Source organism: Mauremys reevesii, linkage group 3 (assembly GCF_016161935.1).
Source record: "Mauremys reevesii isolate NIE-2019 linkage group 3, ASM1616193v1, whole genome shotgun sequence".
Taxonomy (NCBI): domain Eukaryota; kingdom Metazoa; phylum Chordata; order Testudines; family Geoemydidae; genus Mauremys; species Mauremys reevesii.
The window spans coordinates 165,244,264-165,532,621 of record NC_052625.1 but is presented as its reverse complement, the minus strand read 5'-3'; the positions used below and the strand labels follow the sequence as shown (position 1 = coordinate 165,532,621).

The 288,358-nt window shown below is 40.9% G+C and overlaps 2 protein-coding genes across 22 annotated transcripts; one reads left to right on the top strand and one right to left on the bottom strand.

The window, feature by feature from the left end:
• Positions 1–58,815: 58,815 nt before the first annotated feature.
• MCPH1 (microcephalin 1) lies at positions 58,816–278,919 on the top strand. Of its 19 annotated transcripts, none has more exons than XM_039531752.1 (14): positions 58,816–58,950; positions 63,855–63,946; positions 75,771–75,889; positions 80,594–80,678; positions 81,559–81,673; positions 82,083–82,223; positions 86,400–86,495; positions 89,469–89,870; positions 98,607–98,719; positions 119,214–119,251; positions 122,817–122,979; positions 142,828–142,905; positions 269,494–269,731; positions 278,624–278,919. In XM_039531752.1, exons 1-14 carry the CDS (start codon positions 58,932–58,934, stop codon positions 278,677–278,679), a joined length of 1,755 nt encoding a protein of 584 aa, XP_039387686.1. In that variant the 5' UTR covers positions 58,816–58,931; the 3' UTR covers positions 278,680–278,919. The 19 variants fall into 19 exon arrangements, 15 of the variants coding, with proteins under 15 accessions (XP_039387686.1, XP_039387672.1, XP_039387680.1 ...); XM_039531738.1 differs by having other exon boundaries at positions 89,469–90,800; XR_005596592.1 differs by lacking the exons at positions 58,816–58,950; positions 122,817–122,979; positions 269,494–269,731; positions 278,624–278,919 and adding exons at positions 143,580–143,653; positions 250,286–250,341; positions 251,770–251,784 and having other exon boundaries at positions 63,827–63,946; positions 89,469–90,800.
• On the bottom strand, positions 147,039–228,097 carry ANGPT2 (angiopoietin 2). Of its 3 annotated transcripts, XM_039531756.1 has the most exons (10): positions 228,077–228,097; positions 219,345–219,586; positions 195,636–195,791; positions 187,612–187,733; positions 182,357–182,589; positions 179,337–179,467; positions 166,461–166,562; positions 165,730–165,896; positions 150,120–150,250; positions 147,039–148,307 (listed from the first exon to the last, which is right to left on the bottom strand). In XM_039531756.1, exons 2-10 carry the CDS (start codon positions 219,555–219,557, stop codon positions 148,147–148,149), a joined length of 1,416 nt encoding a protein of 471 aa, XP_039387690.1. In that variant the 5' UTR covers positions 219,558–219,586; positions 228,077–228,097; the 3' UTR covers positions 147,039–148,146. The 3 variants fall into 3 exon arrangements, with proteins under 3 accessions (XP_039387690.1, XP_039387688.1, XP_039387689.1); XM_039531754.1 differs by lacking the exon at positions 228,077–228,097 and having other exon boundaries at positions 219,345–220,013; XM_039531755.1 differs by lacking the exon at positions 228,077–228,097 and having other exon boundaries at positions 179,337–179,464; positions 219,345–220,013.
• Positions 278,920–288,358: the final 9,439 nt, after the last annotated feature.

The following is a 288,358-nucleotide window of genomic DNA, read 5'->3' as shown; positions in this document are numbered from 1 at the left end:
CTACTGGGCTACTGTAGAGTAGTCTGGGGTGGGTCTCACTCAATCTCTCCTGTTGAAGCTGTTTCACTTTTTATAAAATTCTTAAATAGTCATTGGGCTTCAGAGAGAGAGAGAGACTCCATAGCCTAATGGTTACTGCACTCTCCTGGAAGAGTCACTGCCCCCAATGACTATTTATGTATTTCATTCCATATGGAACATCTGCAACAAAAGAGATTGAGAGAGAGTCAAACCATATTCTCCATATATCTGATCCTTCGTGTTCCTCTCCTACCCCCCATTTCCCTCCTTCCCTGACTCCCCTATGTGCCTCTGCCCCCACCAATTCCCTGATTCCAACTCTCAGGCCCTGCCTCCCCCTCTGACCTTATCTTCTGGGGGGCGGGGTGGACTGTCCCCGTCTCTCTCCCAACCTATCTTTAAGCATTTGCTGGTTGTATCCCCTCATGTGTAGTCTTGGAAGAAAACCAAGGGCAAAAGCATTGTCCCTACCAATGACAAAGAACACTGGGATCTTCAGGGGAATGTACCCGGGCTCCTTGCACCTAGCAAAGTGCAGCCCTGTGGGAAGGCAGACTGAGAGCATGGGGAGAGCCTGTTACAAAAGGGTGAGGCAGAGCTCAGCCTGCTGCAGGCCCTGCCCTGCCGCATCTTGTGTCCCTTTCCCTTTAGATCCTGATGCTCCATGATGGGGGGCGGTGGCTCCTAAGTCTGGAGATGAGGGGTGCTACTAGCCAAACCTTGAAGAGTCAGGCTAGTCATAGGCACATGAGGGTTGGGGGCAAGGAGAGAGACGGGGGAGGAGGAGGAGGAGGAGGAGGCTCCTGGCAGCAGTAGTGTTGCCAACCCTCCAGGATTGTCCTGGAGTCCCCAGGAATTAAAGCTTAATCTTTAATTAAAGCTTATATTGTATGATGAAATCTCCAGGAATTCATCCAACCAAAGTTGCCAGCCCTAGGCAGCAGTCATCTGAGGGTTTGTGGTTGAAGACTCTGGAGGCCTCACCCCCTGACATGAGCCTAATTGTCAAAGTCTAGGGCAGTGGTGGTGTAGCAGGAAGCTGCTAAAAGTTGGCTAGAGATGGGCACGGGTATACATGTTGCAGATTTGGAATGAACCAAGCTGAGCTTACCTGTTGGTTGGCAGCATAGGGAAGAGCTGAAGGTTTGTGGGGCTTATTTTATGGCTGCAGAAAGGAGATTCAGGCATTAGAATTGGGAGACCAGGTATTAGGGAGAGCAAGTGACATTTGGATTAGGTTTGTGGCAGTTTCTTGCCCAGGGAAAGGGAGAGAGCGAGCGAGCTAGGAGTGGGGCATCATGGACCTGGATATTTACTAGAAGAGATGGAACTTCCCCTGAATAGATGGAGGCTGTATCCTTCCTCAAGGCTATGAATAGGTTTGGAAGGATTGGATTATTGATAAATGTCAGTAAATGTCAATTTCACCATCCACAAACAAGCCAATGAAAAATATTTCCATCGATAACAATTGAAATTTATAGACAGGCAAAGTGAGAAAAATGCTACTTGAGACTTTATTAGAGGTTGATTTAAGGATATTTACTTTATATATTTTGCATGTGATGTAGACATTTTGTGGTTTAACCATTATAAAGCTTTAACTTTTTGAATTTCAACATCTACTGTTATTAAATAATTATTGTCTGACCCCCCCGCATAATTTCCCACAAGTATGAAAATTTAAATAGATAAAAACTGAAAAAAATGTTGAAAATAAATATTGATATTGTCCATCTAAATTATATATATCTATATAATATATATATTTAAAGTGGCAATTAGGTTCCTAATTAGGTTCCCTTTGTGGCTCTCGCCTAATGTGATTTTATTGCTGAATACATAAACTTTCATAAACATCCTAGAGAATCAGTTCCTTGATGAGTAAATGTTTCTAATGGTCCATTATTTAAATTCTAAGCCCTTCATAGCAGGGACCATGCCTGTTTTCCTATCTGTAAAGCATGTGGAAAACTAATATATATATTGATACAATAGTCCTTAATAGATCTCTGGGAATTATGATATCTAGTCTCATTGGCCCAAGCAGTAACCTTTATAGATTCATTGAAGAATCACCTACAGTTGTAGCTGTAGGACAAAATCCTGACTTGTTTTATAGGAGTATGCTGGGGTGGTATGGGAGACAGTGCAAGGAACAGAATAAAGATTTAGCTTTCTTGAGCACGTAGAAGGGAGCTAATGTTCCTGACAGCACTTCACAGCCCCTAAGACTTGAGAGAGTAGTCAGACCCATGGCCCCATATGCTGGGGATACACATTGCTCTTTTTTGAACCAGCATTAAGAAGAAGATCAGGTGGCTAACAGGATGGCTAACACCCGCCCCTGCTAGCCATTCTCTCCTGTGCAAACAGGATATCCCAGGATAGAAACTCTCTGCTTGGCTGCTTCCCTTTACAGCATTTTGTACTATTCAGTGGCAAAATGTGCTCCATGCCCCATTCGTGTATTTCTATTTATAATGGCACTGTTATAGGTAGAGTGGCAGTGAAATATTTTTTTCTTTATAAAATAATTCTGTCAGTGGAAGAGCCAGTGATTTACTGTTATAGTAGCCAGTTCTGTGACTGCTTCTCAGCTCCATTTGAGGAAAATTAAATCCGTGTTTTATCTCCATTTTTAGGCTTACTATAATGGCAGTTATATCAAAAAATGAGTATAGCTGGGCCTTAGGGCTCTCACTTTATACTCTAGATAACTGAATCAAATCCCATAGAAATGTTTTCAAATAAATATTAATATTTATTTTTAAGCACTCATCCCAGGGACCCTACCTACATGGATTAGTTTTGCCATCTTAGGTACTAGAATTTGTTTTCAGAAAAGTTTGCAATTCCCATGTTTTAGTAATTCCCTCAATTTCTGGAGCTCTGTTGTAACAAATGCACATTACGATGGATCTCAAGATCCACATATAAGTTCCAATCCAGCAAAGTACTTGATCACATACTTAACTTTAAGCACATGAGTACGCTTATTGTTTTATTCACATTAAAACAGGGACTACTCACATGTTTAAACTAAAAGATGTTTTTAAGTGTTTTCCTGAACTAGGGTCATAGTTGGGCATATGGAAGAATCTGAACAGGTTAGGAGATGAAAATGCCAGTGATCCTGCACATGTATATAAACCTTTGCTACAGATGGTTGCCAGACCAGTTACAAACTGATTTACAAATACAGAAAAGAAAACTACTTCTGAGGTGCAACACTGCAAATACTAAACAAGGTAGCAACTTCATACACATACTTAATGTAAAAAGTGAAAAATACTGAATCCAGCTGAAATTACAGGGCAAATTTATAGTAAGCAGGCAAAATGTAATACACAAATTGGAATTTGTCCAGGAAACCAGGATACTACAATTAGTGTTACAAAGGACCAAATGGTCACAGTCTCAATTTTGTATCTCATCAAAAAGACAGGCCCCTTCAGAAGCATAGTGTCCTATCATCCCACATTGGGGAACCAGTTCAGTACTGATTTAGAAGGAACAGTGCCATCTACTAAACTATTAACACTACTGAATCATCAATATCACCATGTCTCCTTTCCATGTAATTATCTATCCCAACTGTGGTTAATATATGAAATCTGAGAAACTCAGCTCAAGGTAGTAGGTTGCAAGAAAAAAGTAAGGAGGTTACTTTTAAGTCTCCTTTGTTTAAGGAACATGAAAATTCAGAGATATGCCATATGGTATTGAATTATGCCAGAGTCATCATTAATTAATTCATATAGGATGACTTGGAACAAGGAGAGCTTGCTTAATGCAGACATCTTTCCTGTCCACAGTGTGAAATTTTTTTGGAATGAGATGGCAAAAATCCAATGGCTCAGTTTCTTGCTAAATATTCTTCTCTAAAAACACTATCCTACACCTGTGGATGTGAGAGTAATACATACGATGGGAAAAAAATAACTGAGCACAATTTTAAATCATGATATATAGAATAATGGCTAAACATTAATTTATGTCTAAAGCTGAATACAAGGAAATTTTGCAATTAAATAGCTGCATGGTATTTTTAAAGTACCAAATTAGGTAATGTTAAAACAATGGTGTACTACATCTGGAGCAGCATGGGCCAATTGTCTATTTCCCATAAGCCCTAATTTGCATATATATTTACACAGATTTTTAATCAGATATAATTGTATATATCTATTTTATGAATGGAGTGCTGTAAATGTAAACAATATTTATAAAAAAGACATTTTTGAGGGCTGCAAGAGAACAAAGGATCAATGAAGAGTGTGTTAATATTATTTATCACACATATTGCAATAGCACCTAGAGTCCCAGTAATAGACCAGGATCCCTTTGGCCAGGAATGGCGAACTGCGGCCACTGAGAGCTGACGATGGCCGTGCCTGAGGATGGTTGAGGTAAACAAACTGTCTCATGGCCCACCAGCGGATTACCCTAATGGGCCACAGGTTGGCGGCCACCACTGTGCTAGGGGCTTTACAAATACAGAACAAAAAATTAAAAATAATAATGCTTCTCTAACAATCATGAAGAATATGGTGATTTTATTTTTGATGTGTCAATGTGCATTATAGAATGAAAGGCTTAGACTGTTAGTCAGCTGCAGTGTTTTGTTTTATTCAGGCTATAATAGGAAAGGTCTATATTTACAAATATAAATAGTTCCAAAGAGGTTTACATAAATAGCATACTGCTTTGTTACCCACAGTACCTTTCACCCAGCAAGATGGAAATGTAGTAAGTTTCCTTCCTAAAACTGGAGCAGCACACCATCCTAAAGCAATCCAGTGGATTTGGTCTGCAAACAACCTGTACAATTTTTGTCTCTTGAAATCTCTGTAATGCTCAAGTAAATTTTGAAACTTCATGATCAACACAAGAACAACTTATTCTTTTTTATATACTCCAGGGGGAATATGTAACCCATTCTAACTCAGTGAAAAAGGTGATGTATAGCACCCACCCATGTGTATTGGTGATTAAAGTTAGTGACTACACTAGTACTTGTGATTAAAACTGTGAGATAGCAAGACAAGTCAAAGTAAATTAGAAGAGGTGTATAAACCCTGGAGACAGGTTAATCATTCTGTCAAGCTAAGAAAAATCCTTATGAAGCTGCACCAGAAATACGATTTGCTAAAACATCTGCTGAAGTGAGATGTTCCAGCTCATTGGAACTTCACTTACTCTATGCTTGAATGCCGCCCACAAGAACAAATTTCATCACTAGCTATGAACGTGGAAAATATGTAAGGCAGTTGTATTGACTTCCACTCACTAAAGTTTAATAGCCAATTTAGTTGGCCTTCTTCACATGCTGACAACATGTTTGTTGTTAATTCCCCCCCATTTTGTATATCAGTGAAGGAGAACTGTTACTGTAACTCCAGCATACAACTTACCACCAATAAGATGTAAATTCTCAACATTTTAGCACAATAGAATATTGTAACCATACATCTGGTTCCATCATCTAAACTAATCTGAATCAAACGAATTGCAATGTAAGCATTAAAAGTGCAATGCCAACTTTATGGCATGTTTATTTTATAAAAAGTAAAATCACACTGTCAAATATATATAGCAGTAAGTTTCCCTGTTTGACCATGAAAAAGTACACACTTGAAGTTTGTCATCTGTAAAATTTTGTGCAAGGTAAGAGAGCGAATAGAAAAACATGTATTTAAAATAATCTCACAAATTTCTGTGATTATACAACTCATCTTTCAATAATAATGGTAATGATGATTATAAATAAAAGTAGATGAAAGATTGTATATAAAGCATAGGAGTTACAATACCCAGATTTTGCTACTTCTGAGGTACCCTATTCCATAAGTAGTATTTGTTATGCATGACACTTCAGTAACATCTCCTTAAGGGTTAGAAGAACTGTAATTATTTCTCAGTCAATTCAACCAGTCAAGTCTGCAAACAGAAAATCTTTCTTTTGGTCTCCCTTGTCACCTTATCTTGGCACATTTCCCTTTTCTTTCCCAGCAGCTATTTGAATAGCATTCCAAATGTCAGTGACTGTTGTTTTAAACTTTTGCTAAGAAGTTTCTAGTTTTTTCTTCTACGGGTTAAGTACATTAATTTGTGAAATTGTAGTACAGATTTCCTAGGTTGGTTTTCATAATTATCAGGAGATGCAAAGCTTCCACAGTTAAACCTCAGGCAAAAGCCTATCTCAGACTGTGTTGCTGCAATGAATCATACATGTGTTTAACTTTACACACTTCAAAGAGTACTACAGAGTTCAAGAATGGGGGCAAACAACTAAGTAAGTTTGAGAAAGAGGATCAAATTTAGGAGTGGGATAGTATGATGGGGTTCCTTATGATGGGACAGGGCTTGAGAGCCCTGAGGGCATAGGTGCTGATTCTATGGGTGCTCTAAGTCTCAAGCACCCATGGGGAAAAAAAAGTTTGGTTGGGGTGTGCTGAGCATCCCCTAATAGTTCTAGCCCCAGACTGGTGACCAACCAGCTCTTTGGCTGGTGGGAGGTGCTTGGGAAAGGCAGAGAGGAGCAAGCAGCAGACACGTGGGAGGCAGAGTAGGGCAAGGAGAGATGGAGAAAGGGCAGGGCCTGGGGACACAGTGGAGTCTAAGAGCAGGGTCAGAGTGGGGGTGGGGCCTCAGGGCAGAGGAGGGGTGGAGCACCCACCAGGAAAAAAAAAATTCAGCACTTGTACCTGATGGTCTGTTGGCATCTAAATTTTAGATGCCAATTAGATTAGCCTAAAATAGCACTTCTAATTTAACAAAGGGGTAATAAGGTTGTGGCCTGCCCTAAAGGAATTGCTAGAGTGTTAAAAGGGGGCTGTCTCCAACCCACAGAGGGCTCGCCAGAGCAAGCTAGTGTTGCTAACCCCTGAAAGGACATGATACAGCCTTCTGCTCAATGATTGACCCACGCAAGCAGAAATTCTTCAAACACAAAATTTATTTAACAGAAATAAAAATTACAGTGAGTTTAATAAAGCAAGAAAAAATGCTTAGCATTTAATAGAATTACACTGAAGAACTATACAATAAAGCAGTACAGCAAAATAAGACACAGACAGCATAAAATATTTAATATACACAAAGAATATAGTAGTTTCAAAGTAACATGCATATAAAGATCCCACATACACAAAGGCTTTTTAGTCTTAGTGTTGTTACAATCTAACCCCATACTTAGTGCAATGTAGTATATGCAGCCTCTATATACACATATGAGAAATCATCATGATCTTCACAGATCAGAAAGAAAGCATTTTACTTTAACATTTAGCATCTAACACTTAACATTTAATATCTTGTGAGTGGTGATCAGCCAGTCGCAGGATGGGAAGGGGATCTCATTCAGAAGCAGGCATCCAACTTTATTAACAGTGCCTGGGTGTATCTGCTAAATAATAGGTAGAAAGAAGATCGGACTTACACTTGTACCAAAATCCCACTAACTCATCTAAAGATCCTGATGCTCTGTCTGAGGGATAGGCTGATACCAGAGATGGTGGTTGGTGGTGTCTTCTTGGGGCTGAGGTGGCCTCTCAATCTCAGGGAAGCTGCCGCTGCTGCAGTGGCGGATATTTACCTCAGGCTGTCTGCCTTGGAGGTTTAGAAAGCTGAGGCTTCTGGAAGCTTCTAGCTGTTTCTTCATGTAGTTGCTGTTAGTTGTTACTGCACACAAGTAGCTGTTCTGAAAGCCATTGTCAAGGCAACCTCAGAGTTTTTCTGGAATCGTCTTAAGAAGCTGCTTCTTGGGGCTTGTGATTCCCCCTGCGGCTGTTGGCCTTATATACTTGCTGCTCTCTCAAGGTCAGCTCCTCATAGCCAATCAGCTTCCAGTTTTCTAGCTCCTCCCTGACATCATCCCTAGTTTTAGGAGGCTGACTCCATCTTGGATTCTAGACCTTTCTAATCTTCTCCCCCTGACTCCATCTTGTTTGCTAGAACTTTCCACTACCTATCACTACTTTTCCACTATCATCCCTGTCTCTGCTATTTTAATCCACCATATTGGATTTTCTAAATTTAAACTATCATTAATCTCTACTCATTCAAAGCTGTAATCTTAAACTACTTGTTGTTTTATGCACATCAAAGTGTCCTGATACTGTTACCACCCTTGTTATGTCAATTGGGAAAGGTAAAGTTTGTACAATATATAAACCCCTTCCAAGGTTTTTCTGCGAGCCTCTATTAAGGTGCTGCAAGGCATCTCAAAATATTCAAAGTAAAGCCTCTCATTACAGGTCCTTCTGGTTTATGCCTGATGTTCCTAAAATCTCATGTCAGTCCACTTTCAAGGGTCAGAAAAGGGTCCCCCCAGCCCATATAATCTGGTGTGCTTTTTTCCCCTTCCTCTGCAGTTTCAGCAGTAGGTTAAGGCCATCTGCGAGAGACCCTCTGCCTCCACATTGGCTCTGTGTCTCTGATGAATGGAAGCTACACACACCCACACTCTTACCTAGTGGGCAATTCTATTGGAGCTGTGCCACCAGAGCTTTCTATGGAGGGGGAAGGGATAGCTCAGTGGTTTGAGCATTAGCCTGCTATACCCAGGGTTATGAGTTTAATCATTGAGGGGGCCATTTAGGGATCTCAGACAAAAATCTGTCTGGGGATGGGTCCTGCTTTAAGCATAGGGTTGGACTAGATGACCTCCTGAGGTCCCTTCCAACCCTGATATTCTGTGATACTGACTATATCTGGGACCTCCTCTAAGGGTGATCCCTATATTAGAAAAGTGTTAAAGTATGTTTCCACCCTGCATTCTGCACAGCCATTTGGGGATGATGCACTCCCTCTCTAGCCCCAACATGCACCAAGGGTCTAGTTGAAGAGGAGGGATGCTAGCATAGCAACAGCTCAATTCCTTTTCCACCAGAGTTCTGCATGTGGGGTATCCTGTCTGCATATGGATTTCAGGGGCATCACTGGATCTGGCCTTACTTGCAGCAGTATATTTGGGCCAAATTAATTAATAACACTGAAGTCCACTCTTTTAGGATTTACAATAGGAGATGATTTAGCCTCATAGAAAAATCAAAGGCATGTTTTCCCAATGACTAGGTTGCTCAGTGAATACATATTCTACTAAATGATATTTCAGTTTAAAGGAACACTACCTTCTTGAATGTATGTTCCTTAATTGAGCTTTCAAGATCAAAGAATTGGTGTTTAAAAATTGTAAAAATATTACTTCCATGTTTGTGGAAGCACTGATTTATACATATTGTAGATGTAAACAAAAAAATTCTGGATAGATTTTAATATTTCAAAGACATTTTTAATTCATAGCTACGAAATCACAGTTTTTCCTAGTACAGTTTGCTCTAAGACACTAATGGTATCATGTATCAAAAATCTACTCTGATAGCATACATAAAAACTGCATTAACTATCGCTCTCACATTCCGTCATTTCCCTGTACTTTATGGATTTAAAAAGAAAGATGCGTTATTGAGCAGAGAGGCATACATGTTTCTCTCTGGCTCATGTCAGGAGGGGAGAGCCAGGCATTCAGTGATAAGCATTAGACAGACTTTGGCTGAAAACAATATTTTTGAAAATAGGAAATTAAAAATCTGCTATTGAAGATATGAAGCCTTTGAGTGGATATAAGGAATCTGACCACACCACCCAACTAATACTTTATTTTGTCCTTCAGAAAACATGCTGTTCAGCCCATCCTTCTATGCACAATCACACAAAAAAATTAATCAAGCACAAGGACAGAGAAAATCCTGTGACTAAAAAATTCAGTGTGCAGCTGTGAGTAAATGATAAAACTACCTGTGGGCTCAGCCATAAAGACATACAGAGCTCAATAGTATGAGGGTTTTTTTTCTCCCTGTGGAATAAGGCGACTAAGGCTTTGGTTGTCATATTTGCAGTTTTGCCCTGTGGAGCCAAATAGTAGCATCAGGATGTGATATAACATCGGCATGTCATGGTGCTGCATCACATGACAATGATTCATCACCATGTAGTGACTCTGCTGTGTAGTGGGATGATGTTAAGAAATAAGAATAAGAAATAATAAGATGCCACTGTCTGTTTTCCCCTTCTGAATTGAGGGCTCAACTCTGCAAAAGCTCTGTATCAGGAATTGCCATTGACTTCAATAGGAGTTCCATGGATACGATGATTGTAGTATCAAGCTGTAAATTTGGAAATTTTTGCATCTCTCAGACTAATCTTGCAGGCATTCGACTGTCCTGCAATAATTGTGCAGGACTGGTCTTACCATGAGGTGAACTGAGGTGGCCACCTCAAGTGCCAGACGGGGGGGGGGGGGGCACTAGGACCCAGAGTGTTGAAAATTGTGTCGCCTGCTGGTGCATATGTATTCTCTCTGCCCTAGATGCACAGAGATGGTGGAGTGCTGTGCTGGAGGAAGGAGGGCACAAGAAACATAACAGGCAGGCAGGAGAAAAGGTGAGAGGGAATAACAGAAAGCAGCATGAGCTGCAGGGAGTGAGAGGAGGAGGAGCCTCTTATGTACCTCTCTAGCACCCCCAGAGCCTGGACTGATTAACACCAGCTTCTCAGGGAGCTTCCTGTTTTCTGCTACTTCCCCGAACCCAATTGAGGAGAACAGGCAGCCACTGAAGTAGTAGGAGCCAGTTAGACCCTTAAGACGCTGATATCTTCCATCACTCAGGCCCTGCTACCAGCCTGCTTGTTTGTCCCCTTCAACTGAGTGTTGAGAGCCACTATAGCTGGCACAGAACAGCAGTCATGAGTGAAAGAAGAAAATGTTCCTCTCTGGCAGCATTCAGAAAAAGAAAGAAAGGAAGGGAAGGAGCTCTCCTGAGATAATAGACACAAATGTTCACGGTGAGCCTTTCGGCACCAGTGAGGATGTGAGTGGTGAGGAGATGCCTGATCTTCCAGTTAGTCAGAGTGCAGGTGACCTGGCAGCTACCGCAGCATCCATATCTCCACCTGGCAGCTACTGCAGCATCCATATCTCCATCTCAAATGGATGTAACCATGCACATTCCTGAAGAAAAGTGTATATAAGAGAAGAGTGTGGTGGAGGCGCAAGAAACAGCTGCAGCTGAGTTTAGTTCCTTTAGCCTAGATGATCCAGGACTGTGGACCCACTTGAGCAGTAGCCTGAGGGACTTCCGTGTACTGCATGGGCCACAGCAAGTGAAAAATTTCATGTTCCCCAAAGACAATGAAAATAGAAGTTTCCATCCAACACATTACTGGCATGAAATCCCCAATGGTGACAAAGTGGAGAGGCCATGGCTTATGTACTCAAAAACCCAGAATGTTGCATACTGTTTTTGTTGCAAACTCTTTCAGTCTAATGTTCCAGGCACATTGGGTTCTACAGGAACAAAGGACTGGAAAAATCTGGCTAGAAATCTGGCATGCCATGAGAAGGCAGCAAATCACCAGAGAGCATTCCATAGGTGGAAAGAACTTGAGATGAGACTAAGGTTAAAGGCCACTATATATGATCAACATCAAGAGAAGATTGCATCAGAGTCTCTTTACTGGCAAAATGTTCTGAAAAGACTCATTGCCATTGTGAGAATGTTTGCTACCCAAAACCTAGCACTGGGTGGCACTTCAGATCAGCTGTATGTGCCAAACAATGGAAACATCCTTAAAATTGTGGAGCTGATGGCTGAGTTTGATGCTGTACACCAGGAGCATCTAAGAAGAGTCACCACCCTCAAGAAATGTACGCACACCACTACCTTGGAAAAACAATTCAAAATTAGATCAGTTACTGGCAACAAAAGTCAAACAGAAAATTGTGGCAGATCTGAAGTCAGCAAGATATTACTCTGTTATTCTGGACTGCATACCTGATATCAGCCATGTGGAACAAATTATTTTAATGGTGCGTTTTGTAACAACAACAGAACCTAGTGAAAATGTCCCTGCAGTGGTGACTGTCAGAGAGCATTTTCTAGAATTTATTGACATTGATGATACTACAGGAGCTGGTATAACAAATGTGCTTCTTAAAAAGCTGGAAGATACAGGAATTGCAATAGCTGACATGAGAGGTCAGGGCTACGATAATAGCGCCAACATGAGAGGAAAGAAAAGAGGAGTTCAGGCATGGATCTGAGAGTTAAACCCTTGAGCTTTTTTTGTCCCATGCAGTTCTCATTCATTGAACATGGTGGTCAGTGATGCAGCATCAGCTTCTAGTGAGGCTGCTGAATTTTTTAATGCAATTCAAAGCATCTATTTATTTTTCTCTGCATCAACTCATCAATAGCAAATTTTGAAGCAATATCTGGGAACATCCTCTCTGACACTGAAACCACTGAGTGCACATGATGGGAAAGTCAAGTGGAGGCGATAAAGCCTATCAAACACCAATTGGGAAGATAGATGATGCCATAGTTGCCATTATGGAGGATAATGCTATGACAGGAACTGTTCTTGGGAGAACAGTGGCAGAGGGAAATGGAATCACCAGAAACATACATAACTTCAAATTTCTGTGTGACTTAGTGTTGTGGCATGACATACTATTTGAAATAAATGTTGTAAGCAAGGTACTCCAAGGTGTTGACCTTGATATATCTGCAGCAATGGAACAACTGGACAAAGCAAAGTCATAACTACAGTCTTACCGGGCAGATGAGGGATTTCAAAATGTTCTGAAGAATGCACAGAAGTTGGCAGAGGAACTTCACACTGAAGCTATTTTCCCACCCATTCAAGAATACAAGAGTCACTGAAGAAGAAGACATTTTGATTACGAGGCATGGGTTAATCCCATAAGAGACCCCAAACAACAATTCAAAGTTGAATTCTTTAACCAGGTGCTAGATTGTGCAATACAGTCAGTTGAAGAATGTTTCATGCAGCTCAGGGAACACAACAGTATATTTGGGATGTTGTATGATATTCCAAAACTCCTCACTATACCTGAAGAAGACCTACACCAGCAATGCAGGGCACTAGAGATAGTGTTGACACATGATGACATGCACGTTATTGATGCGAGTGATTTAGGTGATGAACTCAAAGTCCTTTCAAGATACATTTCAGCAGGATCAACTCCAAAGGCTGTTCTGGAATATATGTGCACAAATAAGATGATCACCCTCTTTCCAAATGCTTTTGTTGCTCTGTGCATACTTCTAACACTTCCTGTAACAGTTGCCAGTGGAGAATGCACCTTCTCCAAGCTGAAGTTAATAAAAACACATCTATGCTCCACAATAACACAGGAGAGGCTGGTCGGCCTTGCAACCATCTCAATAGAGCATGAGCTGGCCCAGACTGTGGACCTTCAGGAAGTTCAAATCTTTGCAACCAAGAAGGCACGGAAAGCCCCACTTTGATTATTCAAACAGATAAAAATGCCAGTGTTTACTATGCAGACAAGAAAAGTTACATTTGCTGTTCAGGCGTTTGAAAGTAAAGTGTTACTTAACATTTTTGAACAGGGCATTTTAAATTGTTAATTCTCCTTTATTGGGGTAGGTAGCAGAGCAGTACCATGAGAGGAGTAGTACAGGAAGGCAGAACTGAGACCTTTCAAAGTTTTGGCCCAAAGTTTTGAGGGGGCAAGGGGGCATCATTTGAGCTCCCCACCTCAGGTGCCAAAATGTTGTGGGCCGGCCCTGTAATTGTGAACTCTTAGAGACCTTACATTTGGACCATCTATATAATAAGATTCCAGGGATCATAGAATCACAGAATCATAGAATATCAGGGTTGGAAGGGACCTCAGGAGGTCATCTAGTCCAACCCCCTGCTCAAAGCAGAACCAATCCCCAACTAAAGCATCCCAGCCAGGGCTTTGACATGCCTCACCTTAAAAACCTCTAAGGAAGGAGATTCCACCACCTCCCTAGGTAACCCATTCCAGTGCTTTACCATCCTCCTAGTGAAAAAGTTTTTCTTAATATCCAACCTAAACCTCCCCCACTGCAACTTGTGACCATTACTCCTTGTTCTGTCATCTGGAACCCTCTTTCAGGTAGTTGAAAGCAACTATGTCATTCTGTGTGTCACTCTGAAGCCTAAAATGACTGGTGAGTCAGTGTGATGTGATGGAAGCAACTACAGACATGGCTAAGGGCTCTTTTTCTTCAACATATCACCAGGATGAGTCATCGCTGGGGTTTGTCATCTTTACTATTCAATTTTTAAGTTTTCAGCTATTTTGACTTTACATATTATACCTATGTGATGTAAATGCTACAGTAAGGCATGTATTTATGCCATGCCAGGGATCCTAGACCATTGCGATATTAGAGGTAACTCAATCAGTCACCACCCTAACTCTACAGCTAATTTGCATGCAACAAATTCATTTGTTGTGTTAGGGAGTCTGCGTAGATAGTGGATTATTCAGCCCAACTGCCACACCCATGTGCTTCAAGTGCCACCCACACAAATGAACACAAATCTCCCAGTATAACTCACACACAACACAAACAGCACAGAAAATAATCCCAAGCATACATAGCCCCTCCCCATAGCACATGCCCCTCATTCACCATCTTCACAAATCAACGCAAATCTCCCAGCACAATGCACACATTCATCCACCCTCGCTCATATGTATCATAAACTTAAGTGCCAAAGCTGGGGGTCCATTGCTAGTATCAAAATACAGTGCCAAAGAAAATTAGTTGGTTTTGACTGGTTAACTTTACAGAATATATCAACTTTATACACAACCATTATTCTTATAAGACTTCTGAAGCCTCGTATTGTATAGAAGATTATAAATGGAAGTAATACTATGGACAAGATCCTGCAAACAGTTACTCTATGTATATGGCTACTCACTGATTTCAGTGGGACTCCATATAAGAGTAAACTAACTGGGATTTTCAACAGTGCTCAGCATTGGTCTAACTTTGCTTCTACTGAAGTGAATTGGAACTTTACCACTGACTTCAATGGGAGGAAATTTAGGTCAATTCTAAGCACTTTTGAAAATACCACTCTATCTGTGTGATTAACTATTAACCGGAGTCCGATATGAAAATAAAAGAGTCAATAGGTTGGGACCTGTATAAAGGTAAAGAATGTATAGAATTGAATGCTCTGTGGTAGCGCGCACAACATATAATGAAGCATGGAGGTCATGAATAGTGAAACCATACGTGATTTATGCAGACTATTTCTCACTGAACCGCATGAGGATGGATAAAGAATCCTTCATGCCTTGGAGAAACTCCCAATAAACATCTGCAGAACTAACTCTTTATCCACCTTAAAATTCCCCTTTGCCATGATGCCTACAAAAAAACTTGACAACAACTAGGCTACTGGTGTGCTAAGACTACAGCCTACCATGCTGACCAATACCATCTCATTGTTTCCTTGTACAGTCTGTCTCTATCCATCAATTGTCTCTTGTCTTATACTTGGATTGTAAACTCTTTGGGGAAGGGAGTGTCTTTTTTGTTCTGTGTTGTACTGCAGCTAGCACAATGGGATCATGGGTCATGAGTAGGGTTCCTTTGTGCTATGATAGTTCAAATCATCACCATCATCATCTACTACTCTATGTTTGTATAGTGCCCAGCATAATGGGATCCCATTCTTGGTTGGCCCTTAGGCACTACTATAATAAACATGATTATTAATAATAATTACTGAACTGGAAGTTGTTGCCTAGGGACCAATGATCATGTTCTGATTACATTCAATATGGGCAAACAGACAAGAATTCAAGTGTAACAGGGTAGTCGGCCCCTTTAAGGGCCTGGGACCAGCTCTGTCTGATTATCAGACCATGCTGAGGATGGGTGATGCCTCTAAGGGGCTGAGAGGGTTCAGTTGCAAGGAGAGTTGCAGGAGGGAGCTTGACTCCTATGACTGGCCCTGGAGCAGAGAGGGGAGGTGTCGAGTGAAAGGTCATTATATTATGCCAATATTCAAAAAAGTGAAGTGGGATGACATGGGAAACTATAAGCTGGATAGCCTGATATCATACCCAATAAAAATAATGGAGAAGCTGATACAGTATTTAATTGATAAAGAATTAAAAGATGGGGAAATAATTAATGCCAGTCAACATGGTTTTATGGAAAATAGGTCTTTTCTAATAAACCTAATTTAGTTCTTTGAGACTACACATTTGTTTGCTAAAATTAACTTCATTGCTGAAATAGACTTTTGTAAGGTGTTTGACTTAGTACTATATGACATTATGATTAACAAATTAACACTATGCAATAGAGCACACATTAAAAGGAATAAGGATTACCTAACTGACACATCTTAAAAAGTTGTTGTCAACAGGGAAACATCATTGAATGGGGGTGTTTTCAGTGAGGTTCTGCGAAATTCTGTAGTAGACCTGACACTATTCAACATTTATATCAGTGATCTGGAAGTAAATATAAAATCGCTGCTAATAAAATTTGTGGATGACACAAAGATAATGAGGACAGAGCAATGATACAGAGCAATCTGGATCACTTGGTAAACCGGATTAATTCACACAAAATGTGTTTTAACACAGCCAAATGCAAAGGTACGAACAAGGAATGCAGGCCATACCTACAAAATGGGGGACTGTATCCTGGTACCCAGTCTCTCTAAAAATATTTAGGGGTCATAGTGGATAAACAACTCAACATAAGCTCCCAGTGTAGTGCTGCAGCAAAAAAAGTCTAATGCAGTCCTTGGATGTTAACCAGGGGTGGAGTGAGTAGGAGCAGGGAGGTGATTTTACCTCAGTATATGGCACTGATGAGACCAGTACTGGAATACTGAGTTCAGTTCTGGTGTCCACATATTTAAAAGAATATTGAAAAATTGGAGAAGGTTCAGAAAAGAGTCATAAATGATTCAAGGGCTGGAGAAAATGTCTTACAGTGATTGACAAAGAGCCTAATCTGTTTAATTTATCAAAAAGATTGAGAGGTGACTCTATTACAGAGCCTAAGTACTTTCATGGGTACTAAAGGGTTCTTTAATATAGTGGAGAAAGGCAGCACAAGAATCAATGGCTGGAAGCTGAAGCCAGACAAATTCAAATTAAGAACAAGACAAAAAATTTTAACAGTGAAGGTAATTAATCATTGGAACAAACTACCAAATAAAGTGATGGTGATGTCTTCAGATCAAGACTGGATGTCTTTCTGGAAGATATGCTTTAGTGAATCACAAATTATGATTTAGTCAAAAACAAGTTATTGGGCTCACTGCAGGAGTAACTGGGTGACATTTGGTGGCCTAGGTCAGACTAGTTGATCTAATCGTTCCTTCTAGCCAGAAACTCTGTGAATACTGAATGAATGGCAATACAATCTCTTTAGTACCCCATCATGTATTCCGTGAAAAAAAATATTTTAGAAATACTGTTGTGAGTTTTAAGAAAAATTATCAGTGCTACTATTTTAATCATCTTCCACCTGTTAAGTAAACTTTGTGTCAATATGAGTATAACTGTATAGACCTATGAGAAATTATAACTAATACATTCTGAGATAAATTATAATTAATGTTTTTGGAAACTTTATGCTTCCATAGAATTGCCTTTTTTGCACATATCAATGATGTAAGGGCTGATATTTCAGGATCTACCATAGTAGATGACTAATAGTAAGCGCTGTACACATTCCATTGCTGTTCCAAGGCTATACACCTCCCATTTCTAGCCCTGATGAGTTGTAAAATATTTCCTGTCAGTGGGAAATACTAAATATTGCCCATCCTGGGCTTAAGAAAATTCTAAAGTGGGCTGGGGGTAGCCCAAGGGATAGCAGGTTGGGTTTATTTCCTTTTTTTTTTAGGGAAAAAGTGGCTGTCTGAAGCATGAGTTTATAACATTACAAATAATCCAGCAGAGGTTAGTAGGCAAAGTCCAGAGGAATCAATCAATGGTGCATGATAAATAAAATATGTATCACATGGCTTTCAATTTATCATACAGATATCATCACATCATATGTGCAGTATCTCAAAATATAATATAGCATATGTTTAGGTTTTGATATAAATCCAGTGCTAACATTCAAACTCTATTAGGATCATTTGTTATATGATTTTAAAAAATTCCATTGCTACTGTGGGAGGATTTATGCCACAATTTAATTTGAAAAAAGGCAGAACCTGACTATCCCATCTACTTCCAAAAAAAATCAGCATCTTTAATACAAATAATTCAGACAAAGTCTCTGTGTTAAGGCAAAACCAACTTGCAGTTTAGAACAAATATGGATTCATTTGTACAGAATCAACAAGTTTATTGAAGTACTCATTGTACTGGTCATTTAGCCAATAGGTGCTGACAGATCAGTTACACTATTATTATTTTATTTATTTTAATAAAACATCAGAAGCATTAATAATGTAAAGAGTAAGTTTTGTTCCCAATGCAAACAAAAACACTTCAAATGTATTTACTGTGTTTTAAAAAGATGGGCACAAATCAGCCAACAATGTCACTCCAAAGAGAGCTGAGAGAAGCATCTTCATATTCTGATGTCTTCATAGAATATCAGGTTTGGAAGGGACCTCAGGAGATTAGGTAGTCCAACCCCCTGCTCAAAGCAGGACCAATCCTCAACTAAATCCCCCAATGGCCCCCTCAAGAATTGAACTTACAACCCTATGTTTAGCAGGCCAATGCACAAACCACTGCAGCAGGAATGAAAGTCTTGCCCCTGCTTCAGCCCCTTTATGTCAGATAAAAGGGCCAAAGCAGTGTAAAGGGACCCTAAAAGCAGGCACTGTACTAAGTCTGCCTTCAAGGACTCCCTCATAAGCCTGGTGTACGAGATATGCCAGAGGCAAGGCTGGAAGTGGGAGAGGCATGTCAGGGCCAGAGGGCCCCAGGATTCTATCTAGATCAGGTCAGCAGTAATTAAAAATTATTGCAGTAGAGATGATGGTTTTTCAATGGCCTATGTGGAGTGAATCAGTGGCCTCATTCCATTTCTTACTGAGCAAATGTCCACAAAACCACCACTAACTTGGCAGTCTCAGCAGAAGCTGAGGACTGAATGGGCATGAAAATTACCTTCTTGTTCCTAAAGATGATCCTTTCTAAAGGCTCATTGGCAGGCAACGTGGAGGAGCCTGCATCACTGTCACGATGGTTATACTTGTACTGTGAATAAAAAGAGACCAGCTTCCAGTACTGTTATTCCAGCACCTTTCCTGGGCACCTAAATTCCATTTTAAACCCCCTTGCCGAGTTTCTTCCAATAAAGAAGAACCTGTCTTAGCATCCTGTGAAGAAACTTAAACCATGAGACCCCTGAATGGGGGGAACTACAAATGTAAAGAAGAACCTTAGATTTCTTTAAGTACGTTTCTAGATTTTTTTTCCTTGCAAAGGTAAGCTGATATAAAACAATCACCAAGGGTTCAATTCTTCCAGTCTTATGCTGAGTAGTCCCTTACTCTGTGAGCAGTCCCATTTATTTCAGTGGGACAGCATATGGTGTAAGGAACTACTCAACATGAAGAAAGGATAATGTGAAATGGGTCACATAAATATATGTGTATATCTCCAAGAATTATCTCACAAATCTTTCCCCAGAATCCTCCAGTGAACCCTCTGCAGAGTGTTTTGATCATGGGATTCTGGACTTGGTTATGTTGGAGAGCAAGGGATAACAAATTTTAGTTTGCAAGGTCACTCAAAACGTCTAAGGCCAGCCCTGGAAAATGAATTTCATCGGTGAGGATCTCTGGGACGCATGTTCAAAGGATTGACGCTGATAAAATATTAATATATTTGAAATGAACATATGTGCCTGGAATATATGCTGGAATTGAATAAAATACCGAGTTCCTACTATTTGACATTAGAGTTTTATGTTTCTCATGAAAATTTTCCTCTCATGAAATGCATTACAATGGGCAAACGAAGGGTTATTTGTCTCTTTTCTCAAATTAAAGTTTTGGCAGATACATGTCAACATAAATAGAGAAATTATCTCCATAATAGGCAGGAGCAACAAAGTTTGAACTCAGGAAAATTCTTGCTTTTATCAATTAATTCAGCAGCTCAGATCATTGGAAAAAATGTGTCTTTTCATTTGGCTTCTCAGGTGCTAATCAATTGTTAATTATCTTTAACTATATCGACCTGCTCCCACTGTTTGTGCCATATAGATTAATGAATGGCATTATAAGGAACACAGTATCACACTCAGAGGGGAATGGATTCATGAATTATTCACTCCACATAAACTCAACTTTTAGTGGGACTCCGAAAGGTCTCAGAAGGAACTGTTAGGGAGAGATCAGTCAATCATGCAGACAGTGGGGGTAAGAGGACAGAAAAACAGGAAAAATAACAAACACCTGCAGAAATAAGAGGGGAGAAAGACAGAGAAGTGCAGAGACAAAACAGACAGGAATTAATTTTTGCACTTACTCACACCTGTAAGCCTTCCATTCCCACACATAACTCAGGTTTGACCTTTTCCTCTCTAGTGCACAAACTCATGGCCATCTGCAATCTCACATATAAGTTTCTGGAAAATAGACTGTATCAGCTTATTATATTAGATTGCTTAACTTTGTCCGTAATGTTGAGGAAAAGGGCAAGGATAGATAGACGGAATTGTGGCCCTCCTAAACACCACAGGATCAATCTTCAGCTCTGTTGAGTTTACACTTTCTGCTTTCCTTTCTGCTCTCCTAAACCTGGGACAACCTAAATCATCCTGATCCAGGCTGTCACCCTGTCACATCAGGGCTGCTCTAAATTATTTCAGCTGCAGCCAAATGCTTTGCCAGCCAAGAATCTGTCCCACATCTCACTTCTTCATACGCTGCCACCCTGGTGCAGAAGCGGGGGACAAGGCAGGTGGCATAGAGGTGGTTTTGCTGGCTTTATGACACTCAAGGATTCCTCTATGTCAGGGGAAATCTTTGGTTACCCTTCTAGGCCAGTTCTCCAGTTGCTTTGCATTGCCTCAGCATCATAAAGCAGATAGAAGAGGGGCCAAGCTCAAATTCTCTCTATGGCTTCATTGGTCTTATACCAATGATGAATCTGCCTCCAACATTATGATGGATAAGTTGAGTATGTGGTGTATTGGTCTGGACAGGAGACTGTCTTTGACATTTTTGAGCTAATGTCTATGGAACTAGATATTAGGGGTCACTGCCTCTGCTGATATAAATTAGCCTCATTTAATTTACTTCAGTGGAACTAGGTCAATTACACAAGCTGAGGATCTTCTACCAGAAATGGGACTCAGGGTGAAATTAACCCCTGTACAGAGAGCCCCCACAAAGCCTATATATCACTGAATTCTCACTTGAGACCTTTCATGAGGGCTTAAGCAGGATTTGAAGGGCACTTAGACCTTATGCACACCCTCTGCATAGGGATGAGTTTTACTCTGAAAGTGCAGTTATGATACATCTTCCTTCCAAAATACAACCAGTAGATCTTGATTTTCAAAGAGTGTCAGTTTCAATCAGATGTGTCACAAAATGAACACTGGTGTCTTGAAAAGGTAATTTTAGTGACTTAGTATATCAGGTACATATTACTTTTTAAAGGCCTGATCTAGCGCTCCGTAAATTTTCAGAGCTTATTACTGTGAGCACTATAAACCCCACTTGTCGTCATCAGTCTTGACCTTCCTCAATATCCTGGATTTTTGAAAGTCCAGATACATATCAAAGTGTATGGTTGTCTGAACAGTATTAGGTTATTTTACACATCCCTCTGCTAGACAGAAATATTACCTACAGTATATTTTCTAGTACTTTATCCAGTGTAGTTTTGAATGTTCTAAGAAATGGGGTTGCTGCTTTTCCTGGGAGTCCAAAAGATTTCACTGTCAGGATATTCTTCCTATTTTTCTTTGTCCTTTGATATAGTTGTACTTCACTGGCCCAGTATGCACAGCAAATGTGCCAGCCATTTATACTGCAATGGCCAGAGTGAGGTCTTGATCCAGATAAGAGTTTAAGGACATGCTTATTTTTAAGTACAGAAGTAGTCCTTTTAAAGTCTTTGGAGCTATATATGGCCCTGATTCAGCAAGATACTTAAGCATGTGAGTAACTTTTGTGACTAATCCCATTGACAAATGGGACTGCTTGTGTGCTTAAAGTTACACATGTGCTTAAGTAAACCTTGCTCAATCAGGGCCCATATGCTTAAAGTTAAGCATATGATGACACACTTTGCTGGATGGGGGCCTGAGTGTGCTATTTGAGTTCCATCCTCACTGCTTCTATCTATCACACATGCAGAGAGAGACTATCACCTCCTTGTCCATGACTAGATGGCTCTGATTACGCAACTGAAGACTTTGATTGGCACTGCTGGCATCCTTGCATTGCATTGCAAGCACACAGAAAGTTTTCTGTCTATTATTACTGGTAGGTTGTTTTCGGCATTATTACTTTTCATGCATTTCTCTCTCAATGGATATGTGTTTTAGATTATTTTTCCCAAAAGTCTTAGCTTGCATCTTTCAAGGTTGGATCTTATATTATCTTCTATTCACATGTCTAATCTTCTACATCCATTTATATTATTTCTCTATGTGCTCTGGTGTTCACAAGTTAGTGTCATCTGTGAATTAATTCATGTGCCCTTTTACTGTTTCTTGCAGATCATTAGTAAAGATGTGAGATACAATCAAGCCTAACACTAATTCACATGGCACATCATTGGGCACCCCCACACAACTTAGTGCATTACCATGTTTCATTACACTTTGTTCTCTTTCTTTTGCCCCTTTTCATTCTTTGGGACACTGTTCATATCTAGTTGTACTGTCATTTGTCTAGTGACACAAGGGCTGACTAACCTCTCTTTCTGTTTCCACAGGGAGACCTAGGTGTCCTAGCAGGATCTCTGTATAATATTTTTTTAAATGTGATGGCTAGAATGTTGTGCTCAATAAAATTTAGAATACACAGAGTGATTAATATTTCATGTATCTCCAAATAATAAAGATCTATCCAAGCAGTGCTGCTTAGTGATCTCTGGAGTTGGTCTTGCCATGGGAGACAAAAAGCAATAGATGTCCCTGTCATTCAAGAAGCTCCAAACACATGAACCAGAGAAGCCCTGGTTAAAAAGAAACATTTCAGAACAGTTTTACTCAATGACTGATTCTGGGTGAGTTCTCGGTGACAAGCTAGTGGTGTGGGGAAAAAAACTGCACATTGCACTATATGAAATATTTTTCAGGGCTGCTCTAACCTTTGTCAGCAATAGCGGCCCAATTCTTCCAGTCCAGGATCACCAGAATATGAAGCTGTCTGAATTAGCTTGGGGTTCGTTCAAGCTTGGTATTGAGTGAGGAAAAGACAGGCAGGACCAGGGTAACACTGAAAAGCCAAGTGGCTGCGTTTATTTAGGGATTTCTTTACACCTTGGGCTGGGGGAAGAGGCAATTCCCAACTGGGACTCAGATAAACAATGCAAGCAAATTCAAACCAATAACAATGTACTGTATACTGCTCACCACACCACCAAATAGACAGGCACATCAATCTCTCAAGGTAGGAATCGGGTTCGTCAGGGCGATGCCCGGTGCACACAGAAAAGAGACCCACTGGCCACTGCCTCAGCCACCCTTGCGTTCACACAGAGGGTAAACCCAGAGTGTGGTGCGGCTGCAGCTGGGCAGATTCCACTCACTCAGACCGCGGGGACTGGACCCCCTTGGTCAGCTACTCTCTAAGTAGAGGCAGCTCCCAAGTTTAAATACACACTAGACAAAGACAGAGCAGTGATTCATTCACAAAAACAATTTTGCATTTAACAATTTAATAACAATTAGAACGATTAAACAAGCTAGCTAGGCAAATGTGCAAATGTACAAGTGTGCAAATGTGCAATTGTTTGGGGCTGGTACCAATTTGGGAAAGGGAAAATGAGAGGCTAACTAAACTAACTGCCAGAAATTAAAAGACAAATACCGCACTCCAGGAGCAGCTGACCAGCAGAACAGACACCCAGGAGCATGATGAGCCGACCGGGACCAAGTCCAAAGCGAAAAATCCAAAAATAGATTCAAAAGATAAATCCACAAGATGAAGTTAAACGACACGACACGAGAGCTCTATACCGGGAAGAGACCCTGGCTGAAAGGTTGATCAGACCCTCAGCTAACACGCGGATACTCCACCAAAAAAGACGATGGTCAAGACCAGATTTTCTGGGGGGAAACCTAGTTTTATCGAAAGGTCTCATTCCCTTGTGTCGGTCTCTGATTGGCTTCCTGGTTCCCCCTCCCTCCAGGTTACGAGCTGTTGCCACCCCACGCCAGCAGGATTTGCACACGGCACACTGGGGTAGTTGAGTAAACAAGTTTGACCCTTAGATGACTGGGTCCAAAAAGAGCGGGAAAGTGAGTCGCTGGGCAGAATTAACCTGACCTCCAGACGACCGACCCAAAAAAACAGGTTGCCGGGCAGAATCAGGCCTTCACACCCAGAACTAGCCTGACCTTTAGATGGCCCAGCAGGAGAGAGGAAAAAAACAAAACACAGGAGAGCATACACAGTTAGTGTTGCTGGGCAGGATTGAGTCTCTGCTCTTTAACAAGAACTTGGTCCAACATGGAGGCTGTCTTGTCCTTTGAACAGGTTCAAGATGGCCATGGACCGACAAGTGGCCATACATAGCCATAACTGTGCTACGGATTGCGACAGAAGCGTGTCTCAGCAATGCCCCTGACCAGTCCACAGAACCTACCTAATCTGGGGAAGAGGTGCAGGCTGGTTATGCAGACCTGGCCATGCTGAGTTTGTGGTACATGGAGATTCCCCAATGCAAGGGAACCCCATAATGACTATTTAACCCAGCATTCCATAGCCTTTCTTCTGCCACAGCATCGTAAAGGAGAAGGAATGAGGCCAATGGTCTAGCCCACTATTTCTCAAATACAGTATATTAAGTTAGCCTTGTAAGCCACACACGTTACAAGCTCAGCAATGCTTTTTAAAACATGTTGCAGATACTCAAAAGTGTGTTGTTTTTTTTTACAAATGCTCATACTTTGAAAATAAGCCAGAATCAGTTGGCATGCTTCCTCAGTGAGATTTATTTCCATACCAAATATTAACATTCTAGCCTAGTTGTTTTGACCCTAGAACTGTGAGAAAAAGTCACAGGATTATTATATTTTATTCTATATAATGGGGGAAGTTTATTTTTTCATTCTCCTTGGACTCAAACAAGTGGAACTATTTTGGTTCAAACTTGCACGTGCATGCACACACACACACACCAATCACCTTTGCACAGAGACTTGCACTGGAAAATTTCAGTCCAGAAGGTGTAAACTTTGGAAAGTTATGAACAAATGAAAGCAGGAGTTAAACTAGAAGGTTTTATACAACTTTAAATATAGTCATGGCTAACATTGCCAAGCTAATACATGTTAGGGATGGGACCATATTAATCAACCTACATCCAAACACTCTCATCATTTAAAAGTTGGAATGAGAACCCAAGCCAAGACCTAGGCCTGAATTTTGACTTCATCCCATCTCTAATATATAAAGACAACATTTTTATATCTGGGTGCCACAGATTTAGACTCCTAAATCTGTATTTAGGTATCTACATAAAAGTGCCCTGCTTTTCAGAAGTGCTGTTCATCTACAGATTCCATGGAAATCAAAGAAACTGCAGGTATTCAACACTTGAAAATCAAGCCATGTTTATTAGGTGCCTAAATATAGTTTTAGGAGCCTAACTTGAGGCACCCAGGCTGGAATATCTTGGACAGAATTCCTAGCTTTATATTGTTTCTTTAAAAGGAGATCAAACAATAGGGCTGGGACAAAATTATGGAAAATGTACAGATGCAGAAGGCTTCTTTGATGTAGATTTGAATTTTGAGATGTATTATGACATTAAACCAAATTGGAAGGAAGAATCTCTATGGTTGAAAAGAAGCAGAAGATAAAAAGAGGGCATGGTTTTATTCTACCTGTATTTGTCTCTGTTTGACCAATAGCTGAGCCATTTCCTAGTTTGATTCCTAGGCTGATTAATAAAAATAAATCTAATTTTAGCACTCAAATTGTGGTTTTCTTCCTTTAAAGAAACCTGGGGCTTTTATCTATCATATATCATATCCTATCGTATCATATCATTAGAGGTTTTTCAGGCCTGGCTTGACAAAGCCCTGGCTGGGATGATTTAGTTGGTGTTGGTCCTGCTTTGAGCAAGGGGTTGGACTAGATGACCTCCTGAGGTCTCTTCCAACCCTAATCTTCTATGATTCTATGTCATATAATCATTCTAATTCTGTTAGTCACATTTTAGATCCTGTTTCTAGGGTACTTATCCCAGGAAAAAGCACGCTGAAATTTCGCCTGGGAAAGAACTGTAAGATTTCATCCTCTATAAGGCAGAAACGCAAACAAAAAATATAATAATTTTATACTAAGCCGCAAGGCCATTTGAAAGATTAGCATAGATTTGAGGGCAGGTGTTTTCAGAAGTTGGACAACGGTTGTATAAAACTTGTTTGTACAGCAATATAATAAAAAGTATAGACATTATAAATCTACATCCAAAGTACATCACATCAGCCAGTCTGAATCATTTTATATAATTCTAAAAGTCTTTTAGACAATGGTTTAAAACTTTTTTTTTGCTTACTTAAGTCTTTTTTCTCTATTTACATGCCTTGAATATGTACCAGGTTAAATTTGAGACAGGGAATATATTCCCTTTATACTCTCTGTACGGGGAAAGTATTTTGGATATAGCCTTGTTTAAAAGGGATTTCACAGACACATTGTTTCACACTTCTCTTTGTGATCAAAAGAAAAAAAAAGCCTTGATAGTAATGATCAAAAGAAATTTAAAAAACCCACTAAAATAATTCACTTTAGCAAAACTAAATAAATAAATGTAAGTCAGATAAAACCAAACAGACAGATGGTAAACAAAAATCATGCATAAATTAAATAACAATAAACGTATGACTTTGCATAAGACCTTTTATTCAGTACACAGAATCTACAAAGACAAAATCAGTAACAAATAGCTTTTTTTTTAATCTTGCTCTGTAAAATATTTTTTTCTACTCAGAACAGAAAGTGAAGTTTACTTCACTATGTTTAGTGAAGATGGCTTTTTTCCTGTCTTTGACTCGACATTTTTGTCACATCACTGCTAGATATTTACAGTGATTCTCACATAATCCCTTGGGAATAACAATAATCTACATCAAAGGAATTTCCTGGGCTTCACAAAAGGAAGTCGAATATAAAGCTGTTAAAATGTCAATATACATGCTTCAAAATGTACAAGACACTGTTGAAATAAAAATATTAGTAATTTTTTAGCTTTATCATTTGACTCAATATTAAGTAGTAATGTTTGGGCTGGGTCTTTATGTTTGGAAAGTGCTTAGCACATTTTGGGCATTAGTACAGTGCAAGGCTCCTTACTGGAAAGATTTAGAGTTACTTTACTCATGAGAATAGTCCCATTAGTCTTGATAGTAAAGTTACTTGTGTACATAAACCTGTTGTGATAAACTCAGGACAGATCGCTATGGGGCGGAGTGGGTAGAAATCAGTCTGAGAGGGTTAAAAGGCCCTCCTCCCTGTCAACTGAGGGCGGGTAACTGCAGGTCAGTAAGATTCAGCTGAGAAGGGGTTACCAGAGTATCAATTAGAATCAGCTGAGAAGGAGCTACTGAGGTTAATTAGGATCAGTTGATTCCAATTAAGGGCTGCCTGAGACCTTTGTAAACCCTCCCCTGGGGGAAGAAGGGGGAAGAGGAGAGAGAGAAGGAGTTCTGTTGCCAGCAGGTTAGGAGCAGCAAGACAGTGAGCCTCACCAGGAGGGGAGGCTACATTCCCTCCCACAAGGGAGAAAAAACAAGCTAAAAAGACTGGTGGAGGGAAGGAGCAGACTTCCCATGTGCCACCAAGAGGGACTATTTTACCAAGCCTGTCTCGCCAGGGCTAAAAGCAGCAGAGGCTGAGGAGACCAAGAAGGTGCCTTGCCACACTGTGCTCTAAAAGAATAATGTAAATAATAACTGAGTGAATCATCATGATATGCCACTATATAATTCAATATTAACACAAGATGACTGAGTATCTATTTACTGTTTTTTAACCATCTTTGATGTCTTCTTGAGGTTATGCCATGAGAAGCCAGCCAAGACCAAGCAAGAATCAGACTGTGGCCATTGGCTGACAAATGGGTAGAGCAGCTTTGGGTAGAAAAATATTCAAGTACTGTAATGATAATTAGTGTTGAAAAGCAGCAACAAGAAAAAATATTATGCCCAAATTGATTTCAGTCGGAGCACTGAATAGACATGCACACTTCTGAGTGGTAATAAGCTGCAAGATAATGATCAGTTAAAGAATTTCATTGGATCTTCTGGACTAATTTTGCAATTGTACTATTCAATAATAATATTGCTTTGGCACCCAAAGGCCACAGTCAGGACTGAGGCCTCATTTTGCTAGACACTGTACAAATGCATATAAAAAAAAAGATATATTGGAATTGGAAAAGTTTCAGAAAAGCACAACAAATATGATAGGGGTATAGAATGGCTGCTGTATGAGGAGAGATTAATAAGACTGGAAAAGAGATGACTAAGGAGGGATATGATAGAGGTCTATAAAATCATGACCGGTGTGGAGAAAGTAAATAAGGAAGTGTTATTTACTCCTTCTCATAACACAAGAACTAGCTGTCACCAAATGAAATTAATAGGCAACAGGTTTAAAACAAACAAAAGGAAGTATTTTTTCACACAATGCACAGTCAACCTGTTGAACTCCTTGCCAGAGGATATTGTGAAGGCCAAGACTATAACAGTGTTCAAAAAAGAATTAGATAAGTTCATGGAGGATAGGTCCATCAATGGCTATTACCCAGGATGCACAGGGATGTTGTCCATAGCCTCTGTTTGCCAGAAGCTGGGAATGGGATGAATCACTTGATGATTATCTGTTCTGTTCATTCCCTCTGGAGCACCTGGTATTGGCCACTGTTGGAAGACAGGATAACGGCCTAGATGGACCTTTGGTCTGACCCAGTATGGCCATTCTTATGTTCTTATGAATACAGTCAAATGTGTAAATTTTTATAGACATATTTACAATTGGGTTTTTTTGAACTGGTAGCTCTGCCTATGATTAAGGTTGTCTAACATTTCCCATTGTAAGACCCTGTTTTCAGTTGCTTGTAACTTTGCCAAACTTCAGCCATTTGGGCTGAAATTTTCCATGCATGTCTCTGCCTTAGGTTGGATGTTTTGGAAAAATTCAGATAAAAATGGTTCAGACATCTTTGAGAATGAGTCTAGGGAAAATACATTGTTATGCCCAGGTAAAAAAAATTCTTGTGACTTGTTCTTTGAAAAACTCTAGCACCTGTCTTCTTTGGAGCAGGGATTTCACATTTGGTAGGGGAGTGACCTTTGTGCAAGGGACATGCCTTTTGCCATTCTCATGAAAATCTGCCCCAATTTGGCCAATTTGAAAAGACTTTGCAAAATTGCAGTTCACACATGCTCAATAAAGATGTATTTGATTTTAGCAGCTAAATTCCTGAAAGATTCCATCCGCACTGGGCATGTTCTAACCAGGGGCGGCTCCAGGCCCCAGCACGCCAAGTGCGTGCTTGGGGCAGCACGCTGCGGGGGGCGCTCTGCCAGTCGCCGGGAGGGCAGCAGGCGGCTCTGGTGGACCTCCCACAGGTGTGCCTGCGGAGAGTCCGCTGGTCCCGCGACTTCGGTGGAGCATCCGCAGGCATGCCTGTGGGAGGTCCACCGGAGCCGCGGGACCAGCGGACTCTCCGCACGCACATCTGCGGGAGGTCCACCAGAGCCGCGGGACCGGCAACCGGCAGAGCGCCCCCCGTGGCGTGCCGCCATGCTTGGGGTGGCGAAATGGCTAGAGCCGGCCCTGGTTCTAACCCAGGGCTGAACCAGACTTTCACTGCAATTGCAGCTCTGGGCTGCTGCAGGCCAGGTGAAATACAGGCACCTGAATTGAGAGCAGAGAGCCTGTCTCTCCTGTGCTCCCAATTACCTCCCTCCTGCCCCCCGCTGAGCCCACATAACATGAAGAGGAAGCTCCCTGATTTGAACGCAGAGGGGAAACAAGCTGGGACTGTGGGGAGTAGGCAGGGGAGTAGACTGGGACAAGGAGCCTGGTGGGGAGGGGGAATAGAAACTGGGACTGGAGGCTGGCAGGCAGATGGGGTGTGGGGGAGAGTGGGACAGGTTGTGCAGGGAGACTGGGACCTGGAATAGGAGCTGGGATTGACTGGGTCAAGAGACAGGAGCTGGGAGCCAAGTAGGAGGACTGCGACTGGCTGGGCAAGGAAACTGGGAGATGGACAGTGAGACAGGAAGGAGGGGACTGTTGTGCAGTTGCTGGGAGTGGGTGAAGAGACAGGGAAGACTGGGACTGGCAGGACAAGGATTCTAGGACTGAGAATCAGTGGGGTAGGGGAAGGAGGAGAGGACGGTAAGGAAGACAAATCTGATGAGGAGTTTGGTTTCTGGAGGAGAACTGAAACTAGCTGGGCAAAGAGAATGGGACGAGGAATTGATGGAAGGACACCGAGACTGAATGAGGAACCTGGGGAGGGAGACTGGGTCTGGGAGCCAGTAAGGAGAGGGAACATGGACAGAGGTAGCATGACTGGAGGTATGACAGGTCAGGTGAGAGACAGATTGTCTGAAGAGATGGGGGCAAGGATTGGGACTAGCTGTACAGGAGACTGTGGACAAGGACTGAGGGGCTGATGGGGACTGGGGATGGGGTGGGGATACTGGGAGTCTGGAGAAATGAAACAGACTTTCTGGGTAAAAAGACTGGGATGAAAAGCCTGAGGAGTGGATCTTAGGACTAGCTAGGTGAGGTGAATGGAAACTGGGCTAAGGAGCTACAGGTAGGGAAGTGACAGGACTGGGACAGAGACAGGCTGGAAGAGGTTATGCTTTGGAAGCTGAAGAGTCTGCTCCTACTAAAGCACACTCCCCTCCAGAGCCTGGAATGGAACCCCAGATTTCTGTGTCTGACCACTCCTCTGCTATCAGCAAATATCTGTGAAACCCACTGGCAAAGTGTGAGTCTCATTCCCCTCTAGTACAGGTCCACATATAGATTGGCAACATACTACTTCTATCTGTTACTCCATTAGCTCAAGTGACTAGGGTCTGAACAGTAGATTTCAAGGTGCCAAACCCGCTGATGACCCATGTAGGCGTCAGTATGATGCCATATGATGGAATATCTGGTTTTTCAATTTGTTTTTAAAAAAACAGTCTCCTGTACAGCTACATGCAAAAAAAACTACATGCAAAAAAAAATCTGTTAAAAGTACATTCTTAAAGTTGCAAAGTCAAGACCTCAAATGTTAGGAAATGTCAGAATAAAGATTTTCTTTTCTGTTTTGGGCTAAAATCTCACAGTTCAATCAATCCTAAACCCTACTCTAACCTAATTCAGATACAGATTAGAACATCTGCTCTTTGTTCCATCTTTAATAATACCTGACCCGAGCATTTTGAGACAGGTGTCTTGCTGATAACACAGTTGTCAGGACTTCTGCATGAAGGAGAACACACTGGATTTCTATACTTAGCACCCAAAAATAGCATAGTTCAATTAAAAATCATATTTAAAAAACTAGATTCCTGCCCAAAAAGAGCTTATGATCAAATTTTAGAGGTGACATACAAGAGGATAGCAGACAATAGGGGAAAAGTATAAAGAAGGACAAGGCTCCCAAGATTAACAATTATGTCAAAACTCAGTTTTCCCTACACAAAGTTTGATGGTTACATTGTTTTTCATTTTATTTATTTACATTTTTAAACTTTATTTGCCTCAGCTCCACACATAATCAAGACACACATAAAATCAAAAATATAATTGGTCATGAACATGTGCAAGAATCTTTTTTGCCTATGCATCATATAAAAAAGAAATGAACGTTTATGTGACTTGGGCAGATTCCCAAAGTAAGTGCACAGTTTATACTGTGAGCTTTATCGCATTCTCACTTTTCTAGTTGAGCATGCCTCCTATTATTATTTTCCATAAAGGCTTTGACTTTTTAAAAGTGCCTGTGGGCTAGTTTGCTGTTTAACTCTGTTTATGGATGGGCATACCTGGAGAAGTTTGGCCTTGTATTTTGGTTCACCTGAAACTCAAATAGCTCAGAAAATTATCAGCTTGCCAGACCCTAGTGAACTCTTCTGAAGATCCGCTACAAACAGATCTTCATATGGATTCTGTAGAAGTGGCATTATGGGTTCCATCTTTGTTGTTTACAAGTGTTAGTTATGAATCAACCATGCAAATTGAATTCTGAAATTCAAGAGCTCTGAAAAATCAAGCATTCTCATTCATTATCATCAATAATATGATTTGGTCCATGGTCCCAATTCTGCTTTAAATTACTGCACAGCCTTCTAATTATGCCCTGTAAATCCCATTGTTTTCAAGTTATGCCCTCAATTACACCTGTGCAACTAAGAGCAGAATTTGGCTCTTCATTTACAACATAGTTAATTATTCTGTTGATGAAGTGTGAAAAAGAACAGAATCCATCTTCTTCTCCCAGATCTGTGTGGGTTCTGTAAGACTTTTGTCCTTGAAATGGGCAGATACACCCAGGGATCAGATCTGTTGAGTAAGAAGATGCCATTTTTACACAGTCAGTCTTTATAGTGGAACCAGACTAAGTTCCGATCTGTTCAAACTAAGATATATCTCCATCAGTTCCTGTTTTGAGAGAATGCAACATCTCTCGATACAGCAAAATAGGCATAAACGGAGCTATCTTGCTGAGAAATTCAGAATCCCAAGGATGTCTGGAGGACACAGATGGTCAAGAGAAATCCTGGATACACCCAATTCCCAGTAAATTAAGAGGGTCAATATTTTTTAAATGTTTTATAGATGAGAAAGAAGCAGTGGAATTTGGGAATGGATGCTACTGTTGCACTCGAGAGTGGTAAAAATGACCAGATGAAATCCAGCAAGGGCTGAATAATATTCTTTTTGTGTACATTGTTTATGGTAACAATTGGGCTTAAGTTTGGAAGTAGAGCAGGACAATTCAGACTGGAAATTCAATGGAAAGGTATTTGATACATCCCCAATTCCTAGCTCACTATAGAGAGACTGAGTTGGTCAATCCCAATCTCTTAGCTAATATCAAGTCACATAACATTCCAGTTATTTAAATCTCTGATTGGCAAGCAGTCTGGAATTAGTTTTCTAACTGTTTATCCACCTTTACTGATTTCCCAGGTGTTATTAATGAATATCCCAACCATCCAGTATGACACAGCTTATCTTGCCAGCCATATGTGGCTCAAAAACTCTTTGCACCTCTTTCCTCCATTGCTCATTTCCCTTCTTGATTGCATGATTGTCAGGTCTGACGAAGTATAAAAAATCATTTGTCATTATTATACAAACCGATTTATTCTTTAGCAATAGTATTATCTGCATCATAGTCATGCTCAGAGGCCCAGTCACTGTCAATATTATTGTGCTAGTTGCTGTACTATGCATAGGAGAATATGGTCCCTACTCTTAAGAGACTGCAATCTAACTTAAGACAAGATGCAATGAGTAAATGTAGTAAACAGGAGGGAATGGAGGGTGAAGAAAGCATGAGCGCAACAGTAATATGAACATGATCTTCAACAGGCTTGATGGCTTTCTAAAGATAGGGTGACCAGAGGTCCTGATTTTATAGGGACAATCCCGATATTTGGGGCTTTTTTTTTTATATGGGCTCCTATTACCCCCCACCCCCTGTCCCGATTTTTCACACTTGCTATCTGGTCACACTATCTAAAGAAGAGATGGCATTGTCTGGAGAGTTACATACAGGTGTACACATGGGAGCCATGATTTACCTGTGGCAATTACAGTTACTATTGACCAGGAGTGCTTGGCAACGGGCAACCACCATAGCACCATAGAGATCAGAAGATACTTTGCGGCTGTCACTTTGATAGGATGACTTCTGAGTGCTGCAGTCATACCATTTCTGTGGTATCAGGCAGAACAACATGCATTGGCACTGCTGTTAGTGAGAAATTGCTTGGCTCGTAGACCTGCTTCACTGGAATCACACTCTCACATGTCCATCTGCTTTCTTCAAGGAAATACAAGTGTTGAATAGAGAAGTGGAGCCTGAGGTTGCAGAGAAATGCAGGAAAGCTCTTGTTAAAGTCACATGAGTGCAGGCTATAAGAATGGACCAACAGCATAAACAATAAAATAGCAAGATTGAAAAATGAGTGGTTTACTATCCAGAGTTCTGACATTCTGGTAGTCTGGCCCCATCTCAGCATGTAACAGAGCTTCATACAAAAAACTGTGAGGTAGGCATACCAGTCTAAGGTTCAGGTGAAACAAGGATCTGCCCTTCCTCCAACATCTGTCCTCCCTTCCAGCATCAGAAGCATGATGATGAACTGCTTCTACAACACATATTAGTGCTTTCTATATGTGGAGAGTATCATTTTTTGGACTATACCACCGTAGCTAGGGCATCAGTCCTGAGCACAAGCCATTCCTCCTGTCTTGCTCACCTGATAGCGTTGTCTACGGAAAACCACTCTTCAGTCAACCAGGACCATCAACATGGACTTGATCTAAAGACCCATGGTGACCTTACTGGGAGAGTGTTGTGATAGCAAAAACAGCAAAAATTCAGAGAATAAAAATACAATGACATAGGGCAGGAGTTTCCATACAAGGAGAAATCAAAAAGAATAACGGCACACACCTTTAGGAGGTGAAAAGTGTGCTGAAAAACATTCTGTGAGTTAGAACTGGTTAGCTTTCAATTCTACCCTCAGGAGTGCAGCCATGAGGAGAGTAAAACGCATGGCTTGCAAGCCATCCTCTGTATGATTCTTCTTGCCCGTTCTTCCCTGACTCCTCTGCCAGACTCCTTTAGTGCAGTTACACAAGGCAAAAATTATAGAGGCTATAAACAGTCCCCATGTTTGTGGGCATAAAATGGAAACCAGCAAACATCAGGAAAAATATCCTCTTTTGCAATAATGCTCCAGGGCATTATGGTCATTCTACACCTTCCTCTGAAGCAGGTGGCATTGACCTCTCCCCAGGACAGCCTTAAATGGCCACTAGCCTGTACTAGTATTTGATATGGCATCCTGTTTTTCCCTGCGGAAGGACTACACATTATTGCTGCAGAATAGAAACCTGGGCTAATTTGTACTTTATTACATTTGTACATTATTTAGAAACATTGAAGATAATAGCCAACAGATTAATTTCTGTTGTGTGTATTTCTCAAACACTGTCTGCTTTTTCATCTAAAAATTTAATTTCAATTCAACTAAAAAAAATCTGTATTTCATTATATTTTTTTCTTCTCCCCACCCTTTCTTTCCCATTTTCCCCTCTTTTCTAGGGGAAAATGGGTAGAGAAAGAGGAGAGGGGGAAGAAAGAACTAAAAATGAGTAACACAAATATTTTTTATTTCAATAAATTTGAATGAAATAAAAACTTTTATTTCAAATTAAATTATATTTTTCCTATCAAAACTAAGTATTTTTTTCCATTTGACAATTAACAATAATGGGACAGTCTCCAGATATTGTTTTTAAAACAATGGATTAGTCTTGGTGCAGAAACAACTACCAAAAACCCCTTAATTCTGCAAAATTTGAATGTTACTCATTGCTAAATGCATGTGGATTTAAGTAAAGAAGCAAATTTAACCATCAACTTGAAAGATCATATTTCCTTCTTAAAATTCAGAATCGGCAAGTAACTTCTAAGATTACTAGACCAATTGGAAGAACTGAGAGGAAAATTTGGACCTTCTCTCTCTCTCTTTTCTTTTCTCTGATTGATTACTATGTGTTGACAATCATTTGCATCACTGTCATACTGTCACTGCCAGACATTACTGCAGGGAAACTTGCATGCACATTCTTTTCTTGGTGGGGTACTTGGATGACTATCTAGCATACATGGGTGATGCACTGGGTGCATGCTGATTATACATTTATTTTTACAGACTACATTTCTCTTCTGTGATTCAGCTATCTTTCAGCCCTCACAAATTTCAAAGCAGAATAGCACCACCTAGTTGTTCACATACCAAAGCTAATGCCCTTTTTAGAAAAATGTGAGTCGGCTTTTGGCAACATCCTTGATGATCAAACAGTAGATCTGCAACCCAGTTACTGTTTCCCAGAAGACAATAAGATTTTCAGATCTCTATTACAGATATGAAATGCTAAACAATTATGATAACCCTGGGTATAATAACAAAGCATACTCTTTGCATTGTTTAAAGTTTGTTTCTGTATGACTGTAAAGGGGGGAACTGAACTGCTGAAGACCTTGAACACAATAGAACTGACATGGTTCCACTGTGTGTGTGTGTGGGGGGGGTGAGTGAGAGAGAGAGAGCAGGATTCAAAGAACTCATGTAGGGCATCTGTACTCCATGCATTTGCAGAGCTGCTCTCAATGAAAACTCTCTTTGTCTTCCTCCAGAGAGGTCTTCTGGGTGGAAGCTGAGTAGCCCCACAAAAGCCCTTCCCTATTCCCTTGTGAAGGGGAGAGCAGCAGATGTGGGGGCTACAGCTTGCTAATGTAGGATTCAATCCTTCACAGCCCTTGTGGCCTTTCCCGAAGCACAGTCCAGTTACTGAGGATTTATCCTTTGTTTCTTGAATGTATCTAAATTATTTGCAGAGTATTCTTGTCAACATATGCTTGCCATTTATTTTCTTACTTATGTTCCTCTCTGAACACCACTGTAGATACTTTATGTACACTGCAGATCAGTACTGTCCACAGTGAGGATCTTTGTTTTACTCAGTCAAATCCACTGACAGATCAGAAAGAAGAATTTTACACTTTGATTTGCTCTAAGTCTGTTGCGTCTTTTACCAGTGCTCTTCTGTGTCACTGTGGCAAATTAAAACTTTGCAAGAATGGAACAAATGAAGCCACCTGAAGGATATGGACTGTAAATGAATGTGGCAGAGAGCTGGCAAAGGAATTGCAGCACTTCCACATTTTCCTGGAAGAAAGTGGTAATGTGTGTGTATATAATATATCAGAAAGACTGAAATCCTCCATACAGCTTCATGTTCGGAGATCTAACATTACATTCCAGTGGAAGCATGAAGGAGACTACAAACCATTAAACATTCATTAAACAAAGTCAAGACTACTGTGATCCTTGCAAGAATGTCCTTTGGGATTGGCAAATTTTCTTTACAAGAAATTAGTTGCCAAGTGAGATTACTGTAAAGGAAAAACCTCTCAATGGAACAGAAACAAATGCCAGATCAGGCCAAAAGATTCTAGAAATGGGAGGATATTTTTATAGTTAATATCATTAAAATGTGCTGTAACTGGTTAATGTTTGTGGGATGAGGCTGCCATCCCTTCCTACACATTGTTTATCTGAGGGTCACTAGCAGAGAGGAGGAGAACACATGGATTGGAAGGAGTGAGCTTTACCATCATGGTTGCCACCTTCATTGTCTCTTGGGAACCTAGGATCTACCATGACACTGTTCGTTAGTCTGATCCTGAAAGGAATCTTGATCACATGGGGCCAGAGAGAGGGAGCCAATGACTTCACCGCCTCCACCTGACCTCTATCCTGACAAACATGTGGAATGTGAGACTTGGGTTTCTGCTGTTACCCTCCTTTGTATGTCATTTTCCTTCTCCACTTTATTTATTCTCTTTCCTATCTCTCTCATTTTGTATTGTCTTTTTAAAAAACAAAACAAAACAAAAAAACAAAGAAGTTTTGCTAGCCAAGTCAACTCAATCTTTTGCAACACATCTTTTGCAACCCTGTGACAGAGAGGCAGCTGAAAGCTGACGCTGACTGACACTGGTACAAGTTTGCCAGGTCTTGGAGGGCATGTCTACACTGCAACTGGAAGGTGTGATTGCCAGCGTTGGTAGACAGACTTGCACTAGCTAAGCTCGAGCAATGTAGAAACGCATTAGAAATAGAAATTTGGTCACCATGGGATGCCAAATGAGTACATGTCAGCAATTCTCTTTGATATTTCAGTTCAAACACACCATGTCAAAGTACTGACTTCTGCATAGTCAAGTGGGTTAGCAGAAAAGTCAGTAAAGTCAGTACAAGTAGCTATATATATAAAACCTCTGGTAAATTTCATACTTAGCATTGTTCAAATATTGCAACACACTTCACAATGCTTTATTAGGATCACTAACTCATGGGCAGGAGGACAGAAACCATCATGCTAACTTCTGTTAAGCTTCTTGAACCAAAAACCTTTAACCCTGAAATAGTTACAAAAGAGTGAGAAAAATAGAATAGAGGAAATACTTCAACAAAAATGCCAGACCCCCAATGGTAGTGGCAGAAGGGGTCAGATTTGAAACAAAGTGACTGGCAACTTTCAAGATAACAATATTACCTTACCCAGCAAGGTCATACATAAAAACAACCTCAGGGGGAACACAGGATACTAAATAAAACCAAAGAAGACATTGGCTCTCTACTTCTTCAGGATATCTGGTGTTATCAGGATATCTGCAGTCTCTCCACGAGACTGCATTTTGTAGTACAGTTGGCTTTGGATCCATTTTAGGCTCCCTGTTCTATCATACTGCCAGTGCTGGTAATATCCCGCAGATGGGAAGGCAGTTTTAAGGGGCCAGTCAGAAACAGCTGCTGAGTGGTGGGAACAGAAGGAGGAGTAGGCAATGCCTCTAAATGGCACACTGCCTGCATGTGCATGGTGGTGACATCATTACACACAGGGTGCAGGCAGTGCTGGATTAAGTCATAGAAACCATGTAGGTTGCCTAAGGATATCAGCCCATGCATAGGGCCCCACTTCCCACGTCATGTGATGAAGGCAGAATCTCAGCTTTCATTTAAATTGTCTTTTTCTCAAGTCCTTGTGGTTACAAAGAAAAGCTTAAAAGCACAAGTCACCTGAATCTGCAGACAGAATGGAACAGTACTAGCTCTGAGATGTGTGAAATGTCCCATGCGTCTCTGAGGGACGTTAACTCCAAGATTCACTATTCCTTGGGAGCTGATCTGCCAATACCCTAGCTGCAGAAGAAGGTGCACTAACCTATGTGTGAGAGGGAATTTGATTCCTCTGATGAGCAGAAAGTATCCAGGATGTTGTTGGTGTTATACAATGTTAAACTGTCTGATCTAGGTACTTTTACCGCTTCTCGGCTCTATGAGCTCAGATCAAGTGCAGTGTGCATGCATACAGTGTTTTTTACTTTTCATTTCTGGCATACAGATCTTGCTGGACCTCAGCCATGCTCCTTCCCTGCTACTCTCCCTTTCTTCTGTAACCATCTCCTTCTCCACTTCCTCTTCCCCTGACACAAATTGTGTTGATAAGAGAGCAAAGCTCTGCCCTCTTAAAAAATATGTACAACTCCATCCTGTTTACTCCAGTTAGAGTTGACCTCTCTGTCAAAACTACAGAGCTTCACCATTGCTTCACACTAAATTACAGTATTATGAAACAATGGAACTTCAATGTAAATGTTTCTCTGCCTGAAAGGACTTAAGGGCATCCTAGTAAAAGCAGTGTGCAAACATTAATTAATTAATGCTCACAACACTCCTGTGAGTTAGGGAAGTAAAAATTACTAAGGCAAACTGAGAAAAAGCAGCTGTATCACCTTACATTTTTTAAATGTCTCATTTTAGTTTAACTCAGTTTACAGTAACAAAGGTTAAGAAAATTGAAGTTTATGTCCCCTCATCCTTCTTTGTACCTGTTTATATTCAGAAATGAAAACCTTCAGTCATTATCTGTGGATCATTTTGGTTACCCCCGAGTTTACTAAACAAGATCTTTATCTCTGTTGGGCATAGCCTACTTTCAGAACCTGAAAGCAACAGCAATGTCCCTCGGTATAAAAGAAAACTATTGAAAAAATTGCTAGCTGTGTTTCCTTTTAAGTGTCTAGGTGACTTTCTAAACTCAATCTAGACCAAAAAGTTATGTAAGTATGGTGAAACAAATGAAGAAACTGCTTTCCCTGAAGCATTTTGTAGTTTATCTGACTCTGAGATTAATGACACTCCTCATTTTCTCCTTGTAACCAGAAGCATTGATCAGTTTTGATTTATGTAAAGATGAGCTTTTGGGGTTGTTTCTTTTTGTGATGTTGTGGCTTTAATTTAATATGCTAAAACTTAATTTATGGTTTTAAAGCTTACTAGGAGAGTGTGACATTTCTGGATGTTATCCAGACCACTGAGGGGCTGTGTCATTACATCCCCTGTAACCTGGGATGCCATGTAATATCTTGCTGCTGTAGCTCCCAACCTGGATTTCTCACAAACAGCCATCAGCATGCAGCATATTCCTTAGTGTCTGTGTATAACTCAGCCTGCCAGCCACATTCTGGTCACACTCTGGCTTTCACTAGCATTGGTTGTACTGTAGGGAGACCCCCAACACGCTCCCAGTCCCGGATTTCCCCCCAAAATGTATGTTCAATACTGTCCAGCCCCCTCCTGGACAGTCCAGAGATATTAGGTCCATTGTCCCTTTAAGGAAACAATACACAACAACTTACAACCTTAAAATGGATTTATCCAGACAATTTAACTTAAATACACTGGATTAGTTTCAATTAAAGAATAGAACAATCTTTTTAACTACGAAGAGATAGATTTTAAGTGAGTACAAGTAATGAGGCATAAAGGTCAGAATGGTATAAGACAAATAAAGATAAAGCACTTCCTAGTGCCTAACTTAACAAAATATATTTGATTCAAAGTAAAGTCCTTACCATATCCTTCTAACAACACTTCTGACCAAACATTTCAGGTCAGGACTCTTCCTTCAAAGTCCAGCAGCTGTTGCTTTGGTCTTTTTAGGTGGAAAAGAGAGAGGGATAGGGAGAGAGAGAGAATCTGGGGTGTTTTTGCCCCTTACTTTTATAGTTCAGTCACACTTTGAAATGTATCTTGCTGAGAGTGTCCCTTAAATAAAGTTCTTTCCAGCTGAAAGCACAGAGGCATGGAGTCTGGTTGAGGGGGGGAGGTTTGCTAAGTTGTTTGCTAGCATTGAGATCTATTTGTTCCTGCCCCCTTTCCTTGCCAAAGAATGGCCTATTGACACCCGATGGCCCATCAGCTTTGATGACACATGACTGGGCATCAGCTTGTCCTTTGTCTTTGAGAAACAGGTTTATCCACTCCATAGACCAGGGGTAGGCAACCTATGGCACGCGTGCCAAAGGCTGCACGCAAGCTGATTTTCAGTGGCACTCACACTGCCTGGGTCCTGGCCACCCGTCCAGGCGGCTCTGCATTTTAATTTAATTTTAGATGAAGCTTCTTAAACATTTTAAAAACCTTATTTACTTTACATACAACAATAGTTTAGTTATATATTATAGACTTATAGAAAGAGACCTTCTAAAAACGTTAAAATGTATCACTGGCATGTGAAACCTTAAATTAGAGTGAATAAATGAAGACTCGGCACACCACTTCTGAAAGATTGCCGACCCCTGCCATAGACCTATCATGACACACTTCAGTCATGATTTCAACTTATGTTCATAACTTCACATATAATGTTGTTGCATATATTTTACCACGATATTATTGATCAGTGACCATTTGTTTTCAAATAATACCTTAAAAGGCATATTATGTACAAAGATTATTACAATAGTATGTTGCATGTGAATACAAGAGTGCATTCGATCACAGAGAGTCATTCTGATTATTTCATTTTTAATATTGCTTCTTTTTGTTTCCTGTCTTTGCTAATCAGATAAAATCTTTTGCACCAATGTGCAGAATATTCTCTATATTTTGGGTTCGCAATCTGGGAGTTGTTATTCCTGCGGGTGGATCACAAACAGGTCGGGAGATGGAGGTTGCCATGATTCTCCTCCCTTTCTTTGTGGCTAGAAGAGAGGGAAGTCCTGAAACTTTTTTGTATTGTAACACAGGTTCACAATATAGAAAAGGCTGAGAATCATCATAATGTGATGAAATGACTAGGATGTTTATGTATAGGGCTCTACCAAATTCACGGTCCATTTTGGTCAATTTCATGGTAAAATTGTAAATTTCATTATTTCAGCTATTTAAATCTGAAATTTCACGATGTTGTAATTTTACAGGTCCAGACCCATAAAAGAGTCGGGGGGGGGGGGTCACCAGGTTATTGTAGGGAGGGTTGCGGTACTGCTACCCTTATTTCTGTGCTGCTGGCGGCGGTACTGCCTTCAGAGCCAGACAGCTAGAGAGCGGTGGCTGCTGACCAGGAGCTCAGCTCTGAAGGCAGAGACACTGCCAGGAGCAGCGCAGAAGTAAGGATGGTATGGTACGGTGCTGTGACCCTTACTTCTGCACTGCTCCCTTCAGAGCTGGGCCTTCAGTCAGCAGATATCATTCTCTGGCTGCCCAGCTCTGAAGGCAGCAGTGCAGAAGTAAGAATGGCACGGTATGGTATTGCACCCTTACTTCTGCACTGCTGCTATTGGCACTGCCTTCAGAGTAGGATACCCAGCTAACAACCGTTGCTCTCCAGCCACCCAGATCTGAAGGCAGCGCAGAAGCAAGAGTGACAATACTGCAACCCCCCTAAAATAACTTTGCGTGAATTTGGTAGGGCCCTATTTATGTACCACTCCTATCTACTGAACAGAATGAGAATTCTGTGTCATATGTCCTATGCTGCTAACAGCTAGTTGAGGTTGTTCTTTAACCCAAATAATAGAGGGCTGTGATTTTTGAAGCAGAAGAATGTAAGTTCTACCTCATACGTTGCAGGAAATATCAAGTGATTATCGGGTTCATCATACTGAGAATTATAATGATCCTACTTGGCAATGGATTTGTTAAAATATTGGACAGTTTATATCATCCCTGTAAGCTGGCAATTCTTTCACCCTGCTCTTAATGCAGCACATACAATGCAGGAGCAGATCCAAATGTCCATCTTTATTAAAGTTTGCTTTATTGCAAACTTCAACAACAAAACATAAACCTCACCCTAAGCTCTCTTCTGAGCTTTGCTGTTTCTGGTTGGGGTTTTTTTGTTTTTATGTTTGTTTGTTTGTTTTTGTTTCTTGGGGGTTTTTTTGCCCTTGAAGGATCTCTCTGCCTCAAATCCTTTTATGCCTCTATGTTAGAGCCACTAGGAAACCTTCCCACAGCCCTATTCCAGTGCCATCTCGATATCTCTGTGCAAGTACAAGAATCTTCTTACAATTCTTTTTTTGCCAAGGAACTTTTATAATATTGTTGTTCTACCAAACAGAGCAATGCAGCATTTTCATAGTAATTTATTCATTTGCTTGTTGTTTGATACAATTTTGTTGCTGCCTGCATGTCCTATATAGAAGTTTAAAAGACTTTGTCCGTCCTTCCAATGCAATTACAATTACTTCATTTAGGCCCAGTTTTTCAAAATGGCTACTCATTTCAGGTGCCCATTTGGAGACATATCAAAAGCACCTGCTTTTCAGAGGGAAAGTGCTCAACACTCTGACACAAAATCATTAGTCACTTTTGAAAAATTCAAAGGCCTGTGTTTAACATACAAAAGTAGGTGAACACTTCAATCTCCCTGGACATTCTATAACAGATTTAAAAGGCGCTATTCTTGAACAAAAAACTTCAGAAACGGACTTCAAAGAGAAACAGCAGAACTAAAATTCATTTGCAAATTTAACACCATTAAATTGGGCTTGAACTGGGAGTGGCTGGCTCATTACAGAAGCAGCTTTGCCTCTCCTGAAATTGACACCTCCTCATCTATTATTGGGAGTGGACTACATCCACCCTGATTGAATTGGCCCTGTCAACACTGGTTCTCCACTTGTGAAGTAACTCCCTTCTCTTCATGTGTCATTATATAACGCCTGCATCTGTAACTTTCACTCCATGCATCTGAAGAAGTGAGGTTTTTTACCCACGAGAGCTTATGCCCAAATAAATCCGAGTAACGTTACTCTTTAAGGTGCCACTGGACTCCTTGTTTTTTTTGTGTTTAACTTTATGCACTGTAATTCCATTGAAGTCAATGGAGCTACTCATAGTGCACAGAATTAAGCACATGTGTAAGTCTTCATAGCTGTGGCTATGTCTATTCTGCAGGGACTATGGTGCCATAGCTATGCCGGCATAACCACATAGTGTAGATGCAGCCTACAGCAATGGAAGGGGCTTTTCTGTCGCAGTAGGAACACTATCTCCAAGCAACAGTAGCTAGATCGATAGACGCATTCTTCTGTCGACCTAGTTACACATCCACTGGGGTTAGGCTGCCATAGCTATGGCACTCAGGGGTGTGGATTTTTCATATTCCTGAGTATCATAGCTATACAGTAAGTCAAGTATCAGAGGGGTAGCCGTGTTAGTCTGGATCTGTAAGAGCAACAAAGAATCCTGTGGCACCTTATAGACTAACAGACGTTCTGCAGCATGAGCTTTCGTGGGTGAATACCCACTTCTTCAGATGCAAGTGGTGGAAATTTCCAGGGGCAGGTTTATATACGCAAGCAAGAAGCAAGCTAGAGATAACGAGGTTAGTTCAATCAGGGAGGATGAGGCCCTGTTCTAGCAGTTGAGGTGTGAAAACCAAGGGAGGAGAAACTGGTTCTGTAATTGGCAAGCCATTCACAGTCTTTGTTTAATCCTGAGCTGATGGTGTCAAATTTGCATATGAACTGGAGCTCAGCAGTTTCTCTTTGAAGTCTGGTCCTGAGGTTTTTTTGCTGCAGGATGGCCACCTTAAGATCTGCTATTGTGTGGCCAGGGAGGTTGAAGTGTTCTCCTACAGGTTTTTGTATATTGCCATTCCTAATATCTGATTTGTGTCCATTTATCCTCTTCCTTAGAGACTGTCCAGTTTGGCCGATGTACATAGCAGAGGGGCATTGCTGGCATATGATGGCATATATTACATTGGTGGACGTGCAGGTGAATGAACCGGTGATGGTGTGGCTGATCTGGTTAGGTCCTGTGATGGTGTTACTGGTGTAGATATGTGGGCAGAGTTGGCATCGAGGTTTGTTGCATGGGTTGGTTCCTGAGCTAGAGTTACTATGGTGCGGTGTGCAGTTACTGGTGAGAATATGCTTCAGGTTGGCAGGTTGTCTGTGGGCGAGGACTGGCCTGCCACCCAAGGCCTGTGAAAGTGTGGGATCATTCTCCAGGATGGGTTGTAGATCCCTGATGATGCGCTGGAGGGGTTTTAGCTGGGGACTGTATGTGATGGCCAGTGGAGTCCTGTTGGTTTCTTTCTTGGGTTTGTCTTGCAGTAGGAGGCTTCTGGGTACACGTCTGGCTCTGTTGATCTGTCTCCTTATTTCCTCGTGCGGGTACTGTAGTTTTGAGAATGCTTGGTGGAGATTTTGTAGGTGTTGGTCTCTGTCTGTGGGGTTAGAGCAGATGCGGTTGTACCTCAGTGCTTGGCTGTAGACAATGGATCTTGTGGTGTGCCCGGGATGGAAGCTGGAGGCATGAAGGTAGGCATAGCGGTCGGTAGGTTTTCGGTATAGGGTGGTGTTAATGTGTCCATCAATTATTTGCACCGTAGTGTCTAGGAAGTGGACCTCCCCTGTAGATTGGTCCAGGCTGAGGTTGATGGTGGGGTGGAAGCTGTTGAAATCGTGGTGGAATTTTTCCAGAGTCTCTTTCCCATGGGTCCAGATGATGAAGATGTCATCAATGTAGCGTAGGTAGAGAAGGGACGTGAGTGGACGGGAGCTGAGGAAGCGTTGTTCCAGGTCAGCCATAAAAATGTTGGCATATTGTGGGGCCATGCGGGTGCCCATAGCGGTGCCACTGATCTGGAGATATATATTGTCATCAAATTTGAAATAGTTGTGTCTGAGGATAAAGGCACAGAGCTCAGCAACCAGTTGTGCTGTGGCATCATCAGGGATACTGTTCCTGACAGCTTGTATTCCATCAGCGTGTGGGATGTTGGTGTAGAGAGCCTCTACATCCATGGTGGCCAGGATGGTGTTTTCTGGAAGGTCACCAATGCATTGTAGTTTCCTCAGGAAATCAGTGGTGTCACGGAGATAGCTGGGAGTGCTGGTGGCATAGGGTCTCAGTAGAAAGTCCACATATCCAGACAGTCCTTCAGTGAGAGTTCCAATGCCCGAGATGATGGGGCGTCCAGGATTTCCAGGTTTGTGGATTTTGGGCAGTAGATAGAATAGCCCTGGTCGGGGCTCTAAGGGTATGTTGATTTGTTCCGGTGTTAGTGTAGGGAGTATCCTGAGTAGATGGTTCAGTTCCTTAGTGTAACCAGAGTAGATGGTTCAGTTCCTTAGTGTAACCAGATCAGCCACACCATCACCGGTTCATTCACCTGCACGTCCACCAATGTAATATATGCCAGCAATGCCCCTCTGCTATGTACATCGGCCAAACTGGACAGTCTCTAAGGAAAAGGATAAATGGACACAAATCAGATATTAGGAATGGCAATATACAAAAACCTGTAGGAGAACACTTCAACCTCCCTGGCCACACAATAGCAGATCTTAAGGTGGCCATCCTGCAGCAAAAAAACTTCAGGACCAGACTTCAAAGAGAAACTGCTGAGCTCCAGTTCATCTGCAAATTTGACACCATCAGCTCAGGATTAAACAAAGACTGTGAATGGCTTGCCAATTACAGAACCAGTTTCTCCTCCCTTGGTTTTCACACCTCAACTGCTAGAACAGGGCCTCATTCTCCCTGATTGAACTAACCTCGTTATCTCTAGCTTGCTTCTTGCTTGCATATATAAACCTGCCCCTGGAAATTTCCACCACTTGCATCTGAAGAAGTGGGTATTCACCCACGAAACCTCATGCTGCAGAACGTCTGTTAGTCTATAAGGTGCCACAGGATTCTTTGTTGCTTATACAGTAAGTCTTCACTTAACATTGTAGTTATGGTCCTGAAAAATGCTATTTTAAGCGAAATGTTAAGTGAATCCAGTTTTCCCATAAGAATTAATGTAAATGGCAGGGGGGGAGGTTTAAATTCCAGGGAAATTTGTTTCACCAGACAAAAGACATTATATATATCTCTACACGGTATATGTCTTAAACAAACAATTTAATACTGTACACTGCAATGATGATTGTGAAGCTTGGTTGAGGTGGTGGAGTCAGAGGGTGGAAGAGGGTGGGTTATTTCCCAGGGAATGCCTTGCTGCTAAATGATGAACTAGCACTCGGCTGAGCCCTCAAGGGTTAACACATTCTATGTTGTTAATCATAGATGTAGCCTTGTACTCTACAAGGCAGCACAAATGGAGGGAGGAGACACAATAGACACATGGCAGTGGCTGTAAATATTCCCTGCAGAAACTGAACGTGATGATGAACCCACGCTATCACAGTGGCGCGCACCACTCCCTCCACTTTCCAAAGTGCTGGGGAGTGCATGTGTATGTGACACAAAGACACACACTGTGTGAGTATGGGTGTGGGTGTGTGAGAGACACACACCATTTGTATGTGTGTGTGTGTGAGAGAGAGAGACAGACAGACAGAGACACTCACTGTGTATGTGTATGTGTGTTTGTGAGAGAGAGACAGAGACACACACTCTGTGTGTGTGTCTGTGTGTGTGTGTGAGAGAGAGAGAGAGACAGAGAGACAGAGACACACACTCTGTGTGTGTGTGTGAGAGAGAGAGAGAGAGAGAGACCGTGTGTGTGTGTGAGAGAGAGAAAGAGAGACAGAGACACACACCGTGTGTGTGTGTGTGAGAGAGAGTCAGACAGACACCATGTGTGTGTGTGTGTGTGAGAGAGAGAGATGCATTGCCCCTTTAAGTACACTGACCCTACTCTAAGTACATTGCCTTTTTAAGTAGATCAGCAAGTCGAGACCGTAGCTGCTACCAGGAAACTCTCTCTGTCCTGAGCCCTGTCTCGTGTTTCCCGCCCAGCTCTGTGGAGATGGGGGGCAGGAGCGGGGGGAGAGGGACACCCTGACATCAGCACCTCTCTCCCCTCCCGCCCGCTGCACAGCAAGCAGGACGCTCTCGGGAGCACCTCCAAGGCAGAGGGCAGGAGTAGCACAGGGTACTGAGGGGAGGGACACCTGAACTGCCAGCAATTGATAGCCTGCTGGGCAGCTGCCGCACAGGGAACTTAGGGGAGCTGATAGGGGCTGCTGGCCCACCCTGGTTCCAAGCTCCTACCAGCTAGCTCCAACAGGCTGCTCTTCCTTCAACAGTGGACAAAGCAGGTGGCTGCAAAACAACGTTTTAAGGGAGAACTGTGCAACTTTAAATGAGCATGTTCTCTAATTGATCAGCAACCTAACCACGAAACAACATTAATCGGGATGACTTTAACTGAGGAGTTACTGTATGGACCTAAATTTTAAGTGTAGACCAGGCCTTTTTAGGATCAGAGTCTTAGGCCTTAGATTTTCATCAAGGCAAACAATTTGAAAATTTCAGCTATAGTAATTAGCAGTCAGGCTCTGAAATGTGTTGATGCTCAATTACTTATGGTGAGGCAACCAAAGAAAGATAATCTAGCCTTGTGAGTTTCCACTAAGAAATAGTCTAATTCAGGGAGAATAGTTCTTTCATTTGTCTGATAGAGATCTCTTTAGTGAAAGTGAGGTGGCATGTGTGTGGTAGATTCAAATGAAATAGCAAAAACAAGTTAGCTTTTTTGCTTGCATTGTATCTGGCTTTGTGCTATACAGTATTATACTCTTTGAAAGAATGCAACAGTGGGTGACATCTACATTTCTACCTCAAATAATTTTTTATTTTTATCTTAGTTTTTCCATTTTTTGTGGGACATTTTAGTACTTATAAAGGAGTGGGGATGATAGAAAGTTTTTCCTAATATCTAACCTAAATCTCCATTGCTGCAGATTAAGCCTATTACTACTTGCCCTACCTTCAGTGGACATGGAGAACAATTGATCCCCGTCCTCTACAGCCTTTAACAGATCCTTTTCTGCAGTACTACTGCCTAGCCAGTTATTCCCCATTTTGTACTTGTGCATTTGATTTTTCCTTCCTAAGCATAGGAAATGGACATTCAAGTGGACCAAATTTATTTCAGTTGTGACCTACTGACAGACAAATTTGAGTCCAAGTCTCAAAAGGTGCAAAGGAAATGGGTTAATGTTTCGGATCACCAAATCTCACAGCTGCCATCTATATTCCTTCTTTATAATCCAGTTCTGCTCATCCTTTCGCATATTATCTGATACTAGATGGACCAAATTCAATATTGACTTCAAAGAATTCACACCAAGGGTAAATTTGGCCCCTGACAACTAAGAGTATATTATAAACCACTTTAAAACGAACAAAATGTGTTTGTTCTTGCTGACAGTAAATACATGTTTACCTAACATTTGTCATTTCTACGGGAGGAATAATGTTTGCTGCTAGTCTATAATCTGCTTGCACATGTTACAGCACTGAGAGCTATACTTAGTTCTGTCACATCTGTTCTATCCACTTACCTTGATAACGGATGTAACTAACTAAACAGGAGCTAAGGAAATGCAAAAACATTTTGCAGCCATATTATGCTGTATGCTGTTTAGATGTATTCATGGAGGAGGGGGAGAAATGGATAAGGCTGATGAAAGAGGAAGTAATATTGTGTTCATTTCATAGGCTATTCACTTCCAAAATGTACAGCATAAAGAAGATATTCCCTAAAGTACTAGAACACCTAATCCAATCTATTATATGAATTTACAGAAAGTCTGTTGCTGTGGCGTATGAGTGCCACACAAGGCTTCAAAAGGCAGTGGTCCCAGTTTGGAGCTGTGCCTCTCAGAAGGTTCTGCTTGCGGGGGGGGGGGCAGGGAAAGGTGTATTTTAAACCATCTTTTTGCAACCCATGAATTGGGGGCCTGGTCCCCCATGTAAGTTAGTGCACCTCAGGGATTGCTCTAAGTTATAATGGCTTTAAATTGCCTCTTGGAGCCTGCTCTGCCAGCCAAGACTAGCTGGAGCATGAAGCACTGACCACACGCCTCCCTCTCTTGATACTCTGCTTCTTGCCTTGAGCTTGCCTCTAGCATGTCCCTCCACAAAAGACTGAACAGGGAGTGGGATAAAGCCACTATTTCAGCTCTATACTGCTGGGGGAACCGCACACACACTCACACCAGGGGTATTGCACAGAGGTCAGTTAAACTGGCTTTACAGTCTCTTTACAGCTGCTGTCCAAACTTGCAGCCAGCCTGAGCTGTCTGGAGGGCAGTTAGTTAAGTTCACTGCGCCACACTACACCGCTCCATGGGCAATTTGGTCTCCTTTTTATTAGCAAGGTGTTGAGTCCTGTTCTCAGTTCTATGATGGGCTGTTATTTTTAAGCATGGCCCTATGTTTTCCTCTATTCTGGCTCTTTGGGGGAATGTTATGCCAAAGAGATGTGTTTTAACAGTATGACTAAAAAATCCACAGGGTAGGACTCTCTCCCATTACCAGCATTGTAAAAGTGCTGTGTCAGCAGATTAAATGCCGGTCCAAAAGGGGTCATTTTTTAAATTATAGGATAGAAAGAGAAAATGAAATTGGAGTCCCTGCATCAGCTGAAGAACAAATATTTTTGCATTGATTTTTCTTTTTCCACAGCCTGAAGAAAGTTTTATACTTAGTACATATCACTTCCTTGACTGTGATCATCTGCACTAGAAAATTGGAAAACAAAGCTCTCACCTTGCTGAAAACATTTAAAAATTCTGCAAGACTCCAAGATATTATATTTTCTTTAATGATACAATCAAATGATACTTCCATTACCTTGCTATCACTAACTTCCCACAGAATGAGATTTTATTACATTATCCTCCCAGACTGTAAACAGAAATAAAGAGTGAGGCTATCAGTAAAGGTTTCTGAGAATAATATATACACATCCATTTGACAGGTTTATATAACACTCTCCTTTTGACGCTTGCTAAAATACTTGGATTATCTTAAAAACAACTCTAAGTTTCTTTGTTTTAACATCTTACAAAATAGAAGAGAGGGGAAGAGCTAATAGGTAAGAAATGCCCTGTCTATTTAGGTTTTATTGCTTTGTAAAAGTGAGATTTTTACTCTTTTGCAAAATAGAAGTGCGGAGCTATATTGTGGAGTTTTAACCAACAGTCACGTAAGGACAGATGCAGGGGAAGGGGATCAACATACTATTGGCACTCCAGGGAGGGATTTTGTCTGTGGAGAAACAAGGCACGCAGAATGCCTGAGGGGGGACTCCTACATCTTCTTTTTAGAGGTGCAGTGTACTGTAAATTACTGATAGTGCTGGTGTCAGACTGCTATTTGGTTTGGAAGGTGGCAGGCTAATGACATCCTCTCACATTACATTTGGGTTTAATAGAACTAAGGTTAGGACAATGAGCTGGGTTCTCTGGTCTGCTAAAGCCACTGTGCACTGTGTAATGTTGCCTCAAAGCAGCTGGTACGGCCAGCAGAGAATAACCCCTGGTGTGCCAACTACTCGCTGCTGGCATAAATTGCGCAGGGTGGTTCTGATGCCTCCTACACAACCCCCCCACACCCCACCCGGCATAACAGGAAGGAGGGATCATGTTGGGAGCAGGATATAGGTGGGATAGAGCATGTGAAGGTCATGTCAGAATGTCACACCAATGGCATAAATTAGGACTGCCCTTGTGTAGCCTTAAATTGCACTGAAGTTGGATGGTCTGAATGAGGCAAACGCAACCAGTACCCTGCAGCATCCCTTTCCACTGTCTGAGTGGAGCTGGGATGCAGTGGAGAATCAGGGCCTATGAATCAGTGGTGGGACTGATCCTGCTGCAATCTTACCGCTAAAGAAGTTTTCCCTTAACTCAGGCAGTAGAAACCTGTGTTTTCCTAGTAAAGATCCTTAGCGCTATTTCCTCAGACAACTATTGTTGCCAAACTTCAAGTATTCAGGATGAAATTTTCCTAAACCTTATCCTTTAGCCACATTGCTTTTCTGAATGAATTTTCCAAATCTGTGTGCTTGGCTATGCTGTTTGTAATCACAGCTTTACCCACTAGACCAGTAGTTTTCAAACATTTTTTCTTTTGACCCAGTTGAAGAAAATTGAAAAGAGTCCTGTGGCATCTTATAGACTAATAGACATATTAGAAGCAGCAAAGAATCCTGAGGCACCTTATAGACTAACAGACGTTTTGCAGCATGAGCTTTCGTGGGTGAATACCCACTTCTTCGGATGCAAGCAGTGGCATCCGAAGAAGTGGGTATTCACCCACGAAAGCTCATGCTGCAAAACGTCTGTTAGTCTATAAGGTGCCACAGGATTCTTTGCTGCTTCTACAGAACCAGACTAACACGGCTACCCCTCTGATACTAGACATATTAGAGCATGAGCTTTCGTGGGTGAATACCCACTTCGTCGGATGCATGTAGTGGAAATTTCCAGGGGCGGGTATATATATATATACAAGCAAGAATCAGGCTAGAGATAACGAGGTTAGTTCAATCAGGGAGGATGAGGCCCTCTTCTAGCAGTTGAGGTATGAAAACCAAGGGAGGAGAAACTGCTTTTGTAGTTGGCAAGCCATTAACAGTCTTTGTTTAATCCTGAGCTGATGGTGTCAAATTTGCAGATGAACTGAAGCTCAGCAATTTCTCTTTGAAGTCTGGTCCTGAAGTTTTTTTGCTGCAGGATGGCTACCTTTAAATCTGCTATTGTGTGTCCAGGGAGACTGAAGTGTTCTCCTACAGGTTTTTGTATGTTGCCATTCCTAATATTTGATTTGTGTCCATTTATCCTTTTCCGTAGGGACTGTCCAGTTTGGCTGATGTTCATAGCAGAGGGTCATTGCTGGCATATGATGATGTATATTACATTGGTGGACATGCAGGTGAATGAACCGGTGATGGTGTGGCTGATCTGGTTAGGTCCTGTGATGGTGTCGCTGGTGTAGATATGTGGGCAGAGTTGGCATCGAGGTTTGTTGCATGGATTGGTTCCTGAGCTAGAGTTACTATGGTGCGGTGTGCAGTTACTGGTGTGAATATGCTTCAGGTTGGCAGGTTGTCTGTGGGCGAGGACTGGCCTGCCACCCAAGGCCTGTGAAAGCGAGGGATCATTGTCCAGGATGGGTTGTAGATCCGTGATGATGCATTGGAGGGGTTTTAGCTGGGGACTGTATGTGATGGCCAGTGGAGTTCTGTTGGTTTCTTTCTTGGGTTTGTCTTGCAGTAGGAGGCTTCTGGGTACACGTCTGGCTCTGTTGATCTGTTTCCTTATTTCCTCATGAGGGTATTGTAGTTTTGAGAATGCTTGGTGAAGTTTTTGTAGGTGTTGGTCTCTGTCTGAGGGGTTGGAGCAGATGCGGTTGTACCTCAGTGCTTGGCTGTAGACAATGGATCGTGTGGTGTACCCGGGATGGAAGCTGGAGGCATGAAGGTAGGCATAGCGGTCGGTATTTTCGGTATAGGGTGGTGTTAACATGACCATCACTTATTTGCATTGTGGTGTCTAGGAAGTGAACCTCCCATGTAGATTGGTCCAGGCTGAGGTTGATGGTGGGGTGGAAGCTGTTGAAATCATGGTGGAATTTTTCCAGAGTCTCCTTCCCATGGGTCCAGATGATGAAGATGTCATCAATGTAGCGTAGGTAGAGAAGGGGCGTGAGTGGACGAGAGCTGAGGAAGCGTTGTTCCAGGTCAGCCATAAAAATGTTGGCATATTGTGGGGCCATGCGGGTGCCCATATCGGTGCCACTGATCTGGAGGTATATATTTCATGGAATTTGAAATAATTGTGTGTGAGGATAAAGACACAGAGTTCAGCAACCAGTTGTGCTGTGGCATCATCAGGGATACTGTTCCTGACAGCTTGTATTCCATCAGTGTGTGGGATGTTTGTGTAGAGAGCATCTACATCCATGGTGGCTAGGATGGTGTTTTCTGGAAGGTCACCAATGCATTGTAGTTTTCTCAGAAAATCAGTGGTGTCACGGAGATAGCTGGGAGTGCTGGTGGCATAGGGTCTGAGTAGAAAGTCCACATATCCAGACAGTCCTTCAGTGAGAATGCCAATGCCCAAGATGATGGGACTTCCAGGATTTCCGGGTTTGTGGATCTTGGTAGTAGATAGAATAGCCCCGGTCGGGGCTCTAAGGGTATGTTGATTTGTTCCAGCGTTAGTGCAGGGAGTGTCTTGAGTACATGGTGCAGTTTCTTAGTGTATTCCTCAGTGGGATCTGAGGAAAGTGGCCCGTAGAATTTGGTATTGGAGAGTTGTATGGCGGCCTCCTTTTGGTAGTCAGACCTGTTCATGATGACAACAGCACATCCTTTATCAGCCTCTTTGATTATAATGTCAGGGTGGTTTCTGAGGCTGTGGATGGCATTGCGTTCTGCATGACTTAGGTTATGAGGCAAGCGATGTTTTTTTCCCACAATTTCTGCCTGTGCACGTCAGCGGAAGCATTCTATGTATCGGTCCAGACTGTCATTTCGACCCTCAGGAGGAGTCCATGTAGAGTTCTTCTTCTTGTGCTGTTGGTGGGAGGGTAACTGTGTATCAGTGGGCTGTTCAGTGTTATCCTGAAAGTAGTCTTTGAGTCGGAGATGGCAAAAGTAGGCTTCCAGATCGCTGCAGAACTGTATCATGTTAGTGGGGGTGGCAGGGCAGAAAGAGAGTCCCCGAGATAGGCTCATGCTCCAATACGTCTGTTAGTCTATAAGATGCCACAGGACTCTTTGCTGCTTTTACAGATCCAGACTAACACGGCTACCCCGATACTTGAAGAAAATTGTTGATGCCCGTGCTCCAACGGAGCTGGAGATTTGGGGTATGGGAGGGGCTCAGGGCAGGGGCAGAGGGTTGGGGTGCAGGGGAGAGGGCTGCAAGGTAGGTCCGGGAATGAGGGGTTCAGGGTGTGGGAGGGGGCTCTGGGCTGGGGCAGGGGGTTGGGATGTGGGATGCGGTCAGGGCTCTGGAGTGGGGCCAGAGATGAGGGGTTTGGGGTGCATGAAGGGACTTCAGCTTTGGAGGGTGCTCAGGGCTGGGGCAGGAGATTGGGGCACAGGGTTGGACTGCAGACTTACCTTGGGCAGCTCCCAGTCAACGGAACAGCGGGGGTGCTAAGGCAGGATTCCTGTCTGTCCAGGCACTGTGGACCATGCTGCGCCCTGGAAGCGGCCAGCAGCAGGTCCGGCTCCTAGGCAGAGGTGTGCAAGCAGCTCCATATGGCTCTTGCCTATACAAACTGCCCTCCCCCCCCCAGCTCCCATTGGCCAGGAACTGGCCAATGGAAGTGCAGAGCCAGTGCTTGGGGTGGGGGCAACGCATGGAGCCCTGTGACCCCCCCTGCCTAGGAGCCGGACCTGCTGCTGGCTGCTTCCGGGGCACAGTGTGGTGTTGAAACAGGTAGGCACTAGCCTGCCTTAGCCAGGCAGCACCACCAATGGGACTTTTAACGGCCCAGTTGGAGTTGCTGACCAGAGCCGCCACAACCCAGTGCCTTACATTCCGTGACCCAGTACTGGGTCTTGACCTGCACTTTGAAAACCACTGCACTAGACAACACACCCTGGGGTGCAACTGGAAACTGGGGTACTGCTGAGCCCTCTGGCATATCAACCTGGGCTCCCTCTCACACTGTGATGTTGTGACAAGGTGGAATACTCTCCAGACCCTGCACTTACACAGCCGTCCACAGGCAGGGACACACCCAGCTGAGTTACACAAATGCTTCTCCTAGCCCTCATGAACTAACAATAGAGAGGCTCCAGCCAATTCCCCCAGCTCCCCAGCCTAGGACCCCAGAGCTCTACCGTCTTGCCCTGATCAGAAGTCTGATCAGTGTAAGTACATTACCCAATCCACCCGTCCCTCAATGGTGAGAGGACATGCCCCAACCTTCGTTCCTGAGGTAATTCCCCTTGCACTTTAAGCAACACACTGTTTTAGGTAAAATATATAACACATTTATTAGCTACAGAAAGATAGATTTTAAATGCTTATAAGTAGTAAGCATACCGATCAAAATTGATTACTAAGAAATAAAAGTAAAATACATGTAAAAGTAAAATAGACAATACAAAAAGGTCACAGATCTTCCATACACAGGCTGAAAATTCCCTTCAGCCTGGGACCACATCTCCAGTTCAGTCTTTGTTCTCCAGATGTGCTTCCAGGTGTTGAGTTGTGGGGGGCATGAGGCCAAGCGATGATGTCACTTCCCCCTTTTTTAGGTTCCTCCAGCTTGCTGGAAAGATCTTTTGCTGTGCCGTGAGTCAAACAGTGTCCATCGTTTGCATGCTTCCTCTGAGAAGTCTTCATTGTACACAGATCCTGAGATAGTCCTTAGTAGTGGGGTTACCCTTAATGAGCCATCAACGCTGTCTGGCTTCTTCATTGTTGTAACTGAAAGGCTGGTTGTGTGTGTGTAATGCTGACTGACCCCAGTCACTGGTGGACGGGATTGAACCAGGGACCTCTGGAGCCTAGTGCATGAGTTTCTAGGCTAAAAGCCAATGGGCTCTTAGCTGAGGCTGTAGAGCAGACTCATTTTATCTCTCTCTAAGTGGTCTTGGTGCTACTAGATGGGAACAGAAGGTGTGTGGGTTACATACTTCCCCTAGCTTAGAAAGCACATCCCAAGCTTCAGAGACTTCGCAGTTGAAATTCCGGACGAGCTCCCACTTGTAATACTGATAGACCTTGGTTGTTGTCAGGCGGGATTGAACCTGGGACCTCTAGATCTTAGTGCTGAGCCTCTCCTGCATGAGCTAAAATCCAACTGACTCTTAGATAAGGCTATAAAGCAGCCTCATTTTCTCTCTCTCTCTAAGTGGTCTGGGTGCTATTAGATGGGACAGAATACCACACCCAGAAGGTGTGTGGGTTACACGTGTTTCCAACCTTACAACATATCCCAGTAACATACACATAGCAAAACTTCATAACTTCACAATGATAGCACATACAAATTAACAGGATATTAATGTTCAACAGATTAAGACTTTTAAAATGATACTTTGCAAAGCATACTTTGTACAAAACATAGCATAATCATATCACCATGGTAAATATGTGAGTGCCAGGGTGTTGCTTTGGGGTACAGAGTGTCACACCCTCCCAGAGCCAGGAATAGGAAACAAGAATCTTGATCCTCAACTCTTCACTGTTGTGTAGAAAATCGTGTAACCCATTGGCAAAAACATTTAACAGCCTCTTCTAGTAACTTTTCACATAGAAGATAACTATCCAGTTTTGCCACTTGTTAGTTCTTTAGCCTGAGTAGTAAAGGGCTATGCTTTGGATCTAAAAGTTCTGGATCCAAATCCTGCTGGAATTTCTCGTTTTTAAATTTTCTTTAAAAAACAAAACAATAAATGTTATACACATCCTCCCCCACCTGTGCCACAGACACACAAAACGAAGTATTCAGAAAGTTAGGAAAAGCAGAATTAATTTCGCCCATGCCCCTAAAGGAGTTGTTGCTGGATGTGCAATTCATGTACTAGAAATGAAGTAAAGCTAGCAATGCTAGAGTGCAGTGCTTGCAAAAAATTTACATACTGCATTTTGATTTTTATGTGTAATTTTAGGGGATTTCTTTAATCATCTGTTTGGTAGTCTCAAGTGACAAGATTTAAGATTTTGAGCTGTTTATGGTTGGTTAACCCTTAAAGCCTCCGTGAAACCAGTCTTGTCCCTTCACTGAAGCCTTTACACATGAGACAGAAAACTGGACAGAGTAAATACATTTTCTAAAGTTTTTGGTAAAGTAAGCATTTGTTATATTTACTAGTAATGCCTTTTTTCATTTTAAATTAATCCTGTAGTTGCAGAAGGGTTTTCTGGGGTTTTTTAGGGTTGCCAATTAATCACAGTTAACACACGATTAACACAAAAACATTAATCGTGATTAATCGCACGTATAACAATAAAATACCAATTGGAAAAAAAGTGATATTTTTGGTGGGATGGAGGAATAGATATCACTAGGTCAAATGTCAAAAAATGGCATGATTAAGTTTGTGAATACGTGTGTCCCACCATAACACTGGACTCAGTGTGCGTGTGTCCCCGTCAGTCTGTCCCAGGGGTGAAAGTAACTAAAAGGACTGACCAGTACGCAGGGCTGTGGTCCTAGGAGGCAGGGCCTCAACCAGAAGAGGCAGGGCCTTTAAATCCCTGGGCCTTTTAAATCAAGATGTAAAGGGCCTGGGGCTCTGGCTGCGGTAGCATCTGATGGGAGCCCCAGGCCCTTTAAATCACTTGCAATCCCCATGGTAGCGGTAGTTGCAGCGGTGACCAGGAGCTCCAGGGCTTGGGTGCCAATTTAAAGGGCCTGAGGCCGGGAGCCCCCAGTCCTTTGACTTGCTGCCTGATCCCAACTGCTGCCGCTACCCCAGTGCTCAGGCCACGGGGCTCTGGCAGCGATTTAAAGGGCCTGGGGGTCCAGTTGCTGCCCGGAGCCCAGGGCTCTTTTAAATGGCCGGCCTGGGGTAACTGCCCCCGTGCTGGTAGGCTCGGCTGTGTGCCAGCTCTTGCACCACACCGTACCGACTCACTTTCCCCCCTAGTGTGTCCCCGCCCTAACCCTGGGCACTCCGCGGTGCGGGAGTCTCCCCACCACGCTGCACGGAGCGAAGGTTCTGGGCGCTGGACTGTGCAAGGGCAGTTTCCAATATTTTGCATCATCCCCGAGGTGACACAGAAACAAACACAGCACCGACCCCCAGCTCGTCACTGGGAACCCCCCCCAGCACTGGGCCGCCAGAAAACTCCCGCTACTGACCCTGCTGCCGCCCCCCCCGGCCTTTTGAGACAGCCCCGGGCGCGACTCTCTCTTAGGCTAGGGGAGGGGGCGCACTGCGCAGGCGCTGTCCGCCGGGCCGGGCCGGAAGCGGTTTGAACGGCGGCGGGAGACGGCGGAGCTGATCCGGTCGTAGCGTAGCACTGAGCGCGACCGGGCAACATGGAGCCTATCCTGGAAGGTACCGAGCCGCCCCGTGGGCCCGTTCGCCAGCGTGTGGGGGCAGCTCCGGAGGCGGGTGGGGGGTTAGCAGCTGCTGCTCCACGAGGTGGGGAGCTGGGGGGGGGGGTTAGCAGCTCCAGGAGGGAGGAGGGTAGCTGGGAGGAGGAGGGTAGCTGGAGGAGGAGGGTAGCTGGGGTTAGCAGCTCCAGGAGGAGGAGGGTAGCTGGGGCGGGGGTTAGCAGCTCCGGGAGGGGAGGAGGGTAGCTGGAGCGGGGTGCGGAGTAGCAGCTCCGGGAGGGGAGGAGGGTAGCTGGGGAGGGCGGGGGTTAGCAGCTCCAGGAGGAGGAGGGTAGCTGGAGGGGGCGGGGGTTAGCAGCTCCAGGAGGAGGAGGGTAGCTGGAGAGGAGGGGAGGAGGTAGCTGGAAGCCCAGGAGGGGAGGAGGGTAGCTGGAGGGGGGCGGGGGGGGGGTTAGCAGCTCCAGGAGGGGAGGAGGATGATATCTGGAGGGGCATGGCGGGGTTAGCAGCTTGAGGAGGGTAGCTGGAGTGGGGTGGAGGGGTAGCAGCTCCAGAAGGAGAGGAGAGTAGCTGGAGGGGGGAGGTTTAGCAGCTCCAGGAGGGAAGGAGGGCAACTGGACAGGGGGGTGGGTGGGAAGGAGTTGGCAGCTCTTGGAGGAAAGGAGGGTAGCTCTCCTGGCAGGGGCGGCTCTAGACACCAGCGCGCCAAGCAGGCGCTTGGGGCGGCCGTTTCCGAGGGGGCATTGGGGCGGGTGGAGCTCGCGCCATGCCTGCGGCGGGTCCACGGGCCGGCCGGGCGGGACACCTGCGCAGGCAGCATGCGGCGGTCGTCCGCTCTTCGCGCGCCTCGCCGAGCTCCGCGCTGCGCAGCGCGGCAGCCCCGGCGTCGGGCCTCCGTGGACCTGCCCGGGCAGGAGCAGGCAGAGACATGGACGCCGCGGCGGGGACCGGACCGCGACGGACCGGCGGAGCGCGGCGGCGCGGCGCGCTGGCGCTGCCGGGGCAGCCCGGCCCCCCGCCCATCTCCTGGTTCCCTTTATATTCCCCAGGTTATTGGTTCCCTTTATATTCTCCATTTTCTGTCCATATTTTCAGGGCTTGCTATTTAGTTTTTTTGTCTCTCTCATCAACAGAAGTTGGTCCATTAAAAGATATGACCTCATCTACCTTGTCTTTGCTAGGAGTTTACTTGGAGTTAGGTAACTTAAGAACACATCTTTTCTCCTAGTGAAGACGCATCCTCTGTGGCACTCATTTGAACCGTTTCTTTTGAACAGTTTCCTGTCACTTTCACAGTTTCCTGGCAAACTTGTATTAAAACCCTCTTGTCCTGGCCAACAGGACAGTTGGGCCTTGTTTACATTTGAAAATGTTGTAACCATTCTCTTATCAGCAATGTAGCTGTGATGAGTGTCTTAAGCAGTAGTGTAGATCTGATGGGGGTGTTTTTACCATCAGATTATGAAAACCTGATAGGGTTGCCAATTTTCTAATCACACAAAACTGAACACCCTAGCCCCGCCCCTTCCCCAAGGCCATGCCCCCTGCTCACTCCATTCTCTCCCCCTCCCCCCATCACTCACTTTCACTGGGCTGGGGAAGGGGGTTGCGCCCAGGAAGCAACCAGCAGGTCCGGCTCTTAGGCAGTGGCGCATCAGGCGGCTCTGCATGCTGCTCTCGCCTACAGGCGCTCTCGCCTGCTGGCACTGCCTCTGTGGTTCCCATTGGCCGTGGTTCCTACCAATGAGAGTGCTGAGCCAGTGCTTGGGGCGGGGGCAGCGTGTGGAGTCCCATGGGTGTATCCCCACACCCCACCCCGGCCTAGGAGCCAGACCTGCTGTCCGCTTCTGGGGCGCAGCACGGAGCCAGGACAGGTAGGGACTAGCCTGCCTTAGCTCTGCCAACTGGACTTTTAACAGCCGGTTTGGCGGTGCTGACTGGAGCCACCAGGGTCCCTTTTCGACTGGGTGTTCCGGTCATAAACCGGACACCTGGTCACCCTAAAACCTGCTGTACAGTTTTCATGATGTGGAGAAAATCCCTGAGTTGTGCTACATTAACACACCATTGCAAATACTGGTGCAACTGTACTGTTGCTGGAAAATTGATACCTTTTCCAATGTAGGGTCAGGGTGGGAGTTGTTACTCCTGCAGCTGCTCTCTGAGCTGTTTGTGGTGACTGGAAGGCACTTTTAGTCTGGTGAAAGTAGGGGAAGGGAAACTGCTACAGTGTTGTGAACACCTCATTTCATGTAAGAGTCCCTTAGGCCTTATTTACATGAGCAAAAATAAAATCTCTATTTCAGCAGCTGCCTGCAATGGTGCAGCTACAGTGTTAGCAGCGGTAAAACAATAAGCACTAGTATAAAAACACTAGAACATTCTATACCACTATATCATGAAAACTACTGAATAAGTCTTAATGAAATAGTAGTAAAAATTCCCAAACCCTGTCAATACTAGCAGCTGCACCACTTCTAAATACACGTGCTAAGTTTGCTTGTATAGACATGCTTAGAGATAGTGCCATGACAGTAGAAGCTGAAGTACACCTGGAAGCATAAGGAATAAAAGTATAGAGGATTTGTTGTCACTTCCCTAAAATAGAACGTTCACTTGCCAGGTAGGGACCAATTAGCCTGAATTTCCAACCCTGATAGCATCTGGCCCATAGTGGATGCCACATATAATAGAATCATAGACTATCAGGGTTGGAAGGGACCTCAGGAGGTCATCTCCCTGCTCAAGGAGGACCAATCCCCAACTAAATCATCCCAGCCAGGGCTGTCAAGCCTGACCTTAAAAATCTCTAAGGAAGGAGATTCCACCACCTCCCTAGGTAACCCATTCCAGTGCTTCACCATCCTCCTAGTGAAAAAGTTTTTCCTAATATCCAACTTAAACCTCCCCCACTGCAACTTGAGACCATCTGCTACCACTGAGAACAGTCTAGATCAGGGGCGGGCAAACTTTTTGGCCTGAGGGCCGCATTGGGTTTCCAATGGAAGGCTGGTTAGGGGAGGCTATGCCTCCCCAAACAGCCAGGCATTGCCCGGCCTCCGCCCCCTGACGGCTCCCCGCCCCTGTTCCCTGTCCCCTGACCAGCCCTGGAATCCCTGCCCAACTGCCCCCCGCTGCCTCATTCAACCCCTCCTCTCATTCCCTACTGCCCTCCTGGGACCCCTGCCCCATTCAGCTGCCCCTTCTACCTGTTCCCTGACTGCCCCTGGAATCCCTGCCCCCGACTGCTCCTCATCCACCCCCCTCCTTCCTGACTGCCCCCCTGCAACCTCTACCCCCATTCAACCCCCCTGTTCCCAGCCCTCTGACCGCCCCAACACCTTCCACACCCCCGCCCCCTGACCACCACCCCTGAACTCCCCTGCTCTCTATCCACCACACCCCTTTACCGTGCTGCCTGGAGCACTGGTGGCTGGCGGCACTACAGCCACGCTGATCGGCTGGAGCCAGCCACGTCGCTGCGCAGCACAGAGCACCAGGTCAGGCCGGGCTCTGCAGCGGCGCTGCCCCAGGAGCTCTCAGCCCTGCCGCCCAGAGCATTGCACTGGTGGCACAATGAGCTGATGCTGTGGGGGAGGGAGAACAGTGGGGAAGGGGCCGGGGGCTACCCTCCTGGGCCAGGAGCTCAGGGGCCAGGCAGGAGGGTCCCGCAGCCAATTGTTTGCCCACCTCTGGTCTAGATTCATCCTCTCTGGAACCTCCTTTCAGGTAGCTGAATGCAGCTATCAAATCTCTCCTCATTCTTCTTTTCTGCCAACTAAATAATCCCAGTTCCCTCAGCCTCTCCTCATAAGTCATGTGCTCCAGCCTCCTAATCATGTTTGTTGCCCTCTGCTGGACTCTTCTCAATTTTTCCATATCCTTTTTGTAGTGTGGGGCCCAAAACTGGACACACTACTCCAAATGAGTCCTCACCAATGCCAAATAGAGGGGAATGGTCATGTCCCTCGATCTGCTGGCAATGCTCCTACTTATATAGCCTATAATGCTGTTAGCCTTCTTGGCAACAAGGGCACACTGTTGACTCATATACAGCTTTTCGTCCACTGTAATCCCTAGGTCCTTTTCTGCAGTACTGCTGCCTAGCCACTCAGTCCCTTGTAGCAGCTTATGGGATTCTTCTGTCCTAAGTGCAGGACTCTGCACTTGTCTTCGTTGAACCTCATCAGATTGCTTTTTGCCCAATCCTCTAATTTGTCTAGGTCCCTCTGTATCCTATCCCTATCCTCCAGCGTATCTACCACTCCTTAAATTGATGTAATAGTATTTTCCTATCTTATAGGGATGCTGTGAGGGGGATAAATACATTTAAAAAAAAAAGACACTGAGGTACTCAGATGCCATGTTACTGGGGGACCGTATAAATACCTAAGAACATAAATTTAAAAAAAAGAGAGGTTGATCAGGAATAAATGCTGGAGACCGTCCTGTTTTAAGCCCCATATTTAATATTCATTTGAACCTTGTGATTGGCTTTTTGGCACGTCTGAGGTACAAGTCAGACAAAAGCATCTGGGTCTTTGGAAGGTCAGATTTAGCTGTACTTTCATGCTCTCACCATGCTGAATTGGCCAACCATGGCAATGTATTTGCCAAACTTGTCAGTTTCAGTTTTACTAAAATTCTAGCAGCCCTTCTAAACCAGTCTTAAAAAAAAAAAAAAAAAAAAAAAAAAGCCTTCTGTTGCTGATGCACGGTGTTAAGTTTATTAAACACATGTAATTGCTGGTGATAAGCTTACACACAGTGACACTTCTTGCAGAGTAAGTTTCTACTCAGTACGAGTAAGGGTGGCAGAATCTGGTCTTAAGAGACTTGAGCAAGTTTTTTTTTTCAATATACATAGACAAAAGCACATGCTAATACACAGCTTTTGTTCCCCAGGTGTTTCAGCATATGTAGAAGTATGGTCATCCAACAGAACAGAGAACTATTCAAAAACATTTGCACAACAACTTCTGGATATGGGAGCAAAAGTAAGGAAATAATTTTCTTGTAAATGAATCAGGAGGGCAAAGTTCCCTCTCAGACTGTTACATGACAAACAGAATATGCAACCATGTCTCCTTGTATGTATGGGTTAATCTAGGAGGGATGTTTTAAGAGTCAATACTGCTACCATCACTCAAATTCATGAATATGTATGACAGATGGGAAATGTGTTAAACTCTATTATATAGTAGTATACCAAAAAACACGTTGTGAAGCAGTTAGGCTTGCTAAACACAACCTACTTGACACAAACTCCCAAAACAAGGAAAAGAAAAGCTAAGCTGCTTACCAGGACATATCCAGTACTCTTCCATGGACTCTTCACCCACCTTATCATTGCTACAATTATCATAAATACCAGACCAGGCACCACAATCTTATCTTTAACCTTGTCAACCCACTCTCCTGCCAACATCCCTACTAGTGTGGCTTTGCTCTGAAAAGTGACTGTAAAAATAGTATTGGGGGATTCTATGTATGTGTTTCAGTGGTGAATATTTCTAATGTGTTTTGGTTTTCAAGTGTAAAAATTTTTAACTCCAGGTTTCCCCCTCATTTTTTAGCCATGCTGAGCTTGAACCGGAGGCTAGACATCCATGAGGATATGTCAGAGGGACAGGCTGAGATTTTAGTTTGAACGGAAGGAGGCAGGCCTGGAGTAGAAAGGGAAACCTACTGTTTACTCATGTTAGCCCAGCAAAGCCCAGATGCATGGGCTTCACATCTAAGAGAGTGTGCTCGGTACTATCTTTCATGTGAATCAGAAAAATTGTTTACTAAATTACAATTAGACACCTGTGCAAGTCTATGAAAGGGGTTGGCACATGTGTCATTGACCGCACTGGCTATGGAATCTCTGTTAGCTGGTGATGATGTGAAAGAAGGAAAGATCCCAGCTTCAGTCTAAGCTGATGGAACCTTACCTATGACTTCTCTGTTTCAGTCGGCCTACAAAAAGCAGTTCAGGAGAGCTGGCAGTTTCTCAGAGACAACATTAAAGGCACAATAGCAATCTGTCACAGTGTCTATTGAGCTGTGACACTCTAAGGGCAAGTCTACACTACAAAATTAAGTCGACTTAAGTTATGTTGATGTACAGCCATTGCAGTAATTAAATTGTTTTTTCATGTCCACACTACTTCTGTTGGTGGTGCTCATCCTCACTAGGAGCTCTTCCACCAATTTAACTGACCATGTGGGGCACTGTGGAGCACTGGGGCTGACAGCCGGAACAGTCAATGCAGTGTCTACACTGACTCTGTGTCGACCTAACTATGTTGACCTACGCTCTATGCCTCTTGCAGAGGTAAAGTTATAAGGTCAGTGTAGCGGGCGACTTACATTGGTGGTAGTAACATTATAGCGTGGCCGCTTACAGAGTTAGGGTGACCTAACTGTAGTGTAGACCAGGCCTAATTTTCCCAGACCTGAAGAAGAGTTTTGTGTAAGCTTGTCTCTCTCACCAACAAAAGTTGGTCCAATAAAAGATATTACCTCATCCACTTTGTCTTTCTAACATGCTGGGACTGAAATGGCTATAACACTGCCTACTTTGCACTTGTCTTTATTTAATTTCATTTTGTTGATTCAGACAGTTTTCCAGTTTGTCAAGTTTGGTTTGAATTCTAATTCTGTCCTCCCAGCCCCTCCCAGCTTGGTGTCATCTGTACATTTTATAAGTGCACACTCCATGCTGTTATCCAGGTCATTAAAGAAAATAGTACAGGACCTAGGATAATCCCCTGTTGTATTAATTTAAATGGAATAAATGAGCCCAAAGAAGTTAACATGACCCTGAATCTGTCCAACATTGAACAGTTTTTTTTAAAAGTTCAGGATTTAATGTACAGAGACTTCAGCCTGCTTAGGACCATGGGAAACACATTTTTTTAACTTTAGTAAAATAAAAAATAAAAATTAAAAAAAGAAGGAAAATCAGTTCACGAATTTGAAATATAAAGTGTTAAGGCTTTCATTTTAACCATATCCAATGTTCCCTTTCCTTTAGCTATAGAGAATTTTTATAAGGGAAAAACTTGTTTGACAGCCTTTTAGGTGGCGTCAAAGATTATAACTGTCCTTTCTGTGCAAAGGAGCAAAAGTTAGTTGAGGTGCCCTGAAGTTGTTGTTGCAGCTTGATTCTGTTTTTTAGAAGACAAAATGACAAATGAGGGCAGAGGAAAGAACAGCAAAAATAGCAAATGCAGCTTCTGTCTCTGGTGTTGACTTTCACTTGCAATCTCGCTGCTGGAAAAACACAGGCACCGCAGTGGTCTTATTAGCCACTCAGAGACCTGTCAAACTTTTGTCAGGGACTCGAACCCCAACAGCGAAGTTCGTTGTCCGCAGAGAGACAGACAACACCAGCAAGGTCCGATCAAAAGCTCTTTATTGATAAGTGCACGTGTCAGTAAAGAACAGCTCGTATCCGAAGAGAAGAAAGCAGCCTCTTTTTTTTACAAAGTATATATATATATACAGTTCCGTCAGTCGTCACAAATTATTCATTTCACCCATACCCCCCCCCCCCCCCCCCCCTTAAAAATAATAAATACAAAGCACATCTGTCTTTCTTTATAATGTAAGCAAGTTGTGCAACCAGCACTTTCTTTTCAGCATGGTTGGCAAGCACCAGAAACTGGAAAACAGGGAAGACAGCAGTACGGTAGTGAGGGGAATGCTCTCTCTCTTCTCTCCCTTTCCTTTTTTTTTTTTTTTGGGCTTGCTGCTTCTTTTTTTTTCTGGGATTACCCAGAAACCTCTGTTAGCCTGACTTCAGTCAGGTTGGCATAACTGGTTTTGTGCTACATCTTTATTCAGGCCTAACACTTTTACCAGAATTGAGCTCTTTAGGGCACTGCATTTAGTTTTCTTTCTGGCCACAGGGTTACAGCAGTGTTAGAAAATATACAGTCTTGGCCAGCTAAGTTGGACTCTCTTAGTAAGCAGAAGGGAAAACGGATAGAGACAGGAAACAGAAGAAATAAAGTAGGGAAAGAAAAGGACACTTTGGGTGTTGGGAGGAGCCAGTCTCATGTTCCAGTTGTTTGGAATTTAGTTAGGGCTTGAGGAGGTGTCACCGGGGTACCTCTCTCGGGCCTCGTCTGGTCAGGACAGCTCTTGGGATTAGAATAAAGAAGGCACAGTGGCATCATGCTGGATTCTGGCATCCCAGACAGGGTGGATTTGATTTAAATCATTAGTCAGGAAGACTCAATTTAATCATGGATTTCTACATAAAAGTGCATTCTTGTTGGTTGTTATAACCTTAATACATATTCTTCACAACTCGGAGATAGATGTAGGCTTCATTTTTAGAAGGTATACAGTATACATTGTAAAAGTGATTTTGAAAACTTTTCAGATTAGTTTTACAGCTATATCAGAAAATGAGTGATTGGTTATTTCATTTACCAAAGGTAACTGAAGCAGATATTTATGAAGTCATTGGGAGGTGAACTATCTCCAATTCAACAGGTTAATCATTAATATTTGGAGGATTTTCTTGCCATGCTGTATTAAGAGGAGAAGATCACCAGACAGACATTTAAATTGTTTTATATAACTGAAACAACAAAGTTATGTATTCTGGATTTTTTTCTTCAGCAGCAAACATATATAATATTTTAACAAAACAAGCATATGAATTTTTGAATTTAAACATTCAAGTTTTTTTTAAAATCAGGTTTGTTTTTGTTAAAATTAGTTTTTTACTAAAATAGTTAAATGAAATATTAAAAAACAAAACAAAATTAAATCGACTATGTCAGCCTGGTCAACATGAGAAACTTAAAATATTGGCTTCTGCAGCTAACTCAGTCTTCTTCACCTTCATTTTCCTGTTTGTTCATAATCTGGAAAAGAAAACAAGCTTTCCTCCTTTTTCAGGTCCCAAACGATTTCTCAATTTGGAATGAATTAGTCCAAAGGAAGAAAATATTCTTTCTACACCGGCAGAAGAAGCAACTGCTGTTAAAAGTGAGATTATCACTTCTGAATCCAAGTGTTTAAGTGACTTCCACCAGTTCAGTGGTGTGACTTTCTTTAAAACATCATCAGCAAACATATTTTTCTTGAATGGTTCACCCTTATCTCTGAAGTTTGTTATAGTTGGCATTATGGAGGGATGAATGCTGGATGTCCATGTCATAACCAACTCCTCTTCTTCAGCAGTTAAGGTTTGACCCTGGTACTGAGTATTGAGAAATAATATATAGAGGTGAGAATATTTGCAAGAAAATGAGCTGGAGATATTGCTTGTCCCATTTGTTTTTTTAATGCTTGTAATTTAACTCTGTCATTGCATATTTCTCTTTTTAAGATCTCACTTGGTTCCTTCCAGCATGAGCAATAAAACAGCTATTTCCCTGCATTTTGTTCAAGGCTACAGAAATAGGCTTCAGGTACTCAGCATGTGTTCAACATTTCTCTTAAGCCCAATGTTGAGAACTTTGGCTGTGACAGTGCTATCTATTTTTTCACGATTTTGTTCACAAACTCATCAGATTAGGCCAGCACTTGATATAGTGCTCAAAACAGTCCACTACTGAGTTCATCACACGTCTTGTGGGACAGTTAGCTTGATTCCTCCCACGTTTTTCAGAGCAGCTGGTGCAAAGTGGTTGTTAGGGAAGTATTTTGCAATTTTAACAACACTAGCCTTTATTTCTGGCACAATGAAGTCTTTGGCTAGGAGGTGCATCAAATGAGCACTGCAGCTGTATGTTATTAGCTTGGAACTCTCTTCTAAATAATTTCTTCTCATCTTGGATACATTTGCAGCATTGTCTGTGACCAAGCTGCGTACTAGACATTTGAATTTTTTTTCAGTTTGTTATAGCTTTTACTGCTACTTCTTGTAAGTATTCTGCTGTGTGCACATTTCCTGATGTATTAATTGTTTCTGTAAGGAAGACATTCCCTTCTTCTGTTATCACACAAGCACATACAACAGGATTATTGTGGACATTGCTCTACCCATCAAGACTCGGATTAACAGTTTTACCCTCTAGACCTTTTGCACACTGCTCAATTTCTCTTTCATGCACTTTATCCAGCAATTTGCCTGTGACATGTGCTCTGTTTGGTGGACTGTATCCTGGTCTTAATGACGGAACCATGTTAATGAAGTGTGGGTTCTCAATCATACGGAAAGGAGAATTTGTTGCATATACAAACCGGGCAATTTTTTCATCAATTACCTCTTTTTGTAATCTGCTGGTTCTTATCACAAACTTATCTCTGGTTGTTTCTGGATGAAGATTTTTTTTCTTTTTTTACAGGTGATATACTGTACGCTCACCCTCCCCTGCAGCCCCTGTCGCAAAACTCTTTCCCTTGTGCCCCTCAGACACTGCCAACACACTCTTATCAACTTCCTGGCTCCCATCTGTACCCGCAGCATTCCACTCCTCCCGTCACAGTCCAACACTGCAGACTCCCAGTACCCGCTGCACTCAACACCCATCCCTCTGCAGTTTAGCCTTGCTGAAGTACAGTACCCACTGCACAGTACTCCAAAGGAGAAGGTTGGATATGATTCCTGGACATACACAAATTTTTAACCGTCCTCTGACCCTCCCTTGCCCCATCCCCCTCAGTGCTGATGGGTTTTTTTGTTTGTCTCTCTCTGGTGGTTGTTTTTTTTAAATAAAGAATTGTCTTGGTTTGAAAGCAATCTTTATTCTATTAATTGAAAGCAAACAGAGCCCTGCAAAGCAACAGTTATCTTAAACCTTCATATTGCGTTGTCTGCACCAATCACAATCAGCTCCTAGCATTACAAGCACTGAATAGTAACAAATATTAGTGGCTTTCAGCTTCAAATTGCGTGTCAAGGCATCCCTGATCCTTATGGCCCCACGCTGCGCCCCTCTAATAGCTGTGGTCTCTGGCTGTTCAAACTCAGCCTCCAGGTGCTAAGCCTCAGTGGTCCAGCCCTGAGTGAAGCTTTCACCCTTCCCTTCACAAATATTATGGAGTGTACAGCACATGGCTATAAGGATAGGAATATTGTCATAGGCCAGGTCCAACTTCCCATCTAGGCAGTGCCAGCGGGCCTTTAAACGGCCAAAAGCACACTCAACAGTCATTCTGCACTTGCTCAACCTGTTGTTGAACTACTCCTTGCTGCTGTCAAGGTGCCCCATGTATGGCTTCATAAGCCATGGTATTAAGGGGTAGGCGTGGTCTCCCAGGATCACAATGGACATTTCGACTTCCCCTATGGTGAAGAAAGTCCCTGCTTGCAGCTTCCTCAACAGGCCAGTATTCCAAAAGATGCGTGTGTCACGCACCTTTCCGGACCAGCTTGCGTTAATGGCCGTGAAACGCCCACCGTGATCCACAAGCACCTGGCGACCAATAGAGAAATACCCCTTCTGATTAATGTACTCAGTGGCTAGGTGGTCTGGTGCCAGAATTGGAATATGCGTGTCATCTATTGCCTCTCTGCAGTTAAGGAAGCCCATTTGTGCAAAACCGTCCACAATGTCATGCACGTTGCCCAGAGTGATGGTCTTTTGGAGCAGGATGCGATTAATGTCCCTGCACACTTCCATGAACACGAGTGCAACGGTCGATTTTCCCACTCCAAACTGGTTAGTGACCAATCAGTAGCAGTCTGGAGTAGCCAGCTTCCACAGTGCAAATGCCACGCACTTCTCCAACAGCCGGGCAGCTGTCATTCTCGTGTCCTTGCGCTGCAGGGCTGGAGCGAGCTCATCAACAGTCCCATGAAGGTGGCTTTCCTCATCTGAAAGTTCTGCAGCCACTTCTCGTCATCCCAGACATGCATGATGATCTGATCCCACCACTCTGCTTGTTTCCCGAGCCCAAAAGCGGCTTTCCACTGTGGTTAGCACCTCTGTGGATGCCACAAGGAATCTTGTGTCGTAACTACTATGCGTGGCGAGATCAATGTTGCAATCCTTTTCCCTTTGTAGTTTAAGGAATAACTCCACTGCCACTCATGACATGTTAGTGAGAGCGAGCAGCATATTGGTCAACAGTGTGGGATCCATTCCTGCAGACCGAAGAGGCAGAGTGCATAGTACACAAACCATTGAAAGATGGCGCCAAATGTGGACGGAAGCACAGGGATTGCTGGGATGTGAAGCAATGCATCACGGGTCATTGGGACAGAACTCAGGATGCCCCGCAACCCCCTCTCTGCCTTACCACATCTCTTAGTGTCAGAAGAGGAAGAGCTGCTCTGTGGAAGAGCTGCCCAGAGAGCAGTGCTGCGAATACCACCGCAAGTGTGAATATACTATTGCACAGGCAGCTGACAGTGTGAACACAAAACAGCGGTTCCTCTTCTGCACTCTCTGACTGGTGCTGTAAGTCTGCCAGTGTAGACAATACCCTTCTTGACAAATCCATATTGGCTATTCCTTGTAGCCTTGATTACCCTCCAGGTCAGTGGTTCTCAAACTTTTTTTTCGTGGATCACTTGAAAATTGCTGAGAGTCTCAGTGGACCACTTAATGATCTTTCCAAATGTTGTTTGTACGGTTAGCTAACTACTGTAAAGCACTTTGGATAAAGACACTATATAAAAAATCCACAATAATTAAAATTTTTTTGTTCTACAAATAAAAGCACACAACTCATGTTTTAATATCAGTAGTCTTACCTTTCTAATGCAATGGATGTGCCCTCCCCCTGCCGCCGCAGCAGCCCCAGGGCTGGGAAGGGGAGGTGTGTGTCTCTCTCTCTCTCTCTCTCTCCCCCTCCCCCCCCACCGCAACAGACCCCGATATGGGACTGGGAAGGAGAGGAGTCTCTCTTCTGCCATAACAGCCACAGAGCTTAGGCTGAGAAGGATGCAATGTACACCAACGGGAGAATTTTTTTTCCATTGGTAGAGGAACACCACCTCCCCCAATGATGGTAGTTACGTCGACAGAAGCATTCTTCTGTTCGCATGACTGTATCTAAACTGGGAGTTAGGCTGGTATAGCTGCATCAGTCAGGAGTTTAGATTTTTCACAATCATGGTCAATATAGGTATGTTGGTCTGCACTTAAAAGTTAGGTCAGGCCTAACTTGTCTATTCTTTATCCTGTTCTTTCCCTATTCTGACTTGTGTTCCTTCCCCCTTGTTAATATTAATTGTGTTAAGTATCTGGTCACAATTCACCGATTTAGTGAAGAGTGAAGCAAAATAGAATTAAACACATCAGTCTTCTTGATGTCCTCCATTATTAGCTCTCCTTCTCTACTAAGTAGTGGACCTACATTTGCCTTTGTCTTTCTGTTGCTCCCGATGTATTTATGAAACCTCTTTTTATTTCCTTTTGTGTCCCCTGCTAGGAGTAACTCATTTTGTGTCTTAAGCCTTCTGATTTTGTCCTGACATGCTTGTATATCCTTTATTTGTCCTTAGCAATTTGTCCATATTTTTACTTTTTGTAGGATTCCTTTTTGATTTTAAGATCTTTAAAGAGTTCCTGATGAAACCATATTGGCCTTGTTGTTCTTCCTAACTTTCCTTCACATCTTGATAGTTTGCTGTTGTGCCTTTAATGTTGTCTCTTTGAGAAACTGCCAGCTCTCCTGAACTCCTTTTTCCCTTAGATATTCTTCCCACCAGACTTTACCTACCACTTCTATGAGTTTTAGTCCGCTTTTTTGAAGACACCCCCGAGACCAACCAGTCTGAGCATGTCATGCTCCTCTTTTCGCATTCCTCGCCTTCTCTGTTGCATACTTGCTTTAACTTCCAAGCCCTTCTTGACCTATGCCCACCTTACTTTATCTTTCTTTTACTATGAAGATGTTGTCACTACATCTGATTGGCCCATGATGCCATTCTCTCTTGCCCACTTGTTAAATTTTCAAACAAGCACCTTCATGCTTTCTACTATGCTGTCCCTCATGGTTGGGAGGAGCTCCCAAAGTTACCTCCTTCAAATTCTTCTATGCCATGATGCCTGTGAAAAACTTGACAATGATTAGACCATTGGTGTGGTCAGACCACTTCCTATCATGCAGATCAATGTTGTCTCATTGTGGGGAGTACAAAGAAACAATCTGTATGTCTGTATCCATCAGTTGTCTCTAGTCTTATACTTAGATTGTAAGCTTTTGGGAGCAGGGACCATCTTTGTTCTGTTTGTACAGTGCCTAGCACAATGGGGATGTGGTCCAGGACTAGTGCTCCTAGGTCCATGGTAATATAATAATTTGTCGCAAAAGCAAAGGTGACTCACAATGAACATGGAGTAGATCTGTTGAATAAGAAGGTGTTATTTCATGTAGACAGTTCAGGCTATAATTACACTGAGGTCTTGAGAATTCTGAGCTGCTGATTTTCAGGGTTCTCTGACAGTGGATGACAGCACAAGTAGAAAAATACAGTTTGAAATTCTTCTGAACCCTTTTTGATCCATCTGTTAATGATACTTTTGATATCACTCACTCTGGCAGCCAGCAGTAAATTTGCACATCAGATTTCTTAGTCATTTGGGGAGATAACTTATATAAAAAACATTTTTAAACACCTACTTTCTTCATCATTTGCAAAACACATTCTAAACTTTTAGCAAAGTCTTTAATTGTGTTTTGAGATGAGTGGCCCTGGTGCACGGTGAAGTTGGTTGACAGATGCTCAATCTCTACATGTCCCAAAAAGCTCTTTCATTTTCAAGTCCAACACTATAATTTGTGCATAGGTCAATACAGCTTTCCCAATATGAGCTGTCTTCTGATAGACTGGCGTCAGTTTGAACCCCACCAAAAGATTTCAAGATGCTAGTAATCTTCCAGCATCCTCTATTAGAGTGATTAATTGTGGTGCTATACACATGGTTGGAACCTTAAACAGAGTACCTGCCTCAGAGAAGTTGACAAGAACAATAAAAGATCAAAGAAGATGAGGTGAGGTGATGATGATGATGATGACGGAAAGATCATGCAGTCTCTTGAGTAATGCATGTGTTTTGAGGGCTACGTGGGTATTTTTGTTTTGGCTTAAATAATATTTACAAGCCTGTCAAAAGCAAAATTTAAGTGCCATATATACCGATCCATAAGCCAGTTCATTTATAAGCTGACCCCCACCCTCCAAGATGGATAAGTAAAAATGGAAATTTTTTATAACCTGTTCATAAGCTGACGCTATAATTCAGGGGTCAGCAAACTTTGGCTTCTAGGCCATCAGGATAAGCTGCTGGTGGGCAGCTTAGTTTGTTTACCTTGACCATACGCAGGCACAGAGGTAAACCTAAGTAAACAAAGTGTCCTGGTGCACCAGCTGCTTACCCTGACGGGCTGGGACAGCAACTGGTGGGGAAATTTTTTTGGGGGGAGAAGCTGGGAGTCAGGTGAGTAACCCCTGTGACCACCCCCCACATGACCCCACCCATAGTCTGGGACCCCCACACTCTCCCCATCCCAACCCTTCCCACCTTACCTGGGGAGGGCCAGAGGAGGATAGCTCAGTGGTTTGAGCATTTGGCCTGCTAAACCCAGGATTGTGAGTTCAATCCTTGAGGGGGCCATTTAGGGATTTGGGGATTGGTCCTGCTTTGAGCAGGGGGTTGGACTAGAAGGGACCTCAAGAGATCATCCAACCCTAATGATCTGTGGTTCTATGAGGATGTCTCTGGCCTGGCTGGAGCTGCTCTGGCGGGCCAGGCTGGGCGGCACAGCAGCAACCTGCTCCGGTGGGGCGGGGCCGGAGCTGCAGCTACTTCGGAGGCTGGGGGGAGAACAGTGTGGCCAGAAGCGGAGACACTCTGGTCTCGCCTCTTCTCTTCTGGCTCTGCTGGGTGTGCTGCCTCTCCGTGCTGCCTCTGTTGCGGGGAGGGGTTTGTGTCCCACCTCTCCCTCTCTATACCCGTTCATAAGCTGACCTCCTTCTCTGGTGCTTCCCTTTTTATTACTAAAAAAATTCAGCTTATGAATGAGTATATACGGTAACTTAGATGAAGGAAGGGTGGAACATTAGAAAGATGGTTAGTGGTGAAACAATTTGAATTGCATTCTGAACATTGGCTTGTATTCACTACAAAATTTTACTATGTTTATATGTTTATAAAGGTTTAGTTGGGTGAAACTATTATCATGATTTAGTGGTACGTGTAATACAGTTCCTGAGGGTTTAATTGTGATTAGTCAACATGATGCTGAAAGTGACTTGTCCTGATACACACTTACCATATAGTTGTTTTCTTGTCAGCTAACTTGATTCTTCACAAGTGTGATTAGTTTCGTAGTGTAGGCCAGCCCGCTGTGAAGGCCATTTCAAAAGTACAAATAAATTATATATGGATGAATAACAGTTAGAGAGAGGTAACATTAGAACTCTTCAACCTTGTGCATACTTTAATATTATATGGTGATGCACTTATGATCATTTTGGATGATGCTGACTAGTTTCTGGGTCTACCTCCTGTGACACCTGATGCATGAAGTCATAGTTAGGGCTTTCCAAGGCATTCAGAGGGTTGAAAATAAAGGTACAGCAGGGAGCTAAAGTGGTGGCCTAGAACAAAGCTCTGTTTGAAATCCTGAGTCCATTTTATCCTACCTTACATGTTGGAATTCTTGCTTTGAGGTGGTAAAAGCTCTTCTTTAGTAACATACTGGTTTGAATTAGCTTGTTTTTGGATGTTTCTTGCTGAGAAAGGAAAGATCAAAACAATCTTTGACAAAACATACTGTAAAAAATTACTTTAAAGTAACTTTTATGAAGTCCCTGGATTACTACTTGCAATAAAAGTTGACTATTTTATGTAGCTTCATGAAGGTTTGCTGATCAGTGAACTGAAATATCTAATACTACTTCATATAATCCTGCAGGTTTCAAAAACTTTTAACAAGCAAGTGACTCATGTAGTCTTCAAAGAAGGACATTTGGCTACATGGAGAAAGGCACAGAAGACTGGAGTAAAACTAGTTTCTGTACTCTGGGTGGAAAAGTGAGTAGTGCTGTATATTAAAAATGTGACCCTTTCAAAGGAGAAGGGGGAATGTAAACAAGTACTATGTTTTTAAGAACTGAAAAAAAGTACAGTATATACATTTTTTGTATATTTAAAATAACCCTCAAAACTATGGCTGACTGGCCATTTTGAGAGGTCATACTGAAGAGATGTACATTTGGTATTTCTATTTTAAGGCATGTTGGTTCCCTAAAGAAGAAGAAGCAGCAAAGAATCCTGTGGCACCTTATAGACTAACAGACGTTTTGTCTATAAGGTGCCACAGGATTCTTTGCTGCTTCTACAGAACCAGACTAACACGGCTACCCCCCTGATACTAAAGAAGAAGAGCGTGGTTCTATTTTGAAAAGTGAAGTGAATGTAAACCTGATTTCATGGTGTATTCTCTAATATTCATACAACTCTCCCTTCTCAGAGACCTGTGCCAATACTACTTTGGACAGATGGGCAACAGAGATCATGCAGAATAAATGCACAGTAGAATGTCTACTTTTTCCTAGGGAACAGCTTCTAGTATGCTACCCTCTGCCCGCTCTAACAATCCGAGTAAATTGCCCTGCTTCTACAAATCAGCTCCATATAGAATGTGCCTGCACAGGAGAAAGAATGAGGGCCATATTTAATCTGGTTTCCTATGAGATCTGGCAGGGGTAGATTGCTCCTGCGTTTGGAAGTTTCTCAGCAGCCATTTGAAAAAGTTCAAATTTGAAGTTGGCCCAGACAACCATATCATAGGGAAGTTTTCTGTCATCCACAAGCCTCTGAGTGTCATAGACAATTTTGTCCAGCACAAAAAATTTTTTTTTCACTTTTGCTTATGAGTGCCACACTTAAATACAGAACTTTGCCCTTCCAGTTAGCCACAGCATCTTGAGTTTTTGTCAAAATCCTTCTGGTGCATGTGGTTACTTTCTAAACACAGAATTCAAATATTTTCTCAAAAAAATGTGGTCCAGGGGCTGTTGCTGTGGATTCAGTGTCTTAGACCTAGTCAGAGGATCTTCTACATTTATGTTTCCACCTTTTGCTCTCTTTGAATAATCCAGAGAATGAAGTGGGAGCAGAGCAACCAGGGGGGTTCCAATGTTAAGAGCGTAAGTTCTGTTTTATATAGGTTCTTAGACTACACTCATCACTGTAGTATCTGAGCATCTTCCAGTAGTGCATTAAGCAATATGATAAACATCTGTCACATGTTTATTCTTTCACCTCCTTAGGGGGAGGAAATTGTACAATGGAGTGTTTTGTTCTGGATTTTTTATGTATATATTACCAAGGCTACAAGTTTGTCACAGAAGTCACGAATTCTGTGACTTTCCAGGACCTCCATGACTTTTGCAGTGGCCATTGCAGCTAGGCCAGGGGCTGCCTGAGCTCCTTGGGCAGCCCCCAGGCCAGCTGCACCGGCTACTGCTGGGGCAGTCTCGGGCCACCCCAATCCCTTTGTCCCCCTGCAGCACCAGCAGGAGTTTGGGTGTGAGAGAGGGCTCAGGGCTGGGCATTGGGGAGTGGGAGGGAGTGAGTGAGGGCTCTGGGCCGTGCTTACCTCAGGGGGGCTCCCCAGAAGTGGCAACATTCCTAGGTGGAGATGCAGCCAGGTGACTCTGCACGCTGCCTCTGCCAGCTCCTATTGGTGCAGTTCAAGGCCAATGGGAGCTGCAGAGGCAGCACTCAGGCCGGAGGCAGCATACAGAGCTGCCTGGCCACGTCTCCGCTTAGGAGCTGAGGGAGGGGGATGTTGCCACTTCTGGCGAGGTGCAGAGCCAGGTAGGGAGCCTGCCAACCCCTCTCCCCCAGCATCATCAGGGGGCCAGGGCCACGCACCACCCCCCCACCAGCGGGTTGCACGCCACATGCCTCTGCCCCTGCCTCGAGGCACCCCTCAGGCTGCCTCCCTCTCCCCCCAGGATTTAGTCAGGTGTATATAGTACAAGTAATGGACGAGTCACAGGCTGTGAATTTTTGTTTACTGTTTGTGACTGGTCCATGACTCTTACTAAAAAAACCTGTGACTAAAACATAGCCTTATATATTACACATGCTGCTATTAGTTTGTTAGACAAGACAGGTTAAATAAATGAGCCTTACACTTGCAGAAGGTGGTGAGGTTTGTCATAGTCCTTATTTCCTGTGAGGGGTTCATTCATAGACTTGAGCCAGCCCACAATGAAGCTCTGTCTCCTCAGCCAGAGGGGAGCACTAAGTATTTCATAATTTTTGGAACTCGTGCATCTGGGTGAACCCCTTATGGTTGCTCTGCTCGGACAGGGAATTATATCACAAGGACCAGTCCATGGCCCAGAATAAAATACCATGTCATCTATAGCCAGGAAAATGGAATTAAGCTGCCTGGTTTTGAGCGGAACAGCTAAAAGGAGAAGAGACTATGGTGATTGATCACATTCCTGTCATTCAGAAGGAAATCAGCCAATTTTCTATTCAGTTAGTTGAATAAAGTTCAAATACTGATGCAGAATATATCTCCCAGATCAACCATAATTTCATAAATACTGGAAACCTAAGTGCTGAGTATGGGAAAAACTCAATTATTTCTCAACCCAGACAGCGAGAGTTTCCTGAGACTAGCATCACTACAGGTGCATCAGACAATGTATAGAGTACCTCCATGAGACCCTGATTTGGTATAAAAGGCTTTTTACAAAACCACAGTTTGCGCTCCAAACCCATGCGTCTCTAGTGCTCTTTTGTTTCATCAGTCTGAATTTTATTTGAAAAGCTTTTTGGGGCGAGGATTATCCCTCTATTTGTATCTGAGCTCAATATAATGTCACCACTTAACTTACAAGTCTATTAGAGAAATACTGTTAAAATAATGTTAAAGTTGCAAGGCTAAGCTTTGAAAAGTCAGGAAATGCCAAAAAGTAAAGATAACTCAAAAGCAGGAAAGCAGAAATGATTCTTTGTGGAATATGTAGAACCTCTGAAAAGTGTTTTTGTTTCATGTATTAAGCAGAAAAACACTTATTTTTGCTTTCGAAATCCAGGTCTTGTCTACCCTGTTAACATTATCTCACCAGTTTTTATGGAATATTCCATCAGAGATGCTATGCGATTCAACCTGCTTGGCACTGATTTCTGCTTAGATTATTGAAAGTTCTGTGTGTTAAACACAAGTTCATCTTAGATGCCCAAATTAAGTTTGGAGAAAAGGTGTTCAGATGCTACAGGGAACTGAAATTTCTAAATTCAACGTGTCTCTTTAAAAAACTATACTTATGTAGCATTAAGGCTCCATAGTTCTACACAAATTGTTTGGAAATGCAAATCAATGTTCTCTTAGAAATGTGTGACTCATTCACATTGCATATATTAAATATTAAAAGTGCTTTTATTAACAGTTTAACTGATCTTATGTAAATTGGACAAATGTTTTCATTTCCTGACTTTTGTTTAAATTCTCTCCGCCTCAGTGCTGTTAATATAACTTTTTCATATTTAAGATAGTCTAGTTATGTTCCATTGGTGGTAGCATCTGGGATTTAATAATAGCCATTTGTTTAAAGCTCATTGATTATCATGTTTTTTGAAATCACCTTTGCCTGATGTTTCAGAAAACCCCAGTAAATTCAGATTAACTATTGAATTTGCACGTTTTGCATAAAACAAATCTGTGGCCCTGAAGCAATTTGTTTGTATATTTTCTACTCCAAAACTTAAAATTAGTCAAATCATGCTATACTGTAGTTCTGAAAATGTGTACTTTATAAATGTAAGATCACTAGGTGTCACTAGAATCACATATTTGAATTACTCTATTGCAGTGTTCCTAGTGCTGTGTTAATGCTTCATAATTTTTTTTCCATAGTCAATTCTATTAGGTACTGAAATTTGTAGAGTAATGAAACTTGTTTACTGTTTTTGGTTAAAATTGTTTTTTAGCTCTTTGTTTTATGTAGTGTATTCTATATTAGTACCCAAAGTGGTGTCCCAACTTCCCTCAAATTATTCACAGCTACAGATGGATAGGACCCCAGCTCACAAAGATTTTAGTCCCAATAGTCTCAGGTTAAATTCCCAACAGGAAAAATGGAAGAAACATAGCTAACTGGGTTGAGGCAGCATGTTTGCCAAAGTCAGCTGGATAAGTAACAATGGACCTTGTCAGGGGTTAGTTCCTTCACAGAATCTCTGTGTGTGGAGTGAGGAAACCGGGAGAAGACTGGGTGAGGAATGTTTAAAAGTGAAAGTCAAGATGGGAAAGGGCCTCTTTCTCTTCACCTGCCTGACTGCAAACATCTCCTCTTCCTTTTCAAACTATTGCTTACCCATGACATTCTATGGACCCTAGTTTGAGAGAATAGACAATCTGTTCCCTTGCTGAGAAAGTCCTTAATTTATAGGCACTTCAAAAGAAGTTCACTGCCTGATCAGAGGAGACCTTTAGTTCCCAGATGCAGGTCAAGGCCACTGGCATGATGGAGAGCTAAGTCATGTCAGCTGGACTTTGTAAGGAGCTGTTTGCCTGCTGGGCAACTAAGGAGTCAGAGGCACAGTTTTTGGGTTTTCCACTTCTCTTCAGGTATTATTTCTAGGTCTGTTCTCTCTGTTAATTTAGATATTTGTTGTGGCTAATCGGTATGGCCTTTTTACTATTTTTAAATTAAATTCTATTTCTAAACAAAGTAAATGTATTAACTGCTTATTTATTATATTGTACAGATGCAGAGAAGCTGGTACCCATGTCGATGAATCATTATTTCCTGCAATATACACTAATGAAGGGTTACCCCTTCTAATTAAAAAAGTGAGTGTGTAATTTTAAAACGATGTACAGAATAGTAAACTTCCTAATTTTGAATCTCTCTTCCCATCCCTCATCCTTGTTCCAAGGGAGTCTGAATTACTAACTTTCAGAACGCTGGGCAAAGCTTATCTGTTTGAGTAGGGATTTGAGGATGACTGTGTGTGGGAATCTGACATGTTCCTAATTTCAATGATACTTGGCCTCCTAGGTGCTAAGTTACTTTTGAAAATGAAACTTAGGGCCATAAATCACTTAGAGTATGTCTACGCTGCAGTTGGGAGGTGTGATTCTTAGGCCAGGTAGACAGACTTGTGCTAGCTCAGCTCAAGCTAGTGCGTTAAAATAGTAGTGTGGACTTTGCAGCACTAGTGGCAGCTGAGTACGCCCGAGTACAAGACCACCCGACCCACTGAGTCTGAGCTTGGACAGCTAGCATGAGTGGCTGCCTATGCTACAACACACATGCACTGCATATTCTAGCATGCTAACTCAAGCAGAGATAGCGTGTCTGCCTGCCTGTGCTGGGAATCTCACCTCCCAGATGCAGTGTAGACATATGTTTAGGCACTTTTGAAAATGTCTAAAATATTCCATATTTTCAAATGAGTATTAGGATGTCCACAGTGGTTTTGTCTCATTTCTTATTGGTCAATCTGATAAATCTGAAATCATTTTTTCCTTAATCCATATTGAAACTCTCATTGAAATTTCCCCCTACATTTTATGGTCTATCCATGGCTGACTAAATGGGATTTACCAGGAGTCATAAATGATGTAGAATGATCATATAATACACATAGTATTGTATTGTATGATAAAATAGAGAAATATTAAGTACAAGTTAATTTATGAGAGATTTATGCTGTGGTTAATCTTGTAGCACAAATGCATGCAGCCCAAAGACTTTGTTGAAAAAACACCAGAAAATGATAAAAGACTACAAAAAAAATTGGACCTGATGGCTAAAGAACTAGATATACAAAAAACAGCAACCGGTGAGTTCTGGTTAGATTGTAAAAAATTAAACACTGCATCAAAAAGAAATGCCAAAATATCTTTGTTGTTTTAAGTTTCAAGAGAACTCATAAGATATAGCTTATTTTTACTTTTATCACTTTATAATTGAAGTTATAATATGAATTCTCATTATGTTAACTAAAAAAAGCTACTACAAGTATTATTAAAGAAGAATTTACTTTTTAGTAATTTAAAAAGTAGTATTGGACTTCATTTTTAAGGAATTGTTTGGAATTCAGCATTATTAAACTTACGGTACTGACAGCATTGTAGAAATGTAGTTTTAAAGTAACAGAATTTAAAAATACAACTTTGTACTTTAAAAATTCATGCTCTGTTCAAATATGGAAGTCTCATATTAACTGCAAATTACAATTACTTTTTTAGAAACCGATATACCTGTTTTATTATTTGAGGATGATGGTTCACTTGCATATAGCCCTACAAATAAGATAAAAGATCAGTGCAGTGCAATGGAAAAGAGAATAAAGGACATGAAGGAGAAAAGGGAAAATCTTTCCCCTACTGGTAAGGAGTTAAGACTTATGAAATTATTAAAAAGCGTAAATGGTTGCCATCTTTCTCGCTGAATTATGTTGATGCTAGCCCTGCACACGTTCCAGGACTGTGTAATTTTCTTTTGAATTGATAAATTATGTTGCTGTGAAACATCTACTTACCCTGACTTAAACTGGGTATATATATAAATATTTAAACCAAATCGAGGACTCTTGGTCCAACAACCTGTAATCATGTGATTTATATGTTCAAATCATTCAAGTCAAGCACGGTTAAGTCACTGCTTGGATAAGGGATTTCCAAGGAACCCATAGGTGCTAGTAATCCATTAGAATGAGGGCTCTGCCCTCTGAGCGTTGAACTACTGACATAGCATAGTGTTGGGAGATGCTGTCTTTCAGAGAATATGTAAAACCAAAGTCTTGACTGCTTGTAGTCTTTAAAGAACCTTTGGCACCTCTTGCAAAAGTTGGGGTGCTGGTGAAATATCAACTTAATTACTTTCTTCCTGCAGTTAAAATTGTTTACAATATTTCTTGTAATCTAAACTGTTGATTATTGCTTTGTGCTCCATTTCAACCCAATATTAGTAGTTCAGTGGTAGATGAAGTCATCCTAGTTCATAGTTTGTAGAGTAGCTTACATTTTTTTAAAAGAACTTTGGGTACTTCAAGATGATGATCATAAAATAGAATTGAAGTATATTCTGCCCCCCCCCCCCCCGAACCTCCATTGTTTTTACCCTTTACTCAGTGAAATCTGATGTGAACAACTGGTGGAACCCATAAATATCAGGGCCGTTGCTCTCTGGAATTCCCTGCACCCTCTTTTGCTAGAGGTAAAAATTACACGGGCAGCATAGTTAACTCTGGATGGCAGCATGGATCTAAGCACGGTGGAGAGTAGTGGTATTATGCTCACAGTCCTACGGCCAGGTCTGCACTAAAAGGTTAGGTCGACTCAGCTACATCGCTACACCTAACCCCCAGTGTAGACAGCACTAGGTCAACGGAAGAATACTTCTGTCGACTTAGCAACCACCTCTCGGGGCTAGTGGGAGGGGTGGATTCCTTTCAGTGATGGGTGAATCCCTCCCATCACTGTAGTGAGTGTCTATTCTTAAGCGCTACGGTGGTATAGTAGAAGTGCTGTCACTGTGCCACGGTAGTGGTTTAAATATGGACATAGATTAATAGTCCAGTTTCAGAAAATATCCCATGGTCAAGCTCCTGGACTCTTCTTATTTTGGGGGTTGAAAACAAGTAACAAATTGAGCTTTTTTTCCTTTGCGTTCTGTCTTCAAAATATGTCATTTAGGATCTGCAGATGTATTAGTACTAATATCTGCCTACAGTTCACCGCCAGAACTTTGTTGCTCCACCCATTTAAAGAATTTTATTCTGCACTCCTGTTGCTACATGTTCGCGGTCTAGTCCCTTTCTAGACAGTCACCAGTCTGTTGTAAGTGGACCCAAATGCTGGGTCCCTTTTTTTTTTTTTAAGCCACCTGGGTCTGGGTTGAGTCTAATCTGTTTCTAGTTTTGGGCTCCAAAATACACTCCTAGGCTGAGACCTTTTTGTCTGAGCCCTTCCTTGGGACTCCACAGTTTGGCTACCAAAACACTGGAACCAGTGACTCCAGCCGCCTGTTTAACTCCAACCAGTTTAACTGTAAGCCACAGCTTTCAGGGTGAATGTAGCAGAAAGGCAAGGAACACAGGCTTAGCAACGAATGTTTTTTAACCACAGTCACTTTACTCTGAAAAAGCACTAGGGTTATAGATTTTTGCAAAATGACAGAATATCTGAGATGCACAAGTTCTCCCCCCAGTCTAATCTCAACCCGTCTGAAAGTGTGAGGTCTTGTTGGCATATCAGGCTAGGCAGAGTCCCTCCTGCCTGGCCATTACTTTTTGCATGTGGAGGTGAATGATCTATTTCAAAGAGAAACTCTTTCCCTCTTTGCCTTGTTCATAAGTACATAAGAATGGCCATACTGGGTCAGACCAAAGGTCTATGCAGCCCAGTATTCTGTCTACTGACAGTGGCCAATGCCAGGTTCTTTCTTTGGGCTCCTCTGTAGAGAATCCATTGTTCCATGGAGAACTGGTAGTTGAAAGACAACCATTTAGTGGCCTGAGATTTTTTTTGGCTTGGGCACGTCTCAGATTATTCTCCAATGTGATGTGACACACCTTTCTGGGTAGCTGATTGGAATATCTCATAATAGCCTGGTCTTGGACAGGGTTAGTCATGTGTTCAGCAAGTAATACCAAATAGATGTCCTAATACAACATGGAGCTTTTTGAAAACCTGACCTATGAGGAAAGGTTAAAAAACAAAAACTGAGCATGTTTAGTCTTGAGAAAAGAAGACTGAGGAGGGACCTGATAAATTAAGGGCTTCTATAAAGAGGACAGTGATCAAAAGGTCTTCATGTCCACTGAAAGTAGGACAGGATGTAATAGATTTAATCTTCATCTCTAGAGGTTTAGTTAGATATTAGGAAAAGCTTTCTAACTATAAGGGCAGTTAAGCACTGGATTAGTCTTCCAGGGGAGATTGTGGAATCCCCATCATTCGAGGTTTTTAAAAACAGGCTGGACAAATATCTGTCAGGGATGGCCTAGGTTTACTTGGTCCTGCCACAGTGCAGGGGGTTGGATTTTAACTTCTCAAGGTCCCTTCCAGACCTACATTTCTCTGATTCTGTGGTGCTCATAATACTTCATAATAACCAGCCACATACTACTCTGTCACATTGCAGTCATGAGCAGCAACGTGGTAAATTTTAACATTTTTGTTCCTGCTACTAAAAACATTCCCACTAACCACAGAAATACTCGAAATTCTTAAAGATTCTTCCCACTCGCTACTGCTATTACTTTAATATTCCCTAATATGTCTATTTAAATACTATCTGACATTTCATACTATAACTGAAATCAGTGATTGTCAGACGACATAAATTGCAATGGTTCTGCTGATATGCACAGTAGAATTATGCAAGTAACACTTTGAGAGTGAAATCTTATTTAATCACATTTCTTGACTCAAATGTTGATTTGTTTTTAGATTTCAAAATATATATTTTCATACCAGAAACATGCTATTTTGAAGTATTTGTTTTTATGGGAATACATTTGTTTGAAGCAAATTCAATGTTAAAATGTTGATTTTTGTAATAGCCTGGTCCTCTAGTTTTGAACAAAAATTCCACAAAATTGGACCAGCTAAACCAGCTTTTTCCTTTTTTAATTTCTATTCATTCACTTAATGTCAGATCACTATAAAAGTGAGAGCTTGTGATAAATAAAAGTAATAAGCAATCTAAATGTTACTAATTTACTATACAAAGTAGCACTGGGTGATCCAATTTTAAATAATCGATTTAAATATTTTTTAAAGAAACAGGTTTAAATTGGGTTGTGGCTCTATTAAGCTGTGCAAGTTTGTGCTATTTGTAATATTAAAATTTACAATGAACTAAAGGATAAACACTATTTGCAAATACCACTACTGGTATTTGAATTTACAGAACTATCTGCAGAATTCAAAACAATGAAGATTAAGGCCTTGATCCTGCAAACATTTAAGCACATACATAACTTTACTCACATAAATAGTCCCACTGATTTTAATGGGAGCATTCAAGTGCTTGAAATTTTAGTAGATGCACAAGTGTTTGCAGTGTCAAGGGCTAAAATTGTATTTTCCCTTAGTGGCATAATTTTCTCTTTTCACTTCACACTAAGATCCCTTCACTGTTAACAATAAAAAGCTATTTAAACTTTCAATACTTTAACAAAGCACTTGTGAACTTGTTTATACACACAGGCCAAAATTTTCAGAAATAGGAGCCTAAAGTTAGGCTTCTAAACCCATACTTAGACGCCTAAAGGTGGAATCTTTAAAAGTATCTAAGTTACTTAGGGAGGAACTGAGATAGCCAGGTTGAAGCATTTTAGCTTTCTTGACTTACGAAGGTTCAATATATCAGAAAGTGGTATTGGTTGCAATTATATCACAGGCCTGTTTGCTTATAATTTTGTATGTGCGTGTTTTGCCTCACAGTAACTATGTTAATGACTTCTTGGATTTGTCTCTTAGCATAGATGAGCATTTTAAATTTGAAACTTTCATCGGGGAAAAAGTGTAATAAACTATTCATAAATTATTTTTTAGCTTCACAAATGTCTCAGATATCTACAATTAATTCAACACAGCCTGGATATGGAGAGCCTCTTGGTGTCACCAGTTCTGCGAGTGCATTGCTGCCAGGTAAATAATGTAACTTTAAGTTCTGTGAAATATATTTTTTAAAATTATAAATGTGCTAAGTAAAGCCATAGTATATTCTAGATAGTTTGTATTATCGTGTAGTGTGACATACTCAGATTTTGACTTCTATGAGACAACCTCTCTTATATAGCACTTTTTATTAGCATATATCAGAGAGCTTCACAATCCTTAATGTGTTGCAAGGATAAATATCCCTATGAGATTTGGGAAAACACGCTTATATTTGAATACAAGTGGTAAAAGTAAGCAAAAAGTTCTCCCCTTGATTTGAAAAGCATGTAAAATGTAAGAACTGTGATGAAAGAGCATGAGAAACTACATGAGGTAAATGCCCATCCTTGTTCTTGTGGCTTGCTGTCTTTGTTCACTATTGGTTCTCTTTTCTTTTAGTAGTGCTATATAAACTTTTGTGTGTGTAGTTCAAACATTCTGATACTGGAAGCAAAATGAGAATTAAATACAAAAAGAGAACTCAAAGACAAGGCCTTTGAGAAACTAAATGAATCCTTTGTATCGGTCTTCACTCAGAGGATGTGAGGGAGATTCCCACTGCCGAGACATTCTTTTTAGGTGACAAATCTGAGGAACTGTTCCAGATTTAGGTGTCAATAGATGTGGTTTTGGAACAAGCTGATAAATTAAACAGTAATAAATCACCAGGCCCAAGAAGTTCTGAAGGAATTCAAAGATGAAATTGCAGAACTAGTAACTGTGGTATGTAACCTATCATTTAAATCAGCCTCTGTACCAGATGACTGGAGGATAGCTAATGTAACACTGATTTAAAAAAAAAAAAAAAGACTCTAGAGGCCAGCTTTTCAATTAGGGCTGTCAAGCTATTAAAAAAATTAATTGTGATTAATCACAAGATTAAAAAATAATTGTGATTAATTACAGTTTTTATCGCGCTGTTAAATGGTATTCTATTGTTTTAAATATTTTTGGATGTTTTCTACATTTTCAAATCAAAACACAGAATACAAAGTATACAGTGCTCACTCTAAATTATTACTTTTTATTACAAATATTTGCACTGTAAAAAAGAAACAAAAGAAATAGTATTTTTCAGTTCACCTAATACAAGTACTCTAGTGCAATCTCTTTACATGAAAGTGCAACTTACATCTGTAGATTTTTTTTTGGTATTACATAATTGCACTCAAAAACAAAACAATGTACGACTTTAGAGCCTACAAGTCCACTCAGTCCTACTTCTTGTTCAGACGAACAAATTTGGTTACATAATGCTGCTTGTTTCTTATTTACAGTGTCACCTCAAAGTGAAATCAGGTGTTCACATGGCATTTTTGTAACCAGCATTGCAAGATATTTATGTGCCAGATATGCTAAACATTCATATGCGCCTTCGTGCTTCGGTCGCCATTCCAGAGGACATGCTTCCATGCTGATGACTGGTTCGGCTTGATAACTGTCCAACGCAGTGTATACTGACGCACATTCATTTTCATCATCTGAGTCAGACGCCACCAACAGAAGGTTGATTTTCTTTTTTGGTGGTTCAGGTTCTGTAGTTTCCAAATCGGAGTGTTGCTCTTTTAAGACTTCTGACAGTGTGTTCCACACCTTGTCCTTCTCAGATTTTGGAAGACACTTCAGAGTCTTAAACGTTGGATCGAGTGCTATAGCTATCTTTAGAAATCTCATATTGGTACCTTCTTTGTGTCTTGTCAAATCTGCAGTGAAAAGGTTCTTAAATTGAATAACATATTGTTGGTTGTCATCCAAGACTGCCATACCACAAAAGGTATGGCAGAATGCGAGTAAAACCGTAGAGCAGGAGACATACAATTTTCCCCCAGGGAGTTCTATCACAAATTTAATTAATGCATTATTTTTTTAACGAGTGTCATCAGCATGGAGGCATGTCCTCTGGAATGGTGGCCGAAGCACGAAGGCCCATATGAATGTTTAGCATATCTGGCACATAAATATCTTGCAATGCTGGTTACAAAAATGCCATGTGAACACCTGATCTCACTTTCAGGTGACACTGTAAATAAGAAGCAGGCAGCATTATCTCCCTTAAATGTAAACAAACTTGTTTGTCTTAGCAATTGACTGAACATGAAGTAGGACTGCAGGTTCTAAAGTTTGACATTGTTGTGGTTTTGAGTGCAGTTATGTAACAAAACAAAAAAAAATCTACATTTGTAACTTGCATTCTCATGTAAAGAGATTGCATTATAGTACTTGTATGAGGTGAATTGAAAAATACTATTTTTGTTTTTTACAGTGCAAATATTTATAATAAAAAATAATATAAAGTAAGCACTGTACACTGTTCTGTGCTGTAATTGAAATCAATATATTTGAAAATGTAGAAAAACATCCAAAACTATTTGTAATAAACAATAATAAAATCCCAATTTAAATTTGTGATTAAAACTGTGATTAATCATGATTAATTTTTTAATCGAGTTAGTTTGTTTTGAGTTAATCACTTTAGTTAACTGCCATGAATTTGACAGCCTTATAGGCAATTACAGCCCTGTAAGCATAACTTCATTACCATGCAAACTGGTTGAATCTATATAGTAAATAACATAATTACCAGACACAGATGAACATGTTATGTCGGGAAAAGTCAACATGGATTTCTAAAAGGAAATCATGCCAAGTTTCTCAGAGCTGTTCTAGAATAATCAAACATTCTTCTAGTCTGTATCTGAGCCCTGGGTTGCTTGAGTTCTGAAAAGGTTCTTTTAAAATTATCACATTCTTCCACCAAACACTTTATAAAGTAATAGTTTAAGAGACAAAGTACAGAAATACATTTTTTAAATATTTCAGTGAAAATCTTAGCTGTGTGAATGTTAAGTGGCTAAATCCTTGGACAATTATTTCAGTAACTTCTCACATACTTCACTAACTTTACTTTGTACTATTCCATTTTGTTAAAATGTTTATACTGCTGTTCTTAATGTCTTGCAGAAGAGCACATCAGTGAATCTTTAAACTCGAGTTTTGATGACATTTGGGGAAACTGTAAATACAAAAATCAGAAACCAGCATCAGCTGAAAGTGATATTTATGTTTCAACACCTGCATCAGAATATTCTCTGTTTTCCAGCAGTGACCAAGTAAACTTAACTCCAAAATCATCTAACAGAAAACATTTAAACAAAAAAATAATTTTGCAATGCCCTCTAGAAGGTGAACTATTTGCTAAAAAGAGAAAATCTGAAGTCTCCCCTAACCTAAATCAAAGTGGTGAAGATACTCTGACTTCTGAGTCGGTTTCAACCAAAAGTTCTTTTCTCCAAGAAAAAGGCTTGAGTCACATCACTCTTTCCCAAAAAATGGTCCAGTTGGAAGCTGCTGCAGTTACCACAGGTAATCAGTCTGATTCATTAGTGAGCAGTGAAGATTCTATTAATATGCATTTGGTTGACATAAATATTCCTTTTGACACAAGGGATTGTAGTGTCAGATACAAAATAAGGGGGAAACCAAAAAGAGAAAAATATAATATGAAATTGACCACCTCATCATGTAAGGTAGGGTCTGAAAATGAGTTTCTTCTAGCAATGACCACTCGTAACAAGTCATCAGACATAGAGGAAGCTTCATATGACGACTTTTTTTCACCTTCTAATTTGAAGAAAAGTGAAATGCAAGTAAGACACTTTCCTTTGCAAGTTCAGCAGAAATCGCCAAGTGCTCTTGAAGTGAGTTGCAAAAGAGACTTTTTAAGCCACAAACAAGATAGATTATTTGAAGGGTCAGATAAACAGTGCACTGCTCTTATCAAAAAAAGGAAAAGAACTGTTAAGACAAGTGGTGTTTCAACAGAGAGTGACTGCAAGCTAACTGAATGTTCAGAAAGTACAATAAGTGTGACCTTAAACTGCATGTCAGGTGGAGTAAACACTGAGACTGCAGAAGCCCTGGGTTCTAGCCCTCTGAATAAACTGCATCAAAATATTCAGAAAATATCCTGCAGAACTAGCGTGAATAGCAGCCCTCAAGCTACTGGTAAGTTGGTCCATTCAAGTGAAAATTCAAAGATGCAGCATCATAATTCATTAAAAATGCTTGTGCAACTAAATTCTAAAATGGACTGCCATGTTGAAGGAAAACCATGTCTTTCAAAAACTAGACTACCAGAAGAGAATACTGTGTTGATGGCACCAGATTCTTTAAAAAGTGACAAAATGGGTGCAGTGAAGCCAAAAGAACACCCACTTACTGTTCCAGACTCTACAAATACAGAAAAATCAACAGGAGAAAAGAAGGAAATCCTGCTCAAAAAATGCAGTCCAAGTATGTGAACTTCTTTTTCCTGGTATTTGGCACACTATAAATACCCTGTGCCATTTTTCTTGTGTATCCTAAGAAACAGTATTATCATGGTTAATTGTACTGTGATTTTACAAATTGTCCATATTATGTGGTTCTTAATTTGGAGTGTTTATATTCCTTTTAATCCACCAGTGGAAAAACTACCTTTAAATAAAATTGCAGTTAAAAATTAGAAGGGGGAGATGCCCATAAAAATATAAGTTGAAAACTTGCATTGCCATTGGTATGGATGGAGGTGAAGGAGTGAGTCCAAGAGATATGGATGTAATGCCAATTTCAACTTAGAATTTGTTTTTCAATATGTTGCAGGCTTAATTTTTAACAGTCATCAGATTTTTTTTATTACTGGATAATCATTTAAGCAGGTTTAAAAATTGCTAGAATCATTCGGGTATTAGAATATACTAGTATGATACGATACCAAAGGAATTTCCCTGCAAAAAATTACTGTCTGTGGGTATGCTATTTTTAAAATTTGATATTTTTGACTTTTGAATATGGGAAAAACCTTTTTCATATAAGCTTAATTTCATTTTGTAAATTTAGTTAGACTTTTACAAAAGAGTGCTAGAATGTCTAAATTTTATTATTAAAAACTTCATGGAAAGTTTTAGTGCACAGCAAACATAGCTGATTATGAATTATGAAAAAAACCCTAAGTTGACAGAGAATCTTAAATATAGCTGTAGGTATGGTATCGCTACACTTCAGGTTACTGGTTTGGCTTAATTAATAAAATAAGTACCAATATTTTAAGGTCTGGAATACCCCACAATTGTGTATCTTAAAAAAATAGCTTTTGTCTCAAGCTTAGACCTAAATGATTATGGAGATCTATATGTTTTATGCCATGTACCCAAGCTTAGAAAATGGTCATAAAATTAACATCTTGTTTTTACAAGATAAGCATAAGGACCTCAAAGGTGCTTTTTCCATTTGTGTGGTTTTAAACTTAGATAGCTATATCAATTGCTTTGATATTAGTTGAATTTTAACTTAGAAATTATAGCTCCAAATCCAAAAATGAGCATCTCTTTGGGGACGCTCTGCTTTAATTCCCTCAAAGAGGAACTTTCATACTTTGGCAAACTTGAAAATATAATCAATTTACTGAGCCTTTACATTTTTCTGTCTCCTGCTGCTATTTGAAAATCTGTTTTTTGGTTAAGAACTTTCATTACTCCAGTTCTGCTTGATCTAATGATGTTATCTGGCATTTACCATTGTCACTGTTTTCTTTGGCAGTGCTTCTGATGTCACAAGGTCAGCCTTGTGATTTCACTGCAGGATCAAATAGAGTCTGGGGAGCCGTTGTTTAAAATCATTTGAAAGGGAAGGAGGAATAATGAAAAGTATAAGATTTGAATTTGTTTAGATATAAAATTATGTGAAACACAAGTCCCACTTAAACTTTTAGATTAGTTAATGTGGAGAATTGTAACAGACTGTGAATCAATGTGCTTATTAAATATTGATGTTTTGTAAATTAAAGCCTTCATTTTTATTTTGGATTGATTGTGAATTCTCTTCTAATGCAAGAAAATTTATTTGTTGCTGTTTATGGTGAAATAGTCAAAATTGTTTAATACGTTTTATTTTTGTTCCTATGTTCCAGGTAATTGTTTGAAAGTGTTACATGCAAATATTGATTAGATCCAGCAGAGAGGAAACTGCTGTTTTTTTAAAATGCTGAAAAAAACTCTAATAAACCTTTGACCTTTCTCCTGAAACATGTAGACAAAAAGTAATCCAATATCCATAGTGACAGAACTGTTCTGCTTTCTGCATAAAAGATTTATCCCTTGAAAAAAAAATTTTTTTCCCTCGGATACACTTATGCTAGAGTTTGAAACTTAGAGAAAGATTTGACCCCAAATATTTCTCTTTCCTTTGGTTATTGGCAAAATTCCCATTGACTTCAATGAGAGGATACTTATTTTCAATGGATCCTCAATTCTGCCTTTGCCTGCGCATATTATTTTTCACCATTAAGACTTGTGTGAGCAGTCAGGCCGAGGGACTTACTGGTTGCTGCTTCCTTCAGCCCCCATTGGCCTGCAGCAGCCAACCGCACCCAATGGAAGCTGCAATTGGCCGGACCTGCGGAGGGGGCAGGTAAACAAACCGGCCCGACCCGCCAGGGGCTTTCCCTACACAAGCGGTGACCCCAGTTTGAGAAACACTGGGTTAACATCTTATAGTGCTTTGTGATCAGTGACATTTATGTCAAGGTCTTAGATTTGTGCTGAACACAAGGGAGAGAATTAGTGGTTTTCTCGTCTGTGAATAAAAGTTAATGGAAATGCAGCAGTATACGCTATTTTCAGTGAACATTAATATACCATGAGATAGGGGAAGCCTAATGGGTTTGTTAGTTATCGAATTATGTAAAACTTCCTTGTAGTTCAAACTTAATTAAAATATACATTTTATGGTAATACAATTTCCATCAGTCTGGTGGTGACTTATTTTTTGATAGGGATAGTGATTAGATAAGTTGGTGTTCTACTGTGGTTTAGAATGTGTGACAGACCCAGGCCAGTGGGGTACAGGAGTCTGGTAGAGGGCAAATATACTGATCACTGGATGAGTAGTTTTCTGTTCCTGAGTGACCAGAGCAGGGGCTGCACTAGAGTGATCAGGAACCTGCTAGAACCAATTAAGGCAGACAGGCTGATTAGAACACCTGCAGCCAATCAAGGCAGGCTAATCAGGGCACCTGGGTTTAAAAAGGAGCTCACTCCAGTCAGGGAGGAGGGAGCCAGAGGAGAAGGAAGTGTGTGAGAGGAGCTGGGAGCAAGAGGCAAGGAGCTGAGAGTGAGAGGGTGTGCTGCTGGAGGACTAAGGAGTACAAGTGTTAACAAACACCAGGAGGAAGGTCCTGTGGTGAGGATAAAGAAGGTGTTTGGAGGAGGCCATGGGGAAGTAGCCCAGGGAGTTGTAGCTGTCATGCAGCTGTTACAGGAGGCACTATAGACAGCTGCAATCCACAGGGCCCTGGGCTGGAACCCGGAGTAGAGGGCGGGCCCGGGTTTTCCCCCAAACCTCCCAACTCCTGATCAGACACAGGAGAAGTTGACCCAGACTGTGGGGAAGATCACTGAGGTGAGCAAATCTGCCAAATAAGCGCAGGACCCACCAAGGTAGAGGAGGAACTTTGTCACAAATGGTAACACTTGCCCAGATCTATTTAATTCCTATAGCTATTTACCTGAAAACCCCAGCAATAAATGATAGGTTTGGCAAGGAATGGAACATTAAAAGATTTTAAGAAAGACTAAACATTCTTCAGTTGTTCAGATGATACTTGAATGTAGATTTCATTCATATTATTTTTAGTCTTTCTGAATTACAAACTTGGGGCTTTTTTTTTTTATAAGATTTATAGTGAATATGGAAACAGTACATTCTCTTACATGGCAAAAGTTGTAAATTGCTCTGGTCCGCTATAGTCTTGTGGATTGAGCACAAGGCTGAAGAATCAAGAGTCCTGAAATCTCTTCATGGCTGCTATTTGCTTGTGGTGACAATGGGCAACTTTAGTCCCATTTACTTGGATGGGAGCTCCAGGAGGTGATGCTTGGCTTCTCTTGAAGTCAATAGGAGTTTTGCCACAGATTTCAGTTCGGCCAGGCTTTCATCCTGGATGTTCAGCACTACTGATATTTGAGACATACAAATTTGAAAACGCTAGCCTTAATTTCTCTACCTTAATTTTTCCACCTCTGTAAAGAAACAGATACTTTAAGGTCGGATAACTCTGTGTGTGGTTATGTAACAGCTTGTCATGGGGTATCAGATTGAGGCAAAGGAGTAGCTATGGCTCAAATGACAAGAGTCACTAGGGTGCTCTCTGTCTTTAGGGCAGCTTGGCCTAGTGGCAAGAATCCATAGGGCCACCCTTGCTCCCAGGGCAGTGTGGCCTAGTGCCCAGAGTCCTTGGAGCTGCCCTTGGGCAGTCATGTCCGCCCTACATGTGCCTGCACTCAGCGGTAAATGTGGGGCAGGATAGGGGGCCCCAGGCTCACCCTACTCTACCAGGTCCTGACCCGGGCCTTATGAAACCTATAGTTCTGGATTCAGGCTCGGTTTCCCATTTCAATCTTTGTATTCCATGGGCTGCCTCCTACCCTTGATTCTGGCTCTGTCAGTTCCCTTGGGGGTAGTGACCTCCTGTCACTCTGATCCTCTGTGGTTGAGGGGAGTTCCAGCTCAGATGCCGTGTCTTCAGCCTCGGAAGTCTGGAACTCTAGCAGTTCTCTGGCAGGAGCCTGCAGCATACGTCCACTCTCTTCCTTAGTCAGTCCAGACTGAGCAGGACTGCTACCTTGTATATCCTGCTTCCAGCTAGGGCATGCCCAGCAGGGGCAAAGGGGCATGGCCTCTTCAGCCCACTGTGTGATCAATTCCAGGTGGGCCAGTGCCGGGTAGATATACCCCGTCACACAGCTACATATTGTATTTCTTAATGTTTTTAATCCTCTGCTTTTAAATAAATGTTTTATATAGGGCTGCCAAGCAATTAAAAAAAATTAACGATTAATCGTGCTCTTAAACATAATAGAATATCATTTATTTAAATATTTTGGGATGTTTTATACATTTTCAAATCTATTGATTTCAATTACCACACAGAATACAAAGTGTACAGTGCTCACTTTATATTTATTTTTTATTAAAAATGTGTCCAGTAAAAAAACAAAAAATAGTATTTTCAGTTCATCTAATACAAGAACTGAAGTGCAATCTCTTTATCATGAAAGTTGAACTTACTAATGTAAAATTATGTACAAAAAAACCATTCATAAATAAAACAATGTAAAACTTTAGAGCCTACAAGTCCACTCAGTCCTACTTCAGCCAATCGCTCAGACAAAAAGTTTGGTTACAGTTTGCAGGAGATAATGTTGCCTGCTTCTTGTTTTCATTGTCACCTGACAGTGAGAACAGGAGTTCTAATGGCACTGTTGTAGCCGGTGTCACAAGATATTTACATGCCAGATGCGCTAATGATTCATATGTCCCTTCATCTTCAACCACCATTCCAGAGGACATACTCCATGCTGATGACGGGTTTTGCTCTATAACGATGCAAAGCAGAGCAGACTGATGTATGTTCATTTTCATCATCTGAATCAGATGCCACCAGCAAGTTGATTTTCTTCTTTTTGGTGGTTCAGGTTCTGTAATTTCCTCATCAGAGTGTTGCTCTTTTAAGACTTCTGAAAGCATGCTCCACACCCCATCCCTTTCAGATTTTGGAAGGCACTTCAAATTCTTAAACCTTGGGTTGAGTGCTGTAGCTATTTTTAGAAATCTCACATTGGTACCTTCTTTGCATTTTGTCAAATCTGCGGTGAAAGAGTTGTTAAAATGAACAATATGTGCTAGGTCATCACCCAAGACTGCTATAACATGAAATATATGCAGAATGCAGGTAAAACAGAGCAGGAGACATACAATTCTCCCCCAAGGAGTTCACTCACAAATTTAATTAATGCACTATTTTTTTTTAACTAGCATCATCAGCATGGAAGCATGTCCTCTGGAATGGTGGCTGAAGCATGAAGGGCGTACGAATGTTTAGCATATCTGGCACATAAATACTTTGCGACACCGGCTACAAAAGTGCCATGCGAATGCCTGTTCTCACTCTCAGGTGACATTATAAATAAGAAGAAGGGAGCAGTATCTCCTGTAAATGTAAACAAGCTTGTTTGTCTTAGTGAGTGGCTGAACAAGAAGTAGGACTGAGTGGACTTGTAGGCTCTAAAATTTTACATTGTTTTGTTTTGAGTGCAGTTATGTAACCAAAAAAAATCTAGATTTATAACTTATTCTTTCACAAGAAAGAGATTTCACTACAGTGCTTATATGATATGAATTGAAAAATACTGTTTATTTTGTTTATCATTTTTACAGTGCAAATATGTATAATAAAAGTAATATAAAGTGAGCACTGTACACTTTGTATTCTGTGTTGTAATAGAAATCAATATATTTTAAAATGTAGAAAAACGTCCAAAAATATTTAATAAATTTCAATTGGTATTCTATTGTTTAACAGTGCAGTTAATTTTTTTAGTTAATCGCGTGAGTTAACTGCGACTAATCGACAGCCCTAGTTTTATAGTTTTCTATACAGTGCCTTGCCTGATGGAATCCTGATCTTGGGGCCCATAGGCACAAATGTAATTCAAATATATATATATATATATTTGAATTACATTTGTGCCTATGGGCCCCAAGATCAAGATCAAGATATATATATATATATATATATATATATATATATAAACAAACCAATATGGTAAAGCTGTGTAATTGGTACTCTGCGTTTAAAAGGACACTTTAATTTAAATTAAATCTCAGTTTTAGCTCTTGCATATGAAAGGATTTGACCTGAAATGTAATATTAAGGTATATGCCTTCATGAATGAGTGAGAATTTTCATTATATAACTACTACTCTGCAGTGTAGGAATTAAAACTCATCAGCTTTTTTCTGTTCCATCAGAACCAGAATGTGACACTCTAAATCCAAGTGAAACTTACTATTTTGATTTTATCATCTAAATAATGAGTAAGGTGCACACATTAAATAGAAGAAATGGTAGAATACTTAACTAGATGAAAACTGAAAACATTTAAATACTAATAATGGATAAAGGACACTTTTTTTTGTTCTTAAATTACTTCCATATTTTTGTCCTTTTAAAAAGTCATTTTTTAAAATGCTTGGGTGTTCTTGGATAGTTGATAGAGAATTTGAAAGTTTTTTATATTTTACTCATGAAGATTTTTTTTAAAAAATCATTTATATGATTCATTTTGCGTGGTCAAGTTTTAAATGCAGTTATAATCATGAATATTGATTTAGTATACTTTCATATTTTATCCTCTAAAACAAATGGAAAATCAGCTTATTTGGGGGAAAGTTGAATTTCAAATACCTGGTGCACTAAACTTTCTTTAACAAGACATTAACATTTTGAAATGAAAAATTGTGCAATGTCCTAAACTAGACTCCAGTAAACTAAATTGGCAATAATGACCTAGTTAAATCTTCAGTAATTAAACCTGCATTTATCAAAAGATTGATCAACGTGTATATATCTTAATCAGGCAAATTAACTTCTCAAAAGTGGTTTTGACAGCACTGGAGACTGAAAGTTATTAAATCACAGAACAGATACAGCACAGGCAATGACAGTGCATGCTTATCCTTTTCTGGAGGGCCATATTTAGAGTAGTAGCTAGTCTCCATGACCATTTAGCCCTCTACCTGATGACAAGGTGCCAGTTGTGTTGGCGGGTATGACTTGAAAATAGGCCTGAGACCGCCAATTCATTTTAAGTAGGCTAATAAACATTGACATATAAGGAAAAATTCAAACATCAGTGCTTTATGTCCCAAAATTTAGGCTTTGTGTGGATACAAAGAAATTCTGAATACTTTTCTAAATAAAAATGCCTTGTGTGTTTTGAAAGTCCACATACTGTATCATTGTGCCACTGTGCATGAGACTAGAAATTGTGCGGCTAAACCAGAAACATAGGAGTGTAAATGCACTGTCATAGTTTGAGTGAAACAGAAGAGTAAACTCCACAAATATTAATATGCAATGATATTTTGAAAATGTTTTAGTCGTATTTGCTGGTATTTGGGTGAAAAGATTTCTGAAAACTTTTTTTAGAATTTTTTTAAACCAGATTGCACCTTGCTTTCGCCACAAGGTTCTAAACTTTTGATGCACTTGGTTTCTAGGTATTGAAAATGAAATTTCAGTATGTGAGGCTAGCAATGGCTCTTGTGAAGTTTTTAATGAAAACAAGAATAAGCCCAATGGGGAATCAAAGAAAACTGGGAGAATCAAAAAGGTCAGTCTACACAGACACAATGTCAAGACCATTTTTTATATGTAATATATAATTTTAACACCTTTTAAAAGAGAAAACTTTCCTCAGTATGCAATGCAAAATGATCTATTGAATTTTCTGTCATTTTTTTGTTTACATTTTGGGTGAATATTGAATAGGAAGGCCTAGACAGGCGTACTCTAGTGAGGCTTGACTATGTATGAACTACATCATATTATTGTCAGTGTATTTAGAATATGACTTGGAAACATGCCTTGAGCTTCTCTTTATCAGAGAACTACTAATTGTGATATTTTTAGCAGTTGTATTGTGAAAAAGCATCCATTTAAACAAAGTGGGTTTCACTTCTATGTGCTGTATAGTACTAAACAATTTATGGTTCAAGCAGGACTTGAATGTAAAACTTTGAAGATGAAGTATCACTATAGAACTACTCTCACTTACTCCTTCTAGTTTTTCACTTTTTAAAAACCTTGTTCTTGGTAAATGTAAAATTGATTAGCAGCAAATATAACTGGTAAAAGTAAATTTACACACTATGTATCACATGGCAGAAGGAAGATAAAGATGGCTGAAGTTTCTTGCAGACAAAATCACCCAAAGAGAATGCAGAGAGATGAAGTATAAATCAGCTAAAGTAGGATAGAAAGATAGCTCATGGGTTTCAATGGATGTCTGTCTAAAGAATTTCAAAGAGATCTGCTGGTTGAAAGACCTATTTTCCTTCTATATTGAAATATTAAGTAGATGCAATTATTAGAGAGCTTCCAAATTAAATGCCACTCTTGGTAGTAGGTTGCTGGACTAGATGGACCAATGGTTGCTTTGGGTTGAAATTATGACTTTATTTCCTGCCTTTATGCTACTTGATTCTTTTAACTGTTCACAGACAGATTCTCTTTAAAAAGAAAGAGAACAGACTTGCTGAAATCGCGGCTGTTGCTATATTTGGAGATTTCTGGTCCACTATTTTGAAGAATTTAGTCAGAACCATCTCATGGTTTGCCACAAAAATATGACACTGTATTGCACCCCCAGAAAATATCACCATTCAACCTTTGTTAGGACTACTTACAATAGCAATGATTTGAGATTCTGTATCAGATTTGTTGTCACTGATTCATCTTTAGTCTGTGTAAATTATTTACTACCACAAGTGTATACAATAGTTCCAATTTTATCGGATTGCTCTTATCTATTTTGGGATCCTTGTTTATCTTAACTTTTTGTTTGTTTAGTACAGGGGTAGGCAACCTATGGCACACATGCCAAAGGTGGCACCCGAGCTGATTTTCATTGGCACTCCCACTGCCCGGGTCTTGGCGACCGGTCCAGGGGACTCTGCATTTTAATTTAATTTTAAATGAAGCTTCTTAAACATTTTAAAAACGTTATTTACTTTACATACAACAATAGTTTAGTTATATATTATAGACTTATAGAAAGAGACCTTCTAAAAACGTTAATGTATTACTGGCACGTGGAACCTTCAATTAGAGTCAATAAATGAAGATTCGGCACAGCACTTCTGAAATGTTGCCGACCCCTGGTTTAGTATTAAGCATATTACATAATGCAATATAAAAGCAGTATTAGCAGAATCCAATCTCATCACAATACGAATTCACAAGGCGCTTTCAAAAGTTCATAAATTGCTATTGCTTCCTGTCTAATCGAACCCAAGAGTGGTTCTGCAGAATTCCAGTTGTATAAGGCTGTGTTTGATCCTGCTACTGTAGTTACAGATACTCAATTTGAAATGTGATCTGCTCAAGTTAATATTTAGCCTGTAAAAACAGTCTGGGAAACAGTATAAGCTATAGTTAATTTTCCTTCAAAAGTTTGTTTAGAATCAGGACTCCCATAAGAAGTATTTTGAATGATAATTGATTTTAATACATTCTCACAAGTGGAAAGGTTGTCACTGTATTAACTGAGATTCAAGAATTGTGTCTTCAGCCCTTGCTCCTTCTCCATTAGTACTGAACATCAGTGATGCATATACTGTCTAGGTGAGATGTAGATCTCTGCAAAGTGCAGTATCTGTTGCTCCTTCCCACCCAGAACTCAAAACCTGGGAGCTTCACCTAAGAAAGCACCTAATGGAGAAGGCTATGAGGCCTCTCTCTGATCCAGGCCAGGGAGACCTCTTATGGCAGGTATCCAGGCTCTTCTCAGGAGTCATACTGCTGCTCTTCCTGTTGCCAGCCAGTTCCATCCGTGTACAAGGAGGAAGAGCTACAACTGATGTCGCAGGTTCCGACAGGTGCCTTTTCATCATCCCAGGATGATGTGGTCACTCCTTTGCTTTCTCCACTAGATAACTGCCAATACCAGGAGCTATTAAAAAAAGTTGCCAATGACCTACAGATCCCTTAGAGGAGGTTCAGGATCCTCAGCAGTGGCGCCTGGACATCTTGCAATTGCAGAGACCTTCTGTTAGTAAGGTGGTCCTTCTGATCAATGAGGCCATACTAGAACTGGTCAGAGAGGTACAGCACACCCTAGCGATACTTTATTCCTGCTAAAGGAGTTGAATTCCTCTTCGAGTGCTTGCTCATGCTCATTGCATTCTAGGGTGTGTGCATGCCCACATGAACATTTGTTGGAGTTTTTTGCCTTAGTGGTATCTGTATGCCCAGCACCGATCGTCATCCTGCCAGCCGATGCCACGATGCAGGTCTTGTTCCCTGCCGCTACGGGACTGCTCACCCTTGCGGCACCGGTCTCCACGTCCCTGGCACCGGTCCTCGGACAGGCACTGTTCGCCTTATTCAAGGCACCGCTCCCCCGCACCGAGAGTCAGCCATCAGATTCAGGTATCCACAGCCCCACCCTGGTCACCAGAAGGGGACTCTTCAGAGTCAGAGCGGCCCTTTAGCCCCTCGCTGAGGCAGCACCAATCTCAGTGGGCCCTGGTAACTACCTCAGCTCTTGCGGTGCTGGCATGGCAGCAAGGCCAGTGTCCAATCCAGTGGCCCTATTGGAACGCATGGGCACACCAATGATACTGGTGCCCTTCTTGCAGCAGTCTTCTCTTGCCGCTTCAGAGAAGCAACCGACGGTACCGGGATCGGTGGGCGGAGCAGACTGGGGGAGAGAGCTGGTGCCCACTGCAAAGGAGGGGAATAATGCCCCAGCCCCTCCCCCAGTGGTACAGTTGTTGCCAGATGAGGCAGTTGCGGGACCTGGGTAGGCCAGCCCACCCAATGACTTCAAGGAACACCAATCCCTGCTGCAAAGGATGGCCTTGAATTTGAGCTCAGAGGTGGAGGAAATGATGGAGCAATTGGACAACCTATTTAAATATGCTTCCAGTGACAACCTCCTCGCAGGTTGCATATCCTGTGCACGAAAGGGTTCTAAAGATAGCCAAGGCCCTCTGGCAAACCCCATCCTCTATCCCGCGAACCTCCAAGTGGGCTGAAAAGAGATATTTTGTGCCTGCTAAAGGGTTTGAATACTTGTATACCTACCTGCCACTGGGATCGCTGGTCGTTTCTGTGGCCAATGAAAGGTGCAGGCAAGATCCACTCCCAAAAATAAAGACGGCAAGAGGCTGGACCTTTTCAGAAGGAAAGTTTATTTGACAGTCAGCCTTCAGTTTCGAGTGTCTAACCATCAAGCCCCATTGGGCAGATACAACTTTGTTTTGTGGGACTCCCTAAAGAAGTTTAAAGACTCCCTGATTGAGGACCTGGGCCAGGAGTTTGCCACCATTTTGGAGGAGGGTACCACTGTGGCGAGGAGCTTCCTCTGGATGGCCTGGGATGCGGACGATTTGGCAGCCAGGGTTGTTACCTCAGCCGTGGTGATGGGGTGGAGTTCCTGGCTTCAATCCACGGGTCTGTCCCAGGAGATGCAGTCCTCCATCCAGGATCTCCCCTTTGATGGGAGTGGGCTCTTCTCCGAGCAAATGGCTGTGAGGCTGCATGGACTCAAGGACATTGAAGCTACCCTCTGTTCGCTAGGCTAGCATACGCCGCAATCAATGAGGAGACAGTTCAGGCCATCCCCATCTTCTAGGCCTTGGCTTCCCTGGCAGGGCTCCTCTAAGAAAAGAGATAAAGACATGGTGTTCAGCTGTCACCATTGCCCCTCTGTCTCCCATTCACCCATCCAGCCAGGCTCCTCAAAACACGAAGGGGGCCAGAAACACTTGTTTTGAGGGTACGCTCAAGGATGGTGCCTAGTCAAGCCTCAGGATCCACCACCCTAGTCATTCCTCAATCATGTGTCCCTTCCGGTCAGCTTGGTCACGAGTAACCTCGGACTGTTGAGTGCTTGGCATAACATCTCTGGACGACACCCTACAATTTTTGGCCTTTCCTCCCTCCCCCGACCCTTCCCACGAGCAGCTCATTCAAGAAGTGAAAACCTCCTATGTCTGGGCAAGGTGGAGAAGTTCCCCTGGGACATGAGGGGAAGAGGATTCTACTCCCACTATTTCTTAATTCGGAAATGAAGGGGCCTAAGGGTAGGTCTATACTCACCGTCCGGGTCGACGTGGTGAGTTCGACTTCTCGGAGTTCGAACTATCGCGTCTAATGAAGACGCGATAGTTCGAACTCCCCGCGCGCTCCGGTCGACTCCGGAACTCCACCACCGCGAACGGCGGTGGAGGAGTCGACCTTGGAGCCGCGGAGTTCGACCCCGCCACGTCTGGACGGGTAAGTCAGTCGAACTAGGGTACTTTGAGTTCAGCTACGCTATTCGCGTAGCTGAACTTGCGTACCCTAGTTCGACCCCCCCCCACAGTGTAGACCAGGCCTAAGACCCATTTTTGACCTGTGACACCTCAACAAGTATCTCAAAAAGTTGAAGTTTTGCATAGTCTCCCTGGCCTGCATCATTCCCTCCTTGGATCCAGGAGACAGGTATGCCGCTCTTGACTTGCAGGATGCATACTTTCATATCTCCATCTTCCAAGGGCACAGACTGTTTTATGGTGTGCCAGTGCCATTTCCAATTCACGGTGCTACGCTTTGGATTCTCGTTGGCCCTGCGAGTGTTCACAAAATGTATGGCACCGATGGCCACTTACCTGACGTGTCAAGGGGTCCAGGTTTATCTATATCTTGACGACTGGCTCAACAAGGGCAGATCTTGGGATCAGGTTTGAAGGAGCCTCGATCTGCAATGTTCCACCTGCCACAATCTGGGCCTGTTAATAAACAAAAAGAAATCAACCCTGATACCGGTACAATGGATAGAGTTTATAGGAATAGTCCTCGTCGCCACGTGGGCCAGAGCCTTTCTCCTAGAGGCCCATTTCCAAGCCATGTCAGACCTGATCTTGCATGTGAGAACCCACCTGCTCACCACCTCCCACATGTGCCTCAGGTTGTTAGGTCACGTAGTGGCCTGTACTTACATGTATCAGAAGGGTAGCCATGTTAGTCTGGATCTGTAAAAGCAACAAAGAGTCCTGTGGCACCTTATAGACTAACAGATGTATTGGAGCATGAGCATTGGTGCATCCGACGAAACGGGTATTCACCCACAAAAGCTCATGCTCCAATACGTCTGTTGGTCTATAAGGTGCCACAGGACTCTTTGCTGCATGTACTTACATGGTCCGTCACACCCGGCTCCACCTCAGACCATTGCAAGCGTAGTTTGCATCCCCAACAGGCACAATCTCCAGTGGGTGGTCAGGGTGCTGGGTCACATACAGTTGTCTCTGAAATGGGTGGCTGGACTCTGGATCACTGTTGAAGGGAGTTCCCTTTGCTGCCCTGTCCCTGTCGCTGATCCTGGTCTCCAATGCCTCGGACCTTGGTTGGGGAGCCCACCAGGGCAATCTCAGTACGTAAGGCTGTTGGTCCTGAAACGATTTCTTGGCCTGCCAGGCTGGCCTGCCAGGCTTTCCTACCTTACCTGAAGGGTAAGGTGGTGCAGATTCTGATGGACAAGGCCACAATGTTTTACATCAACAAGCAAGGCAGAGTCCGGTCATCAGCCCTTCGTCAAGAAGCTCTTCGTCTGGGATTTGTGTGTGCAGTATCCCCTTCTTCTCATGGCTGCACATTTTCCCAGAGCCAGGAACGTGGTGGCAGATCGCCTCAGCACAACCGTGCTGGGCAGCCTGGACCCCGCTGTGCCAGGCAGCCGGGAACCCGGACCCCAGTGCGCAGCCCGGCGGCCTTTAGAGTACAGTTGGGTTGTAGCTGTGTGCTAATTGGGCCGCATGTGGCTTGTGGGCCACAGGTTGAGAACCGCTGGACTAGATGATCTCAGTGGATCCTTCTGGCCTTATCTGTTAATCTATAAGTTTCAGAAATACTATAGGTATAGTCTATAGTAGGGGTTCTCAACCTTTTTCTTTTTGAGCCCCCCCCCTCCCCCAACATGATATAAAAACTCCACAGCCCACCTGTGCCACAATAACTGGTTTCTGCATATAAAAGCCAGGGCCAGCGTTAAGAGGTAGCAAGCAGGGCAATTGCTTGGGGCCCTATGGCAGAGGGGACCCTGCAAAACTACATTGCTCAGGCTTCGGCTGCAGCCCCAGGTGGTGGGGCTCAGAGCCCTGGACTTCAGCCCCATGCTGTAGGCTTTCAGCTTTCTGCCCTGGACCCCAGCGAATCTAATACTGGCCCTGCTTGGTGGCTCCCCTCAAACCTGCTCATGGCCCCCAAGGGAGCCTTGGAGCCCTGGTTGATAACCACTGGTCTATAGTGTATCCCATTCCCAGCAAAATTCCTGTATACAATCCTCTTACCACTGTTTACCACTTTAAGATATTAATACACTTATCAACTTGTTTGCTTTTTTACCACCTATCCTAGGGTGCCTTACGACTTCTATAGAGGGGGTAAATTCCTTACTTTATCTCCTGGATCATAAATATAAACTTACAGGCTACATTAATATCCTTAATTTACAGTAGAACTCACACTGATATCAGTGGAGGCTTGCACAAAGATCAGTCGTAAAATGTAGCCTCTATGGTAAACAACTGAGAGTTCACTTACTGTTGTTGGGTACCTAATTGTTATTTTGAGGTTGTAATTAGCATGCCAGAAAACCAAAGCAATTCAGTGCGCTGCAGCTGCTTTGGTGATGAGTCAGTGTAAAACTGAACCTGTTCCCCTTTTGGCATGAAAACTACCAAGAGGAAAAGCTACTGCTGATGAGATCCTCCCATTTGGGATATTTAACTTTTGGAAAATGAATATCCTTTGCAAGCTAACTGATATCTGGCATAATTCTGTATGTTGGAAATAGTCTAGTTTACAGAACTGCATTCTAAATTATATCCATACAGCTCTTGAAGATTGTTGTAAATCACTCTAAACAAGAGATTTCCTGTTTCCATTTCATTAGCAATTGACATAATTTTTGTATTAGTAATATAACACTTTTATTAAGTGGATTAATTTGTATTTTTATGTCTTTATTCATTTAAATTAACCACTTCTTTATGGATTCATACTGTAGGTTGAAGAGAATCTGTTAAGATTTATTTTACTTATTTTGTATATTACACTTATTTAAATAGTTGGGCCTCTCTTCATTACAGAAAGCATAAAAGGTGCTTGATGCTGCAGATTCACTAGCTTTGAAATCAGTGCCAGTTTTGCCTCAGTGCAAACTGCTACATTTGACTAGCTTTTTAACATAAGGTGTGCAGCCGTTGTTGGGGATGGGTGAAGAAATATTAATATTCATAGGGGTGCAAACTCCAACAGAGGGAGAAACTGACTTTTAAAGCTGAAGCTGTTGACACACACAAACTGGGCTTTATGTCAGCTTTTAAATTTCATTTTTTATATTTATAAAGCACATTCCTATAGTGGTGGTGGTGTATTAACTCAAAACCACCAAACTATCAAGTTAAACAAGCCAGTTGGACAGATTCAGCTGTCAAGAGACCAGGAAACTAAACCTCCTATATTTAAACAATTAAACTAATGGTTGCAGGTGGTTTTTTTCTGTATGGCTCCAGTCAAGTTGCGCTAACTTTTTTATTGAAATTGTTGCTGTAGGAGCATAAAACTGCTGTTACGGATTCGATCACAGAGACCCCCTTGGGACTGTCACCTGATGTGCTGGAATTACCTATGAGCCTATTTTTCCTGCCTGCTTGGGACTTCCGGAACCCTGTCTTGTTGAGCCAGACACACTAGCCTGCTGCAACACAGACCCAGGTCTGGTCCATGCCCCCAAAGCTGCAGACTTTAACCAAAAACTGCTCAGCAGGTCACCTATCTCCAGCACCCAGACACCGAGTTCCCAATGGGATCCAAACCCCAAATAAATCTGTTTTATTCTGTATAAAGCTTATACAGGGTAAACACATAAATTGTCCGCCCTCTAAAACACAGATAGGTAGATATGCACAGCTGTTTACTCCCCCAGGAATTAATCACTTACTCTGGGTTCATTAATAAACAAAAGTGATTTTATTAAGTATAAAAAGTAGGATTTAAGTAGTTTCAAGTAATAACAGACAGAACAAAGTAAGTTACCAGGCAAAATTAAAGCAAAACCACGCAAGTCTAAGCCTAATACATTAAGTAACTTAACAGGTAAATCTCACCTTTAAAGATGTTCCAATAAGTTTCTTTCACAGACTAGACTCCTTCCTAGTCTGTGCACAATCCTTTCTTCTGGTACAGTCCTTGTTAGTTCCAGCTCAGGAGGTAACTAGGGAATTTCTCATGACTGGCAGCCCCCTTTATTCTGTTCCAGCTCCTTTTATAGCTTTGGTACAAGGTGAGAATCTTTTTTCTCTCTGGGTCCTCAACCCCCCTTCTAAATGGAAAAGCAACAGGTTTAATATAGATTCCAGTATCAGGTGACATGTTCACCTGTCCTGTGAGACCCTAGCCTCCATTCTTCCAAGGCTGGCCCAGACTACCTAGGAAGTTTGCAAGTAAACAGAGCCATTTACAGATCATTGATTCTGAAGCACCCTTCATGGCTTCCACTTAATGGGGTTACATCAATAATACAAGTTTATATCTTATTTTCCTAACTTCAGACATGGAAATAATACATGCAAGCAAATGGGATGAACACACTCAGTAGATCTTAAGCTTTGTAATGAAACCTTACAAGAGACTTTTTTCATAAATCATATTCCATTTACATTATATTCACACTCATAAGCATATTTCCATAAAACATTATGAAGTACAACATCATAACTACTCCTAATTAACTTTGAAAAAACTTTTTTCACATTGCTCAATGTTTTAATAAAAAGCAAAGCATGCAAGATCTGCCTCCAGATCATTTGGAGAGATGAGCATACATTAGACAGTAATTGGTATTTTCACAGGATTAAATTTAGGTTCAGAGCAGTTTTTAAAATGTTTGACCTCCATTGTGTGTGTTGTCCAATCTTTCCCTTTTTTTATTTCATCCTCCTCTTCTCCTTTTTTCCAATAGTAGTCAATGGTGTATATTTTTCCAAATTGTCATTTTTGTGTGTTTCTTGTTTTCTACTCTCTCCCTTCACCTTTCATTCTCTGTTGTCTTCTTTCTTCTGCCTCTAAAATCTCCGTCTCCTGAACTTCTTTTCTGATTTAGACAATTTAATTTCTCCCTGTCTAACCCTTCTTATATAAGAACAGCCATACTGGGTCAGACCAAAGGTCCATCTAGCCCAGTATCCTGTCTTCCGATAGTGACCAATGCAAGTTGCTTCAGAGGGAATGAACAGAACAGGTAATCATCAAGTGATCCATCCCATGTCACCCATTCCCAGCTTCTTACTAGACACATAATGGTCAACTGTTCCGGGGCACTGCCCAAGTGAGAAGCTAATCCTTAATCCCTATCTGCTGGAAACATGGTGGGGGGTGAAGGTGGGATTTTGGGATTCCTACCAGAATGCTCACTCTAGGTTCTGCAGGGGGTTTCATCTTTCTTGTTCATTTCATGTCTTTTAATCTGAAGCCATTCTCCCTGTCTCTAAAAGTATCTGGCTGTTGGAAAGGAGAGAAGGTTTTCTTCTTCCCCCTCCAAATTTCCCTGGCTTTTATGAGGGTGTGGAGCCTCTGCCACTACTCCAGTCTCCTGGGTACTGTGATTGGAATTTATGGTGCTGATCTACCTTTCCATCTTTTTATGGAGGTAGGGATGCTACTCTACCCTCACCCTTCTTTGTTTGTGGGTCAGCTGTCCAAAGGAATAACTCCAGTGCCTGTATTTGCTGTTAATCATAGCCAGGCAATTGTGTATTCTGAAACTGCAGAACTTGCCATGGAATTCTCCCCTTGCTGCAGAATTGTGCTCCAGAATTTGTGTTCATTTTAAAACAACAGTTGTTTTTAGTCATCGTTGTTGCAAAGGGAACACGGAAAGTCTGAGCAGACTCTAAACCATTGCAGTGATGCCACCCCCAGTGTGAAGAGAGTCTGAAATAATAGCTCTTTGGCACCCCCTGTTATCTCAATAACAGGGAGGCCCCTTGGACTTTGCTGTTCTGTGGCCATGGAATTTCATTCTTCCAAGGTGCAACATAATCAATATTTTTGCAGTGAAATTTGCCATTTTGTTGCAGCCAGCACCTGCCATTTAGTTTTGTCTCCCTGTCCTGTCAGCACCTGTCTGTCACTTCCTCTGTTCTCGTGTCCCATGAGGAGTTAATTGAATTAGAGTGGATATACCTTTAACTGCTTCATGGAGCTAGGAAGGGGAGTCAAGAAGCTAAGTCTGGTAGTCTTTGCCAGGCAGAGGACAGAAAAAAACAAAAGTGCAGGCTGGCCAGCTGGGCAATATTAGAGGTCCAGCAAGTAGAGTAGGGTTGTCTGGAGAGTATAGCAACAACAATTCATTAACTTTTAAAAATCAGTGAGAATAACTGAGGAATGTTGTCAGTGGGTGTTATCAACTGTGAGACACTCATACATTTATGTGTGGGAAGGTGAAGGACTGGGAATGAAAGGCATTTCATGGTGATAAAATAAATGCCTTGGAGTTTGATGTCATTGTGCTCTGAAATAGAGGACCATGATCATAGTTTCCCTAAGCTACAGCAGAGTAGCTGATTCAGCCAAGACCTGATTCTTGGCTGTTTCATTGTGAGCCACATGGTTCTGTGTTATGGACTTGGTCATTGAAGTACTTGATTTCTAAAATGCAACAGTGAACACTGAAAGTACGTGCCTTAGTTCAGAGCCGCTGACAGAGGCCTGGGAGCTGGTAAGTGCCCCAGACGTCGGTCCTGGGGCCAGTTTTGTTCAACATTTTTGATGATGGGATGAATTGTACCCTCAGCAAGTTCGCAGATGATACTAAGCTGGAGGGTAGGGATAGGGTTCAGAGTGACCTAGACAAATTGGAGGATTGGGCCAAAAGAAATCTGATGAGGTTCAACAAGGTCAAGTGCAGAGTCCTGCACTTAAGTAGGAAGAATCCAATGCACAACTACTGCCTGGGGACTGACTGGCTAAGCAGCAGTTCTGCAGAAAAGGACCTGGGGATTACTGTGGACAAGAAGTTGGATATGAGTCAGCAGCATGCCCTTGTTGCCAAGAGGGCCAACAGCATATTGGGCTGTATTAGTAGGAGCATTGCCAGCAAATCAAGGGAAGTGATTATTCCCCTCTATTTGGCACTGATGAGGTCACACCTGGAGTATTGGTCCAGTTTTGGTCCCCCCCCCACTACAGAAGGGATGTGGACAAATTGAAGAGATTCCAGCTGAGGGCAGCAAAAATGATTAGGGGGCTGAGGCACATGACTTACGAAGAGAGGCTGAGGGACCTGGAGTTATTTAGTCTGCGGAAGAGAAGAGCGAGGGGGGATTTGATATTAGCCTTCAACTACCTGAAAAGGGGTTCCAAAGAGGATGAAGCTAGGCTATTCTCAGTGGTGGTAGATGACAGAACAAGAAGCAATGGTCTCAAGTTGCAGTGTGGGAGGTTTAGGTTGGATATTAGGAAAAACTTTTTCACTAGGAGGGTGGTGAAGCACTGGAATGGGTTACCTAGGGAGGTGGTGGAATCTCCATCCTTAGAGGTTTTTAAGGTCAGGCTTGACAAAGCCCTGGCTGGGATAATTTAGTTGGTGTTGGTTCTGCTTTGAGCAGGGGATTGGACTAGATGACTTCCTGAGGTCTCTTCCAACCCTGATACTCTATGATTCTAAGGCAAGCACATGACCTAGAGGAGATGGGGTAGGGCATCCCTAAACAAATGGAATATTGTTCTTGCACTCTGTTTTGCTTTTAAATGGACTTGACAAATTCAAACTAGTTAACTAGTCTGTGATCACCCCTAGGATTCTCTGGCCAAACCCTTGGCACGGAGGCGGGCAAACTATGGCCTGCGGGCCACATCTGGCCCTTGGGACCCTTCTGATGGCCCTTGAGCTCCTGGCCCGGGAGGCTAGCCCTCAGCCCCTCCCTTACTTTTCCTCCTCCCCCTCAGCCTAAGCTCACTGCGCCGCCGGCACAATGCCCTTGGTGGCAGGGTTGCGAGGTTGTGGTGCAGCGCAGCTGTAGGGCCCATTCTGACCCGGTGCTCTGTGCCACTGCGCATGGCTAGCTCCAGCCGGGTGGTGTGGCTGTAGCACTGCCAGCCACTGGTGAGCCAGGCAGCGCGGTAAGGGGGCAGGGAGCAGGGGGGGGTTGGATAGAGGGCAGGGGAGTTCGGGGTGGTGATCAGGGGGCAGGGAGGTGGATAGGGGTCGGAGCGGTCAGAGGGTGGGGAACGGGTTGAATGGGGACAGGGTTCCTGGGGGGGCAGTCAGGAATGAGAAGAGGAGTTGGATGGGGTAGCGGGGGGCCATCAGGGGCGAGTGTTCTGGGGGCTGTCAGGAGATAGGCAGCGGGAGGGGTTGGATGGGGCAGGGGTTCCGGGGGGGCTGTCAGGGAACAGGAGGTGTTGGATGGGGCAGGAGTCCAGGGGAGGGCTGTCAGGGGGTAAGAAGCGGGGGGGTCAGATAAGGGGCTGGGCCACGCCTGGCTGTTTGGGGAGGCACAACCTCCCCTGACCGGCCTGCCATACATATTTCCTAAACCTGATGTGGTCCTCAAGCGAAAAAGTTTGCCCTCCCCTGCCTCTCTGGTCACTCAGTAACAGACTTAAAAGTGGCAATTTTGTAAAAGAAAAGCTTCAAAAACAGACTCCAACAAGAAACTGCTGAACTTGAATTAATATGCAAACTAGATATCATTAACTTTGGCTTGAATAGAGACTAGGAGTGGCTGGGTCATTACACAAATTAAATCTATTTCCCCATGTTAAGTATCCTCACACCTTTTTGTCAACTGTCTGAAATGGGCCATCTTGATTATCACTACAAAACTTTTTTTTCTCCTGCTGATAATAGTTCATCTTAATTAATTTGCCTCTTAGAGTTGGTATGGCAACTTCCACCTTTTCATGTTCTCTGTATGTGTGTGTATATATGTATGTATGTGTGTATATATATATATATATATATATATATATATATATATATATATATATATTTCTTACTATATGTTCCATTCTATGCATCCAATGAAGTGGGCTGTAGCCCATGAAAGCTTATGCTCAAATAAATTTGTTAGTCTCTACGGTGCCACAAGTACTCCTGGTCTTTTTGCAAATATGGAAAGTTCAGTTCTTTTACCTGGCTTTCTCATCTGGTTGAGTAGATGAAAAGCACTTGTGGTCCTATTTCCTTTGTCACTGAAATAATTCCACTCTAGGATTTGGCTTTCTCCAGATTTAGTGGTACAGCCAGTAGGGGAATATTTGGACAAAGTAGTGCATATTAAATAGGTGACATATGTTGCTTGGACAAATTCCACTTGTCCTGTGAGGATGAGATGCCTAACTTCCTCAGACCTTACGTCCAGAACTTAGCCAGGAACAAATGTAAAATATGATTGTTCCAAGCAAATTTTTATCATGGATGCATTTTATTTAGCAGTCAGAGAACAAATTTGGAGGTTGGGTGTGTCTCTTTGCAGTATAGGTCAGTTAACATACAGGAAATATCACATTGTTTTTAAGTACTGGCAGGATTTATAAATGCTGTTTCCTTTGAGAGGTATTGAAATACATGTTTTATATTTCATGTGACTTGGAAAAAATATTCTTGTTGGCAGACTCTAAAATGAAATATTTAATGCAACTACATTTATGTGAAAGACTTAAAGAAAAAGCAGAAATCATGTAAAGGTCCTATAGGTGTCTAATTTATACCACAGCATGTATTCCAGACTTTGTGTCATTTGGGAAAAATGTGTTCTGTTTTAGAATACAAATGTGAAGATCTTTAGGAATCACAGATGAATGATAAATAAAAAGGGTCGGTTTGCCTAATGCCACCTTTTCCAGTGTTTTATTAACAATAATTCTGGTGTAAATGTGCATTAGAAACTCAGTGATGCTCCCCAGATGTTTTTTACCATTTAGAAAAGAAACTGCTAATTCAAAACATGTTTTATGATAAAAGCACAATGTAAAATAAACCAGACACAAATAGTGTATATAAAGGGGCAAAAGGGAGTAAAAGCAATTAATTTGAAAAATGTAGAACTAAAAATTAAAACATAGTTTGGCTCAGTTTTCTACTGGACAACCATCTTAAAACACATGGGTTGTCTATTGAAGCAATAGGATACATGTCTGCTTAATAGATGACCCCTAGCTTGCAGAAATGTGCACTTTTGAATGAAGAGGGAATAACTGTTCATTGGGAGTGAAATTCACCCCATAGTTTGCAGTTCATAGTTTGCATATGGACTTCTGTGTTCCTTAAACCTCATGGTAGACATTTTAAAAGAGAAGCTACTAACAGAGCAGTCACACAGGCTGGTCACTGTATCCATTCTTTGTGCCCCAGAGGTTCTCTGATGGCCTCACAAGGCTGACTTTAAAGGGAGTGGTGTCAGGACAGGCTGTAGGATCCACAGTTGTGTGGATCCAGCAGTATTTACACCCTGAATATTTGTCGCTGGAGGCTGTAGTCAATATCTCAGTTTATAGGCTTGAGAAGCAGCTGCATGAGGGCTGTACTTCAACTCTGTGTATTGACCTTCAGTTAGGCAGCTTTTGTGGTACATTTGGGGTAACATATCTTTGAATGCAAGTTCAGCAATGTTCGGAGCCTGACTGTTAATACTGGTGTATTCCAAAGTATTGAGTTTGTGCTGAGGCAACTCACAGTAATATAAATACAAAGGATGAGATTCGCCACCCAGGCGGAGGGAATAGGGTGGGGAACTGTAGTCTTTTAAAGCTATCTTTGTGGTCTCCCAGTCCTGAGCCTCTGCGGGCTGGAGAGGCCTCAGTGTAACTTAGACAGCCCCTAAGTTACAGCAGCTTCTCTGGGCTGTGCTACGTGCCACGGTGCTGCCTGGGATCTCTGCAGCATGGCATGCTGGGGCCCTACCCCCCCATAAGCCTCTGTCGCCCCCACCCCTGCCCCAATACACCCACTATGGCACTTTTGCAGTGCCTGTGCTGGGTCAATCCTTTCATAGCTAGATATGCGGCTTTTGGAGACTTCTTTACATGGCCCCAACCTTTGCCCTGGGTATAAAGTGGCCAAAGTGGATCCTGACTCCTAGTGTTTTACAGATATACAATCTAACAATTGACTGCGCCACCACCATATTCTCCTAATGGCCTCCGTGACACTGCCCATAGGAATATGCCCCATGCTGGTAGTAAACAAGACGATATCACCTGGATCCAGGTTGATATGGGCTTTATTGGAAGGATGTATTTGAATGCCTAATATGAAAATGAAAAGTCCAGAAGTTGGATTTATTTTTTTAGGAAATTGTATTAAGCTACTGAAGATTCCAAGAGCTATTGACACTAACAGCTTATGTGAATTTGGCAAAAATAAAGTGGAAAATCTTTTGGCTAAGAAAAGAATGAAATTTAACTATCTTAGATATGTAAATAAAAATCTTCTTTCCAGTCATTAGGATAGCAGTAAGTACCGACATAATCAGCAGGTGCTGCCATTAGCAAGTTAAGTGTTTGGTAAGATGCATTGTACGTGTCTAGTTAAGGTGCAGCAGGATTGAGTTCATAGTTTTTCACATTGGCTAATCTTCAGATATAGCTCCTATTTATCACCACCATTTCAGCATACCACCTCACTTTTTGCATTGTTTTTCTTTTTTTTTTCACTTTGTTATTCCTCTATACTTGACTGTTTAATTTCTTTTGTATTCTATAATTGTTTACTTTTGAACTATTATCAAATGCCTGTATAACTTACAGCAGTGTTTCCTAAATCTCAGGTATAATAAATATAAATCTTTTCAAAAGTATTTTTCATAGTTGTGGCTATTGCTTGTGTGTTTTCAACACACACTTTTTTTTTTTGTCCTCATTCTGTATATGTGTAGAATCATAGAAGCATAAAGTCAGAAGAGATGCAAGGGTCAGTTTTGTCTAATCTCTTACCAAGATGCAGGTTTTGTTGTATCTAAACCATCCAAGATGGATGGCTATCCAGCCTCTTTTTGAAAACCTGCAATGAAAGAGCTTCCATGACTTCCCTAGGCAGTCTGTTCTATTGTCCTACTGTTCTTACAGTTAGGATTTTTTTTTCTGAGTTTTAATTTAAATCTCCTATACTGTAGTTTGAACTCATTGCCTCTTGTTCTGTGCTCTGTGGCAAGAGAACAACTTTTCTTCATCTTTTTAATGGCAGCCTTTTGAGTATTTGAAGACCACTATCATGTCCTCCCTTAATCTCCTCTTTCCAAACTAAACATACCCAGTTTCTTCAACCTTTGCTCATATGGCTTACATCCATCCCATCTTTGTTGCTTGCCTCTGGATCTTTTCTAGTTTCTCCAAATCGGTGACCGAAATTGGACACAGTACTCTAGCTGAAGCCTAACCAGCGTCAAGTAGAGCGGTGTTATCGTCTCCCATGACTTACATGCTATGCCTCTGTTAATGCAATCTAAAATTGCATTTGCTTTTTTTGCAACAGCATCGCATTGTTGACTCATGTGATCCTCTACAACTCCCAGATCATTCTCAGTTATCCCCCATTCTGTATTTGTGCATTTGGTTTTTCTTCCCTAAGTGTAGCATCTTACATTTGTCTTTGTTGAAGTTCATTTTGTCATCTGTAGGCCAGTTCTCCAATTTATCAAGATCCCTCTGAATTTTAGCTCTATCCTCCAAAGTGTTTGCAGCGTCCCCCTCCCCAGCTTTGTGTCATCTACAAATTTGATCAGTATGCTCTCTATTCCTACATCCAGATCACTAATAAAGACGTTAAATACATCAAATCCAGAACTGATCCCTGTGGAACCCCACTTGAGACCTCCTTCCAAATTGCTATCATTTACTCCTGAAGGCATTCTGTGCCAAAAAATTAAAAATTCTGCGCACAATATTTTAAAATTCAGCAAAACTCTGCGAGCTTTATTTGTCAATAAGCAAACACAGAGGTTCCAGCATGGCAGCGGGTAGCACAGGCCACTGGCTGTACGAAGGTGGGAGATCACCCTGCAGCCTCCCCACGCCCCACCCCAGGGACACAAACTTAGTGGTGAGGCTGCACCCGACCCTGACACAGTACAAGGCCTGGGCCTGTCCCAGAAACACCCTGGGGCCCTGCCCCTCTACACCAGGTGTGGGGCAGGCAGGCTCAATCAGGCAGGATCCAAGTGTGGAAGGGGCTCAGCATGGGGGGTGTAGGGTGAGAGGATTCTGTGTGGGACAATCTGGGTGCAGGCAGTTCAGTGGGGGGTCTAGCTGTGGTAGAATCTGGATGCACAGAGGCTTGTTGTGGGGGTTCCAGGTGCAGGGGCAATGGGACTCTGCAGGGGCTTGCAGGTGACAGTGGTTGGGGCTCAGCAGAGGGGTCTGGGTGCAGGTATTTGGGGGTCTGGCTTGGGGGTCTGCATGTGGGGGCTCAGGGCGGTGCAGGGAGCTGAGGCACATCAGGGGTTTGAGTGCAGGGAGCTCAGGGGAGGGGCGGTCTGGGTGCAGGGGTTGGGGTCCAAAGGCAGGAAGTCTGGGTGCAGGGGGGCTCCAGATGCAGGGGTTGAGGTTCAGTGGGGTGGGGTTCAGGTATGGAGGGCTAGGGGAGTTCTGGGTGTATAGGGTGAGGCTTGGCGGGAGTATCTGGATATGGGAGGTCCAGATGCACGGGGGTTGGGCGGATGGGGGAGCACCTCCTTGCACAGTGACCTCACCCATGGCTGAGGAGCGATAGGGGCAGGAAGCAGAGAAGGATCCTGAGCTTCTTGCAGCTGGGGAAGGTTTCTGGAGATGGGTCTGACACAGCCCCAGCCACTCTTTGTAGGAGAAGAGGAAGTCCTGTCCTTTCCTGCCTCCAGCCCAGCCGGGACTAGCAGCTGATCCCAGCTCAGGGTAGGAGCCACTGGCTGGGGTGTCTCCAGCCCCATGGTGATTTACCTCTCCGCTGGCTGCTCAAGGTGCCTGAAATGATGTAACTGCACTGCTAGGGAGTGGTGCGTGGCTGCTCTTGCAGAATTCCCCCAGGAGTAATTATTCCATTAACAGTGACTCTTTGTTTGAAGTTGTGTAACCCATTATGTATCCACTCAGTGGTAGTTCCATCGAGCCCACATTTCTCCAGCTTGTTTATCAGAATGTTATGTAGGACTGTGTCAAAAGCCTTGCTTAAATCCAGATATATTATGCCCACCACGTTCTTCCTATCCACCAAACCAGTTACCTTGTCAACGAAGGAAATCAAGCTAGCTTGGCATGATTTGTTCTTAGTAAATCCATGCTGGCTGCTAGTGATCACCCCTTCATCCTCCAATTATTCGCAAATTGAATGTACAGATATATACATTTCTAAAAATTCTATTTCTGTGTTCATGTATTTATTTCCCAAAAGCTGAACTGTGGTTGGTCTCTCTTCTTTTGAATTTCCTTTAAGTTTTTATTGTCTATTTCAAACTCTGAAAACTGTCTTTTATTGGCTTTTCTGTGTCCTCATCCCATTTCTTTAAAAAATAACGTACTAATTATCGCAGGATAGGAACAAAGCATTTAAGCAAAGGGAAAAATGTGAGTGTATTTACACCATTGATAGTTATAACTCACTATAATCTGAAGCCAAATTATTTATTTAAAGCCCATTCACATCAAAGAATGAATACGCATTCTTGCTGCAAAGTAAAAGCCATTAGTCTAGTAAAATAATTCCAAGGAACTCTCCTTTTCTTATATTACTTGACTATACAATGGAGAATAATTCTGCATTGGTAGGGGAGTTTATACTTTGGGTCTGTTCTTTCTCTAATTGTGATTCATTAATAAGTAAAAGCAGCAAAGAGTCCTGTGGCACCTTATAGACTAACAGACATTTTGGAGCATGAGCTTTTGTGGGTGAATACCCACTTCGTCGGCTACCCCTCTGATTAATAAGTAAGATGCAGTGAGGCGTTCAGCCACCTCTTGAGCCTGTGCTACAAGCTTTAAGCTGATTTACAGTATCTTAGGCATTCTCAACTATGTACATGATTCAAAGGAAAATAGTTGTGGGGAAGGGGTCAGCAAACTTGGGGTTGTGACATGGCATGGGGAAACAGTAGAAGAGAGACTGTGTGGATCTGCTGTGGATCAATAGATTCATAGGAAAACTTCTAGAGCACAGATTTATTTAAAACACTGTATGAATCATACAAATATTTTCAAACAAACCTTACATACCTTTTTGTTCCTGTGGATAGTATATGTAATAATATAGTACTAAGCAGACCTGCTTGCCTTCAGTTTTTGGAAAACTTATTTTAGGTATATCTGTTTCTTAAGTAGACAGGTTGAAGCTATATGCAATATATATACTTGAGAAAGATGAATAAGTACTTTGCCACAATTTTCTATGTTAAATGAAAACATAGATTTGCTAAGAGAATGAATATATTCTGTATCTTGGTAATATACCTAATTTTCTTCTAATGATTGGTTACCAGCTCGAAGGCGTAACTCAAAGTATGATACCTGTACAGTGGCATTGGACTGAAGTTTTTATGAACTAATTTGAAGTATTAATCATTATCACCAGCTGAAACTAGTATTACAGAACCATCTTGTTTGCATCGTCTCTTGCCCAGGCACCACATTGGTGGTTTTACACTTGTATCTTAACAAATGGTTGTTATAAGGGGATTCCGAGGCTCTAGTCCTCCTTTTATAATAGATTCTAAGTTTTCCCCCAAGAAATAATTTTTTGTCCATTTAAGTGATTATTAACATATTTGGATGGTGCCATTGGAGCATTTGGTTATGCTTCAGAGAAGGGCAGATGGCAGAAAGTGTTTGTGCAGTGTATAGCGGTTGCCTTCCCTGATGCCGAAGTGCATCACTTGTGATATGCCTGAACATCTCTGTCCTTGGAATCATGTGACATGTAATCTGTTCAGAGTTCTTATTTCCTGCAACATGCAGCAGGCCTACGAACTAGTGTCTTAATCCTGATTTACTTTGTCTTTAGTGGAATCTCTTATAACTTAGTTTCTGTGGGAAAAAGTTTTTCATATTTTTGACTTTGTTTTCTTGTTCTTCCTTTTTTAAATCTCTAGCCAACAAGAACATTAGTCATGACAAGCATGTCCTCTGAGTAAGTACTAGATATTTTTGTGTCTTTCTATTCAGTGTAAATTTTGAACTTGTTTATAGTCTTGGCTTTCACATACTGAATTAAATTTATTTGCAGGTTATCCATGAAGTACATTTCCTTCTGTTGAGTGGCATGCATATGCTTAAATACATGGTGTTGTTCTGTAGACTAGAGCAGAAGTTCTTAACCTGGGGTACACAGGTCTTCCAGGGGGTACATCAGCTCATCTATATATTTACCTAGTATTACAACAGGCTACATAAAAAGTACTAGCGAAGCCTGTACAAACTAAAATTTCACACAATGACTTGTTTATACTATTCTGTATAATATACTATACACTGAAATGTAAGTACAGTATTTATATTCCAGTTGATTTATTTTAGAATTATATGGTAAAAATGAGAAAATAAGCAATTTTTCAGTAATAGTGTGCTGTGACACTTTTTTGTATTTTTAGCTCTGATTTTGTAAGCAAGTAGTTTTTAAGTGAGGTGAAACTTGGGGTACAATAGGCAAATCAGACTCCTGAACGGGGCGCAGTAGTCTGGAAAGGTTGAGAACCATTGGACTAGAGTACATGTTATGGTTGTCCTACACAGCAATTAAAGCTAATAAAACTACAGTGAAAACTTCAATTTGAAATAAATTGGGAGTTTTGGGGAGGAAATGGAGGATTGTACAGTAAATGGCTTGGAGTTTTTACCTATGTCTTTGGTTTCCTCCATATATATTTGAATTGTTTTTGTAAAGAACATCATAATGGTCTGAAACATCAGTTTAAATATTTTCTTTTACATAAATAGCTGTTAAAGAAGTATCTCCTTTAGGTTTTTTTAGATACTTGGTTACAAAGCATTAAAATCCAGCTGCCACTGCATATTTGTGGAAGAGTTAGTATTTTTCTGGTATACTCTTTTTATTCTCCTTAAACTCTTACAAAATAAAGATCGTCCAACAAAAACACAGTCCCATATTTTCTGTTAAATTCCTTTGAAAAAAATAACAAGTTATTTGTGCCACCCACATGTCTGTTTTAGGTTTGAAAACATTTGGTAAACCATGATGGTTATATAAAGATGAATACTTTAAAAATGCACTTGTCTAAATCATTTCTTTAAAGATAGCTACTAACCATGTTTCTGTCAATTTTTCCACTTTCATCATTATAAAATAATAGCTCAGGAAGCAGAAAAACTTAAAATATAGTTTTAGTTTTATCTTCTTTATGCCTCATGAAACTCAACACGTAACACCCATCCGTAGAGCATCAGTGCACTTCACAAGCCTTACATTTAACTGCACAACACAGCATCCCCTATAAGGTAGGTGAATATGATCCCCATGTTACAGATGAGACAAATGAAGCACAGGGAGGTTGTGATTTGTCCAAAAACACAGGAAAAAGTCGTCAGAGCTGGAAAAACAACCCAGGTCTCATGGCCATATTGCAAAACCATCCTTTCTCACATTAAATGTAATCTTCTTGCATGGATCCTCCTTGTGTGTGTGTGTGTGTGTATATATATATTATTAAATCTGCTTAATATTTGAGTATTATTGCACTCACATAGGGTATGTCTACATTATGAAATTAGGTCGATTTTATAGAAGTAGATTTTTAGAAATCAATTTTATACAGTCGGTTGCGTATATCCACACTAAGCGCATTAAGTTGGCGGAGTGTGTCCTCACTACCATGGCTAGCATCGACTTACAGAGCAATGCACTGTGGGTAGCTATCCCACAGGTCCTGAAGTCTCCGCTGCTCATTGGAATTCTGGGTTAAGCTCCCAATGCCTTATGGGGCAAAAATATTGCCACGGGTGGTTTCGGGTACATGTCATCAGTTGTCCCTCCCTCCGTGAAAGCAACAGCAGACACCTTTTTTTTGCACCTTTTTTCTTGGGTTACCCATGCTTGCCATACCACGGCAAGCATGGAGCACCGTTGTGAGCATAGTAAACACCTCACGCATTATCCTGGAGTATATGCAGAACTGGGCTAAGAGACACCAGCATGAGGAGGATTTTGATGAGGACATGGACACAGACATTCCTCAAAGCACAGGCTCTGGCAGTTGGGGCATCATGGTGGCACTGGGGCTGGTTGATACAGTGGAACGCTGATTCTGGGCCAGGCAAACAAGGACAGACTGGTGGGACTGCATAGTGTTGCAGGTATGGGATGATTCACAGTGGCTGCGAAACTTTCGCATGCATAAGTCCACTTTCCTGGAACTCTGTGAGTTGCTTTCCCCCACCCTGAATCACAGAAATACCAAGATGAGAGCTGCCCTGACAGTTGAGAAGCGAGTGGCGATAGCCCTGTGGAAGCTTGCAATGCCTGACTGTTACCAGTCAGTTGGGAATCAATTTGGAATGGGCAAGTCTACTGTGGGGGTTCCTGTAATCCAAGTAGTCAATGCAGTCATTGACGTTCTGTTATCAAGGGTAGTGATTCTGGGAAATGTGCAGGTCATACTGGATGACTTTGCTGCAATGGGATTCCCTAACTGTGGTGGGGCAATAGATGGAACACACATCCCCATCTTGGCACCAGACCACCTTGCCAACCAGTACATAAACCACAAGGGGTACTTCTCAATGGTGCTGCAAGCACTGGTGGATCACAAGGGATGTTTCACCGACATCAGCGCGGGATGGCCAGGAAAGGTGCATGACGCACAATACGTTAAGTATTCTGGATTTTTTGCTTCAACAGCAAACATATAATATTTTAACAAAACAAGCATATGTCCCTCACTTCTCACATTTATCTCCAGACTTCTCCTTGTCCAGATTTATTCCGCCCCCAACAATCTTCTATTAATTGACCTTTTAAAAACTTTGCACTTTTAGAGAGAGGTAAGGGATTGACTCTGTGTACACAAATTAGCAGAGGGACAATAGAATTGAGGTCTGTTATTTCTCACCTCTATATATCATTAATTTATTTAAGAACATTTTTGCTGTTAACAAGCATGTTACCTCTAGAGAGACAAATCCAGTTTGAAAACTGTAAAACTAAGCATCTCTGATGGTATCTTCTAGACTGAGCACTGAGATAGAAAGATTAACCTAAATAATCTATACAGAAGCCTCTGGAACCCCATAAGATTGGGTCCCTAATCCATGAACTGTTGGAACTCATTTACAAAACTTTTCTTAAACATTACATGAATATATTGTCTCATACTATAGAATTATAATTTATAATCCCTATTACATTATGAGATATCTTTGAACTATAATGTATCTTTATCTTTAGATAGGTTTTTCCCTCAAAAAGCATTTTATCAACAAAATCCTATTTAAATTAAAAAAAAATCCTTTTTAAAATTTTTTTTAAATAATTGATTTTTATCGACCCTGGCTAAATGTGGCCTGATGTTTGGAGGTCCTTAACAACTGGAATTTCCCGGTGAAATCTCTTAAGCAAAAGTTTTGCCTGAATTTTTACATTTATGCATTATACCCTAATCGTTACTGTATATAAAGTAAACATTTAATATTGAGTTCTACTGATTGTGGATTCTCCACCCCACCCTTCTGTGTTTTGGCAGGAAGCAGTGTGCAATAATTCAGGTGGTGAATAAACTAGGAGGCTTTTTGTTTTCGGATGATGTATGTGAAACGACGACTCACGTGGTTACAGGGAGTCCTCGTCGCACCTTGAATGTAATGCTGGGAATTGCCCGGGGCTGCTGGATTGTGTGTTATGAATGGGTAAGAGAGAGATCTGAATTTTATAATTAAGTAAATCAGGTTTGTTTGTTCAGCATTAGCTAGGATATAACATCCCTATCAAAATCTTGCAATAAGCAATGGCATCTTCATTATTCTTTTGCATTAAATAAAATTATGTTCTGAAACAAGTAGCTCTATTTTTGCAAATATTGAATACACAAGGATTGTCATAAGTGGGGTGTTTTTTTTTGTTTGTTTTTGAGTACTTCTAAAATGATATTGAAACATCTGTTAAGGGAATCTATTTTTAGATAAAACAGTTTCTTCCTTTTTATGATCTACAAAAAGGAAGACAAGAAGATTGGAAAACATGCTTTATGAAAACCTTGTATACAAGCAATTATGTAGTCTGAAGATGTGCATCATGATTGCTTTGAATATGTTTTCTTGGTCAATTCCTTGTATTCTTATATATATTAGTTTAAAATGTAATAGTTTGTATTATTTCAAGTATGTCAATCATGTTGTTGCCTTATAACCAAGAATAGAGGACCAATGTCATAGGGCCAGATTTCTAAAGGTAATTAGGCACCTAAAGCAGCAGATAGGAACTTAGTGGGATTTTCTAAGGTACCTAGGTGTCAAACTTCCATGAAATCAATGGGAGTTGGGTGCGTAGGTGTTTGAAAATCCTACTAGGTCAGTGGCTTTCAACATTTCCAGACTACTGTACCCCGTTCAGGAGTCTGCTTTGTCTTGCATACCCCAAGTTTCACCTTATTTAAAAACTACTTGCTTACAAAATCAGAGCGAAAAATACAAAAGTGTCACAGCACACTATTACTGAAAAATTACTTACTTTCTCATTTTTACCTTATAATTCTAAAATAAATCAATTGGAATATAAATATTGTACTTACCTTTAGTGTATAGTATATAGAGTGGTATGAAATTTTAATTTGTTCTGACTTTACTAGGGTTTTTTATGTAGCCTGTTGTAAAACTAAGCAAATATCTATATCAGTTGATGTACCCCATGGAAGACTTCTGTGTACCCCCTGGTTATGTGTACCCCTGGTTGAGAACTGCTGCACTAGGCAACTAGCTAATATTTTAGGTGCCTAATACTTTAAAAAATATGGCCCATAATCATAGGTGCTGGAACTTGGGGTGCTGCCACACTCCTGGCTTGAAGTAGTTTCCATTACCTATTGGGTTTACAGTTTGGTTCAGTGGGGTCTAAGCACCATCCACTATAAAACTTGTTCCAGCACCCCTACCCATAGTCTTGTATCATTTAATGCTTCACGTAGAGATATACTGTTAAGAAGATATCTTTATAGGGTGCTACTTTCTTTAAAAGATTCAATGAACATGAAAATTATATATTTCCATCCAAAAAGTGCTTCAAATAACTAACATGATAAATCTTAGTAATTTTTTTCCTGTTCTTTGTGTAGTTGACAATATTTGGGTAGAATCCATTTCTGTTTTGTCGAATGTCAGTTGCACTTCTTTCATGATTATCATGATCTCATTGATCTTATGTAATGTTCTATGTCAAGAGCTCCAACAGAGCATTAACTAGGAACAAAGCCAAAAGTATCGCTTGATTAGGAATAATCCACATAGGATCATATTAAGATCAACACTTTTACCCACTGGGCCAACTTTAACCATGCTATAATGCCAGTGAAGTGAATGGAATAAATCAGGGATTAATTTGTTTCTTTAAGTATTATTTGACCAAATCTTTAAGCTGTCTTCACTTTTTTTTTTTTTAAATAAGTTGATGTGTGGGCAACACACTCACTGAAGTAAGTAGGAGTTGTGGATGAGTAGGATATAGGCAAGTGTGATAGATGCTATGGAGTCATGGAATAAATATGCAAAGACTATTGTATTAAGTTTATGTTATATGTATCTTCGTGGGCTTGCTAGTGATTGTATTCCTGCCTAATGGGTCAGATAACAGATGCTTCCTGCAGGAACTAATCCCCAATACTTAAACAATGCAGGTAACAAGTATTTTTGAAGTTTTGACCCTGGGGAAAATAGCACACAGATGGGTTGACACTTAGTTCAAAGGCTTTGGCAGACAAAGGACTTGAAAATAACAGCCTTGATCTGGAGAGAGGGTCATGGACACAATCCGAAAACTGACATGCATAAAACTCAGTGCAGCAGAATTAGACCTTGAGGGAGGATCTGAAGTATTTTAGAACCTACTGGTGTCTGCAGGTGGTAGATGAGTGACCACCTTGTAAGCTAGCCTGTGTATAAGCTGTTTATTGTTTTTAAGATACATTTACTCTAATATTTTTGTTTTGAATAAATAGTACTTTGTTTTACGAAAGCTGCCCGGTCACTGGTTAACCCTGCCATTGCCCTAGAGAGAATAATGAACTGAGTTCAACAGAGCTGAACTGATGTCACATCTGCTGAGGTGAACACAATGAATTGCAGGAGTCTGCAGCCTGAGACTGTGATCTGAAGTGAGAGAATCACGGGATTCTATCCTGAGAGAGGTGGCAGGCCTTCAGCTGCCCCTAACTTGGGTGGCTTCGAGGAAGCCACAAGAGGGTCAGAGGTACAGGTAACTCAGGAATTTAAACTGTAAGGATAACAGGCTTTGGTTTAATATTAATCAGTAATTTATTTAATATTTAGATTCCTTTAACTGTGAATATTACAATATCATTTTGCTTTAACTGTCATCCAATCACTAAAAAAGATTTTGGGGTGTGCAGAACTGTAAACATTCAGTGTCAGTGGTCACTAGGAACTCTCCATATCAAAGGTTTCAAAAACACAGTTTTCTAGCAGATGTGAATAAAGTATTTTATCTGTCACTAAGACCTTGAAATGAATTATTTCAAAAAGGGAAAAGTCTAGTTAAGGGCACCTCTTATCCAACAGGGCATTTTTGTCTAATTTCTAATATTGTCATCAGTATCAATTTGCTATCCTTTCACCCAAATTATTCATGACTCAACACCCTTATCAGAGGAGAGGAGATAGTTGAAGCCATACACATTTATATAAAAGTTCATCTGTCTTCCATGACCACAAGTAATACTGTTGAAAATTAGTTAGAGGAAACTCAGTAATGCAGAACATCATCTGTCTTTTCCGATAATGCTAAAATAATGAATCCATAAACTGCTTTAACTTAAATCTTAATATTACTACTCTCAGCAGTACAACATTTTGGATTGGACACAGGAAATAATTTATCATTTAGTTTTAGTATATAGAGTTACTTTAAAAAGAGAATTAATTATAGAGACTTAGTAGTGATATTTAGGTTGCCTAATACTTCCCATTACAAGGTTCTTTTGACCTTTTTGAGACGCTTTAACATCTCCATTGTTTACCACAGGCCTTTGAAATTCAGCAATAGGATTGATGTTTGGCGAGGGAAGTGCCTTTTCTTTGGAAATTCCATACAAAAATCTGTTAAAAGAACAGAATTTAAGTTTCAAAATCAAACACACAAATGTTGGGGAATGCCATATTTACAGTTGGCCAGGCAACCTTAATTCAGTCCCCTTGTGCACATGTATTGAGATACATTCTTTAATTACATGGTTGCATACTATTTTTCCCCTACAGGTAGATTTTTTTTGTATGTAATATAGAGATTAGATGCAGCATGGTACGTTTTCCACATTGTCCCACCAAAGTGCTTCAACCAGGTTTTGGAGGTTCAATTGATAGTCTAGACTCACTAACTTAATTGATTACTAGTAAAAATGCCAATGATACTGATACTTTGTGTGATATGGATTGTTCCCCTTTAGGAACTGAAATCACAAACTTACTTTACATAGATCCAGTATTATTTTGTTTCAAATTCTAGAATATAATTCTCTTTTCCAGAAGCTGGGAATAGGTGACAGGGGATGGATTACTTGATGATTACCTGTTCTATTCATTCCTTCTCGAGCACCTGGTATTGGCCACTGTCGAAAGACAGGATACTGGGCTAGATGGACCTTTAGTCTGACCCAATATGGCTGTTCTTATGTTCAGTAAATTACTTATGGTTGTTTAAGTATGTTGCATAATGACAGATGGTTAGAAGACATCATTTCCTCATACATCACCCTGAATGCAAGACATGTCATTAAGCAGCAGGGCCATGTGGGCTTTTGTGTGTTATTGCTTAACAATGCTATAATACAATGTGACAATAATAAAGCAGTAAATATTAAGTAATAAATGAAGCCGTACAAACTAGTGAATGGCATAACTTAAGCAGTGAATTTTTTTCTAGGGCAAAACTCTTGACATGAAAAACATGCACTAAAAATCCCTTGCATGCTAGGTTGGGAAGATTTCAGGAACAGGAAGTACTGAAGTGCCAAAGGTTTTATGCAACAGATGGATCATATTTGCTGTAATCATAATCAAAGAAATTATCTTAGGTCAGATACAGGAAACACACTTGAAATACGTGTTGCTTTACCATACTTTGTATGTTAAATCTTCTACTATACTTGAAAATATTATGACCTTTTCTCTCTTAGTATAATTTAAACACTTCAAATATATTCTGTAATTCTGCAATTTTCTTTAGTTTTTATGTTTTTACATATAAGAAGCTATCGTACAACAAATTTTGAGTTATCGCTAGCAGGTCAAAAGAAACTAGTTAACTCAAAGATACTAATATATTTAATTATCCCTTTCATTTTATACTGTTATAATTACTTGGACTAATGTCCAACTATGTCAGTTGTCTGTACAGAAACTATTTGGAAGTAGCTTATTTTGTTGTATTTTCCAAGTGCTGTTTTGAAAACATTGGATGAAATCCTGGCTCTATTAAATTCAGTGGAAAAACTCCCATTGACTTAGTAGAGACAGGATCTTGCCTACTGTGTTTATGAAAACTTTGAATGTTTCAGTGACAGATAAGTTATTTACCTCTGTGACCTATTCAAGGACTCTGTATCTAATTTTCTGTTAAAGTAAGAAACTAGATACTATGGCTTTGCACTCCAGTCTAGAACCATGATAGATGGATGAGCTATAATCCATCTTGTATTCAGATAAACAAATTTAGTGTCTAAACTAAATTGTGTAAATACTGTAAGGATTGATTTAGGGCTTAACTGTAAAATTGGATTTCATTTTACAAACCAATTACCCAAACCTAACTAATCTTTAGATGTATCTATTAATATACTTGATTGGTTGCCATTTACTCTTGGTCAAAATATCTTTGTGGTTACAGCATTGACATGCTGCACACATTGTAGTGCATGGTACATCTGTTCCTGCTGAATAGTATCTATAGAGGAACCAATTCTCATTTAATATATCTGAAATGTCTAAGGAAGTGCTGTGTGAAATACTACAATTTTCTCAGCTCAACTGAATTTGAATTGCCAAGCATTTTTCAAGAGATATAACTTAGGGTACGTCCATACTACCCGCCCGGATCGGCGGGTAGCAATCGACTTCTCAGAGATCGATATATCACGTCTCATCTAGACGCGATATATCGAACTCCGAACGCGTTCCCGTCGACTCCGGAACTCTACCACCGCAAACGGCGGTGGCGGAGTCAACGGGGGAGCCGTGGACGTCGATCCCGCACCGTGAGGACGGGTAAGTAGTTCGAACTAAGGTAGTTAGTTGCGTACCTTAGTTCGGACCCCCCCACACACCTCGCAGTGTAGACCAGGCCTTAGATTAATGATGTCAAATGAAGCTGTAAATCTAAAGCTAAATGATATCTTAATGTTTACATTTAAGTGATATTTAATAAGAATGGCTTCCTTATTAGATGTTATCCTTTGTTCTACTTTGAGACATTACACTCTCTTGTCTGAAAAAAATTACAGCATATGTTGAGGCTAAATACAATACTTCATTATTACGTATTTAGCATGATTTTTAAAAGAATAGACCATGCAAATTATTTGACACAGTAATTACTTCTTTATTTTGGCATTTAACATGTTAATTTTGGATGCTGCAGATCACAATTGTTCATTGTACTAAAAAACAGTGTTGCAGTATCCAACTTCCAAATATTTTTTTTTAAAGATAAACATTATTTCTTTGGATTTCTGTAATAACAGACAAGTGTTCTAGGCTCCCTTCCCACTTACTAACATGAATAAAACATAATTAAGTAGCAGTTTATCCTCTCCAACATCCCAAAAAATTGACTCGTCCAACAATGCACAATTTTCCTCCTGCATTGCAGATCTCACCCCACCCTCTGTAGCAATCCGTGCAAACAGTTGTGGCATGCTCCAAAAGTGGGCAACTCCTTCAGACTGAGAACTGCACATATTATACTTGATGATTAAGAGCCTGCAAAAGTTCATTTAAAAAACACAAAAACTATTCTTAGTACCAGAAAATGGACAAAAGATCTCCTAAAACTGCCTTACTATAAAAAGTATTGCTTTTCCTTGAGTGGTGGTTTGTACTGTATTCCACTGTCGGTTTTTGCAGAGAATTTGAAAATAATGTCCATTGATCCGCTCATGCACCCTGACTCTCCTCGTGCTTCTGTCCGAGGCGATAAAGCACAGGGCAGACTGACCGCATCTCCAGGTCAGATCCTTCTGCCTCCTTGTCTGAAGCAGTTCTAAAAAAGCATAGTTGTAAATAATTTTTGCAGTTTTAACTGTAGCTTTACTAGTTTTATTTCTTTCCTAATTTTAGTAGTTAGTAGTTTTAATGTAAGTAACTTCAATGACATCCCCCAGGGTACAAGATGGACGTTTGAACAGCAGTGTCCCCTTAATTTTCCAGACCGAGGTGTGTCTTACTCTAGTGCTAGTGAAAAGCAGCCTCTCCAGGGTCTGCTCACACTGCCATGTCAAGGCACACCCAGGAAAGTTACATGAATGCTTTCCCAATCACCCATGAACTAATGCAGGGCAACACCCACATATCCCTCAGTCCAGCCTTGCACCCAGAAATGTGCATCTTACACTGCTCAAGACCGCCTGGATCAGAGTAAGCTTAATTAGTTTGTCATTTCATCAGTGGAAATGATCATGCCACAGCCTTTGTTTACTTGAGTAGAGATTCCCCCAGATACTTCAGTCAAAATGCACTAGTTTAGATAAAATATTAAAACATGTGTACTGGTATTAACTAGAGAGAGATTTTAAATGATTATAAACGATAAAAGCATAAAAGTCAGAATTGGTTACAAAGGAAATAAAATATAGAACGGCAATCTAATTCCTAAATTTACCAGGCTAACCAAGACTTGAAGTAAGCAACTTTCTCACTCTATCAGATGCTGCAGGTAGTTCACAATTCATTGTTCTTAGTTCACAGGCTGGATCTCCTTACAACTTGGGAGGACTACTCCAGTTCAAAGATTTTTCTTTGTTTTCTAAACGATCTTGCTCTTGGGGTGGGGTGCGGAAGTAGAAGCCATCGTCTTTTATTTTATACCTTCCTTGTTGAGGAACACACCCATCCCCCCATTCCAGCTGGGGTGTAGACAAAGCAATCTCTTGTGTACGTCTCTAAGGTGAATTTTAAATTTCTGGCTCATACCTTCTGTATACGTGACATTTATGATGACATGCAAAGCCTTAGTTATTTCTGAGGAGGTGGTCTGTAGGCATTCTCCAGACTCACAACTTGTTTCAGTAACAAACCTATAGCAAAATTGGATAACTCTATATACAATGATGGTACGCACAGGACAACAATGCTCAGTAGATCATGAGTTTTCAAATGATACCTCATAGGGCATGCTTTGTACAAAATATATCATAACCGTACAAAAGTGGTGAACATTGGGTACAGGGTGCCACAACCTCCTCTTTAGAAACATAGAAATTGCCATACTTGATCAGACTCATAGTCTATCTAGTCCAATATCCTGTCGGGCAGTAGCCAGTCAGTACCATTTTTGAAGAATCAACATATCAGAAGGTGAGATGTGTTTTATAGTTTATAGTATGGTTAACATCTTGGATCAGGTAGAACCTCTTTTTTAAAGGATCCCAGAAATTTTATAAATTTAAATCTAAAATATTATATAAAACTATACACAGGAATAACTTCATGCACCAATAAAATTCAACTTGTTCTGGGATGAATTGTGGGAGTACTTTAACAGTGCATAGAAATGATAACAGAAAGATATAGACCCCATTTACCTGAAATGGCAGGAAGACTATGTAAGCATTTGCCAGAATGAGAATTTGGTTGGGACACTTCTAAATTCAAATGGCCTTTTTTTGTACATATATACTTTTCCATTCAGCTTTTATTCTTCTTATTACTATGTAAACTGCCGAAAGCACTTGAAATTAATTAAATAATGCATGAACTATATTGTCATCCTTGTGGATGGGTGCCCATTTGGTCCACATTCAAGCCTTGCTAAATGAGAGGTACTGGAGGGATATTGTGGAACTTGAATGTTTTGAAAAGAGAGAGAGATGATTGAATTGTGGCAAGAGTGCATTAATTTATAAATAAATTCTGCAAACAGCTTGTTAGCCATTAAGTACTAGAGTGGGGAGATTCATGACTCAGTAAGAAGTAATAGGATGGAGCACGGTGGTCCTTCCTTTCAACAGAATGTGTATCTGTGCTTCAGAATTCTCATACACCCATAATACAAAGGCTAATATGAAAAATTGCAGGGCTTGAGGATAGTACCCTGATAGGAATTTTCTTTTTTCTCTCTCTCATGTGAGCTGGGGGGGCTTTCTTCCTGACCAAGACAACACTTGTTCTATTAGTGACCACTTCTCATCCATAATCATCTGTAAGGTAAATAGGCTTAAAGGTAAACTGTTTTCAAGAACTGATTATAATTTTTTTTTTCTTTTTTTTTTTTTTTCTAAAGTCCTAGATATATACCAGAATCAGAAAATAAAGAATGAATCTGTAAAATGAGTTCATTTCTAAAAATCAAATGGTGCTGCTTTCGCTGCTCATTTATTTATAATATTAAGTAATTAAGAGTAGGCTACTTCTGACTACGGACAAGGAAAATCCTGAGCATGAAAAAAATGTAATGTTTTTTTAAAATATATTTTTAATTTTTTTTCTAATCTGCTGAAGTCTGAAACTCTACCTCTGAAAACTCTAATGACAAGATGAATGGAAATAATGATTGAAAGATCCTGATGCTGTTTTGGTCTATTTTTATATATCAGATGGCCATTCGTATTATAATTATTTATTTAATTAAAAAATTTTTACAATTAATGAAATAGGATGAGGGGAGGGAAGAAATAAATGGGATATACACCTTTTCTCTTACCCTGATATACATATACACATAATACATATACCTCTATATAAATATATATATATAACATATATTATGATATAATGCGGTAAAGCAGTGCTCGGGGCGGGGCTGTCAGGCCCTGCACGCGGCTCGTCAGTGTCTAGCTCCGATGGCTGCTGCTGGGTGTGTGTGGGGGTGGTGGGGGCAGGCCAAGGGGGGGGGGAGATGGGGCAGAGGGGGGGGAGGAGGGTCAGGGGGGAGGTTGGAGGAGAGGGAGGGGGGGGGGGGGGGGGGGAGGGCAGGGGAGGGGGGGGGGGGGGAATGGAGGGATTAGGGAGGAGGGGGTCTGGGGGAGGAGGGGAGGGGGGGGGGGAGGGGGGGGGGTGATGGGGGGGGAGGGGAGGGGTCTCTGGGGGGGGGGGGCTGGGGCAAGGGGGGGGGGGGGGGGGGACGGGGGGGGGAGGGTCAGTGGGGTCAATACAATCAGTCAGAAAACTCCCACCTGGCCCTCAATACAATTTTGAACAACGATGTGGCCTTCAGGCCAAAAAGTTTATTTCACCTCTCTTTTCTTCTCCACTCTCTGTAATCTCATTTTTCAAATTAAATCTAAGTTGTGACTGTTTTTTGTTGTCTGTTTTGTTGTATTTTTAAAATTTTAGAAACATTAAAAATTTCTAAAAAATAAAATTAATAAACATTTAAAAAAAATAGCATTAATATTGGAATAATGACACAGTGAACATGATAAGAGGAGGACAAGCAAAGTGAAAAGGAAAAAAAAGGAGAAGAAAGAAAAATGAAGGACGCCAGAGGAAATGAAAGAAAATTGGAGAAAAGGGGTCAAGAAGGGGGATCAAAGTGGGGTGGAAAAAGAGAAGGGGAAATAAAAAATAAGGAAAATTACGATCAATGCTAAAGAAAAGTCTGAAAAGAAAGAAGTAAAAACCCAAAAGAAAAAACAAAAGACAGACACTTAACAACGACAGACGCCCGTTTATTAACCAAGATTGCGACGACGGCGTGACATTAGAAGCTTTAAAGAGACAAGCAGAAGAAGAAGAAGGATCTCGATTCTAGAAGAAGCTGAAGGCGATGCTTAAAGCATTTAAAGCTAACAAGTCATGGCAAGCGCTAGGCGCGTAATTTTTAAAAAAAAAAGTTGTGGCATTCGCAAGTCGCAGGCATTCGATAGACGCATTCAGAGGGAAGAGCTTGCTTGCGAGATAATATTAGAGTCATCATCGAGGTCATGCTAAAATATGGCATGCCTATATAGATATAAACTATGCTGAATAATGCATGTTATCATATGCAAACATGCTTCTAAGAAGAGGTGAAAAGGAGGAAGAACAAAAGGGTGATGAGAAAGAGTGAAGTGAAAGAGTGACAGGAATCTTTTAGTTCCAAAACATAAACTAAAAATAGCAAAAAAAGGCAAATCCAGGTAATTCACACATAAAGACATGGATTTGCTGATTTCATTTTTATGGATTCAAAATTCAATCATTTAATGCCATTTTGTAAATTGATATTTGATATTTTATTTTTAAGAAATGTTTTGCCACCCACCTTGTGGCATCCTCTACACCCCAGCCAAAACTCCTCAAAACAACATCCCCACCCCCCAGTTGATCCCCTCACCCAATCAAAGCCCAAGATAGCAAGGAGAGGACAAGAAAGGTGAGCTACCTACCTAAAAACACAACGAGAAAAATACAGCCTTGAATACAAGTATAACTAGCTACATTTAAATGAAAAAGAAAAAGCCTTGGTAAAGAAAAAAATGAAATCAAGTAACAATAAAAGATAGCATAAAAAGAAACAAGAAAACAGTAACAATTTTCTGGAAGTACACACAACACAAGAACAACACAAGGCCCAAAAGAGGGTCAGACAAGTCAGATCAGTATGCCATCACAAGACCAGCCAGTGCCCCATCAGCAGTCCATGCCAGGTGCCCCAGAGGGCCCTCCCTGTGTGGGCTCTGACATCAGGCAATCTCCACTCCTCTCTCTCCTCATCCTCATCTCCATCCTGGCTATCCTCAGAGGCAGGGGGACACCATAGCCCTCTAGTCCAATTATCTATCCCCTTTTAAACATTATCTATTTCCCTTTTAAAGTCCACTATAGTACACAACTTCATTTACTCAGAAGCTAATGATATTTTTGACTGAAGAGAGTCCTGAAGATTATAGTTTATGCTGCCTTTTTATTTGTTTTAAAACTTCTTTTGCATCCTATTTCTTTCATTTGGTAGTCTGAACTTCTCTTTCCTAATTTATATCATTTCTTTATATCTTCATCATATCCTTTTTAAACTCTCTATTTTCCATACTTCTTTCTTTCCTTTTCTTTCTCTCTCCTTTTTTCTTTGCCTCTCTTCTATCCTAATCATCTTTCACTTGGGACCCTCTAGAATTTCCTTGTATTCTTTTTTCTTTTTTGATTTAGTGAGACCACATCTGTCAGACTACAGGAGTCCACATCATTCAGTCAATGCACAGTGTCTGAGGCAGTAAGCAGAGGAATGCTAAACACAATGATAGAGAAATGCTGGCATTGTGGTCTCAAAAAGAAGAAATGTCAACCGAGAAGAGAAAAGACTGAAGTGAACAAGAAGAAGAAGAGAATGAGAAAGAAAGAAGAGTGAAGTGAAGAAGAATGTGGATGAAGAAGAGGCCATGGAGCTGATGGCTGTCAGTGGATGACTTATGATGCACAGTGGATGATGGAATGATGTGCCAGGTGTGGATGGAATGACACCAGATAACAATTATATGTCATACTGTATGTTGATGTATCCCTAGTGGTGCCACCTTCATGTCTGATGAATGGGATAATGTATGAGGTCCCCTGATGATTCCACCCAAAGCTGCTGGTGTGGTTGCCCCAAAGCATGCTGTAGGTTAAATATTGGTCTGAGATTCTTGCTCATAAGGCAGGCAAATCCATAATTTACTTTTAGTTAAAATTAATAATAAATGTTTTTAAAAATTTTCAAATAATATTTTTCAACAAAATTAAAAAATTTTTTTAAATTTTTTTTAAAAAATTAATCCTTTTAAAAAGTTTATTTTACCTATTTTTTATTTTATTTAATCTCAAAAACTCTATTACTTTACTTTACCTTTTTCTTTTTTTTAAACTAAAAACATTTCTTTCTAACAAACGTTTTCAAACTATTTAATAGTTAATGGTTCATATTACTATTCAATTTACTATTATACAACAATTAACATATTTACAAAGAGCAGTGTTTTTGTGGACAGTTTAAAATATATTAATACTTTTTAAATTTTTTTTGTTTTATTGTGTACAAGTGTAATTGATTTGTTTTGAATTTTATTTATTTTTGTGTTTTTTTTGCATGACTTAAACGATTATTGTATGTTGATGAAATTTGACCCACATGAACATATAAAATGTTAGTAGTGTTTAGTATATGTGTATACATGTGTTGTTAAGATTTTTTATAATATTATTTATTGTATAATTGGAAATAAAATATTTAGATGCATTGTAGAATAGATTTTTTTACTGCATACTATTTTAGTGTTTTGATGAAAATGATAGTTTTAAAATGCTAGATTTGCTTGGTATCAAGGCCATAGGTTATATCATTATGGCTTCCATAGCTTCAGTTGTGGATTATTTTTTTTTTTTTTAACATAAGATCATATTATTATACCAGTATGTATAGTATGGTATTTATGTTTGTGATTTTTAATTTATTTAAAACACAATTTTCCCCCAATTGTGACCAACTTAATTTTGTAGTATTTCCTGGTAGAACAGAACCAGAACAGTTTTGTAAGGTAAATTGTAGTGTTGTGTGTGTAGTAAAAGTATGAATATAGCAGATAAAGTGACCTCATATGCAAGAAATGAGCATGGTGATGTGATGAGCACATCATGCATTTTATAATGCAAATAAAATAAAATGTTGAGCAGTTGCAGCATGCATGAGCACCATCCATTGCACACACTGAAGAAGTAAAGGCCCCCAGTTATTAAGAGTTATGTTTGAGTGCTTAGCATCTAGAAGATATGAGTTTCCATCAAAATCTTAATTTTACTTATAAGATGATAATTTTTAACAACTGATAATTTCTTTTTGCATAATTTTGGTCTTCTAATTGTTTTTTTTTCTGATTGATATCATAATAAATAGGATTCTTTTTTAACTTATTTGAATTACATATAATTGACATGATTTCCCAAATTTTAGGGATTTCATTGTTTTTGAATGCATAAATTATAAATTAGCAGGCCAATACGCAAACCACTGAACTATCCCTCCGCCCCAAAACAGGGACTTGAACCTAGGTCTCCCAAGTCCTATGGTAGTCCCTTAACCAGTGGATCGATCTCTCTCTCTCTCTCGCGCGCGCGCATTATTAAACCAAAGAGGTAGATATCTATTTTGGAGAAGTATATTGTTCTTAGGACTGTTTCCTAATACTACCTAATGAAGAACTGAATTGATTTGTTAACACTTAAAGGGCTAGAGAAATATTTACTATGAAAATGATAGGGACCCCACCAAAGTGATCAGAATGGTGTTCATTAGAATAAAAATAAATATAATAAAAACTTAAAAATACAAAACTTCTTAAAATATTAACACAAAAACAAATGAAGTGTCTAATTTTTCAATGGGAAAGATTGAAAAGGAAGGTACTATATTACAGGGTCAGTTGTCATTCTAGATTCATACTTTGTAAGAAGCACTTTAAAAACTTCCTGCTAAGTGAGGAGGTATGAAATCAGATAATTTCAAGGTGGGGAGGACATGTGCGAGTTCAATATTGTAGTGTCAACCACAACATAGTGTGCTCTTGACTTCAAGCACAGCAATGGGATCCTTAAAACAATGGTAGCCTGTGGGCACAGAAACCCACTACATGGCCCCATCAGTGTTATTGTCAGATAATATCCCACATAACGCATCAAGTTCAGTCTCTTAATGATCCTTTTTCAGTTACTTGTCTTGTGTCATAACTGATATTCAGTAGCATTTAAATCATTAATGCCAACTTGAGTTCTTTCTCAGGGCTAGGTCCACAGATCCTCAGTGTGGGTTGTCTCCTGTCTGTAACTGTAGAGGGCAGAATCACAGCTGATTGGACAGCTGACAGAAGCCCCCACCTTCTGGAGACCCCCTGAGTTTTGTTCTGTCTCTACTCTCAGGCAGTGAAATCCAGCACCAACTGAGAGAGAATGGTGGGGAAAAAAGCTTGAAAAGGCGGTTTGTCTCCAGCCAGAATTATGACATCTCACACACCCCACGACAGCTCAGGTACCAGGCTAGGAGATTGGCTGAGAATGGTCCAAAAAGGAGACAAAGTTTGTGTTCCTCCTGCTCTTTAACTTTGCCAGAGAGTGCAGAAGGAGAGGCTAGTGCATTGTGCACTCTAGCCGCTTGGTCAGAAAGGTTTCACTTTGGCCACTTTAGCCAGACTTAGGAGACTGATTCCCCAGGAGTCTTGACAACCAGGCCACAAATGTCTCAAAGGATGATAGAAAAATTAAGAGAGCCCTTCAGCCGCAGGAGACGGTTGCATGAAAAGGCAACAGCCCTGCATGGGGAAACCATAAGTGAGACCAGCTGAATCCATCACAAGCAGAGCAAGGAGCAGTAGGTGAGACGATTTTGGGTGTGCATCTTCCTGCAGTGCAGGTCTCATTACTCCCCACCCCTTCCTTCCCTTGTCAAGCAATTCAATCTCTTTCCCCATGGAGTTCTGCGCAGAGGGGAGAAGGGATTCCCCCCCTCAGGAAAAAAATACCTCTTGGGCTAGGGAGCTTCTGGATTTAGCACAAAAAGCTCCTTTACCATCTTGTGAGCCCCAGGCAGCAGGTACAGCGTCCCATCACAGGCATTCTATCCTCTCTCTAAAGGACAAAGATAAAGAGGTACCTATTAGCAGAAGAGATTTGCAGGACTCTTCATCTGACCCAGGTTCCCAATCCCCACCTCCCTTAAGGAGTAAAATTTTTAAAAAGGGCAAACAAGGTTCAAGAAATTACCTCAGAAACTTAGAAAACTGGCCGGTCCTCCATTTGACAGCAGTTCCTCGGACTTATCCCCAGAGGATGCCAGAGCTAAAGGCTCTTCACATAGGGTTTTCATACTCGGAAAGAAAATTCATAATAAAAGGAGTAGAATTTGTTGTCTGGTTCTTCATCATTTAATTCATTTTCATCCTTATCTTCATGGGTATCAACAAAGACAAAAAAAAAGTTAGGAAATCTGTTAAATTTAAATCAAAGGGAAGAAAAAAGAAGTCAAGAAGAAAGTCAGGACGTTTTTCACAGGAGAAAGGTGAACTCTCAATCTCAGAATCTAAATCACAGGATGAAGAGAATCAATAGGATCTTTTTCCAGCTGAATGATTTGAAAAAGGTTGATTCGATACTTAAGTATTCTATTGGATGAGCTTACTAGAAAAAATTCTAAGGAGGAAGAATAGAGGGTTGGTACAGAAATTACTTTTTTTTTTTGTATTTTCCAACAGGTTAAACGGAACCATATATTTCCCCTTCATGTCTTTTTGGAAAGAGTAATTAAGGCTGAATGGGAAACCTTGGCAAAAGTCTATGACAGGGGTCGGCAACCTTTCAGAAGTGGTGTGCTGAGTCTTCATTTATTCAGTCTAATTTAAGGTTTTGCATGCCAGTAATACATTTTAACATTTTTAGAAGATCTTTTTCTATAGGTCTATAATATATAACTAAACTGTTGTTGTATGTAAAGTAAATAAGGTTTTTAAAATGTTTAAGAATCTTCATTTAAAATTACATTAAAATGCAGAGCCCCCTGGACCGGTGGCCAGGACCCGGGCACTGAGAGTGCCACTGAAAATCAACTTGCGTGCTGCCTTCGGCACGCATGCCATAGGTTGCCTACCTCTGATCTATGACATTGTCCAGCTGTGAGAGAAAATTCTACAACATGCACCATAGCAAAGTAGATTTTGTGTCTTTTCCCAAACTGGATGGGGCAGTTTCATCATTAGTCAAAGAGACTGCTATCCAAATGGAAGGGGACTTTTTCCTTAAAGAATCCAGTGCCTACAGAGTGGAAATATAACTGTATCATACATTTTTGAGGCTGTATGTTCCTCTCTGAGGGCTTCTGGTGTGGCAACATGTTAAGCAAAAGCAGTACTGGCCTGGACTGACAATTTGGTAGCCAGATTGCCAAAAGGCTAAGCAGTCATGGTTAGGTTCAGAGTTAAAGAAAGTCTCAATGGCTTCAGCATTCATTGCTGATGCAACCAGAGATGCTTTGAGGTTTTCAGCACAAAGCATGGTCTCCAGTGTGATGAGTAGACAGCACCTCTGTTTACATGCGTGGAAGGGCTATATAGAGGCCAAAATCACATTAGTAGTTTGTTTTTTAAATATTCAGGAGCTTGGTTATTTGGGGAGCCATTAGACAAAGGTTCCTCAGATAAATCAAAGACCTTACAGAACCTTCCTAACTCTGGTTAGGAAATTCCAACTCTAGGAACAATGTCATACTATGGTCAGGAGAGTACTGACAACACCTATGGGGGAGACTATTAAAGTTCAAGGACCCAATGGCCTTGCTCCACATCAGACAGATGGGTCCTGGATGTGGTTTAACAATGGTACATCATAGAATTTTCAAAGATTGTGAATTGTCGTTTTCTCTTTCACTGTTATCATCAAATCTGCAAAAGAGGTAAAATATGCTAAAGGCCATAGTTCATCTTTTGTGAATCAATGCAGTATCGTTCCTGAGATGGAGACGTTCTCTGGTCACTACTCAATCTTATCTTCTGGTACCCAAGAGATCTGAGGAGGACAGAGCTGTGTTGGACTTAAAACACCAGAACTCGTTCATAAGGATCATGTTCATGAAGTTCATATCAGTGGCGATCTGTCAGGGGATTACTTTGTTAATCAATATGAAGAAAGCCTGTATTCACTAGGAACATAGGAGATTTCTGCAATTTGCTTACGGGACTGATCATTTTGCAGTGCAAAATGCTGTATTTTAGACTGTCATCTGCACCTTTGAGTGTTCTCAAAAGTTCTCATTGTTCTAGTGGCTTTTTCTCAGGCAGAAGGGGATTCTAGGCAAACCCCCAACCAAGGAGGTGGTCTGCTTGAGTGACTCAGTAAATGATCCAAACACTGGCGGCAAACCATTGATAACTACTCTGAGTATGGTCCATGAGGCTGAGGAAAGGTCTCTTCTAGTCCTGTTTCTATGAATCTATACTCAGCATCATGTAACCAAAGTGTCTCATGTTCTGGAATTTTTACAAGATGGTTTTGATATCAGGTTGCAGCTCCTGTAAGTTAAAAGTTCTTCTTTGAGTGCTTGCTCATGTTGATTCCAATTAGGTGTGTGGGTGTGTGCTGTGTGTACAGTAACCAGAAGGTTTTTCCTCTAGCAATACCCGTCGGGTTTGCTCAGGTGCCCTCTGGAGTTTCGCCTCCATGGCATCATATATACGGTCCCGCCACCACTTCAGTTCCTTCTTACTGCCTGTGACGGTTAGCCAGAATGCTCATTTGCTCTTGCTTCAGCAAGCCTTCTCCCTAGTAGTCTTCAGACTGTCTTTCTGTAAATAGTTTAATCAGTCAGTTAGTAGTTGTAGTTAGTCATTATATAGTTGGATTCCAGTAGGGAATTGTTCTGGGGGTACCCCCTGCTTCCCTACCCCTTCTTCCCCAGTGCCAGGGCATGACTCAGTCCCAGGGTTTAAACCCTGTGTAGCTTGTAACAAGCCTATGACCAGGAGCAACCCCCACATTTCCTGCTTGAAGTGCCTGGGGGAATCGCATCAGAAGGACCATTGCAAAATCTGTAGGCGATTTTGCCCTAGGACTCAAAAAGAAAGAGACCAATGGTTGAAGATCCTTCTGATGGAGGCTGCCCTCTGCCCCCACTCGGAGCTGAGTTCAGACAAACCAATGCGTAGCACCTCAACATTGGTGCACAGTGCTCCGGCATTGACACAGGAAACTTCAGCCCCAAGAAAGGACTTGGATACAGACGCTCGGCACCGACAGGGCTCCAAGCATGGCTGTGCATGGCACTGTTCCCCAGTCCCTGCGTGCCCCGCAAGAAGAAGAAGCCGGACGGAGGGCACTCATCCACACCGAGGCCGGGATGGAAGGGGTCAGTCGAGTCCAGCTCCTCAGGACTCCCCTCCCCGGGAGAGTCGCAGAGAGGCTTTGGAGCTGCCCTTCACACTGGAGACCTTTGAGGCAGTGAGAGAGCTCATCGCCTTCACGGCACCACGTTCCCCGTCCAGGCGAGATAGCCTAGGTCTCCATCTTGGACTTTAAACGTTGTACTCAGTGCCATAATGCATGTGTCCTTTTTACTTGACTATCAAAACGACTCTTCTGACTGCTATCACTTCTTCAGCAAGAAAGTTGTTAGAGTTGGGAGCTTTATCCATCCTGCTGCATCTTTTACAAAGATAAGGTGGCTTTGAGAATGGATCCCACCTTTATTCCAAAGTGAATTTGATTTTTCATCAAACACAAGGGATCTCATTGCCTGCTTTTTGTCCACATCCTTCTCACCCAAAGGAGAAGCTATGGCATTTGTTGAATGTAAGATGAGCCTTAAAGTTTTATGTGAAAAGGACTGAGCATAAGAAAAACAGACTTACTGGTCTTATTTCAGCCAAGAAAAAGAGGTGCTAAGGCATCTAAATCATCAATTTGAGTAGATACGCTGATGCATTGCTGAGGCATATAGAGCAAACGGATTCAATTCTCCACTGGCCATCGGAGTTCACTCAGTACAAGTGGTGGTGGCATCATGGGTGGAGAAAGGACAGGCCAGTTACAATGAAATCTGTAAAACTGCAGCTTGGTCATCCCTGCATACATATATACCTTGTTTTACAAGATAGATATTCAGTTTTCAGGTAATTCAGCCTTTGTCATGTGGGTTCTGCACACTGGTGATTCCTTAGAGTAAGGGAATCCTTTCTTTCAGTGACATTATTTTATTCCCTCCCTAGGAATTTTGTCACTGCTGAGAAAATCCCATGCAGAGAATTTGTGGACCTAGCCCTGAGAGAGAGAATGGGAGAAATTTTGGTTGCTTACCTGAAAATTTTCCCTTTTTGAAGGAATAGGCCCACAGATCTGTTCCTCCTTGAAAAAGGGAGATCTGTTTAAAGTTCTTTGCAGTAGTAAATTTTTTCTTTGAGTATTAATTTGGCAAGGTGTTGATGTAGGATGAGAGATTCATTTTTGTTGTTGTTTCACAATCCAGAGAGGCTAGCTTTGGAAGCATCTCAAAACTGAGGGGGTCTCCAGAAGATAGGGGCTAGTCTCTTATCAGCCATCCAATCAGCTTTTATTCTAAACCTACAGACAGGTGATTATCCACACTGAGGATATGTGGGCCTATTCCTTTTGAAGAAAGGAAAGACTTCAAGTAAGCAACCACAAATTCTTATTTTTAAACTTCTTATTAATCTGCAGGAAAACATTTGATTTGGGTTTTTAAAAAAAAAAGTGTAACCAACTATTCTAACTTGTGTTAATTTTAGTTGTTTTCAAAGTGGCTGCTGTTTTATTGCCTCTAAAAAGTACTATAGAATTTTAAGTGTCTACTTATTACTTAACTTATTCTAGGTACTGTGGTCTTTGGAATGTGGACATTGGATTTCAGAGGAACCATATGAACTGTCAGCCAATTTCCCTGCAGCTCCTGTAAGTTAAATGTTCCTCTGTTTATGAATTTAGATTCATTTCTCTGTTAAATGAATAGTTACAGAACTAGGGGTACTAATGGTGAAGGGCTATCGTGAATAAGTGTCTTTATTAGAAATAGATACACGTATTCTCTCTCTTGCTCACTCGCACTCTTTCTCCCCACTCTTGTCCAATCCTCCTTCCTCAACAGTATGCAAAACCTGTCGTACAATATGTAAACATTTAGAAAGAGATTCATTTGTTGAATAACTTCTGAGTAAATAAGGGCAGGTCTACACTTAAAAAGCTGCAGTGGTGCAGCTTTAGTGAAGACACTACTTTGCTGACGGTAGAGCTTCTCTCGTCAGTGTAGTTAATCTACCTCTGGGAGAGGCGGTAGCTATGTTGACGGGAGAAACTCTCCTCTCAACATAGCACTGTCTACAGTGGCGGTTAGGTTGCTATAACTGCCTCGCTCAGGAGTGAGGATTTTTCACATCCTTGAGCAACGTTATACTGTTATACCAATGTAAATCTGTAGTGTACACCTGGCGTAAGTTTCATGTTTAAATATGCACGTTCTTGAGTTTTGTAGTATCATGTCTTATTTCTTGCTGTGCTCGTGTCTCAGTTAAAGACTATCATAAGGTGGGAAAAGGCAACAGGCCACAGCTTTAACACTTCTGTTCCAGATGCTGCTTACATTACTGTTTTTTCCACTGAATGGATTTCAGGAACTTAAAGTCGCTATGGGCTTCACAACCCAGTAAGTGAGTAATACAGAGCACTTCTTCTTAAATGCTAGCTTCCCAGCAACAACTTGAGCATTTGTGCAAAAAGTTTTATTACCTGTATATACTGGGCTATCTCCAGGTACACCCCCACTTCATGTTGTCTGAAGTTATTAAGCAGTAAATTCGTTTTGGGCTTTGATACAAGCAGGATCGTGGTTGATCACATCACAGAAGGGTTTACAATTTGTTTTAGCTGTGTAAGACATATTTTCTTCAGCTACTTGTTTCATATAGTGTTTCACATGTTTTGATGAGAGAACATTTAACTGGTGATTGAACTTTGCTTTCCGAACTACAATTTTGTTATAGTTTTTGAATTAGGGATTTTTAAATCCCTTTTACATTCATAATCATTTTATCTGAATATTTCCAAGATAAAGGTTTCTAATAACTTGCTATTATATTGTAGAGCAGAGGTGGGAAAACTACGACCCACAAGCAGCTTTAAGCCGGCCCATGTGCTCTTGTTGGGGAGTGGGATCTGGGGCTTGCCCTGCTCCGGCCGGGGTACAGGCTCGGGGGCCATTCCACACAGCTCTCAGAAGCTGCGGCATGGGTCCGCTCCGTCTTCGAAACACTCCAATGGGAGCTACAGGGGCAGTGCCTGCTGATGGGGCAGCGTGCAGAGCTGCCTGGCCGCGCCTCTGGGTAGGAGCCAGAGAAGGGACATGCCACTGCTTCTGGGAGCTGCTTGAGGTAAGCGCTGCTCGGAGCCTGAACCCCTGAGCCTCTCCCCACGCCCCAACCCCCTGCCCCAGCCCTGATCCCCCTCCTGCTCTCCAAACCCCTCGATCACAGCCCGGAGCACTCTCCTGCACCCCAAACCACTCATCCCCAGCCCCACCCCAGAGCCCGCACCCCTAGCCGGAACCTGAAACCCTTCCCACATCCCTGCCCCAGCCCTGATCCCCCTTCTGCCCTCCAAACCCCTCCTACACCCCAAATTCCTCAACCCAGCCCCACTCCAGAGCCCACACCCCCTCCTGCAATACAATTTCTATTCCCCGATGTGGTCCTCAGGCCAAAAAGTTTGCTCAACCCTGGTGTCGAGAAAATACAAGAGTTATTCTAAAATGACTGACTGTAAAAAGAAACTAGTGGTGCATTTATAGATTTGTTTAACATAAGAGTCCTTTTGGAGGGATGTTTTGTGGGGCAGCAAATAACTAGCCTGTTGTTTTCTATCCAGGTAGTTGTGCTGCTTCTGTTGTGCCAATCATTGTTTATAGAGTATGTTGAAAAGAGAAGCAGGAGAAAGCCAGATGATTTTAGCTTAAGGCTGTAGAGTCTTCTGTTTCTTTTAAACCCTTTTTCTCATTAATAACTTGGCATGTTATCAGTAGTTTTGCACAACATTCTGTAAAGCCCTTTGAGAGTGATTTCTGCCTTTTCTTAACTTCCTCACTTCTGTCTCATATCTGCTTATCACCTTCATTCCTTCAGTAGAAAAGGGAAGGCTTGGGGGACATTGAAAAGGCAGGGTGAGGCACATTAGGGTTGTGCAGAGAGTTTTTTGTCTGTGTTGTACTTTATCTGTGAATAAGTGAATCTATCCTCTTTTCAAACATTCCCATCTCAAGGTGTTTTAATTGTTGTAATTACCGTAGTTGCGCTCAAAAGAGTTCCCTTCCTTTTCTTATTATATCTCATAAGAAGCATTTAAGAAGGGAGGATGGGATAGGAATGGAGAAATATATAATGCTTATGCTTTTGAAGGTTATTGGGGAAGGAGGCAGGAAAAGGCACTCTCTTGCTAATTTGTAGTTTCTTCTTGCAGTCACTGCAGGCTGTGGTACGAGCCACTGAATGGTTGACATTGCCTTATCTGACACCTGTATAGTCTCTCTTAGATAGCGTTTGCTCTTTAAATAAGCCATGCAATCTTATTTAGTTAGAAAGGCATCTAAAATTGATTGATTGAATTCTGAACATTAAAGTTTGATTTTAAAAAACTACAGAATTTTCAAATAAAATTAGAGATGGTAATTACAGAATAATGATTTTAAAACTTTGACTGGGGTAATGATCAAGGTTAATGCCATGGTAAAGATTGAGAGTTTTGGAAAATCAGACTAGACCAGCAATGTCTGCTTGTTAGATGTGCCAAAAATTTTGAGCAACTCATCAGATAATTTTTAACAATATTATGAAACAAGAATTCATATTTTACGGATCTGTCTCACGCAACTCAATTCATAATAGGAAAAAATAATTAAACCTTAAATCAGCATTCTTTTCATTATCTGGTATTGTCCCTGTACTTTCCTTAGACAAACTGAAGATTATAGTTGAGGTTTTTATTTAATGACTGACCAGTCATTCATACTCTGTCCATTGTTGTGCTGTCCGATACTAAGGTGTTCCTTAGTGAGCACTTTTAAAGAATGGATTGTTGTTGTGGGTGATGACCTAAATCTTTCAGATGTTGAGGATATCTTTTGTATTTCTTCATATAAATAAAAGTATTATGAGTATTTTGATGATCTATTGAATTAAAAATGTACCATTGTAAGACAGCTGTTTTATGGAAGTGATTTGCAAAGTCTTCTTCAAACATACGAAGTCAAAAGATTAATGTTATAAGCTTGGTAGAAGTAATATTACATTTTTAAATAACGGTCTTAATTATATTTTGCCTATTATGTAAAATGCTTGTTAAGACAACTCAATTAACTTTTCATTCATGGGGTTCATATAAATCACAATGAAGTATTATTTTTATAAGTCTCATAATATATATTTTGCCTCCATTCTCCTTGAATAATTCTGATACATTACTTGCTACTACTACAGCAGTCTGTTTTTGCCACTGAAAGCATATAACTGGGTAACTTTTTGAGAGCAGTTGATTTACAGCAATATGGTTCTTCTTTTTAACTCATTTCCCAACATCAATCACAATTACTGATGCAATGTGCATATAGAAAAATAAAAAGACTTTAACATGTTTTGTTATCTGAGCCTCAAAAAAATCTAGAAAATTTTCATTACTGGAAACATGCTTTTTTTGTGTCACATTTGGAACTCAAAGTTCAATAGCGGTCAATGAAAAATTTCTAAAATTGTCATGTTGGGACTGATACCAAGCATGAGAAATTTCAACCCAGAAGGAATATTTTGGTGTGACCTCTATAAAATATTGAAAAGTGTTTAGAAGAGAAGTGTCTTCTGAACCTTAATTTTAGCATTTCTATCAATAACCTATAATACATACTTTTTAAGCATATTGTTACAATAAACATAGGGAAAAATCACCCATTAAGCCATTTATTCACTTGAAGATATACATTGAGGCCTAGATTATCACTATACTCAGAATTGCCTGAGTCTCATACAGCTATTTCCCACACAGAAAAACTGTCTGACCATAGGATACTTTTAGGTTTCTCTTCTTTCTCTTTCTAAAATGCAATAAAATTTATCTTAAGAAATAAACATGAGCTTTTTTCCATAAAAGAGCAGATTGGTTTTAAAAAAGTTATTAAAGTTAGCTTATTTTTCACAGAAGGTCTAAACATAACCAGGTGATATTTAATTGCATGGAGAACAGCAGTTGTCTGGTGTTTAAGTGAGGCAACAGCATTATGTAATACTTAATTCTCAGTTGTTATACATTAAACAACTAGAAAGGGGGAAAAGTGCAATCTTCATAGAAAATGTAATGAAACACATGATACCATACTATAATTGGCAGGAGAGTTTGTACTTTAAAATATCAACTGTAATAAGTACAAAATCTGATAATTTTTAAAAAAAACATAAAATAGTGATCAATTATACACAGTATTTTCCAAGAATAAATGCAAAGCACTTAAATGGAAATGCTATTTCTTCTAAGATTGTTAAATAAATTGATGTGAACTACAAGAAAAGCCCCAAATAAGTCTAAACGCTATTTGCAAAGAAGTCTTTGCAAAGGAATGTATCCTTTAATTTATGACAATGAGCTAATTACAAGGCATTATATATGTACATAAACTACAAACAAGGTATGGGATAGAAAAATAGTTCTAGATTTAGATTGCAAGTTAGGAGAATTTTATATTAATGTAATGTTTAAAGTTCAGTGATGAGCACAAAGGCACATTTCTAAAACTAAGTTTTTAGATATTTTTCACAGTTCCAGTTATTTACTAACACACACAACATAAATGATCAAGAAAACAAAGTCCTTAAATTGTCTGACAGTTTCTTGGACGTCTTTTTTACTCAGTCTTTCTGCCAAAATCATTGTTACACAGATTATTTCATGTTTTAGACTTTGCTGTGTCTAGTTGAGTAATGTGAGCTTGAACTGATGAAGACTATCACAATTCAAGAATTGGAACAAATTGATCCCTTCAGAATACTAATGCATGTTTTCTGGGCTGGAAAATGACAAACTGCAGCTGTGAGTTTAAATGTTTGGCAAATGTAGTTTTTGAAGACTATACAATACACAATTCACATAGAATGCAAAGGGCATTTAGAAATCTGCTGGTCGGATCATCATAGTTGTGGCTTTGAGAGAGTACCCTGATCCTTTCCAGTAATACCACTTAATACCATTAAATTTGTTGGTGTTCTGCCGCAGTGGATAGTACATTCCATTCAAGTTGGAGGGACCACATGCATCAAACCACCAGCCTATAAGAACAGAAAACAAACAAAAATCTGAAATAATGAAATTATCAGTGTAGATAGTTTTTAAAATTGTATGCACAAATACCTTACAGTGTGCTGATCCTGAAACTAGAAAAAATATAGGAATATTAAAATACCTAGTTTTCACTCGTGTGCCTCCAGATCTCTCCTCCTTGCTAACTTTAACCATGATGAAATGTATACAGCTGAGTAAAATACTTGAGGAATATGCACTACATAATTTAGCTGTAGGAGTTGTAGCATTTTATGGGATGTGGTTGTAAATTAAGGGAGGGAGCTTCAATCAGCTCCTCAAAAGCTTATCTTACTACATATTTCAGAGGTTGATGGTGATAGATCTAAGGGCAGAATTTGGCTTGAAGATGATAATCATGATATTGTATCTTTCTTTTTCCTTCTGCCTTCTCTCAAGATTGTATAATTTTCCACTTTTAAGTCCTACATTTCTACTTAAATGAAAAATGCTTCCCTTGCAGTGAATTCAGTTTGCTTCAGTTCTTAAAGTCTGTAAAGAGGTGCACTATTTCTAAATCCCTCAGTACTGAAACAGCTAGCTGAACTCTGCATAAAGGAATGGTGACAAAAAAGGAGCTAAACTTATTCAGTTTCACATCTTTTTCTTCAGATTTCACTTGTTGTCCTGCGTTGTTAGTAAGGAATAGGGAAACTTTATTTTTATCAGTAAAAGCAATATTTTTACACTTTTGTTATACTGATGCGGGGAGGGATAGCTCAGTGGTTTGAGCATTGGCCTGCTAAACTCAGGATTCTGAGTTCAATCCTTGAGGAGGCCACTTAGGGATCTGGGGCAAAAATCAGTACTTGGTCCTGCTAGTGAAGGCAGGGGGCTGGACTCAATGACCTTTCAAAGGTCCCTTCCAGTTCTAGGAGATAGGTATATCTCCAATTATTTATTATTTATGGTAATAGGAATGCTGTGTTTTATAAGGCAATAATCCAGTTCTCCCTTTGGATAAATATGAACTGCCTTCAGACTTGCAATCTATACACTCAGGAAGCAGATCACTGTTTTGTAAATTGAGTGTGCCTCTCTGTAGCTCTTAAGCAACATTTAAATTACAGAAAGTATGACTGGATTGCAGAATTATAGAGAAAGTTAAACCTGCTTTAAGATACAGAAACAATCTAAAATGTAATGTCAATAAAAGTGTGAACAAAATTGATCCAGAATTTATCCACCTACATAATAATTTTGGTATGCTTTGAGTAAATGTATTCTCACTTCAAATTATATTTAAATATGGAAAACAAGTAATGTTTTGTATTACAGAAATGTATTCTTTCATGACAACTGCATTCTAATTGTCATACTTATAAAGAGCCTATAAAATTCTTAGCTCCCATAGGATCACTAGAGATTTCTTGTGCCTAATTAAACAATTAGAAACCATTTTGTTGATTAAAAAGATGATTCCTGATACGTTTTGGGGGCATTTTGATCATTTGGCTACTTTCCCATGCTATTAGGATGCGCACTCTGCTGTCTTCTGTTCATACCAGTTTCACAATAGCAGGCCTTGTTGTTGCACATGTTGTGAGAGAATGATGGCCTATTTCCCCCCAATTTTAACTCCTCTCATTTTTACTTTAGCTGAGCTGTCTGAAATGGTAAAATAGAAAATTTGAACTCACTGAACTAGCATTTCCAATTGTGAGTTTTGGACTTTGTCACTAGTCAGGATTTAATACGTCAAAATTACCATCTATTTACCTGATGGACTGTTTTACTGCCAATAAAAATAGGAAGATTGAGAAACAGAAAACCATTCCTACCTCCTGTTAGCATTTGTGAACATTTGCAAATACATTTGTCATTGTCTGCATCCTTTGTGCTAAAATCATTTCCTGGTTGGCTGATGCTACTTATTTTGCCCGCTGTCCCAGTAAGTCCTTTAAGCTGGATCCTGTAGAAGTGCAGAACGGAAAAACAAATGTTAGATTAAAGCTAATGGCAGTTGATCTACACAGTAATGAGGAAATTTTTTGTAATAAATATCCTGTTTAAACAACAATTTGATTCTCCTCTTGTTAATGTATGGCTATAAACTTTCTTTGACGGGTATTATGTTGGTATGAAGAGTAACACTGTCAGCATAACATTATATTGAAGAGATAAAATAACCTCCGCTTTTATAGATGTTTGTTCCACCTATGTTAGATTAACAGAGATTATATGGAGATATATATTGATAATCCTTGAGAAATGTACTCTATGTAAGAAGAACTAGTACCATAGTAACTTGCAATATTAAAGTGCATTGCATGTAAGCAATACTAGTAATGGATTTTTAAATCCTCTATCTAATTTTCTCCCTGCCTTATTCTTACACTGGGTTACTCCTGGGGGAATACTGCGCCTGCACATAATTCATGTCCCCTGCAGATTTCTTTGCTTCCCCACAGAAAAATGACTTTCTGACAGGGGCGCAAAGGGAAGCTGAAAGAGCAGTCACGCACCCTAGCAGTGCACGTACAATGCTTCAGGCACCCAGAGCAGCCGGCAGAGAAGTAAATCACTGCGGGGCTAGGGACACCCCAGCCAGTGGCTCCTACCCTGAGCTGGGATCAGCTGCTAATCCCAACTGGGCTGGAGGCAGAAGAGGACAGGACTTCCCCTTCCCCTGCTAGGTGTCAGACCCACCCCCAGAAACCAGAAAGCTCAGCATCCTCCCCTGCTTCCTGCCCCTATCACTCCTATGGGTGTGGGGGGGTCACTGTACGGGAAGCTGCTCCCTCCATCCACGCAACCCCCATGCATCCTGACCTCCCATATCCAGACATCCCTGCCAAGGCTCACCTGTTACATCCAGAACCCTCCAAGCCCTCGATACCCAAACCCCACCCCACTGTCCCTGCACCTGGAACCCTGCCCCCGCCCCCTCCCCCTCAACGAGTCTCTGTGCATCCAGATCTCCACACCTAGACCCACCACTGAGCTGCTTGCATGCAGATTGTCCCACACAGAATCCTCTCGCCCCATGCTGAGCCCCTCCACATGTGGATCCTGCCTGGTTGAGCCTATCTGCCCTGCACCTGGTGCAGAGGGGCATGGCCCCAGGGTGTTTCTGGGGCAGGCCCAACCCTTGTGCTGTGGCAGGGTCGGTTGCAGCCTCACCCCTGAGTCCATGTCCTGGGGGTGGGGAGGCAGTAGGGTGATTTCCCACCTTCGTACAGCCAGTGGCCTGTGCTCCCCCCTCCTACACTGGAGCCTCTGCATTTATTTATTGACAAATAAAACTTGCAAAATTTTAAAATATGATGTGCAGAATTTTTAATTTTTTTGGCACAGAATTATTTTTTTTTTGGTGCAGAATGCCCTCAGGATAACTGGTATTAACATGCTGTGGCAGTCTAATATGAAAACTGTGTATCAGTGATGGGTAAAATTTAATTGGTAATAAGGATGATTTTCTCTGTCCTTTCCTTCCCACTCTCCAAAGGGACTCTTCCTTTGCAAATGTTTTGAGAATTAAAAAATGTCAAATCAGTTCATGGTCAACAATAATGATTTTAATTGTCAAATATTGGAGGGAAGATATAGGCTACATAGCACTTCATAGTCATATGACAAGTCTAACTTTCAAGTGAGGCTGCTACTATATTGTTTTTAAAAACTGAAAGATTTAAATCGTGAAATCAAGTAGTATAGAGCTATCTTGTTTGTTTAAGAAATAGGATTGATCTTCTAAGGAATTTTTAATTTCTTCTCAAACTTGTCTTGATCTTTCTATGTGCCTGCCTGCTGTAGAATGTCATTAGATCAAGGACCATAATCCTGGAATCAGTTTTATTACAATGCTGAATTTTTCTCTAAATGTTAATTAGTTTCTAAATTATTTTAAAGTGTCTTGGGCAGTTATAAAAGAATATTTTCAACCATTTCACACTTCCTCATACTTTCATATAAGGAAATATAGATGTTTATCAATAACAATGGATTTTAAAAGTTCAATGATCTTATTACAGATTACCTTTTTTTGAAATCTCCTTTTAAAAGTGTAGGTGGTGTTAGAAAAAGCTTAATGTAGATGTTGAACATTTTTTTAAAGAGTTCAGACTTAGTTTTCAAAGACTGATCCAGTTAAGCCAATTTCTAACGTAGTTTGTCTGTCTAGTGTTGACAGTTTCCAAACATTGTGTACAAGTCTAGGGTTACTTTTCCAACATTGTTCGATGCCTGATGTAAACAGGCCATTATTCTCGTCATTGATTTAAGAAATGGTTGGATTAAAACCAGGATACCTGTGAATAACCATTTGAAACTACTTTTGCTGTGAAAGATCCCATTGCAATTTTCTGAAGAGCATAGATTTTTCTCAGGTGGTTTTGGCCTACATTTCCCCTTTCCTGTTTCAGTGCGCCGTCATTTAGTTCCTTCCTTTCCTGCCTTGTCGAAGGCTCCATTAGAGTGGGGCTATCATATATTTGTAAAGTTTGTGAATCACTTTGGGGTATTGTGGAGTAAAAGGCTATATATAAATGTGAACTCTTACTGATTTTGATTGAATGGGTCTTTGGATTTTTTTAAAACCTGGTTTGATTAATCTTAACTAGATTTTTTTCAGAGGTTTTGAAAATTTACCTCACAGGATTTGTGAAGTTTAATTGGTTAATTCTTGCAAAATGCTTTGAGATATTCAAATAGAAAGTCATGTATATTGCAAGTGCATAATTGATTAAAGTTATTTTTAAAAGGTCTTCTAAAGTTAGGAACCTTAAGTCTATATTCACTTAACTAAATAAGTGGCTCTGACCAAAAACACCCCAATATTCACTCCCTACACATTATTATAATAATTGTTGTGCAAAATACATGTTGTTGAGGTATCATTTAAAATCTCATAACACACAGATCGTCAATATTCTTGTGTAATATATATACGAAACATGTATTAGGAGTTATGAATATAAGATTAAATTGATTACCATGTGTTTACCAGCAAGTCTGGGGAGCGGGTAAACCAGTTTCTCAAAGACACAGGATAAGCTGCCTCCTCGAGCCAGGTGTCAAAGTTTGATTGCCAATCACCTGTCAAGTGACTATTGTTTGGCAATGAAGGGTGGGTAAGAACAGATCTATCTGAATTTTAGCAAACAGCATGGAAATTTTTTCACCATGAGACTTCATGTCTCCATCCTCACAGCTGGAATGAACTTTATTTAGGGGTAATCCTCAGGAAAATGCATTTCAAAAGGTGACTGGACTCTAAAAGCAAGGCGCAAAAACACCCCAACCTATCTCTCTCTCATCTAAGAAGACAAAGGAACCAGCCCTTTGACTTTTGGGGGAGTACCTGACCTGAGAATTTGGTCAATAATGTTGCTGGGAAACTGGTAAAGATTTTACCTTGAACCAAGTCTAGCTTGTTACGTTTAACTACTAAAAAAACATTTTATCTTTATTTCTCTTGTAACCATTTCTGACTCTAATACCTTATTTGTACTCACTTAAAATCTTTGTAGTTAAACTTTTTATTTTTTTAATAAAACTAATCCAGTTTTGTGTTTAAACTGAACAGTTGAAGTAGCAAACTGTTGCATATTGACCCCTTACAGAGGCAATGGACCTCTAATATCTAAACAGGAGAGGGCTGGAAAGTGCAGAACACACATTTTTGGGAAAATTCAGGACTAAGAGTGTGTTGGGGTCACCCTGCAAGTAGTAACCAAGGCTGATGAAAGCCAGAATGTGACTGGAGTGTTGCTGATAGGCAGCTGATGTTATTGCTGCTTGGCCAGGCCTGTAGCTGTACACAGACACTCAGCACATGAGCTGCATGCTGTTAGGTTTAGAGTTGCCAGGCGTCTGGATTTTGACTGGAATGCCTGATTGAAAAGGGTCCCTGGTGGCTCCGGCTGTTAAAAGTCCAGTCAGCGGCGTAGCGGGGCTAAGGCAGGCTCCCTGCGACTCCTGGAAGCAGCCAGCATGTCCCTGCAGCCCCTAGGTGTAAGGGCGGCCAGGGAGGCTCCACACACTGCTCCCACTCCAAGTCCTGGCTTCATAGCTCCAATTGGCCAATGGGAACTGTGGGGGTGGCACCTGTGGATGGGGCAGCATGCTGAACTGCCTGGCTGCACCTCTGCCTAGGAGTGAAGGGGGGACATGCCGGCCTCTTCCAGGAGCTGCCTGAGGTAAGCACTGTCTGGAGCTTGTACCCCATATCTCAATTCCTTGCCCTGAGCCCCGTCCTGCACCCAAATTCCCTCCCAGAGCCTGCAACCCACACACTGTCCTACACCCCAACCCTCTGCCCCAGCCCTGAGCCTCCTCCTGCACCCAGATCCTGCACCCCAACCCCTTGCCGCAGCCTGCTGAAAGTGAATGAGGATTGGGGAGAGCAAGCGACGAAGGGAGGGGGGATGGAGTGAGCGGGGGCAATGCCTCTGAAAAAGTGTGATGCAGGGGGCAGGGCAAGGGTGTTTGGTTTTCTGCAATCAGAAAATTGGCAACCATGCTTAGGCTGTTTCTGAGAAGCCCAGTTTGGGAGCTACAGCATTGTGAGGGGCCCAGGTTACAAGTGATGACACAACCTCTCCCTGGCCTGGATTGAACCCTGAAATGTGACAATGGCCTTATTTCCAAAAGTGCTCAGCAATCAACAACCCCAAAGGAAAATCATATGAAATTAGAAACCTAAGTATAAATTATTGGCCAATGATGATACTTTGGATAGAAAGTGACAGATTGTAAGTACAAAGATTTCAAAGCACTTAATAAGCATTAAGTTAAGGTTAAGGTTCAAAGTCTCCTTTTCAGGTAGATAGCTATAATTCTCCCAGTTATATAGATGGAGAAACCGAGACATAAGTTGCCATGTCCAGAGTCACCCAGAAAGTCTGTCAGAGCTGGGAGTAGAACTAGATCTCATGACTTAGTCTTTTTCTGACCATATATGTTCCTGTGTTAAGTGGATCAGAATATCATTTTGTTTCCTGGAACAGCTTACATTGTTTCTTTGAAGCATTTAAAAAACTTACTAATGTAAAAGGAAATTATTTTTATGCCACGAATAATATTACAGTGTAGCGGAATATTTTCAAGATAATTTTAAAATGTATATCCTTTTTATAATGTTAAATAAAGTATACTTTAAACCACTGCATTTTATGGCACATCAAATACTTGCTTGCATTTCAAGAAGAAGTATCTATTTGCAGACAGCCATCTTAGTTTGCAGTAATTATTTTTTAATAATATAAATGGACAAGGGTAATGACCCATTTTGCAAAGATTGTCCTTATAAGTATTATAGTGCCTTAATTTAAAAATAAAATCTCTGCTATAGAGTCTAACTGTTTCCAGATGAGAAAATATTTGGTTTGGATTTGAAACAACCACATACTATTTAGGCATTAAGATCCAACTTTTGTTGGGGAATGGGGGTAAGATATTGATAGTTCTTTGAGTGGCCTTGCACATTCCCATTTATGAGGTACTGAGTTGCCTTTGGTGGAACCTCCTTCTAGCAGTGTCAGCTAGAGCACCCCCTCAGTTCCTTCCAACCATGTGTGCATGGATGGATGTGAACTTCAGACTGTTTGTGAGCTGAAGCCTTTTTCTTCTTAAGCCTTAAGACTTTCTTTCTTCTAGTGGTAGTTTGTTAGTATATTTAATGTTTTCTGCCATTCTGGGTTATAGTGGAATTGAAGCAGAGGAAGCAACCATATGCGGTGCCTCAGCTGCCAGGGAGAAGGACACCCACCTTCAGGATGTTTGATTTGCTGAACCTTTAGTCCCAGAGCCTGCAAGGACTGGGAGACTTGCTTGAAGATCCTTCTCAAGGAAGCTCTCAAGGCTAAACTTTCTGGATCCGATCAGTCCTCAGATCCAAGGTCTCAGAGGCCAGTCATGGCTCCTGTGAGTTCCAGTGACTGAAAGGTTCCAAGAAACTGAAACCCCTGTTGGGGCCGGATTCAATTCCTGTGGCTTCCTCAGTAAAGCTCCTGAGGCTACACATGTCCAAACCGGGGCTGTGTGGTCAGATCCGACTGCCCTAGTTCCAGAAGAGAGGTCAGGAGACAGTTTGATCATCCTCACCAATGCCATACCTCATGCCTTGCAACTTTTTGATCCTGATGGATCCCCCTCAACTGCAGGACCAAGGCCAATTCCTACTTCCACTTCCAGGTCCAGAAAGATGGTTTCAATCAGTGTGTCAGAACTGGGGCCATCAGCGCCTTCAATTCTGAATGGTGTAGCACCGAAAAAAGATACATAGAACAAAGCGGCCACTGTTGGCTGTGCCACTTCCCATTCATCAGAATTATTGATTCTGTCCAATTCTGACAAGGCTGATATCGTTCTAAAGCAGAGACCTCTTTTACCTCCAATTTTAGTAGCAATGGAGATGGATTTGTGTACAATGTTGGATCTGAAGTTGTCCAAGTCTTCAGACTTGCTGTCAGTTCCTGCTTTGGTTCCAGTGTTGGTTCCAGCTACATCAGAGGTGGGCAAACTGTGGCCTGCGGGCCATATCTGGCCCATGAGACCATCCTGCCTGGCCCTTGAGCTCCCGGCCAGGGAGGCTAGCCCATGGCCCCTTCCCTGCTGTTCGCCAGCAGCCTCAGCTCACCGTGCCGCTAGGGGTGGTAGGATAGTCGTGGGAGTCCCAAGGGGGCCTGTCAGAGGCTGGGGATGTGGATAAGGGTCAGAGCAGTTAGGGGACAGGAAGCAGGGGGGATTGGATAGGGGTTGGGGTCCCGGGGCGGTTAGGGGTGGGGCTCCTGGGAGGGGGTGGTTAGGGGACAAGGAGTAGGGGGAGTTGAATGGATCGGGGGTTATGAGAGGGGCAGTCAAGGAGCGGGAAGTGGGAGGAGGTGGATAGCGGGTGGAGGCCAGGTTGTTTGGGGAGGCACAGCCTTCTCTACCTGGCCCGCCATACAGTTTTGGAATCCCGATGTGGCCCTCAGGCCAAAAAGTTTGCCCACCCCTGAGCTACATCCATGGTTCTGGAAAGGTCTGTCACCATGCAGGCCAAGTTCACTTTTTGGCTCCAGTTCATGCATTGGATCTGAGTGTGAAATGCAAGATTTCTAAAAGGAGGCATGTTTCCCTGGTTCCAAGATCCATCATAATCTTTGTCTATTGTTAAGAAGAAGAGGCCATAAAGTGGCATGCTTCCTCTTTCTGGGACCATAAAGAGCTGGATCTTCAGACCTTCCTCCGGATCCACTGTCATCTCTGGTGCATTTTATCTCTGATCCAGACCTGGGTCAGTACCAGGAGGAAGATAGAGCAGCGATTCTCAAACTGTGGGTTGGGACCCCAAAAGTGGGTCGCAACCCCATTTTAATGGGGTCACCAGGGGTGGCATTAGACTTGCTGGGACGGAAGCTGAAATCTGAGCCCCACTGCCCAGGGCCAAAGCCGAAGCCCCAGGGCTTCAGCCCTGGGCAGTGGGGCTCAGGTTACAGTGTCCCCCTGCCTGGGCTGAAGCCCGTGGGCTTTGGCTTTGTCCCCCAACCCGAGGTGGTGGGGTTTAGGCTTTGGAGGGACTCAGGCAGGCTCTGGCTTTGCCTCCCTCCTCCTGGGGTCATGTAGTAATTTTTGTTAGAAGGGGGTCGCGGAGCAATGAAGTTTAGGAACTCCTGAGATAGAGGAACACAAAGACCTATAGCTTGTTTTGTACCACCCTTTGGTCTACCTCCTGTAAGCATGTTCCTGAATCCCAGTTGCTGGGGAGACTGGCAGTCCTGGGGCTGATGGCCTTATTGAGGGCCACCTCATGAATTTGTCAGTTATCCTCCATGTGGATGGAGAGGTAAAGTTTTGTCTACAAAGTATCCAACAGTTCAAAGATCCTCAGATCCAAATTCTCTAGGGCTGTTGATATTTCAGACAGTGCTTTCTGAGGAAGAATGTAATGGTATAGCTGCCCTCTTTGAGCAGGAACATATGGAAACAGACTGTGAACCTGATTTATCACCAGATGAACATGTGGGAGTGGCTTCAGCCTCCTTTCCTTTCGAAGACACTTTGCAGTTCTACAATTTTGTGAACTGTATGGCATCCACTCTGAATCTGTCTGCAGTGCCTGTGGAGGAGACTTCTCCCACGCTGTTTGATATCCTTGATGCTACCTTTAGGAGCAGAATATCTCTACCCATTTTGGATGGTATGCTACCACTGGCTAAATGTGTGTGATCTGGTACTGCCTCTTGTCAACCTGTCTCCAAAAAGGTTGACAAGTTGTCAGATACTGTCTGAAGGGTTTTCCTGTTTCCATACACGTCCTATACCTAATTCACTGTGGTGGCTGCTGCCACTAACAGGGCAACATCTGGACAATCACACTCCACCCCATCTAATAGGGAGAGGGGAAAAGATTGATTCATATGGCGATGAAAGGCAAATTATCAGGTAGTCATAGCCCACTACAGTTCCATTTATGGGAAAAGATTACATTGTTTTGACAAGACTTGCATGACACTTTGGACCCTACTGCTAGAACATTATCATTTGCTCTATCAGGAGGCAAGCTTGGCTGTTCCTCCTCTCTAGCTCTGGACACTTGGCTTATACTGGAGGAGCTCTCTTTTCATGGAGGGGGAGCGCCTTTTCAGTGAAAAGACAAATTAATAGAAAAATTAAAGGACAAGAGATTGACAGCCCACTCTCTGGGTTTAATTTTCTCTGCTTGGAAAAGGACCTCTATTTTATTTCTAGTACCAAAAGCAGTCTTCATTATTTTATTTTTTGTCAAGTCAAAGATTTCAACAATACCAGCATCCTGTAGCTTTCCAGAATCAACGTAGAAAGAGGCCTTTCAAACCAAGGTCTAAATCTAAACAGCCTGCTTCCTTGTCATCCCTTTGTAGCAAAAGCTTCAGTTTTGATGAGAAAATTTAAGAATCAATCAGGATAAGTCTACCTTCTTCTTTCGAAACAAACTAGCCAACTTTATCAGTGCATGGAGGCAAATTACATCAGAACAATGGGTTCTAGAGATTGTAGAAAGGGACTATGCCATACCTTTTGAGATTCACCCCCACCCTCTCCTCCCAGTTTCTTCTACCTTTAACTCTTCAGGGACCCTTCCAATGAGGCTATTCTTCTTGCAGAAGTTGAAAAATTGCTTCTGATAGGAGCAGTCAAGGAGGTCATGCAAATACCAGAGGGATTTGGGTTTTTTATTCCTGTTACTTTCTGAGGCAGAAGAAAGATGACAGAATTTGTCTAATACTAGACAGAAGAGGCCTGAACAAATATATCTGGAGGTTTTGGTTCTGTATGTTGTTTTATGGCATCCTGTACTTACATGACTCCATTTGCACATCTAAGAATGAAACCTATGCAGTACTGGATGTTTCAGCTCTACAGACCAGTTTGGGACAGCCTTTATATGTTGATCACCATGCCGCAGAACAGAATCGTTTCTTTAGAATGGTGGTCAGTCAGAGAGAATGTTCAGAGGTGTACAGTTCTCTCAGGGTAATTTCAGATGCATCAAACAAGGTGTGGGGGGACTCATGTGAATCATTTGACAGTTCAAGGGCATGTGCAGGGGAGAGCACTGCACATCAATGTGTTGGAAGTGACAGCTGTTCATCTGGCCCTTAGACTTCCTCTCTCATGTACAAGGGAGGATTGTGACAGGCAATGCATGGCTGATGTATTACAACAACAAGCAAGGGAATGCTTACTCCGCTCTCCTGTGTGCAAAGGCTTATAAGCCCAGGGGATTGGTGTATCCATCACATTTTTACTGTGTAGCCCTATATCTGGCAGGGGGAAACAATGTAAAATAATAATAATAATTGGAGATATACCAATCTCCTAGAACTGAAAGGGACCTCGAAAGGTCATCAAGTCCTGCCTCCTGCCTTCACTAGCAGGCCCAAGTACTGATTTTTGCCCCAGATCCCTAAGTGGCCCTCTCAAGGATTGAGCTCACAACCCTGGGTTTAGCAGGCCAATGCTCAAACCACTGAGCTATCCCTCCCTAGTTGCAGATCATCTCAGCAAAGACAGCTTTCAGATGCACAAATGATACGTAACAGATCTGTCAATTATCATATTCTCCAGCTGGAATTGACCAGGTGCGAAGCTGTTTGCAACATGGTCCAACAAAAAGTGTGACCTCTTCAGTTCCAGAGTGGGTAGGGACTATCTTGGTCAGATGCTTTCCTGCTGCACTGGAGAAAAGGCCTGATGTATATCCCCCTCTTCCCCCCCTCCCTTCTAGTGATTCAGAAGGTGGTTAGATACACCAGGACAGGGCAAAGATGATTATCATTGCCCTGGCTTGGCTATGTCAACAGTGGTTTATTGATCTTCAATTCTCTGGTGGAGTCTTAATGTGTCTGATACTGCCTCCAGACCTGCTGTTTCAGCAGGAGGGCAGGAATCTTTCACACAGATCCATAGTTTCTTCACCTGTCGGCACTGGCAACTGGACTTTGACTCTGTCTGCTCTTGAGCAGTCATGTTCTTTGTCTTTCCAGGACATGCTAATTCATTCTAGAAAACAGTCTACTAGAAGCTGTTACTACTTAAAGTAGACCCAGATTTCAGGCACGGGTGAGGGAAAATCTGATTCCCTTGTGTCTGCTTCTGTTCCTTGTGTTCTGAATACTTAATGTACTTAAAATCTCAGGAATTATCTAACTCATTGTTAAAAGTTCATTTGGCAGCCATCTCTGCATATTACACATTAGTTGACGTTTTATTATAATTCAGTTAGCCATCCTGGTGAAGTAGCCCTTTCAAACCCTTGGCTCAGTGTTCTTTCTATTATTTATTGATCAAAATGGCTTTCATTATTGCCATCACACTGGCTTGGGGCGGCAGTGAATTGAATGCTCTAGGGCTTATACACGTTTTACTTCTCTTCATAAGGACAAGGGTAGTTCTCAGACCTGATCTCAAATTCTTACTTAAAGTGATGGTTGACTTTTTTTCACATCAGACAGTTAATTTGCCACCCTTTCCCTTCTCTCTCCCCTCCTCCCCGGCCGCACTCTAATAAGGAGAAATTGGTCCTGCTACATGCTTTGGAAGGCAGAAGGTCCCTTGCTTGTTATTTAGATAAGAGTAAAGTTTTCATATATCTTCTATACTGTTAGTGTCTTATGCTAAAAACTACATGGGTTATACAGTTTCTTCTTCTCTTGATGGATAACATGTATTGCTGAATGTTACACGCTAGCAAAAGTTCCTATATTTGCTTCAATTTGACCACATTCCACTAGCTGTGGCTACTTCCCTTGTTTGTCTTAAGCAGGTACCAGTTGCTGAAATTTGCAGAGCTGGAACCTGGACTTCAGTGCACACTTGTACAAAGCATTATATTTTGGATTTGGCCTATAGGGCAGATGTTGGATTTGGTAAAGTGGTGCTTCAGACTCTATTCAGTTAGGACTTTGTTCCTGCCTCCAAGTTAGTTTTCACCACTGCTCAATTTGTCCCATAACTGGGGGAATATGCAGAGCTACTCAAAGAAGAAATGAAGGTTACTTGCTCATGTTTGGAGTTCTTTGAGAGGGCACTGCATATTCACACTTCCCACCACCTTCCCCTTTCTGTCAGAGCCTTGTTTGTTCTGTGTCTCTGGCTTTGAGGTGGATGCAACTAAGGTGGTGAGCGTGCTCCGCCTCTTACATAGCCTCGCCCTCAGAACATCAGTGACACTTAAGAACATAAGAACGGCCGTACCGGGCCAGACCAAAGGTCCATCTAGCCCAGTATCTGTCTACCGACAGTGGCCAATGCCAGGTGCCCCAGAGGGAGTGAATCTAACAGGCAATGATCAAGTGATCTCTCTCCTGCCATCCATCTCCATCCTCTGACGAACAGAGGCTAGGGACACCATTCTTACCCATCCTGGTTAATAGCCATTTATGGACTTAGCCACCATGAATTTATCCAGTCCCCTTTTAAACATTGTTATAGTCCTAGCCTTCACAACCTCTTCAGGTAAGGAGTTCCACAAGTTGACTGTGCGCTGCATGAAGAAGAACTTCCTTTTATTTGTTTTAAACCTGCTGCCTATTAATTTCATTTGGTGACCCCTAGTTCTTGTATTATGGGAATAAGTAAATAACTTTTCCTTATCCACTTTCTCAACATCACTCATGATTTTATATACCTCTATCATGTCCCCCCCTTAGTCTTCTCTTTTCCAAGCTGAAGAGTCCTAGCCTCTTTAATCTTTCCTCGTATGGGACCCTCTCTAAACCCCTAATCATTTTAGTTGCCCTTTTCTGAACCTTTTCTAGTGCTAGAATAACTTTTTTGAGGTGAGGAGACCACATCTGTACACAGTATTCGAGATGTGGGCGTACCATGGATTTATATAAGGGCAATAATATATTCTCAGTCTTATTCTCTATCCCCTTTTTAATGATTCCTAACATCCTGTTTGCTTTTTTGACCGCCTCTGCACGCTGCGTGGACATCTTCAGAGAACTATCCACGATGACTCCAAAATCTTTTTCCTGATTCGTTGTAGCTAAATTAGCCCCCATCATGTTGTATGTATAGTTGGGGTTATTTTTTCCAACGTGCATTACTTTACATTTATCCACATTAAATTTCATTTTCCATTTTGTTGCCCAATCACTTAGTTTTGTGAGATCTTTTTGAAGCTCTTCACAATCTGCTTTGGTCTTAACTATCTTGAGTAGTTTAGTATCATCTGCAAACTTTGCCACCTCACTGTTTACCCCTTTCTCCAGATCATTTATGAATAAATTGAATAGGATTGGTCCGAGGACTGACCCTTGGGGAACACCACTAGTTACCCCTCTCCATTCTGAGAATTTACCATTAATTCCTACCCTTTGTTCCCTGTCCTTTAACCAGTTCTCAATCCATGAAAGGACCTTCCCTTTTATCCCATGACAGCTTAATTTACGTAAGAGCCTTTGGTGAGGGACATTGTCAAAGGCTTTCTGGAAATCTAAGTACACTATGTTCACCGGAACTCCACCAGAGAGGTCCTTTGGGGCCATCTGCCTGTCCCAAGTCTGGGTAAAGAAGGAGGGTTGGGCGTGGGGCTAGCAACTCCACCCCGTAAAAATCAGCTTGCTACAGAAACGCCAACAATAGAGTTAACAGAGACTTTTAGCCTGGAAAAAGAAGGGTCTTCAACTCGAAGACGCATGACGCTGGGTGGTGAAAGCTGCGAGGAAGCCACTAAGCCGATCACCCTTCTTACAACCAGGAGGATTACCATCGGCACATGGAACGTGAGGACCATGTACGAGTCAGGAAAGACGGCGCAGGTTGCAGCAGAGATGAGGAGCAACAACCTGACCCTACTAGGCATTAGCGAGCAAGAAATACCTGGCGACGCGACCTTCAGGTTGATGGCAAAAAAATGGGCTATACCTGGAACCAGCTAGAGCGAATGGCCCAGGATAGAAGACTCTGGAGATCTGTGGTTGGCGGCCCATACCCCGATTGGGGTGACGGGCATGAATGAATGAATGAATGATGTTCACCGGATCCCCCTTGTCCACATGTTTGTTGACCCCTTCAAAGAACTCTAATAGATTAGTAAGACACGATTTCCCTTTACAGAAACCATGTTGACTATTGCTCAAGAGTTTTTTTTTCTGTGTGTCTGATAATTTTATTCTTTACTATTGTTTCAACTAATTTGCCCGGTACCGACATTAGACTTACCGGTCTGTAATTGCCGGGATCACCCCTAGAGCCCTTTTTAAATATTGGCGTTACATTAGCTAACTTCCAGTCATTGGGTACCGAAGCCGATTTAAAGGACAGGTTACAAACCGTAGTTAATAGTTCCGCAACTTCACATTTGAGTTCTTTCAGAACTCTTGGGTGAATGCCATCTGGTCCCGGTGACTTGTTAATGTTGAGTTTATCAATTAATTCCAAAACCTCCTCTAGTGACACTTCAATCTGTGACAGTTCCTCAGATTTGTCACCTACAAAAGCCAGCTCAGGTTTGGGAATCTCCCTAACATCCTCAGCCGTGAAGACTGAAGCAAAGAATCCATTTAGTTTCTCCGCAATGACTTTATCGTCTTTAAGCGCTCCTTTTGTATTTTGATCATCAAGAGGCCCCACTGGTTGTTTAGCAGGCTTCCTGCTTCTGATGTACTTAAAAAACATTTTGTTATTACCTTTGGAGTTTTTGGCTAGCTGTTCTTCAAACTCCTCTTTGGGGAGGGGTGGGAGTTTGAGAGGGCTCTAGCTGACACTGCTAGAGAAGGTTCTACCACAAAGCACCACAAGGTGGTGCAGTACACTGGAATCTTGACTATGCAGAGCCATCTAGAATAACTCCAATTGCAGGAGAAAAACTTTCAGTTTGGGACTGCTTTGTATGTGGGGGTTGAGATGAAGTCAAAGTATATTTCAGTTAACCTTTGGTAATCTCTTGATGGCGAAAGTCTTCTATTCTAATTTTATTTTCCTTGATGAAAAAAATGTAATGTTTAAGAGCTCATGTTTTTGATGGCTTCTGAGCTCCTTGGATACAGTTTAGTTTTTGGGTGCAAAATTGTATTTTATAAAGGTTTTCATTTAGAAATGTATGAATTTGGGTATCATGGAAGGTGTCAGATTGACCTTCCTTGTAGTCTCCTAACTTGTCTACTGGACAAAGCTTGGACAGCAGTACTATAAGCCTCCTCATGCTATTCTGTCCAGTGGTTCTCAAAGAAATGTAAGCCTCCTCATACTACTCCCTCCAATGGATCTCAGCTCTTTTCTAAATAGTTCACCTAAAGCAATCTTTCCCAAAGTGAAAGGCTTCTTATCACGTTACAAGAACACTCTGCTAGGTATAAAGTTTTATTAAAATAACAGGAACAATGAAACTAGATATTAAACCCTTGCCATTGGGATAAAGTGAGGACCCACCATTCAGCTTGACTAACTCAACTGGGAGCTGCATTGATTCTCAAAAATAAGAGAAAAAATCAATCCTACTTTGGCAGACTGTGCAGCTGCAATCTTGTGGTTGCTGTGTGCATGTCCATTGGTGTAGCTCAGGAAGTGGGGGGACTGTCACTAGATGTAATTTCTGATCTGCCTGCTTCTGCCTCTTCATCTCCTCAAGAGAACACATGCACGCAGGAGGCCACTCCTTCATGGCCCCCTGAGAGCTATGTGCCAACACCCAATTTTGGCCTTGTTGGGTTTCCCCCTACACACACTATATCAGGTATATTGCATGTTGGGCCGTCTATAAGGGGAAGGAGGGGCCTGAAGGTATTACTTACCTACTGTATACTGGTGAAAAGGTACATACTGTTCTATTTTTAAAAAATCTACTAAGATTATGTAGGGTATAGGTGAAAATTAGTAGCAACTGCTTTGTAATTAATATAAAAAGAAAGTTATGTAGCTGAACAATTTACAGGAATTAATAGCTGACGTTTTTTCAACTCAGTGCTGTTTGCTTACCTGTACTTTAGTTCTTCACTTGCTAGATAGAAATGTTCATACAATGAATATGCCTCATTTCCTTCCCAGTCTTTCAGGTGTATTTTAAGAACATAGCGTTTCTGATTAGTCAGTTGAGAAACTAACTCATTTCCCAGCCAGTACTCCCCAGCAGGATCACCAAATCCCTGTAATCCAAGTTGTATATTTAAATAACTTTAATTTGTTTTTCTTTGATTTTGAAATAATCAGTTCATCAATTTTTAAATGTAATTGCTTTGTCAACACAAAAAGTGTACTACAAATATGAGGATCCTAGTTCTTTGGTATTTCAAATTTTGGATTTCAGCAGGGACCAATTTAGGAACTTGAAACAAAATGTATCAGTATTAGACTTACTAGATCTGGCGAACATTTGCCAATAGAAACACAAATATAAATAACTTAATGAAAATTAAAGATGTGGACGCGACATGAAATAGCTTAGGAAAAAAATGCTACATTTCTTTGTAAAAACAAACATAACACTTGCAAGTCTCTGCTTAGGCAAACAGTTTATATTACTCTGGCATTTCCCAAATGAAAGCACAATTTTTCATCTAAGAACTAAAATGTAACTTTAGAACCTGTTTAGGCAATACGACTTTAAGTAACTGATTAATATTATTTTGTGATTAAGTCTATGTAGATTTCAGAGATTATCAGAAAAATAATAAATTAGATTTAAAGCTTTAAAAGAGTGTGGATCTTACCATCTTGTACTCTTTCCATGTCCGGTGAAAGTCCACACTGCCATCTTTACGTCGCTGAATAACTGTCCACCCCCCTCCATTGCTTTCCATATCACAGTATGTCTGTCAATAAGAAGAATGTGTAATTGCATAAATTCAGGTACTCATGCCAATTGACACACATAGCACAGTATACACTAAAACTACTGTTGGCTTTTGTTTGTCTAGCAAAGCATGCCAGGTTTGCTAACACCTATGAAGCTGAGCTGTTCTGAATAGTTTGCAGTCTAATTAAGATTGTAATTAATGATGATATTGAAACGGTATTAAATGTTTTTGAAATACTGTGCTTACTGTATATGGGTTTTATGTTGTAGTACAGGGGTTGGCAACCTTTGAGAAGTGGTGTGCCAAGTCTTCGTTTATTTACTGTAATTTAAGGTTTGTATGCCAGTAATACCTTTTACATTTACAGGGGCCGGCGGATGGAACCCCAGACTGGCAGCAGGCTGAGTGGGGCCGATGGCCGGAACCCCAGACCGCCAGGGAGCTGAGCGGCTCAGCCTGCTGCCGGCCTGGGGTCCCGACCGCCAACTCCTGCCAACCGGGGTCCCAGCTGCTGGCCCCGCTCTTGTGCAAAAATAGTTTAAGCAACTCTCAAACAAAATATTTTATTTTTATGATTTCTCAGAAAAAATATATATTTTAGTTAAAAGGACACATTGATTTAAAAACAATTTTGATTTTTAAAATGCCTTGCACAATGCAGAACATAATGAATTACATCAGTTTCTACACTAATGTGATAAAAGGCTGACTTCAAAAGCTGCAGCTAAACTAGTGGTTTAATAATATTGCTCTAAGCTAAGTTTTATATTAATAACATAAAACAAAATTAAGCCAGTATTTCTGACCTTTCCCAAAAGTTATCACAAAGCCTTGAGAATCTCTAAAGATGTCCACTTGAGTTAACCTTAACTTTAATATAGCTTTTAGATATTGGATTAGAAATTTGGATGGGTCTGTGCCATGCTCTTAACTATTCAAGAGTGGGTTAATTTTTTCATTTGTTACATAAGAATGAGCTATGTGATAGAGTAATTTGTCTGAGTGATATTCCTGGCTCTGCCACTGACCTTCTGGGTGACTTGCCTTTTCAGTGCCTCAATTTCCCCATCTATAAAATGGAGATGGTACTCCCCTCCTTTGTAAAGCACTTTGCCATCTGCTGATGAAAAGCGCTATATCAGAGCTAATTGTTACTATTATATGTACAGTATTATATGTAATATTACAGTGTATTATATTATCTCCTAATGCTTAGGAAACTTACTGTGACCTGGTCATTAAAATATTACATGCAAAGAACTGCCAGTTACAATTTAAGGTTCTCTGTGAACTACCTTTTAGTATTCTGTCCTTTCCTGTTTCTTGTTTGAGAAAATTCTTGGAGCAGCTTTACCAGTGTGAAAACACTGAAAGAAACTAATTCATGTAACATACATACTGGTTTAAAGAAGTGATAAAAATTAGCTCACTTCAGTTTTGGAAATGTTAGGCCATATTTAATTCGGTGGAGTTAGATTCACATTTGCCAGTGGCAAAGTTGGTCCATTAACTACAGTAGCATTTTATTTTTCAGACCTTTTAATCTAATTTACCTTATAATGCATACTGATGCTTCATACTTTCTTGGATATGCCATTTATACTACTGTAGCTTAAACATGGAATAATTGTTCTATGTTAGTTTTAATGTGAACATAAATTGATGCTCAATATGAGCTGTGTGTTGTAGGCGTAATTGCAACTCTTTGAATGTGAATGATCTATATATTAAATTAGACCTAAGCTTCCTAGTTCTGTGGGAAGGTGAACTTTGTTTCCACTGGATAAAGTAGCCACACTTCATGAAAAATGCCTGCGGTCATTCCTCTTTGGTCTGAGATTTCATCAGCTAAGCAGTGTTAGGTCTAGTTAATACTTAGATGGGAGCCCTCTAAGGAAAATGTGAGCTACAGGAAGTGGTTTGGTGAGTCAATTTGTAATCTTACAAAGAGATGCTAGAAAGACATTCTGCTGAAGATGTAAAACAGAAGTTTGGACTACCTATGATCATTAAAGATCCCTTTTCTTATTCTGCCTGTATTAAAATTACACTGGTTAGTTTAAAAAAAAAAAGTGTTGCTGTGTGACATGTGACTCAGGGACATTCAGCCACTAGTTTACGTTTTGCATAATGTAAGCTAATGGTTAGTTCATTGAGAACCTTTCCTTTAATTTTGCAGAATGTAAATGAAGTCCTAAAGACAACTAATATAAAGTATTAAAAGGACACTGTCAACTTCAAATGTAGTTTGCAATGTTATTGTACCCGTGTTGATCGGATATTAGAGAGACAAGGTGGGTGAGGTAATATCTTTTATTGGATCAACCTCTGTTGGTGGAAGACACAAGCTTTTGAGCTACACAGAGCTCTTCTTCAGGTCTGGGAAATGTATTCAGAGCATCACAGCTAAATACAAGCTGGGGCAGACTGTTTAGCATAAGAATTGACACACATTGTAAGAGAGCATTCAAGATAAAGTGGCTGGTTAAGACTTCTGCAGTCAGAGGACAAAAGGGGTGTGTGTGTTAATGGATTAGACTGTTATAATAAACCATAAATCCAGTGATTTCTAAATCCATGATTTTTAGTGTCTAACAAAGCTATGAATTTAACCTCCCAGGCTTGTCTTTTGAAAACATTGTGCAGGTTTTCTTTGAGGATTCAGAGGTCAGATATGGAGTGATTGCATTATGAGAAGTATTCACCCACAGGTGATACGGTGTTTTTGTCTTTTATTGTTTTTCTGTGCAAGTTCATTTGAGAGCGTAGTGATTGTCTCATTTCACCCACATAGTTGTAATTGGGGCCTTTAGTGCACTGGATGAGGTACATCACATGGTATGATAGGCATGTGTAGGACCCATGGGTCTTGAAAGATGTGTGTTGTGGCGGGTATTGGTCATCTTAGAAGGGGAAATATGTCTGCAGGTTTTGCATCTGTTCTGGCAGGATCTGGCACCGCTTTGAGTTGGTGTGTTCTGGTCTGTGGGGAGTTACTTCTGATGATGGTCTTGGTGAGGTTGGGGTGTGTTTTTAAACCCAGAAGAGGGGGTTCAGGAAAGATTTCTTTTAGGATGTGGTCCCCATCCAGTATGGTTGTAATTTTTTGTTTGATTTCCCCTTATGATCATCTACCACCCAATGCTGAAATCCATATGGGCTAGCAGTAAGGTTCCATCCTGTTTCATTTGGTATTGTTAAAGACTGTATTCCTCGCTATCTATGCAGTGAAGGTCTGAATCTTTACAATATGCTTCCAACTCTGGAGGGGTAAAAATATTTGGATATTTTAAACACTTGTTTGAAAAGGTTTAAATATATTTTTATTAATGTTAAGATAAGCTAACTTTTAATCAGTATCAAAATAATTGAAACATTTCTGTTGGACCCAACTTAGTTGGCAAGAAAGCATCATCACAAATATGTTGTTGATTTCAGCTCTACCCTCTTTCTCCCATTTAATTCCAACTGTCATATGGTCTAACTTCAGATAAAGTTGTTCATTCCCACTTAAAGCACTGGATCGATCATTATACCCATAAGTCAAAACAATATACTTCAGTGGAATATATTTTTTATGTACTGCCCCAGACTGGATTTAAAAAAACAAAACTGTTGACCACTGAATATCATCTACTACCTGATAACAAGGATTTTCCTTCATAGTTAAGCTCTGACTCCCCCCTCTCCCCCCCCTTTTTTTTTTGCACACATAAAAAGCACCTCTTGTATAGTCTCCCTCCTAAAGTTATCACTAACAGTTACAAGGGACACTTACATCCCCCAAATCATGACTATGCATGACCTTTAAGCTGCCTACCTATTTCATGTTGTCCTCTAGCTCAATTTCTAGGTCTTCCTATCAAAGCTGTAATTTTTTTTTCAATCCTTTGTTTTGAGTTCCTGAAATCCTGGCTAATTGAAGTCAATGGCAAAATGCCCATTAACATCAGTGGAGCCACGATTTCATCCTTGAGTTCTCTTGCAGCCTTTGTATGTGGCAATAATGTGTAGGTCATCTTGGATGAAAAGTGTGTCCCCTTAAGCATATGGGCACAGCAAGTGTGTATTATTATGGCTTATTATAAAGTAACCAGGGGAATGCGTGGTTCATTGTACCACCTTCCAAGGAGGAAGCTCTAAGAGTGCTAATATGAAGTACTGGAAAGAGGTTTTATCAATTGATCTTAGGATGTAGGATATCCAAAGCAGAGAAGATTAGTGATGGGGTGTATGTTTAAGATAGGATAGTCTTATGTCATGCTATTAAACTTGTTGGGAAGGCTAAAGAGAGGAAGAAAATGAGTTGGACTAGGGACAAATTTGAGCTATTTAGAGTATATCATATGAGTAGGATTAAATTGAAGGCAGCAACCTTATTATTTAACATTATTGGTAAATAAGAGTTACATTCAGTTGAGCGGTTCTATTATACTCAAAGCCTGTTGTTTTTTATTCATCTCTATTTTATAGTTAATGATTTGGTACAGCATACATATAATATGTAGTAAAGACTAGGATTATTTCTTTTGAAAAGGAAAAGTTGGAGCATTAAAAATTATGAAAGGTATGGTAAAAACTGATCAGTCAAATTTAAAATCAGTAAAAGTTGATTTATGTAACTTATAATGCATAGGTAAAATTCATTACCATAAGAGGCAATTGAGACAAATACCATGGCTGGATTTTAAAATGGGTGTAAATAAGTTTATTAAGCAGCTACCCAAGTTAAGATGTTGATATGGCAGAGACATCAAGGCTTATTCATCAGACTGAGTTAATCATTGAAGGGGTCAGGAAAGAATTTGTATGTGTATGTAAAGCATTGCATAATTTACCTGGTACATTATAAAGAATTTGTTCACCTTCCTCTGAACCATGAGGTATAGCCAATGACAGAGGCAGGATATTAATTTACATGGACCTAATTTTACAATTTCCTTATGGCCTGAGAGCTTGGACTAAACTTCAGTTCCACTGGTGTTTGTTTTAAAGTTTTATAAACTCCTTAAAATAGGATTAAACAAATAGTTCTAACAAGATTAAAATATTCTCAAACAGTGGGATTTTACATCACATAAAATAGAATAATTTACTTAAATTCTGCAGATGTCTCATATAAAATATTTCTCTGTTCTAGCAAACATTCATCTACCCACCACCGAGCAGTAAGAATATGTGCTTCTTTTTTAGACTTTACAATCTTAGGGCTAAAGACTGAGTTTTCACTCTTATTTGGAAAGTACCTTGCATGCTATAGTGGCTACAGAAATAAAATAAATAAAATTCTCAAGACTAATAGATCTTGGTGCACTGGTGCCTGGAGCCACTCCTGGGCACCTTAAAGACTAACAGATTTATTTGGGCATAAGCTTTTGTGGGTAAAAAAACACTTCTTCATCTGAAGAAGTGGTTTTTAGATGAAGAAGTGTTTTTTTTACCCACGAACGCTTATGCCCAAATAACAGAGGGGTAGCCGTGTTAGTCTGGTTCTGTAGAAGCAGCAAAGAATCCTGTAGCACCTTATAGACTAACAGATGTTTTGTAGCATGAGCTTTCGTGGGTGAACACCCACTTCTTGGGATGCAAGCAGTGCCCAAATAAATCTGTTAGTCTTTAAGGTGCCACCGGACTCCTTGTTGTTTTTCTTTACTTACAATCTTGATTGGCAACCTAGGCCCCCAACTTGTAAACACTCATGTACTCAACTTTACTCATGTGAGTAAACTCCTTTGACTTCAGGATCAGTGCCTTTGAGGTGAAATTTAGTGTATCCTGTTACTAACTACTTGACTGATGCAGGTTCCTATCTATATCTGCTAAATGTAATATTTATTATAAAGATAGTAATGTAAATATATATTTCAATAATTTTGTGGTTTAAAGATCAGCCCTTTGGGCGGAGAATAACAAAGTAGAAGAATAAAGATGAAGAGTAAAGAGAAGGAAAGGTTAAGTTAAAGACACTAAATTGAGGGGAATAAGATACTTTAGAAGGATTTATCAGAATTTTTAGAGATTACAGACAAAGATAGCTTGATTAAAAAAAAAAATCATCTTAAAAGCCTAAGAAAAGAGATGGGCCATGTGAGTAAGGGGAAGACACAGGGACAACTGCTTCCAAGGACAGGGATTTCTTTTCATTTAGTAACTTATGTGAAAATTGAAAAATGAGGGATGGCTAATTGGTGGTGTATATAATTGGATTAGAATTCCTTTAAAAGGATTACATTAAAATGAAAACAGTCAGTATATAGGACTTTCTCTAGCACTCTTTACTCAGGCATAACTCCCCTGGACTTTAAAACCTCAAAGATACAAACGCCAGAGTTACGGACTTACCAGTCAACTGAACACCCTCTGGAACTGGAAGTAGCGGAGACAAAAAAAAAAAAAAAAAAAAAGGAGGGGGGGCAAATACTTAACTGCCTCGGGGCTTTAGTCCCCAGGGCTCAGGGCTTCAGCCGGGGGAGGGGAGGTTAGGGCTGCAGCCACAGGGTGAAGGGGGGATCAGGGCTCCAGGCAGGGGGGGGGGGGTGTTATGGCTTCTGATCCTTGGGGGCATGGGGCTTCAGCCCCACAGCTCCTTTCCCAGCTTCAGCCCTGCAGGGGGCACAGGTGCTATGGGCTATAGCTAGGAGGGAAGCACCGATTTCAGCCCCAGCGCTTCCCCCATAGCTAAAGCACCTGAGCCCTGGCACTTCCCTTCCCCTGCTCCCCCACTGAACCCAGGAGCAGAGCCATGGAGCACCCCAAGCCCTCCTCTCCCCCCCCCCCCTGCATGGGGCAGAGCCGGGAATGGAGATTCAGGGCTGAAGCCCTGAGTTCCGGCACCCCTTGCAAGGCTGAAACTGGGAGCAGAGCCATGGGGCTGAAGCCCCGAGCCCCAGTGCTCCCCCCGCCCCCAATCTAAAGCCCTGAGTCCTGCTGCTCCTGAGGGTCAGATGCCCTAACACCCACCCCCCACTCATGGCTGCAGTCTCAAACCCCCTCCCCCACAGTGGCTGAAGTCCGTAACATCTTGTTCAGTGTTCTCTCCATTCCCAAGGTGTCCGTAACTCTGAGGTTCCACTGTAATGTTGGTTGGAAACAGGAAAAACAGATACAGGTTTAGACAGGCAGCAGGCATCTTCAGACAGATGCCAAACACAAATAAAGATATTAGCCTCTCGGATTACAGCAAACTGGGCCTGTGTGCACATGCAGGTGTGCACATATTTGATGTATTTTGTGAACAAACTGCTTGATGGCTCAGGGGGCCTAGCAGCTGAGCACTGTGTGGAAACAAAACTTGATTATTATTAGTTATTTGTATTATGGTGACATTAGAGGACAGAGGATCAGGGCCATATTGTATGAGGTGCTGCATGAAGGTCCTTGTACCAAAGAGCCTAACTTCCCGCACTGTGAGAAGTCATTGGGACTACTCAGTGTGTAAAGTTGAACATGTGTGTAAATCTTTTTAAGGATCCAGCCCTAAAAGTTGATACTATGGATATTATGCAATTTGAGTTAAATTCTGTACCTTGCCTAACAGATTATGATAAAATGATAAACTAAACAGCAACCATTTAAGTGTTTTCTAAATGTGCAAAACACTAGCATATGTCCAATACTGAACAAAATTTCCCATTCAAGGAAAAGGAGAGATTCTGGACATACTAGCCACAGCACCAAAACATGAAAACGAGGGCTATTTAAATTCATAAATTGTAAGTGACATGACTTTTGAAATCATATAATGTTGCCATTCTCACAACTTCATTGCACAATATTTGATTGCTTTCAGATACATTGATGCATGCAATTAGTTGAGAATCTCAGGTTTCCTTTTCTTAAAAAAAGTTTCCAGTCTTCATGGCTGTGGGAAAAAACTTGAAAATGTGACTTCTAAAGGCTCAAACACCAGAAGGTAAATGAAAGGATACCATTTTTTTTAGTCTCATGATTTTTAAGCCAATGTCATTGTTTTGGGGGAATCGACTCTCAATTTTTGGATGTTTGGCAACAGGTCCCAGTTTCATCCCAATGAAGAATGGGAACATTTTCAAAATCTCAAAAAAATTCCTGTCAGGAAAACCATTTCCCACCTAGCTCTATACTACACTTATTTAATTCTGTGTTATGATGAAATCTACCAATATTGCAGTAACATGGGTTTACACAGAAATTGTTTATAACCAATGGGAGGTCAGAAGGTATTATAAGAGGAACAGATGAAAACAAACAGTAGTGCAGCACTTTGGCAAATAAAAAGAATTCATTCTGTTTCCTGGTCTGCCGTTTTTTTGTTTTTTAAGAAACAGGTGAATCATGCTATGAATACTTACACTGGAAACAATGCACAAGTTACTTAAAATGTTTTTGAATTTAAGCCATATTATTAAACTCTCTGGTCATAAATCAGTTCTCTCTTGTACTGTTAACAGGCACATGTTTTTACAAGCTACATAGTCATGATCCCATATATTATATTTGAAGGTGGAGTTGAGACCAAAGGCAAAAAAATGGGACCACAACAGCTGTTCATAGTCTCCATAATTTTACTTTTACTGTAATATCTGACTGCTGTAGTCCAGTGCTTACATATTCAGTGGTTTGCATCTATTTTAACATTTGAAGTTGTGAATGCAAACTTCCTTTGCTTTTAGGTATCTTAAACATGCCAACCCTACCCCTCATTTCATTACAGCAGTGGAATCTCATGTTTCTTAATTTTCCTTGTAAGATAGATATATCAATTCACATATTAGTGTCTCGAAACATCATCTTTTTTAATCTTTCATTTTGTACGGTTTCTGATAATATTTTTGTAAATACCATATGCACTATAGAAAAAAGCTATGAGAATTCATTAGATATTTTTTCCCTTTGTAAATATATGGCAGCAAGATTAAATCCTAAAGGACTCGTGCTGTTGCAGCAAGTCTGAAAATTAAACTTGTGCTGTCAGTCAAGTGCTTTCAAATTGTCAGCTTGTCCACCAATTGACCGTGATGGTTTTTTTCCAAGACACTATTAAATTGTGGTGTATAAAAATCAGATGAGGATATAAAATATGTAAAGCTGCCAAGTTCCATCCAGAGGCTGAAGGGAGATTTGAGAGATATTGGAAGGAGTGTTGAAGTAATTAGTGCAATCATATAACACACAATCAATTGCCATTGTCTAAATATTTGCCAAAAAAGGACTTAAGAGCATACCACAATAACTCCTAATGTTGCCTTGGAAACTCAAAACACAAAAATATTCATTAATCCAGCATCACTCCTGTGGATGCTCATTGAATTTTTATTTTGTTTTGTTTTGCATGTTTTCTTTGGCTCTGCACCCAGGCATTATCTGTCTTCCTAATTCTGTTGTCCTTACAAGAATGGCCCTACTGGGTCAGACCAAAGGTCCGTCTAGCCCAGTATCCTGTCTTCATACAGTGGCCTTAACTGACTCTGGTACCTCTCTCAAGTGCCCCACATTTCACACAGTTGCATTTTGATCAGGTTTTGTAGGGTTTTTCCACCATACTGCTACATCCCTAGACCTGCTTGCACTTGTGGTTCTTGCCAGAACTGTCTGCAAGCTGCAGAGCCCACACAGCTGCTTCTCTGCCAGTCATCCTTAGAGCCATTTTAGAACCCCTCCCTCAGGGCTTGTCTAGATGAGGAAGTTATTTTATATAATGGAGAGATACCTATCTCCTAGAACGGGAAGGGACCCCGAAGGGTCATTGAGTCCAGCCCCCTGCCTTCACTAGCAGGACCAAGTACTGATTTTGCCCCAGATCCCTAAGTGGCCCCCTCAAGGACTGAACTCACAATCCTGGGTTTAGCAGGCCAGTGCTCAAACCACTGAGCTATCCCTCCCCCCTCAGTTGCACTGATTTAAAATTGATTTTGGAAACTGATTTAAATTAAACTGGTGCAAGACCCCAGATTCCTAATCTATTTAAAATAAACTGAAATAAGCCTGGTTTAAACCAAAATAAATAACTAACAGTATGTCTACACTACAGAAAGGTGTGTTCTTAACTTGCATTAGCTAATTTGGGTCAGACATGGCAACTTACCTTTTAACTCAGGTTAGCAGCTCAAATCTAAGGGATGTGGTGATGTCTTCACTGCTATTTTAACCCAAATTAGGTCACATGAGTTAGCTAATCTGAATTTAGAAAACACCTTTTTGTAGTGTAGACATAGCCTCAGTTTAAAGTCATATATTTTAGTTAAACTAGTGCAGTTTTCTTAGGTAGACAAGGCCTCACTGACTGCACAGCTGGACTGGCTGAGCCCCAATGAGTGTGTTCATCCATGTTGAGCAGCATCTGCCTGCCTACAGCACCCTGCAGCCACTTACATTTACTCTCCCACATCCAGTTTCTTAGAGTAGGGTAGACTGCCAAAGAGGCTTAACTGCTAGGCCTTTCTCCATCTGAGGAGGGCTGGGCTGGAGGGAACTGTGGTCTGTGTAAAGGGACAAAGACTGCAAGGCCTGCCTTCCTTCCCTTCCCATGCCCCACCCCACCCTGAACCACTGACAAGCATCAATGGTTTATTGGGGTTTCCTTTATTGGCAAAGGATTTATGGTCCTAAGATTGTGTTGGAGAGTCCTGTTGGTGAACTGACAGGTGCTGCTAAATCGAGGAGGTATTTACAGCAAGAATGCTCCAGTTGCCTACAGTGTTCCCTCTGATTTTTCCTTCACATCACCTACATATTGGTGCACATAACAAAATGCATGGGTGGGGGTGGGACCTAGGGGTTTGGAGTGTGGGAGGGGGCTCAGAGCTGGGGCAGAGGGTTGGGGGGCCGGGGTGTGAGGGCTCTGGCTGCGGGTGTGGGTCTGGGGTGAGGCCAGGAATGAAGGGCTCAGGGCTGGGTTGGGTGCAGGGGGTGTGGGCTCTGGGGTGGGGCTGGAGATGAGGGGTTTGGGGTGCAGGGGGGGCTACGGCGGGGAGAGAGGACTCCCCTCAGCAGGACCTGGGCTTGGGTGGGGAAGAGGTGCCTCTCTCCACCATGGGAGCTCTGGGGCTGGGACTGCAGGATAGGTGCCCCTCCCCCAGCCCCAGCAGGTCCGGGCCAGGGGAGGGCCGCCCCAGCCATGACTGGGTCTGGGCTGCTCCAGCCACGGCAGGTCCAGGCTGCAGGCTGAGTTGGGGCCGGGGTAGGGGTGCCTCTCCGGCAGCAGGTTGGGGGCTGGGCTAGGTGGGGGTCGGGGGAGGGGCACCCAGTGGCAGGTCCCTGGGTGGATTCCTTGAGCACCTGAATGGTGCTAAATAGGCTGCTGCACAGCCATGCAGCTTACAGGGAACTTAGGTTGCTTATTCTGGCCTGCTGTCCTTGTTCGATCCAGGTACATTTGAAGAGGCAGCTAGCCCTGTTGTGTTATACAGCTGTGTGCTGATACATACAGTGATTTTAACTGTTGCAGCACAGTTAGTGGAAGTTATGTTAGTAAAACATCAGTACAGTAGAACCTCAAAGATACAAACACCAGAGTTCACACCAGTGTCTACCAGACACCCAGTGAAACCAAAAGTCCTCAATCAGGCCTCAGCACGCGCGCACACACACAGCAAATACTGTACTGCCTTGGGGCTTCAGCCACTGGGGGGGTTGGAGCTGCAGCTGCAAGCGTGTGGGAGTCAGGGCTCTGGGCGGATGTGGGGGCTCGGGGCTTCTGATCCTCGGGAGCACCGGTGTACAGGGCTTTAAACCGGGCGGAGCGCTGGGGCTTGTGGCTTCAGCCCTGTGGATCTGTTCCCAGTTTCAGTGTGGGAGTGGGAGCGTGTTGGGGATCAGGGCTTCAGCACCGTGCCTCCACTCCCAGTTTCAGCTCCGTGGCGGTTTGGGGGCTTTAGCTACGCGGGGACCACTGGTTTCAGCCCCAGCGCTCCCCCCTGTAACTAAAGCCCAGATATGCAGCGCCCCCACTACCCAGCTGAAGCCAGGAATGGAGCTGCGGGGCTGAAGCGCCATCCCTGGTGCTCCCAGGGGGCAGAAGCCCTGAACCGCCCCACCAGGAGTCCTGGTGGGCCCCTAGGGGCAGAAGCCCCAACTGCGCCCTGTGTCCGAACCCTGCGGCTGCAGCCCCAACTCTCCCTTGGTCCCCCCGGCTGAAGTCCATAAGGTCTTGTTCAGAGTTATGGACCATTTCAGAGTTATGGACAACCTCTATTCCCGAGGTGTTCATAACTCTGAGATTCTACTGTAGTTTGTCTACACTAGCATTCTTTTACCTCCTGGGTAGCCCCACCAGTGTTATTAAGGGTAAATTTTTTTGGGTGGGTTTTGTTTGTTTTTGTTTCCAGAGAATAAGGGTTAGTGTAGACCAGACCTTTTACTTTTTCCCAGGCAGTTATGCTGTGGCATGTGAGCTGTCTGTTTGCATATATACAGAGCTGTTTTGTTGTGTATGTAACAGAGAGATGTTGAGGCAGAACCTTACAGTATCAGTAGCATTAGTTTAGTTCTGTACTGTTCATGTGGAAATGAGGGGTGAAATCCTGGCCCCTCTGAAGTCAATGGTTAAACTCCCATTTGTTTCAGTGCGGCCAAGATTTCACTTGAAGTGCTTTTTTTCCAGAGTTCAAACGAAGTACCGTAATTCAGCTGAAGTAATTTGCATATGGAGGAGTGATAAGCTGCCATTAGCAAACATGAAGAAAATATTAGTTTAAAAGACTGGTTACCCAATTTGGATTTAAAATATCCTATTTGCTAGATAAATTAATCTTCTTAACAGTTAATTTGGTACTGCACAATTAGAGTTACAGGCTTTGGGGAACACACTACCTTTTTTTCTTCTGCACTATTAGGAACTGTTATGGTGTAGATGCCACTGGTTGTAAGTCCTGATTTGAATGCTTCAGCACAGTCTTTGAAACGGATTTGTTCTTCTTTAGCCACAAAGTTGTTCTTGGCTGCTAAAAATGAAATAAAGACATTGAAGGGATATAAGAATAGAAAAATAGATAAATAGCTCTGAGCTCAAGTTCTTTTCTGAGAGAAGGTTACCATGATGTAATAGTAACTAATGATGTAATGAAGTAACAGTATATTGACTTTGCAGACCTGAAGTAGGGTTCTGCCCTGCCCTAATTTCAGAGGAAATTAGATTAACACGCTAGTGATATTTTGCTTTTTCATATTCAGATACAAACATAACTGCTTGATAAGTATCAATTCCTTTATACCTATTTGCATGCTTGAATAGAATAACATAGGCATATTTTTTCCTTCAGTTTAGCTGTTTCAACTTTCTTTAGAGAATTTGATGCTATCGGTATTACAAACTGATTACTAACATGTACAAAGATATCTGTACAACTATATGTACATCTTTTCATATTATTCCTTATGTAAATACAAAGATGCCTTTGTGGTGATCTTATAAGTGAGCCAATGTCTTCAGGTCAGCAAGATGTCTGAATCATAAACAAGCTTTTTCTTAAACTGAAATCAGTTAGTACAGTATCTTTTTGATGGGGGCAAATGGAGCTGGTCTACACCAGAAACTATGTTCTTTCTGATGAATTAGAGTTCAAAAACATAGCCTCTTAGCCAGTACAGCAGTATGTCCTTTGCTTGCAGAGATGGGTCTCTCCATAGTATACATATATCTGGGGTTACCCATAACTGCCAGTCAGAAGTTTCAGATAGTATGCCACATACAGTCTCTGCACTCAGCATGACTGCTTCTGTGTGTTCAAGGGTGAAGCTCGGGGCATTCTCAGTGAGGGTTCCTCAGTTCTGGAATTTGTTGATGTAAAAAAAAAAAAAATTACATCTGTGCCTACGCCTGGCCATGTTTTAAAACACAATCTAAAATGTATCTTCTTGTTTGTTGATAGAGGGTTTGGAATTTCCTGGCATTTAGTCAACTAGCTGATATCTATATTTGATCGTTTTGGGGTGGATACTATGTTGGGGCAGTAGAGTATATGTTCCCTATTTTTGATTCAGAGAGGAATGTGGCCACACACTACAATGATAAGCCACCTGTAAATGTGTGTAAATAATACTAGCATTATTTTTTATTCTTTTCAGCTTGTTTATCAGTTTACCTGCTTACATAGTTAGTTTACCGCAAATATAAAAAGAACACATTCAACTTTATAATTGCTTTTCCACACTCTATTGTTTGTAAGCTAGCTTAGAAGCTTTCCCTGTTGATTTTGTCTTGTTGGCAGTCATTATTTTTTCCGCTCCAGGTTTCATGGTTCTGTAGCCAACATGACTTTGACTTGTTTACTTATTTGTTCACTAGCATAACAGATAACATCAGCAGGAATGTGCACAGCTTCAGGAATGGTATTCAATGAGATACTATCAGGTGCTATAGGGCTAAAGTTTGGGGTTTGGTTTCTTTAAAAAATTGACAATCATAGATACGTCTTCAAGATTGTTTTTTGAAAAATGTTTTTCTTATTTAAAAATTAGTTGCTTGTATTTGCAATCAGACTTTGAAGCATTGTGCCTAGTGCTTGAGAAATGCATAGAGAAATTACTACAAATCAACTAAACTAGACTGTTTTCATTACTTTCTATATTGCAGTCAGCTTAGATAGAGAAACACAGTGTAAAAATGTGAAAAATAAGGTTAGATTTTTAAACTCTTTTACTTTCAATAATAAAAGAAAATACTCTTAAATAGTTTTAATTTTAATTTAACAATAAATATTTAGAATGCACTGGAAATTCTTTTTGAGCTGCAACTTTTTACATAGGTAAAAGTGTAGGCTCAAACTATTTATGGTAGCTAAAAGTTATAAGCAAATTTGGGTTCTGTGGAGATTGCTGAATTGAGAATACTGAAGTAATCCACACCGTACTTTCAATTGTACTGAAAACACTTGTTTTAAACTGTGTGTGGTAACTTCAGACAGCATAAATTTAGAGGCTATGCATGCTGCACTGTATTCCCAGCCCCTGTCAACCTAAAGAACAAAGATTCTATAGTCTGTCTTGGAAATAATTTGCATATAGCCATAAATTTCAGCATCTGGTCAATGCATCCATCCCCAAATACTGGTAGGGTTGGACATGGAGCACACACATCTTGCCAGCTATGGTTAGCATAGATGAGTGGGGCTGAGGGATTCGAGTGCTGAGGGGTCGGGAGGTCTAGGTGGAGTTGTCAGGGGTGTAGATGCATGCTGTCTGTGGGTTGGGGTCTTGCTTGAGGGAGCCTTGGGCTAATATTGAACCCCTCATCTTCAGCTGGCTATCCTGGCTGTTCCTTCCTTGCTCAAACCTGGGGAACTGAAAGGAGGAGACAGAGAGGTTACGATGCCAACAAAGCCAGTGCCCACAAAGCCAGTGCCCACAGTTGTCCTCAGGAAGAGAAACTACAAACCCTGCTGGCAGCCCAGCTGGATGTGCAAGAATCCAGCTTGGACAAGGGTTGTTTGACAAGGCTGCCAGATGTTTGTGCCATGTTGAGACCATGTGACACTTGTCAAACTCAACAGGGATGCCTACTGGGAACTGGTCTGGCAAAGCAAATCAATATAACTCACAGAAGCTAAACAAGATATTGTTGAAAACAAATGTATTGGATATTTGTTTTGGTTTAGGGGGGTTTTGGGGAGAGGGGAGGAGAGAGGGTAAGGTTGTGACTAATGGGCTTACCTCTTCAGGATAAGTCTTAAATATTATAGCAAGTCAAACACTTCATTGATGGAGGACTTTGAAAATACAATACATAAATGCATTTTTGAGATGCTAAGGTGGGGAGAAGATAGAACATGTAAGGATACACAAAGTTAGTGAGTACTATTCAGCTGATATAATAGTGTTTATACTTCACTTACAGTTTGGTGTAGCTATCATAGTAAGCAAGTTGTGAACCGTCTCCATCAGATCATGTTGCTGTTTTTGCATAACTGAATTGTTTACCGTAGCAGTGACTAACTGTTTCTCTAGTTCTTCTATTATAGAATTTTGTCTGGATACTAGTACTTGAAGTTGATCTTTTTCATCTTTGATTGATTGTAGCTGAAGTGTATGCTTGTCTTCCATATCAAGGACTTTTTTTTCTAGAAAGCTAATAAAAAGAATATAATTAGGGTCAATTCAGCATTTCTGTGGTTTTTAGCTGAAGACTATTAAGCCTGTTATAGAAGTTATTTTCCATCTTAACATATTTTTACTCTGACTTTTTCTAACCGGATTCTGCAGAGAATGTTATACACGCAGTGTCATGCAGAACACTGTGAACTGTATTTAGTTGACATACGCTTTGTTTGATGCATTACGTAACTATAATCTGTTCTATTAGTCAAATAAATGAATGCCTTTTTGGCCATTGTATAGTATGCTCAGTATTGCCAGTTCATACACCATAATGACTCTTATGTTTTCCACGATACTTCGGTAGTATGAAGGGAAAAATATAATTTTCCTTTCTGGACTTGAAAGGAAAACAATCTCTCTTGAGGGTAGTAGGAGAATCAGACATGAAACTGATTTAAACCTAGAGTAACTATTATTTATGGTTATTCAAGTGCCTTGAATAATATTACTTTTCTCTTCAGTAATTTAAGGAAAAGCTAGCCTCAGAGACCTTTATCATTAGAATAAGTGACCCATTTAAAGATCAAACCTATTCAACTTTCTATTTTCTCTCCAGTTTTTTAATAAAATACTTCTTTGGCCTCAACAAATAGAAATTAGATCTGATTGTTGTAGCTGGAAAAGCTATGAATATATAATTACTGAAAGTGTGCTTGTTGCCTTTTCCAGAATTGGAGAGGGAGAAGATTAAAAGGATGTAACTTTCTCTGATGTTGATCAAATATTTCATAGTGTTTATTTAAAACATAAGAGTTTTGGGTTTGGTTTGGTTTTGTGTTTGTTTGTTTATTTATTTATTAAGGGATAAACTGAATGCTGGAAAGTTAAGAAATAGTACTTCCAGTATTCAGATCATTCTGACATGTTTCAATAATGCTGTGGTGATCTCCGGTCTGGTAACTGTAGTAAAAAACTATAGTGACATTTTAAAATTGAATATTTACTTTGCTCCCATTGGATAAAGATTCTTGTTTGTAGATAGCTGGTATATAAAGTCTTCAGGGAGCAAACACAAATATAACATGGCAGCAAACACAAATGTCAAAACATGTATGTCCAACCTTTTTTTCTCATTGAAAAATATGGTTTTGATGTAGACTAAAGTATTCTGCTATTGCTACTTTTAGATTAATCTCCAAATTGTTTTCTATTTGAAACTAAAATAAACTTCTGAGGTTTGACAGTTATGTGTTGTTCATATTAGAAACTAGTTTTGTCCCCCGATAACATCCTTCAGAGATGATTAATATGACAATGTGGTGAATGAAGCTAGTTAAGCAAAAGCTGCACCTTTGCTGGGCAACCATTGGATATGGAAGAGGGCAAGGATAATGGCTGGATTTTAATTCTAGCTTTCAGCAAATGGAGTCGTTGGGAGCCTGGAGCCTGAATAGGATCATCTCCTCCCCAATATAATGGATTAGAAATGGTAGCAGTAATCTTTAGCAGTGATCTGACTCTGCAACTGGATAGCCCTGTGCTAACAGACAATAACACAACTTTTCTTTAAGCCGAGATGAGACAAGGTTTGATTGGGTTAGGCTGGATAGTAAGTAGCTGCAAGCCCCATTCCAGAGCCTGGCAGCTGTGACACAACACTATCCAAGATCATCTGATCAGAGCCAACGCACCACCTGTAGGGAAGGTTGCCGTGAACTCCTCCATCCGCGGAACTAACAGCCAACTGTGACCAGACATCGTCATCACCAATGAGTACCGGAAGAAGATTATCATGGTGGATGTCACAGTGCCCTTCAAGAACAGGACCCCGACCTTCAAAGCAGAGTTAGCGTGCAGGTTTTCTGCCAGACCCATAGTGCATATTCGCCTATCCCTGTCTCTCATGTAAATTAAGCATGGTAAATAAAACATGATATGTCTACACTTAAACTGCTACAGCAGCACTAGTGCTGTCTCCATCAGGGTTCAGTTTGGCATAGCTGCATCTCTCAGGTGTGTGGATTTTTCAGACCCCTGATAGATACAGCTATGCTACTGTAAATTCCCAGTGTAGACCATCCCTATGTCTCACTGCAAGTCAGTGGGACTCAGGCTGCTAAATGTCTAGTCATTTTTGATGATGAGACTTAGGCGTTTAAGTCACTTAGGCACTTTTGAAAAGTTTACGAGAACAACCTCTTTTCACATGAAGATATCACCTGTGACTTCCCAAGGATTGTTTAACCAAGATGTGGTTTCCTGTCTGACATAGGTTAAGTTCTTTTAAACCTAGACATCTTTACTTGGCTGTGCCCTTTATATTTAGGCTGGCTGGTAGGGAGAAGGTGCAGCCAAGTTTGTGTGTCCTGGCCCTGCAGTGAGCTCAGAGCTGATGCTTTAGGGCCCTCCTGGGCCAATAGGCTCCGCAGGCCACGCAGTAAAAACAAGGCTGATAAGATGGCCCTCTGCCTGTCTTATTATATGTGTGCCAGTCCATTCATTAGTTGTTGGCTACCTTGTCTCTAAAGTAATATATCATTCTGACAAAGGACGCTGTGTATTCATTATGAGAACTGTCATGACATGACAACAATGGCATTAAAATGCATTGCTGACGTTTCTAAATAACTTTCAGAGAGAAAGATAGAGGTATGACAGAAAGTGAGCAGGCAATAGATTGGGGGTGTGTGACAATGTTTTTATATGCAGTGTTGTAGTGTTGTCAGTCCCAGGATATTTGGGAGAACGCTGGGTAATATCTTTTATTGGACCAACTTCTGTTGGTAAGAGAGACAAGGTTTTGAGCTACACAGAGCTCTTTCTGAGGTCTGGGAAAGATACTCAGTGTTATAGCTAAATAGAAGGTCGAACATATAGTTTAGCATGAGTAGTTAGCACGTATTCTAAGGGACCATTGAAGGTGAAGTGGCCATTCACACCACTGTAATCATAGGACAAAAAGTGGGTTACAGATTGTTGTAATAAACCATAAATCCAGTTAAGACCGTGATTTTTAGTAACTAGCAAAGTTATTAATTTAAGCTCCCTGGCTCGTCTTTTGAAAGTGTTGTGCAGGGTTCCTTTGAGGATGAGGACTGAGAGGTCAGATATAGAGTGATTGCTTTGTGAAAAATGTTCACTAGTAGGTAATATGGTGCTTTTGTCTTTTATCATTTCCCTATGTGAGTTCATTCGAGGGCTTAGTGATTATCTGGTTTCACCCATAGTCATTGGGGCATTTAGTGCACTGAATGAGGTATATCACATATAATAGGCATGCGTATGACCCCTGGATTATGAAAGGCTGTATTGTGGGGGTATTGATCATTGTAGCAGTGGAGGGATAGCTGCAGATTTTTTCCAATGTGCAGATAATGCACATTGGAAAAAATAACCCCAACTATACATACAATATGATGGGGGCTAATTTAGCTACAGCGAATCAGGAAAAAGATCTTGGAGTCATCATGGATAGTTCTCTGAAGACGTCCACGCAGTGTGCAGAGGCAGTCAAAAAAGCAAACAGGATGTTAGGAATCATTAAAAAGGGGATAGAGAATAATTCAGAGAATATATTAATGCCCTTATATAAATCGATGGTACGCCCACATCTTCAATACTGCATACAATTGTGGTCTCCTCATCTCAAAAAAGATATACTGGCACTAGAAAAGGTTCAGAGAAGGGCAACTAAAATGATTAGGGGTTTGGAACAAGTCCCATATGAGGAGAGATTAAAGAGGCTAGGACTTTTCAGCTTGGAAAAGAGGAGACTATGGGGGGATATGATAGAGGTATAGAAAATCATGAGTGATGTGGAGAAAGTAGATAAGGAAAAGTTATTTACTTATTCCCATAATACAAGAACTAGGGGGCACCAAATGACATTAATGGGCAGCAGGTTTAAAACAAATAAAAGGAAGTTCTTCTTCACACAGCACACAGTCAACTTGTGGAACTCCTTGCCTGAGGAGGTTGTGAAGTCTAGGACTATAACAGTGTTTAAAAGAGAACTGGATAAATTCATGGAGGTTAAGTCCATTATTGGCTATTAGCCAGGATGGGTAAGGAATGGTGTCCCTAGCCTCTGTTTGTCAGAGGGTGGAGATGGATGGCAGGAGAGAGATCACATGATCATTACCTGTTAGGTTCACTCCCTCTGGGGTACCTGGCATTGGCCACTGTCGGTAGACAGGATACTGGGCTAGGTGGACCTTTGGTCTGACCCAGTATGGCCGTTCTTACGTTCTTATTTGTTGTTCTGGCAGGGTCAGGTGCCACTTTCAGTTGGTGTGTCCTGGTCTGTTTTTATGTTAATCCTGGTAGTGCTTTTATTTTAGTCCTAAAGAAGATGTCTGAGCTTTTGCACATTTATGGCTTCATTGCACACAATGGTATTTCCTTTATTGATCACGGGAAAACATAACAATCAAACTAAAAATGTTGTATTTAAGAACACTTTTGTAGTACACAGAGCGGAAATCACTACTGAAACAAATCAGTTATCCAACATTAATCTTTAACATTGCAGAATAAATGTGTAGCTAATACTAATAGTTGTATACAAAGGCAATGCAAAACTGAGGGTTTGTATTTACAGTAATACATTTACGCTTTTGAGGAGCAAGAATTCATGAACAAAGCTAATCATTTATAAAATTAGAGGGTTCTGGAAATTTCAGTTTTTACATCATTTTTCTTTTGAGAATGTTTTAGTAGATGTTTTCTAAAAATTACTATTTCAGAAGAAAAGTGGTAGAATAGTTAGCTTGAGACTTAATTTAGGCAATAATACCACAATGACAATTTATATAAGTTAGAGAATACAAAGGTTCCAGTAGTTTTTTTTTTTTTGCTCTGCTCATCTCATTCCAGCTTTATTATTTTATGCTTACTAAAAAAAAGGATTTCCCCTTATTATTTCTTAATTGAGTAAAGGTTCTCTAAGTCGGGCACAACCGCTGAGGTATCATTTTGGAAGAGAAATGTTTTCATGCAGAAAAACAATTTTAAAAGGACAATCTAGCTTGCTGGAGAGGAAGAGCTATCTTACCTGTTTTTTTCTTGCAACTTAGTTATTTCATTGGTTTGATCTGAAATCTGCCTTTCTAATTTGTTGGTGGAAAGAGAATGTTCCAGAAGCTGAAGTTCAAGTCTTGTTGTCTGATTTAATACCTAAATAAAATAAATAAATAAGCAACTTTGAAAACCCAAGCTAAGGTTTTTTTTGTCTAGTTATAATTTAATCCTATTCTAGAGTCACTAGTTATTACATGTAGAAAATAAAATAAAAATATGTATTTTTTGTCAGATACTCTGTACATGTGCATGCATATATATGTGTATATATATATATACACACACACACACACACACTCTCTGATTTGGGCATAAATACATTAATTATGGTTATAATGGAAAATGCTCAGAATTACTGTAGTTTTTTGTTTGACCATTAAAAAAAATGCATCATAATTTATATTTCCACTTATCTTTATCCTGAGGAATGTTTCAGTGGTGGTTTTATAAACCACATTTGTGATTCAGTGTTTCAAAATTAGTTTGTCCATTAGCTTTCTAATGAGGTAGATGAGAATCAGTATTTGAAATTTGTTTACTCTTGGGAGGATTCAGAGTGACTGCATGCCTGCAGAAAACACCCCTGTCCCCTGCAGATTTCCTGTGTTTCCCTGAAGAAAGCAGCTTGGGCAGGAGGCGACCATGGGTGCATTTGGGTGGGGGGGGGGGGCGAGGCATGGGGGAGGGGGACACAGGGGCTACAGTGTGCCTGCTCCTCTCCCCCTCCCCCATTCTGCCACTGGCTCTGCAGCTGAATGCCGCCTCCTTGGTCCTAGTGCCAGTCGTGATCCCCTTCTGTTTGTTGGGAGCCTTCCTATTTTCTATTCTGTGCATCAGTGAGTGCCCGCGGGGGAATGAAAGAAGGAGGGGGAGGGGAATATGGGAGTGAGATGGAGAAGAAAAAGGGATAGGGGAATCGCGGGGGAAGCGAGAGCCAGGCATGTGGTGTCCCCTCAGCAGCAGCTGGGGCTCCCCCGCTACACAGGCCCATCAAATCCTTACCCTGACAAACCCTACCCTGCTATACCTGGACCCCTCCAAGCCCCTCACCCCGCTGATCCCCAACCAGCTGCACCTGGACCCCCACCCCATCAAGCCCCACTTCTCCAGCACTTGGACCCCACACCCAGAGCCCCCCCCCCCCCCCCGCAGAGCCCCGACCACCTTCACCTAGATCCCCTGCAGAATTTTTAGGTGCAGAATTTAAAATTTTCGGAGACAGAATTCCCTCAGTAGTATTTATTGTATTTGTTCTTTAAAGAATAATTTCCTATGTAAGATTTTTCCCATTCTGGTGTGAATATATAAAGCATTTTCTTTTAATATGGGTGGTCATATCCTGGCCATGCTGAAGTCCTTGGGAATATTGCCTTTGATTTCAATGGGACCAGAATGTCACAGGTGTCTAGAAGGGAAAAACATCATTTGGATTGAACTGTTTACCATGTGACCAAATTTATAATAGACTCATTCCATGGTTTCAGTTTTAGTAAACCATTTCCTTATCTAAGTTCCTTTTTATTCAGAATTACATCTACCACTGAAAAAAAACAATAGTATTGTGATGTGGCGTGGAAGATCAGTTTTGCTTTGTTATGTTACATTCTTATGTGTGTTCTCTAGACAATGTCAGTTTTCTGGTTTAGAATAGCTTTTTTAGTTCATCAGGATTTGGCTTTAGTTGACAGGAAGAATTGATTACTCACATCCTTCATGTTAAACAGTCATTCAGGACATGATTTCACACTTAAGTGTAATTGAGAATTATTGCCAAAGAATGAGTGTCCTTGAGAGAGCAATTGTTTGGTTAATCTCCTTCTGCTATTAATTAAGCTTTTAACCTACTGAACAGTAATTTCAGAGAAAGAAAGTTGCAGTGACAGTCTTTTTCCTAGTTGGGTAATTTCTGTAAAGACTTCATTGTGAGTGGATACAAATATTTTCTCAGCAAGTGAAAAAACATGGGGATCTTTGAATCTCATGGTAGTTCTTAGTGATAAAGCCATAAAGATGTATTTAATTTGCTTCTGACTGGAGCCCTCAGTTTACCATGCAGGCTCAAACAAATATATACTGTAGGTGACAAATTACCTCTTCCAAATAACCAGATAATATCTATAAATAGCAGTATGTGCTGTGAATTTTTTAGTTAATTTTTGTACAGTACTTCGAACATATGAAACATAATATAAATGCTAAACATTTTAAATATCTGCTATAGAAATACATATCTGAATTTACCTACTATGGTAACAGAAGGTATGAAATACACAATGCCATTTTACTTCAATCCAGGATTTATCCTTCTATATCTTACTCTACAATTTAGAACTGTTTGTTTGCTGAGGTGTTTAGAAAAAATCAGTTTTTGAAGATTTGGCTGCTAGCAGAACAAATGCTTTTCAATTAGAGCAATAATTAATGCTACACCTTTAAATTAATTCACTTTGAAAAATGTGCATCACTTATTGTGTGGTAATAATTGTTAAATTGTTTTTTTAACTATAGCAATGAGATAAAAGAAGGTATGTGGTTATTCAGTAGTGACCATACTTGTAGATACAGTTGTTTTGAGCCTTAAACCAGTGCTGGAATTCTGAAAAGTTTTTCCACTTACAGTATGGGAACTTCAGTTTCTTTTAAAGACCTATACTTGAAGTGGGACTTTCACACTGAAGTAAACTAGAAAAAAAATTGCCATTTACTTTTTCCAGTAGTTTCCTCTAAATGAGTGGAAGAAAGGCTGAGGAATTAATCTTCTTCTGATTCATCCCACAGTGAAATCATAAATATGTACTTATGACATTGTGGTGTATAGATGTTGCTTGTAATTATTAGAACTGGAATCACTGGCTGTTGGGAGTCTGAAAGGACAGGAAACAGGAAGGAGCGGGGAGGAGTTGAGGAGGCAGAGAGTTACAGAGGGTGCAGCAGCAGCTTGGTAAAGAGGTTTCCACTTTATTTTTAAAGTCCTGTTGAAGTTTGTTAGTACCTTGCCTGGTTGATGCAACATTTTGGTGATGAGGATGGATCTTCTGCCTCTGAACCCACTGCACCCTTTCTGCAAAGCCCAGGTGAGCCTCCAGTTGCTTTTACTGCCTGGATCCATATGTTTGAGACTTATCTGCTTGCAATCAGTGCTACAGAGATGTCTGAAGTAAGAAAGCGTGCTCTGCTAATCCACTGCCTTGGAGCAGAAGGGCGGCGTATTTTTTACACTTTTCTTCTTGCAGATGATAAATATGAGACTGCACTCACTGCATTAAAGAACTTTTTTGTGACAAAAGTGAATGTAGTAGCTAATTGCTACAGATTTCGCCAGTGTGAGCAGAAACTAGGGGAGACTATAATGCAGTATATTGCTTCCCTGAGGAGTCTGATAGTAACTTGTGACTTTGGGAATATGTCAGATGAGATGATTAGAGACCAACTCATTGAGAAAACAACCATGCTTCGTGTAAGAGAACGCTTACTTCTAGAACCACAACTTAAACTAGAAAAAGCGATAACCATTGCTACTCAGATTGAGTGAGCTACAGCTGAAGCCAAAATAATGAGCAGGGATACAGGAGGCACAGTCCAGGCTGTGACTCCTTTGCAGAAAAGTTCACTATCGCTGCAGACAAACAATTGCAGGAGGAAAACTAATGAAAAGCCACTGAATCAGCAAATTCAAAATACAGTAAAAGCATGCTTTCGCTGTGGATCCCCACAACACCTTGCAAGCTACACAGGATGTCCAGCAAAAGTAGCTCAGTGCAATCATTGCAAAAAGATTGGGCATTTTGCTAAAGTATGTCGCAGTAGCCAGTTCAATCAACAGGTGCATGCAGTTACAATACCAGATGTTACTGTGCTGAGCATGGACAAAACCACTAGTGCACATATTCCAGAACAGTTAAAGTGCACTGTAAACGTTTCCGCCATACCCTCAGGCAAATCACGCTCTATTCAGCTAATGTTGGACACTGGCTCAGCAATATCTATACTACCTGATTCCATCCATTTGCATTACTTTAAAGATGTGCCTCTTACTGAACCCAAACTTCAGTTGGTGTGCTATTTGAAAAACCATATTCCAGTACATGGCTGCCTGCCAGCAATAGTTACTTTTGGTGATTGCTGTGTAACTGCAGAGTTCTACATTGTCCACAAAGGCACTCCTATCCTTGGCAGAGATTTATTGGCTGCCTTAAATCTCATAGTAGTTAATGGACGAATTGATCTTCCTCAGCAAAGCATTCTCGTGGTACACACACCAGTTTCAGCTGGGACCCAACACCAGGTTGAAGAGAAACTCGGCTGTGCTTATGGGTTTCTGCATGAAGTTAAAATGCGGAATAATGTGATGCCTGTACAACAGAAATTATGGCGCTTACCATTTTCAGTCAGAGAAGCTGTTTCAGAGGAACTTAGAAAACTTGTTCAAAAGGACATTATTGAAGAGATTAACTCCTCAGAATGGGTTTCACCTATATTAGTAAAAAAAAACAGGAGTACTTGTGGCACCTTAAAGACTAACAAATTTATTTTAGCATGAGCTTTCGTGAGCTGCAGCTCACTTCCGAAGAAGTGAGCTGCAGCTCACGAAAGCTCATGCTAAAATAAATATGTTAGTCTTTAAGGTGCCACAAGTACTCCTGTTTTTTTTTGCAGATACAGACTAACACGGCTGCTACTCTGAAACCTATATTAGTGACGCAGAAGAAGGGTGGAGGCATTCGCCTTTATGTGGACTTAAGGGAGCCAAATAAAGCTATTGTGTTTGACAGCCATCCTCTTCCTCACACAGAAGAAATATTTGCAGAACTCTGTGGAGCAAAGATGTTTTCTACTCTTGATTTGCACAGCGCATACCACCAGGTTATGTTGCATGAAGATAGCAGAGACCTCACAGCATTTATTATACAGGAGGTACTATTTTGTTTTAAACGTGTTCCATATGGTTTCGCATCAGCCCCAAGTGCCTTCCAAAAAATGTCATTTATTTTGAAGAATCAACTTGGAGTTCAGTGCTATTTGGATGATATTATCATGTTTGGAAATACTACTGAGGAGCATGACAATAACCTGCAGTCTGTACTAAACTGCATCAGCAAAGCAGGCCTCAAGCTCAATAGGTCCAAATGCAAAGTTAGACAAACTGAACTCTCCTTTCTGGGGCATACAATTTCACAGGCTGGACTAAAATCTGATCCAGATCATATCCTTGCAATTTCAAATGCTCCTCCTCCAACAGATTTGCAAACCTTACATTCCTTCTTGGGTCTTACCTCCTGGTATGCAAAATTCATTTCCAATTATGCTTCTATCATTGAACCGTTACGAGAATTACTACGGAGAAGTTCAACCTTAGTGTGGACAACGGATGCAAAAGCTAGTTTCGAAACGATGAAAGACTTGATTGTACATAGTCCAGTACTTGCACTATTCACTACTGCGTTGCTCACAATTGTAACTTCTGATTATGGACTTGGGGCTGTCCTCATACGACTTCATGAGGACAACACAAAGAGGACTGTTGCATTTGCTTCAAGGACACTAAGTAATGCTGACAGAAAATATTCTGCAGTTGAAAAAGAAGCGCTTGCATCTGGGCTACTGAAAAATGGAGAACTTACCTATGGGGCCGCACGTTCAAGTTGTACACAGACCACAGCCCTTTCATGACGTTGCTCACCAGAAAGGATTGGAAAGTACAGGATATCATATTGCTAGATGGTCTGCAAGACTACTCTTTCAATTATGAACTGGAATGTAAGCCTGGAAACAAAAATGTGGTAGCTGATTGCCTTTCTCACCTGCCTTTGCCTTCACCACATGGTCCACCGGAGGATGAGGATGTAGTAGTTCCGCTTATTACAAGCACTCTTACTGCAGTTACAACAGAACAATTTTGTTTGTTCAGCTTGTCCAATTCAATAAAAACTACGGGAATTTCTGACAAAGAGATGGCCCAGTAACCCTAAAAACCTTGACCCAGTTTTGCTGCCTTATTTTAGAGTTTGGGATGAACTTTCTTTGCTCGATGGCTGTGTGCTATGAGGTACACACCGGCTACTTGTGCCAGAAGAATTACAGTCAAAACTCGTACACCTGGCACACGATACTCATCAAGGAATTGTCAGAACCAAACAACGACTACGGGATCTGTAATTGGTGGCCAGGGATGGACTCTCAAACTGAAGCACTCATAAAATCCTGTGTCTCTTGCCAAATGCTTGATACGACAGCAAAGACATGTACCCCTCCATTACAGTCTGTTCCTCTTCCTGAATCTGCATGGGGAAAAGTGGCGATTGACATTGTAGGACCTTTTGATACTGCTCCAATTGACTGTCATTATGCCATCACTTTAATAGACTATTTCAGTAAATGGCCTGAGGTAGCGTTTACATCGCAAATCTCTTCTACTACAGTAATTAAGTTTCTCTCTTCAGTTTTTAGCAGGGAAGGGAACCCCAAAGAACTGGTTTCAGATAATGGTAGTCAATTTACTTCCCTGGAGTTTGAAACCTTTCTAGCAGAGATGAACATTTTACACAGAAGGTCATCCCTATATTACCCTCAAGCCAATGGGGGAAATCGAACGGTTTAAGAGAAGTTTGAAAGAGAGTTTGCAAATGGCTGAACTGGAAGGGTGATTATGGATACCCTTCACTACTGATTTCTTGCAAGCATACCGGGCTACATGACATGCCACAACGCAAAGATCACCTGCAGAGTTACTGCATTGGAAACAGATTAATACTAAACTGAACATTGCTGGATTGTTAAAGGCATGACCTGAGGCCCCAACTGAGGATGATGTGAGAGAAACAGTTGGACAGAACCAAGCAACGTATAAGACTTTCACAGACAAGTGGCAGGGTGCTAAGGAACCAAAGTGTGAGTGTGATTTCTTCGTTAGAATATGAAAACCTGGAATTTTACGCAAAGGGGACCATAAATACACAGCTCCTCTTAAAATCATAGAGGGACCTTACACCTATCAACTTTCTGATGGGTGGGTCTGGAATGCTTCTTATCTTGCACCTGCCTATGCACCAAGAGGAGATTATGCTAACACCCAGTCTGCATTGGATGACTTCACCGTAGTATCAACACAACAACACATCGCATTGGAACCGGGGCTTGAGAGACGGCCTGTCAGACCCAGATGACCACCTGTCTGGACTAAAGACTGTTATGTAGTATCTACAGTGTTTTCAGTGTAATATTTCTGCCAATAGTATAGTGTCTTGTTTCCTATTTGTTCCTGTGGTTAGAACAACAATGTTTATTTTAATTGGGAGAGTTTCTTAAGAGAGGAGGGAATTTGGTGTTTAGATGTTGCTTGTAATTATTAGAACTGGGCGCACTGGCTGTTGGGAGTCTGAAACGACAGGAAACAGGAAGGAGGGGCGGGAGGAGTTGAGGAGACAGAGTGAGAGTTACAGAGGGTGTAGCAGCAGCTTGGTAAAGAGGTTTCCACTTTAAAAATAAAGTCCTGTTGAAGTTTGTTAGTACCTTGCCTGGTTGATACAACAGATATTAGTGTCTTATGGTGGAGATGACTGTGATTATCCTAGATTCATTATGATCTCACAGCAGTATTCACAAGGAGAGAATAAGCTATCATGGAGAACACTTATTGATTAGGAAAAAATAAAATAAAGTTCAGAAATAAGAATCATTTTTATTTTTACAGTACTCTGAAACGTACAAAGTCATTTAACAGATCAGAAGCATGGTCCCTGTCCCAAAGAAGATTAAAACCCCAGTTTAGCTGTGACCTCACAAATGGGAGGTGAATAATCAGGAAGGGGAAGTAGTATGGGTTGCAGCAGGTCATATGATTACTCAGTTTAGGCTGGGGCATAGCTTGGAGGTTTTAAGTGTATTATTTATTAAAGAAATATGCAGCTAACATTTTAAAATTTCCCTATTATAACAATCCCTTGTATGGGTTGTTCCAAACCCACTAAAGTCAATGAGAATCTGAAATTTATTACTTACTTGAGCTTCAACATCTGTCAACTTGCGGGTCTGTTCAGCTGTTTGATTCAGTAGGTTTGTGCCTATTTCAATCATTACTGCAGTCTGATTCTGCACTGCATTTTGCTGGATCTCTACCATTTCTTTCTTCATATTGTCTTGGATGTAATTCTCAAGCTATATGGGGAAAAGAAAGAAGATAATTGCTTTCTTTACATTTTTGTTTAAGAGTACAGTCAACATGCAGACTAGGTTGCTAAATCAGTCTCCTCAAAGGCCTTGTCTATCAGTCTTTTTTGTGAAAAATTTCCCTTAGGGTACATCTATACTACCCGCCGAATTGGCAGGTAGTGTTTGATGTATTGGGGATTGATTTATCTTGTCCAGATGAGACGCAATAAATCGATTCCTGAATCGATGCCCGTACTCCACCTCGGGAGGAGTAAGCGGAGTCAACAGGGGAGCCGTGGCAGTTGACTCACCGTCGTGAGGATGGCCAGGTAAGTCAAACTAAGATACTTTGACTTCAGCTACACTATTCGTGTAGCTGAAGTTGCGTATCTTAGTTCAACCCCCCCCGCTAGTGTAGCCCAGGCCTTAGTTGCTAACATGGATTTAGCTCCACCGCAGGGAGCAATGGCAGGAGTGCATGCCGCGTTAAGAATCTTGTGGCCACCAGAGTTAACCACTATTGTGTAGACCTGTTCTGGCCAGGTTTAGAAATAACCAAGGTTAAAATGCTGGCAGCCACTTTGAACCTTGTCTATACTAGCACTCCCACCATTGTTACTACCAGAGGAGCTGCACCATGGACATTTTTAGAAGACAAAGAATTTAGTCACCTTCCTGTTTCAAGACTTCAGAAATATTTTGAAGAGCATTTTTTAGCTGCATGATTAAATGTTAAAGATCAGAGATGAAGTCCGATTATTTATTTATTTGTGTGTGTGTATTATTCAAGAGCCTTTCAAACGGATGAAACCCAGGGTGAGCCATTTTGGTTACTATAAACACCACATGTCTAGGAATGCAAAAATAAAAGCTGCTGAAATTATTTAATTCTAAAATCACTCCAATGACCAAATAGACTTTTTTGTAGTCCTTATACCAAATAGAGCATGCACATGCTCTCAAGGAACTAGTTAGAGGACAGGTAAGGTTTCAAATAATTTGATAGAATCTTTCAGTCTCTCTGAATTGTCTGACAGCAGTTTGATTTTTCTCAAATTTATTCAGAATTATTCTTTGCATAATTTCTGCAAATAATTCCTGGTTTGTAGTTTTCTCATAATCGGTTTGCTCTTTTGACTGGAGATATAGGTCACATGGCATATTTATTTCCTGAATGGGGATGAGTCATTTAGATCATTTAGATCAGCTTTCTAGTAAAAACATCAATGAAGGCAAATTCAAAGTCCACTTTCTTTGAATGTTTTCTGTCATCATTAGAAGTTGTTCTTTTGGCAAAAATTTCTGGTGGTAAATTGGAACCTGATTTGGCAAGATGCTTAATTGTGTGGGTAGTCTCATTGATGTCAATGGAATTATTCATGTTTTTTTATTTAAATCAGATTTTTGATAATGCTTTTTGAGGGAAAAACCCATCTAAAGATGGTTTTAATTAAGATACATTATAGCTCAAAGATATCTCAACATGGAATGGGAATTATAAATTCTAATTCTATAGTATGAGACAATATATTCATGTAATGTTTAAGAAAAATTTTGTAAATGAGTTCCAATAGTTCATGGATTAGGGACCCAATTATATGGAGTTACAGGGGCTTCTGTATAGATTATTTAGGTTAATCTTTCTATCTATCCAATGGGACTCAGTGCTCAGTCTAGAAGATACCATCAGAGATGCTTAGTATTGCAGTTCTCAAACTGTGGATTTGTCTCTCCAGAGATAACATACTTGTTAACAGTAAAAAAAATTTTAAATAAATAAATAATATATAGAGGTGAGAAATAACAGACCTCAACCCTATTGTCCCTCTACAAATTTGTGTACACAGAGTCAATCCCTTACCTCTCTCTAAAGGTGCAAAGTTTCAAAAAGTTCAACTAATAAAAGATTGTTGGGGACGGAATAGATCTGGATAAGGAGAAGAAGTCTGGAGATAAATGTGAGAAGGAAGGGACAGGCAGTAGAAACAAAAGTGAAACTGTTTGAGCAGCATATTCCAGAATGCACTTTTATGTGAAATCCATGAATAAATCGAGTCTTCCTGACTAGTGATTTAAATCAAATCCACCCTGCTTAGTTCACTAGAATATTCACAGAAAGGGGCATGAACACAAGTGAAACAAACTTTTCTTTTTCTCTGAGCAAGTATTTGTTGAATTTTTAAGTATCCATTTCTAGGGCTGAAAGTCTGTTCAGTGATTTGGATGTAAAAAAAAAAGACTTTGGAGCTCTGATAATGTAAGCTATTAATGAACTATTATTTAAGGCAACATGCATCACCAGGGTGTGGGGGTTGAGGGGGTTTCCAAACCCTATGGTATTCAAGTGAACTTCAAGGCTGAAAATCTGCATTTAAAAGAGAACCTGGGATACCAAGTTCCAGGAATATGAAATATTAAGACATTTTTCTTTGGTCCAGTCTCTTGTTCATCTTAACATTGTAAGTTTAGAGTTGCAGGGTTAAAAGTACAACTATATTTGTCACCCTAAGGAATCAATGAAATTCCTTTTAGAATCCAACACATTTTGAAGGGTTCATTCTTAATAGTCTGAAGCTGCCAGGCTGTGCCTATATCTTGTTTAATTCAAAACCATTCACAAAACCAAATCGAGAGTCTGAGATGAAGGGTTAAAATGGACTCTTTTTAAAATCATTTTATGGATTTCAGTACTATGTGAGTTAAAAAAAGAAAGGTATTCTTTTAGAGTTTATTTGAGTAAAATAAATAAATAAAAACTTTCTGAGGATCTGAGAGGTTTTGGTCTCTATGATGAAACCTGTTAAAGAAAGAAAGGAAGCTGGCATCTCCAAATTGCATTTCAGAATTTCTGAAGCTTCACAGGCTTATAAAGTATAGAGGCCGTTCAGAAGAAGTAAGAAAAAAAGAAAAAAAAACCTGTTTGCTGAAGAGGCATGTGTTTTCCCAGTGCTTTGGAATTAGAATTGAGCATCTCTCTCAAAACCCAACATCTTTATGAGGTTAAATATAGTGCACAAACCCTCTTTTCTCTTTTTACTGCTGCTTGTAAGAGAAAAAGTCTCTAACCATAGTCAATACATGAGACTTCAGTGAGTGTTAACTTTATGAGAATTCCGCATCTCTGTTATTACATTAAGATTTTTGTGGGAGGAAATGGTCAAACTCCAGCTGTGAAATTTTTTTAATGACCTGTTTTTTATATTTATTTTAATTCAGAAACTGATTTACCTGTAAATTCCCAGAAAATCTGTGTACTCAAAAGTGCTGTAATTTTGGAGAGAATACACAGTATTTGTCATACATAGTAAAGTGGTTACATTCCTGTTTTTAAATGCAAAATTCAGTTTAACCTTAAAAAGAAGCACAACTCACAGAACCACATAATAAATAGACTTCTAAGGTTTTGTTTTGAAGGATCGGGGAAAGGTGGTAGATTTCTGATAGAATTTGAAAGAAGGCACAATATGACAATATTCTGACTGCACTATGTAGTGATATTTTCCAAGGTTTTTTTATCATGGACGTTGGTACTGGATGACATTTTGTGTAAAAAACATATGTTAAATACATGTCAATGACACCTAATTAAAGAAAGTAACCCTGAGTGAATTCACAGAAAAGTAACCCTTTTAACACGGGTTTCGATCCCAAAGCTTTTAGAAAGAGTTCAAAAAATACTTTAAAAATTAATTTATTTCATAGTTAAGGCTTTTAGCACAACCAGGATAAAACATTTTTAGACACACACATAAAGCACTTTATTTAGATGTAAAATCTGGACCGTCATCCCTTATTACTGCAAATCATATTAAATTATAAAATTGACAGAAATATTTAACTTAAGTTGCCAAAAGAATGAGGGCAGATCAATCATATTGGACCACATTCTAAAACATCATTATTATAGCCAAGATTTTATTTTAAACAAACTGCAAGCTTGAAATTGGTGAGGGAAAGAAAAAGATGTAGTATCTGCTAATGGAAAATTCTTTCAGCTGTTGGTTTGAATATATTATTAATCACTGCAGAAAGAATTGACTTGCCAATTCCAATTCTTAGTTAAATGAAGAATCTTTGTGATCCATGTTGTTTAGTTTGTGTTCATCTTATAGAACAACTTTGCTAATAGACTAACAAATGATTTGCGCTTTCCTGGAGACATTTTAATTTGTACTTAATCCATTAAAAATTATAAATGAGATTTTGGTTTTGTTTTCTTGAATGCTAAATGGTTTATCTAAACTACTAAACATTCATGTTCTTGGCAGCAATTATTGTTTTATTAATACACACATTAAAATCCCTACTTTGTCAAGTGCCAACCCCCATGAATGACACAAATAAGCATATAGTACATGATGCAGTCTCAAAGATCCCTGGCTGGAGCGAACAAACTTTTTAATCAAAGTAGGCTCATCCTGCTAACAGCCACGTTTATGCCCGAGAAATGATAGACATGTGCCATGAACCATGAGTCCCTAACCCACCCTTGTAATCCAACTAATGAAGCCTTGCCATAGTAGGAGGACTTGACGATGAAATTGACTAAAAACTAAAACAAAAGGGAAACAGATTAGCTCATTTATTGTGGAACCTAAGAAAGATGGATGTAAAGTATCATCAGAATACAATTAGTGAATGTAAATTAAGCTTCTCATTTTTATTAATATAACATTATTAATAATGGGTATTAATCTAATTTATAACACAGTTAACAACATTTGTATTTTAACATCTAGTTTTAAGATGTTAGTACCTGTAAGGAGGGAGTGAAAATAATAGTAGGTGGAAATAAGTTATTATGGTAACTATGATTAAAGCATGATGTTAACAAATTGGTTGGAGTAATTGATATCTGCTGTTGAATTGAGCATGATCTTTTATTTAGTTTTCAGTCCAGAAAACACAAATCTAATACAAATTACCTCTCCGCAGGATGAGATGGGAGGAGAGAAGAGAACCCACAGCAATTACTATTAACTGCTTGCTTATTTCTTTATAGCATTCTGATACTACTGTGCATGCAGTGTGATTATAATCCCTGACGACACTGAGGATTTTAGGGAAATCTCCCACAGATACTTTAGCACTGACACAGCTCCTCTGGTACTAGCAACAATGGTAAAAATGCCTGCAGCTGAACTACACTCGTGCCTCTACCACAGTTAACCTTGTTGGAGCTTCATTTCTATTGGTGAAATGGTACACAATTTCTGTGAAATCCTCAGTGTAGCCTTAGGCCTGGTCTACACTGTGTGGAGAATCAATCTAAGTTACGCAACTTCAGCTACTTGAATAATGTAGCTGAAGTGGACGTACTTAAATCGACTTACCGTGGCGTCTTCACCACAATGAGCTGACTGCTGCTGCTCCCCCGTCGACTCCGCCTGCACCTCTCGTGGCAGTGGAGTACAGGAGTTGATGGGAGAGCACTCAGGGGTCGAGTTATTGCATCTAGACTAGACATGATAAATCGACCCCTGCTGGATCGATCGCTGCCCGCCGATCCGGGTAGACGTACCCTTAGGCTTTGTCTATACTACCACTTTTGTCAGTAAAACTTTTGTGAGTCAGGGGTGTGAAAAAACACACTCCTGACCGACATAGTTTCACTGACAAAAGTGCTGGCATGGAGAGGCTCTCCTGCCGACATAGCTAATGCCGCTCATTGGCGTGGTTCTCTCCTGCCAGCAAAGAGCAGCTACTAGTGAGACCTTACAGCGGCACAGCTGTAGCAGTATAGCTGTACCACTGTAAGGTCTGTAGGGTAAACATAGTCTCATATTCTATTGATGGCTATCTGAGGTTGGGTCGTCTGCACTAAAATGATCATTCAGGCTCCCAAAGACATCTCCCAGATTCTACAAGAAAGGAGATGCAGTTAAGAAGAGAAAGCTGTAGCTAGTAGGTCATTGAGAGATTTCAGCCCTCTGGGGAAGTGCACACCCAATAGACAGCAGGAAAAGTTGACAATAAAGAGCTAAAGAGAACAGAAATGTTCTGCACCCAACTTCCTAAGAGAAAAAAATAGCTGAAGAATTCATTAAGCTTGGTACATTGATTGGACGGCAGAAGAGGAAAGCCTGAACTGCTCACTCACATGTGAAGAAATATCTGAGGAGTAAACTCAGAGAAGAGAGGTGTGAGGGGGAAAAAAACAAGAAAAGGTGCCTAAGCTGCTTACCTCAGTTTGTTGCAGGGATGTAGAGAGGAGAATTTTTTGAGCATAGCAGAGGTTTTCCGAGAAACTAAAAACAGTTTCATGCCCATAAGGACACCTAACGGAATAGACTTAGAACTTGTCTGTAGCACAGTAGGTTTGCCAGTACAGCTATACCAGCAAACTCTCCCAATATAGTTTATACTGGATCCCCAAAGGAAATAAACTATACCATCAAAAGCACTTTTTGGGTGGTATAACTCCATCTAGAATAGGGCTTTTGCCATTGTGGAAATATTGTGTTTAAAAAAAAAAATCACTCCCCTAACTGCTATACCAGAAAAATGTTTAAGTGTAGATTTGGCCTAACAGTGGTCCGTTGTAAGGATAGCAGTAAGAGGAGCTGTCCTCACAAAGTCATCCTCTCCCTGTGGTCAAGAGGCCTGCAATGTCAGTTGATCATTTTCCTATCATTTGTTTAAAGCCCTGCTCTCTCCCCTCCTTGTTCTTTTCTCTGACAAATGGTGAGACATAAAAGTAGGAGACATAGCAAGCCTCCATATTTTCAGCAGAGGAGGCAAGAGTTTGAGGCGGCCATTTCAGACCCTCTTTTTATAGTTAATCCTGTTTTTCAGCATTGCTATTAATCCCTTCCCCCAGAAATAGCTATAGTGGTTGTGACACATTCTATATGATTTTATGAAAATATGCTAATGGGTGTGAATATAAATATGCTTCATGCAAAAGGTCTCTTGTAAGGTATCATTGAAAAGCTTATAATCTACTGAGTGCAGTCATCCTATTTGTATAAATGTACCACTCTTGTATCTGAAACTAGAAATATGAAATATAACTCTGAGGGCCTACTGTAATTATGCACAATGTGGGCCATTAATGTTGGTTTGGAATCTTGATGACTCCCATCAACCAGGACAATTGACTGCAGATGGCTGTTTTACAGTACTTGTAAGTCTTCTTGTATACGTGTGTCCTGGCTTGTGGGTAATGAAGTCTTACAGTGACATGTGATCATGTCACCTGAAATGGAATCCATCTTTAACCTGGTACCTTTCCATTGAGAAGAAGGGGGTGGGAACCCAAAGAGGGACAAAGGATTCCCACCTTACCCAAAAAATATATAAATGGGTGGAACAGAACAAAGTGAGACAGCCATCATGAGGAATCCCCTAGCTACCACCTGAGCTGGAACAAGGGCTGTACCAGGGGAAAGGATTGTGCCCAGACTAGGAAGGCATCCAGTCTGTGAAAGAGACTTATGGAAACATCTTTCAGGGTGAGATTTTATCTGTATTCAATTGTATTACTGTATTAGGCTTAGATTTGCGTGTTTTGTTTTATTTTGCTTGGTAATTCACTTTGTTCTGTCGTTACTACTTGGAACCACTTGAATCCTACTACAGTTCTGCAGAAAAGGACCTAAGGGTTATAGTGGACGAGAAGCTGGATATGAGTTAACAGTGTGCCCTTGTTGCCAAGAAGGCTAACGGCATTTTGGGCTGTATAAGTAGGGGCATTGCCAGCAGATCGAGGGACGTGATCATTCCCCTCTATTTGACATTGGTGAGGCCTCATCTGGAGTACTGTGTCCAGTTTTGGGCCCCACACTACAAGAAGGATGTAGAAAATTGGAAAGAGTCCAGCGGAGGGCAACAAAAATGATTAGGGGGCTGGAGCACATGACTTATGAGGAGAGGCTGAGGGAACTGGGATTGTTTAGTCTGCAGAAGAGAAGAATGAGGGGGGATTTGATAGCTGCATTCAACTACCTGAAAAGGGGTTCCAAAGAGGATGGATCTAGACTGTTTTCAGTGGTACCTGATGACAGAACAAGGACTAATGGTCTCAAGTTGCAGTAGGGGAGGTTTAGGTTGGATATTAGGAAAAACTTTTTCACTCGGAGAGTGGTGAAGCACTGGAATGGGTTACCTAGGGAGGTGGTGGAATCTCCTTCCTTAGAGGTTTTTAAGGTCAGGCTTGACAAAGCCCTGGCTGGGATGATTTAGTTGGGAATTGGTCCTGCTTTGAGCAGGGGGTTGGACTAGATGACCTCCTGAGATCCCTTCCAACCCTGATATTCTATGATTCTATGATTGGTGGTAGGGTTATTGAAGTTGTGGTGGAAATCCTGTGAGGGAGTTTAGGTTATTCCTCCAGAGAATGAAATATCATCAATGTAGCTCAAGTATATCATTGGTTTTATGGTGCATTCAACCAGAAATTCTTCTTCAAGGTGGCCCACAAAGTGGTTGGCATACTGGGTAGCCATCCTTGTATCCATGGCTATCCTTATAATTTGGACAAAGTGTTTTGTTCTTGACTGTAAAATCGTTGTGTGTGAGAATGAAATGGATGAGTTTGACCATGTGATTGGGGTAGATATCTCAGGGTTGTCCATTATCTGGTCAATATATGAGGCGGGCAGCGATGCCATCATTGAGTGATGTTGGTGTATATAGGTAGGTGACTTCCATGGTGGTAAGGTTGGTGTTTCTTTCACCAACAGAAGTTGATCCAGTAAAAGATATTACTTCAACCACCTTGTATCAATAATATCCTGAGACCAACATGGCGTACATTACGGAACATAGTAATTATTTTGTGCAATTAGTCTCCTAAATTGGTTTAGAAAAAATCTGAGGGGAAAAAACTAAAGTAAAACAAGGTCTGCATAATTTTTAGTTAGGAAAATATGTATAATTGCTTTGTTTCTCTATACTGCATTCACTACGTTGTCTAAGCTTCCTGTTTCTAATTCTCTAGACTTATTGGACAAAATGAAGAGAGACTGAAAGAGTCACAGTACTCTCTTACAAAAAAAACAACAAAAAAAACCCTCTATACCTCTAGTTCAACTGGGCCTTGATCTCACTATCTTGCCCATTTCAGAGTGTCTGCTGTATGGCCCCCTTCAGTTTCTCACTGGCTGACTGAGTCACATGAGGTAGCATATGTCCCACAACCTGGAACGTCTTTTAAAGCACTTCTCCCAAATGTATAGATGTGGCAGAGGGAATTAGTTTAGGTGGCTCTGGTAGAACTCCTGGGAGTGCTAACCCATAGGTGCATTCTTGCTCAGCCTGGAGATCATAGTGTACATAGACTTAAAATACAAGTCTCTGAAATCAACATAATTTCAATGACTGTGTTTTTTAATTTAAAGATAAGACATTAAATATTACATTTTATGTTTTTATTCAAAATTAAAAGCTACACTAAGTGTTGCTTGAGGTGAGATTTCTTGTATGTCAATGTATAACAATGTATAACTGTGAAATATATTCCAGTCTTTGTACAAAAGAAAAAGTATAGTTTGGTTAAACATACGAGCATACAAGTTTTCATCATTCTTACAGGTACAGAAACATTTTTCCAGAATTATCAAATTTGAGAAATCTTAAGCCAGTCTTTGACAGTGGGGTTCCTGAACTCAGATTTAGCTATCATGTATACTGTAGTATAGAAGGAATGAAAAATTATACTAATTGTTCTCACCATACGCTGCATTAATTTGCTCACATTTGTCTCTGCATGGCTGTAACTTCTCAGTAATACGAAGGCTAAACACTGTTAAGATTTCTATTTTGTGAACATTCTAGTTTTCTTTACCTCCATATCTGTTTTCACTTTCTGTCAATGTTACCATTAACTAAAATGGGAGCATAAATTGAAAATATTGCTAGCACTTTCATGTTCCATTTATATTACTGGAAACAAGGAAACAAATGTTAAAGTATTATCTTCATGTTTAAAAAGAAAAAAGCTAGCTTCATTTGCCTGTTTGTGATACATGTTCTCTTTGTATAAAAATTCCCAATTAAAAGTATGTAACATGAGGTTTTTGTTGCAACAGTATTAGAAAAATAAAATAAATCTTATTCCATTTTACTAAAAGTCTAAACGGAAACAGGAATTTAGTGTTCTGTAACTTTGAAGAAAAATGAATAGACTATAAAACAAGCACATGATTTCAGGCTGGAAGCAAGTCAGTTTAAAATTGTTTGCAGTGTTGTCAATTTAAATCTGGTTTGTTGCTGTTGATGCTTAGGGCAGGAAGTCCCTTTAGACTTCTGTTTCACAAGGGAAAAATAATCCTCTTGAGAACGCATGTGGAAATGCTTGAGAAGCCTACAGTATTAGTTCTTTACATGCCCTACTGAGTGTATTTGTGCCAGGCCAGGCCTCCTGCTAAGCTTTTCTCTCATCTCTCTTTTCTGTTGTCCAAAAAAAAAGTTAAAGAAACATACATTAATAATATCTGGATGTGCATTGGGACATACTGGAAAATGTTCACAATACAATTTTATAATAAAATGCTAAGGGTTTAAGTGATGGTATTTAGAATAGTAAATAAGCTCATAAAAGCAAATGATATCCCTGATGTCCCCTTCAGGGAAATAAACTGTTTAGATAAAGATGAAAATCAAATCTCCCATTAATGACATGAAACCTAATGAATATAAATACCTCCATTGTCTTCACAAGTTTTTATAAAGAATGACCATCTCAAGAGAAAGCAGCAAAGAATCCTGTGGCACCTTATAGACTAACAGTCGTTTTGGAGCATGAGCTTTCGTGGGTGAATACCCACTTTGTCGGATGCAAGAGATATAGTTTCATCTGAAAGCACAGTGGTTTATGTGGAACTTCTCAATACTAAAAGATTTTGCAGCATGCTATGAATATTTCCCTTAGATATTTTGAGCTAACTGCAAGAGTACGCAGTAGGTAGAGAGGGATTTTCAGGTCTCAAGATATCCAAAAGCTCTTCACAATTCCAAATATTGCAATTTGTAATCTCACATATGCAAATCATATTTTTTTCCTAAATAGTTTGCCATTTAAAAGAGAATGAAGGTATTTTATATCCTTGAAGATAGTTAACATTGGGGTGGATATATTTTTTTTCTTTAGTATGCGCTAGACTGTAAATGAGAATAGATTCATATCTATTTTAATTTCTATGCTTGGGATTTCTTTAAATAGTCTCGGCAAATACATTCATTCTAGAAAACATTGTAATAGTTTTAATCACTTTCTGTATAAAACCCAATGTGTAAATACTGTATATCAATAAAAGCAAAAAACCTCACAACCTATATATAATTAGAAATAGATGAAATTACCTGAGCTTTTATTCTAAAACACTGTTTTTCAGGATCAAAGCTAAGTGGCATTTGCTCTTAGAAGGCAGGGAAGGAATTCATAAAGTTCCCATTAGTCTAAAAATAAAGGACAAATAAATAAATAAATGTCTGAGTCATTAATGGCATTTTGCCGAAGTTCAGTAGCAATGAAGCCAGGAAGACAGTGAGTCAGTGGTGCTCCTGCTATTCACTGGAATGTGTATAAAAAGTCTTGTGTGAACATAATGAATGGGTTCATCCAAACCACTTTAAGCTATTTAGAGTTAGGACTCCTCGCTTACAACGTATATAAGTAACTTTGCCCCATGTTACTTAACTTTTTATTCAAGATTCGTGTCAGGCCAAACGTTCATTATAACAAATTAAATATTCTAACTTTTCTGGAGAGGATGTGGGGTATCTAAAACCTTTACATTGTCAGTAATATTTGTACAGCACCAACAATGAGCTTGGACCTTTTGCAGACAGGTATAAAGATGTGTTCCTGCCCTGAAGAGCATACGGTCTGAATAAACTGTCAGTACTCAAGATGTAAAGTAATCCTTTGCTACTCGCTTAGTCTATTTTCAGCAGGACAGTGAACTGGTTAGAACAAATAGATTATAGGTGGTTTGTTTCATTAGTGGTACTTATCACCACGGATGCTCAGGGGTCTGTATGCATACAGGCATTGTCCAACTAATTTACTAAAATCATGAAGATTTTAGGAAGTTAGTGGAGCTACTTGGGATTAAGCTCTTTCGTTATCTTTTTATTGTACTTTAGTTCCCACATCCACTGAAGTCTGTTATAAACTTCTCCTTTGAGAAGATACCCTGTTTTACAAATGTCTCCTGACATGAATTGACCTATTATAACTGAATTATTTTAGGAGGTAAAAAGTAAAAACCTTCTTTCAAAATGTGCTAGTAGTGGAAATGCTAGGCATTCATAATTTGCTCTGATATTCTATAGTAGTGCTTTTCAGGGAAGCAGTAATCTTACTTCGCACCTGCACCAGAAGAAAGAATGATTTGGAGTTCAGAGATCAAATGAGTTAGAAAGCTGGAGAACACAATTATAAAATTTGGGTGCGTCTCATTTCAAGAGTGTGTTCTTAGCGTACTTTCTAGTGTGAACCAGTTAGATGCAGAATTATTGGCATTTTCCAGACTGAAGCACTGAAAACATTCACAATATTCCTTAAACTCTGGAACACTTTTGACTCCAAGTCAATAACATTTTATAAAATAAGCCTCCTCTTTCTGAAGAAACTTCCATGAGAAAATCAGCCACTTACTTTTTTTTAAGATGAAGACAGGCATGGTTTTGAACGTGTAGTATTTTGAACTACTGCATACACTGTCGTTTGCTGATGTTCACTTTTAGTGGATTACATTTTATTACTAACAATATGTGTTGTAATGCTCCTCCCAGTGTCAACATTTTTTTTGAAGTTATTAATTGCAGAGATTTTTCTTTACAGATTGTAGTAACTCTCTTTAGGTTGTTTCCCTTATTGATGTTTTATAGCAGGTCCTGGGAGCCTCTTGTTAAAATTTCACCACCAAACAGAAGGAAAGGTGGGAAGGATTTACCTGCGCCTTATGGAGTTAACCTTTCTGGATAGTACTAAAACAAACTTGTCAGAGATGACATCCCTGAGGCTCCTAACAGTACTTCTGAAGAGAAAATGTTTGACCTTTAAGTGGACCAGATTGCGCTAAATAGTAGATCTTTCAGAAAAATTTAGCTGGGAAGGACCTTGTAAGACCACCCTACTACAAAGTACACAAGCTGAATACTTTGCAACTTAATATGTTTGTTTGCCAAGTGGTATTTTTTTTTACTCCTTTCCTTTTATTGTTCCCTCTGCACAGTTAGAGCTTTCAAAGTATTCCAACCTGAAGAACAGTTAGGATTCTATTCTGCCTAAGAACTAAGAAATACAAATATCTGGAAGAAGATTAAAGTCCTCCTATAGGTGACATGTAATACCTCTTAAAACACAATACTGCAAATGCTAATGATGGGAATACTGCCTAGTTCTGTGCTTAACATTGACGCTCGATAGAAATTATTTATAAATGTTATCACCTTAATTTAAAAGACTTCCCACCTCAATAGGCTGCTGCTTTCGAGGTGGTTGTCCTTATTTATTTTGTTAAAAAGGCACCCACACAAAAATCCTGCATTTGTTATCTTCAGTGTCTTCCTTCCAAACTTTGATCTCTGGATCACTGATGGTCCACAGAAAGCAGGGCAGTCATATAATAGTGTTGCCTCTTGTGTACAACTCCAGCGAGGACTCCTGAAAGTCAGGAGCCAGATCTGCCACTACTCTATAAATGAAGCTGCCTCCTCCACACTTCCCAGAATCAAGAGCAGCCACTCTCTGGATAAAGTGGAAGCCATTGCCCTTGGCAGCAGGCCAAGGGAAGCTCCCACTACATCTACTGAGAAATGAAGAGGCAACTATCAGGACAGGAGCTACCATAGGATGAAGCTGCCGCCACCTGCGGGAGCTGCTGCCAAGATCTGGGGCTCTGGGGGAGTTGTTGGGAACAATCTTCACTGAGGAGAGAGACTGCAGGAAGTAGTGTTCCCTCAAAAAACATCCTCGGGTGGGAGACACTGCCAAAGAGAGTGCCATTGCTAGAGGAGGTCACCAGAGGACCAGGTCATCAATTCTTTAGGGCAGCATTTCTCAAATGTGACCATCATGGCCGCATGCAGCCACCAGGGGATTTTTCTGTGGCCAAGACAGCCTCCTGGGCAGAGAGATGGCGGGGGGGGGGAGGGAAGGGGAGAAAGTAGTGGTCCCTCCCTCCCTGCAATGCCCAGCTGTTGCTCCTGGCTGTCTTGGTGTTTGCTGGCACCGTCAGCTGCTCAGCGCCTTGCACCACACAGCCTCCTGCGGGCTCTGAGCAGCGCCTCTGCAGACACATGGGGTCAGTGTGTGTGCTCAGCGAGCTCCAGCTCTGGGCTTCAGCCTGGGGTGGCAGGGCTTGGGCTTGGAAAAATTGTCAGAGCGGCCACCAGCAGGGGTTGTTGGCCGCACTCTGAGGCCACCAAAAAATGGTTGCTTTAGGGTAAATTGGCCTGGTGAGGAAAGAAGGGACTAGGCTGAGGACCCAGAAGCAGAGGGTTGGAGAGGTAATGGAGTTTAAGTAGTAGGGACTGAGGAGAAAGGAGCCTGGATTGGGAGTCCTGAATAACAGGGGAAGTGGGGAAGGAGGAGGCTGGGCTGGGAAGCTGGGCCCAGAAAGATTTAGAGGAGGAAATAAAGGGGCCCAAGTGCTAGAAAAGAACTGGACATGAACAGTCCATGTAAGTGGCCGCATGTGGAAGGAGGCCAAAGAGTCTGCAGGGGTTATGAATTGCAGGGAAGAAGGCTGAGAACTGATTTTAAAAACTGGTGGAAGGAAGGGATTATTTTTTTATTTGCTTGAGGCTGGTGAGAATTGATTGCAAAGTTGGGGAAATTCATTTGGAAAAATTATTGTTAAGTGAAAGGAGGATGGAGAATTAATTTTATATGAAAGGAAATGGATTGGATGGGGAACTGAGAGAGAGTGCTCTCTCATGTGCTGGAGGAAGGTGGGGTGGCCTGTGTGATTTGTGCCTATCAGTGTGATTGGATGGATGAAAATGGAGGTGCTTCATGAAATGGCCTCACTATTAACAGTTGCTCTACAATGTGACAGTGCTTGGGACCCACTGCTCTGATGTACTATTCTATTGTCTTCCTGGGAGAGTAAAAAAAATTTTTAAAGATTCAAAAGAAAAATGCAGAAATCTAGTAACAAGACCCTTGTTGTAGCAGCCTTAAGCTTTGTTCCCTTGTTGGACAACCAGTAGTGTTTTTACATCTTTTGCTGCTTAATGGTCTCATAATCCTTGTATGTGCAATGGTTAGTACTTTCAAATGAGGCCACATTGTTTATATTGTGTTGTGGATGACATGCCCTTCTAAGTATCTCATTATTAATCTTAGATGTTGTCCTTTTGGAATTTGTACTATGTTTCATTGTGTGGAGAAGCTTTCAAAAAGCTTGGTTGTTAAAGGCTCAAGAGAGAGTCATGATGGTATCCTTTTATTTAGTATTTATTTGTATCTGATTATAAAATAAAAGTTGAGGATGGACAGGATGGAGACTGAGGAGGCATGTGAAACAGAAGTGAAAATGCAGGAATTGATACTGTGGGCCAAAGTCAGCCCTCATACAAGCAAGCTCCAGCTGAGTCACTTCATTCAGATATATATGTCTTAAGTTTGGGTATATTGTCATTGACTGTTCATCTAAAACTCTGTGACCTTTTGCCTGCTTTATCCAGCTGTGCAAATTGACTCTAAGGAGGGGAGTCTGGGGTTTACCTACAACTGAGTTTGACTTGCTCTATTTTAAGAAAGGCCTTGTAGATGTATATAATTAGCTTACATTTCTGAAGGGATCAAGCAGAAACCAGCAAGGGAATTGTTTCTTTAAACTCATAAAGCTGCATTGCGGAAGTTTTCTTGCTCATTAAACTGAGACTGATTGCACAGGTTACCCACTGATACAATGTAGGAAAATGTACTGTACAGCTATGCCAATGCATCTCAGTCTTGACCTGTGCATTCTTGGCATTCTAGCACTGACTTCTTCCAGGACAGATATTTCCAATTGTGCCACATTGTGTGTTGGTTTATATTTTTTTAAAAAGCAAGAAATAGAGGTTACTGTTACTTGACTGATTAGTGCCACTTAAGAGGATGCTTTATACTGTATTTGGTTACAAAACTGAACAAATTTGAACTAAGTGTCCAGAAGATGACCAGTCCTTGTTGTCACTGAAATTAAGTGGGAGAAAAATGGTTCTTTACCAAACAATTGATCTCAATTAACAGAATGTTGCTGTTGAAAGTAAAAATCTATGGGGAATATGTTCCCCCATTATTCTTTAGCCTGAGCACAGTGTATCAGTAAACTCTCTCAAGCAACTGATTCCTGATGAATTGTACAGATCCCACTAACCTGGATGGTTCTTGAGATGGAAGATAAAACTCTGGAAATTATTTAAGTGGTGGCTTTCACATCTCTGTTTTGGGCTGATTTGTTTTTGTTTTCAGCCATTTTAAGCTAGGGATTTGAAGGTACTAATCCTCCTCATAAAAAGCAACACTTTTTCCTACTCCAGAGTTTTCATCTTCTCCTAAAAGTTCTAGCATATAGTCCTAAAAAGCAGAAATTACAGAAAATACATATAAAATTGTTTATTCTGGTATTGGTAAGTGGACAATGAAGATGATTGAGACATCATGTTTTATATGCTAACTTTGGGATCAAATTTAATTATCCAGGTCATGAAAGTTTCGTTTTGTGTGTTGTTGTTTTTTAGTATACTTGTCAGTTTTCATTATCCCAATGAGTGGGCTAACATTAGATACTTCAAAGTCTAAAAATATAAATAATAAATAAATAGATATGCCTGTTCAAGAATGCCTGTTGTTGCACTAGAGACAGCTGTTGCAATGTGTTCTACGGGCTTTCCTCCTTAGGAAATTTCAGATGAATAAGGCTGCCTTTGCTGTTCAGCAGGACATTATAACACAAATGAAATTTTACAAAGTCAACAATACATAGTTGAGGTGATGTCAGTGAAAGGTACTCTGTAATCTCTGATTCTGTTCAGTACTCAAGCTGCACATGATATGAAACCTACAACGGTAAGGTATGATTTTCACTAGGGTATCAAGGGATGGTGTCACAGTAGGATGTTGCACATTACTTGGTTTCAGCAGGAATCTCTGAAGTCCATTGGTCTGGAAAGAAGTGGGCCAACTGCTGAATCACCAGCACCTTTTAGATACTCTTCAAATGCCACCCATCTCAGGAAGGGATATCTCATTTCCAGGCCTCTTGTAAAGGGAGCGCAAGTAAGAGACAGTCAAGTTCTTTGGGGAAGAGGAAGATGACTGAGGATAGAGAGTCTTGGTTATAGCTCCAGTAGGGCTGGAAGTCCTTGGAATAAGCTAACAAACATTTGGAGGCATTTTGGAGCAGTGTAGAGACAGAGCTCCTGTAGCTTCATAGACTTCCCAAATCAATACATAATAATTCGTAAGCCGTGTACTAGAATCAGCATTCTATAAATTCTAGGAAGGCAGGGGAGTCTATTCACCGCAGAGAACTCGAGACTAATTCCTGTCCATGCTAGTAGCTGGATGCAGTTTGACTCAAATCTGTTGTCAGTATCCTAATTTGGGGTTTAGCCATGCTATACAGGCAGATGAAGACAAAAAGTGTTTGGAGTAATATGTTTATGGTGTGATGTGGTGAAAATGCAGAAAGCAAGCTGTTAAAGAAGGGAGTTAATGGCATATGACATGTTTTCTTGGGCAATTTGAATACTGACACTGTGAGTGTTTGCAGAACATTTAGGTGTGGAATCTCTTGATACAAAATATGGATCTGGATTTTGTAATCTGAAGTGCTCTTGAACACTGTGTGGTTTATTTGGAGTGTAAGGCACTTGAGATGCACCAAATAGAGCATTCCATCCTGTCTTACAGAGCACACATGATTATTTTCTCTTGTACTTTGGAGATACCTTCACAGAGTGAGATAAGTCTATTAAAAAGAAAGCCAAGTTTATCAATAATTTTCCCATCTGACAAGCAATTTGGCAGAAAGGAGCATCAGCTTAAATCATTCTACTGTAAAATTTAACAGTAGAGTTTCCATACTGCTAAAGCAGATGGTTGTAGGGATTAAAACAGACTTTTAAAAAGCAAAATTTCATTTGACATGATTACACTTTGTAGCTTTTTTGTGACATTTTCTGTCAGATTCTCTGGTGCTGCTTTTATTCACTTTTTATTTCCGGTATTAATTAATTATCATGAAGGACTTACAGGTGTCATCTGATGCATTTGTATTGCAAAGTCACCCAGGAATCCCTAGTCACCAGGTATCCCACCAGGCATCTAACACAAGCATAGGACACACTTCATTCCCCATTTTGTTGGTCTTCTTTTCCCTCCCTCAAACCTATGGTTTTGGAATTGTTCTGCTGCTCTTGCATGCCAGGCCCAGGGCGAAGCAGCAATGCCAGCCACAATAATTTAATTAGCAATGTTGACAAATTAGCACCTTGACATTAGCTGCTTTGGTGCTGATTCAGATTCTGTTTGAGTGAGCTGATGGGGCTATGTGGTGTGTTACTCTGATGATCCCTTCTCTAGAGGTTAAGTTATTCACCAATGTTGCAGACCCTGACACTAATCCAGAGACTGTATCTTCTAAATCATGTTATCTCCTTGTATATGTCCAATTCTATAATGTGACTATGATGCAGAAAGTAGCATTTCATTGCACCCTATACTGGCTTTCAGCCAAAGCTATTAAAAAATAAAGCAATAAATGTGGCATGAGGCTGTTGTATAAAAGGTGTGGTAAAACTTGTCAAATAAAATGCATGTATTCTCCGCTCTTCACTGAGCAGTCATGACTTACTGTGAGGAGTGGTTGTGAATCAAATAAGGAAAAATGCAGTGTACTTTTCAAAACCCCAAATACTGTAATACTAAATAATATATAATATGTATAGCTCTTGAGAGTATTAATGTTTAGAATTGTGGACTGTGAATGGACCCTGTTGTCTGTTTTATACAGAGCTCAATGCTGACAAAGTACTTGTTTATAGTTGGGGCAAAGGAGTTTTCAGTGTAAGTAGTAATCACATCAGTGCTGCTGATTATTTTGCTTGGTAAGTTTTATAAAGAAATAGATACTAATGCATCTGTTGCATGGTTGCATACATGTTTAAAAAAACAAATTCAAAAGGAGGACCAGTGGTAAGATAATTGTACTTTTGAAAAAGAAACCCAGTTTTTAAAGTTAACTCTCTCTGCATGTAAGGCTATGGGAACTTTATGGAGATTGAGACTCCAATCTCCATAATATGCTGTCAGACTCCAAGGGCAGGCTCGGGATGGAATGTGTGAAGTGGGTATGCAAGCAGGCATCTTAGTGAGACATTACTCCTGGAAACTTTCTGCTCAGTCATCTCCAGGGTTGGCTGCTACATGTGCACTTGAAAGAAGAAGGGCAGTTTAACGGAAAAAATGTCAGTTGGGGATGAATTGGGAAAGCCCCCACCTGCTGCTCCAACTAGCCATATACCTAAATTGCGATACTAGTTGATGCACAACATGAGCCAGATGGTAAATCCTCAGTCTCATTTTTGTATTGTAGAATTGCACAAGAAACATTCTGCTACTGTTTGGCTGGTTTCATCTTGCTGTACAGTTTCATTCTTGTTTCGTCTTGAAAATTGGAATTTTGCAATTGTAGAATAATGACATTAGCCTTTGTTTTAAGCTTGTGGGGGAATGCAATTTAAAAACATTTTTCTGGAATTTATCTACATGACTTACATTAATAAATTGCACCGTTGCTTGGAAATTTTGCCCCAAACTGCTGATGTCTCAAACTGGGGGGAAAAAAGGTATTTTCTTTTTGCGTCCTGCCAGTACTCTTCTGCTTAACAAATATGTAACTGGTAGATGGAAACGTGTAAGTGAAAACAGATGCGTTACTTAGGAAAGGAATGTAGTCCTTAGATTTGAGAGTCAGACTCATCTGTTGGATACTGCAAAATACAAAATTTTAACTGACTAATTCCATAATAGGAATAGTAACTACTGCATAAGCCTGGGCATTTAAAACTTTAGTGGTGTATCTTAATTGTCCCCATCTTCTTCCCCTGAACTGGTTTAAAGTTGAAATGTACACATGGTTATTTGGCTCCCCACTCACCCATTTCAAAACAAATATGATAAACAAATACCATGTTACAATAGGTAAACTGATCCTTTGGGATGGGGGATGTCCAGAAGGATATCTCCCTTCGGGTATGTTTATAGAGCAAAGAAAAACCTGTGGCTGGCCCTTGCCAGCCCGCTCTGGCTCACAGGGCTCAGGATGTGGGGCTGTTTCATTGCTCTAGGAGCCCATAGGGTCCTAGAGTCAAGGCTCCAGCCTGAGCCCAGAAGTCTACACAGTAATGAAACAGCCTTGCAGCCCAAACCCTGTGAACCCAAGTCAGCTAGCATGGGCCAGTCGCTGTTTTTTCTTTGCTGTGTAGACATATCATTAATGTGCAATATTGCATAGTTACGTTAGGTGCATTATGGCTTTTTTGCCTTCCACTGTAGCATCAGTTTTTGGCTATTGCTAGATGCTTGATGGTATCTGATTCCTTATTCACAGTTTCCTTCTAATTTAATTTCTATCAGTTATCAGAAAGGTGTATATGTTTATAAATCACTTTAAATGGTTTAGGTACTGTATTTACAGTGATAACATCAGTTATTAACATGGTTCTCAGCAAAGAATATGGTACCACGAAATAAGACACAATGTGTAGCAATTATAGGCCAAATTCTCCTCTTATTTACACAAAAGCATAAACAGTCCTGTGCAACTCATTGTCTTCCCATTGTGTTTGTCTGTTAACCAGATACAGTGTACGTTTCCCAGGCTGTTCCATTCATACAGTCCAGTGTTCATTCAGAAACATAACATTTCCTTTGGTTAATAGATTAAAGGGGGAAATGTGAAATTGTTTTAGGATGTGCAATACACTTGGAACAAAGCCTGTAAAGTTAATTTACGTTAGAAGCTTGTGAAACAATTTTAGATCATTTTAATTTCACTTCAGAAATAAAAAGATGCCATGTCTCAACTATGCTTTCCTGAATAAATAATTTTGTAGAAGAACAAAAGACTTAATATCTTTCTCAAGTTCAATGTAATTGCTAAGGAAGAAGAAATTGTAGTGAATTTGATACAATTTTCTGTCTGTGTTCTATTAAACTTTTGATAGGATTTAAAATACTAATTGATCATTAAAGAGTTTTCATTAATAATCTGAAATATTAATGAAGTAGCATGTAGTATGGTTTGTGATAGAATGAAAAAACAGCAAGTAAGTTAGGTTAAGCACTTTAAAGCTTACTGTTTGCTTTTCACATCCCCTTAGACCAGGTGGGACTAGCAAAGTGAGTCTCACCAGAAGTTGATTTTCTGAGGTGCTCTTTGTAGATATAACAGAAAACATAAAGAGCAGGTGTTAAAGCAATGAAAAGGTAAACAGTAAGTCATTCTACAGGATGTTTAGCTGCTAAATGAAGAAAGAAACAGTTTTAAATCAGCACTGTGCTACTATGGAAACATTTGCAGAACTCAAAGAAATACTTCAATTTATCCTCTTTAAAAACAAACAAACAAAAACCTACCTTTTGAATTCTCAGTGTTGGATTTGCTTATCTATTCTTTTTTAAAAGGATTTCCCAGAGATTGACAGGAAAAAGAGTAGTTTGACTAAGAGTGGTGGAATTATCTTACAGGTTTTTGCTTTACCTGATGTCGCTTAATTAAGCAAATACAATATTAATAACTGGCATTTAGCACAGAATTCTTCTGTGCGCTTTTAATATTTATTTTATGAAATGGCTTATCAACTGAATAGATTAGACTGTTTTACTTTGTATATTTTCATCTTGCATTGCACATCTGTTACTTTTGTTCTTTAACACTGCAATGGGAAATATTGCTAAATTAATAAATATGAATGTACGGAGGGAAATATTTTTTTCTTATGAAATAGGAAGTTAAAGAAAAAAAGTAGTTAATGGCTATATATTTAAGATGTAATTTGCAAACTGGGATGCCTAAAATATTAAGCACCTTAAGCCCCTAGAAGAAAGTTTGTGATTTAGAGGCCTTCATAGAATCATCCAAGTTTCCAAATTATCGACAGAGTCCAAGGCCAACTTTCATATATGAAAGTACACATTGCTTTATATCTTGAAAATATGGCTGTTATGTTTTACACGTGCAAATACACTTAGCTGGTTTCACAGGATACATCATACTGTGTATCTGTGTACCTGCTGGGAGGAAGTGAATCCTAATGAGAAAATAATATTTTATAATGATAATTCATTACAAAGGTTAAAATAAAGAAAAAAGTTTGTTTATATTTAAAAAAGTCACTAACATACTGGACTAGTAATGAGCTACTTTCTACTTTTGTTTACAATTCAGAACCATTTTTATGCTGTCATTGAAGCATATGAAGAGAAGTATTTGCAGCATTATATTATGGTGATTATGTTAAAGCATCATAATACTTTTTGCTTAGAATATAGGCATAATTGTGTGAAATAGATTCAGGATTAGAGCTATACTGTGCAACTAACTATTCTTCCTGCACTAAGATTAAAATGTCACAGCTGCTGGTGTAACTCAAGCTAAAGTCAAAATTTAACATACTGTTTTTAATATTTTGGGAATCTCTGAATTAGTTTCTGTAAAAATGTAACTTGTTTGTGTGGAATTGAATGTAATTTGTATCCTCAACATTAATAACGTTTATCAGTGAATTATTTAATTGCCTTTCCGTTATTCATGTAGAAATATATAAATATTGCCTTGTATGTGTGTACATGTGCATCTGTGTGTGCACGCACACACATGTATTCCCTCAATTATAACAGGTTGTTTTGTAGGAATTATGAGGACAGAGAGATACTTTCTTTACTAGTAGAAACAACATTTTGTTTCTGCTTTTTCCTTTGTAAACTCTGTATTTGAGTGGAAGAGTTGCAGGATTCAAAGGACTTTAGTTAGCGGAGCTTTCTTGAAATTGTCATTTCCCTAGGTTAATTTCACTACAAATCAGTCCCTGGAGATATTCAAAGTAGCATTTGTAGATTTAGACACAGAATTCTTGCTAATCTTGAGTCTCATACTTAAATCTCTGTACAATGTGCTGAAAATGATTCCATGTAAATAAACTGTAGGCACTTTTAAATAGAGATAAGCTAGCCACTGTCAGTTATTTGTAAATAGCTGATCAAGTTTTTCCTATTACTGTCACTGTTTCATGTATGACTTTTCACATATATGCCTGAAGCCAGTATATATAACTGCTAGTAACTGTTGTCATTAAATTTGAGTTGCTTGCAAGCTAAACAGCATATGTGTTCTGCAGAATAATGCAGCTCTGGCTCCCCTTCTACTTGTATAATGATCCCTGGCTTACCTCTTCATTTGCAAACTTAGCCTAGGAAATACATAGTTTGGTGACAAGTTTGTGAAATTAGAGACTTACGGAAGTGGAAAAAGAAGCATTAGTAAAAGTATATAAACATATTCCTGTAAGCCATACCCTGTATTTAGAATAGAAATGATATTGTCTTACCTTCATTAGCCACTGAGTGTTGTTTTCCATGATGTTTTCAAGTAGTTGCAGTCTTTGTACTGAATCATCATAATCTAGTGGTGCATCCCTCTGCACTGCATTAGACACATAAGAGCTAGAAGAAGAGCGGCAGTTGTCCATCTCAGGCAATAGAAAGGTATAGCTGCATGACCCATGCTGAACCTGATACTGCTTCTTGCCGATAGTCTCCATGCTTTTACGAAAGGAGCTATACCCTGAAGCTAAAACAAGATTACAGCTCAAAATAAAGTAAACAGCCAGCCACATTTTAATTGCTATGATAACCCAGCAAATCTAAAATACTGAAGTATTTTATTTTCAGTATTCTTAACAAAAGTCCAGATTATCTAATTGACCTGCCCTGAAATTCAGTGCTTTACTGTCATGTGTAAAGTACTCTGAATGAGGGCTTTTTTTTTTTTTTTTTACTTTCCCGTTGCAAACTTGGTAAAAAAGTGCTGTCTTCTCTCCGGCTGTGCCCTAAACTGTCAGATGCAAATAGAGAAACTGTCCTGTCTCAGCTGCAAGTTCTGTGTTCGTTTTTAAAATAAGCTTTAATGTTTTCTTCTGCTTGTCTTTTGGCAAGATTTTACAGCTTCGGTATCTGAATCAATCACTTTCCTTTCCTTATATGATAAGTTGATAAGAGTAGCCAGACATGTGTAACTAAACTGCTCCTCCCTCCTGGCTTATCCGTTATCTTCCTGTAGGGGGGGTTCACTTGCAAGGCAGCAGAAAGATCAGAGCACACTGCTGAATGCTGTATGGAATGCTGCACTAAATCTCTTGAAAAACCAATCAATTACAGGACCCCTGTGAATTTCCTAAGCACAACTCCAATTAAGAATTTCCTAGACATCAGTTCTTATAGCCTCCAACTATGTTTTCAGTGCGAGCTTGTAAATTTTTTGTTGTGATCATTTAAAAATAGTCACACACGATTTCCTTTGTTTGTTTGTTCCTCTTAAAGAAAAATTCTTTTGAAATGTGTCTCAGCCAAGCACTGCTTGGCTTATGTTTAATAGTTTGTATAAATAAGGAGGAAGACACTTTTCTAATACAAAAGTAGACTTCAGCTTACCCTTTCAGAAATAAATAATGCTCTTTTTTAAGAATTGAACCTTCAACTGAACATATTGTGCATAAATAAATTATACTGTAATTACAATAGAATGATTTATGTAAATCATGTAAAAAGTGAATAGCAAAGCTTATAAACAGTTTTTTAAATGTTAGTCATGAATATTAACTGGCTATTTTAAATGATGTTCATTTTAAAAATATTCAGAAATCAAAAGTCAGCAAGCTGGCCAAAAGGGGATAATGTTTCAAGCAGAGTAGCAGTAGGAATTCGTCAATAAATGACTTGGAAGTATAGGATTCGCTATATTAGATCATACTGGCCTAATATCACACCTCTGGTTGTGGTCAATAGTGGTGGTGGAAGGTGAAGAAATATTTAATAGTGCAGGGCTGCACATGGGGAGGAGAGGGATTACTCTGTGATCAGCTAACTTCAAAAAGCATGAGACTACTAAACAGCTAAGAAAGACCAGGAAGGAGTTTGATTCCAATAAAATCTTGGAAAAATAAATTGTCTGCTGTAGAAAATATGCTCTGGAAACCATAATGCTAGGGACCCGGTTCTTGAGGAGAAATTGCCCTATAATTCCCTGGATCTGGACACAGAGACTGGACTCCTCTTCTTAAATATTGCTTTTAATTTTATGTGAATGTTGTGCTAAAGAAGGTTCCAAAATAATACACACTGGAGACCAAAGTCCCCTATTTAGCCATAGGGCAAGCAATGTATATCATAAGAAGCATCATTACATGTTTCCCTATACATCTTTCTCTGCCAAAGCACGTTAACATTGTTTTACTTTCTATGATATGGGAACGGTATAAAGGCTGTGAAAGCCAGTTGTAGGAATCAGGCTCTCTGCTTTGTTGCTCATTGGATGGTTGAGATTTCTTACTCCACCTTATGTTTTCATGACTGCCTTATCTAAAGACAACCCAAAAAGTTTACTTCTGGAGAACCCCAAAGTGGACAAAATGTGCTTGATTTAAGTTTCAGCTGTATGAAATATAAAACATTTGTCAAATTTGCTTTCTGGGGAGTATTTGTTTGCCAGCAACCGTGCTTTGAATTCCAGTTCATTGAGGTGTTTGTCTGAAGCTAAAGACATGGTGAAGGATATTTGCTGTAAAATAAATCTAGTAGTGAAACATTTGTTTTTGGCAAATAAAGAGAATACATTGATTATATGTCCAGCTTCGTGTTGCTCTACCAAAACTAATAAATGTGACAGATACCCTGAAAGCTTGTTGATGCAGCCACAAAACTTCTTTGACGAGAAGTTTCTACTTTTCTATCTATTGGTTTCTTTGAACAAAAATATCCTTCTGTTTGTACAATAGTTTCTTTCTCAAAGAATGAGACTACTTGTGGCAACCTTCAGGGACTCTGCACAATCACATTTGTCCTCTTAGATTTTTTTTAAATTTCTTGATGTCTAACCAGACAAAATTAGATTAATTGGGTCATTCGTATTATTAAAGTTGAATTAAGTTGGATGCAGATCTTCCTTTACATTTTTAAGGGATTTTTACTTCACATTTTTACTTAGATGCTGTCAGACTGGCTTCTCCCCGGAAAGTATTCTCCAAAGCACTTACGACCCTTGATAACTTAGTTTAAAAATACTGAAGAGGAAAATATCTTGCATGAGGTTCTGCCTCTGTTTCATGCTCCAGTGCTGAAAGTTTCCTTTTTCTTAGTGAGGAATACTTGGAAGATTTGTCTTATTTTTCTTACACTTTTTGGTGGGACCCTATGTGTGTTTTCATGCTTCAGTTCGACAATGAAGTGGAGGATAACATTGACCAGTGTGATCTGTTAAAGGTTTTCTTCTTGATTGCTAGAGCTGTGCTGCCACCTTTATCTCAAGGAGCCTGCAACTTTGAGAAGTTGTCAGACAAGGAGGGGCCAAGAACCCTTTCCCGAGAGGATTTATAAAGTAGCTCTTGATCTGGAAAAACTCTTATGAGATGGCAGCACTGATTTACTAAGGATGATGCACTCATCCCTCCACACACTGGTCAACTAAGTCACTGAGAACATATTTGCACTTCAGTTCATCTGGGTTTTTGAGAAGGGACTGGATGTGATCAAGCAACCCCTTGTTGCCAGCTGGCAAGAGGGTTCCAAGAATATTCGGATTCTGGTTCACCAAAGAATGTCATGTGAGGTCTTAACTGAAAGCCAGCATCACACTGGTCATTAATATTGTTATGAAATGTATGTACAGATATTATCTAGGAGTTATGTATATATATTGAAAATGAAGTTTTAAAGACTGTATTATGGCAGAGACAACAGAGCTTTTCTGTCAGACAAAAGATGTTTGTTCACCTCTCTCTCTGTTAGCATATAAATTAAGCATTATAAAGTCAGCAGAGACATGTAGAGTCAATAGGGAAGAGCACACAGGAAAAACAAGCAATGGGGTTATACTGTCTCAGTACAGACTGAACTTTTTGGATGCAAGTATAAAGTAAAGAAGATATCCTCCACTTAGAAGGTAAATAGGCATTGCGTTTACATTCATGAAAATGGGATCACAACCAGCCTTGGTTGAAGATGCTGCAAAAGGCTTTGGTGAGATAAACATCTTTAGACATGAGATTAGCCTGTTAAGTTTAGTCTCTAGAAAACATGCTATGAGTTTGTTTTAAATGGTAACCTTTTTTCCCCCTATTATTCTTACTCAAAATATCTTGAATCATGAATCTTTTGGTAATACATTTATCCTTGTTTTCACTATAAATATATATGTGCTGTGATATTAGGAAAGGTGCTGCTGATTCTGAGTTAAATCATACAAGCCAGTGTGTATACTGTTCCCTTGGGGACAGCAGACCTGGTATTTGTGTGAGTGTTCAGGGGATGAAGGGCTAGACACCACAGGGGAATGCTTCATATGAGCTCAGGGACTGGAGCTACACCTATTTCTTAACTTTTAAGGCAAAGAAAGGGCTGGCACAGCCCAACTGAGAGTGGTTGGGTGGCTAACAGGCTGGTGATGTATGTTAGGGCGCTGACAGTTAAACACAAGCAAATCTCTCTCACTGAAGTCAAGGAAGTAACTAGACGAATCACAGTCATGGGTACCCTGAGAACCATCACACTGGAGCCCTGGCTTTTGAGGGTTGAACCTGCTTCTGTGTTGGGAACTGCAGGAGTGTGACTCTGAGAGGCTGTTTGAGGGTAGAGGGGCCAAGAGCAAGATTGGAGTAGAGGACCCTGGCTAATAATGCTTGATATAGCTTGGACCTCCACAGGAAAGAAATCAAGGGGTTTGATGTTGGAAAGATCAACCAATTTAGCATTTCTGTTGAATGTGTGGCTCCTAATTGTTGCAGTGACATTCGGGAGTAGTGTGGAGAGTACAGAAATCTTTCTCCAGGAATGCTGGCTGGAACCCATGTGGAAGCAATGGGCAAGCCAATAGCTTAACAGCAGCCTCTTCTGAGATCTGTGGCTAGGTGCACTGCTGTGACTAACCTTCTGTGTGTGGAGGATTAGTTTAGTACTCCTGCACAGGGAGAGACTGCTTCTTTATTCTTTGATACATGCTGTCTGGTGATGAAGTGAGTTGAATGTCCCCCTCAGGTATATCAGTGAGGACTTTGCTGTCTCGACATCTGTCTCAACTTACTCTCTACTTTGCTGCAGGGATCTTAGCCTTTCCCACCATGTGTAGGAAGCTGAAAGTGAGGCACCTTGCCAACAAAATGAGCATAACCGCTCTTTAACCCTATGTTGGAAAAGTTGTTGAATTTGGCGCATCTTTTTGAACATGGCTTGCCCTTGTCATCCATTTGGGAGCAGCTTTCCCAGCAGAGGAGGGAAAGTTATGCCTCCAAAGCAATTATCTCCTGCAAAGCCAAACTAGCCATAGCTCAGGGGGAATGGAAATGGGAAGAAGCTGAATTTGGAAAATTAGTTTGAAATGTAAGGAAATTTTAAATACATTTTTGTCCTCAAAAGTTCTGGTGAGGAGGAGAAATTCTGAATGCTGCATTGTTACGGTATCTCTGAGGAGTTGGAACATGTCTGGCTTCTCACTTAGAGGGCAGGGCTTATTCCACAACTGCTGAATGACAGGCTGATCTGCATCCTATCAACAGTGACAGGGAACATCCCACTGTAAGTTTTGTCATACATATTAAAGTAGGAGGATTCTGAACAACTTGGCATGGGGTTTTGTATATTTCAGTACAAAATTCAATAAAAGGTTTATTATAGTTCATATTAGTTGTAGTTGCCTTTCAATACTTTTGTTGTTACGTTACTCATTTTGGTCATCTCCCTTTGGTGGTGCTTTATAGATAGAGGGGCCTGTTTGAATGTACAGTAAAATGTATTATCCAAACTGAAATTGTGATGCTTAGTCTGCAATTTCCTGATTGCATTTTAGTTAAGTATATATAGTGTTTGACATAAAATAGCAAATACTGCCCAGTTTATTTAAAGTAAAAATTAGATATTTCCCCCTTTAAAAAAAAAAGCCATTCACGTTACAGAACTCACCTTATAAAAAGGAGTGAAATGTATATTTTGCCAAAATTAAGCATTTAAACCTTTTTGCCAGATGTGCTTCAGGCAATTTCCTTTCTTGGGAAACAGTAATTTCCCTTACTCAACCAGTTGTGTTTTTATTTCTTACAGTATATGAGTACACTGCATTAAAAGCAAGACCACTAATATTATCTTTCCAATTATCATTTTATATACAGCTGCACAGCTTCTGTTTGACAGGCAAGTAGAGAGGCACTTCTGTGAGATCTTTGATACTAAAGGAAGTATAAGTTTGTGAAGTAATATAAGAAAATGTTGACTCTGTCTTAGTCTATATTTGCAGATTTTTGCCTCCATCTCATTTTAAGGTTGTTAATTTTGTAGGAGAGTGAATTGTCATTTTAATGCTTTTTTTTATTCAACTTTTTGCAGTGAGGCTAAATCTGAGGGATAGAATACGAAACCAGGCTATGATGATGTGGCACAAGTGCTATTTGATTCACTATTATAGTAATATTTAACATTCCTGAATAATTTAAAGAATTGTTGTAATATGAGATAATTAAACTTCAAAATAAAGTTCTAGATGCAAATAAGAGATCTGAAATCTTGTAATAAATTTTAAAATCATAAAAACCTTTTTGTAGATTGCTGGTACCTGAATTTTAGCCATTTTGATACTTTTCTGCTAGGACCTCATCTTTGATTCTTGGGTCCTTTTAATATTATTAGTCTATAATAATTTCATTTAATGATTCCAAAATATTTTCTTTCCTTTTTTTTTTTTTGAATGTTTCTAATGCAAACAAGGACAAGATTAATAAAATCACAAGATTAAAAATAGTAATAGGGTTTTGAATACTAACTAGTCTACTGATAATCATGCCATCTAGTCTGCAGTCTTATTTTTTTCCCCTAAGAGAAAGGGATGGCAAATATTTTGTTGCACTGAGCTGAAATTAATGAATGTATTTTCTTCGTAACTCATAGATGAATCAAGCCAACTCTAAATCCCTTCTGAAGTAAGCAGTAACTTCCTATCAGTTTGTTTATCTAGGTTTTTATACCATGTCCATCACCTTATTATCCAAGCTTATCAATGTAGGATATACTTGTATGTGATGTATTTCCTAGGAAATTTGCTAAACTTATTGTGCAAAATAATTAGCTTATTTTAAAAAGCCAAGACATTCTAAATAACTTTAAGTTTACTGCAACCTGCCTCTTTTTGTTAAGCATATAAATAAGAAGTAATTTTTTTCAAATAAATTTATTCTGGAAAATTATTTATTTAGAAATGTATATTGTGCCAGTCTCAAATTGGTCCTATTGTATTGGTGTAATGCCATGGAGCATTAATTACAAAAGAGAATCACTCTTTGTTCTCGATTCATCTGAGTGACTCACATGTCCTCAGTACCTGACATCTATTTGTTGCCACATTTTACTCTCCCTCTTCAGACAGAATCTTCCTGAGTTTTTCAAAGACCTTCACAGTCTTCTTCATAAAATCATAGTGCTGGAGGGAACCTTGAAAGGTCATCAATTCCAGCCCTCTGCAATGAGGCAGGACCAAGTACATCTAGACCATCCCTGAGGGTGTTTGTGCAATTGGTTCTTAAAAACCTCCAATTATGGGGATTCCACAACCTCCCCTGAAAGCCTATTCCAGAATTTAACTACCCTTTATAGTAAAAAGGATTTTCCCAACATCTAACGTAAAATCTCTCTTGCTGCAGATTAAGCCCACTACTTCTTGCCCAACTGTGATGGTTCTCAAGCTACCCAGGACTGAGAGTCACCTTATTATCCCAATGCCTCCAGCACGTGAGAGACTTGTTTGTGTTTAACTGGGTATCAGACCACTGACACCACTAGCCTGTTAGCCTTCTAAGCACTGTCCTCTGGGTACTGTCAGCCCTAACTTTGCTGTGCAGGTTAACAATAGGTGCACCCCAATCCCTGAGCCCCTTTGAAGCATTCCTCTGTAGTGTCCAGCCCCTTCTCCACTGAACACTCTCATCTGAAATACCACATCTGCTGTCCTCAAGGGAATAGTGTACACACCAACTGGTGTGATGGCACTGAAACCATGTACAAATAAGCAGTAATAGGTAGCCAAGCCTATGAAAGGTTTACCTTGCTTTTTTTTTAATTTGGGGAAAAGGCCAGTTAACAATAGATTTGTACTTTCAAGGGATCAGGAGAAATTTGGCCACCACCTACCCTACCTAAAAAAGACCTTTTGGCTCCTCCTGGTTTACATTTTGACACTTTTACAGTGAGACCCGCATCTCTGAGTCTTGTCAGCACTATTCCCAAGTGGTTTTTATGATCTGACCAAGAATTGCTAAATATTGCAATGTCGTCAATATAAGCCTGTGCAAAGTCTTGTAACTTTAACACTTGATTAAAGAGCCTTTGAAAGGTGGCTCCTACATTAATCAAAAGGCAACACATTCAACTCATAAAATCCCAAATCAGTAATGAAAGTAGATTATTTTCCTGTACTTCACTGTTTAAAGGGATTTGCTAGTATCCCTTCATGAGGTTTAGAGTAATTAGATATTTCCCCTGGCCTAAAGTATCTAACGTGCCATCAATTCTGAGTATGGGATATGCATCAGGTACTGTGACAGTATTAAGTTTTCTGTAATCAACACACAACCTTATATTCCTATCCTCCTTAGGAACCATAACAACTAGTGAGGCCCAAGGACTGTCTGACTCTTCAATTATCTCCATTTCCAGCATACTTTGTATTTCCTTATTACATTTATTCATATATTTCCCAAAGTCTGGCACCCAGAATTGGATACAGTACTCCAGCTGCAGTCTCAACAGTGCTGTCCCACTCTAATGTCTTAAATACAACATTATATCAGGTCTACTGCTCTCCCATCCACCAGGCCAATAACATTGTCAGAGAGGGAAACTGGATTGCTTTGGCATGGTTTTTTCTTTATAGATCCATGCTGGCTATTCCTTATAACCCTGGTATCATCTAAGTGCTTAAAAATGTATTGTGTAATAATTTGTTCCAGTATCTTTTCAGGTATTGAAGTTAGGCTGACTGGTCTATAATACCACAGGTCCTCTTTGTTCCCTTTTTAATTATACTTACCCTTCTCCGGTCCTCTGGGACCTCGCCCATCCTCCTTGAGTTCTCGAAGATAATTGCTACCTGTTCCAAGATTGCTTCAGCTAATTCCTTAGGTTCCCTAGATTGAAGCAGAATAGGCATTAAACACCTCAGCTTCTTCATATCATCAGTTATTAGCTCTCCTTCCCTGCTAAGTAGAGGGCCTCCATGTTCTTTCATCTTTTTCTTGCTTCTAATGTATTTAAAGAATCCCCTCTTATTAAGTGTAACTCATTTTGTGCCTCAGCCTTTCTAATTTTGTCCTTACATGCTTGCAGTATTCTTTTTTTACTCGTCCATTGCAAATCATCCATGTTTCCACTTATCAGAAGAGTGCTTTTTGATTTTCAGGTCATTAAATTGCTCCTGATGGATATTAGGCACTTCCCTCCTTTACACTGGGATAGTTTGATATATCGAGATATACCTATCTCATAGAGCTGGAAGGGACCCTGGAAAGGTCATTGAGTCCAGCCCCCTGCCTTCACTAACAGGACCAAGTACTGATTTTTTGCCCCAGATCCCTAAGTGGCCCCCTCAAGGATTGAACCCACAACCCTGGGTTTAGCAGACCAATGCCCAAACCACTGAGCTATCCTTCCCTATCTAGTTGTTTTCAATTGTGCATTTTATATTGTCTCCTTGAGAAACACTGACTCCTCCTGAATTCCCTTATACCTTAGATTTTCTTCCCATGGGACCTCACTTACCAGTTCTCGCTAATGTCCTCTCAACTTTCTTCTTTGTGTCCAAAACTGGAGCCTCTCACCTGCTTTTTTCTCTTAATCTCTTAAAATGCCCATTCCTTCCTAAATTAACCTTTGACTGGTTACTTCCTCTCTAAGTAGAATATGCTCTGATCTCCCCCATCCTCAAAGAAAAATGTCTGCTGATTCCTAGTTGCCTCTCTTGTGGGATTTTGTCTTTTTTTTTTTTATTGGGTGGGGGGAGGTCAACTATAAAATCAGTTGAATATGAAAGAGTTCTGAATGCTGTTGGAAAATAGGAAAACAGCTACGCTTAAAGAAAAAAAGTTTATTGTGCTTAATAACATGTTTAAAGCTGTGCCTTTTAAAAAATGTTTTAGGCATTAGACAGTAATCCAGCCTTCCAAACACCCTTAGCCCTTCTGATTTAAGCCTCTCCTCTGCTCCACAGCCATTCATATGTTAGTGATAGACTCTCTTGTCTAATAATGGTATACTTATTAACAGCATGTCTTACTTCCCAAGAACATGTTATTTCAACTTAAGATTCTGAACTCAAAGAAAATTTTATGTCAAAGAGAGAATGAAAAGGAAGTGAGAAATTGTGCAAGAGGAATAAACAAAGGTTTCAGGGAGAGGACATTTATGGCAGCAGTAAGGTACCTAGTTCCTGACATCTGTTTCCCTCAAGAAAAAAGTACAGTACGTGTGTTAACCTTTTTTTAAGAGTGCAAGCAGAATATTTGGAGAGAGAGGTTTACTTGTTGTGGTATATTTGGCTACACATTTGTACTGAGTAAAGCTACTGTAAATTAGACTTGCCTTCACTAAAGATGATTCTTTGTCTTCCTCTCTACTAAAGAACATGGTCAGGTGACTCATTTTTAAAAAAAACAAAACCCTGAGCTCTTGCATGTGCCCTTCTAGCTTTATAGCAGCAGCTAATGATTACTATCCTCATCATTATTGGCTTACAAACAAGGAAATAAACAAATATGTATTACAAAGATTTCCAAATAAGGTTAGGGCCAAAATGTAAGATTTTATGCTTATTTTTTTAAAGGTATGAGCATCAGGAATGAGAGGCTTTCCCAGTTCTAATGTAAATAGAAACATTGACTTTTTTCAGTATTTCTCTTAAAATTGGCTGTGAACATTCCCTTGGGGTGTGGTGAACTGAAACAAAATAACAGCAGTGTGTTAGTAACTAGGAGGAGAGGAGGTGAAACATTGCATTAAGGCTAATCAATCCCTTGCATGTTCCTACTTGGGGAGAAGAAATACCACTATTAGCATTTCTTCTCCATTAATATGTCCTAGTGATTTATCTGTCCCTATAATACAAGTACAAGAAGGCACCGATGACCGTAAAATGGAGCACATTTTAAATAGTTAAAAGGGAATTCTTTTTTATGTGACACAAATTTTAGATGGCCAAAACCATGTTTTTCCATGATCCTTTGAGATCTTATATCTAAGCAGCATCAGGCGAAGTGCTGGATGAAGTGATAGTGATTTTGGAAGCTGGCACTATTTTTTCTGAAACAGTATTGAAGCAATTCCTCAGCACATGTGTACATACCAACATGGATGGAGTTGAGGTGCCATGTTTCAGGTGAGGTACAAAACTGAAGGTCTACCATTTCTGGTATTAAAGCTGCCATGGCAATTTAATTTAAGAAATTATATTCTGAAGATAGAAAAAACTATATAAATGCAGCAGTTAAACGCACAAATCAGGAAATGAAAAGTTAAAGTTGAATACACACCCCAACTCTGCTCCATACACACATTTGCAATTCTGTCTTTAGTTATGATAACATGCTACTTCTCAGTTAATACAGTATGGTATTTTTTCTATACTTGAGAAACACATTATGAAGCTAATAATCTGTGACTGTGTAATTATATGGTATTGCAGTGGAAACAGGACTTTTGTCAGTTCCTGAGTTGCATATGCCATAACTATGCATCCTTAATATTGCATTAATGTAGGTTTTTGTATCTAATTTTTGGTCATTTTCAGTTTTGTCCTTAATCCACATGAGAAAAAAGAAAAGTTCTCCATCTTTTATAACTAGCAGATACTGTCCCACAAAGGTTAATTCATGTTGATCAGAGTTTCTAGAAAACTGTCTGTCAATCATACTGCCAGTCACTGACTACAGATGAACACCCTGCCTACCTGTGCATAGACAGAGCAATAGATGCATCAATTTTTGTTCACTAAAGTGGCTTCCTTTGAATATATCCCATTAAATACTATTTAATAAATTGAATTGGAAGCTCTTGGAAACTTCTTTTACAAAATTCATATTAGAGTTGTAATGTCTTTTCCAGTAATTTCCAAAAAGAACCGAAGAGAGATTTAAGAAAACAAAACAAAACAGTTCTCCAACCTGTATATCAAAAACTCTCATATAATTTAAAAAAGCACCACCAGGTGTTCTAAGTGGCAGTATCAGAGTCTGCTTTCCAGTCTGTTCTTTGTTCATCTTGCTGAACAAATCATCTGCTAGAAAGATAATCATCCATCTATAATAGATTGTGTACAGCTAATTGCTGACCAAATCTTTTAGCAGCATCATTATCCGTAATATGGTATCTTTTCTTCTCAACATGAATCACCAGTTTATCGGGCTATAAACCAATCAATCTGCTCATTTGCTTTTTAATTGTATAAATCTGCATCTATCAGTGAAAAGGTAGACCTTGAAACATTACTGTGGTGTTCTACTACAAATTAAATGCAGTCTTTTTTTAAATGGAATCCAAAAACACTTTTCATATCTGCCTTGACAGGAGAAGAATCACTAGTCAGCTTATCCACAGCCAAATCTTGCTTCATATGAACATTAGAAATAGAAATCTTATCTACTGCATCTATCTTAAATTCCATTTCTGATTCTGATTATAAAAAACTCATGTAATTATATATTCTCACATGATTTTGAGTCAGTTCCTTCCGTTAAAGGAGGCAATCAGAGAACTGTCAAATATCTATTTTAAAATATTCTCCCAAGGATTCACCTTTAAAATCAAGTGATACATTATCATTAGTTACTGCATTAACCATATCCTGTAGGATGTTGACTTAATGGTCAGTGACTGGCATTGTTCCTCAACATTAGTAACTTTAGAACTAATTCATCAAATTGCTGATCAGCTGACTCTGTTTTACTAGTTTGTCCTTCTTTTTCAAATTCCCCACTCAAATATCATTTTTTCTTTATCCATGATTACATGCTAACAACATTTCAATATTACTCTTATTAATCTCAGTAAATCGTTTAAACTAATAAGGTGACATGGCGTCTGGAGGAAAAAAGCCTGAAGCAGCGTGCTTAGAAAAATTTCCATCTCAAGCAATTTAAATTTCATTTCTTGGAACAAGGCCCTAGTGTTTGGCCCACTAGACCTTACAAATGTCTGTTTGCTGAATCCATTTTAAAGTAACATGCTTTCTGTAGTCATGTGGATGAGGTAAAAGCCTTTTAGAAAACAGTTTTCTAGACTAGATGTAGTTCTGTTTATCTATTTTGTCTTCATCATCAAACACATCATGCATTCTGGCACAATACCACTTTCTAGACTGGAATTGAGGCTAGGGAAAAAATTCTGATTACATGTATGCAGGCAGCTAAGAGTTCAAAGTAGATTCACTGGAAAGAAAATGTGGTTGTCTTAGTTTTCAGCTGAAGTTCATTTTTTCAAATAAATTAAAAGAAATACTTTTGATGGTATGGTCCAGTAACATTTCTCTTTGTTCTTCTTCTGCTTTTTTGGACTGTTGTGCCAGGTTTTCTCATTTTATTCTCTTGTTTTTAACCTTTCTGACTCTGATTCTCACTTGGTCTATGAGTTGGTTAGAATTCAGAAGTGAGCAAGACAGATAATTGAGATGGAAGGTATTGATCTATAAGGAAAGATGAAAGGGACTTGTTGCTGCTAAATGATAATTAAGCGAAGATATAACTGGATGTAGGTATTCAAGGGCATAAACATCATAAAAGGAATGGAGTCTTCGCTGAAATTCTCAACCTTGTTCAGGCCCCTTTTTTCCATATAAGAAGACTATAAAGGGGGCCCTAAATCTCTGTTAGTGGCTGTAGGAGTATTCCCCTAGTGCAGGTACTATGGAAGACAGCCAAGGAGCCCATTGTAAACCCTTGTATTAGAAGATGGAGCAGATGTGAGGCCACATTAAGCAGCAATAGAGAAATTACAAGCAGTGCTGTGGTACGTAGTCTCCTCAGGTTGTCCTGCTGTAATATAGACAGTCCTCAAGGCTATCTAAATTATGTCGGGGACCTTTCTAACCCCCACAGTAGCCCAGGATCATAAGGGTACAAAGATGGCTTAAAGCTACCTCGGCTCCCCCACATCCTGAGGAGTAAGATCTGTGCTGTGCCCCTTAGAGGTGTGGCATAGAATCCCCTCCTTTGCGTAGAACAAGGGGAACTAGGTAGGAATCATGGCCTAAATTTTAATTTTCTTAATTTCATGCCAAATATCAAGAAATAGCTCTTAGTACTGAGATCTATTAGACTGTGGAATGGCCTTTCATGAGAAGTGGTGGAATCCTTATTCCTTGAATAATTTAAAACTGGATGGACAAAACAGTAGAAAATGTACTGTAAGGAAAAATCCTGAATTGGCAGGGGTATGCATTAGATGATCTAATAGGCAGTTTTCATCTCTGATTAAATCACACCACTTGCCTTTAGAAAAATATTTATCTTGGACCTTCATGTGAAAAGCACTTAAAGCAAAGATTTCTATACACATAACATATAAATATAATTAATATATTTAAATAAATCATGCATTTTCTCACAGCCATGAAATTAGAACCTTCAATCACAAGTACACTAAAGCATTAATGACTGTAAACTGCTAAACACAATATCTGAGATTATATTACAACGTTAGCAACAATTTGCCTCTTGACATCAGACATCCCGGCATCATTGAATTACATGCCAATAGTGGAGAGACTGTATTATAGTCAGACAAATTCCATTGGTGTTATATGTTCAGTAACATTCTAAGAGCTACAATATCACCTTGTTACTTTTGGTAACAGGATAAGACTGTTCTTCTACAATTGCCTGTTTTGCTAATCAAACACTCACAGCCAGGCAAGTTATTCTAATTTATTAATACCTCAATTACTTCTTTTGTCTTTAAATAAGAATTTTTAAAAATTTTAACACTTTAACAATATTAAATGAGATACAAAATGCACCTCATAATAAGTAATACTTGTATAATAACCCTTCATAATGGTAATTTATGTAAAATCAGAATGAACTTATATCCCCATTTAATTTATCAGTTTAAAGCTGGTTATTTTCTGACTGGCCAAATAAATCCATTATTTGAAAGCATTTTTTCATCAAAGAGATGACTTTTTATATTCATATATTTTATGACCCGGCCAGTGTCTCCTGAAATATGATGGGGAAATTCAGCACTGATTTACACCTGCTGGGCCAGTATCTCTTCATTGCCAGAGCATAATAATATCCAGCTCTTATAAAGTGCTTTTCATAAACTGACAAATAGCTTGGATCATGAAAACTTTATTCTCCATAGCATACAACTACACCTTGTGATGCCATATGGAGGGCCTGTGTCTTTTCTTGAGGCATCCAGAATTGGCCAAAGTCAGAAAGACAGACTCCTGAACTAGATGGAATGGTCTGTTCTTCATTATAACAATTCTCATGTCCCCTGTCTCCATTGCTAACAAGCAGAAGATGGCCCAGTACACTTGTATGATGTTGTTAATATGAACAAAGGGAATATATAAAATTTTTAAAAACAAGACAAAAGTAAATTTGAAAAATAGTCCTTGAGCTGAATCTGCAACCAGTTGCAGTTTGCATAACGATTGATGAAATTTTAAATGTCTCAACATCTTACCCAATTTTAACTGCACTAATTTAACTATTAAAAAGAAACCAACAATAACACGGTTCTACAAGAGGTGCCACTATGGACTAAAATGCTGACCTTTCACACCTGATAGCTTGGATTCAAACATGGACCAGGCTTCAAAGAAACTAATCTTCATGCAGTTTGACAAAATTCCAGTCAGTTTCAGTTCTTTCTTACAAGAAAAAGGCATCTATTTCTGGAAAATAAGAGGGCAACTAACTTATTCAACTTGGAGGAGGGGTAGAGCTAAGAGATGAATACCAAACTGGAGGAAAGTGAAGCAGGGAGAGAGAACTGAGAAAAGAGTAGGAGAAAAATAAGAGAATGCAGGGAAAGAATGCCCTTTTCCTATTCTTTTCTACTTTGGAACAAAAATGGGAGTGGTCATCTGATCTCTTTTATTATTATTATTATTTTTCTTTCACTGAAAGAAGAGAGGATAAAATGGGAGAGAAACAAATGAATTTCAAATCCTAATTCAGTCTCTAACGTTTCTTACAAGATTCAATTCTCAGCTATTCTTCTCTGCTTGTAAACAGTGCCTTTAAGCTAAACATGTGAATTCATACAGCATATCTAGAATAGTCAGGCCTACAATTACACACAGTGAGGGTAAAAAAAATGCAAAAGTGTCTAAGTCCCATTTTCAAAAGTGATGTAGGGTCAGGTTTTTAAAGTAAGATATTTAGGCACCTACTGGGATTTTAAAAAGCACCTAATCTGCTCAGGCACCAGAGTCTCATTGCAATTAATCATTTAAGCTGCTTCAGTGTTTTCTGAAAATCCTACTAGGCACCAGTCTACCTCTTTAGATGCCCAAATATCTTTGAAAATCCAGATCAGCGGGCAGCGATCAATCCAGCGGGGATCGATTTAGTGTATCTAGTCTAGATGCGATAAATCAACTCCCGAGTGCTCTCCCATTGACTCCTGTACTCCGGTGCCGCAAGAGGCACAGGCAGAGTCGACAGAGGAGCAGCAGCAGTCGACTCACCGTGGTGAAGACACCACGGTAAGTCGATCTAAGTAACTTAGATCACACACACACACAGAGTGTAGAGCAGAGCTAAGAGAACTTTCAATGAGAATTAAGCTCCTAAGAATCTCAGTCTCCAATAAGTCTTGTAGCACTGGGGAAATTCTAGAAGACTGGAAGAAAGCTAATGGTGTGTCAATTTTTAAAAAGGCTTTATGGGGTGACCTGGGTAATTATACGCCTATCAGTCTGATAAAGGCAAGATAAAAGAGCGACTGATAAGGGACTTAATGAATAAGAAAGAAGAGTACCTGCCGCGTCTGCAGGTTTGGCCGATCGCGGCTCCCGCTGGCCGCGGTTTGCTGCTCCAGACAAATGGGGGCTGTGAGAAGCGGCACGGGCCAAGGGATGTGCTGGCCGCTGCTTCCTGCCGCCCCCATTGGCCTGGAACGGCGAACTGCGGCCAGTGGGAGCCAAGATAGGCCGAACCTACAGATGCAGCAGGTAAACAAACTGGCCTGGCCTGCCAGGGTGCTTACCCTGTCGGGCTGTGTGCCAAAGGTTGCCAATCCCTGTTCTATCCCTGTTTTATGTCTACACTACCCGGATCAGTGGGCAGTGTAGACATACCCTTATTGCTTAAGGACCAGATTTTCAAAGATAGTTGGGCTTCTAAAGAGGTAGACTGGTGCCTAGTAGGATTTTCAGAAAATACTGAAGCAGCTTAAATGCTTAATTGCAATGGGACTCTGGTGCCTAAGCAGGTTAGGTGCTTTTTTAAATCCCAGTAGGTGCCTAAACCACTTGGCAAACAACTGGATCTATTTCACCAGCTTGGATGGAGACATGACATGTCTATGTTAGACAAGTTACATAACAGAAGCATTCATCATCATCAAGTTAAATTCTACACAATGGATACTTGCCCAGTAGAGGGCAGAGGTGAAAAGCCAGAAATGATGAGTGGAACTGAATAAATATGTGCAAGAGCACCCTAATGTCATGACTATAAAACCTAGACTATTCCTTTTTGAATTTAAAACATTAGTTAAATCTGCTCAAAGGCAGGGCTAAATTAAACTCCAGATGTAACCCAAGTTTTCAATGTAATTGGCAGTATTGCAGGGGGGTAGTATGTTCTTAGGATTTAACTGTTGAACATGTTAGCCAAATTACTCTTGATGACAGAAGTTTATTTTCCTTAGATGTTTGATAAACATCTTATCTTTTTCAATTTTTTTCTGGGGCAAAGGTATTTACTGTAGCTAATGAAAAGCAAGTGCTTTCTTGCTAAAAGCTGTATCCAATTGTGATGAGCTATGGAGTTCAGCATTCTCCAAAACTTCAGATAAATTTAGAGTCCTGCTAGCAGGAGTATAGTACAGTGCAATCCCACAATTATGTACACTGCAACTGTCCCACGAGTTTCCTGTTTAAATGGGATCATTTGGGTGAACACCACAGGGTAGCTGAAATATACTATGGTGGCCACAGCAAGAAATGTCATGGCATGTGACCCAGTGCAAATGCAGCTGTTTTTGAGCCATTCAACTCATGGTTACCCATCCAATAGAAACCCTGGAAAACTTACAGCTCTTCTTCATTTACTGCCTGTTTGATTAACTGTTAAGTTACCATTAAGTCCAAAGCCTGAGACAGAGATGCCAGGGGCCATATGTCAGCCATTTTCTTAGTCTGTATATTGGGGCAGAGACTGAGCTATAGGATATCACTCTGACAAATCCTGCAAGCCATATATCTTCTTTTCATGCATCATTCCACAGCTTATGCTTATGTCTGTTTTATGTTGGTACATGGAATAATCCATATTCCAATTCCCACAGACTAGAAAAAGAGTCTTCAAATAGCCATCATGAGCAATGCAAAAGTTAACTACTACTATTTTTTATTAAATAAAGATACATGGTTGAAAGCTGGCACTAATTTTAAAGTTTATTACCAATTAAGACATGAGAACTTGAAGCCAAGTCATTAAAACAATATATCCGGCCTCCACACTAGGAAAGTTGGCTCAAGGTTGAAAAAGAAAGCGGCATCATAGTTTTTGTCCTTTAAATGTTTGTTTGCAAAGATATCCAGAAATCAAGGGCCACTTTCACCATACAGATACTTCTAAATCTTCTTAAGAAGGATATAATTTACCCAGACAGCAAAACAACCAGGACAAATCACAATTTTTGAAACCTCAGACTTTATATATGCTTTGTGTTATTCCTCAGAAAGTTTAGTTCGCTGAGGCCACCCAAGCTCCTGTATGATTTCCTTCTTTAATCCACTGGATTTGTGTATGAGTAAGTGTGTGATGATGTCCTCTGATGTTACAGATAACATATGTGATCTCTCACTACTAGCTGCTAAGGGGGACTCATTTTAGCTAGATTAAAGGTTTTGGTGATAAAGGTCCAGGGTTCTAATTCCACTTTGTGTGTTTTGTGTAATTCATATAGTGATTGTTTGCTGCACATGCATTTGTTACAGCTCCCAGTCATCCTTGCTGTCCCTGTCTTTTTCCTAATGAACTCCTACTGCCTCAACAAACCTTGGCCCTCCCTTTCTCACAGACAACCCCTCATCCCAAAGTGTCTCTCTCCTTGCAGGAGTTGCCTTTCTGGTGAGCTTTCACATTTTGCATTTTGTGGGGTCCTTAGCGTATACTGTAAGGAAAAGTTAAAGTGACTTTGTAGTCCCCTTTCTGGCTGAAGCCAGGTCTGGAGGGCATTCTGGAGACGATATCACTAATAGAACAGAACTGCCTACAGATATAAGAACAGCCATGCTGGGTCAGACCAAAGGGCCATCTAGCCCAGTATCCTGTCTTCCGACAGTGGCCAATGCCAGGTGCTTCAGAGGGAATAAACAGAACAGGTAATCATCAAGTGATCTGTCCCGTCGCCCATTCCTATCTCCTGGCAAACAGTGTTGCAGCAAACACCTGGAACACTTCTACAGGCAATAACATTCCCTCTACCCCATGTCCTTGCTTCTCTAATGATAATACCTCAAGAAGGTTGAGGGAGACAGAGAAGTGTCTGATATGGGAGGCATATAGGTCCCAATGGCTGATAGTGGGGGAAAGGTTTAAGGGAAGTTGAAAAGATCCAATCAATCTAGTTCTCTTTGCAGCAGGTGCTCTAAGGAGAGTGGGAGAGAAGCACATTTCATTTGCTGGGATATTACCAAGAACTGGCTCTCTTCCTGTCTGAAACTTTATCTTACTTCATCAATTTGTCTCATCCTCGAAGAATGCCAGAGAAGAACAACAAAAATGATTAGAGGTCTAGAAAACATGACCTATGAGCAAAGATTGAAAAAAAGTGGGTTTGTTTAGTCTGGAAAAGAGAAGAGTGAGAAGGGACATAACACTTTTCAAGTACGTAAAAGGTTGTTACAAGGAGGAGGGAGAAAAATTATTCCTCTTAATCTCTGAGGATAGGACAAGAAGTAATGGGTTTAAAGTACAGCAATGGAGGTTTAGGTTGGACATTAGGAAAAACTTCCTAACTGTCAGGTTGGTTAACCACTGGCATAAATTGCTTAAGGAGGTGGTGGACTCTCCATTACTGGAGTTTTTTAAGAGCACATTAGACAAACACCTGTCAGGGATGGTCTATATAATATTTAGTTCTGCCATGAGTGCAGGAGACTGGACTAGATGACCTCTTGAGGTCCCTTCCAGTCCTTTGATTCTGATTCTATGACACAAGACTTAAAATCAGAGGGCCAAATTTATATTTTCAGTTATACCACTGGAGTAAATACCAGATTTTCGACCAGTATCGCTGCTGTCAATTTCCACCCCCCGCCCGCAAATTTGAAGTTACACATCATTATGTTGGTGATAGCTTTTGAAATGTTCTGACCTGCTCTAGTGATAACACATTCTACACTTACATTTATCTCTCCGGACTGAAACTGTAACTTTACACTTCCACAGAATCAATCAGGGCTTGGGGAAGTTAAGATTTTCATGTAAAAATACAAGTAAAGTTTTATGTTGGTCTTTGTCCTCCCTAATGAAGGGGCTAGTTAAAGTTATGTGCCTCTGGCTTTTTGCCAACTTTGTAATGATGATACTGATGGTGTTTTGAGTTCCCTCATGCTTGAACTTGGCTCTGATGCTATGGTTTGCTCTTGGCTTGCCATCACACACAGTGTCTGCAGACAGTCACCTGTATTTTGTGATAATTCCAAGTAACTAGTTAACTTCTAGCTTTATAGAATCCTTTCACCTGGGTGAATGGATGAGACTTCATTCTTCATTAATATCTGGTAAATCATTCTGGAAGTGTATCTGAAAGATATCTGCTTCTTACCATCCATTAAACAGGAGTACTGATATATCTAGGAGCGACCAGCATGAGCCAGAACCTCTGTGCCAGTTAGTACATCACAGGATGGGATAAGAAATAGACATTTCCTCCGATGGTAATTTGCTGCAAAGATGATGTCTGTCACTTCATATCTAAATACCCTTTTACCCTTTACAGTATAACTGGTTGTTTGCTCTCTGAGCATGGGTCATGGTAAAGCATGAATTCTTGCTCCATCTTACCGGAATGTTGAAGGCTAAATTTTTCATGAGAGCAATGTAGGATAGAAAAGTCTTGGTTCCTGTATACTTTGTGGTAATTAAACCTTTCAATCCCCACAGAAGCTATAGAGCTAAAACCACAGAAATCCTACTTTGTCTCACTTGATCCCTGCATTTGTTATAGGAGAAGGGCATTGTTTATGTATATTTTATTGCATAATAGTAAATTTGGCTTTTATGCAGCATTTATCTATCTTACATTAAATATTTGTTGTCCAAAATATGGTCCATACGTTTAAACTGCAGAAATGCAGGGGACTTGTGTTACAGTAAAATTAGTGCTATCAAGCAACTTAGTTATGAAGGAGAAGAAATGTGTGAAATATGTGATCTTATCACTATAACATGTCAAAGGCAGTCTTCATGGTTCTTTTAATACCCATGGTTACATATATTTAACAGTAGTTTTAGATGGAACAGCTGAAGAAGCAACAATATGGTGAAACTTTGTGGGGGACTATTTATAGCTATCTTAAATCTCAGAAGGGAAAAATCCTAATTCCACAGTTTTAGTGAAGACAGCTGTTGAGGAGCCTTTGTTGGCTTTTGTTTATCAAGAACGTAGTACACTATATCCAGGCTATAAAAACTAGTTATAAATCTACTGCACTTATAACACTGACACATAGTGGTTCCAAAATAAGTGAATCCATGTATTTTTATTTAAAGCTGTCTTGTTTTTGTTTATTATATAATTCCTGATTCATTTTCTTCTTCCTTTTTAAAATAACATCAAAGGGCTATGTGGTTCAGTGTAGACGTACCTATGCTGATGGGAGAAGTTCTCTCATTGGCATATATAATCCACTTCTCTGAGAGGCAGCAGTTAGGTCGATGGAAGAATACACAGGGACCCCTGACCAATGTAGTTAACCAAGCTAATTTTCTAGTGTATTTGAGGCCTCAGTTATATTCCTGCAGCCCCACAACATGTAGACTGCACAGGTCCATGCTAGGGGTGTCTAGTGCAGGATAAGTGTCTATCTTTTTTCATTAAAGATTATGTACTTTGGTCTAGTTTCTGTCCTCGGTTATTCCTGTGCATGAGTCCCCTTGACCTCAGTGGGGCATCACAGGGTACACACTAGTAGACCACAATGCAGGTCCCTTTTTAGGGCTGCTTCAAGACTGTGATTGAGATGAGGTCTTTCCTGGCTGCTCTGATTCTACTCTTCCAGCGTAGACTTAGAGGAGGATACCAGTTCAAAGAGGATACCATGCACTGGTGGACACCAGTAAGTCGCATTGAAAATAGGAGACTCTGCATGTTAGCTGATTCCAGCTGATTCCAGGATCTTTTTTAAAAATAAAATATAAGCATTTTGGTCCAAATTCTGCCCTGGGAAGGTCCATTTCCTCTGATGTAAAGCAAACACTGTGAATAGCACTTTGGGTTCCTGACTCCCAACCCCCTGCTCCAACCACTGGAAAACACTCCCTCCCTCATTTGAAAATGTTTTCATAAGGTAGCTGCAAACCAGAGCTCCAGCTTGAATGTATTTGTTTTGGATTTTATTTGACTTATTGTATATATAAAAGTTTCTATTCTTGTCCATAACACATTTGATTTATTATGTGATAAGGAGATTCTGTTGTAGACCTTTCAGGCTTTTCCAAAGACAAGAACTTGATCAATTATCAAGTTCTTATGATGATTTATGTGCTGTATACTGAAGTTATTTATCATCAGAACTATTTACCAGAGCATCTAAATTAGCAATGTTTGAAAATATTATTTTTAATATTTATATTTAAAAAAGCTCCCAGAGGCTCTAAGCAAGAGCAAGGCTTCATTGTACTAATTTATATACAAAAATATTGTCATGTTATATTTGTATTACTGTAACTCTAGTCATCTTAGCATATGCGCAACGTGCCTTAAGTTGCTTGTGACCAGTTTCTATTGTGCTAGGCACTGTACAAACACAGAACAAAGAGACAGTCTATGTCCCAAGCAGCTTACAAGATAATGAAGATGAAAACATAGTTCCATTTTATTTCTAATAGAGTGCATCTAACCTAAATGTCTTGGTATCTTCTTGCCTGAAGAACCCGTTCTGGCCCTCTTCCATTGTCCTGCTGACACAAACACAATCAGAGGAAACACTCAAACTGGATCCCACTCAGTTTAAAAAGAGAGGGGATTGGCAGTAGAACATTTTCCATGGGGGGCCCTTAACTGTGGAACTAGTTCCTCCCTCCCCACTGGTCAGAAATACACAGTTATATTGACTTTCAGTGCTTCATCCTGCAAGGCATGTCTGTTCTCTCAAGCTATTCCAGAATGAGAAGTTTAGTGGGAGTTATGTTTGCCTGCGGGAGGGGCAATCTGAAAGGGATTGCATTATATTGTTTTGTTGTGGGGTTAGCTACTAAGTTAGTTTCTTTTGGTTTTGTAACTTATTTTGGGGCACCTAGGCCTTAGGGTAAATGGTCCTTTTTATTTTAAAATTAGTAACATCAAAAGGAAGAAGCATTAAAAAATCACTGTAGAAATTGAAAACTGAAATGGTGCTGAACTTTTATACTGCAACCCCAAAACAAGCAGTTTCTTTACCAACCTTAAATTTGGGATAGCTGTGCCAAAAGGTTTTCTTGATTAACCTGGACAAGTTTTATGTGGTGGGGTTGGGATTTCTGGTTTAGAATCAGGTTAAACTCTGCCACTCTTGTTGAGTGTTAGTCTTTGAGATTCTGGGTCTACTCTAACATTAAATTCAAGAGATGAAAACCCATGTGGATAAAAAACCCACAAAAGTTTGCACAAAACCATGTCAGCTGATGTTCACATAACTCAACTGATAAGCAACTAGACGGTGTTGATAATACAGATCATTTATGTATATATTTATTTTACAAGGGTTACAGTGTATGATGAAATACTGTTTATGCACTTCAAAAAAGCAAAATTGTGTTTGAATCTGCATAGCTTTTATAGCTGAGTTAGTTCTAGCTAGTGAGAATCATAAAATAACAAAACTGCACGTTACTGATAGGTGGTTTTGTTTGGTTGCTGCTCTGTTCTATTGAATTTTCATCACCAAGCAGACAGTAATTAGTAAATAAATGTGACATTGTTATAGTTTCCTGCAGCTGTACCAACATGTGCTGTGATCCTATTTGATCTCTCTATGTAGATTGGACTGGGTCAGTTGTCAGTCAGTATTTGGATAGGAGACCTTTGAGCAACACCTTTGGAGTCCACAGAGGTGGTACTGGTGGTATAGAGGCTTTTCTTTCTTCTTCTTCTTCTCTCTGAATCAGTCTTCACTCATGAGGATGTGAGGAAGATTCCCAAACCCTGAGCCATTCTTTTTGGGTGACAGATCTGAGGAACTGTCCCAAATTGAGGTGTCATTAGAGGAGGTTTTGGAACAAATTGATAAACTAAACAGTAATAAGTCTCCACGACCTGATGGTATTCACCCAAGAGCTCTGAAGGAACTCAAATGTGAAATTGCAAGACTACTAACTGTCATCTGTAACCTATCATTTAAATCAGCTTCTGTACCAAATGACTAGAGGATAGCTAATGTGACGCCAATTTTTAAAAAGGGCTCTAGAGGTGACACTGGCAACTACAGGCCAGTAAGCCTCACTTCAGTACCGGGCAAATTGGTTGAAACTATTGTAAAGAACAAAATTGTCAGATACATAGATGAACATAATTTGTTGGGAAATAGTCAACATGGTTTTTGTAAAGGGAAATCATGCCTCACCAATCTACTAGAATTCTTTGAGAGGGTCAACGAGCATGTGGACAAAGGAGATCCAATGGATATAGCATATTTACATTTTCAGAAAGCCTTTGACAAGGTCCCTCACCAAAGGCTCTTAAGCAAAATAAGCAATCCTGAGATAAGAGGGAAGGTTCTCTCATGGATTGGTAACTGGTTAAAAGATAGGAAACAAAGGATAGGAATAAATTGTCAAGTTTCAGAATGGAGAGAGGTAAATAGTGGTGTCTCCCAGGATCTGTACTAGGCCCAGTCCTATTTAACATATTCATTAACAATCTGGAAAAAGGGGTAAACAGTGAGGTAACAAAATTTGCAGATGATACAAAACTACTCAAGATAGTTAAGTCCCAGGCAGACTGCAAAGAGCTACAAAAGGATCTCACAAAACTGGGTGACTGGGCAACAAAATGGCAGATGAAATTTAATGTTGAAAAATGCAAAGTAATGCACACTGGAAAACATAATGCTAACTCTACATATACAATGATAGAGTCTAAATTAGCTGTTACCACTCAAGATAGAGATCTTGGAGTCATTGTGGACAGTTCTCTGAAATCATCCACTTAGGGTAGGTCCATACTTACCTGCCAGGTCGACGCGGAGAGTTCGACTTCTCGGACTTCGAACTATCGCGTCTAATCTAGACGCGATAGTTCGAACTCCGAACGCGCTCCCGTCGACTCCGGAACTCCACCATTGCGAACGGCGGTGGGGGAGCCGCGGAGTTTGATCCCGCGGCGTCTGGACAGGTAGGAAATTCGAACTAAGGTAGTTCGACTTCAGCTACGCTATTCACGTAGCTGAAGTCGCGTACCTTAGTTCGACACACACACACACACACACCCGTAGTGTAGACCAGGCCTTAATGTGCAGCGGCAGTCAAAAAAGTGAACAGAATGTTGGGAATCATGAAGAAAGGGATAGATAATAAAACAGAAAATATCATATTGCCTCTATATAAATTCATGGTATGCCCAAACCTTGAATACTGCATGCAGATGTGGTCACCCCATCCCAAAAAATATATATTGGAATTAGAAAAGGTTCAGAAAAGGAACAAAAATGATTAAGGGTATCGAATGGCTTCCGTATGAGGAGAGATTAATAAGACTGGGACTCTTCAGCTTAGAAAAGAGGCAACTAAGGTGGGATATGATAGAGGTCTGTAAAATCATGAGTGGTATAGAGAAAGTAAATAAGGAAGTGTTATTTACTCCTTATCTTAATACAAGAACAAGGGGCCACCAAATGAAATTAATAGGTAGCAGGTTTAAAACAAACACAAGAAAGTATTTTTTCACGCAACGCATTGTCAGCCTCTGGAACTCCTTGCCAGAGAGTGTTGTGAAGGCCAATACTATAACGGGGTTCAAAAGGGAGCTAGATAGATTCATGGAAGATAGTTCCATCAATGGCTATTAGCCAGGATGGGCAGGAATTGTGTCCCTAGCCTCTGTTTGCCAGAAGCTGGGATTGGGTGACACGGCATGGATCACTTGATGATAACCTGTCTGTTCATTCCCTTTGGGGCACCTGCCATTGACCACTGTCAGAGGACAGGATACTGGGCTTGATGGACCTTTGGTCTGACTCCCAGTATGGCCATTCTTATGGTCAGTATTAAATCAGTATCCCACCATATTGATAGGGGATGTCCCATTATTTGAGGCATGATATCTTAGTCAATTTGCTACCACTTTCTTAACAGTTTGAGACTGAGGAGAAGTGAGATCATTTATGGCAAGTTTTGGATTCTTATTGACTGATCAAACATCACATGTTCAAGGTATGACAAATGTCCCCCTAAGAGAGGTAGTGTTGGCTATTTCTCTCAGAATTCTCTATTGGCCTTGACCAGCCAATACTGGCATAGGACTAGCCAACAGTGGCATACCACAGTGGTACAGAGCTCTTTGAAGGTATCTAATACTTCCACCTACAGAACTGAACACAATTCTGACAAGGTGGGTAGTGATTCTATCTACATTTGACTGACAAATTATCCCAGATTTTTCGGAAAAATAGGAGCCGTGTCTCTCACGATGGTATATAAAATGTAAATAAACACCTTTAACTTAGACATTCCATTTTGGAGAAGTATATTATAATGTCATTTTTAAGCTTCTGTTATAATTTAATTTTTGACCTTAGTTTTAGTACTGGTCAATTAGCTATTTAAAAGAGCAAACAATGTAGGTTACTAACACATTTCTAGTTTTATCACTGATGTAGATTCTAAAACAAGGACGTTTGCACATTTTTCTCAGCTTTGTTTTCAGGTGGCTTCTAAACAGACGCTAGTTGACAGAAGTGACTATCACTCTGCACAATGTATTGATTCTAGAAAAGAAAATGAAAAAAATGTTGCTCAGACAAAGGTCTTGGTACCGTGCTTGTTATAACTAAGTGATACCAATAAAATTAAGGAAAGAAACTAATGCATAGGGCTTGTATTGTACTTAATCACTACAGCATAATGGTCTGGTTATTTGCCAATCTGCAATTTAACTCTACTTGGGAGGTTGCCTTTCTCATAATAGCTCTAAATCAAGCTGAAAGAGCTTTTTTATCTGGATTCTTAATGTTAATGTAAACTGTTAATATGGAAGAAAGGGTAAGAACAATAAAAAGATCCTTATTACTTTGATCAACTAGAACATGTTGAGACAAAAACAGTGATCACTTCCAATTAGGATGGGAATTATAATTTTCAAATTATATTTAATTGTGTTAAATGGTTTAATTGGGTGAGATATATAAAATTACCTATACAGAACAGTATGATATTTAAAAGTACAATGCCATCTTCCCCAAAATGCCTTTGATCCATTTCACACAGAAAGCATTCTGTTTCGTATGCCATTAGAATTTTAGTAAGAGAATTGTTAATCACTTTCCATTTTTTATACTAATAGGACCTCATCAATTTTTTATACTAATAGGACCTTACCTGTGTTTGGTTTAGAACTAGCATATGCCAAAATGAAATCAAGCTCTTTAAAGCCAACTTAAAGTGAATGAAAGAATTAACCAGCAAAATGATCTTTCAGACATTTGCTCTGTGATGAATGATGCTTGTTTTTCTCCACTCTTTAATTAGAATGTTTCTGCATTTGCCAAAAAAAATGTTGGAATGCAGACAAAAACTGAAATTATAGGAACAGGACTTGATGTAAGAGCATATTTGTAAAGGAAACACAACTTGTTTGGTATTTTATTGAAACAGGAAGTTCAGAGCTCCAGTACATACAAGTACAACAAATTCTCAGGTGCTAGTTGAGTCATCTGTTGTTGGAAGTAGTCTCATAGTAGGTTTCCCCTTGATTTGCTTTGAATCTTCAGTTTAAAAGGGGAAGGAAATTACATACAGATTCAATTTTAGATTATGTATAAAATTCTTGTCTCTGCTAGCAAGCCTGATTAAACAACTGAATAAAACAGGTGTCTGTCTATGTCATCGTGATATACATATGTTTGTGAGTATGTCATGTTGGCACAAAAGCATTGTTTATGAATGAATATGTTCAGCTTTTAATGGATATAAATGATCTATTGCATCTACCTTTAAAAGTAATATTTAAAAAGCACAGTTAATAAAAATGTTATTTTTTTCTCCCTTTATTCACCCTTTACCTGAATTATTATATACAGCTGTTCTTAATTTATGTACCAATCAGGCATAATTTTCAGCTCTTGCATTGTAGTAATAGATAAAATAGCCACTTTCATTTAATTTCGGGCATATTTATTTGTAATTTAGAATGATTTGTTCTACAATAGCAGACCTCAGTGGAAGATTTTACTTTTCCCCTTCCATCAAAGCTCTGTAGAACACTGTAAAAGCAGCAAAGAGTCCTGTGGCACCTTATAGACTAACAGACTTATTGGAGCATGAGCTTTCATGGGTGAATACTCACGAAAGCTCATGCTCCAATAAGTCTGTTAGTCTATAAGGTGCCACAGGACTCTTTGCTGCTTTTACAGCTCCAGACTAACCCTGGTACCCCTCTGATGTATAACACTGGTGTTCTACAAGTAAGAAGGGCTTTATTGAGCTCTCTTTAAATCCCATCAATACAACTACTTTGCTTAGCCACAGAGGTCTATGCAGAGTGCTCTCTCCTTCCCTCAATCCACAGGCTGAGTATGCTGCTTCTGCGGCACTCAGAGCAAATATAAGTCTAGGAGCACAAAAGTGAGCATGGGTGTTGGACAGTGCACAGCAGTGACCAAAGGGCCACTGCTTCCATCAGTAGTTAAGTTTTAAAAAGAACTTCCTTTCATGCTTCTGGAACTATTATCTCAGTGCTATCTAGTTACAAAAGGAAATGCCTTTTTTCAGTCTTCTAACCAGCCTGGACTTTTGAATATAGATCCTCTCAGCCTACATATGAAGACAGAACAGCTACGTCTTGTAATGATAATTCCCCGACATATACAGAATTCACAATGGCTTCAGGGTTTGTCCTCATGTTAGTAATTCTGAGTATCTTCCTGTGTAAAGTAGTCAACATTGCCCTCCATTTCTCATTTGGTCTGTATTATATTGACTCTGAATTCCTGTTATGTCCACCAAAATTCCCACTGAACTCAATGGGAATTTTGGGGTGGACAAAGACCGCAGCCATCATTTTAAAATAAATAAATGGAAACTATATGTGGAACATCTTCTAATGAGAATTTAGTTAACTTATATGTTCTTCAGGTCTATTCTTCTCTGAGTGACCCAGTCAGTTGGCTGTGAAAAACATCTCTAATAGGCTTGCGTGAAACCCCATCTTATTTCTGTGTTTTAAAGTATTTTCTGCCTTTACTTATCCCTCACCTGACTCCAATATCCAGCTGTTCATAATTTATGTACAGTATTGGCTTGGTACCTCTGCAGTCTTTAATCTCCATTTGCTTGTTTATGCCATTAACCACCTACTGAAAAGGCTTTCTACTCTCACTAAAATGCATTAGCTGCAATGGAGCTGTAAAAAATGAACTTTGGATCTCTCTGTCCTGCATAGTCCTTAAAATATGAGAACACCTAGTCCACCTGATTAACAAAATACCCCAAAGGAAAAGTAAGGAAATGAGAAAGGAACCTAGAAAGGAGCACTCCTAGAGGGAAGAGTCAGCAACTGGCACCGCAAGCTTCATCCAACAACTCTGAAATGCCACCAACACTATCATATAAGGACTGCTCAGTTCTCCATGTTTAGCCATATCATACCAGCTTACCTTTATATAAAAAAAAAAAAAGGCAAAAGCTTTGCAGCTTTATTTCAAATGCAAAGCAACTTTTCCAATATATCTACAGAAAAATCTTAAAATACATTTACAGTAAATAGACTATCTTGATCTGTGCCTTCTCCGTGTCCTTATATGTTAGACTCATGCACAATGATAGTCTTATCTAGAAGCCAAGCCTTTTTTTTCCTGCAGCAAATCCTGCAAGGGTGAATATAGACATCATGTAACTTAAATGAACATTGCTCCACTTTTTGTTTAAAACTACAGGGAAACTCTTAGTTAAGCAGAAAATAAGTAATATCAATAATACTGTCTCAGAATGCACAATATGCTCCAGTATCTTTTAAAGGTGAATGAAAACACTTTAAAAAAAAAACTAAAAATGTTTGAGATCCCAAAACAGTAGTTGTTATATTTTAAAATGACAAATATTTTTGCAAAGAAAACATTTTGAAAATTGTTTCCTCCTTTTACTCTAAATACCTGCCAAGACCACTTCAAACTTCTGTTTTCCCTTCAGCATCTGATGTTATCACTGATAGTTAAAGTAGTGTGAAGAGCGCAGTTCCCTTGCTTTGCTTCAGGTTCCTGTAAGGTCACCAGCTCTTTAACAGAAAGCACAGGAGTGTGAAGTAATCTTGGCAAACAAAAATGATTTCTGTTAACTGCTAACTGTGTACCAAACCACAAGATGGGGGGTGGCAGTTTCTGAAATCAGAGACTTTGAAAATGATTGCTTTAAGAAGAAAATCATTGGCCATAGACCATATCCTTTCTTTTTGGTTTTGTGTTTTGGGGTGGATTTTTTGGGATGTGGTTTTCTTTTGTTAAAACAAATCTTTTAAAGGGACACTGTCAACTGGAAATCTATTAAGTTTAAAAATGGGGTAAAAGTCGTTTCAGGTACTATGATTTCACCCTAAGCCTCCCTACCAATGTCTGTGGCATTAGAATCTCTCTTGTCTATTTTTCCAGGATTTTCTCTCCTTTGCTGAATGAAAGGCCAACCCAAAGTATGCTCAAAGCACACAGTAAGCAAACTGGAAAATACTACTTCTGTACTTTTTCATTTATAATCACTCTAAGGGTTATAACAGTAGTAGATAGATAAACTTCTATCTACTACTGATAGAGCATTTTAAACTGCCTGTGAAGGAAGAGCTGCTACAGCAGCTATCATGGAATCCCTACCTTTTTGAAGTGACTGTCATTTAACACTAGGGTGACCAGATCACCCAGGTCCAATATTGGGACGCGGGGGGGCGGGGCAGGAGCAGAAGGGGAAAAATGGCGTCAGAGCAAAAAAAAAAATCCCCCACCCCCGATTCCTCCTCCCTCCGCAAGCGCTGGAGGGAGGCCTGGGAGACTCAGGGGAGCATGGGGCCGGGGTGAGTGTGAGTCCAGCCTGGCCCCGAGCAGGCAGGACTCGGGCGCGGTATCTGGAGGGAGAGTACGGGGTGGCCTGCGGGGCCAGGCAGCGGCTGTTCTCCCCACCTGGGCAGCAGGACTCGGGAGCAGCCGCTGCTGCAGCTCCCACTGCCGCGGGGGGAGGAAGCGGCCGCTGGCCAAGCTCGGCAGCTGCGGCTCTGGCGCCCACGAACCCCCCGAGCCCGGGCCTGCTGCGGGGACCCAGCGCGCGCGCAGCGCCTACCCACCCCCAGGCCACTCGTCTGGGCTGGCTGCCCAGCTGGTGCAATCCTCGGAGTGGGGGCAGCAGGCCCCAGCCCCCAGCATCCCGCTCGGGTCCTGCAGGGGAACGGGACTGGGCTGCCGATGCCTCCACTGCGGGATTGCACCAGCTGGGCAGCCAGCCCAGATGCGACTGGCCAGGGGCTGGGCGCAGCGTGCGCACTGCCCCGCAGCAGGCTCGGGCTCAGGGGGTTCGGGCCCGGGCACCAAAGCCGCAGCCGCCGAGTGCCACGTGCTTGGCCACTTCCTGCCCCCGCAGCAGTGGGAGCTGCAGCAGCGGCTGCTCCCGAGTCCCCTGCCCAGGTGGGGAGAACAGCCGCCACCTAGCCCCACGGGCCGCCCCCCTACTCTCCCTTCAGGTACCGCGCCCGAGTCCTGCCTGCTCGGGGCCAGGCCAGACTCACACTCACCCCAGCCCCGCACTCCCCTGAGTCTCCTGGGCATGGCATGCTTGGAAAGAGGCGGGGATTTGGGGAGGGAGACAATGGGGCAGTGAGGGGGCGGGGATGGGGGCGAGGATTTGGGGAAGGATCCAATGGGGGAAGGAGGGGGCGGAGTCGGGGCAGGGGAGGGCGCGAGCCCTTCGGGCTCCGGAGCCTTTGCTTGTTTGTCCCGTGTCCCGACCTAACATTGGTCGGGACGCGGGACAAACAAGCAAATATCGGGACAGTCCCGATAAAATCGGGACGTCTGGTCACCCTATTTAACACGTTAGTTAAAACGCATACGACTAAATGTTTTTAAAACAGAACCATGTTTTACTATGACAGGGTGTGTGCTTGAAGCTGCAACCACTACTATGTCAAGGGCAGGACTGAATGACTTCACACACTCCCTGTGTGCTATATCTCCTGTGAGATTTCTCTCCCTTAATCAGTCGCAATAGTTTAAGTGGACACACCGGGAGAGATGGCATTACCCACAAATAAAATTTTCTGCCATGAAATGATGGTCATAAAAACCTTGGACCAGAAATATTCATAGTAGTAGGGCCATCAGAAGCTCCTGGAAGGCAGGTAACTTATTGTGTCCTATATTTCCTATGTTACATTGTTGCAGTAAGGATCTATTCCACAGTGGTCACATCCAGTTGAATGATATATCAGCTAATATACTTCAACAATTTTGCACTGTTAGTTTCGGAATGGCTTTAAAGACTTTGCTATTAGTGCACATTTGCTCCAATTTTAGCTGGCCCCTCCGTTGGTACTTAGGGCAAGGTACACACCATTTTCAAAGTGGTTTCATTTTAGTGCAAGTGAAAAGAGAGTTGCATGATTAAAAGCTTTTTTCTTCATAAACTATTTTACAGAATTGGTGCATAATGACTTTTTTAGTGTTAATATGAGATCTCTGAGCTTTGTATTACAAAATTATGTGAATCGATACCAATTACTGGTGTTTCATCATAAGATAATGTATTGTGGTTTTAAAGTGCATCATTTCTTAGACAGAGGTGTTTTTACAATGTTAAAAAATATTGAGGGACTATTTTAAGCTGTTGTACTTAAATGGGTACATGTTAATCTCTCTTACTATAACTGAAAAGAACAAAGCTAAACTTTTTAAAGTAATTTTGCTGATGCCTGATTTTTTTTTAAAAGCAATGTCCTTTCTATTTGTTTCACTGAAGCATATCAAAAAAGATTGAAAAAAGTCAAGCCTAAGAAATTTGAAGAAAAAAGAACCTACTGTGTTCAAGCTTTGACATATTTCATGAAGCTGTTGAAAACTAAGGCATGAAAGCCAGATTTATGAGCTTTTTTAAAAGTTATTTGTAGATTCCCAAGACAATTGTGTTCCCATCACTTACTGTAGCCTTTAAAACTCAAACGATGCTTACAAAAATTCAAGTTTGGCACACATTGCGGTACTGTTGGGCGTTCTTAATGGCATTCAGCTTCAATTAAGGCGGGGGAGAGAATGTACTCTTGTCTTTGCTAAATAATTTTGGTTTGTTTTAGATAGAATAGAGAGACTAGAATATGTATATTTTTAGGATAATAAAACTAGGAGTTACTCTCAATGTAAGATTACTTTTATGATGGGTGAATACAACTGTTTGGGGAGAGACTCTTTAGGGAGCATCTGTGTAACCCGTCGCTTTTGCCAGGCTTTTCCTTTCAACAAGCTCACTGATTTTGTTATTATTGGAATAGGAAACCTTTTTCTTTATCAAAGTATTATTAATCTACACTTTGCCAGGTATAGCAAATCTGATGACAGCACTGGATTTATCATTTACTGTTAAAAGCTGATGGAAGCATTCCCCCTGCCTCAGTCCCCAAAACAAATGTCATTCTTGGAACTTGCTGCAAAATATCCTGGCATTTAAAATAATAATAATAATGTAGGGCTTCCCAAAACAACAAATTAAATAAAAAACCTAAGAATTCAAATGATGCCATAATTTTAATATATTTCTTTTCTGCAAACATTGCTCCTTTCCTAGTAACTTGATCTGTACAATAAATTCCAGAATTGTCACTCTGTGTGTCAGTCTGAAGCCTAGAGTGACTGTTGAGTCAGTGTGAAACAGTTGAAAACAGCTGTAAGCAAGGTTAAGGGCTCTTTTTGTTCAAAATATCACCAGGTGGAATCATCATTGGGTTTCATGGTCTGTTATTGGCTGGGTTTTAAGTTCTCAGTCAATTTGACTTGATGAATTACACCCAGGCAGTGGGTAGCTACAGTAGTAAAGCATGTATCCATTCCATGCAGAGTCTTAGACCATTGTGCTATCAAAAGTACCAATCACACCCTTACTGTACAGCTAATTTGCATGCAACAGTTCGACACTTTGTATGAGGGAGACCATACACATGGTGGATTACTTCGCCCCTTTCCCAAAGTTCTTCTAAACCATCTATACAACAACACAGTCACCATACACAATAACCCCAAACACACACATCCCTTCACAGCGGCACATATCACTCATTTGATGCCTGCACAAATCTTCCAGGACTGTCCCTCTGTCTGTCTATCACTCTGAAGTCTAGAATGTCTGAGTCATTATGAAGTGATGGAAACAGCTACACGCATAGCTCAGAGCTCTGTTTGCTCAGAATGTTGCCTGGTTCAATCATCACTGGGCCCTGTGAGGACCAGATGGAATTTCATCATCCAAAGGAAGTTGGAATGTGATAGCTGATCAGGGAAGGTGGGAGTAACACCAATGTGGGGTAACAAAATGGTGGTTGTGCTTCCAGCCAGGGGGCAGCCCTGTGCATTAACTTAGGGGAACATGTACAAACAGCAACATTGCTCACTACAGCACAGCCCAAGGAGAAACAAGCCCCAGCCTACCTACAGGCATGGCCTTACCACCACTCTATAGGATTTTCTGTTCAATAATACTCACTGCTTTGTGTTGGGTTTGTGTGTTCATCTCTGTGGTGTTTTGTGAGTGTTTCCTGATACAGTGTTCGGTGAAAGGGTATATAGGCATGCTGATGTGAAGACCTGCTACAACTACTGAAATAATCTGATTCCAAGCCATACAGAATTGAGTACAAGTGAAAACAGTTCCCATACGTCTAGTACATGGTGGCACCCGTAGCAGTACCACTCTAAGCTTTGACCCCACGCAATTCCAAGAAAGAAAGCTGTCCTCACTGGCGACAGAGGGTATGTCTACACTGCAGTTAGACACCTGCGGCTGGCCTGTGCCAGATGACTCAGACCAAGAGGCTGTTTAAATATGGTGTAGACATTTGGGCTGGAGCCTGAATCAGCTGTCACAGGCATCAAATTGCAGTGTAGACATATCCAAAGAGCTAAAACAAGGAGAACCCTGAGGAAAAATCAATCAGATACTGAGCACAAATGGTGGATTACCAGGCCCAACTGCCATGCCCATGCAACAGCACAGGCTTTCATCTGCTAGTTCAGTGGTTTTCAAACTTTTTTTCTGGGGACCCAGTTGAAGAAAATTGTTGATGCTCGCGACCCAACAGAGCTGGGGATGAGGGGTTCAGGGTGTGGGAGTGGGCTCTGGGCTGGGGCAGGGGGTTGGGATGCAGGAGGGGGTCAGGGCTCTGGGCTGGGAGTGCAGGCTCTGGAGAAGGGCAGGGATGAGGGGTTTGGAGTGCGGAGGGGCTCAGGGCTGGGGTAGGGGATTGGGATGAGGGAGGGGGTCAGGGCTCGGTGTAGGCTCTGGGGTGGGGCCGGGGATGAGGGGTTTGGGGGGCAGGAGGGGCTCGGGATGCGGGCAGGGCTCTGGGTGCAGGCTCTGGGGTGGAGCTAGGAATGAGGGGTTTGGGGTGCAGGAAGAGGTTCTGGGTTTGGGGGGGGCTCAGGGCTGGGGCAGGGAGTTGGGGCGTAGACTTACTTCCGGCAGCTCCCAGTCAGCGGTGCAGCTGGGGTGCAGAGGCAGGCTTCCCACCTGTCCGCCAGCAGCAGGTCCAGCTTCTAGGCAGAGGCACACAAGCAATGCTCCCCTTCTCCCCGGCCAATGGGAGTGCGGAGCTGGTGCTCGGGATGGGGGCAGCATGTGGAGCCCCGTTGCCCCCCTGTCCAGAAGCTGGACCCACTGCTGGCCACTTCCGGAGGGCTGTGCAATGTCGGAACAGGTAGGCACTAGCCTGCCTTAGCCGGGCAGCACCGCCGAGGGGACTTTTAACGTCTCGGTTGACAGTGCTGACCAGATGGGACCCAGTGCCTTACATGCCGCAATGCAGTACTGGGTCACAACCCAAACTTTGAAAAATGCTATACTAGTTGATATGTAACATTTAGTTGCGTGGTACACAGGTTCTTCTTAATTAGCTGTGGCTCTATTTTAGCCTGTGGTGCGCATCTCTTAAAGGGCTGCCTCTCTCTTGTCAGATTGTAGTCAGCTTGTTAAATATTCTACATTTCAGTGTCCTGTGTTAAGGCAGATATGTTTATGGTGTTCTTCAGTTTTGTTTTGGGTCAATACATGTTTGTATCTCTTGGCAATGTCCTTCTTATGTTTTTCTCTAACCAGATTTTGCCACTTACATTCAGTACTACCTTACTACTCAAGCTGTTCCATTAAAATCAATGGGACTGCTCATGGAGTATGGGAAAATTCAATAAGGGTATAATAACTGACATTGTATGAGCTGAGAGGATAGACTGTATGTGAAAGCCACATGGCAAAAATGGAAAATGATCACAAACAGAAGGGGGGATATAGCCAATGAAGTAGTGTTCCCTATTGCTGTCATACAGGAGATTCACTGTGTGAAAACAACAAGGTTGTTATGCACAAAAGTTAATTAACTAAATTGAATTAAGATAGCCATATCTCTTATGGGTCAATCCCTGCATCTTCAGCTGTTATGGCTATGGCTGGCTAAACATTCTCTCACATCTGCCAGAGTTAACCTCATACTCACTGCCATGGGACAGTGCTTGTAAGGATATGTGTAGTAGTAATGAACCTTTGCATTCTTTAGTAAAGGTTTTTGTTTTGTTTTGCTTTTCTTTTGTTTTTTGCTTGGACAGTTGCATTCTCAGAGCTTGGGGTGGCAAAAAACCTAAAGCCGGCCCTACTGGGAGTGCTGGTAGCGTAGGGTCTAAGGAGAGAGTCCACATAGCCAGACAATCCTTCTGATAGGGTGCCAATGCATGAGATGATGGGGCCTCCAGGATTTCCAGGTTTATGGATCTTGAGTAGCAAATAGAATACCCCTGGTTGGGGTTCTAGGCATGTGTCTGTACGGATCTGTTCCTGTACTTTTTCAGGGAGTTTCTTGAGTAGATGGTGTAGTTTCTTTTGGTAATCCTCAGTGGGATCAGAGGATAATGGCATGTAGAATGTGGAGTTAGAGAACTGCCTAGCAGCCTCTTGTTCATATTGATGATGACAGCACCTCCTTTGTCAGCCTTTTTTATTATGATGTCAGAGTTGTTTCTGAGGCTGTGGATGGCACTGTGTTCAGCACGGCTGATTTTATGGGGCAAGTGATGCTGCTTTTCCACAATTTCAGCCTGTACATGTCGACAGAAGCAATCTATGTAGAAGTCCAGTCTGTTGTTTTGACCTTCAGGAAGAGAATTTTTTGAGAAGTTATGCGCAAGTAAAATGGAATTATAATGAAACTTGCTATATCTTGCAGCCTTAACGTTTTTGATGTGATGTATGTGCACTTGAAATACAAAGTTTTTCATCTTAGTTTTAAAAATAATGATTTAAAAATAAGTTTTTCATCTTAGTTTTAAATCATATTGATCTACACTAGGGAAAAAGCATATGCGTTTGATAAGCCCAATTTCTTTTCTTTTTTAAAATAGATAGCTGTCATATATTTATGTTATGCAGTATTTAAAAAATTGTTCTGGTTCAGTGGGAAAAAAGCAAATCTAAACATAAAGTAAGTAATTTTGTTCTGCTTTTTTCTGCAAAAATTTGCTCTGGAGGAAGAAGTGATCCAAACATCTTCAAGTATGATTTTGAATATCTGCCAAACAGTAGATATGTTTGCCAAACATTTTTGTATAGTATTCCCATTAGGACTCTGTCTTTTAGAGAATATATTATTGAAGTAAGCCTTACTTATCAGTCTATGAGATTTGAGAGAAGTAAGTCTTGTCTGTCAACAGATAATGTAAAGAAACTTTATTAGTAAAATTGTCTTCATTCTAGTTTTCTTTCACCCTTCACCCTCCTTTGAGCCAGGAAACACTTCTGTAGAAAACTGAGGAAAAAAAGGAAGTATTTTGGAGGAATTTCCAGTATTTGCTATGTATCAATTGTCTTTATAACACATTTCACATTCCTTTTGATGTTGTCAACAGGAGAAACTGGCAGGTAATTTTTCTGCCTCAGATTTTCAAATAGATGCCCAAACTTTTTCAGACCCTGTAACCGGGTCCTTTCCTGGGCCGCCCCCCCTGCTGAGCTTTGTGCTCCCTCAATAAAGCACTGTGAGGCTTTTCTTGCTGCAGCACCTGTGGCTTTTATTTACATACAGTTCCCACCACCAGCAATACTATTTACAAACAAACAAACAGGGTCTTCCTATCTCCTCTTTTACAGAGAGTCTTCCTTCAGCCTGGAGACTGTCCCTTCCCTGGCCATTCCCCCTTTGCACTGGCTGCCAGCCAGCCAGCCTTTATAGCTCTTCTACCAGCAGGCCCACAGGTGCAGCCAGTTCCAGAGGCCAGGCACCAGACTTCTCCCCAGCCCCAATCTATTTCTCCTGATTGGGGCTGGCTGAGCAGGGGCTAATTAGGTGCCTTTGCACCAGCACCCTGCTACACACCTCCCCCCTTAAGCTGGTGCCAGGCCTGGTCTTCCTCGGCCTCGCCTTCCGCGGCAAGGGATTTTCTTCTGAGGTTGGGCCCCCTGCCCAGCCAAGGGGTCCCCTGAAACAACCCCATGGGGCTTTGGCACTCCCCACCCACAAAAGGTACATTGGGTAGGGGGTGAGGCACCCCACAGGTCCACGCTTACCCAGAGGTCCTCACACCATTCACACGGCTGGGCCGGCCGCCTCAGAGGCTCCTCTTTCCTTTCCAGTGGGGGTGATGGCTCAGAGCTCTCTGCCCCGAGTTGGCCCCCTGTCTCTGGTCCAGGCCTTCTGTCCCTTTGCTGCTGGGCCTCACTCTGCTGAACGCCTTCTACCTCTCCGAGGGCTCCCTCCCCCAGGTGGTCCTGCTCCGGGAGCTCCCTGGGCTCCTCAGTCATTCCCTCCTGTTTACTGTCTTGGCTCTGTTGTCTAGGCTGTTCTAATTCTCCCCCCGGAGGTTGTGGGGCCTTCTCTTGCTCCCAATCAGCCTCCCCTGGGGCCTTGCTCTCCCTTTCCAGGGTTCTTTTTCCCCTCGTTCTCGATTGCTTCCCCCGGCCGCCTTTCCCCTCAGGGGAAAGTGCCAGTCCTGCCCTAGGACCACGGGGTAGCTAACCCTTCAATTACCCCCACCCACTTCCAGGTAAACCGCCCGTCTACTTCGAGAGGTACCTGGGCCACAGGACAACATTTCCTATCCCCGTGGATGCAGTCCACCCACATCCATCCCCCGGGGATAAGCCAGTGCGGCTTCACCAAGCGCCGCTGTACAAAGGAGCGGGCGGAGGCCGTGTCCACCAGACCCCTCTGGGGCCTTTTGCCTACCCGCATCGGGATGGTGGTCAACCCACACCTCCTTTCCCCGCCCCAGCCCTAGTCCATCTGCAAAAGTCTGCCGCCCCGCACTCCATCACCGGGCAGTCCCGACTTTTGTGTCCCAGCTGACCACACCGCCAACACACGAACTGCCCCGGGCGGCTAGGGGTCCCCTTGGGCTCCTCTCGTCGCTTGTCCGGCGGCTTCACCCCACCATGCTCACGGGGTTTCCTGCCCCTCTCCGGGTCTCGCAGGACTCGATGCTACCTCACTGGGAAGTCAGCCTCTGCGTACTCCTCAGTCCTTTGCACGGCCGCTTCCAGAGTGGCCGGCTGGTGCCGCCGCACCCAAACCCACACGCTGTCAGGGAGGCCCTGTAGAAACTGTTCAAGGACCACCTGGTCCATTATCTGGCCCACCATGTGGGCATTGGGCCTCAACCACCGGGTTGCCCTGTCCGTTAACTTATGTGCAAAGGCCCGGGGTCGCACACGCCCTGTCCATCGGGCTGCCCGAAGCTTCTGGCGGTATTTCTCGGCCGACAACCCGAGGCGGTCTAAGAGTGCTGCCTTTACTGCATCGTAATCCCTGGCTTGCGTCTCCGTCAGGGCCATGTACGCGGCCTGCGCCTCCCCGGTGAGATAAGGGCCCAGCCGTAGGGCCCAGGTGGTATGATCCCAACCAGCTCCCAGGGCCACCTGCTCAAAGGTGCCCAAAAGGCATCGGGGTCATCGGCGGGGGCCATTTTACAAAGGCTGAGGCCTGGCGTTCGGGTCCCATCCCCCACAGCAGGACTCACCAATTTCTGCAGGAGCTGTTGCTGTACAGTCGACTGCTCTTTGATGAAGTCCTGGCGGGCTTTTTGTTGCTCGGTCTGCCAGACGAGGAGTGCCTGCCGCCCCACCTGGTGGGACTCCTGGAAAGACTGTAGCGTCTTTTGCAGTTCAGTTTGCTGCTCAGCGAGCCATTGCAGGGTGCCCTCCATGCCCAGGCTGCCACACTGCGTCTATGGCACGGATCCCGGACAAGCCCCCACGTGTAACTGGGTCCTTTCCTGGGCCACCCCCCCTGCTGAGCTTTGTGCTCCCTCAATAAAGCACTGTGAGGCTTTTCTTGCTGCAGCACCCCTGGCTTTTATTTACATACAGTTCCCACCACCAGCAATACTATTTACAAACAAACAAACAAACAGGGTCTTCCTATCTCCTCTTTTACAGGGAGTCTCCCTTCAGCCTGGAGACTGTCCCTTCCCTGGCCATTCCCCCTTTGCACTGGCTGCCAGCCAGCCTTTATAGCTCTTCTACCAGCAGGCCCACAGGTGCAGCCAGTTCCAGAGGCCAGGCACCAGACTTCTCCCCAGCCCCAATCTATTTCTCCTGATTGGGGCTGGCTGAGCAGGGGCTAATTAGGTGCCTTTGCACCAGCACCCTGCTACAGACCCCCAAACCCCTTAATGCACACACATGGATTTGCCCGCACACAGTCTCCACTTGTGAATGCATGTTGGGATGTTGACATTCCTTTATCAGTCATACAAGTGTGTTAGCATTTCTGTCATTTGAAATCTTGTGCTTCTGTAGTTTGACAAAATGGGAGCCCGTACTTTAGCTGGACAGTATTGATAGTTTATAGAAAAGTATCAGTTCCAGTTAATATACCAGAATGTGGATATGATATTTTCAATAATTTGCACTAAATGTTACAGATTGAGTTTTCTTCACAGAATGATAAATACCTGCACCAGTAATAAAATTCCTTGATGCTAATAAAGGAAAAATTGAGACAATTGTAGCTATTTGGGCAGACAAGCTGACCCAGGTAATTTTTGCTGAGCGTGGCTCTGATCATGCCTGCTGGACTATGCACTCGTGCAACCCCATTAACTTCAATAGAATTCTTCCCAGGCAAAGAACAATGTCTGCATGGAACAGCTGGTAAGCTTAGGGCAAATCCAGTTCTTAACCAGATCATATTAGTTATGAAGCACCTAATTTTAAAAATCCACTATTAAGTGCAGTATTCCAATATAGTTTTAAACTAAAATATTTACTGAATAACATTTTCAACTTTAAAACAGCTTATAATTTAAATGACCTAATAGCAAATTTCTAAAAGAAATAAAGGACAAACAGGATGAAACCAATTCTAGGAGATAACAAGTTTGCACTTTACTTTGTTACTATCTAAACAATGTCACTGTTTGGTTTGATCATTTTCATCCTTTATATTGACATTTAGAAAGATGAAAACCTAGAGCATTTCTCGTTGGACCTACCCAAGCTAGTGTATAGTAACGCAGACTTCCTTGATCCCTGTAGGATGCTGCAGATTCTTCAAATCCCTCACTGCAGGGTAACCGTACTTCTTAGCTGTTTTCACTGCATTATACTATTCTTTATCAGAAGCAGTCTGATACTTTATTTCACTTTCATGTTTGAGTACTCTTCATCTTCAAATGTGCCTGGGGTTCCACATATGTGTTTTCCTTTCAGATGTTTAGCAAGTGACAGACTACCTGAAAATGTAGGACAATGTAAGTGTAATGTTTCCTATGAATGCAATAAATTAGGCCCATACTCTTCCCTAGATGTTTCTGAAGAGCTACAGTGTCAGCAAATACAAACACTAATGGCCCAATCCTCAGGGATACCGAGCACCCTCAACTATATTGAATCCCACTTAAGTTGTAAACTCAGACCTTAAGATTTCACCAGCAATATTACCCAACTCCATTACATGTGTACCATTTTTAGAACTATCTTTCTTGCTAAATTTTTAGCTTAATGGAGCATATTATTTTTGGTGCCTGACTTACCACTCTGTTACACCATAGTTTTATGCTGCTGTAAATCCATTGACTTCAGTGCCATTAAACCAGCATAAAACTGGTATAACAAAGTGGGGAATCAAACCTTCCCTCTTTAGTGGTCAGAGCCTGTTCTGGTTGAAGGAAATGGTCAATTTCTCGTTACTTCACAAGCAACAATATTTGATCCTCAAATGTGCGCCATAAAAATATATATCTCCTGTGAATGACAAGCATTATGGACAAAACTCTGCAGTCATAATTTTGAAAATGTGCACTCTACCTCTCAATTATCTAGCTATAAATCTGTATTAATGGTGGATTTTATTTGATGTTATACTTCAGAAGCTTGGTAAGTGGACTCAGTCTTAGTGACAGTAACCTACATTTAACGTTTCCTTTAGCTGAAGTTATTTAGGGCAATATTTTTCCCTTAATCTTTGTGCAGAATTGCATGTTTACTACCACATTTCAGGCAGAGAGTAAGTACTTCAAATACAACACTGTTTTTCTTATAGGATGTGCATTAGCACTTGTGTAGTTCATAGGAAGGGAGCAGTTTCACTGATGAATAATTTTCCAGTTACATCCCAAAAAATGGTAACATTAGGCATGTCCTTATATTTTTATTACCTGAATTTGAGAGGCCACTCTGGAGTATGTTAGAAAACCATATGCATAATTCACAAAGACAAAAGGATTAATAACTGTAAAACAAATTGTGGTTTTTAAAATATATTTTTCTTTAACCTAAATTTGCTTTATACCAAGTGCATTTTTAGTTAAATTCTGGTACCTACTGTACTGTACCTTATAAAGACTTAAAATAACTTGATATTTCATGTAACTTACGACAGAATGCTAATAAACTGTGTATATCAGGTATATGGCTGTTTGCTATTACCACTCCTGTGCCATCTATTCCTTTTCTCATGCTTGACCTTATTGTCCCAAAATCAAAAAGGAGGCTGAGGGCAGATAGAAAAAGATAGAGATGCAGGTTGCTATATACATTTTGAGGGGTCTTATTCCAACCTCAAATTGGTGCAAATCAGAAGTAATTCCGCTGATGTCAATATTTGCATCAGTGTCAGCAAGATCGGAATCAGCCCTATGACTTTTTTCTTTTGCAACCCTCACTCATCTCCTCCTCAACCTGATCATTTACCTTCTTTTGCTCTGTTATGACTTGGGCTCCAATCCTACAAATACAGTAGAACCTCCAAGTTACAAACATCAGAGTTATGAACTGATTGGTCAACCACACACACCCCTCACTTGGAACCAGAAGTATGCATTTTTCTTCTGCATAGTAAAGTTTCAAAGCTGTATTAAGTCAATGTTCAGTTGTAAACTTTTGAAAGAAAAAACATAACATTTTGTTCAGAGTTACAAACATTCCAGAGTTATGAACAACCTCTAATCCTGAGGTGTTTGTAACTCTGATGTTCAACTGTAGGTGAATCTGTCCTTTTCCTGAGTTTCACTGAAGGATCAAGGTCTTGGATTGGAAGTACTTTTGTCCAGGGACCTGTTTTCATACATTCTCATAAAGTTCCAGGCACAACTGTAGCACTTGATACTAAAAATGATGGTGTTTATGTGGGTGTCTAGTGTGTGTCTGTTCAGAAAGAGGAAGTTAAATGTAACAGCTGAAGCAAAAATCCCAATCCTGCATATGTGCAATATATTTCAATACATCATATGTTACCTATTTGCTGCTATTGTTAATATTATTTGTAACATGCAACCCACAATCTGAAGCATTAAAAATGTGAGACATGAAAAATGGAGGAAAGTTGATCAGTTGTTATTATTGTAATGAAGAAATGCTGCATTACAACATCATAAATTCTCAATACCTTTAATTTTCTGTCAGTGTAATAGTCTTTTTGAATCCTGCAGTTCAAAGGGGTTTATAAATTAATAATTTATATTATTCATTATTTATAACAGTGCCAGACAGTGTATGGGAGGTACTATTGCCTGTTCATCTGTCTGATGAAAGAACTAATCTAATATCTAAATCCTGAATAATGACTATAGTCAGTGGGACTCTCTTCTCAGAGCCACCTGATAGGAATATAATTAGACAGGAGAATTAGCATCAGTGTTTGATATCATAGCAGGTGCTGATCATGCCTGTTATAGTTACATTTATGAAATAGTTTCCATAATAACTGTTTGCACAAATGCTATTTGTGGAAATACTCACTTCTTTGGGCTGAATTTTTTGCATGTTTGGTCTCTAATTAGGATTGAAATTAGAAAGATTTTGCTCAAGCTTTTAAAAAAAAAAAAACCTAAAAATCAAAGGGTGTGCAGCAGTCCTGGAGTGCTGCAAACTCTTTGATGTTACAAAGGGTAATTCAATTTGAAGAGGTGGATTGTGCCATTCAATCTCTAGTCCAAGTCGGGGGTGGTCAAATGGCTTCCAGATTGTGCAATGTTTTCTCTTCCAAGACTGGCTACCTCCACTCCTCTATGCATAGGCTGGCTTTGAAAGCAATGCTAGCCCTGCAGAGTCCTTGTGCTGTCTGAATACAGGGGTTTCAGTTATTTCTAGCCTCTGGATGAAGAAAGCAAGGAGTTTCTCTCCTTCTTGTACACCTGAGCAGGATCCAAGCTGCACTTAAAATTACAAGTGGCAGGAAAAGCAAAATTTAAGGTCCAAACAGAAACTTTATTTTGGTCATATTGCACAATGTACAATATGCTGTTCCTATTATTCCAGTCAATATATAGATTAATACATTATTCTGGGATTTTCAAAAGAGGCTAAAGTGGGTAGGTGCTATCTCAAAGGGATTTCAGCATTTTAACTCCTTTAAAAATCCCAACATTAGCATTTATAACATAAACATATATACCAAACCACATGAATTGTACAACACAGCTTAACCTAATGTTGCTACTGGAATCATAACGTTTGCATTCCAGATGCTTTGTGATTAGCTGTGCAAATTTTTAACATAACATTCATGCAATTTTTTGCCTTTAATATTAATTTAACCCAAGGGTATTTCCAGTAGTAGGACCCACTGTACAAATAAAAAAACTTTTCATTATGAGTCACCTCAACAATAAATGTGCTCATGGAAAATGTTTGAAGAAGTGGGAATACAACAGGCCTTTTAAAATCATGTCCTGTAAAATGTGTGAAACAGCAGGATTACAATCAAGTTACATTGTATGTCTTCCAACTAAGAAACTCATGTCCTGTTGGGTTTTTAACATAAACAGAGTTTGTCAATCCTAATCAGTTTCATCTTGGAAACCCTAGAGCTTCAGGCTAACAAAAGCAGCATGGCAAGTCGAGCACAAAGGTCCCTTGGAATCAAGTCTGATTGTTAATTTTAAATAAACTAACACTAAATTAATGTCTCTTGGTGATTATTTTTTCTCCTTTCAGATGTAGCTGATTTGTCTAAATAAGCAACTCAGGAGATTAGTAGATGTTCTCAATTCGCTGTGACGGAAGAAAAAGGCTATTTGAGCCACCAAAGATAGGATCGTGTTTATCATGAGTCTCTGTTTCTGGGTTGTTTTCATTAGAGTATAGTGTATAGTTTGTTGGACTTCTTACCTGAATGCTTTTTAGCTGAAGCATTTTTATGTTTGCTTGGTGATTACACATTTTGAAATAACTGGTAATTCATGAAAGTGAGTGAATGCAATCATAGGAATATCAGAATCTTGCCTTTTATTTGCATATCAGAGATTGCAAAGTGTATTACGGCCTTGAGTGTGTACTCATTGAAGTCAGTTGGGAAAGCTCTCTTTGACCTTAGTAATGCATATATTGTTTGAACACTGTACATTCACATAAGAATAAATAGCTTACAACACATTTTTTACTGCATTTTAGCCCTTTTGGCCTGCTTTAACTATATCAGCTTCTGGCTTCTCTAAAATGTCCTGCAAGCCAGTTTATAGAAAATTAACTGTTTGTAGTTTCAGAAGAGCAGCCAAGGATTTCATGAGCATAAAACATTGTACCCTCATTTCTGGAGATACCGCTTCTCAATAGGACTGACTTCTCTGAAGAATGACATAGATGGAGATTGTGCAACTACTGCCTGTGCTATCTCAGCATGGGCTTTGTTTTTCATTGTTCATCTGGCACTGATCACCAACAAAGAAATTCCCTTTTATAAAGATAATAAACCTGCTTTGTAATTTTATCTGAGGATCTGAAAGCTCTTTACAAACATTAATTAATCTTCACAACCCCTTGTAAATTGGGTGAGCAGTTTTATCTTGACTCCATAGATTTGTAAACTAAAGCACAAAGATCTTAAGGGCCCAAAGTGACACAGTGAGTCGGTGTCAAAGTCAGGAGTCCACTGTTCAGATCTTTTGCCTATTTTTCACATTGGTGAAAAATTTCCAGCATCAAACAACATCTCAGCTACTCATGCCCAAACTTTTATTTTTGCCTTCATCTCCTCTTGTATTGGCAATTGTAGCTCTTGTTGTTTATTACCTAAGAGCCAGTTCACCAAGCTTCAACAAGGAAAACAGGGACAAAAAATATCAGATAGGTTTGGCATGTCCAGTTATCAGTTTGTGCATTTATCGTATATGTTGTTAAACCTGAACTAGGTTGAGGAGGTGCTGCTGGCATGAGGAAGATATTTCAATGAACTAGTCAACAAGGAGATCTGCCCTCTCACTGATCAAGTGGTATGTAGCACAGTGTCCTCCTAGAACAGGGGTAGGCAACCTATGGCACGTGCAAGCTGATTTTCAGTGGCACTCACACTGCCCGGGTCCTGGCCACTGATCCGGGGGGGCTCTGCATTTTAATTTAATTTTAAATGAAGTTTCTTAAACATTTTAAAAACTGTATTTACTTTACATACAACAATAATTTAGTGTTATATTATAGACTTATAGAAAGATCTTCTAAAAACATTACAATGTATGACTAGCACGCGAAACCTTAAATTAGAGTGAATAAATGAAGACTCGGCACACCACTTCTGAAAGGTTGCCGACCCCTGAACTAGAACCTATACTTACACTGGAAACCTAAATAGCAGCGGTTGTGTTTTTTTAAAAAAATGCCACCTTCTTCCTGTGGCTGGCCATGAAACTTTCTTTATGTAATCGTGGCAGACAAAGACTTAGATGTGATGTTCCATGTATTTGTGACCTCCAGATTTGATTGCTGTATTGTACTGTACCGGGAAGTGAAATCATAGACACTGAAAAGACTTTAATTGGTGCAACATACATCTGTCATCTTTATGAACATCATTTTGAACACCTGCCCTAATGTTCAAGTCATTAGGTACTGCAATTGGCTTATTAAAAAAAAAACCTTTTATTATAATGGTTTATTTCAGCTCTAGATAGTTTAGGGGTAATGGTTAGGCTTTAGTACTTGCAGTAGCAACCTGACCAGAATAGTTCTGAACTTCATATTTGAGCTAAAGGAAATGTTTTTTCATTCCACAGTACTCTATCTGCCCTTTCTAGAGCAGTATTTCTCAACCAGGGTCCAGGGCCCACTGGGAGACCGCAAGCAGGTTACAGGGGTCCTCCAAGCATGGCCAGCGTTAGACTTGCTGAAGCCGCACCGCATGGGGCTGAAGCCTGGGGACCCGAGCCCCACTACCCGGGGCTGAAGCCGAAGCCTGAGCAACTTAGCTTTGCAGGATCCCCTGTGGCATACGGCCCCAGGCAATTGCCCTGTTTTCTACCCCCATAATGCCAGCCCTGGCTTTTATATGCAGAAAACCTGTTGTTGTGGTATAGGTGGGCAATGGAGTTTTTATAGCATACTGGGGGGGGGGGGGGGGCGCAGAAGGAAAAGGGTTCTAGAGTATACCAAACCTACCAGGAGAAGAAATTGCTAGATACTCCTCATGTATATCAATCAGCCTTTTTCTTGTTTAATTTTAAGCACACAACCACATTAATAGTGTTAAGGACTGCACAGTATTTGTAAAGGACTTCCCTTTTCTCCTTCTATGTTATGAATGGAAAAGTCTTCTAAAGATGGAAAGAGTTTGCATGCAAGAGGTACAGTGTGTAATAGTCCCATTATATATACACATATATCATTAATCTTAAATCTGGATTTAGTTGTTTTAAGTAATCTTCTGTCCATTCATTCTCTGTATTCTTGTCCCAGTCTGATCCTAGGCTGAACAGACTTCTGTGGTATTCTTTACCATAATTTCAGCATTTCTTCTGCTTAATCCTCCAAACATGGTGGGGTGGGGGGGGTCACAAAGGGGTCTTTACCCTTACCATGGCATATTTTCCCTGATTCCATGTTCTGGTTGCCTAGGTTTTTTTCACTTCATTATAACTACCAAACCTTCTAAGCAAATATAGACAGTGGCCCTGCAGGGAAAATACTGTTTTTGTTTTTACCCTGGGTTCAGGACTACATTTCTTTTCCTTGAAATATGTTGGGCTCTTTCAGCTGTGCAGCTGGTTCCAGCTTCTTCCAACAATACAAATCTATGATGTTTTGAATATGGCCCTTACACTTAGTCATCTGCATTTTCTCAACCCAAATTGCATGTGTGTGATTGTGACTAAGGATGCTCAGCACCAACTTCTATCAAGATTCATTAACATACCATATCTTACTTTCCTAAGGCCCGGTTTACACTGGAGTTTTTAGCAGTAGTGTAACTACACTTATATAGTTGCCGCTGGTAAACCTGAGTGTAAGCTGCACCAGCACAAGCTGTGGTTTACAGCAGCAGAGTGCATCTCGATACCAGGGGTGAAATCCTGTCCTTTTTTAAGTCAATGGGAGTTTTGTCATTGATTTCAATGGAGCCAAGGTTAGGCATTTACATATGTGCATGGTTACATTAGTGCTAAAGCCCCTAGTGCAGACAAGGCCTATTTTTAAAGGTTTCCCTTAATGCCTCTTACAACTGGCTCAAAGTAAAATACAGAATTCAGTTTATCATGTGTTGGTCTTAATGGTCAAAGCCTTTCAGTGGCTTGGACCTGGGCTGTCTCAAAATACTTCATGACCAAAATTTACTCTGCTTCCTTGGAACAATGATCTGTCTACAACCAGAAGCAGGAGATAGGTTTTTCAGCATCTTGCCCACACTTGTGGAATTACTTCCTAAAAGCCTAAAAGTGCCCACCATTCTCACCGCATTCAGAGAGAAACACAAAACCCTTCTCAGCTACTTAACGTTTTTATTAAAAATTACTATGAAAATACTATTAAACTAATTCCCTCAACCTGTGCTGCAGAAAGGGAGGGAGAGAACCAAAGGTAGAGCTTATCTGTAAACTGCCTGCTGGATTTATACACTTGTAAGGTATTCAAATACCATGTTAGAGTGAGCACTGAATAAATACCTGGCTAGATTATGGAAATCAAATAAGTGGCACATGGATATTTTGGCTTTTGTATCAAGCCAAAAAAAGTCATAAATAAAAAAATAAATATCTAGTGATCGTTAGCTAATCATGGTATGACTTACCCAAGAGTTTACTGGGGAATGTAAAAAGTTGTTTTCATATCCTGTAATTCTTTTCCTAAATGTGAAGATTAGCTTCACATGCAGCTTCTAAATGAAATTGAAACATGTTAATTCTTAATTTCCTTGTTTCCTTAAACACAGATCTGCAGACTTCAACGCCACCTGTCATCAGGAAAATATCAGCAGGACCTCTTTTCAAGTCAGCCTGTAATGTTTATATCTCTTGCCAGTCAACCGCCATGTGACAAGCTAAGTGAACTTGTACAGTTGTGTGGAGGAAAAATATGTAAAACCCTGCGTCAGGCCAAAATCTATATTGGAGAATATTTGGGAAAGAAGCAACCTGAAATAAAATATTTATCAGAAAAGTGGATACTAGGTAAGAGATTTAATTTCAGCTCAATATAATATTATGAAATGTGCTTTCAAATGTGCTAAGGGTTTTTCTACCCAGTGTGTTAATATGCCCTACGGGGGATGTGATTTCAAAAGCACACTAATGTTGTGTACATTAATTGGTCCTTGTAGACTTAGTGGTGTGTACTAAAAGTTCCCTACTGCGCTTTAGTATAGTGCATTGGTCTGTGTAAACCCTGCTGCTGCTCACTGAAGTTCTTATTGGGCCTTAACATAGTGCTGTGCACTACATTCAAGAGCGTTAGGGAATCTTTAGTATGTACCAGCAGGGTTTACACAGACCAAATAATGCACAAGTGAATTTTAGAAATTGCATCCTCATATTGAGCATTGCTGCTCCATATAAACAAGCCCAAAGTATGGGCGGAAGATTACCAGAGGGAGAGTATGGAGAGAAGAGAATGGAACAGACTGTGCTACAGTTGTTACCCTTTAGGAAGACCTGACTACATGCTGTCAGGGACTTTCTGGTAAAATTAGGGCTGGGCTGTGTTGATCTTAGGACCCACCTTTATGAATTGGACCTAGCATAGTGTTGTACAAATTACTTCAAATGGTGCCCTCCATATTTCATGGGAGTTGTTTCATTTAAATGTGATACTTGTCTAATTAAAGTAGGTTATGAGAAAACACTTAGGAACCACTCTCTTGAAATAGCTGGTGACAAAATTGTCTTTCAAGATTATAAAAATATGTGGGGAATATGCTCAACTAGTGCAGATTCATAGCTCTGTTGACTTCAATAGGCTCTGACATTTTGCACCAGCTGAGCATCTGCCTTATAGTATATATTATGTAATTTAATATGCATGTCTGAAATGTTCTTTGCTACGACTATCACTCTGCTTGAAGAAAATTTCTTGCTAAAATCTGTGGGTGCTGAGTTCCTGGGAGTTGCTTGTCCTGTGATTTTTCCTAAGACACCATAGAAATTAGTTTTTAGCTTGACGTTCTTGCAGTAAATTGAGTGTACATTTGCAATATCCCCACAGAAGAAAACTTTTGGTGATCTACTTGGGATTCACAGCCCTGAGAGTATTTATCTTTTAGATTAGCTCCATATCTTCTCCTCCTAAAAAGAATCTTTTTGCATAATACAACACAAGAAAATAAGATATTTGTGTTTTGAATAACAGTCTTAATAAGCTAGCTTTACTTTCTGCTTTACAGCAGATACTAAAGCTTTCAGATACTATTTGTTAAATAAATCAGTCTGATCATAATGTTGCAAAGTCTGAGTCAGAACACTGTTGAAGGATGAAACAGAAAGAAAACCTGGGTTGTAAGGGAGAAAACACTTGTCAAAACAGAAGTATATTTCATACTTTATAAAAGATAAAATTATTAAAGAGTTGAAAAACAAGTGAGTTTTGATTTAGATTGATCTGCAATGTGAAAGCCACTCTCTAAAGTCATAACAGAATTAAAGTACAGCTGTGTCAAAAAAAGGAAAGATAAGACGACAGCATTGTAGGGCATGAGGAGAAGACTGGAACTGTGATGTAGTAAATTAAACAATACACTTGGACATATTAGTATTTCAAGCATAACTTTCAGACGGACAGAAATAATAATCCACTCTGACACACTAATATCCATTTAACAATGTATGTATAACCAATGGGTGCGGAGAGTAATGTTTGTGTTGTTTTCGCGTTGTTCCATAATTTTAGTCCAGGGATCCACTTTTTCTCCTGTGCCTTTTTGAAGTAGTACAGCCTGCTACTATATTAAATTCTGATGGGGAAATTAATACAATAGTCCTTGCCCAAACAATAAAGCCTCATCATGATTTCCTTATAATTGCATTCTTCCATTTTAAACATCTGACTTCTGTTGTTTTTTTAATTGTTTCACCTTCCAGACAATTTTTAATAAAAGATCAATATTGGCACAAGAGCCTTAAAATATAGAGACCAGGGGCTCTGGAGGTGAGATGTTTCCTCTACCTGACTGCCAGAAATCGTCATTAAAGTAAAAATATGCACAAGTACTTGAAGCATTAGGTACATGATCCATGGCACCATGGAAGGATGTTGAGCCAGGCCTCAACCTTAGAACATCAGCATCTGGAGAGAGTGCAGTGCACTAGCACCTCTCACTGGGTGAATCTACATCTGTAAGAAGGGTGCTTTGGCACATCAGTGCTTTTGCAGCTTTAGCTCATCTCTAAAACTATTTCATATACATATAATACTGAATTATATGTATATTTTCCATGGTGCATGGTATAGCCTCTCCTGCCAGATTCTTAAGGTCCAAAATTGAGGATCCCAATTCTTCCATAGAACCTAGGGGGACAGTGAAACCAAGCTCAAAGCAGAAACTCTCTCAGGCCAGTTGTCCGTTTATATTGTAAATTCCTTGAGGCGTGGACTTATACAGCACCAGCCCAAGCTGTCAGCATGTAAAAAATAAATGAGCTCAAAAATATTTTTAGTTCATTTAATTGATCTCCTTCCCAATGCAGAAAGAAAATTAAACTGTTAAAAGAATGCTTGGTAATTACTGTGTATGAAACAGTTCATTTACGGCCCTCAGTAGGAAAGGGTACGACTACATGGGGATAAAATATCCATGGCACAGCCACGGCTGGTCCAGGTCAGCTAATTCTTCTTCGAGTGATTGCTCCAATGCATTCCAGTTAGGCACCGCCATGGCGCTAAATATATACCCCAGCCGGCCCGTCCGCTCCTCAGTTCCTTCTTACCGCCCGTGACGGCCAGTTGGAACTGTGGAGTGCTCTCTGTCCTCCACAACCCTAGCTCTCGCTACTTTTCCTTGTACATAGTTTGTTTAGTGTTAGTATAGTTAGTTCAATAGTTAGTTAGTTAGTGATTTAGGTAAGGATAAGGGGGGTAGTTCCTCCCTTTCCTTCCCCTCATGCCCAAGGCACCGGGCTTTAAGCGCAGCGTGCCAGAGGCCTATGCCGGTTGGTGATCCCCACGGCTCTTGCCTCCGTTGCCTGGGCGAAGGACACCGCGGACAAGTGCGCTATCTGCTCGGCTTTCGCCTCAAACAGCTCCTTATGGGCGCCCCTCAACCCCGGCACCGAGGGCTTCATCGGTGCAGAGTGCACCAGGCACACCGAGCGCCGCACACCTGCCCCCGTGCCTGCCCCGAGCAAGAAGAGAAGACCGCTTCAGACAGTCAGCAGCTGGCGAGTGGCTGCGCTCGACTCGGCACCGCCCGTCGGTCGGCATCGCCGCTCCCGGCACCGACCGTGGTGGAGCCAAGGCTGCCGCCAACGCGTGAGCTAATCCGGCTCATAGAGGCACCGAGCCTCCAGCCCCGGCACCGCCGGTGCGGGCTGTTACATCAGTGGGGAAACCGGCCAGAATGACACGGCGATCCCGTCCCCGCGCGTCGCGCGCCCCCCCCGTCGATCGACGCCGCTCCTCATCTCGGCACGAGCACCATCCCGACGCTCCTCATCCGGCACGGGCACCATCCGTCGCTGGTCTGAGTCCGGTACCGTTCTCAATCTCGGTACGGTCGGTACTCCGGCACGTCCAGATCCAGGTCGCCGGAGATCTCCATCCGGCACCATTCGTCCTTCCGGCACCGCAGATCCGGTCCCGCCGAGCTGTCGAGCTCCCGCACCGTGTGGGGCGACGGTCGCGATCGCGCCCAGCCGGGCGCTACTCATATCGACCCTCGGCTCCGTCGGCGGAGGGACTCCCGTCCTCAGCGGGTCAATCCCTCAGCGCCTCGGCACCGCCTTGGCCATCCCGCCCAGCGTCGGTGGCCTCCGGTGCAGACGATGCCGCCCATCAGTTGCCGACCCCGCAAGGACTCCATCACGAGCAGTGGGGCTACTGGGTCCCCTGGGCACACCATGAGGCACAGGGCAGATGGGACCGCCGGGACCAGAGTCCCGAGGCGACAGTTAGCCGACCGCCTCCCTCTCCTCGCCAATCCGCCACTCCGCATGACAAAGGAGGCCCAGCCACCAGCCCGGTGCCAGAACCAATCGGGCAGGGCGTCTCTTCATCGCCATTGACCTTGGGCCTTCCAGGAACTGCGCGGAGGTCCAAGAGGATGAGGACCCGATCACCAATGTGGTGGGCGCGGACACTCCGTCCGAGTGGCATTGCCCTTTGTGCGGACAATTCAAAAATGCCACTACGCTCTGGCAGACCCCGCTTCTCTTCAGCCTACAGCACCCCGATGGGCTATGAGTACCTCTACTCCCACCCTACTCCGGACTCCTGGTCAACCTGCCCAGCGCCCAAATCCAAGGACGCCCGCATGGACCTGCTCGGCCGTAAGGTCTACTCCGGGGGCTTACAAATGCGGATTGCGAACATTATGGTCCTTCTCGCCAGGCTTTGACATCCTGGCGTCCTGGCGAAATTCACGGAGCTCCTGCCATCAACATCTCGTCAGGAGTTCTCGGCCTTGTTGGAGGAGGAAAGAGGTCCTCCAGATCCTCTATCACGGCTGCCCTCGATGCCGCGGACTCGCATCTGGCGTGGCGATGAGGCGCATCTCCTGGCTGCAATCTTCCACCCTGCCGCCGGAGCAGTAGTATCTCAGGACCTCTCCGTTACACCCAGGTCTGTTTTCCGAAAAGACGATTCGGATCCAGACCTCCGCTACCAACAGCGCGGCCAAGTCCGCTTTTTGATGGGCCATCTCTCTGGATCCTTCCCCATTATTTTACAACCGCCTTTCCCATTTCTTTTCGTGGTCCCATTTGACATCGGACAGCTGGGTGTTGCAAACAGTCCAGTCGGGATACCGCCTTCAATTTGTTTCGCCCCGCCTTCCCACCCACCCTCCCTGTCCTCTTCAGGGACCCCTCTCACGAGCAAGTCCTCTTGCAAGAGGTCCAGACTCTGTTGAGCGTGGGTGCCATAGAAGCAGTGCCTCAAGACAGGCGGGGCAGGGGATTCTACGTTATTTCCTTATCCCCCTGAACAAGTTCCTGCTCAAGCCCAAGTTTCGCATGGTCACCTTGGGGACCATCATTCCCTCCCTGGATCCGGGAGATTGGTTTGCCGCCCTCGACATGAAGGCGCTTACTCCATGTCGCCATTTATCCTCCTCATCCACTACCAGTTTGCGGTGTTGCCATTCGGTCCTCCAGGTCTTTACCAAATGCATGGCGGTGGTCGAGATCCACGTGTATCCGTATCTGGGCGACTGGCTGGGCGGACAATCTCGACAACTAGTGATGGGCCAGGTGGCAGAGATCCGGTCCTCTTCAGGCGGCTCGGCCTCCTCATCAACGTCGAAGTCCACTTTGATGCCTTCTCAGCGCGTGGAGTTCATCGGAGCGGTCTCGCTCCACCATAGCCGGGCCTGTCTCCTCGCGCCGCCATCAAACGATGGTCACCCTCATCATGGACCTAGTCACCTTCCCGACCACGACGGTCCTGCCTCCGCCTCCTGGGCCAGTCCTGGCTGGCGAGATGGTGGTGGCGGTCTCCAGAGTGACCCGAGTCCCTCCGATGGTGGCTCGACCGGGAGTGTGTGTGTGATCGTCCCACCCACTCGCCCGTCCGCCCACGCCACCACGACGCCCGCGGCACTCGGTTTCGGGGGGGGCCTGGCGATCTCCACAAGGCCTCTGAGTGGAAGCCAGGAGCCCCTGCATATCAATGTCCGCGAGCTGCGGCGATCGTGAGCCTGCCAAACTTTCTGCCCCCATCTGCAAGGCCGATGTGTGACAGTATTCACGGACAATACGACAGCAATGTTCTCGTGAACAAGCAGGGCGGAGCCCGCTCTTCCCCGTCTGCAGGGAGGCGATGCTTCTGTGGGACTTCTGGTGACCACTCCATTCACCTCTTTCTTCCGGGAGTGCAGAACACGCTGGCCGCCGACTCAGCAGGTCGTTCCTCTCACACGAGTGGTCCCTCCGTCCAGATGTCGCCCACACAATCTTCCGGAGGTGGGGGTTTCCCCAGATAGACCTATTCGCCTCCAGGAGAACAGGAAGTGCCACGGTTTTGTTCATTCCAGGCTCCTGTCCGCGCCTTTCTCTACCCCTGGACGGATCGCCTCCTCTATGCCTTCCCTCCAGTTCCGCTCGTGCACGAGTGCTCCTGAAGCCGGAGGACAGAGCCCACGTCATTCTCATAGCGCCCGGCCTGGCCGAGGCAGCACTGGTACACCCTGCTGCTCGAGCTCTCCGTTCGGGACCCCATCCTCCCGTTGTGGCGGACCTCATCACCCAGGACTTGGCAGACTCCGCCATCCGAACCTGCAGTCCCTCCATCTTACAGCTTGGTACCTGAGTGGTTGACCCACGAGAGAGGGCTGTTCGCGGCAGTTCAGCAGGTCCTCCTGGAAAGCCGCAAGCCTTCCACGCGCTCCACTTACCTCGCGAAGTGGAAGAGGTTTGCGATCAGCGTTCTCTGAATCCATTCGTGGTTCCGGTACCTACCATCCTCGACTACCTTTGGTACCTTAAGGAGCAAGGTCTTGCAGTCTCCTCATTGAAGGTTCACCTCGCGGCAGTGTCCGCCCATCGCTGGAAGGTCGGTCCATCTTCTCCAACCAGATGGTTTCCCGCTTCCTTAAAGGCTTGCCCCGACCTGGGATTTGAACCTCGTCCTGGCCAAACTGATGGGTCCCCCCTTCGAGCCCTTGGCCACGTGTTCGCTACTCTACCTCTCCTGGAAGACAGCTGCCATCACATCCGCGAGTTCGAGCGCTAACGGTGGGCCCACCTTACACCGTCTTCCATGCAGACAAGGTACAGGCCACATCCGGCCTTCCTCCCTAAGGTGGTATCGGCCTTCCACCTCAACCAGGAGATCTTCTTCGGTCTTCTTCCCGGCCGCATGCCTAACAACAGCTTCACACCCTGGACGTCCGCAGGGCGCTTGCCTTTTACATCGAGCGAACGAAGCCTTCTGGAATGCATTGGAGCAATCACTCGAAGAAGAAAAGACGGTTACTCACTTGTAGTAACTGGTGTTCTTCGAGATGTGTTGCTCCAATCCATTCCAGACCCGCCCTCCTTCCCCACTGTCGGAGAAGGAACTGAGGAGCGGACGGGCCGGCTGGGGTATATATTTAGCGCCATGGCGGCGCCACTAACTGGAATGGATTGGAGCAACACATCTCGAAGAACACCAGTTACTACAGGTGAGTAACCGTCTTTTTTGGCTCGTGAGGCATGGGCTAAAAATCACTGTGTGGAGCCTGAGCTCTTAGACCCTCCACCCTCGCAGGGTCCCAGAGACTGGGCTCCAGCACAAGCCTGAATGTCCACACTGCGATTTTTCAGCCCTGGAGCCTGAGCCTAGTGAACGCAAATCAACTGACCTGAGCCAGCTGTGGGGTTTTTATCCCTGTATAGACATACCCTAAGTGTTGTGCTCTGTATGTTATGTTAAGCTGTGAGCGTGTTCTATGTAATGCCTTGCTTGCCTTTCATTAGTTGTGTATTGTCCCTTTGTATCCTGCTGTGAGAGTTGTGTGGGTGGAGCTCTTTGAAAACCAGTCTCAGCTGGAATTAGCTGCCACTTAAAACATTCCCCTTTATCTTGCTAGGGATATTGAATTAATCTATTATAATTAGGCGTGAAGGATTAGATTTTTGTCAGTAAATGTTAGTAAACGTAGATTTCACTGTAACACACACAAACCAAAGAAAAATACTGATAGGCAAAGTAAAAAACTGCTGCTTGAGAACTTAGAGTTTAATTTAAGGATATTTCCTTTATATATTTTGACAACGTTTTTTTAACAGCTATAAAACTTTTAACTTTTTGAATCTCAACATCTACTGTCATTAGATGATTGTCTGATCCCCCATAATCTCCCACAACTATAAAAAATTAAATAAAAAAAATAGAATAAAGTTTAAAACCCAAAACTACGGGAACTGAAAAATTCAAATTGATAACAATCAAAAAATGCTTAAAATGAACATTGATATAGTCTGTCAAATTTATTAAAAAAAAATTTTTTTGAATTCTGCCATGTCTAGCTGTAAGTAGTAGTAGAAGTAGTTACTCTCCTAGTTCACCTCTTTGTAGTGCTTTAGAGTTGGGCCTGAACTCAATCTCTGAATCCAAACACTACTGAAGTTTGCAGGAGGGGCTGTCAACATCCAAATTAGGCTCTCAATTTTGCAAAAGGGCCATATCTTTATAATGGGCTGACCCAAAATCTCATATCAATTAATCCAATCCTAAATCAATTCCAATAGATGCAAGTTTTTTAGGTATACACTTAGGTTTGTACATCCACACCTAGAATATTTAAAGTGCGCACGCAGGTATGTGTACCTATAAATTGTGAGTGTACGTACATACCCAAGAAAAAGTGGAGGCTGAGTACAGACCTGTTTGAAAATGTGTCCCTTCCAATCTAATATTGAAAGTATGTGGGATATCAGATTTGTACAAATACAAATCCAGTCAAATGGCTAGACATATATTACTCAGAGATTTATCCAATTTTGATGCTCTTATTGTTAACAGAATGTATCCCTAGTTTATGTAATCTAGTTAGTTTCTGGTTATATACATTCTGCTTTCCACACCTAATGTCAGCTGTTCACTACTGAATAAATTAGTCCTACAATCAATCACATATTTGATACCTGAGAAATAGAGAATGAAATACATTTTTTTAAAAAAGCAGATTGGAGGTGTGTGCAGTGTACATATTATACCACTAGTATATATCTTTATGGTCCTTCTCACTCCCTATGTTCTCAGCTCCTCAAAGGTACTTTATACCAAAAATTCAATCCACTGAGTTGATTATTTTGTTAGTAGTGTATATTGTGTTATACAAAGCATATATTTCCTTTTTAATAAGAAGCTATTTGCTATGTATTCATCCTAATATGCTAGTATATAACATATTTCTTTTTGATTTCCTGTAGATTCAGTCACTCAGCATAGGATATGTCCTCTGGAAAACTACATGTTCCAGCAATGAGTGAACTCAAAACCCTCCTTATGGTTGTGAGGAAATTAGTAAAGGTGTCCAGTTTTCGATTAAATAAGAAGCTGAACCAACAGTGAATACAAAATTTTACAAAGAGACAGTAATGGATTTTTAAATACATCCAAAAGTTTGGTATAGTGTGGTGAGTCTCATCTAAATGTCTGTCTAATGAAATCCTTTGATTAGCCTTTTGTAATAAGGTATTTGCCCAATAAAAATCCTTTTGCTTTGTATTTATTTGTACACTATGCAAGTCTTTGGGCCTAATTCTGGTCTCATGTACAAGCATTATATACTGGAGGCAACATTATCAAAAGCACCTAAGTGACTTAGGCTCCCAGGTCTCCTTTTGGACTTAAGAGCCTGTCATTTAGGTGCTTTTGAAAGATTACCTTGGTGTAAAAATTCCAAAAATAAACACAAATGAATCTGAACATAATTTTTAAGTGGGCACAGGGTTATGTCTAATTTTCTTTTAGAACTTAGTATGTAGTATATATTTAGATATAATTATACAACTTCATATTTATGGGATGACATATGAGCACCAATATAATTTCACTGCAGCATATAACACATGCCTTTCAACCCCAGTCCTCCCCTCAAGAGAATTGTTAAACTAAGACAATAGAAATTCTGTACTAAAAATAAAAAATTCCAAGCAAAAATCACAGAGCTAATAAGATACATACTTCATAAACATCACCATTTCATCGCACTGCTGTAGTTCTCTCTTGTATTTGTGCACTGAAGCTGAGATTTTCAAGCTACACAAGGATTTGGATGCCCAATTTTCACTAAAATTGATGGTGATCCAAATTGCCTAGGTTGCTTTGAAAATCTCAGCATCGTTATCTAGAGTGGAAGTTTTTTGAGGCCAAGAACTTTGTCTCATACCTGCCCTGTAAACATGTAACACACACAATGATAAAAACACTAAGAATATGGCTATGCTACGGCATAAGTGGACATAAGTTGTGTCACCCAGGATGTGAATTAGCCACTCCCCTGAGCGACATAACTTATACTGACTCAAATGCCAGTGTGGACATAACATAAGAATGCCCATACTGGGTCAGACCAATGGTTCATCTAGCCCAGTATCCTGTCTTCCAACAGTGGCCAATGCCAGGTGCTTCAGAGGAAATGAACAGAACAGGTAATCATCAAGTGATCCATCTCCTATTGCCCATGCCTAGCATCTGGCAAAAAGAGGCTAGGGACACTTCAGAGCATGGTTTTGCATCCCTGCTCATCCTGGTTAATAGCCATTGATGGACCTATCATCCATGAATTTATCTAGTTCTTTTTTGAACCTTGTTATTGTCTCGGCCTTCACAACATCTTCGGGCAAAGAGTTCCACAGGTTGACTGTGTGTTGTGTAAAGAAATACTTCCTTTGGTTTTATTGCTGCTTATTAATTTTGTTTGCTGACCCCTAGTTCTTATGTTATGTGAAGGAGTAAATAACTCTTATTTACTTTCTCCACACCAGTCATGATTTTATCACCCCTATCATATCCCTCCTCAGTTGTCTCTTTTTCCAAGCTGAAAAGTCCCAGTCTTATAATCTCTCCTCATATGGAAGCTGTTCCATATGCCTAATCATTTTTGTTGCCCTTTGCTGTACCTTTTCCAATTCCAATCTATCTTTTCTGAGATGGGGCGACCAGATCTACACAGAGTATTCAAGGTGAGGGCATACATGAATTTATATAGAGGCAATATGATATTTTCTATCTTATCTATTTCTTTCCTAATGATTCCCAACATTTTGTTAGCTTTTGACTGCTGCTGCACATTGAGTGGATGTTTTCAGAGAACTATCCACAATGACTGCCAGATCTCTTTCTTGAATGGTAACAGCTAATTTAGATCCCATCATTTTATATGTATAGTTGGAATTACGTTTTCCAATGTGCATTACTTTGCATTTATCATCATTGGCCACGGTGCATTATGTATGATCATTAGCTGAATTCATGTTATAAAATATAGATTCTTATGTTAACAACACCATTGACACTGGATGAGAGGAAATCAGCTAAAACTGTCTCCACTAGTCTTCAAATACTGTATATGCCTTCTATATTAGAATTAAAACTGAGAAGCATTATCTTTTTAGACTGAAATGTGAATAAAAGCAACAATAAGACTGCCATTAAGGGAGGAAATTAAGACTACCAGAAGCTACAAGACACACATTAACAAGAAAAAATTACACACTAGTTTCTGTTTGCAGGTCCACAAGCCCTTACGTCAGTCAGTGCTACTGTGCAGTATTGTTCACTATAGCAAATTGCATATTAGGATCGTTGCTGAAATCAAAGAGAAAAGAAATGTCCCTGACCCCAGATCACAATGTCATCCACTCATGAGAGTTTTAACTGAAATTTGACTCCTGTGCTATTCAGTAACTGCTCTCCATGACTGTTCAGAGGTCAACATCAATTGAACATAAGAATGTATTTAGGTGCTTTCCTGAATTGGGTCCCAAACAGTTAACTGGAAGATAGTGGCTCACCGCTCCTCGCACCGTGCATCGTTCTTAAAAGGTTCCTTCCCAAACAAAATAGGGCTGAAAACATCATCTTTACAGCCCCAGTGGCTAATAATACAAGATTGACTGAAGAATGTTTTGATGGAAAGAGTGGAAACTAATGGTAGGTGGGTGGATTGGGCACTGATTTCCTTGCAAGCAGTTTTAGATTATAAATGCCTTTGGGCAGTATATAGAGTGGATAACAAGCCTGTAAATGGCTACATTGTTGCTAATATAGGAGCCATCTGTTGTGGATTTATTAAAGCACAGATTTGTTTAGCTACTTTTATGTTTTTATTTTCCTGACTCATCCAGAGGGGCCACATTTTGGAGGTTATTACTTTTTAAATAAAAATGCTTGTAAAATGTGTTGTGTAGCTTAGTTTTCTATTTATGGTTCCCGTATAAGAAACTCCTGTATCTTAATGAAACAGTACCCAGGATGATTGCATCATCTGGAGAGGTACTATCAACAGATTCTGAGCCAGAAAACTATTAACTCGAAAGCTTGTTTCTCTGGGACGGCACTTAGGATCTCAGTAGCAAAAGGATTTTTAATTAATGTTTCTGAATAAGAAGAGTGGCCGTTAGTGAAGTTTGGTTTGTATCGTTTCCAAAGCATGATCGGAGGTGACACAGAAACACTAACTCGGCTGAATAAGCTAGAATCCTGTGGTCAAGAAAGGTTAACAACTCAGAAATAGAAAGAAGTCTGGCTGAAAACTGGAGAATATGGAAGTTTGAGTGTCTGTGGTAACTGGAGTCTGGGTTGTTCAATGAAAGGGCGAATAACAGGTTAAGCTGTGTACGTACCTGTGTTAAGCAGTGATTTTTTTCTCTTAGTATTATTCTCCATCTTTAGTTCTTATGGTGAGAGTAACTAGGTGATTCTTCTGAAACGTTATCTGCATACTACAAACATTCAACCTTATGGTATTTTAAAGCTTTAGGTGGCAACTAGCAGATGGTATTTTAAACTTGTTAGCTAGGCTTTCTGTATAGAGCTCTTACTGGGAGTTGGCAAAGCAGAGCATAGTTCTATTGTTGGCCTAGATATGGGACAGTGCTCTGGCCTCTAACTGGCAGCTTAAACTCTTGCTCAAGGCTGAGGAGTTGATGGGGTAGCACCAGGGTGCAACTAACAGGGTTCCAAAGGTTTGTTTGAAGTTTCTGAGGTGGCTTTCCTTTGCAGAGAGGCATTATTTGGTGGTTTGCAGCATGTTGCTGGAGAGCCAATGCCCCAAAGCACTACCTGATAATTGTTGTGCAGGGGCCTGTTCTCTAAATTGTACAAAGTAACAAAAGTCCAACACTGCCTGTTACATAAAATTGCTTTTAAAAGTCAGCAAAAATTAAATACAGAATGAATTAGTCCAAACAAAGGTCTCACCCAGGACTGTGTCAAGATTGTGAGTGGTAAACAAAGGAGAATGGAATGGGAAATTGTTGGACCAAAATTGGAGTGTCAGAAATTAGGCCTAATTGGTGGACAAAATATGAGAGGGTGGCCTATTCTACCTATCAGCCCTTTTTGCCATCCTTAAAAAGAGACTTTGGGGAGGGAGGATCAAAACACCTGGGATAACTGGACTGAAAGAAGCAAGTTTCACCATCATGGCTGCCACCCCTACAAGTCTCCTGTGTAACTGATTTATGTGTTCCTAATTAGTCGTTTAAAGATAAGGAATAGAACTAAGCTGAACTCTTTATGGTTTGATCCTGCGTGGTGGTGAGATAATTTAATGTAGTTATTCCTTTTTTTTCTCCCCTTTAATATTTTTTTTTAATATTTTAAATGCCATGGGGCCAAAGTCTCTGTACTCAAAACTCAAACCATATTTAACTGTTTAGTGTTGGACAGGCTCATGTTAACACCTTTGACTCTCTGGGCCCATTTATGCCATCAAATTTAACATGACATAGTTTATGTTACATTGCTAGGAAATCAAAACCTGGGAGTTGTACCAAATGAGCTTGTTATATGGTTACTCTACAGCTTTCAACTTCAGTCTTCTCAGACTGAGGGGTGGTTTCTACTGTGTGGATAGCACTTCAAATATCATTAAGGAGATCTGAGGAGTTTTATTTAAAAAAGATTCATCACTTGCCAAAATGTTACTATTTCTTTATCCAGAGATAATAAGAAAATGGTTTCACATGTGTATTTTCCAGCTCTGTGCTGCTGGTGAAAATGGGTTTTCCTCCTCTTCATGGGTGCACTCAGGTTGGTGTTGCAGGCGAAGATGAGTTTATGGGGTTGTTGTTACTGGGTTTGGGTTTTTTTTTGACAGATTTGTATGAGACCATCTTATTATGGTTCTGAAAAGACACAGAAAGTGGATTGTTGGAGGAAGTGCTTTTCCCTGAGTTGTTCAGGATGAAATGCCCAGAGGGGCCTGATGTCTGCTATAACCCCATTGTGACATGATTTTTTAATAACAGGCAAAACTCCTGAACCTGGAACTTTGAATCTCTCCAGTAAATAACCAGCTTCTGAGGCAGGTGAGGCTTCTGTAGATGCTATCTTTTAAGTGAGGGCAATCAAAACTTCATCATCTGATATAAAGTAAAATTGTTAAAGAAATATAGTTACTTTAACATTATGACCAGTGGAAATTAAATTTTGTCTTATGGATAAACTTGAAAAAGCAGCTTTTGAATCTGAGAATTGTGAACTTCAATACATATTGGGTACAATGTGTAGAAAAGGAGACCGTAATAAGCTCACTCCATGCTGTTGCACACTGAGAAATTGTCTACTAATTCCAAAGATGACATCATGTCTAAATTATAATGCAGGATGTTTACATCTAATATCAAAGGATCACAGACTGAAACACAGGGTAAACAAGGAAGAATTAGCCTTGACAAAGGTGGGAGAACTTCCTTTACATAAGGATGTCTCACAGACCCTGCTAACAGAGAATGAGAACTTGTCGGCAAAAGGGCAGGTTCATTCACATGGGTGCATGTGTATACGCATAATCTCTTTTGCTTAAATCAAAAGGAATTATAACCGTATATCCTATTCTGTCAGGCCACCACCATTCAAATTGCTCCAAAACCCCATTTTTCCCCATAATGCCCACAAAATTCCATGATCCTCTGTCACTCAGTCCTATAATCCTGGCTCCATCTTTGACTCATCCCTCTGCTTTGAATCTTACCTCCAGATCACGTCTAAATCTTGCCCCTTCTTGCACAGCATCTGTAAGATCTAATCTTTCCTCTCTGCCAAAACACTTGTCCAAACCCTGCTCACTGGCTTTGGTACCTGGAATTGCTCCCCACTCAAGTCCAGTTGAAATGCTGCTGCATAAGATCATTTTTCTTGGCTCATTGCTCTGACTTTGCTGTGACCTCACCCTTTAAAGTCCCTCTTACTGGCTCCCTTTCTTCCAATTTATCAGAGACAAATTTCTTGTCCTTACTTACAAAGCCGTCCACAGTTTAGTCTGACCCTATCCACCTGGCCAGTTTCTTTATCCCATTTTTGCTCCACGAGGATGTCAACCTTGATCACCTGAGTCTCTGCTTCTCTGACAAGCACTTTCGCACACACCACCTCTTGTGCCTAGGAACAGCTCCCTAATCCTTAGAGCCACCACCTCCTTCAAGTCCCTCCTTAAAAATCACTTCTTCCTTAATGCAGACAGTAAACTGCAACCTGATAATGGCTAGGCAGGTGGAGAGCTGTGATCAGTGCTACTGACTGGCTAAGAATTGTGCACATTCTGTTAGATCTATTGCCTTGTCTACCCCATTCTCACCCCCATGGCTTGTTTGTATTCTCTGCCTGTTATGTCTTGTCTTTTAGATTGTAAGCTCTTCGGGGCATTATTATTTGTTTTTACAATACCTACTGTGATGGGATCCAGCTTGGTTGTTGCCTTTAGCCACAACTGCAATATAAACGTTGAAAAATAATAGGAGACATTTACTATATATTTTCTGAAATAAACTGTTAAATTACCTCCTCTTAACTAGCACTTCTTGTGTGGTCTAGAATGTAAACTCTTTGGGGCAAGACTGTCTTTATGTTTGTACTTTGTACAGTTCTATTCCTGTTTTCAGCACGTAATAAATAATGCTGTAAGACTGTATCCTATCCCAGTGAGGCTTTGTGTAGTCTCATGATATATACAACCTAGAGATTTCACTTTATATCAGATGATGAAGTTGTGATTGCCACTACTTAAAAGGTAGCATCTACAGAAGTCTTAGATGCTGCTGACTCACTGGAGAGATCCAAAGTTCCAGGTGTTTTGCCTGTTAAAAGATCATGTCACAATGGGGATGTAGCAGACATCTGGCCCCTCTGCTTAACCTTTAATTGAATTTTCTCCCCATTTTTTATCTTGCATATGTCTGGTTGTATTGAAGGGAACTTTTCAAATGTCGACTGCCATTTGGGGAAAGTACTGCAAGACATTTTTGGTGGGGAGGGTCGGAAGGAAAGCCACCCTTCAGATTTTGATGGCTCAGAGTGGAGAGGTATCCTTCTGGTATAGTCACTCAAAGTCAGGGGCACAGAAAGCTCAGTGAGGAGAAGTGCGGTAGAGTGCTCACTTGAGACCTGGAATAAACCTAAAGACAAAGAATGATGTGCATGGGGGACTGAAAGTGAATTGACCTGTAACACTCTGGATGTTAAATGAAGATGTGTCTGTCCCTACACTGAGTAAACTGAACCAAAGTCTGAAATTCTGCATCTTAACTTTTAGATCGAGAAAATTCAGGGGCATCAGTTATAACAGACAATTCTAGCAGCAACATAGCACTTTTATTAATGACAGTGGGGCAAATTCAGACTTACTCTGAATTTAGCCCAGTGTGTTACTATATAGGAAAACCAAGACATTTGAGACCATTACAATAAACTGTAACTTACATGTACTTGACTTTTCTTAACTCTTATGCAGAGGTGTAGCGAGCGCTCTCCGTACCCTCCGACCGGAGGGGGCCCCGCAAGGAAGGGGGCCCCTAAAAGTGGCAAAAAAAATGTAAGGTATAACTAGGTAAGTGACATTTATTGACGCTATTGCACAATCCATGTCGGTTTTACTGACAAAACCGTGAAGTCATTATGATACATCATAATGCTATTGGCTACATCAGTTGTCTGTCGGTCAGTTTCGAATTTTAGTTGGACCCATTCAAAGAATGTGTATTTGCGTTCATAATGGCGGTCGGCGGATAAATGTTATAAATTTAGTTGTTTAATTTTTTATTGTTTGAAACGATTCGATTATCATAAGCTTGGCCTCTCATGTCAGCAATGTCTATTCCTAAGTTGTTTGCCTTTTCAAGAAACACTTCCAATAAGCCCTCGCCAGTTGTATCATGAACATTAAGAAAACCAACAAATGCTTCACGAATATTGACACCATCTTCACCGTTGCATTCAACAAAGCATAACACCACAGACATCTGTTCTTCATGTGACACGTCGGGAGTACAGTCCAAAATAACTGAATAATATTTTGCTTTTTTAAGCTGCGCTATGTTGGCCTCTTGAATGTTACTGGTAACAAGTTGAATCAGCTCGTTTTGGATCTGTGGACTGAGGTACTGAACATGTCTCTCTGCCTTCTTAATCCTCTGTAAAAGTTCACTGAGGACAGTATCATACTTTGCAAGCAATTCAAACAGTCCCAAAAAGTTGCCATTCGAAGGATCGCCGAGCTTTTCATTACTTCCTCGAAATGCCAAGTTTCTTTCAGACAAGAAAATAACGACATCAACTATGCGTTTGACAACATTTCTCCAGAAATCTCTTTCTTTCAGAAAAGCCTGCAATTCGAGTTGGTCAATAGATGTACGGTTTACTATGCCTGACCGAAGGTCAAACCATTTCCCCATACAGTCTTGATGACCTTTGCCTGTTTCATGCTGCTGAAGTCTTTTTGACAGTGCTTTCCAAGCAGATGTTCCACGACGTAGCGGTATGTCACCAGTGCCAAATAATTTACAACAAAAACAAAAAATGGCATCTTTCTGAACTGAGTACATTAACCATGAACGTCTTATTTTCTCGCCATTTGCCATGGTTCGATAGAAATGAGTACTTGTGAACCTCCGTCTTTTCTCGTTAAATGGAAATTCGTAACTTTCATTCTGCTGCGGTGGGCCACGTGCAATAATGTCACACACTTGCCTGTCCGATATTATAGATGGCCAATCTCCTGGATCATCAGTCAGTGGTTCAGATTCAGATACTTCTTTCCCGGCAGCAGCTGGAATATCTGTCACAGTTTGTTTGGTAGAACAACTGGCTTCACCTTCGACCTCACTTGAAGCACTTCTGGATACTTCTGGATACGATTAGTCGCTGCTAGCGCTATCTGTTTCATGTGCCTGTACCTGTACGTTGGATTGCAGCGCAAAATACGTTGACAACTTTGGAATTTTCTCAAGTTCCTTCTCGGCATCTTTTGCTGCCTTTCGTTTACTAGCTCCGCCTTGTATGTACCATGTGGAGCTCACACTTGGAATGACCGTGCCTTGTATGTACCATGTGGAGCTCACACTTGGAATCTTGTGATCTCAGACGCAGCAAAGTCATCGAAATATTCCGTTGACTTTTTCGGTCTGATTAACAGAATGTACATTATCTTTTCTTCTTCACCTTCACGTTGGGATATACTTCAAGAACATATGCCAATATCTGTTAAAGGGTTATCGGACACTTGTTGGGAGTTGAGAATTGATGCTGTGAAGCCATTGCGTTATCACCTTGAAGAATTGTGCAATGCTTTGTCATCTTTGCAAGAATATGCATTCGAAAAGAAAGATGGCAATACAGCAACAGAAGCCGGTGCGCTTTTAGACCATGTTACTACGTGGCCTTTTGTTCTGACTGTGTACACGTGGTACGATATACTATTTCACGTCAATAAAACCAGCAAATTAATTCAGTCACCAGATGTGTCAATTGACGTACTGCAGGCAGAAGTCGGTGCTACAATGAAGTTTTTGGAAGACTATCGAAATACAGGATATAACTCTGTGGTCACAAATGCACGTGAAATAGCAGAGCATATGGGTATTGAGCAGGTGTTTCCAGAAACCAGGGTGCGACGTAAGAAGAGAATGTTTAATTACGAATGTGCTGATGATTCGAGTCAT

Coding starts and splice junctions, on each gene's coding strand:
- ANGPT2 (XM_039531754.1), bottom strand. CDS start 219,632: ATGTGGCTGGCTGTTTACTTTATTTTGAGCTGTAATCTTGTTTTAGCT. Junction 179,468..182,356: donor TATGATAGCTACACCAAACT/GTAAGTGAAGTA, acceptor TTTCATTTTTAG/CAGCCAAGAACAACTTTGTG. Junction 148,308..150,119: donor TTCACAAATGCTAACAGGAG/GTAGGAATGGTT, acceptor CTGTTCTTATAG/GCTGGTGGTTTGATGCATGT.
- MCPH1 (XM_039531737.1), top strand. CDS start 63,827: ATGCTAATACACAGCTTTTGTTCCCCAGGTGTTTCAGCATATGTAGAA. Junction 90,801..98,606: donor GCTCAAAAAATGCAGTCCAA/GTATGTGAACTT, acceptor CTTGGTTTCTAG/GTATTGAAAATGAAATTTCA. Junction 119,252..122,816: donor ATGACAAGCATGTCCTCTGA/GTAAGTACTAGA, acceptor GTGTTTTGGCAG/GAAGCAGTGTGCAATAATTC.